Source organism: Streptopelia decaocto (genome assembly GCF_964273445.1).
Source record: "Streptopelia decaocto genome assembly, chromosome: Z".
Taxonomy (NCBI): Eukaryota; Metazoa; Chordata; class Aves; order Columbiformes; family Columbidae; genus Streptopelia; species Streptopelia decaocto.
This window is the reverse complement of record NC_138657.1, coordinates 27,266,862-27,555,219: the sequence shown is the minus strand read 5'-3', so window position 1 is coordinate 27,555,219 and position 288,358 is coordinate 27,266,862. Positions and strand designations below refer to the sequence as shown.

Sequence of the window (288,358 nt, the reverse complement as noted above, 5' to 3'; positions counted from 1 at the left end):
ATTATACTCCTATTCTTCCCAGCACACCTTATTGAGGAGAAAAGCAGCACAAAATGAGCTCATTTTTACTTTATAGACTTCACTCAAGACAGTCAAATTCATAGACCAACCGCTTAGAAAAAGATCGTGCAATGTGCATCATTTAAGAGTCAACATAAGATGCCCCTCTAGTCCAGTACATCTTACATGTGTGGTACACATAGTATGATTTTAGGTAATGTCTCACTATATAAGCCACTGCATACAAGCTGGGATATTTCAAGGGATTTCAAATCCCTTAATAAAAAGTCATTGTCAAAGTATAAGTTTTAAATAGTATAAATAAGTTATCTATATCAATATTCTCTTTCCTAAATATAGATACAGTGGTTAGGAAGACACTACGCTGTATGAACTACCATAAGATTATTCTAAAATTTCAGAAAGTGTCACACAAGGAGAATTTGAACTCCTGTACTCCAATAAAACTGTTCCTCATTGTAAACATCTAATATATAATCACAGCTGGGATCCATTCCAGCTGTCATGCTAGGAGATTGACATTTCATGGGTTAATGCACATGGTTTTTATCATATAATAGTGGTAAGGAACCATAAAATTCTAATTTTACCTAACAGCCAACAAATATTTTTAGTAGCATAGAGCCATATTTAAAGGGATATTATTCGCAAAGTTGCTCTTACACTAGCCATTTCTAATGCAAGTGTCTGTCTGAGACTCCCTTCTGTCTCCTTCTTGGCAGCAAGAAACAGCTATTTTATCCCATGCTCTCCACCTCCAAAAATCTGTGATCATGTTTTGGCTCTAGCTATCAGTAAAAATGAAATTAGTGATTTAACCCTCAGTTATCTTTGTCTGTATTCGACAACTGATGGTCTTGTTTAAGAAATGTACAGATATCAAGCATCTCATGCTCAGCTAATTAGTTGACAACTGAAATTCAGTCCTGATAAGTGTAAGATGGAGACCTGCAAGAAAAAAATATTCCTATATACATACACATTCACTCAGAGCGTTGAACTCCAAGATAGCTCTGCAAAGAAAAGGCCTTGGACTCATTATGGACAGTTTCTCTAAAACATTAAATCAAGAGTAAGAATCAAAAGTCCTGGAAACCCAGTCAGTAACAAGTTCCTGGCATCCAACCAAATGACAAGAACACTTTGCTTTCAGGAAGCAAATGAGACCTCATGGCCTAATCACAATGCTCCCATACAAAGGCAGAGCCCTGATACATCTAGGCCCTCTGTTGTCCAGCTGAGTCAGAACATGCCATTCAAGTAATGTAGTATCCTACTTCTGACTCAGCAGTACCAAAAGTAATGTATGTCCTATGCTTTAGCTGTCTGGGATCAGAACTGAGAAGCTGTCAGGTTAACAATTCTTCTGAAGTATGCATTATCATTAGCTGTTGCAATTCTGGATATTCCTGTTTGTATCAGTGTCCTACCATTTTTCTGACTCATACTAACTTTGGTTTCAACATCATCTTTATAGCAAAGAGTTTGAGGTTTTAATTAACACAGTATGAAAAGGCATTTCCTTCCCTTTGTTCTTAGCCCACTGTAGAATCCAGCAGTAATGAGTCAACCCCCAATCTCCTTTTCATAAAGAACAGATTTTGTCTCCATTTCTAAATGTATAATTCTAGGTTCAGTCTAGAATGTAGATCTCAAAACCAATTCATCCAAATTCAGTCACTGTCGTCAAGAAATTAAAAGTAATTTCTTTGTCCTCTCTCTGTTTTTACCACCCAGGCGTTGCTGCAAGAAAGAGCAATGGACTGAAGACAGTGATTTTTCCCATGCATTTTGTTCCCATTTTTTCCTTCCCACAGCCCCTCCCAGACCAAAAATTAAGAGTTAAATGAAAGCAACTTTTTTGCTGAGTCAGTCAATCAGCTGCAGAACAGCTTATGACAGAAGAGGTACTATTTGGCTATGTAGACAAAATTTCATTTATCTCATTAGGTTTTTCTGGTTTGGTTTATGCAAGGCATAGCAGAACAGGAGAAGCCAGTACAGCTGCAGGCAAGGAGTTTTCCCTAATTCATATCCCAACTAACAGCCACAGCCCTGCCTGCCTCTATGTGTATAGTCTGTCCAGTCAACTTCCTGTTCCCACCAGGCAAAAGCCTGTGAGGCTGGTAGCAGTTTTACTGTTTTCTTGGCAGCAGTCCCATTTTTCTTGCTGTATTCCTTGATTAAGTGTATTTTGGGCAGGAGAGCAGGAGGAAATAAAAACATGGGCATTTTTCTTCCTTCTTTATGTTTTATCCCACCTTTTTTGCATGCTAATTCTGGTCTCTAAACAGACCATTACCAAGCCTTGCCATTTTGTTTAATCATGCTTGGATGTTTATAGCCACAGAGTCCTTGACCAGCCAGTTCTGTAGCCTCTCATCTGTGTCAGTGAAGTGAAATTACAGTTGCCTGACACAGATTTATTATTGTTATTGTTATTTTAATTATGGCATTACATACCTTTTACAGGCAGAGATTCTGCCTCACTCTGCCTTATCTAGAGCTGAAAATCCTTCAAGAAACTGTGTGTTCCACAAAAATGTGTGTGAACTCAGACAACAGCCCTAAAACTTCAAAAGGCAGCTAGCCACCAAAAGCACCAACCTCCTGTCAAAAGCCAAGAGAAAAATACAGGTGCAGAGTAATCTGCGTGAGTGAAGAAGAGCAGGGTAAGAAAACTCGGAGGAGAACCAGCCCAATAGCTGCAGCAGATGGACACCTCAACTTGCCACCATCTCCTGAACACCCCAGCAAACACATCCCGCTGCTGCCTCAAAAGATCTTCCAAGGTGAGAGGCACAAGGTGGCTTCTCAAACACCCCAGAAAGCAGTGTTACCAGCTTCATTGCACAGACAGGAAATTAACATGCGTGCTCCCTGACCGACTCTACACGAATAAACCTGCTGCCTGTCAGTTTGCATCCTCGCAGGCGGGAGGTAGCATCTGGGGCAGCCGTCGATACACGCTGTCTGACAGCCCCCTCTCCAGAGGCCTGATATTATTACAACCCTGCACCTCTCTCTTCATGCCTTGAATTAACTTGTTCTGACTGTGTGACAGCTCTGACGACTGCCCGCACGGCTGCAAGGAGCTGGGGTCACATGCTGCTGCATGCATGGCCTGTCACCAACCGTGCCACTAAAACCAGACAAAACCTTGTCAAGGGAGATAAAGTCCTCCAGAGGCAGAGGTAAGTGACTCAACTTGTGGCACAGCTTGTGAGGGTTTTGTTCAGTTCAAGGACAGTATCTCCTGACAGGAGAGCTGGATGTAGGCGGGAAGGCATGCACAAAGGCTCGCACGCAGACGTGCACACACACGGGGAGAGAAATGCAAAGGCAGACACATTCAGCTGCAGGAGCAGAGCAGGAAAGCTGGCAGGGACCTAGCACTCAACGAGACAAAAGGGGCAAAGGAAATAGACTTACAATTCTCCCTGCAAGTGTACATCAGAAGTAAAATTAAAATGGAGAAAAGAGGGAAGGGAAGGGAAGGGAAGGGAAGGGAAGGGAAGGGAAGGGAAGGGAAGGGAAGGGAAGGGAAGGGAAGGGAAGGGAAGGGAAGGGAAGGGAAGGGAAGGGAAGGGAAGGGAAGGGAAGGGAAGGGAAGGGAAGGGAAGGGAAGGGAAGGGAAGGGAAGGGAAGGGAAGGGAAGGGAAGGGAAGGGAAGGGAAGGGAAGGGAAGGGAAGGGAAGGGAAGGGAAGGGAAGGGAAGGGAAGGGAAGGGAAGGGAAGGGAAGGGAAGGGAAGGGAAGGGAAGGGAAGGGAAGGGAAGGGAAGGGAAGGGAAGAAGCATGGAAAAAGCATGTCTTCCCAACTCTGGAACCCAGAAATAGAGCAAGTGAGCAAGGCAAGTGAAAACACCCTGTTGAACTTAACAGTCAGTACCTGCTGCAGCAGGCAACTCATCTCATGGTACACCTGGCACAGTCAGTCAAACCTAGCAGAAAAACTACTTAATATTAATTTTTTCTTTCTTTCTCTTCATTCATGAGCCTTCATCCTAAACATGAAGTCCACAGGCAATACTTTCAAAGAGAGCTCCTACTGCCTTCCTTGGATCCCAGCTCTGCTCCAAGGGGGAAGGAGTGGTATGGCTAAAAACAAACACAATTTGTTGTCGCCTTTTGAGTTGAATGATAGAAAATTTCAACTCTACCCGCTGTCTTACCCTAAAATACCACAGAAATGAGTTTACTCCCTGCGTTATTTGTCACTAAAGTACTACGTGACAGAGATACGCATTTTTTTCCTACTCAAATGAAAACATTCAGCTTACCAAGCATGTTTGCTTGGGATATATTGAAAGCACTTACAGGAAATAATGTACACTTTGGAAGGCATATTTAGCCCAGATATGGCCTGGCTGCTTCACATTCCTGCCATGACACAAATAAGCTCTTCCACAGGTTAAAAACCTATTTAAAGGGAAGTTACAACTGCTATACATTACTAGCATATGACAAAACAGCTGGAACATGCTCCTCTGGCACACTCACTAGGGAAAAAGGAGGATAGGTTTATTTAAAAAAATTAAAAAAATTTTAAAGGTTAAAAAAAAAGTAAAAAAAAAAAAAAGTCTGTGTTTTATGAACGCTGCAAACAAAACTTACACATGGAAAGGGTTTTAGCACCATCCAGAGTAAATTAAATGTTGTTTTATCTCTGTATCACATCATTAATAAAAATTAATTTAGACAGAAACTAATGAACATGTGTTTCAGAAGCAGCCTTTAATGCAATTAATCTGTAAGTATCAGGGAAAGTGTATCACTCAGAGACAATTGATTATAAGAGAGGATTTCTATATCTTTAGTCCCAGGCCATCAGTGACTAAATGTTGTCATTTTTCTTTATTGCTCCTGTAGGAGACAATCAGTGTTCTTTTAAAAATATAATAATAATAATAATAATAATAATAATAATAATAATAATAATAATAATAATAATAATAATAATAATAATGTTATTATTGTTGTTGTTATATATAATTATATCTATATATATATTTATATATATATAGATATAGATATAGATATATAAAATAAAATTGGCTTTAATTGGCACACATTCTAGCATTTCCAGAAATAATTATCAACAGGTTCCTGACCATGAATCCCACCCTAGAAACAATAACACAGGTTTATTTTGCTTTTGCCTGTGCCATACCCTTTTCTGCAAACCTCAGAAATAAAAGAGCTTTCAAAGCTTTATCTTCCATGAAATACCAGTATGTCACTGAACAAAGAAACAAGTCTCTTTCTGATTACTTTAAAAAACATATTTGGCAGCAGAGATCTTGTATTGTAGCTAAATAAGTGGAAGGCTCCTTTGTCAGTTGGTGGTTTTCTACAAGCTTAAAATGTAAGCAAGCAAGCTAATGTTAGTGTCCTTTTCCACAAAATCACCTGGAGTAAAATATTTTCAGAGTAATACTAAAGTAGTGCTGGAACTTCTAATAGCAACAGATACAAACCAAAATCCAGAGCCAAACATCCCAAAGACTTACAGGTTTTTTTCCTGCTGGAGGTCTATATGCGGGGTCTTCCATGGAAGAGCTCAAAGCCTACCACATAGCCAGCTGTGATCTTATGCTAATGGCTAGCCCTAGCTTACAATGAAAGAACAGAAAATGAGAATTAAACTACCATCTTACATTTATTAATTCTATTCATTCACAGGAAGCCCTTGATTTTCAGAGAAAAGTCTGATGTGCGGTGAGTTGGGAGCTCCAGAAGTGGACAAACCTGACAGCATTTTTTTTTTTCATTTCTTTTACTAGGTGTTCTGTGCTATAGCCTTAATGAATTGCCATTCACAGTTTTGAGTCATTTCTCATCCATATGTATCCAACAGAAAAATTTTCCATTGACACCATAAATTTTGATGAATTTCAGCCTTCTTCTAGAGTAGGGAAAAAACAAACAAGATTATGTCTAGTCCTTATGATCATGTAACTAAAACCCTTTAAAGCCCTGGAATGCATGCATATGCAGCTGAGAACAGAATGTGACTAAAACCAACACACCAACTTTTTCTGTCAGTGTATCAATTTGAAATAATCAGGATACTCCTGATTCTTATTTAGCACTGAGATAGTAGAGTATGCCTTGTCAGAAGGAGAGCTTTAACCTACTATGTTTTGTACAGGCCAGTTTGCTCTCCAAGTCATATGCCATTTTCATCTCCACAACCCCTCAGATTCAGAAATAACTTCTGCTTTTTACCCTCCAAGGAAACAGCATCATTTAGCAGTGATCAATTTTCTGGTTATCATTATTTTTAACTGCCTGAAATCAATGAAAGATTTAATTATTGTGAAGCCTTAATGCATAATGCCAATAGTATGATAGAGCTCCTTGATCAGTGACTATCTCATGTCCACCATAGTTTGCAGACAGACCTCTCGCTCTTTGATCTTTGCAACTTTAGACACTCCCAGCAGAGGGTTGTGAGTGGCTGAAAATGACACTTCAGTTCATTTGAAAATATCAGCTTCTTATTCCTAACTCCAAAGAAGTTGCAACACAAATACATTGCAAAACGAGCCAGCCACTTAAAAGGCATTCTTAAAAGATAATATGCCACTGCTGGATGCCAGTGAGAAGTATTATACTACTAAGGTTCTCCATTTTCACTTGGAGGCTGGCGCATCTCTCCTAGAACTTTGTTAAGGAAGTTTCTTCTCCCAAGGTCTCCTGATGCAGAGACTTGGGCATGGATTCCAGAAAGTCTTCCAAAATAAATAATTTACTGGCCAGCTACAGCATAGAGCAGCTTGAACTGGGTGTCTCCTGGAAGGGGACCTTGACTAAAGATAACCTTAGGCAATTATACATTTACAATGCAAGACTCCCAGCCCCTGCGTATCGCTCTGGGCCAGCTGGAAAATTAGACTCTGAGGTTGCCCTGTTCTTCATTGTAACTCTTCATTTTCATCAGCCGGGCCGTCAATCAAAGTCCTGACCTTCAGGTGCTATTTTGCACCTGCAGCTGGAGAAAAATAAGTTATTGGGAATAATCAAAACCTTCTATTTTGTCTCCTATTAGATGCCAGGACCCCTTCTGAAGTATTTTTATTTAATGAAGCAGAAAGTGCAAAAGCTGATGGCTTGCAGAAGTTATGCAAAGCAAACTTAGTTATGCTAAGCAAATTCTATATAGGCAGTTTCTAAAAAAGTTCTATAAAAACCAGTATACCAAATAATTCAATAAGTTAAGTCCGTGTGTTCCCTAACAAATTGCACCATTCAGCATGAGGAATGTAAAACTCAGGTTTCATTTTAATTCCCGTTTCATTGTACTGGCTCTGGCTGGAATGGAGCTCATTTTCTTCAGAGCAGACCATAAAGTGCTGCGCTTTGCAGTTGTGCCAAAAACAGTCCCGATATCACACCAGTGTTTTGGCTGTTGGTGAATGGTCCTTGCACAGTGCCAAGGGTTTCTCTGTTTCTTACGTCATCCTGGCCCCCAAGTGAGAAGGCTGAGGGTGTGTAAAAGGCTGGGAGGGGACACAGCTGACCCCAGATGGAGAAGGAGATATCCCATATGACATCACGCTCAGCAATAAAAGCTCAAGGACAGGAGAAGGAAGAAATTACTTCTGGTGTTTGTCTTCCCAAATCATTGTTAGCCATGATGTGGCCCTGCTCTCCAGCGAGTGGCTGGTCATCTGCCTGCCCATGGGAAGTTGTGAATGAATTCCTTGCTTTCCTTTGCTTTGCCTGCAAGTGCAGCTTTTGCTTCACTTATTAAACTATGTCTTCATTCATCAGTCTTCTTGCCTTCCTTGTATTTTGTCCCCAGGAGAGGGGAGTAGGGGAGGAGCAGTGGGGTCCTTGGCTGCTAGCCATAGTCAACCCACCCCACACATGTACAGTTCCTTTTCCATGGAGATTCCCAATAACTATAGAAATCAACCAGAAGAAATCAAAGACAATCATTATGGTTCAAATATATGATTTTGCATCTCTTTTAATGCCCCTCTTTATGTAGTGGAACTGTGAACACATATCTCTTGCTCACATTAAAAATATTTCTTGCAGACTGTTTAACTGGACCCTTTCTTCTTAATACTTCTGTTTCTATTCAAATATCTTTGTATGGTGGATTTGTTGCTGATAAAAGTCATTAATAAGACAAATTAAATTCTTGGTACTGGACACAGAAAAAGGAAAGGCTGGGCAAATTTTCCCACATTTCATCTTTCTATCCATGCCATGGAACAGCTCACATGAAATGAGGCAAAATTGCCACGGTTAATTATCTGTTTAATCACAATTTATAGCACAAGGGAAGGCATCCCACACATCCTACAGGAGAAACTTATCAAAAGTGCTACTATTCTAGTCCTATGTCCACAAAGTCCACAGGCTTTGCATTGTTCCTGTGAACATATTTTGTAAGACAGCTTCCACATCCAACCATGCTCACTTTGCAAACAAATTTGACCTAAAATTGTTTTCTTTGTTATTGTCAGATTCACCTTATCCAGGTAATTGTATTTAACTAAAATTAAACTGTTAGGATTGTAAACAATACAATGTAGATGCTTTAAATGAGATTTGAGGTATTACTCTCAACCAGTTCAAGTGGGGGCATCTCTACACTAACAGCTACTGCACAGTAAGGGTGCGCTGCTGTGCCTCAGGTGCTCAGCATGGAGATCTCTCCATGATCCGTGACAGTTTCAGAAAGGGAAAAAGGACACTTGATACAGAACAAAGTTCCTTTACTTGCTATTACGGGCCGTTGCCTAAGGATTTGGCCAGCAAAATCCTAGATCTACTAAAAGAGGGCAAATGAGACCAGTCGTTGCTGTACCTGCTTAGCTGTTGCCATCTTCCAGGTTACTTCACCCTATTAACCTTTTAGTCCTTCAGATCTTCTAACCTGAGAGATTGCTTCCCAGGTGGCCTGCTAAAAGAACTTCACAAGAGTTCTGCTGCTCTGGTTTCACCGGGTGTTTGATTTCATTTGGGGGAGGGAAAGCTCACCTGGGGTTAATTCTCCGTCTTATCTCACAGAGGGGCAGCCTGAAAACCGCTGAGAGTGCCCGCAGCTGCAGCATCTTGACCATCATTCTTTTTCAGCATATTTACAGCATGAACAATTTGTATGGTAATATATAACAACTGTGTTGCAATCTGCATTAACCTAATCAATATGGCTGTAATTCACATTCAAGTTGATTTTGTAATTGCACTTTAAAACATGTGGGTTTATGCTCATATACTATAAAACAATTAGATAACATAAAAAAATAATACTATTTTACATTTTTACTCATAGCTAAAGACTCCTAAACATCTATGATTCCTTGGATTATGTTACAAGATTAAATACTTCAGGGCTCCCAGCAGGACATCTGAATCCAAAAAATTGCTGTAATTTAATTATGCCTATTAATGAAATTCTCTAGACTTCTATCAGCCTGGAGCTTTATGGTGAAATTCTGAATGTCAAAACTCACATAGCTGAATCTCGTTCAGAATCTGGTCTTGATGAAACTCATTTCAGTAAATTAGGCTGAGATAAGCTATGCAAATTTTAGATCATTAAAGGGAGGTAGAGTCTTGCGAAAGAAAGTTATTGTTACTTCATTAAATGCTAGCATAAAGAATTCCTAGCAAGAACTATGTAAATTTACTTTTTAAATAAACAGTTATAGAAAAAGACCACAGTGTCCAAGTGAACTTAACATTCGGCGGCATCCTAGCCTTCTGAGGCTCAATAAGTACAATCTTACTAGAGTGAAAATAAATGGTTAAACAATTCCAGTTTGTCTTTTCTGTGTGTGAAATCAGAGCTTTTCTGTCTTCAAAAAATAGGAAAGAAAAAATCACACACATACACATACAGCTCCTACTTCAAATCAGAGATATATGGCAGTATTACCTTCATACCTGTACAGGGTATTCAATTTCCTACTACTTTGAGATACAAGATAGGAAAAAGCTTCCTAACAGATGCCAGTACATCTTTACAAAAAGAAGATATGAGAGTTCTGCTCTTTTCCATAGTAATAGATCGCATATTTCCAAAACCTTACACTGCTTATGTTATTTCAAAGCTGCATATCACAGACAACAGCAAAGTCCACCTTCCTTCTGTGTTTATACTCTTCTGCTCTGCAATTCATAAAATATTTAGATGCATTTCCTCTTTTTTTGTTTTGGAAAGGAAAATAAAGATATATCATAACTTCTTGTCTTCTCAAAGGCATACATATGCACGAACATGTATGTGAGGTGGGGTAATTAGTTTAGCTTCTATCAACTTATTGGTAAGTTAGGGCACCCTCTCTCTACATCTTAATTGTGTCTGCAAACATCTGATGTCAAATGTTACTTCCATCACTTTTTCTTCTCCTCTCCTCTCCTCTCCTCTCCTCTCCTCTCCTCTCCTCTCCTCTCCTCTCCTCTCCTCTCCTCTCCTCTCCTCTCCTCTCCTCTCCTCTCCTCTCCTCTCCTCTCCTCTCCTCTCCTTCTCTTTTTGTGTCTCTCTCCCCTTTATATTTTTAGCCACTTCTAACAATTTCCTGTTGCATACTGGCTGAGAAAGCTCTCTCGAGTCCCAAGTACAAATCAATAAGTTGTAGTGATTCATAAAAATAAGACTGTCATCATTATTGTTCAATTATTGCTGGGTCTGTGGAAAGATTCTTCAAGAGCTGGAGGTTTCCTCACTAATATTTATAATCTGCATTGAACAGTGCTAATGAATGAGTGGGTGTACATTATGCTGAAATGCAGTGGTATTTGATTTATACCAAGTCCAGGTCTGATTGTTAATGTTAAATCCATTAAAGTGTCTCTTAGATCTGCCTTAATGTACTTCCCCACATACAACAGAGCTTAAACATTCCCATTTACTTAGCTTTTCATTATTGGTTGAATATTTGTCTTTATTACAACATCCTATGATAAATCTGACTTGGGATATTTTTTAAAAATAGCACTTTATTAAAGCTTCACTTGTCAGAAGCCAATATCTTTAAAATTATAAGCATGTTTGGTAAAATATAACCAGCTAACGCTAAAAATGTAAGAAGAAATTTGAAGTATTCAATCCTAGTTCATAAAACCAAGATGCTCAAGTAAGAAATCCACATTTCATCCTGGGAAAAAGAAATTCACTAACAGTTTTCATTTTGAAGAATAAAAGATACTATGTTTACCTAAGCTGTCACCTTCTGAGTGTCTCCAAGGGGGGAATTCTTTTCTCTAGTTCAAAATTGCTTTCTCTAAAAAAGCCATTAGATAAAAGTGTAAATAGGAAAAACGGAGTAGGGAGAACATGCAGGAAACCATCAGCTTCCAGCTCAGGTCAGGCATTTCACAGCAATTCTGCAAAGGCCATTGAGTATTAAATACACAGGCTAACTATAGCATTTCTTCTTATCTACAAGAGCTTTCCATTCACAGTACATACAAACCCAGCCCAGGACTGCCAAGTCAGCCTGTGGTGTGTTTATCATGCTGCTTCCATGCAATAATTCTCTTTTTCTTAGCTGGTTGTTTCTGTTGTTGAATAGAATCATAGGCAGTTACTCTGTCACTGTTTGGCTACTATTTTCAACCCCTTTTTCTGAAGGAGCAAGCCAAAATCAAAGCCTTGTAGTCTTGATTTTATCTTAAGGTGAGTGGTTGGTAATTTGATAGAAGGCAGCACATTTACGCGTAAAGAAGTCCTTCTTTTCTGGGTCAGGAGATGTTAAGCAACGTAGCTTCTTTTCTCACATTCCCATGGTTCTTCTAACCAAATATTTCTCTCAAGCCAACAGCCTCATCCTTGTTCGCTCCTCTGAAGAATCCTTGGGCTCTGACAGCCCAGCCCTCTCCTCTCACCCTGCATTTTCTTGCCTAACTTAATATTCAACAGACCTTCTCCATCCAAATACCAAATGGTTTTGTACAAGCTTTTGTTTGTGTAAGAATACATTATTAGCTGCCTGCCACACACGTGAAATGCAAATCAACAGCTGAATTTAGCGGTCGCGGTGCTGTCACTGCCATGCAGCATATGTTAGAGTCAGGTTCAGAGCTGCACCTTTCCAGCAATGTAAAATCACTAGAAGCACACCTTTATCAGCTCCCTGAAGGTTTCTTCTCACTGAGGGTATATAAACCCCACGTGGCATATAGTACAATACAGCTATAAGGTACCAACCTCTGAGAACCGGGTTTGGCCTGAAAGTCCCATGCATTTGACCAACTCTGGCTGAATGTCAAAGGGCAGTTCTGCACCTCTTAGAGGACAACTCCCAGAGCTGCCCACAAAGGACCATGCAAGCCACGAGGCTTCCTAGCCTACTTAATTCTCTTGAGATTTTTCATTGTCCCTCACTCACAGCTCCATCCAGAAGTACAGTGCAGATCCAAGTGTACAAACTGCTGTAAATTATTCCAGCATGTTTGGAGAAGATTTTAACAAGTTCCAACAACAAACATACCTTTTTATTACATCACTTATACAGTAATCTAAGTAATCACTGAGGTTGTCATTTTTTATATTAGGTTTTCGAAAGTTTCCTTTTTTTTGTATTTTTACATTCTGATCTCTTTGGAATCTAAGAACTGAACTCAGTTTTCCACAAATAGTCCTGCCAGCACAGGTAGTCTGGGTCTCTTTACCTATGTCACTCCAGACTTGGGCAACTTGGAAATATGTGAGTTTGTACTGGCAAAAACATTTGGATAGATCTAAGCTCAGTTCTTCCTCATGTTAACAGGGAGTTTCCTTTGAATCAACACCTTAAAGTTGATTGTGTTATACAGGGCTGTGAAATCGTTTTGTCTTTCTTGCTATACCAAGATTTTCCATCTTTTTAGTATTTTTCTTTCCCTAGGTCTGACCAAATGTGGCCTTCTTCAGAAAGGGCATTTACTTTCCCAAGCTGGAACAGGCTTTGTTGGCTCCCAAATCTTGCATACAGAATTTGCAAGTGATATGGGTTCACTACTGCAAGCAGAAGCTACTTGCAGATGGTTCTTGATGGTACTGTGGACCCTGCTGCAATCTGCCTTGCACATAAGACCCCAAATTGTGCAAAATGTTGCAGTCTCTGCTTAGTGGGAATTTAGTAACTAGACAGCATTGATAAGAAGTGAATGTAGATCATGGAAGATAAGTTCTAGTCACACAAAGGGTATATGTTAGATACTGAAAATATCAGAAAATCCCATGAAAACGTCACACTCTCTTAAATAATAACCCTGACACCTGCTGGTATATTTTTCTTTTGATTCACTTATTTGGTATAGTTTACAGAAATACCTATCACATAAACTAAACAATATAGGAGGCTAGAAGAACAGGCACAAGAGTCTCTAAACATGTTATGGTCTTTTCTTTTTGGTAGTTTTTAATTTTATCTTGGCATCTGCTGATTTTGTGACAAAACATCAAGAATAAAACACACACACACCAAAACAAACAAACAAACAAACAAAACAAAACAACAAAAAAAGCTTTTATCACCTTAATACCTCAATCACTTATTGTGTTCCAGGACAGTTAATAATTATTTTTTTTATTACAAGAAATTATATTTTCTGAACTCACTGCAGTTAGGAGGGTGGGGAGAAGGGATGTACAGTGCTCATGTTACACAAAATCTGCAGTAGATCCTGACATCCTTAAAAACAGTCTTAGCAGAAGAACTGATGGAGAAGGGACTTTTGGGAACAAAACCACTTTCTCCCTGCTAGGTCTGATAAATGACTTCCTGCATCTTGCTTTTCCATAGTTAGCACAGAAATTTTGCACCAAATGTGCCAGAGATTTTTTTTTGTTTCTGAGGCATATTTGTGCCCTGCTGACCCTGCGCAAAAGCCAGATCAACCTCAGGGTAATTAAGCAGCCATTAAGTTGCACAGCCATTCCAGCCTGTGCACACTTCCTAAATTACCTATCAGTGGGCATATACCCAGTAAATCCTCCCCTAACCAGAGCCCAAGGTTTTAGAGTTTCCACCATCCCAACCTAATTCCCAATCCTTAGATTATTATTTTGCCCATTTGTCTGTATCCTCTTTCAGACAAATGGGTAGCCAGTGCTTTGTTTAAGAAAAATCTGGTCTGTCTTGTTACAAGATTGGTGATAGCACTTCCTAAACAAATTATACCTTTATGAAATTAATTTCTTCTTATTGCTAACAATAATTCAGATCTGTTTGCAGTAATGTGAATGGAGAAAAGCCAAAGCACAGATGACAAGACATAAAATCTGAGCCAAAGCAAGATATAAAACCTGAACTATTCTCTCACCTTCATAGGAGATCTCTCTAAGGGAATGCCAAGGTTCATTAATAAGGCAGTGGAGGAAACTTGCTATGACAAGTTACTTTGCCAGAATTAACTTGCACAGGGAGCAGAGTTTGGCTTTGGCTGTGCTAATTTGCAGTTATCAATCTGCTGCTCCCACCTAGTGTGCTTCTAGAAGCTCCTTCAGTGTCATGAGCACAAACACACTGGTGTTTCTGTATCTGGGGGTTGTTTGAAAAACAGAAGTAGCTTTTAGTTAGTTATGCTCTCACTAGCTTAACACATATTTGCCCTCTTATGGCTTTATCCATTTTCAAGTGAAGATAATAGTCTTTCCATTTACCTCAGTGGTAGGCAGACCAGAGTTTTAATTATCTTTCTATGGCAAAGAAAGCACTTGGGGCTAGTGAGTAACAGCGATATCTCCTACTTCTGCATGTCCTAGAACACCTGCTATAGTAAATCATCACCATTTGTGTTCCCCCACAGTAGAACTGCATAGCAAAGTAGGTTTCTTTGCTTGGTGCCACTATACACCTTAAGGGTCTGGACACAACCGAGAGGCAAGGACATTATTAAAACTGTACTACAGATAAGAAAAAATAGGCCAGCAAATTATCCCATTAAGAGATGTATGATGCAACCTGTAAACCCAGATTTCAGTGATAAATATGCTTATTTTAGTCGAATAACTATTTATAATTAATCATTTTGGTAACAAGAGGATATGGTTAATTTGCACAAAAGTTGCACTTCTCAGTCTGGGCAGGAAAAAAACGGCGATTCATTTATCAAAGAGCAAAAAGAAACTCAGAGAACAAACCAGACTCAGAGAAATAAATGGGCTGTGACAGTACGTAGTATTTATCATGTTTAAAAAGAAGCACGTCTTCTGGAAAAAAGCAGCAATATCCTTTTCCCAGTCATAAATTTCTATTCTGCAGCATGCTTTAAAAACAAAAAAGGAGCCCTCAAAGATAATCCTTTCTCACTAGATACCACATTGTGATAAAAGTTTAGAAATCAAGTCCTGTTGGAGGGAACGTCCGGCAAAGAATAATTGTTTAAAAGGGCAGTGCTGTTCTTCAGACACTTCTCAAGAAAAAAATGAAGGACTTTACCCAGCATTTCCTATTATACACTTGCCAGTAAATCAGTGAGTTCCAGAAAAGTTGTCTATCTTTTGCTGAATTAAATCCCACAAGTCCGATGTCTTTCCAGAAAAATTCAATCCTGGACATGTAAATGGACAAGCTTCATCCTGTAGGCTATGGCTAGTCCCATGAAGTCACTGGAACCAATAAAAACAGACAAATATATACATCATTAAGTCTCTTGCACAAGTGCTTTACATAGTATTATTTACTTTTCATCATATGCCTTGAGTCTTATGGGCATCAGCCATGTAACTTTATAAGAGAAACAGGTAGTTTGTCACTAGAAGTCATTTCTGGTTATATACACAGTCATTTAGCAGTAGTGTTCTATCAGTGTTGTACAACTGTCCTTATTCACTGCTTTAATAATTTAGTATGTTGCTTGTTAGATTGGGAAAATATTCATTAAAATTTCTACAAGTATGATAACCAAGTGTGAAAAAGGGATCTGAATTTACATTCCCTGTGTGTTTGTTTCTTGCATATCATCTAACAAATAGACCTAGCTCAATTCTCCGTTATATTTTATCTTGGTGTAACTTAGCTAATTTAATTAGATAATGTAATATCTGTTAGTATGTGTATAATGTTAAACATCAATTTTGCCTCAGAGGTACAGAATGAGTTTAGACAAGAGGCCAGACACACAGAGACAGTAAGCTCCTAGGGACATATAGGACCCTACCTGTAAAAATGTACAGATTTCTAGTTCCTGCTAGGTCCCTAAGTCCCAATGATGCCAATTAAATTTGCCCATTTAAGCATTTTCATGGTTTGGGGCCACATCAGCTGTGAGAATATGCAAATATTCACTACCGTCAATTAAGCTCTTAGCCCACTGACTTTAAAACCTTTTCCAACAAATGCTTTTAAGTACACATGATGAAATAAACTTTGTACACAGACATACTTGCATACATCCAAAGACTTCTGTGTGTGTATATATGCATGTATGTGTCCATGTGTGTACAGATATATACATACACAGAAGTGTCTAAATATGGATTGATGTGCCTACCATATTCTATTACTTTTCATAATCTTGGCCTATGATAAGCAGTATGCATTTGAGACACAGGACTGACATGAACAGATGAAAGTAAGGTTTAATTTTTTAAAAGTTTCATTCATTATTAATATTGCATCCAAAATGATAAAAGTTTGAATGGTTTGTTTATCTAGTGAAGTTATTGGCAGGACTATTCACAGAGCAGTGTATTTTAAGAAAATAATGCAGACAACTTGCAGTGAGCTGACTCTAAGCTTGCAGAGAAAGCCCTGCTCCCATAACTGTATCATCCTCCCAGCCATATCACCATTTTTCATAGTATGCAATGAGATACAGCAGGTGTTTTGAATACATAGTGCGTTAACCAACAATAACAACAAAAACCCAGTCATTAACTTATGGTTGACCATTAATTTGAAGCAAAATGTTGAAACCATAAGGTGCTTCTGGATGTCTGTAGTATATGACAGGAGAAGTTTGACAGTCAACCCCTACAAGTGTGAGGGCCCCAAAGCAATGAAGTAGAAAATAAAAGTGCTCCCAAACACGTTTAAAATGATTCATCTCACTGTTTCGCTTTGAAACGAGGAACAAAAATGGAAGCATTCCTATTCCCTATTGAAAGTAATCACAGTTTTATATCCCTCAGTATTTACATAGAGAGAGGTGTTTATTTGGAATCCTCAGTGATAAGGACACGGCAAGCTCATAACTTATTATATATTCTCTTTTCATTTTGTCTTTTTTGGGGCGAGAATTATGTATATTTTATGATAACCCAAAATGACTTATACATAAAAAATACAGACTTTAAAGATAAAAAGGATTAGTAGCAGGTAATGCATTTTCCATGAGTGGCTATAGGGCTCTCAGTTTCAGAATGTACAGGCTGCATACAAATGAATTGATAAAAGTCTGAGGCTGCGGATGGGTAGAAAGGCTCATGCTTTGCTGGAGATGATTCTTAAAGTTACAATAAATCAGACAGACAGTGTCGGCCTTTGAGGATAAACCTGTGATGGCTTGTTGTGCCTCTTTGAATCGCCTCAGAGGCCCAGGGACTAAAAAGTGCCTAGATGTCACATTAAATCTACCGGGAGGATGGAGCACTTCAAAGAGGAACGCAATCAGATCTGATGGAAAATACATTTTCTGAAAGCTACTGACAAAAAAGTAATCTTTGATGTGGATGTTGAATAACAATTGATATTGTCTTTCCTGACATTTTTCATTATTGCTGTCTTATACAGCCTACTTCATGTATTAAAGCAATATTAACTGTTTGACAGGGACAAATCCTCAAACTATCACATAAGCAATTGTTTCTGAATTGTCTTAGCCCACTGCCTGTAAAACCTGTCCCAATAACTGCTTTTAAATATGATGGTATACTCTTTTTCTTGACTAGCTAGACAGTGTCTGAGCCTTGGCATAATACAATAGAGTCTAGGGGATATTAAAAATGGTTAGGTGGTTGTAAGATGTCATTTGATTATAAGCGAGGTACATCAGTGTTTTCTGAAGGTGACTTTTAATGAGAGTTCTATAAAATGTTAGTCCTTATTATTCCCAATCTACAATACACATTTATAACAAGTATGTCTACCCTAGAAATTTTGAATCTCCTGTAGTTCTTGCAGCTTAAAAGAAGAAGAAAGAAATTTACAAGACACCTTTGTTATTTATGCAAAGAAGTAAAGCAATCTGTAGCTGTACAAAATGATATAAAATATACTGTAGATAAATCCCCCAGTTGTTACTGGAGACCAATTCAAGCATATCTAGAAGCTACATGTCATCTCAAAGGACTCAATCCCTCCTGAGGTTTGATGTCTTAACCCCCTACTGCAACAATGTGCTGCTTTACCAAAGATCCTTATAAATCTAGAACCTCTGATTTCTAGATGACCTTGAGCTACTGAGCAGGTAGATGGAAAGGCAGCTGTAGCTCTAATCAGGACGATATACAGGGATTAACTGTATTAGCACCAGGGAAAGGCACATGTACAAAAAACCCAAGCCTGAGAATAAATTGCAACAGTGAGATAATCTACTGCTCTCAGGCTTTCACAAGTCACTGACATTTCTGTTGCACTATAAAACAATGAAGCTGTGGCTGTCCCTGCTTATTTCCAGTTTCCTTGACAGACTTGACTTTTTCACACCCCTGGAAGATGGTTTAACCAGGTTTTTCTCCCTTACCATGACCACTACCAGAGCCACCACCAGGAGCCTTCTGCAATCACTCATTTCAGACAATTACTCTTTTTGATGGTAGGTCCTGCAATAAGGTTTTCTGTGGAGTCCCTCCCCAGGGAAAATGTCTAATGGTGTAGAGTTAACCTGTTATATAGCATGAACTGAAAACAGTTCACTTAAGAGGCTCTGCAGAGTAATTGAGAGAGTATCTCTGGCAGGAAAGAGTAAGCAGCATCGCTGACAGACTGCATAGTGTGCAGCTGTAATGCAGAAGAGTTTGAAAGAGTGCATTTGGCTACACCCCTCTCTGCTACACAGAAACACACCTCCACTGCCCTGCAACCACGAGTAAAAGCCGCCATTTGCCACTATTCTGCATTGCCCTTTGCCCCTCCTGTGTGTGGTCTGGAAGGCAGCCACCCCCAGGAGGATGAGGGATGTTGTACTGCCACCAGCATTTCTGCCAAACCCAGCCCACTCCTGGCTAGTGATGAGTTATTGGATTCCTTACGGGACTGGGCCTTCATACTTTGTTTCTGTCCAGAAGGCAGATGCTGGCTTCTCATGAAGGAGAGACAATGAAACTTCTTCTCTTGCATGATTTGCAGTTGATAAATGACTCTACTCCCACTCTCACAAAAAAAAAAAAAAAAAAAAAAAAAAAAAAAACAAAACAACAACAACAACAAAATCTACATCAGCAACATCCTTAGCATCTTCAAAGGTTATTCTGTCCTATGTCCCAACCCTGAGTGTTTCTTTATTATTTCAGAGTTGGCTGAGGCCAAATACATCCTGTATACACTTCAGTCTAAAGTTCACACTGGCCCCTTCAGGACTCCAGCTCCTTGACACTTCAACCCCAGTTCCATCAGGAGGGATTTATTTTCTTTCATGCTCTCCATTGCTCTGTCCCTGGTGGGAACTCATCCACTCCCAGGTTTCCTAACACCTTCCTTCTGAGTTATTGAAATGAGGCTGCTTGGCCAGCTGAATCTTCTTTGAAGTCTGGGAATATTTCAGATGTCAAGTTGTGAGATTTCTTCTGTTTTAGACTGCTGCCTGTGCTTGTAAAAATCTATGAACTACTAAGCATTAAAACCCCATACACAGTGAACTCCTGGCACTAATTTTGCAATTGGACAGTAAATGGAGGAAGGGAAAACCACAGAAATTACCACAGCACATCCTCTGTGGAAATATCAGAAGGATTGTTGTTACTGGGGGATGGGGAAATAAAGATCCGTTATTTGGCAAAAAATGTGTAAAAAGCTTTTAGTTCTTGTTTTTATGCCACTGAGGTCAAACTAATGACCTCCTCTCTGCACAAGTCATGGTCTGACGATAGAGGAAGTCTGATAGTACCGCATCACAAGTGTCACAGCCACATGACGCAAAGTAGCCAACCAGTATGAACACACACCACAGCTTCACGTTTGTCCAAAATTTTCTGAGGGGTTAATACTGCACGTGCAGCTTTACAACAGACTCTCCGCTGCCTGTCTTCCTACAGCCAGCAAGCATTTCATTCCATGTGCTCTGACTTGGACTGAAATGCCAACATGTGCCCTCCTCTGCCTTGTGACGTGGCTTGGTCTGGCAGGGGTCTGGCAGCACATGGTTCTGACATTAGACGCAGGGCAGCTACCACTTCACTTGCTGGTTTGGGGCTTAATTACATAAAGCACAGAGTCTGCGACTGCTAATTTCAACAAATCAAAATAAGAAGCAATCAGCAGGTCAGTACATAAAAGGAAAGCAGTTTTGCATTAATAAGAACAAAGCCGTTGTGAGACAGCTGATTTTCAAGGGAAGCAGCCAAAGTGGTTGCCCAGGGCTCCATGGTCATGGTGACCCTTTCAAAGCTGAATTATGGCAGCAGTGAAGGGTCATCATTTGCTATGCAGGGGGAAGGAGAGGAAGAGGCCAAGCTATGACTCCTTCACATGGTTCTCACAAGTACATGCTTGCTGCACAAGCAACCAGGTTGCTCCTGCCTGGTAGCCAAGGTCCAGCACAGTATTAGTACAGCAACTGCTGTGATTCAGCCCAGCTCCCTCTGGAAATCACAGCTGACTGCTTTTGTATGCACAAAGCAAGGGAGGGCCATGACATCTTACAGGCTTTGAGTTGCTGCTACCAGAGAGAAGGAGCCAGAATTTAGCACTTAATTTTGCTCATGCCCCTTCACAGCCTCTGTGCACACCTCTGCACATCAAGCTGGGCTTACAGATTCACGGCTTTCCTGAGCAGAGCTGTGAAATGATGCAAATTGCTCCGTAATTACTCAGATGCCTTACAGAGGCCTGTGCCACTCAATGTCCAATTTATAACCAATCAGCCCTGTACAACAAGCAGCTCCACGTACAATAACAGCTGATTCTGGCTGGCTCTCAGCTCTTGGAAGTTACATCCCCGCAGGATGTAACAAGACAGTTTTATAAAGCTGTGCAGGTAAAAAGAATCATCAAGGTCACCATTTTCAAAAGCACCTAGAGTTGGAATAAAAGGCTAAGCAGATGGTGAGTGGCACAGAGTCAAACCTTTCCTGACTATGGTTCTTTTTTCCCAGCTCCACTGACAAAAGCATGTGTGAGAGTTGTCTACATAAACTCAGCTCTAATTTTCAATACGTTCTCTTAAGACAATAAAGCTGATATCTATTAGCACTGTGATGTTTTCAGCAACCATCTTATGAGCATATAATTCTACCTTTGAACAGGTAAGCGCTTATAGATACGTAAAATTCGTATGGCATCAAGTACTTCAAGTCCTAGCATTTAAAATTCCGCATTTCCCATTTCTTTTTGAAATATGCTGATTTACACAGCAGAGCTGCTACAGGAACACAGAGTATCAGCCTCACACTGGTTAGACCAGAACACTGTGGAACGTTATTCTTGAGCTGTTTCTTTTTTCATCACTTACTCTTTGACATCTTTGTGGTTTCGTTTTTATGGGTTTTATTCATACTGTAAATACAAGCACCCATGCAATTAGCAGTTAATTGATTACAGGATAATAAATCCACTACATGTGTGGGGTGGGTTGACTATGGCCAGCAGCCAAGGACCCCGCTGTTCCTCCCCCACTCCCCTCTCCTGGGGACAAAACACAAGGAAGGCAAGAAGACTGATGAATGAAGACATAGTTTAATAAGTGAAGCAAAAGCTGCACTTGCAGGTAAAGCAAAGGAAAGCAAGGAATTCATTCACAACTTCCCATGGGCAGGCAGATGACCAGCGACTCGCTGGAGAGCAGGGCCACATCACGCCTAACAATGATTTGGGAAGACAAACACCGTAACTCCAGAAGTAATTTCTTCCTTCTCCTGTCCTTGAGCTTTTATTGCTGAGCGTGATGTCATATGGGATATCTCCTTCTCCATCTGGGGTCAGCTGTGTCCCCTCCCAGCCTTTTACACACCCTCAGCCTTCTCACTTGAGGGGCCAGGGCGACATAAGAAGCACAGAAACCCTTGGCACTGTGCAAGGACCATTCACCAACAGCCAAAACACTGGTGTGATATCGGGTCTGTTTTTGGCACAACTGCAAAGCGCAGCACTTTATGGTCTGCTCTGAAGAAAATGAGCTCCATTCCAGCCAGAGCCAGTACAATGAAACGGGAATTAAAATGAAACCTGAGTTTTACATTCCTCATGCTGAATGGTGCAGTCATGTTCTGGGATGGATGAATCAGACTCCAGGCAAAAGTGGAGAACTTTGGTAGTATTATTCTCCTCACTGGCATCCAGAAGTGGCATATTCTTTTATACTCCCCCCAGAGACTAAGGCAAGTATTTCTCCATTGCTGACATATTTCAAAGGTTGTTCTCCCCAGCATGTTTTCTTGATGACATTGTCTTACCCAAATGCCCTTTCTAATTGTAATCTCATCAGGGAATATTTCTCCTTCCTGAGAACATCTCCATGAAACTCTAATTTGAGGCCTCCAGTGCCAGTCTTAGTGAACTAAAGAAGATGCTACCTAGCCACATAAAAAGCTGTTTATTTCCTTCTCCTGGAGCAGACAGACTGAGACTTGTGCCCCAACAACATCATGACATCTGTCAGCTGGGGGAACGTAAGACCCAGCTTTAATTTTTTATTTCAGATTCATGTAAATGGATCTTTTGCCCTGTAACTAATTTGCTGCTAATTACACAATTACTCTCATTTATAGTATCATTTAAAATTGAATTGATGTTAGCCCAGTTTAATTCGCAAAATAAATTAAGCAAATTGTTACTTGATTTTAAATCAAGTACATCAGCCCCTCCATTCATTTTGTCTGCGTGGTGCCACAGCCAACTGCAATGCTGCTGGATGTTGCCAGTATTCGTGTGGCACGTGCACTTGTCAGCAACCTCATTCTAATGAAGCAAGGGGAAGATTAGGGGCTGTCACTGCCTCTGGCTCTGTGGCATTTTGCTTTTCCTGTTCAAGCTGCCCATTTCAGTCTTGCTCATTATGAAGATTTATACCATCATCTAGTGGAACTCCCCTTAAACTACAACCCATTAACTCTCCTCATTTGCACTTTACATGCAGCCTGAGTTGAGAGAGTAGGTAGTGAGATTCTTGTGTTCAGGTTACTAAATATAGGAGGATTTTTGACATCTTCCAGGGCAGGAAAATTTGCCATAACCGCTGTAATTAAAATCTTGCTTAATATTTGCCTAATGTCACATTAAATCCATATAATGCTGCTGCTTGTCTCCCCCATTCTACCCATCCCTTGGTGTTATTTTTCAGGATCTAGAGACATGACTGCTGCAGCAGCCACAGTGAAGTATTATTCAGAGAGGAAAAAAATTTTACTTAGAAAAGCACATTATAAATCAAGAGAATAAACTTGTATCCTAAGCTCTCCACATAGGATGATAAACCATGCCTGAATAAAAAAGGTATTTCATCCTAATTTCTCATCACAGTGGAATAGACAGCATTTCCTCTTCTCTTGTTACAAACACTCTTGTCTAGTAACACACGTATGCTTTTATCAGGCATTGAAATGAGTTATAGTTCTCACAGTTAATTCTCTCCACTCAGGCAAACAGCATCACACTTTCCCTTGCATAATCCAGGAGTCCCTTCAGACATCTTCCGGAGGAATTTGTTCTTCTTAATCCAAAAAAAAGCTGGGAAATCACCTGTAGTCCCACATTGCATCCAGAGGAGCTTCACTAAACTCTCTGAATCAGCACAAGGAGCACACAGTACTTCCATGTTATAGAGCTGATTAAAAAACTAAATCAGAGGCAGCATGGCTTTGCAAGATCACAACACTCAGGAGGAGCATTTCCTATTCAGGGCCCACTACTCACACACTGTCTCCTGGCTCCATATCTGCCTCCGCATCTGCTGGTTGATGCAATGGACACTTCTCTCCTAAACCACGCAAGCTGGGGAAAAAGCCATGCGTCCCCCCCAAAGACACTCATTTTAGTGAGCCCAATGAGGAGCATGCAGCCTGCTTCCCACAGCACTGCTCATTTCCAATTTAGATGTGGCTTTTTGACCACCCACAGATCCAAGGAGTAATTGCAATGTCTCCCCTGATGTCAGTGCCTGTAAGGTCGGTGTACCCTCTTGTACCCACGATCTGTACCAGTTGTTCTCTTCCTGCTTCCATTTGGTGTTGGTACCGCAGGCACAGCTTACATCAGTCCTAGCACCACTACCTCAAAGCCGGAAAGGCACCTTCTATTTATCTTTGATGTGTGCAGTTATTTTCCCACAAAATGTTTTTTCTCCTATCTACCATCACAGCAGTAACCAGCTCGTGCTGTGGGGAACCCTTCTGGGAAAAAGTGCTGACGACACATCCATGTTGTGGGTTAGTTTGCTTTTACTCTGATTTAACACTAACATAATTTTCTGTGACCAAATGGCTGATGCTTCCCTCTCCCAAGGGCAGGATTATACCCCTTCACAGCCCAGCATATGAATTTCACAACAGTCAAAAGACAATGTAAAGGAGAATGGTAATCCAGTATAACAGCCCTTGTTTTATAACAAAGTGCACTACAGAGCTACAGTGCAGCTGTTTCATCTAATCTGAAGCATGTGCAGTCCATATTAATAGTTAATTCAGTCTGCTTTTAAATCACAGCAACCTGAAAAACAATAAAAAGGCGTGACCTGTCTTTCCTGGAAGAGCCGAGTCACGTTCCTCTCCAACATCTCCATGTGACAGAGCAGTGCCACAATTAAAGCACAATAATTCGCTTGTTATTCAAGTCAGGCATTAGTTGTAGTAATGGGGTGCTTGGTGGCGAGATGGATTTCCTTGTTAGGAGCTAAGCACAGGATTAGCTGAATTCTCCATGGAGAAATCTTGATTTGTTCAAGGTCTTTCATGTTTTCTACAGAGAAGGGATTATGTCTACTTAAAGAGGGGGCTTGCTTAAAAAGCTACAAAGTATAAGAAAAGGATTTAGGGCAGTCGGGCCTGTGGTTAAGTAGCTGAGGGGTAGAGGGAGTTTTAGAGCAGAGGATTATTTAAAGCCATAAAGTTCAAAAAATAATTGGTTTAGCACTACTGGGTCAATGCAGGGTAACATGCTGGAAAGGCAGTTAAGCATAAGCTAATATTCATTTTACTTTGGCTAATTATTGCAAGGATTCAGAGTAGAGAGTGAAAGAAATGTTCTAGCTCTTTCCTTTGAGGTCCAGCCATACGGCACGTTTCTCTACTCCTTCACTTTTCTCTATATATCTGTTGTGACCTATATAACCAGCCCAGTGCCAGAGTCACGGAGGGCTCTTTTTAAAGCTCTGACATTGTTCACTTAATGAGCCCAGGAAGACCATTAAAAGCCTTTCAGAAGAACTGTAGAAATCGCCATCTTCCTGCAGCCTCTTATCTCGCAGACAACTCCCTCCTCCTCCCCCTCCTCCTTTAAAGGCAGGGGCAATATTATTAGTCCAATTCGACTACAAACAGACTTTCAGGATCATTAGTGCCTGTGACAAACCTAAACGCAGTCATCCTGCCCTCCGGTCTGTTCAGGGGAATTGCACCGCACACGGGGGCCATGCTGAAGGCCTGCTGACTCAGGAGACATGAGGACCACCATGTCTCAGCACAGAACATCCCTTGGTGTGGAGGGAAGAGGTCTGGGCTGCGCTTCACCCTGTACTTTGACCTTAGTCATGCTGTGGATTAACGGCAGGCATCCAAGGGCAACAAGCAAATCATTTTACCACAGCTGATGGGCCTGTTAAGGTGAGCATGGGTTTCTCCAAGACAGATAGGCCAAGCCTGATGGATTAAGAGTCTATGGGTATATAGAGGAGACATTTCCATGGGAAGAACAGCAGGATGAATTGTTACAATCTGGGCACAACATGAGCAAATTAAAAAAAAAAATGTTGGATAGATGGTCTGAAACAGCTGTTTAAAGCAACAACTCAGTGACCAGAGGGTGGTGCGAAAGGTTTCTTTAGTGATTTGCTAAGGATAGTTCAGTGGGTTTGGTGAATGCTGATAAACAGAAATAAGCATTCTTTAGGCTGGTGAGAGATAGAGTCTTCAGGCAGAAATGCTCTGAGTTTATTGAGCAGGAAGGAGAAGGGATAGGAGAGGTCAATGCAGAGTTTGTGATGTTACAAAGCAGGGAAAATAATCAAAGCACTTGGATTTGGGTGTCACATGAGGAAACTGGAAGGGACTTGCCCTTCCCTTGTACAGCTCACGTATCTGCACATTTGGTGTGCTGCATTCAATCAGTTAGGGGGTCCACAGGTGCATAATGAGGCGAGATTACAGGAGCTAATTCTGCATGATAGCTTGGCTAAGTGACAATTCAGTGCATAGTGGTGAGATGTAATAAGACAAGTCATACATTTGAAAGGTATAAAAACAATGGCAATAAAAGGAGTTATTTGGAGCAATACGTAAGATACGTGTGAGTGGAAATAAAATCAAGAACATGTGCAGAAAATTGTATAGATGCAGGACTAAGAAATGTACCTTAGGAAAACACCACAGGTGGGAGAAAGGAGTAAATCTTTGTGTCTGAAATGCACAATATGTGTCAAGGTACATGGGAGCCTGAGCAAAGTAGGTAAGATACTCTCGCAAACCATGTATAGTGCTTATTGCTGCAGATTCAACTGAAATCCATTAACATCCATATATTCATCTTTGCAGGGCCTCTGCAAAGTAAAAGGATACATTTATTCCCATTCCATGGGTCTCAAATTGACATGGAGACTAAGACCTAAATCCCCGATTAGACCTGACATTGCTATGCTCATAGTAACAAACCTGACCTAGCTCACGCCATGAGCAGAGGAGTAGGCTTACCAATAAATTTAACATCTGTTTACATTTATTCTGCTCTCAATGCAGAAAAACCCGCAATCCGCTGGTGATTTTTCATCCTCTGCTATGACCAGTATACTGAGTTCTTCACAGATTTGTCCTATGCATTATTTCATTTCCCAAATCTAGTAAACATAACATTTCTCTTGTGATAATCCAGGTACTATTCCTGACAGTGCAGGATACCTGTGTCAGACTTTGGGGAAATGACTGTTCCTCATTTTGTCTTGACCGCCTTGGAACTGAAATATCAACATTTGCAAACACTGTACCAAGAGGGGAAACTAATTTATTCATTTTTTGCAAAGTGCTTTGGATGAAAGGCACTATAAAATTCAAAATATTGTTTTTGTCTTGCAAGATTCATGCTACTGAATAGGTGAAAAGGTTCCTTTGAATAAAAGCTGATGATTTATCTACCTTTTAGTGGCTTCCTTTGTTCCCTGAAGCTACATATTTAAACTTTGCTAGGCAGGAATTTATTATAGATAGAGGAGAATAGAGCAGTCTTTTTAAAACTCAGCTGCTCTGCTCAGACCAGAGTTCTGGGATGAAGTAAAATTGAATCCGCTGTCATTATAGACACTAGCTTTTTCCATTTCAAGACTTTTATGGATTTAAAAAAAAAAAATGAACCAACTACAGTTCAAGTCATTAAGACTGAGGTAAGAGTATCTAGTCCCCATTTATTACCTTTTCCCAGATCAGTGTAATTTGTGAGCATTTGATGACACTCTTCAAATTCCCACTTCGCCAGCTTAACAGAACAATTTGCTATTGCCACCTTCTAGCATCACACATGGCATGTCTTCTGCATGAATACCCAGCAGTCACACTAGAGGTGCCGGTGAATTGTCATTACTGGCATGACAACGAAGCATTTGGCTGAGTCACAACTCTCCATTCTCAAACCAGGCATCCATTTTCCACATCCTGATTCCTCTTCAGAAGTGGAAGTGACTGTGAGAGGGACTGCAACCAAGCAAAAGCATCCATACTGGTAATGACATGTAACTACTCTGATGAATGGGTAGTTTTGTGATAAATTGAAAATGGTATGGTGGTGGTGTTTATTATTGATTTTGTTTCTTCATTTTTTTTCTCCAAATCAAAATAAGAATGGAAGGAACAATTTGGGCCATACAGTTTATATTTAATCCAGGGGAATGTACAGATTACCCCCTCTGCACAATGCAAGTCACAAAGCACTGTCAGAATCCTTCAACAAACTAATGCACCCTGATACAGACTACAAACAGCCTCCTAAAAGAGAAGGTGGTGGCACAAGATGTTAAGCAAACAAAACCAGCCTTATTTGCAAGCACAGCATTTCCTGTATGCAGCAAGATATCTGAACAAGGAAATGCCTGTAGCCTCTTCATCAGGTGCCTGGATGTGCTGATGCCAGCCTGTCTCAGGAGCCATGTGATGCCCACCCCAGAGAAACCTCACAGCCCTGAAGTTCTTCTTGCTGTAAAAACAGCTTGAAGGGACAGCCAGAACAAATCATGTGTAGCCATGGTGACGGCATCCAGTTGGTATCTACTGAAGGGCTTGTCTCCTTTCCCCTACACGTATAAGTGCACAGCCTGTGTAATACATTGGACACCCCTAGATATTTCTGTCCTTATGATTTTATCTTTCCCTTTCTAAATCACTTCAGTTCCCATGTAGCTTTTTGTTATTTAATTAACATTTATCGTTTCCAGAGAAGCATACCCATCATCTTTGGTCCATGGAGAAGGACAGCAAAGGAACAGGTGTTTGAAGCAGGAAAACTAAAATTTAAATTTGACTGTCATTTGGTTGAGTTAGAGAAATAAAGGCAAACAAAATTCACTTTACTAGAGATTTGTGGTTTCTGACACCTGTGAAGAGCAGGTGTCCTCTAAATAATTAAAAAAAAAAAAAAAAAAAAAAAGAACTCCCTTATTTGAAGGAAATAATTTAATTTTACTATATCATGTACGTAACATCTGCGTTTCATAGTGTATCCAGTGAGAGATCCACCTCAAATCTCTGTCCCATCATTTCAAATATCACCATGTTCAAATTGCATTCTTTTCAAGTAGGCTTTTGTGACAGATATATATATTTTTTCACTGGGCTTGTATGGCACAGTAGAGACATCCAGTGGTTTGTTAGGTTATTCAACTCATGACTGTTACTGAAGATACAATACAAAGGTATTTCCATTACATAATGGTAATTTCAATTTGACCTCAAATGCAAATTTAAGATTTGATATTAAGCAACATGAATTCAGGAATTTGCAGTAATTTGACATCAGATATTTAATTTAATTTGCCATGTATTTAACTACTTTCTTGTGATTTATGTGAAACACATGCTTCATTTATACTGTGGCGTAAATCTTCAGTCACTGTAAGTCAAAGTAGCTTTGCTGAAGTCAATGGAGTCTTGTCAAGTTACTGTCAGAGGACATGGCCCTATTTATTTTGGACAATTGGGAAGGCATGTCTATCAGGAGTTTCAGAAAATGGTGAGTTTTGGCTTGTATTTATCATGCTATCCACTTAAGAATGCTGGGAGACAGAATGAGAGTGTCAGTTCACCCATCCTGGGCATCTCATTAAATAGCAGCAAATACATTATGGCACTTGAGGAGGGAAAGAAAATTGCTGGGAGCAAAAAAAAGAACTGGCATTTGAGAGGAAGAAGGCAGCCCAATAGAGAGAGACAGAGATTTAGCAGCTGAGTGATGGGGCCAGAGCTCTGGAAACACAGAAATAAGAGAGAAATGAAATTTTGATAGAGGGAGGGAAGCAGGGAGAGAGACAAGCTAGCATGGCGGTGAACCTTGGATCAGAAAAAGACAACATCAGAGAATCAGAGTCAGTTCTGACTTACAGTCTGTAAAACTCCATTTATGTTCAGTGGGGCTGTGCAGAATATAAGTCAGGGTTGCTTGGTTAGAATAAAATCCTTAAAAAAAAGACAAAGAAAACCCTAAAACTAGCAGGCCATAGAGAACCACAAAGGTATGCAGCCTGTCAAAGAGGTTGCAAGGCTGCGATTTATTAAAGTGCTGCCTTTGCTAAGAGCTTGATCTAAAACACATTTAACCCAGCAGGAATCCTTGCATGGACTTTGGATCAGGCTCTGAAACAGCAATGTTTGACCAGCTGATAAAGTGACTAAGAGCACATATCTTTTCTATTCATAAAAATAAAGAGGAGATTTTAAACTGCTTTGTTTCAGACAAGCTATTTACAAACAAAAAGCAGAGCTGATGCATGCACAGTGTCTTTTTAGAAGGAGGTTGAGGAGAGTTGACACTAATCAGTGTTAATTAGTAGTTGGCATGAATGTCACAGAAAAATTTAAATGAAACACTGAATATATTCACTAGCTTCAGCGTTTTTTCACCCTTTCAGTAGATACACATGCCTGTAGAGAGGAAGTGAATACTTGTTTAAATGAAGGGTAAGCTGTCCTAGTGTCCTGTTTCCAGCGGTGACTGTAAGCACAGTCACAGAGGAGTAAGAAAAGAACAAGGTCATCCCTATGTCCTGCTCTACCACTTATTTGCTGGTCCCTACATATCCTCACATCAAACAGTTTTTTAACCTGCTGGCCAAATACAAATAGGACTAAGCAGCACATTATAGGAAAGTGCAAAGCAGTTCTCTCCCTTGTGCCAGGACCATTTTTAAGTCCAGCCCTTCTATTGCAGTTACACCTACGTGTAGATTATTTAAGACCCTCTTAGTCTGCAGATGAAGCAAAACTGCAATGCTTTTTCATGTCCCTACATAGTAGGGAGAAGCTTTAAAGCATTCCCACAATCAAAGAATTTGACTTCACTCTTGGCCTTGAGTTGGTACTGGACAATTACTCGTGAGACCTTCATTTCAGCACATGGGATTTCTTAACCCCAACGCTTTTCATACAGGCTTGTTAGCATAAGCCAAGAATTTTTGCACCTCCTACCAGAAGTGTGTTCATAGTTACAATTTTGATGACAGGTGAATGGAGTGATACTTTGTTTGACTGAACAAAGGAGCTCTGCCTGTAGTAGTACTTCTTAATGTCTTCAAAGTGAGATCCTAGGCTGAACTTCAATAGTTGACAGAGGTGACATGGCAACAATTTCATTTTCTATTGAACTGTGCCTCAAAAATTCAGTAAGGGCACAAATGATAAACAAATATTCATAGTGAAAAATAGATCACCAGGTTTCCAGAACAATTAGCACCTAACACATTCTTCTCAGGAGACAACTGAAATATTACAGGTGACATTCAGCACCAGTTTAGTGTCTAGTAGTGTTGCTGAAAATTACTGGCTTGACATAGGTCAAGAGTCTACCATATTTTTTTAACCACTGATTGGACAAGAGACAAAGCAAAACTAAAATAAAGCCTTCCCCAAACTCTGTACTGCCCCCCTGCATCAGCTTCGTAAAGTGAGACCATCTCTAGGGACAAACTAATATTCAGTCTCCACGCTGATTCACACTTTGCCTGTCCTGTTGATCCCATGATCATGCTGCAAACTATTCCCTTTTCCGATAGTATCATTTTTGTGGGGAGCAGAACTGCCTCATGTCTGCTAGCTCATTTCCCATACACATCAAATGAAATAGAGTTCAAGCAGATACTGCTGAAGAAATAATTTGCACCTTTATTAAAAGTTATCAGAATCTGTCAGCACAGGGATGTACACACATAGCTAGCTTTGCACATGGTCAGTAAAAATAAGTATTTGGATACTTCACAGCTCATGGTTTCATCACAATACATATTTGTGTAAAGATGAAACCTCAGAATTTTTTAAGACCTCTTATTGTAGATGCTTGACTAGAACAGAGAAATTGAGTCACTTCACAGGCTGAACCTTTAGTCCACACATTGATTTTCTTGGTGTCCATTTCCATGCTCTCAAATTCCCACATTCCCATATGTGCCACTCAAAAGAAACTCTGAAGGCAATAACGAAAATAGGTATCAAAAGTTGAGCTAAATTTGAGTATATTCAATTATTCTGATCTCTAGGAACTGAAAATATATTACTCATAACACAGATCAGAAGATTTAGGACATAATCGTATTCCTGATGGGCTTTAAGCCACAAAGAAACAGAGAAACAGTGATTTGACCAGAGAAAGTTCCACCTCAGGCTGAGATGAGGAGCACTTATTTAGCCCAGTTTTCACAGCATCCCTTTAATTTAACATTTGTAAGAGATTTCTGCTAGAGCTTCTTTGAAAAAATTATTCTGGACACATTTTCTTTATTTTGATGGCTGAACAAAAAGACAAGCTCTATCACTGTTGTTATACTCCTAGGGTTTATAAAGACATTATTAATGTTAGAGTCCATTTAAAAGTAAAATGTCGTATTACAGAGAGTAGGAAATTTGCTGTAATCTGTGCATTTCTCATGAAAACCTCAGAAGAGAAACATCACTCTTTCAAATAGATGTCCTTTCATTAAAGACCAGATACAGAAAACGGCAACAAAAGAAAAACAGTTGAATACATAGAAAATACCATTCCCTTCCCACATTCAGACTGCAGAGCAGCCCAGGATATAGCTAAGGCACAAGAAGATTGCAACTGGCCTGTCTTCTGAACTCCTGGGTAGCTTTCAAATACCCAGGGCTCTGAATACAATTGTTCTCTCCCTTGAAAGACTATATTTAACTACCTCTGTTCTTCGTGACTGTCAGCCCCATCACATGATACAACTCTCCAGTTACTTATTTAGATCCTGTAAATTATATGTAGCATTGTAGGTGGTATAGGAAAATTGTATTATTTACACATTGGACCCCAAAAGGCACAAAGCAGGTTAAAGGCAACCAGCCTATATCTGACCACCTTTCATGAGTTCAGAAGCTGAACACTCACTGTCATTAGTGGTGCAGCACCCTTATATCAAGGAGAAATTCTTCTTTTGCAAATGAGGATCCTTGAGCAGAAAGGAGCATAAGTGATTTCCCCAGGTCACACAGAAGCGTGACACTCTGCCAAGAACACTCTCTGGGTCTCCATAGGTTTTCAGTTCAGGGCACTGAGGTCATTCCAGCTATCCTCCTAATAGCCACCTCTCTGGGACACCTGCAGTCTTCCTGGGTTTTGCTTCATATGTGGCTAGTTAAAGGAAAAGGCTAAGGGATTTTTCAGCAAAGTAAATCTGCAACATATCCAGTCCTTTTAAAAAGCCTGCTTTGAGTGGACTGGACAGCTACATTAGAAGAGCTGTGATATGATGAATAGAAAAATGCAGGGCTCAGATGAAGTCTTGATTAACTTGTCATCCTAATCGCCTCTGGAAACAGAGAGAAGAGGGTATTTTATTTTTAAATTTCCATCTAGGTGACATCCAGTGCAGCAGAAGAACATTTGCATTGTTTTCCACTAAACGTGTGAGTGGGAGAATATAAATGTGAGACTTCTCAGTGTTTTCTATGTGACAGAAAAAGACAGAATCAGAAAAGTGGGGTTTGAATCTGTATGCAAGAGATCAGGCATTTATCACAGGACTTATGTTTTGAAATTGATTTAGAAGAACAAGTGCTGACTGCAACCTCTCCCTAAAACCAAACCTAATTTTGAGATTTGGAAGAATCTCACCTACTTTGGAAGGGTAGAGAAGAAACAAGAAGCTTCCCTGATCCTTTCTGCTCCCGACTTGGTATATATTAGCAAATATTTTCCATTTTGCCAGCTTTCACAGGCCCATTTCCAGGCCCATGTTTCAGAATCGATAATTTCACATAGTTATGTGTCTTATCTGAATTGGTTCAAAGCGTAAAAAGCAAATACGGGTAGGGAAACTTAATAGATGTGACAAAACACTGAAGAGAGAAGTCTCAAAAGGAAAGTTTAAAAAAATGTTGAATAGGGGAGATACCTGGAGCAATTAAAGCTATTTAGCAAAAATACTCATCCCTGCCTTTTCTCTACCTAAAAATAACCAAGTGCTTGGGATTGTGTTGGCTACTTAGCTTGCTACTTATTGTACTCTGAAGTCATATCAGATAGTACAATTCATTTCAAATTCATGCTGCATGAGCATCAAAGCAATAGTACTAACAGAAAAAGCAATTACAAAATAAACAGTTACCTGATGCTGGAATGATGATGATTTTATTGCATAGTTGGATTCTAAACTTGTACCCTTGCTCAGTGATACTGGTTATAAAAAACTGACAGAAATATGCTCATATTGTTAGTAAGTTATACCTGGCTTTTCTGCCTCGCTGCACCCATGCATCCTTCTGCCATGGCCTGAGCCCTTTGACAATCCATTTAAGCCCCCTATGCTTCCACATACATGCACTGCCATTTGAGCCTGGTACTTCTCAAAACCCCTGTCTGTAAGGGAAAAATCAATTTAAACCCATCCCGGATGCAGAAGATCTCTCATTTGAAGGAAGCTTTATGCCCTGTTTCCTTGCTCAGCGATGTGAAGACATCGGCCCTCCTCTGCCTGTACTTATTCCCACCAGCAACCCCCAGCTGCCAGAGAAAACCTGACCACTTTGGGAACAGAAAGGGACACCATTCTCCAGCCAGCCACTCGCTGTCATTGTGTTAATAACCATGTCCCCATCTGTCCTCCGTATCCATCTGCTGTCTTCTGTCTTACACTGAGCTTGGAAGATCCTTGATGAATGCATAGCCCTTGCTGACTATATTTTTTGTTATATTTTTAAAAAGCTGAGTGGATCATTACCCTTGATCCATGCACAGGATAATTTAGGAGGAGAAGGAGTATCATTATACAAAGCCACGGACGCTGGTCACCTGCATGCCACAGTATGGTCCAGGGAGGCCAACACCGATCTGCCGCTGTTCTGTTTTGAGGAGTGAGCAGGAATGGTGGATCTCACCCACTTCTCTTCAGCTGAAGGCCAGGCTAAAGAGCCCTAACCTGCTGGAGGGCTGTAAGTCCAATGGATTTCAGGGGCCCTAAAGTCACCTAAGGGGTACAGTAAAATGGTATGAAGATGTCACGGAGGCACCCCCAAAATCAATTTAGGCAGGCAATAAGCTCCAAACAGATTTTATTCTAACCAGAACTGTTTAGCAGACAATCAACTAGAAACAGGGTTTGTCCAAAATTATTCAGCACTCTGACAACATCACAAAACACATATACCAGTTAGAAGTTCAGCTAACACACAGATGATTCAGACTCAAGGCATCCCAAAACTCTAGAGTGATGATTCAAAATGCACATCTTCCCATGCATAAGAAGTGAGGATTCTCAAGGGCAACCAGAAGATCGCTTACCAATAGGACAAGATATCTTAATGCTCGAGCAACTTCCCTTAGATGGCCAGTCTGAGGAGGACAGCCTTCCAGAACCACTGCTCCAAGGAAGACAAACTCAACGAGAGTCTCTGCTGGGTTCCAATATCATAGTTGAATCTGAGCTGTGGTAATTTATGGTAGTTCATTTATGGCAGTGGTCCAGAAACTTCTCTCAACCAAGGGATTTCATTGGTCAAGGGCCCCGTCTGTCAGCCAAGAGGCATGTGCATAACCATAGTGGTCCATTAGTCTAGAAGTTTCTCTTGCTTTCAGAGTGGGGAGGAGTGCATCTGCCACAGAAATGCTGGCCAAAACACAACTGAAGACAAAGATAATATTTTGAAGGAAAAGTGCGGAATCCATGGAGGATTTGCAGGATTCCACCCCAAAAAGAGGCTGTGACTGACTATTTTTAGGGATCAGTGACTGTGGAAAAAGCAAAGAAATATGTTCTACCTATAGCAAATATCCTTAGGACCAAGTACCAGCATGCTGGAGTGTTTAGATCCAGAGGTATTCCTTGTGCCCACTTAAGTAATGGCATATAAGCTTTTAGGTAAATAAAATATTTAACACCCTAGTACCACAGTTTTAACAACATTTTGCATTGCATCTCTTTCCGTGTAGCCATAAGAGAGAGTGACTTTCACAAGGCACTGACCATGAATCACTGGAAACTCTCAGGATGGCACCCTAATTTCTGTGATTCCAAATGAATCGGTTTTGTGATTCAAATAATATGCATCAGAGAATAGAAAATACTTTTTCTCTCTATGGATTTATTCTGACAAAGTGATCCAGTTGTAAAGTTGTCTTACTATTTCTGAAATCTGAAAATTTCCCAAAATATGCAAAAGCAATGACGTGAAATACAAAAACCCCAGACACACATTTGTCTTACTCTATCCATAGGAATCTGTCACTGAACAAAGGAATTGGGGGGGAAAAAAAAAAAAAAAAAAAAAAAAAAAGAGAAAAAAGAAAAAAAGAAAAAAAGAAAAAAAGAAAAAAGAAAAAAAGAAAAAGCTATGTTGGAAGAAAAAAAAATATTGATGCAGACACACAAACCAATAAAAGCAACGAAGTTCTGAATTCAGGTCACTGCGGAGTCCTAAACACAGGTCTATTGTGTTTTGATGCAGCAGTAGCCCATATGGTCTTCCATTAGAGGGTCTCAGAGCAGTGGGCAATGCTACCATACCATATGTGCTGATTGGAACAACTGTGATGATTTATGTTAGCACATGTATGGATTTTTTTCCCCTTCATGTTTTGTTTCTTATTCTCATTCTGTTAGTAGAAACCTAAGAATGGATGGCCTTATCATTACAAGTTTCCAGCATTAATATTGAATTTGTCTCTGAAAAAAAACCTGAGCTAAATGATTCTAAAGCTGACAGTGCAGGAATACATGTTTAAAAGTGAGGTCTCTAAGCTGGAACTACATGTTTCCACTAAATAAAAGATCCCAGTTTCTACTTTGGCTTCACACTGCTTCTAATCAATTCCCTGCTAGGAAGCAACAAAAAGGCAATGGCCAAAAATGAACCTGATGGAAATCTACCTCTTAGAAACTGAGCTTCACAATACACGTTTGTTTCTCAGTTTCACCTTTTAAAACAAAAAAACCTGAAAATAAAATCAAACATTAAAAATTATATCAGTGAGTGAAAAATCTTGGGTTTTGCATGCAAGAAACAGTAATGTAGCTAAACAAAAAAAAGCCAGCATCATCTCTCATTTGTTCAGGAGTACAAACCAGAGCTATCCATGACTTTGCTACGATGGGTCAGATCTGTGTATAAAAATGGCCACATAACACCCTACAAATATACCACAAATATACCTACATCCTGTTCCAGTGAGTACTGCATATTTCAGGGAAAAATTGTAAAAAGGACAAAACAACCCAGTAACAGAGGAGCAGATTTATTTTCTTTTCCATGCTGTTACAGCTTTACTACCCCACCCCACCAAATGTCTTTTTCAAGTGTAAGAACTACAAGGTGAGGATGCAGGTCACTATTTACAGACTAAACCAGTTGAATAATTAATTCAGCTGACAATTGTTGAGTTTCTATATTTATCAAATGTAAAGAAAAAAATGGATTAGAAGGAGATTTCAACAGCACAAGTACAGGAGGTACTCAATCCCTTGCAAAAGCTTGAGCAGCTGCCCACCAGCCATAGCAATTGATCTTCTTCAGCTCAGTGTGATCTTCTGACTCAGTTTCCCTACACTTTTTTCTGAATCTCAAAGGAAAACTAGGTGCTCCAATGTCAGATGGTTTTCTAAGCTGTTGATCTAGAACATTAAAAAAAGAACTGAGGCAACTCACCTAGTTGTATGTACATGCACTTTTGTGTACAGGTGCGTGTGGATGGTGTGTACACACATGCTGACATATATATAAGGCATCGGTAGTTTCACAGACTACGTGTTTATCATCAGCACATTTTGTAGTTGCCTGCACAGAATAGAAATTCAAACAGAAATTAAATGAGCTGTTCACATCTTTTATAGAATTGGATAGCTAGAGCAACAGAAGTTCTTGCCTAAACGCCAACTGCAAGGAGGACCCACACAATGAACCCAAGGAAAATCGTGGGGGTTTCTGTTAGAACCAGGTGAACTGAAGCTGGGCAAAGCAGAACTGACAGCAATCAAAGAAGAGGATAAAGTCGGAAAAGAATTGGTCATGCAGGAACATATGCAAGAAGAAGTGCTTAGGGGCAAAACACTGGCTAGAAAATCAGCCTCCTTACCACAAGCAAAGTAGACATGCCTCATCCAGTGAAATAACTTCATATGCCTTCTGTGTAAATAATTTCATTATACTGAGTAACACTGAACTTACCAACTAATGCTCTTAGCAGAAACATTAATCAGTTGTGTTTTGAAGTTGTTTAAATCTCAACCATATGGTGTTCAAAGTGCCAGATCTCAGGAAGCGCAGAGCTCTGTTTCAGGAAAGTGGAGGACCAGGCCAGATGAGTGCAGTGAACTCAACAGAAACAGCAGAGCATGGCTCCATGACTCATTGAGCAAGTCCTTGATTTGGCTACCAAATAGGTAGGGTCAGTCCAGCCACAAAACACTTCTTTCATCCATTTTCATATTATGGCAGAATGCCTCACAGGGAGGCCTAAATAACTCCATTTTATCGGTTCTTAAAACACAGTCAAATGTCATGCACAAGTTGATGTACTTGGAAAAGAACAGTAGTAATCAACCTGGAAAAAAAAAAAAAATCCCTTTTTATTTGAACCTAATTGCTCTGTGCTATGGTCGGTCAGTAAACACAGGATTGGAAGATAAATAAATGCACCCTGGCAGTTGCCTCAGCTGCCACTGTGGTGCTTTCTGACACATAATTAGAAAACAAATGGCAGATTAGCTTAATAATATTCATTAGCATCTAATGAAACTGAGAGTGTTTCCTGTTCAAAGCATGTTGGGCTGTTAGCTGAATTTAAGTAAATTCTGTGTTTCCACCCTTTAGCTATGAGAAGAAGACTGGAGGATGGGGGAGAGAAAGGGAACAGTTAACTCTTTCTCTCTTGGCCATGTCATGAATTGATGTTTTTTCCCCATGTCTTTCTCCTAGTCCTCGGGAAAGGAATGGTTAACAGAAAAGCAGGGCCTCCTTTCAGGCATTGTTGTTCTTCCACACCCCCTCCCTTCTTTTTTTTTTCAAATTATCCTAAGTAAGGATTTTAATGATATTCAGAAATCATAGCTGTCTTCCTGAATCGCTGTAGGACTGACCTCCCTTGACAGTTCTTAAATTATTCAGCTATCAAGGGCCTGCTAAACATTAAATTAAGCATCCTCTCTCCCCTGTCCTAAACCATTAAGTTATGCAAATGCACAGATAATGGGGCATATGACAGCTGGAGGCATTAATCAGGCAGCTCTGTCTCTGGGCTGTTGTTATGTAGAAACCGCATCTGCCAACAGACAGAAGAGACACAATTAGATCTCACTTAATGGAATGAGAAGAAACTACAGAGCTCTCTACACTCCTGTTAGGTTGTAGACCTGTGAGGGAATAAGACACTTGGGAAATCTCACTTGCTCTCTGTTTCTCTCTCTCTCCTTTTTTTTTTTTTTAATACCTGTTCTTCCAATTGAAATGAAAAATTACCTGTAATTGTTATCATTTGCAAACAAAGCCTGTCAGAAGACCAACCCGCTGTTTACAATGGATGTTTTTCTTGTTCCCTGCTAAGGTTCTTCAGGGAATTTTCCTTCATTTGTTTTTTTAGCTAATGCTCTGTCTTTGGAGAGAGGGGAGGAAGCAAACAAACAGATCTCCCTTTACACCATTCGAATTATTGCTTTAAAAATGAACTTGCACAATCAGTCATAACGAAGAAGCATATTGCTGAGGCACGAGTCAGTTTGCCATTTGTACATGTGATGATTTCTTTTCTATTACTTGCTAATTATTGAAGACAAGTGTTTGCATGCAGACTGGTCTCTCCTGTCACTTTTAGTACATTTCTCCCCTCTAATAGCTTCTCTGCATTAATGGAGGGTTGTGGGGTGTGGCCAGAAATTCCCGATGTCCTGTGAATTTCCAAAACAGGTTTAGAAAGTCTGGATAATTTAATGCAGCTTACTTCAATATTGGCTTTAAAAATCCTTGTTGTTCAAAATTTGGGTGGTGACGCAAGATGGATAAAAGATACTAAGCTGGGGTAAGTATGCAAACATGAGGTACTGTGTTGGAAAAGAAACTTTTTCCTGTACAGACAGATCTCATGTCCTGTGCTGAAATTTATGAAAACGTTCATTAATTCATAAAGTATCTGATAGACTTTTCTTATCACAAAGTTCTTCTTTCACCCATGATAAACATTCCCCTTCTCCCTGAAAGTATACCTACTAAAATGACTTAATTAAATCCTGTAGACAAAATCTTCAATATAGGTACTTTCCTATAGAGAGGCTGGGCTTATAATTCAGATGATGCATTAACTTGTTTAATAAAGGCAAAGAAAATCAATCTCATCTGATATCCAATTTGATTTTTGGAAAGCAGTGACTTTTCTCCTGGGCCTTGTGTTAAGATGAAAATATTTGTAAAGTAGTGGAACAGATTAGTGAGCATACATCGGTTTGTACACTGCTACTCAAATAAACCAAACATGTTCTACATGCAGTCAGTAGTGCAGATCTTTTTTTTGCACAGCTACTGAATCAAAACTCCTAAATCCAAAAATATTGGCTGAACCTTTAAAATTGATCTCAAATCCCACACACAAAATAGTTGCCACTTCTTTCATCACTGAAAGTTGAGCTTAACTGTCACCTACAGGTGAGCAGAACTGGAAGCCAGTCCCTAGTGGAGGAGAACAAACTCCAGAACCCCAAAATACTAGGTCTCCATTGAAAAAAAAAAAAAAAAGAAGGAAGTGCTAGAAGAAACATCCTAGATGCTCACAGCTGCCAGATTTCCACATTTAGATGAAGCAGGAATCATACAAGCTGCTTCTGTTATTTCTGTGACTGTGCCTGCAACAGGCAGCTGGAGATCAAAGACCTTAAGACTGTAGATCATAAATCAGTATAAAAGTAATGATGTAGATTTTCTAATGACTGTCAGTTCATTTTGCCTTTCTCTGTTCATATTATCTCAGGTGCCCTGGGAATGTGGCACAATGGGTATACTTCATCCATATCCCGCTTTTCAGACAGAGGACAACTTTTTCTGTTGGTCCAACAGTCCTCAAGGCAGAAAAATGGAAGCCAGGCATAACATAACACCTACAAATCTTCTTCAATTTTAATTTTTAACGAACATGGTGTTTCAGACACAACTTTAACTGCATGGATTTGGTCATGTGTTAGTTCCCAATGATCATATTGACACAGCTGTAATTTCTCCTGTTTCCAAAATGCTCCTAGAGCTCTGGAAAATGAAGTTCTTCCAAAAACTTCCCTAGACCAAACATCATATGCAAGCTAGATACCACTTCCTTCATTGTTGAGCTATGGGGTGGCTTCTGATTTGGGTCAACAGAACTTCACTGTTGTGGTTTACTTCAAAAACAAGGGGTATCTGACTAACATCTTAGCCTTTCTGTAAGTCTAGAAGTATTGTGGCAAATCAGCAATAAATTCTGTGTGTAAATTGCATAAATTCTTGAAACCTGTACTGGAGAGGATGGGACAGAAATAGATCATGAAACCCAGTGTTTGTTCCATATTGTATGCTTTGTGACATTTGACTGCTTTCTAGTGCCAGTTCTAAAATTGCACTGACTTTGAAGCAGCCATCCATTAACAGTACATGCATTTATTTGTCAAGTTCCTCCATGCCAATGCATTCTAGGCTTTTATAACCCTTCATCCATTTTTCAGTTGTATTTTTCAGAAAATGCTAAATAGAGGAATACAACCAGTCTGGGCACTTGTTCTGGGATAGAACAAGATACACTTGGCATGGTAATTAAATACCTCTATAAAACACCTAAATAAGGCATATGTAGAGAGCAATTACAACCACTGAGAAATTTGTCTAAAGTAGCCTTGGCCTGTGGTATTTACAGTATGACATGATATTTAAACCACAAACCTGTAATAAGGTGTTCTCTTTTTCTGGTCACTGGTTATATGTTACTTAATTTTTTGACCAATATATGGGGAAAGAGTTTTCTGGGCGAACTCCATGTAGAAGGCAGACTGCACAAAATCTCATATATATTGGATTCTATTAATAAAGTATTAAGCAGATCAAGACATAAAATATTTCATGAAGCAAATAACATTTCATACACACTGGCACCATACAGAAGCTAGAGATCACAGCATACATCTGTGTTTTAAATAAGAACGTGCATGCACATTATTATTGTTGCTGCTCATAACAATAATTATCAATTTTAAACAGTATAAAACATTAAAAAGCAGTGAAGGTTGCAGTAGCCAAAGACAGACATTTTTACTTTGGTGTTCATTCATCCCTGACAAAGTTGTAACCATGTAACCAGCTCTCAGACTGCTTTAGAAAGGAGTGTGATAGTGTTATCTTTACCGGCTCTCTTAGGGAAGAGTATGTGTTCAGCAAGACTTCCTTAAGTGAAACTTGACAGTGAAGAGAGTAAAACTGAACCTGTTGACTTGACTCTTGTTCCAGAAAGCTTGCCCTCAAAAATTGTTTTAAATAGTTTTCTATCGATAAGCACCAGTATAATAAAGTATTCTGCCAACATTTGTGAACATTTGGCATTTTTAGTATTTAATATCCAAAAGAAAGGTGTACTGCCATCAATATATGTGTTTCACACAGCATATGTGGGCAGATTTATTTTAAGAATAATTAAAAGCATAAAATGCTTAAAATGTACAAGTGCACATCATTCTATACTGAGCTTCAGAGTTTGCAGCATGCTTTTTGCTTGAATTTGCAAGTTTTTATATATCTGCTGAGTGACGATGTGTATCAAGTGACTGAATATGTAGAATACTTGTTGAATATAACTTCATTATGGAGAACACAATTCCTACTGTGCAGTATAGCTATACTATTTGTGTTTCCCTGTTACAGTGTCATGACTGGAAAGTTGTTTATATTTGCCTCTTTTTCAGACACATTTTTTTTCTTATTTATTGCCTGTGGCACAGTCCAGGTTGGGGTAGTTCTCTGAGATTTAGTGCTTCCTTTCAGAAATTCAAACTTATATCTAACTAACCTTTCCTCACAGCTTTGCCACTAATTTTCATGACACCAGGACTGGAGCCAGTGTAGTAATTTACAACAAAATTACATTTGTTTAGCCTACTAAGGCAGTAAACAACTTCTTTCACTACCATATGGTAAGAGACAGTCACAAACATGGAGCAATTAAGGCTTGCTTTGTAATTTATGTCAGATATATATCAGCAGAATACTATTTTAGTCTTCCATGATAACCTTATTTCTGATCCTATCTGTTTTTTACTTACAGGCTCCTAAGCCCAAGCTGATACTGCTTTCTTTGGTTCATTTCTTGATGGCTTTGACTGATTACCTTCTTCACTGTTCAGTACAACTTTTTTTCTCAAAATATAAGAACTGTCTCTGTGTCTTTATTCATTTCATATGCTTTCAGGCCTTGAACATGATACTTGTCAAGATAAGCTCATTTTCTATCGCAGAATATTTTATAAATGTCAACATTTCATACAGGTTCCTATCTCTTTTAGTAATTACTGGTGTATTTGTTTTCACTGTTCTGAAAGGAAATACATGTTTTTGCCAATTTTGCTCACATCACCTGTCTGAGGCTGCTATCAAAGGTTATTTCATGCTGCCCAGATACTGTATTTTCTTTTCAGGCCTGTTTCTTTTGGTCTTACAAAACATCAGTGGTTGAAATCCTGGTCCCTGAGCACTTTTGTCTACATTTTGATGAAAGGCTTTCTCACCGTCTTTTAGCAGTTTACCTGAATTTACCTTGCCACAGGTCCAATCTGTCTTCACCTTTACACCTTCTGTCCAGGAGCATATTTCCAAAGAGGTAGGTAGGGATTGGCCTTCTTCTTCTGTTCACTCTCTTTCGGGACTCAACCCTCACCTAAGCTCTTTTGACCCACCAGCTCCCAAATGCATCCAAAATCCAAGCAGATCCACAGTTCATTGTCCAACACAAGGTGATACTGGACAGTCCTCTGTTCAGACGGGAACAAAACCGTCACTTGTGCCTAGGCCTATGTACACAAGCATTCCTACATTCCCTATGGATTTGCCTCAAAACTTTTGCAGCACGAGTGCTTCCTGGACATTCACCAGCAGAATTCCCGTCACATCAGCAGCCGCATCCTCCTCAAACCTCCATTATGCTGTTTCTGAACCTTCTGTTTTCCCCACTCATCTGTCAACAGAAATTAATGCAAATCCACTAGTCTTCCACATATTGGCAATGCCTCATCAGTGGTTCAGATGAAACACAACAGACCAAACAAAACCATGCACTTTTTTCTACCTCTATCAGGGAAAAACTTTGGCCCTGAAATTAACAAAGCTTCACCGTACATAATTTCAACAATAAGTCAGTTCTTCACATCTTCTACAAAAAAATCACTGCTTTGTGTCGTTTGTACTACTCCTCATGCTGCAGTGAGAACTCTTACCCTGTACATCCAGGGCTGCAGGAGATTTTTAAAACAGTCTATTGGTCTACTTGTGTACGTAAGAATAACTTACACACATGTCATTTTCTAGAATGTGCTCTGTGTGTCTTTTTGCGGTTGGCCTGTGAACTTATTCTGAATCATTCTCAGGGTGTCCAGGTTTTCTATGAAACTTTTACAAATTTGTCAAACCATTCAGTGGTCATTCACTTTCTATTTTCACCTGTCTGGTTGATTTTTATAATGCTCCAGGCAACAGCAGATTTCCAGTAAAAGCAAAATGGGTCACATCATTTGTTTCACTCCCTCAAGACCAGTTACTGGTTTTCTTCCTCAGATTGTTTTATTTCTGATCATATTAGAGGTAGGGATTTTCCCCCTCCCTTTTGTTTTAGCCTGCATTCCGTAATCACAGCAGTCTGTATGTCTGTTTATCTATGTATTATTTATATACGCAGAGAGATACACGATATTCATATAATAAGGTACATTATATATATGAGATTAAATGTATCTTATTTATATTTTGGATGAATGTGTCATTTATTAACTTATAGTATGTATATAAGATACATTTTGTATCTTGATACTCAACATAATTATAGATATCAGCACTTTTTGTGTGCAGAGAAGTTGAACTCTAAGCCCTCAGGCCTCCCTAACTCATGAGGTATACTGAAAATGATAATAACCCATGGTTTGTTTTGCCATATTACTTAATTAATCCAGCTACTCTAGAATTGCGTTCTTCTTTCACTGGATATTAAACCAACTTGTCAATTGTAATTGCAGAGCTCTTTTTTCCCTTTTTATCTCATTCAGACCAGTTCTACTGAGTCTGTCTTTTACTTGCATTCTATCTCTTTGCTTCAGCCATTTTTAGTCCAACAGAAATCCATCGTACAAAAGGTTGAAATTAAAAAATGTCTAGAAAAGTTTATAAAGTAATAATAGCAATTCATACAGAAAATTAATATTTCAAAATATTTTAATTATAAATATCGTAAAAGTCATATCTGTGGAAGTGTCATAAAGTCATCCACTTACATAATAGTGGATAGGCTGCTGTGTTATGCAGATAATTCCCGCTGTTGTGTTTCAAAGATGTGTCAATCTGTTTAAAAGGGCTCACAGTGCAACTCTGCCACATGCACAGGAAAGGAGGTACTTCTGAGGAACACCAGCTAACATTCAGTACTTGCAAAATTGCTTCTTTGTGCACAAGCACACAAACCTCCTTTTTGAAAAGTAGCTGCATAGCTTTCTTGTCTTTATTTAGTTTTGCCTTACTTCTTCTAGGGACACTGAACAGGAAAATACATGCAGAAGCTGATACAAAGAACGCATGAGTAGCATAGTAACAAAATTAGGTACATTAATAACATTTCCCCCTCAGCACTTAAACCACAGAGAAAAGAACTATCTGACTCTGATATTCCTGTCCTTCTGAGAGACATGACCTTTCTGTCATCATTTGTTGTTTTGCACATCAAATATTCGAGAATCGAGGGCATGAGCAGCTCCACCACAGTCCACAGTTCGGCCTTTTTCATAACTGAGAAGGACATCAGCCCCAAATGAACAGGCAGACCTGTAGCCACACAGCTTTGCCAACTAGAGACCATAAATGAGACTCAGGTTTTCCTGCCATTTTCCCAGAATAGTGCCCGTTTTCATTTCTTCTCGAAAGATGTGGTTCTCACATGTCTTTTCACTTTAAGTCTCTATTTGTTTGAAGTTCTACACCAGTAAACTTATGTTCATTTCCCAGGGAGCTGAAACCTAAAAACTACTGAATCAGTGCTAACCCATGTGATCTGCTCTTCTTCTTTATCTCTCTCCATATTTGTTTTTATTATTTTCTTGAGTCTATTTAGTGTTGCAGTCTCTGTGTAGGGTATTGTATTTTTTAAATAATGCAATATTGCTGACAGGGTTTGCATGATGGAATCATTGATATTGATGTGACAGCCTTGATGTCTGTCTGCTTATTACTATGAAGTATGTCTGCTGTGATGCAGAAAGCAGTATTCTTGATCCCCTCTTCACTCTACATGATTAGTTGTGCTGCCCTAGAACAAAACCTTAATTCACTCTGAATGGTGACAGTGATCTTGACAATCATTAACGCTCATCCTCAGTGTGAAATCCATTCACAGACTTCTCCTTTCATTCCAAATTTTATGAAGCAATAATCTGGTCCAGGTGGGTACCTCCAGCACACACTTGAACCATCCGTCACCCAGACCAACTGCAGGCAGCCAGGATACCTATCCTAGCACCAGAATGAGCTTCTCTCCATGAGGCACCAGGGGATGCTGGAAAGGGTGAGAAACAGAGACCTAAGCATCAGTAAAACTGAAGTGCTAACATTATCCAAAGTGAGTTTTGTTAACATTTCTCGGGTGCTGTGTCTCAGCTACAGCTCAGAGCTGTTGAATCTAGGTAGAGAAAGGTCCTCCTGTATCAGGCCAGATCCTCTGAGAGCAGATCAGTTGTCTTTTGGGAGAGGTTCTGATCCTAGCCCCTGTGACACAGCCCTCCTGCACAGGAAAGGGCATGAGACAGAAGTGGATTCTAACCAGGAGGGGAGAGACAGGTGTTGGACCAATAGCCCAAAGTAAAGGGCTCTGTATCCTCTTATCGGTCTTCTGAGCCATCTAGTCCCACCATCTCCTCCAACAGCACCAGTCTTCTTTTAATACTTTCACTTCTGCCATCTCAGCCTTTGAATACTATTTAATTCCTTGGGTGTGGAAATAGGATGAAATTCTTAAGAGACTTATGCAGCTGGAATCCCCACGACTGCCTTGACAACTGCCTAAAGAACAAACAGAAAGAGTCTGAGGCTTTCCTTGCCAGCTTCCAAAGATGATGAACTGTGCCATACACACAGTTCCTGCACAAGGAGTTATAATAAATCAGGCTAGTAGCCTCATGTCTGAAGAAGACTGTCTCAGCCTGAGAGCGCAAATATCATTTCGATGCCAAGTTTTTAAGCTATGTTTCAAAGTTACTGCCATTGAATAAGCTGCTGCACTCCATTCCCAGCCTCCCTGTTCAAAAAATAAATTACGAATGCACGTACTTAACTGAGTTTTTGAACAAATTGAAATGAGTTTACAGGCAGAATTCTCTTTTGCCATCTGAAAGAAGAATCACCTTTCACTCTGCAGACCTCTAAAGCACATCGTACACCCAGAACACAGAACCTAAAAATGAACCTCAGTGCATTTCTCTTTCACTCTCTGAGAATTTCATGGTCCTGAGTCAAATTTAGCCTATAAAGTAAAAACTCCTTTTCCACTTCAGGGCTATGGCCACAGAAGAACAGAGCTAGGAAGGAAGGCTATGTCATTACAGTTAGGAGAGGTGCAGTGAAGAACATACCAACATCCACTAGCTCTGTCTACAATTGCATTTTCTTAATATTTTCCACAGGTGCAATGGTCTTCTTGCAGTTCTGCCAGCTTCTCAATGCCTAGGTTTTCTGAGCAGCTCAGAACTACCCAGCTGACTAAAACTCCAGAGGTTTGTGCTGTGCCAATCACTACTGTCAGCAAAGATCTGTTGCAGAGCTGGCATGGTGGTCACATCACTTCGGAAAAGGGACAGCAGTGGGGAGAGCACCTCCGCTGCCACACAGCTCAGGTGGCTCTCCCCAGACTGCCCCAGAGCTCCTTTTGGTACCTGTTTAAAAGCTCTGGCTATGCACTGTTCCAGCAACAGTTACTAAATAGTTCAACAGACCCACTTGGTTTGTGCCTATTAATTTGCAATCGAAATTGTTCTTATTTAAGGAACAATTCCTGCTGCTACTATAATTGAATGAGTTTCTCTACAATAAAAGAAATTACTGTAGTAGAGGTTTTTTGGCTGATCTAAAAGTCACAGAGATGCTGCATCCATGTAGTCTAAGTTTCCATTAAACATCTGGTTTGCGTGTTCTCTTTAATAACGTGGAAGTCAGCCATGTTTCCTGAGGTTTAAGTGTCCAGTACAATGCTCGTTTATTCTATTTCCATATATTTCTTGTTACTATTAATTACATGTGGAAGATAGCTAGCTCTTTGATGCAGTTTGGAAGTGTTGTTTACCTAGTTACAGTTCATAATGACATGAAGAAGGCTGAGTGATTCCAGGTCTGAGAGAAGGATAAGAAACCATCCACTTCCAGATATCAATCCAGAATTATGGAGAAGTACTGACCAATTTACTGAACTCATCATGCCCTGAACTTAATTGTGCTTTGAAGTATTGAGTCCTAATCACATGGAATTACCTTTGCACATTTTCAATCTACCAAAACCTAAGGATTAATTTGTGTTTTCATTTTAAAATGTTGTAAGCAGCTATAAAACACAAAAGCAGTGTTACAATGACAGGGTAGCCAACTTGGTAAAACCCACATGCCTTAACTACTACTACTACTGCTCAGAAGTTTGTCCACATTATCACTTTGTCACCTTATCATATCCAGCTCTTCTCCACCATCTTTAAGTGAGATGATAGTATGCATTTTCAGATGATTTTATTTTCTTTACTACATGGTTGCAATGTGAAGTCCATCCTCTGGCTCTTTGATGGCCAGTGTAAGCAGCCTTAATTCACCTCTCAGCAAGCAGGAAACCATATCAGCAATCAGAAAAATGAGCAGATTTTCAGCCTGAGCAGACAGACACCAAGTGTACAAGGAAAATGAATTCTAGAGAGGCTTCTTCAGAGCTGTGGTTGACTCACACTGGCAAGGCCAAGCACACTGCTGTACTTCTGCTGTAGAGAAAGAGGGCTTCAGTCTCTCAGCTGTCAACCAGCCAGCAGGTTTTCTCAGCTCTGCTTTTGCTGCAAACTACAAAAGACAGTAAAGATGGTGAAGTCATGGTCTGATAATTTTTTATGCCAAAAAATTTTAGAAGAAAATGGTTTTAAAAATCAATCTCTATCATGTCTGTTGGCTAGGAGTTCTCAAAGTAGAGAAAGCACTGCAAAACACTATAAGCATGTGCCAAATAGTGTAGTATTTAAAAAACAATAGAATTAAAACATCAGTGGTGCAATCTGCGATAAGAGACAACATAACTTTAGTGTGATTTAGTGTAATTATTCTACTGGCAAAAATACCTCAATGTCAGCTCTGGGCCTAGACAGCAGATCTGTGATACCACTTCCAGAAATAGGCTAAGAAATTATTGCACTAGCAGCAATTTGTAAAGGAAAAAGGAAAATGGGGAACTGTTTCTCACTGAGTAATGTTAGGTGACAATTTAGAAAGCAACACAGCATGTGATAAAAATATTATTTTTTAATCATATGTAATACTTGTAAATCACCAGCTGTATTCATTCTATGCATTTCTTCTCTGAGGCTTAGTTTTTAAACTGTTCTAGAGGGATAAAGAGACCTGAGCGCAGTTGCCGTGATATTAACCAAGTCTTTGTCTCCCTCCTGTGGTCACAGCCGACAGTTAACATGAATTTGAGAGAAACCTGAATGAAGATCTCTTTCAAACATTCTCAGGCACTGCTTTAAACTCTTTTTTTCACGTCATGCAAAGCAACATGAATATTTGTCAGATTATGTAAATACGTCATAAAGTTAAACTAGTAAATACTTCAGTAATTCCCATCTCATAAGAGCAGGTCAGAAAAAAATTGCAAACTAGACTGAACAAAACCAATGCAGTCTGTTTGTGACTCACGATTGATTATTTTTCCCCTGCTAAAATACTGCATCTTACATTTCTTGGTAACCTGCAATATAATATTTTGCAAAATCTTATCCAAGACCACTAAGCCTTTCTTTTAATGGCCAGACTGCTGAATTTACGTGATCTCATCAAGCAATGACTTTCACAAGCATTAACCTCAGAAAGCAGAGAAACAATTAATGCGTAGATGAAACATACCATTAAATCTTAAACTAATCAATTATTAAATTCTGCAATATCTAAGTAAAGTTGCCTGGTTTTATTTCCAAAGGGAATATATGGAGTTAAGGTGAATATATCACGCATTTTTGATGCACATACACATCTATGCCTCAACTCATTAAGCAGTGTGAGACTCCTTTAAAAGAAAGATATTAGTGCATGGGAAAGAGCCTCAAACACATCATATGAAATCTGCTCTTGTTTCAAAGAATATGTGCCTTTTTGTATGAACTTTTAGAAATTTGTAGAAAGATGTTCCAGATATTTCCAACAAAAAATATGACACACATGGACAACTACTATGCATTCATTGGGGGGGGGAGGAAAGAAAGAAAAAAAAAAAAATGGCCATAATTTTAATCAAATGGAAGTCTGGAATAAACCCAGCTGTTGAGTTACATGTATCTTACTTGCTATAAGCCCATTCCATCACCAACGGCTTGTAATCATCTTCCTTTTGTTTTTTTTTTTTTGCTGCTAGCTATCTATACCTTTCCCAAAGGAGAATGAAGACCTTAGGCCAAATCCTTTTCTCATATATGCCTTAGCCATATACACTTCAAAGTTAGACCTGGTAGATTCCTTTCAATAAACTGAGTTAGGCGATCCAATCCTAGCAGTATTTAAAGCACAAAAAAATACATTTTTTAATGAAAATAATCTCTTTTGTAGCCCTTTTGTAAAGCTTGGATATATTATATTTGCTATCATTTCTTTTCCCATTTCCTGCCTCCTCAAAAGGTCACAAGAATCTTCCCACTAATTCTTGCGTTGGTTTGGTAAAATAAGTAGGAACTGAACAATGAGATTTTTAGACAAAGAATATTTTAATTTAGTCATCAGTTTGCAAATAATTTGATATTACATAGCCAATAATTTTCTAAAACAATTTACAAATACCTACTATGATTGTGAGTGACTTGGAGGACATTAAATCATTATAAAACTTTTGAGGACTGTACCCTAAAATGATACCAGATGCTTATTTTTGTGACCCAATGGAAGGGTCTCAATCTTTCCTCTTTTTCTAACTCTCGGTTGCTCTAACAGAAAATATTAGTTCTCAAGCCCTTCCATGCTTTAATTACAGGACTTCTCTCATTCAGCAGTGCGGAATCTGATTTTCCTTACACCTCTACCTCCATTGACTTCATCAGGATGACACACAGCCCTCTTAAACCCATCACCCTGTTATAATCTCACTGTCGCTATTTAAAGGAGAAATTAAACAGTGTCGTTAGTTTTATGGCTTTGAAAATCCCTCCAATAGGGGGATAAAGGCAACATAGAAACATCTCTCATGATAATCTTTTCTTACCTAGCTAAAGAGAACAGCAGCATAGCATATCTAGAATGAAGTTTCTTCACACAGCTTCTTCAGCAGTTATCCTCTTTGCTGTACCTGCATTTGAATATTTTCTGTCTCCCTAACTCTTTGGTTTCCTCTTTCTCTACCTTCTTTTATTCAGACGGCAAATGCAACCACAATGAGATGCAAGTAGTATCTGCAACCCATACTGAGGGGGTTAAACAATGGGCAGGTCACAAGAAGACAGACACTGATGGGTGATTTGCCTGCAGGATGAGGAAGGTGTCCTGCACTTCTATCGTACACCCTTCCTAATCAATATGCTAGAATTATCTTGGGCCAAAATGTAGAGTTAAGTCAAAATCTCTTTGACCTTCACTGTGGATTTTGCTTAAGTTTGGGTACTTATCCCACAACTCAATAGTCTCCAGTGGGAACATTGCTGAAAATGAGTTTAGAAATGACAGTAATATTGGTGCTTTGTTTGGCATTAGGTGCTGCATGAATTCAGCTGCAGTTAGACAAGCCAAGCATTCAATCACTGCAGACACCATAGTGGAAAGAGGACCAACATGTGGGCAGTAATTTTCATTGTTTGTTTTACTCCTGTATCCTTTGATAACCAGCTGGTGACGGATGGGAAGCAATGGAATGATGCAGCCTCCCTCTTCTGAAAGCCGTTTTGTACAGCAATCCAGATACTAATAAAACCCTGGGAAATAACACATTTTTACAAACTGCTAAAGTGATATGACTGTTATATGCTGATAATGATAAATTGAAGGAGTAACTGGCAATAATTTATTATCCTTTTCCTTGAAAGAAAATTACTCATATGGCTAAATGCTACCAGTATATCATGAAAATGAAGTCATTCTCTTCCTAGGACATTCTTCTTAGAGCTAGAAGCCATGTCTGCTATTTTTGCGTCTTTCATTGCTGTCCAATTCTGAGCTCCATGCAAAGAGGACTGCTCTTTCTCTTCTTTTTGTGGCACACAGAATCCTATGATCCAGACAAAGACTGCAAGATTTAAATCTTCCAACAGAAATAATAGCACCAAAACATTTTTGTAACCTAGGGAGATCGAAATAAAACATTTATTTATACAGCATGTACTGATACAGTATAATTTTACAAACAGGCCACCAAGTGATGCAACAAATATCTTATAGAAAAGAAAAATCTAAATTGAAGAGGTCGAGAGGTATCTGAATAATTAAAATCTATCCTTATATTTACGAAGCAAGATTAGCATACAAGAGCACATCTTTAGCCCTCATCTCTGAAAACATATCAAAGCCTACTTGCTTGGGATGAGAAGGAAATTCATTAGACCATTAGCCGTCCAGTGGAACCATCCGCCATAACAAAATTTGGTTTCTGTCAAGTTTGTAGCTGCAGAGATGTACTAAATACACAAACAGCATGGAATATCCTTCAAAGAGCCAAAGGAAAGGTTTTGATGGCCTCACGTCTATTGACAGCGGCAGGAGCTCCTGAGCATTCTTTTTTATAGGAATTGTTTAATTGCTCTTTATTGAGCAGAACCTTTCCTTCTGCTTGTGAAAGAAATTATTGCTTTCCCCCTCTGGTTCAGTCAGAGGAAGTTAATAGTCCCAGGTTCTTCTGGCAGCAGAGACAGTTAATGACTGGGAGACTATCATAAACAGGGTTTATTGCCCAAATTACAATCCAGTTCCTAACCAGCCTTCTCTGTTCAGATTGCCCTCCTGGCATTTTGGTGATTTTCTGACTTATTTTCTGCTTCAGAAACACAGTTCTCCGATATTTAAAGATTTAATGTTCTTTTTCTATGGTATCCACAGTATATTGCTGCAGATTTTTAAGTGCATTGTGTATTTACTAACTTCATGACATCAGTCAAGATGCTTCTCAGCAAACATGATTCTTCAGTGTGCAGCAAAACCTCTGTTCACATTTCACTGCCCTCATGCTGTTCCTCTCACTGTAAGATCTAAGTGCTATTATTCAGGCATATGTAAAAAACAAAAAAAAATAAAATTTAAAAAAGCAAATCAATAAATACAGTTCTATTATATCAAAAAATCACATAGAGATTTGCTGTAAAAAAAACCTAACATACTTGCTTTATAATGCTAACAAAGAATTCTAATGTAATGACCAGATGTAGCTGATATTATGGTTGGAATAGATCATGGAACAGAGAGACTTACAGAAGTTTTAAGATATATTTTCTCTAATTATTTATCACTTTGGGAATAACAGAAGTGGTATACAAAACAAAAATTTTAAATTTCGTTTTCTTGAAGGGGGGATTTCCGGAAGGAAGGTGTGGAGAACAAAAAATTTGATAAGTTATTTGCTATTACATTTCTTAGTTAGGTTCCTGGTTTCCTAAACAGATACATATGAAGTAGACAATAATTCAGAGTTAAATACACCAGCCAGAAATGTAAAAGCCAAAATCTCACCAAGACATAGAAATCACTACAAACACTGAGTAAACTCAACCAGTAAGTTATATTGTCATATATGTAACAAAACTCTACCAAGATCACAGGCTTGAAGTGTGATGGGGTCTCACCAAGAATTACAAATGCCATTATTGCCTTTGTATTCAATAAGCCTCCAAAATTTTGCATCATTTTAAAAAGCCAAGATATGCAGAAAATAATTTCAAACTCATTGGAAATGAGAGAAAACAGTGATTCCTGTTAAATGTACCACCCACTCTCTAAGTGTCTGTAGGATTCAAATATGTCCAGTTCTATCAGGCCCCTGATGCTGTACTCAATAATTCAGACTGGTGATCTTTTAAATTTAAGAGTACTGTATAAGTATGAGTATTGTCATTCTGAAATCATTTTCCATTGCTGCATTAAGATTTTTACATTTCATGTTGATATGTTTACACTCTACATATAAATAGCTAGGGCTATATTGTGTCCTTAGGTGCTCTTTGAGGCTAATAAAGCTTCTAAAATGTATTTGGATGTTGAAGGAAGAAATAAAAATATTTGGCGTAGAGATCACTTCTCATTTGGTTATGGTTAAGGATTCACACAAAAGTGTATGTATGCACAAGTATCCATGTCTTTATAAGAGGTGTTGCAACAGACACTATAAAAACATTGTGAAGCATCAGGATGATTTATTGGAATTTTTAATTAATATTTATAGAGCACTTCAAAATCGTTGGTTACAGGTTGCTGCAGGAATGAATTGGAAATCGACAGTAGGAAGTGACAGAGGACAGTATGAAAGATGGGGGATGAAAGATGAGTCTTCCAGGGGTTGCTTACTTTTAGTTATTATGATGAGTAGAGATGTTAAAAATAGATAGAGTGCTTTGAAGTACAGAATTTTGTTTAAGTCCAGTTTCAGCCTTGTTTTATTCTTTCCTTACTGTGTCAGTATTCTCCTCAGCTTAGAAACTCATTTCTTAAAGGGTGACATACAGAATAATAATGCAAAAGACTGCAGCTGATAACAAATCCCTTAACCATTTTATTTCATGTTATTACTGTGATAAACAACTGTGATAAACACTCTCCTGAGTGAGATGCCACGCTCTGTGGGGACCACAGTATACGTACAAATTGTCCAGAAGAGCCACCCCATTCCCCAATTTCTGCCGGGCAACTGAAGGCTCTTCTACAACGTCAGCAACAGCTGCACCCCAAACACCCTATAACAGTTACATCAGTCTGTGAGAGGAAAAGCACTCTAAATTAGCCCTGCTGTGCAGCACCACTTTCAAGGGAGTTCTCCTTCTAATAAAAGACATCAGACACTAAATTTGTCGCTCTGTGTCTTCAGCAATCAAGTGCCATAATTTCATGTTGACAGCAGTGAAACGGATTAAAAGACTCTTTAAAGAAAATCAGACAACCCTCAAGTAGTACGCGAAAGTAAAATTGAGGGTTGGGTTGTTGTCTGCAGCAGTTGCTCATTTCAAGAGTTCCAGCAGTAGGAAAGAAAAAGGGACTCTAAGCCCAAACCAGAATCTTATAACAGCAACAGAGCAGCTGCTTCAGCATTCCTACTCTAACATGTCATTTTAAGACCTTCCAGCTTTATTTCAACCTGAGTAAAGCCTGAGTTCCTTCTCCAAGTGACAGAGAAAGCCATAGTCCTGCTAGGAGCTGCTGTAATTTGTTCAAAAGCCAAGGAATACCAGCCATCGTATAAGCAAACAAAAGATGAGACCCTGTGTCCTACAAAGTTTACATGGAAAGAGAAAGATAACTGAGGAGTAAAATGAGAGATCCATTCATAGAATAGAGACTCAAGGCCAGAGGTGTCAGTCATTTTCACCAGGGACCACATCAGCCTCGCAGTAGGAGTAGTTCCATTTATACAGTCCTAAAATTACATTCGGGTTTTTGAAGGCAACTCCGAGGCTGACGTGGCCTCTTGGTGACAATGAATTTGACGCATCCACTCTAGGCCAAAATGGCAAAGTTGTGTTCCCTTTGCTGATTATGTGTACAAGTCATGGCTTTGAAGGTGACTCTGACCTTGCACCAGATGCTCCCTGTCTACCTGAGCTCCACCTTGGTTCCCCTTTGCAGGTTCTTTTGGCACTAAGCCCAGTGCCAACAAGTAAATTTCCGAATTTCATTCTGCTCTTCGGTGAATTATTGGTTATTTTGTGGGTAATACATGTCTATTAAACATCACCAGCAATTAAACTCTTGTATTTGGATTACAGGTAGATAATAGGATGACTTGACAATCAGAGCCTAACTTGGGAAGGAGAATGGTACAAAGTGGGCACCTGCAGGGCACCCCTTCAGACAAAACTGCACCTCAATTTATCATACCACACTGAGCAGAACACTCAGCCCCATCTTACACTTCCCCTGCTCCCAAAAAGTATACTGGCACTCTGTGTACCTGCAATGCAGGCATCTGATAATTCTCTAATTGCACAAGCCTGTGAAACAGGAGGATCACCCGAGGCTGGGTGGCTCGCCTGCTCAAGGGGAGACATCCCCTGGAGCAACCCAATGCCTTACTACCTGCTCTGGCACCTGAGCTCCCTTCTCTGGTCTGGGACCCAACAGACTGGCATTATGGTAAACTCAGTAGCCTGCAGCTCTGTCCATAGGTTTTAGAAAGGCAGACTATATGCCAAAAGTCACTTTACACATATTTGTTAATACAACCTGTATTTTTTTGAGAGAAATCAGTTCAAAACAGATTAATCTGATCCCTCAGACTCATAGGTACCATGTGTTGGATGAGGAGATAACTGGTTTTGAGTTTCAAGAGCCAAATAAATTCAATTTATATCCTTTTATTCCTGATCAAAAGGAGGTGTACAGTTTGAAAAATAAGATATTACAAAGTATGCTTTAATGGGCTATTAACAGAGGCATAGTATAACTGTGTGGCAGACAGCCTTTACTTTCTATCACTAAACACTGCATTAATGACCAATTAAATAATCCCCAGAACTAGCTCATTTTCTGGTAGAGTTAAGCTTTAAAACCATATTTTAGAAAACTCAGTTGTTATCTTGCAGAATATTGGAGAATACTGTGCAGCAGAAAAATCTATGCCAGTAGTAATAACAAGACAGTAAAGTCCACAGCCATTCATGCAATTACACTTCAAACACTGCTCAACATCACCTCAGGAAAATCAGATCTGGAGAATTAAACACTGCCCTTAATGCAAATGATAGAAGTAGTGCAGCTGTGGGTAATGAGTGCAGTGCTGGCTGCTGGGGGGGAATATCTGTTCCAAGGAAGGAACTGAACTTTCAGTGAGTACACTAAAAGACACTGCCTTTTCCAAAGCCTTGCTTCACTGAAATCATGATGGATATCACCCCAATGCCCTCATGCTTAGTCTCAACAGTATGGGTGATTTCAGGGTAACACTGGAAATCAGTGACCAAGTGCATCACAGTTTAGATGCAGGACATAGAGACTCCTCCACCTCTGCACAAAACAATGTCAGCCTGAGCCATTAAAGGCCCTCACCTGGCAGGCTGAGCTACCTGCACTTCGGCCCTGAGTAGCTTATCCCTAATTGTCACAGACCAAGAAAGAAAGAGGAAAGCAAAAGAAAAACGCAGTCCTCAGTCTCTTTTAAAAGTAAAAGAATAATCAGCTCATTTACTCCACACCTCTTGCCAAAAGTCCCACCAGTAAGGCTGCACGTCTGCAGACCAGGTTTTTTATCAGAGGGTCCTCAACCTACTGCCATGTGAGACCTGGGGAGGACAGGGGGAAGCACCCCGGCTGTAGCCTGTCTTGTTCTCAGTGAGCTCTTGACTAATGGGAGACAACCACTGTCTTAATGCAGCTCTGTGAAGGAAGATACTTACGTTTTCATCCTTTAATGCAGAGCTTTGCCCTCTCAGTCTGCTCATCTGCATTCAGCTTGTGAACACCCAGCAGCAATGGCATTTGAAGACATTGGTGTCCAAGCCCTGTCCCACCCCGCTTGGCCCTTCTCCATCAGTCTCTATGTTCCACACCACAGGCACCTCACATTCAATTTCCCACACCATTCTGATCTATCTCCCTGCAAAGGGCAGACTCTCTGGGGACCTAAGCCACTAAAACCAACTGCCTACTCAACATGTGCAGGTGTGATTTCTGAAAGATACGCAGCATGGCCAAGTTTAGGTAGGGAGCTTGAGCACTTCATTGCAAGGACTCTTCAAACTCCTGCTTCAGAATATGGGAACTCACCGTCTAAGTAACTCAGGTCATCTCTTCTTCCTCGTTGCCAACAGATCTACCTTCTTTCTGGCACTCAGAAATGGCTGAACTATTTCCATGGATTTCTTTTTTCCTGGAAGATCATCTTATACAATCATAGAATGCCCTAGGTTGGAAGGGACCCACAAGGGTCATCGAGTCCAGCTCCTGTCCCTGCATGTGACAACCCCACAGTTCACACCATGTGTCTGAGGGTGTTGTCCAGTCTCTTCTTGAACACTGTCAGGCTTGGTGCCGTGACACCTCCCTGGGGAGCCTGTTCCAGTGCTCCACCACCCTCTGGGGGAAGAACCTTTTCCTAATGTCCAACCTAAACCTCTCCTGGCACATCTTCCCACCATTCCTTCAGGTTCTGTCACTGATCACTAAAGAGAAGAGTTTGGTGCCTGGCCCTCCTCCTCCCTTGTGAGGAAGCTGTAGCCACGATGAGTTCTCCCCTCAGTCTCCTCTTCTCCAGGCTGAACAAACCAAGTGACTTTAGCCTCTCCTCATATGGCTTCCCCTCCAAACCCTTCACCAACTTTGTAGCCTCTTCTGGACACTCTCCAGTAGCTTTATATCCTTTTTATCCTGTGGCACCCAGACCTGCACACAGTGCTCCAGGTGAGGCGGCACCAGTGCAGAGCAGAGCGGGACAATCACCTCCCTGCCCGGCTGGCAATGCTGTGCTGGATGCACCCAGGACACGGGTGGCCCTCTTGGCTGACAGGGCACTGTTGGCTCCTGTTCAACTTGTCATCAACCAGAACCTCAAGATCCCTCTCTGCAGAGCTGCTCTCCAGCATCTCATCCCCCAGTCTGCATGTACAGCCAGGGTTGCTGTGTCCCAGGTGCAAAATCCGACACTTGCCCTTTTTGAAATTCACACAGTGGGTGGTTGCCCAGTTCTCCAGTTTGTCCAGATCTCTCTGCAGGGCCTCTCTGCCCTCAAGAGTGTCAACAGCTCCTGTCAGTTTTGTGTCATCAGCAGACTTACTAAGTAATCCCTGAAGTCCTGAGTCTAAGTCATTTACAAAGACACTGAACAGTGCTGGCCCTAAGATGGAACCCTGCTAGGGACTGGTCACCAGCCTGACATAACCCCATGTACTGGAACCCTTAGAGCCTGGCCCATCAGCCAATTGCCCATCACACAATTGCATTGTGTGTTTATCCAGCTGTGTGCTGGACATCTTGTCCAGGATGATACTGTGAGAGACAGTAAATCCAAACAGATCGTGTTGACAGGCTTCCCTTAGTCAAGTAGGTGGGGAACCATGTTGTAGAAAGAAATTAAGTTGGTCAGGCAAGACTTTCCCCTCATGAACCTGTGCTGGCTGGGACCAATGGCTGCATTGTCATCCAGATGTTTTTCAATAACTCCCAGAACAATCTTCTCCATGATTTTGCCAGGAACAGAAGTGAGACTGACAGGCCTGTAGTTGCCTGCCAATGTCTGCCAGCTTTCAGTCATCTGGGACCCCTCCAGATTCCCAAGAGCATTGAAAAAGCACAGAGAGAGGTCTCGCTATGATGTCAGCCAGCTCTTTAAGCACCCTTGGGTGAATCACATCAGGCCCTATCATCTTGTAGGGATCTAGCTGGAGTAGCAAATCCCGTACAAGTTCCAGATTGACTGGGAGTTTATCATTCTGGCAGCCATGGTTTGTAGCCCAGGGTTGTGGTAGCCCTCAGGTCCATCATTGGTGTTGAAGACTGAGGCAAACAAAGCATTAGAAGAAAAAAAAAAAAAAAAAAAAAAAAAAAAAACAAAAAAACAACACTTGAGCACCTGAGCCATTGACCAACCCCCCCAAGCTCTGAAATCCCTTTTGATTTGCTTCATACTACTTTTTCCTATCTCTTCCCTGCCAACATTAAAAACCAATAGCAGGTAAGTCAGAGGGCCTTACCAGCCTAGGGAGTTGTTGAGCCACATCTCTTACCCTGGTGCCAGGGAGGCAGCAAACTGCCCTGTGGGTTGGGATGTTGGGTCCTCTGTTCTCTTCAGAAGGGAATTGCCTATGACAATTACCCTTCTTCTTCTCTTTACATGTGAGGTTTTAAAGGGTTTGCTGGGTTTCATGTGGGGTGTGGTTTGTTTAGAGGACCCCTCCTGCCCAGAAGGGCCTTCAGCAGCAGCATCAACTGCTTGCCCATTCAATTCCAGGGCCTCATACCTGTTGTATACAGATACTTGGGAAGGTGGCTGGCCCTGTTCTCCGTGCTCCCTAGGAAACATTTAAATCTCCTGGCAATGCCCCCACTGCACCAGGCTCTCTCACGAGATCAGCTGGTTTCTGGGCAGTCCCTCTGCCCGTCCATGCATTTGCCTGGTGCTGGGTCTGCTGGGTCTGTCCCTCTTCTCTCCTTCATGTGTGCTCTGCAGCAGAACTTACCGTAGTTGCTGCTGTGCTGCTTGCTCACTCATTGCTGACTGAGGCAGTTATTAAGGGGGGACAATGTCTGCCTACAAATTTCAGCACAAGTACAAGCTAGTGATCATGGGCTCTTAAAACAGGAAGCTTCAGGCAAGCTTGGTACTGGTGCTGTAACCACTGCAGTTGTAATCACTACTGTTTCGTGGGGTGGTGGAAACGGCTTCAGAGGAGCTTTAAAATGTGTTTCCCTGTAAAGTGTTTTCTTATGGATCCATGGACAGATCCATGGAAAGCAGAACAATCCCATCCACAGGACATTTTCTCTACGAGCATTGCTTTCTGAGTGGGTTACAAAAGCACCCACTGTCGGGATCAGCAGTTTGCCTGTGCTCTGCAAAGCAAGGGGCATTTCTGAGGCCACTAAACAACATTGCAAACAAAGTACAACATCTGCTACATGATGCAGGGTGCCCTCCCGCAAGGCCTGAGCATCTGCATTTTTTAACATGCTCAACCTTGGCCAACTAAAGGGCAATAATTGAAAAGAGACTTTTTATTCTTGCATTCCCCTTATATCTGCTACTATCCCCAGCTGTCTCTTGACTCTCTGAACTTCCCTTGCCCAGCATATTATCTCGGTGTGAATCCAAAATACCTCTCTTTTCAGTAACTCTTACTGAACAGTATTTTTGTAATAGGATGATAAACCAGAGCACCATATTTTGTTATAAGAAGCACAGCTGGAATTTTTAGGGTGTTTCCTCTTAATTGTCCCTCAACTAATGGAAATTACTTTTCCTTCTTCTTCATGGGACACAAATCAGGTGACAGGCCAAGTTCTGATTTAGTTGCTCTCCCTTCATCAATCCTTATGTGTCCTACTTGGTAGACAACACAGTGGCATCAGCAGCATTTAGAGTGGCTGCAGAGTTTCCAGGAGCATTTTCATCTCTGCGATGAACTGTAAAGTATCCTGCAATATGCTGTGACTGACAGAGTATCACCTTCAACCAGCTAACCCAGCTGACTGAAGGTTTGAATGAGGAAGAGATTCAAGAAGTGTCACAGCTCAAAATACTGGAGTAGTGAATACTGAGGCACACTGCCAGTGAGGTCTTTGGCTTAACTACTATAACTTTAGATCTTGTTGCTACAACCACCAACCTGACATCATATCTCGTTAATACTAATAGTAATAGTAATAGTAATAGTAATAGAAATAGTAATAGTAATAGTAATATGAAACAGAAGCAATCCTAATCATTTCAATGAGCTGCAGTAATGGAATGAGGGTCATAAAATCCCCTTTTACCCTGCATTAAATGATATTTTTTTTCAGAGAACAATCACTACTTTTTATAAATTAGCTTTTAATACTATTGCAAGATTTTAATCTAGGGACTGGAATTTTTGAAACTTCATTTTAGACAACAGAATACTCCTTATAGATAAAAAAGTCCTAAGGTAAGCATAACTTTAAGACTAAACTCTAAGCAACCCTCACATTCAGGAGCTGAGGCAATTCATCCTATAAAGTCCCTCAGATCATAGTTTTTTCGGGTGGGGTGCATGATGTATATGATCTGTAAAACAGTCTAGAAAGATACTCTGAACATAGTCAGACATGTAACAGCCTATTCACCACTCTTTAAATCCTTAAATGAAATCAATTTCATGGTTCCATGCTGCAGTATCAGGAACTCATGATTTCTCAGAGATACACTGCAGCTTGTCCCCAGTTGCTTGTGGGGACTGGAAACTTTCTGTTTGTGAGCCAGAATGGTGAACTGAGCCAGGAGATTTAGTCCTTGCAAGCCACATCAGAGCTGTGGCCATCTCTGATGATGCCTTGTGTCAAGTGAAATAGTGCTCATCTGGCTTTTCACTCTTGTGCAACTCAAAAGCTGTTCCTGTTTTGCATTCTTGGACCTCACGTCTAGATGGACCTGGATCATGCTAAGCGATTAATAGTCCACAGAATATATTTCTTCCTGACCTGAGGTACGATTTGCCCTGTGAAGTGAAAATTTGTCAACCCTTGTAACATGCTAATGAACTCACTGATCTTTTATGATCTTTGCCTGGAGCTTAACTTTCCGTATTTATTCACACTTAGGCATTGATCATTGGCTTTTACACACAAGAGGACCCTGCCCCAGTGCTTGTTGCACACACAGGCACAGACAGTGCTAGCAAGCACTTCAGCAGAGAGTGAGGAGGCACACAACTGTGAACTGCTGATCCCCTTCCACCCTTGGGGATCCTTCCCATCAGCATCTCCTGAGTTCCCAGCCTTTCACATTTTCTAAATAGCTAGCCTGGCTTTTTTTAGCTTAATCTGAAATAAAAGACATCTGACTGAAATACAAGGTTATTCTTTCTGTGTAAAAGACAAAACAAAGGGCCTTTCACATTCCCTGGGGGCTAACACAGAGGATAATGGGTATCTGCACTCCAGATTGTTTATGGTCTCTTTGGAGCATCTTCCTCTCTGAATATTGTTTTATTATTCTACAAAGACATATACTTCCTGTCTACTTCTGACTCAGACTTATTCCAGAACCAAATCGCTTAAGAAGATGCCTTTGTGCAAAATGTACTCCCTTTCACAGACAGCCACACAAAGTGTGTGGTGCTTCATATAGCATCCCCAGATAACTGATCCTTTAAGTGAATTCTTCTATGTATTTCATAGTGCATGAGCATTCCTAATAAAACAAGCTCCACATTTTCTAGTCAGGAATGAGCACCTTAGTTTTAATAAATCGTCTAAATAAACACAGTTTTTATGAAAGTGAGAACTGGAAGCACATATACTGGACCCAACAGTCTTCTGATGCTATTCATTTTGCTTTGGTCAGGATATAGCAATGCTCAGCAGCATTTTGGCTCAATATTTGCAGGTGTTATTTCACGAGTGTTGAGCCAAGACTATTCTGACCTGTGAACTGCACCTGTTATTCATTTATCCCCTTCTCAGCATGGATTGTCAATTATACTGAACTTGTACTATTTTGCAATGAACAGAACAGATTCCCCGGTGGCACAAATCTTGAACTATGATTGATGCTAGCCTTACTAAAAAAAAAATATGTTTGTTTCACCACAGAATGGTTTCAGTTGGAAGGAACCTTCACCTAGTTGCAACCCCTCTGCCATGGGCAGGGACATCTTTCAGTAGATCAGGTTGCTCAAAGTCCTACCCAACCTGACCTTGAACAGTTCCAGGAACGGGGCATCCACTTCTCTGGGCAACCTGTTCATGTCTCATCACTCTCATTGTAAAAAAATTTCTTCCTTATGTCCAAGCTAAACCTACCCTTTTCAGTTTTAAACCATTGTCCATCGTCCTGTCACCACAGGTCCCAGTAAAAAAAATCCCCTTTCCATCTTTCTTATAAACCACCTTTATATATTGAAAGGTTGCAATAAGGGCTCCCTGGAGCCTTCTCTTCTCCAGGCTGAACAATCCCAACTCTCTCAGCCTGTCCTCACAGGACAGGTGTTCCAGCCCTCTGATCATCTTGGTGGCCTCCTCTAGACCTGCTCCAACAGGTCCATGTCTTGTGCTAAGAAACCCAGAGTAGGATGCAGTATTCCACCTAGGGTCTCACCAGGACATCATTTCGTATACAACCAATGCAAAGATTTTATTTGTTTTGTTATAGTTTAGCATCTTGAAAGCCATACCCATGGAAGAACTGCAGAACTGTTTCTGTGTTGGATCAGTAAGTTACACTTCAGTGTATATGTAAAATCACGGGGATCAACATGATCAGAACACGAATTAAAACATCACAAAAACAAAGGTATCAAATATTCACCTACATATGATATCTTTTAAAACTTCTAGGATCTGTGGCTGATTTTGGGGTGCATTTCCTCAAATGTGTAGAAAATAGGGTGTGTTTTTTTTTTTTTCATTCAGGTGTGGTTCAGAGCATCTACCAGTCAGTAGTGAGAGATCAAACCAAACAAGACTTGCTGGAGAGCTAGAGTCGGAATCCCAGATATGCAGCTGCCTTCTCTGTGTCAAATGTGGTAGGTATAGAACTATTCTGCCTTACTGTACACACATACATCTGTGTATTTTGCAATTAAAAAGGCTTGCTGGTAATACAGTGGATTATTTTTCACTGACTGAAATGAACACCCAATGGCCAGTTAAAGATTCGGGCTAGCACTGTCAAGCAAGCAATTTTCTTTCCAAGAAATGCTGTAATTAAAACTAGTGCCAGAGGGCATTAGGAGCACAAGAGGACTGCTTCTCTGATCAAAACAGACGTAAAGAAGTGATTGAATGGAGAATTTTGTTCATCTGCAGCTATCATTACAATATGGATCAAATAAATTATTAGATTTGTGCAAAAGTAATTGAGGTTTTTGCATTGTTGAAATTTGCCATTTGATACTGGAATACATTCTTAAATAAATGTGGTTATGTTATACATAATTTTAATACACTTTTCTCACTTCATGGGTTTTTTTGTGACCGACTTATTACTTGCTATTTATTTTATATTTATTTTAGACTACGGAAGTGATGTTAGACAAAAAGCAAATTCAAGCCATTTTCTTTTTTGAGTTCAAAACGGGTCATAAAGCAGCAGAGACAACTCCCAACACCAACATCGCATTTGGCCCAGGAACTGCAAAGGAACATACAGTGCAATCATCGAAGCTGATCCTCTTACAACTGCAAGAGAGCTGCCAAAGAACTCAACATCAACCATTCCACAGTTATTTGGCATTTGAAGCAAACTGGAAAGATGAAAAAGCTCAATGAGTGGCTGCCTCAAGAGCTGACTGAAAATAAAAAAAATCATCATTTTGGAGTGTTATCTTCTCTTCTACACAACAACAGCAAACATGTTCTCGATTGGATTGTGATGTATGACAAAAAGTGGATTTTATCTGGCAGTGGCCAGCTCAATGGCTGGACCAAGAAGAACCTCCAAAGCACTTCCCAAAGCCAAACTTGCACCAAGAAAAAGGTCACAGTCCATGTTGGGTGGTCTGCTGCCAGTCGGATCTGCTACAGCTTTCTGAATCCCAGTGAAACAATTCCATCTGAGAAGTCTGCTCAGAAAATCGATGAGGTGCACTGAAAACTGCAATGCCTGCAGCCGGCATCAGTCAACAGGAAGGGCCCAATTCTTCTTCACGACAACACCTCACCACGTGTCACACAAGCAACGCTTCAAAAGTTGAACAAATTGGGCTACGGAGCTTTGCCTCATCTGTGATATTCACCTGATGTCTTTCCAACTAACTACCACTTCTTCAAGTACCTCCACAACTTTTTGCAGGGAAGACACTTCCACAACCAGCAGGATGCAGAAAATGCTTTTCAAGAGTTCGTCAAATCCCGAAGCACAGTTTTTTACACTATGGGAATAAACAAACTTATTTCTCATTGGCAAATGTGTCAATTGTAGTGGTTTCTGTCTCGATTAATAAAGATGTGTTTGAGCCTAATTGTGATGATTTAAAATTCATAGTCCAAAACCTGAATTACTTTCGCACCAACCTACATTTGGTGTACATTGTGTGGCTGTACATACAAAGTGAGAGTGTAGTTCCACGCTCACATTTAACTGGCACGCATAGGTGTGTTCTGCTACTCTTCCTGATCCAGCTGCATTTTTGCTACATCCTTTATGGTGACACTAGTAGTCATGAAGCCACAGAATAAGCAGTATTTCTACTGGATGAGGAAGGCAGGGAAGCAAGGCAGAGGGCTGCCTCTCATATGCCAATAGCTAAAATGGCTACTCCAAAATAACAACCTTATCTTGTATTACCCTCTTAATATTTTTCTTCTGGTTTTATTCCTCTCCTTTAGTTTTACACAACTTAATTTCAAAGCCTGGCAACATATCCTTCTATTCACCAGCTGTCACGCAGCGTTTACCTTGCACATACTTCACCACTAACTCAGTCCAATGCTTCCTACAGAAGTTACCGAGCACGTGGCTCTGCTGACAGTGTCTATCACCCTTTCTCCTCCAACACCATAGGACCCCTAACACCACCAAAACCATGTTCTGTCTTACCTCAAACTACTTCACGTCACCAGTCAGACTTAGGGAACTGAAGACAAGCTCCCATGCCACAACAAGAAATTACACTTGAGGCTGCTGACTGAAATACCTCCGCAGCCAAAACCCACCATCTCAGTCCTGATTGAGGGACCGGATCTGACATACAGCTCAGAGTACTGAGACATCAAGCCAAACACAATCACAACTGAAACAAGCATTAACACCTGCCTAGCCCTAAGGCAGGAGGTCTGTTTTCGGAATAAAAACATGCCCAGAAGCAGAACAACTGGGGCCGCCCTGGTAGGGGAGAAAAGCCAGAAGCCAGTGTGACCCTGCACTGACAGGGCAGTGCCAGCTCAGAACTAAGTTGTCCAACTTCTATAATTCTTTAGTTCTGGCTTGCCCAGCTAGAAAACCTAGCAGCAGAGTTCAAAAGTTTCATACAGTTTGTTTCAAGTTCAGAAACTACTGTTTATACTATGAAAACAATATTTATTCAGCCATACAGCAATTGGTTGTTGCTACGATGCCTAGTTTTAGCAATACTCCTCTCAAAGGTCTTCAGTTTACATCACAGAACTAAAACAAAGGATCATATTGAGATTTGTTCATTACATTATTAATTCTAAGCAGTTTAATTGTAATTTCTCTTATAATAGCATAGCAAATTTCAACCTTTCTCACATGATTTCTTCATAACTTTTATGTAATTAATTAATTTACCAAAATACTCTTTTTTCTTCTTACGCATATTGTGAAGGTAGGAGATTGAACTGAAATTTTCTGCAATTTCGGAAACTGTATAGCTTCTGGTTTTGTCACATCAAATACACATTAATGCCTTAGCTACTTAAAAAATAAATACATCTTCACAATCTACTAGGTCTTCTATATATCTCCTTGCATCTCTTTGATCATGCTCCTCCAACCACTCAGTAATCCATTGGTAATTATAACTTCTTAGGTTCTTTAGCCTAAAAGGGACCCATTTATCACAGACTGTCATGAATCCTGGTTTTAAATTATCAAGAGACCAATTACCAACAGGAATAGGGATACATCTTTCCAATTAAAGTGACTGATTTCATGTAAAACCTTGTAACATTTCACTTTTTAATTAGGTACATTCTTTTCAAACATGAAGAGGTTCACCCTCATTTTATTTTCTATCCAGAAAATGAAATACAGCAAACATTAATCACACAACAACATAGTGCCAGACCTAATAATGCTTTCAGCACTCTTTGACAGCTTCTAATCCGTGAGTGTATGATGTCCTTTATTACTGTTCAATTCCAAACATCTACTTGAAAGTCAAGAATAGGCTTAAACTTTTTACATCCAAACATCCCTGGCTACATCTGAAAAAAAAATAAGCCACATACAAGTTGAAAAGAAAAAACAGGATTCTATTTAAACAGGAACAGGGAAAAAAGAAAAAGAAAATACGACAACAGGTTATGCGAGGGCAGAACTGCCTATACTGCTGTCAATATTAATAATTTACCTCCACTGGAATTACCAGTTAAATAAGGATGCGGCAACCCAGACTTCTAGTTCTTATTTCATTATTTTGTGCCAGGCTTAGAGATGGTCCCACAGCTGCCATGGAAGGGCTCTGCCATTGGCACCTGACAGGAGTGTCCTGGGACAGGGCACCTTCCTGACCCACAGCTCTTCTCACCAGGGCTGAAGCCTTCCCCGCTGTGCGGAGCAGGAACAGAGGGAGTGCACAAACTCCTCAGCAACTCTCTCTTTTTTGGGACAGGCCTAGGAAAGATAGTGGCCAGGGACTCTTATACCACAAACTAAAGAGAACACTCGCTACTGCTAGTTTTTGTGAAAATCAAACAAAAGCTACGAGGTGTAACAGAGACAACTCACTAGAAGAGGAACTGAAAGCACTGTTCAAGGAAAAGAGCTCATCTTACAACTCCCTCTCTACCTGCACAAACTCAGATGAGACCAGCATTTTGCTTCTATTTTTCAACACCTTTGAATGCCTCAGAAGTGTCCTTATCACACCAACAAAAGCCCTACTTCCAAACACTGAGCCAGCTTGAAAGTGCTGACATAAGAGGAACAGACCAGGACTCCTGGCAACCCCCTGCTGAAATTCCTCCTGCTAGTCTGATGAGGGAAAGTGGGACTTCTCTGTCCATTTTGGCTCAATATCCTGATTACGTCTTTCAGGGATGCAGCTTGGAAGGGTGGAAGTGTTGCATGGATGTGTCTGAAACAAATCTCAATTAACCAATTCATTCAGCACATGCTCCAGTCTTCACAGCGTTCCTACATTCCCCTCACACAATATTCAGACAATCACTTTCTGCTAATGTATCTTCACTCTGCATTTTGCTTTTATATAATTTTTGCCTTTCTGGGTTAAAAACTAAAAAAAAAATAAACAACTTTGATTGACAACACGTTAGGCACAATTCAGAAGCAGCAAAGAGAGTCCTTGTTGGGTTCATGAATCAGCTGCACAAACTTCAGTGCTTTTTTGTAATCACACAAAAAGACATGCCTTCTAATGGGAATGCAAAACTAGTATAAAACAGAGGTTTACTAACTTTTGGAAACAAGGATAAGTCACAGCTACTGTTGGAAAAAATATGTCAAAATTCAAAGGAAGTACAACTTTAGAAAGTTGAAAAGCTTAATAAGGAACCTGAATTAGCTCTTCATGATTGGCAGGGCAGAAAGCGTTCTGAAAGTCTTCTCATAGTAATACTCTTGTTTCTGTGCTAGTTGTAGCATAAGCTATTTTCAGAAAGAAAAAAAACATAAATAAGGGAAGCTTGCTTTTTAGGGGAAAGGATCATACTGGAATCTAAAATTCTGACACACAATACACAACTTATCCTTCTGAAAGTGACAAAAGCAAAAGCATCAGACACACTAGTACCTCACAGCATGCTGTGATTTTTATTTTTTTTCACCCACTTTATTTAATTACTTTGAAGTACACTAATTTGATAAAAAAAAAATCTCAAAACAGCAGTCATACAATGACAACTTTTCAGATGGGAACATAAGTCAAACTCAACACAACTCCACTGACTTGCTGTGAAGTTCCACCAAGAAATGGATAGTCCATCATTATCATTATTAAATTGTTACCACTGTACTTGTGTTACATCAAAAAAAAAAAAAAAATCAAGAATTCAAAAACTGTACCAAAGAGTTTACAGTTTGAAACCAGCTGCAGTAATACTAAACACTATGATACTAGCAGAAAGCTTCTACATAAGGTAAAACAGGAGGCTAGTGTCAACATATAGTCATTGGCAGCAAATTCACAAGCTGGGAAGTAATGCAAGGTTATTATAACAGAAGATCTTCTGAAGATCTCTGCATAACCACAGTTTCTTCTCTAGCCCAGAGTATCAAAGCCTGGAATAAGTCAGAAGGATCAAGTGAGAAAGTTGGACCAAAAATGTGATGCAGTGTCAGGAAAACAGAGAGAAGTCAAGACTTGTATTTACTGCAGCTGAGCATATCCCCACATAAAAAAGGCTACAGAACCAAAGCCATGAAAAAACAGAGAAAATACTGGAGCAATTAATTGGGAAAGACATTTAAGAAGCACCAGACAACAAAGCCCACTGCACTTTGGGCTTGGAAGTCAGTGCAGAGAAAGTTACAGATCCACTGAGTGGAATACAGCAATCCAGTTTGCCACAAGGTTAAGAAGCTTAAAACAAGTTTTTGGCAGGAGCAAATATGCACACTCCAAAATAAGAATATAAAATTAATAGCCTAGAGAATTTTGATATACAAAATGCATAAACAACATCTTGTAAATTGACTTAATTACAGACTCATGCATCTTAGCTTTAAACCACTAAGTGATAATATGAAAAAAGGCCCAGTCCTACAGACTTTAACCACAAGAGGTGTTGCTGCACAGAGGTGTTATGACAGTACTTCAAGCATGGGAGCAGATGTCTGAAGGCAATGTCCTCAAGTTAGGAACACACATATTAACTCCTAAATACTGCTGGTTGTGTACTCTTGGAATATATCTGATAAACTAACTAGATATCCTTAGAGAACACTTAACATTAGTTCCAGCTTCACAGTGCAGTCACAAATGTAAAGCATTACAGAAGGTTTATGACAAATCTTGTCTCCCAAAATTTACTGGACAAGCCATTGCTGAAGTAGTCATTTGTGACTAGAACCAAGAAACAGATCCATGGCATCTTTTAATGCCACTCATGTTTTAACTACACATTAAGAATACTGTTTTGCAAATTTTTGAACCAATCTTGATCAGTCTGGGGATCCTCACCTTCAGTGAAACCAACGCTGCCAAGTCATTGCAAGACTGTGCCTCAATCCCGTGCAGTTAACTAAAATAGATACAGGAACTAAGAAAGAATATGACTTGTGTTCTACAGCAGTACCACAGTAACTTTCAAACCCTTTAGCTTTCATATCATGCATGTGCAACGTGGCTTTAACCCATAGGCATTTATGAATGATGCATCTGCATGAAGTTTCTCATGAACGCTGCAAGCTTCTGAACATCTTCTACAGTCACCGCATTATATAAAGAGGCACGGATTCCTCCCACAGATCTGAATTGAAAAGTGAAGGTGAGAAAAAAAAAAAGGTTTGTGTAATTCTAAAAAAAGACAATAACATTCACAGACATTTAAACCTACCCCTACCCCAAAGAGATAAAATTTACATTTTATTGGAAAGAGATGCAACATTTAATTCTTCAATGCAAGCTTGCAATCTGAAGAAACTTAGTATTTATTAGTTATTTACAGCTCCAGTGCTGTAGAACTGTGATATCAAAAAGCTATCTTTTCTAATCCCACAAACATCCCTGGGAAGGAACTCTTGCAACAACATAGGCACGTCGTGTAATTAAAGGCTTCACACAATGACAGAATCTGACCTCAAGAGCCATAGTCTTTGGCATTTGCACAAAGCTAGATTTATTAAATTGGAGAAGAAAGCAGAATTAAGGAGAAAGCTGAGACCCACCACACCCAAGTGGTGGCTGAGCCACCAGCAGTCTCTAGACTGCTATTCCCAAGCAATGCCAAACAAACATGAGGAACAGCTTGTGAGTGAGAAAGGCTGGTAAGTCAATGCACAATGCCTGCTGCGGTATCACTGCAGTTACAGTTTATTTTGCACAAGAAAGGTTTTCATCTGACTCTTAATACTTACCGATGCCCTTTCAGAGATATCATGTTAAGTTCCACAGCTTTCTCAAGAAATTTCTTTTCCAGCGCTTCATCGCCCTTGACGCTGCCAATACGGAAAGGGACATTCATTCTGCTTCGGTTCTTTTTCTCCACTGGACATCTAGAGAAGTTGCAGGATGTAATGAGTAACTCATTTTGTGCTAAATTTACATTTTCAGCTATATACCATTTCAGAAAGTGAGTAATTGCATCTGTTGACACCAAAGTCATTACTTTCTGTGAAAAAAAATACAACCTTCCTTTTTTTAACCTAGTATAATAATGGAAACAGTAAGTGGAAGGCTTATTCCTTCCTTCCTTATTCCAGGAAGGCTTCCTGACATACTCAAAATTATCCCATGCACGGAGGCTTGTAAACAGATCTAATTTTTAAAACACAATAAAAACCAACACCCCATCCACAGTCTCAGTTACGTTCCCTAGGGTGAGGTTAGTTACAGTGCACTTTGACCGAATCTCAACCAGTTTCTTCTCTTTATCTTCAAAGACTGACACTTATTTTTACTCAGCTGGTCACAAAGTGCTACAAGAATTGAGCTTGACTCAGGTAAGCAGAGCTAAATAAAGTATAAGAACATGGCACAAGGAAATTTCCATGGATATTAGAGACTTCTGTTATTGGTTTCAGTATACCTTCTACTTTAGTATTATTCAGAGTAATTAACATCTCAGGTACAGAAGAGGTATCTCTAGAACAAATCTTGCATCGCATACAAGGCCACAACATAGGAGGTGCATAACAGCTCTTTAATCTCTTAAAATTCCCTTTATATTAAAGTAAAAAATTCAAGATACATTTAAAGGAAAATTTCTCTTCAATTACTTTGTGAAGGTGGAAAAAAAAATCTTTAGTGCTTCTAGTTCCAAAGCAGGTATGAATTCTCCAGATTTATTCTTTCATAAAGCTGTGAAGTAGATTCTTGCAGGGGTTCATTAGGAATAAGTTCTCATCCACCACATGTAAATTTCATACATATTACTACTCTATTTGACAAAGAACAGGTATCATTCTTTTTAAGTTTCTCCTTTGTACAGATGTCTCCATTATGAGAAGAATACAAAAGATTAATCATAATATCTGCCTATGCAAAATTTCTGCTTCAGATGTAACCAGGAAAACACTCTTCAAAAAGGCCTGTGCTTGTAAGCATTCCCATATTTGAATAAATGTAGCTACACTATAGTTTTTATAGTTGTTATGAGGCAATCTGACATAAGTCAGTCAGTGCACAGACTTCAGAAAGCAAACTGCAAACAGCACAGAGCACTCTGTGGATGAAGTCTCCATTCGCCAAATGGCTCATCATGCTGCTTACCCAGTGAAGCGTGCCACAGATTAGGTGACGCATTACAGCCTCAGATAAGTCTCCCTTGTAGTCATAGATACAATATAAAAATCCACAGTCCTAACTGTATTGCTTAGTAAGATGCACGCAGCTCACTTAGCGAAGCTTGCTTTGCCTTCCCAATTGACTATTTACCGTGCCATCTGCATTGCATTTCCCACTCACAAACTTACGGACCTGCTTGCCAGAAACAGATTTATATTTGTTACAAAATGTTTTTTTCAAGGCTTCATTTGTTTACTGAGGTTTATGAAAACCCCTCAGGATTTTAGTAGAGTAGGATGACAATCCTGATAATGACAATGCTAAAGGCAAAGCTGTTCTCATTAACTAAATGGATAAGCAGAATGTATTAAATATTATGATTAAAATATATCCCTGCCAATTAAGGTTGCAGCCAGCTTTAATTTAAAATCCAAATTTAATTTGCCCTATCCTAACTTCAACTTGAAAGTTAATTAGGTCCCAAAACTGTTGATCTTATACTGACGGTAAAGGAAAATATTTCACAGTTTCATAGTCAGTTACTAGTTTTTGAGCTTGGTGAGTATTAGAATTATTCTGAATTACAATATCAACTTTTAACTATATGTATTTTGGGTCCTGTGAGCTCAATATCTTAAAATCAGAGGGTTCAATATGCTTTGGAAAACCATTAACAATAACTGAAGAAAATAAACCACAAGAAAATGCATTGCATTTTGCCTACATCTAGGTCTGATCTTCCTCCTTCTGTTTCAGAAAGGGTTTCAGAACGTAGCACAATTAGCTAAGAAACACTTCCTGCTTGACAGACAAAAAGTAGAACCTTTGACTACTGAAAGGGATGGTAGGATGAATGATACAAACATGGTCCCTACAACTTCTCACAAGCCACTTTCTCTGTTTCAGCCTATATTTCCCCCATGAGATTCAGTAAGTGTACAAACCAGAAACGGCATATCTCTTTTCTGTATGCTCCTCTCCTAGGTTCCTGTGTGTTGTTACATTTAGAACATAAGTTATTAATGTGCTTCACAATACTTTATAAAGGATAACTTCAAGTAACTTCCTACTAGAAGACGGCTCATCTTTGGATAGTTATCAAGTGAATGGTTTGCACAAATAATTCCTGTAGGATTCCTCAAAATTTCTATTTACAGAAAAGGTAACTTCCAAAATATGCTGCAGTAAGACTCTGGGAAGTTATGAATACATTTAGCTCTGCAACAAACATTGAAACCAAAGGGAAAAGCATGGCAACTTACACATAGAATCCATTGGATTTGTCTATAATATCATAAATCATTTGTGATTTGGTTACACTAAGTTTATCCATAGCTGCAGCTCCGCCATTATTCTTTATCCATTCCAGTACCAGTCCCATGATATAAATACTGCAACAGAAAAAGAGTATTTTTCAATCAGATTTTTTTTAAAAAGAGGAAAAAATAACAGTCCTGTTTAACGCTTCACAAAATATTTCAGCAACAAAATGTTATGTTTGGTTTTATGGTGCTTAAGATGAACAACTCAGAATCTGGACTATTTTATAAATTATGACAATTCTAAGCAGGCAATGTTTTTTGGACACAGATGAAATTCACATGCTATGGAAATCTGTTGGACAAAACTCAATCCCTTGCACCACAGAAGGACGAGTCCTGCAGGTTTCCTGCAGCCCTGCAGGGCTCCCAAGGACTGTCCCAGACACGCTGCACAGATCACTGCCAGCTCCTCAACCACACAACTGCCTGTCAAATCCTAGAAAGACACAGAGCTCGCACAGAAGTTAGTAGCATCCACCCTGCGCAGCTGCTCTAGCAAAGATGCAGGGATGAATCTCAAATGTATGTAAATTAATAATGCCAGAAATCTAATCTCATTTTCACAAACGTTAAAAGCTACAATCTCATTTCTGTTTAAAAAGACCTTTTTCCCACATGGACAGTGAAGTTTGGCAAAACAAATAATGATGCATTACACTTAATTATTCACTACCATTCAAGCTCTAAGTAGAGATCTGGAAGCCTACGGGCATCACATGGCTTGGGACCAAGTATTTCAATGCCAGTTACTAAGGGCAACCTAAAAAAATCCCCCAGGCCTTTTGCCTTTGTGCTTTTGCTACAAAACTCAGCTTGTTCAAGTTCAGGCATTTCCCACGACTACAGCACTTAACATAATAAACTGTTCACAAGTTTTTATGGCATATTCCCAACAAGTTTGTGTTTATTAATCCCTTCATCAGAGATTCCAAGGCAGTGCTCAGAGAATGTTACTCTACAAGTTTCTTTAACACAAATCTAGCAGGAGGCTGTTTTAGACTTTGCTACTCTTAATTTCTCAGTGGATGCCAGCATCAGATCTTCAAACACTGCAGAAAGACTGCAGAATACCTGAGGTTACAGGTCACCTTTTATACAAAACACCCTATAGCTTGACAGCACAATCTTGCCACATTTATGACAGTGTAAACGATTTAAGTGAAGTATAGCCTAGGCCCTTGCCAAATATATGGGGCCACATTCACCTCTTGCCTTCACTCCCTTGAGTGAAACTTCTTGGACAAGTAAGGTTTAAAGAAGTCAGCCTTAGAGCCATCCACAAAATCCAGCCAGCTGAAATCATTTATCCTTCTTTCATGCCACTAAAAATAATGGGTTTGGAGCAATCTTAAATGCAAAATAAACCTTTGGAACTTATAAATGAGATTTTTATAGCAAATTCATTGTTAATTTTAGCAAAGCAGATTAGGGTCAAAGAGTCAAGCTCTGCAGCGCCAAAAGGTTAAAGCCGTTAGCATCGCTTTAATTTAATTTAACATCCTGCTGAAGTAGCTTTTGCAAATTCAGCTAATATTTCGTGCCTGTTTGCCAGCAAACCATTAGAGAGTGCAAGAAAAAGAGTAGAGAAAGAGAACTAGGCAGCTTTGCCAGTTCCTTGCAAAAACTGGAACAGGCATTCAGAGCCAAGCCAAACAGATGTGCACGCTGTCAGTCTGTGTTACATTCTGCATTCTGGAGCATACTCCAATGTGGGTCTGTGGCATGAAGTGAAATCTGGCAAGGCAGCGGTCAGAAAAGAGAGAGACTGGTAATTCAACATTATTTACAGCTCACTTAATCTCCCACTACCCCGCTAATGTTACTGACAGATACTGAGTTACAGCTAAAGCAGCACTTTCTTTTCAGAAATTCTGTGCAGTGGCCAGAATAAAACTGCAGAATTTAATTTCTTTCACTTTTCAAACCAGAGGAACACCACTGTGTTCAAGTGCCGAGATTAAGCAGAACTTTGTTTTTTCAAATGGAAATCACTTTGTACTTGGAAAACATGAATGGCTGGATTTAAAACCTGGCATATACCAGTACACAGTGTCCAAAACAGTACATGTGACTTGGCAGTCAGGAAAATAAGTGATCATTAAAAACAGAGGTTTTATAAATCACTGGGGAAAAAAAAAAGACACACATACTGTCCATGTTAAAAAGCTACATTCAGAAAAAGAGACAAAAAATCCCCAAACGGTGCAATGTTGATGCTCATCTTGGATACCACCCCTAAGGATATTTGGTGTACCCAGCAGACAGGGCAGACAAGCTGACAGCAAGAGCACATAATTACAACACTACATACTCTACTAGTATGCATATTCCTTGAGGAAACTAGATGTGCTTTGTAAAGTCTGGTATAAAATATACTCACAAGATCTACTATTCTTTTTATAAATTAAGATAACTGCCTCTGTGTTCTTGCAATAGTACACCTCATAGTGAGAACCAGCAGATGCAGAGATATAATGAACATCACTTAGAATTCTGCTAAATTTAAGTAAGCTTTGGCATTAAGGTAGGCTTTGCATGCAGGAATCACTGTACTTTATGCCTATACAGTGCATTTGATATGTGTTGGACAGCATCAGACAACTTAAGTTTGCAAATTCTGGAATGTATGAAAATGCTGTAAGAGCTGCAATTAAATACCAAAAGTACAAGACTGCATTATCAAATTATCTAAATCAAAAAGAAATCTTTAAAAGTAGAAATCATTATTTTCAAAGTAATTTAAAAAAAAAAAGGGGGGGGGGGAAGTATACCTGGCTTGAAGACTTTTTAAAAATAACCATTTTAGTGGGCACTGGTATGAAAATGCTCCAGATTAAGAATGGGTAGATACTACTGGCTCAACACCTAAATATTCCAGTAGCAAAGCATCATTTCACTAGCTAGCAGAAACTAGAAGAAAGTAATCTTAAAAGAGCAAGCTGTGGCCTGTTCTGCTTCTTGCATACATGATGTGACCAGGTACAAGCACATTTCATGATCCTGATTGTTAGCAATGATTATGAAGCTAGAACAATTTTATTTTTAAATGCCAAGGCAAATACTGAGGCAGTAGTTAGAGGAATATGGAAACAGGAAGTAGAGCATAAAGCAAAGTAATGACTAAAATGCCTCTTCTAAAAAAAAAATTATGCTACAGGGATAGGGATCTGGAGGTTCAAATGCTGAGAACAGCCTCAGGAAGAAATTAAGTCAAGTCTGTACTGACTGTTCAAGAAGCAAGACTTAAGTGCCAAATTATCTACTTGCAATGATAGAAGGATTGCCACTGAATTGAGCAGAATTAAGCTCATGTAAGTCAGAATTCAATTGTGAAACTTCTACAATGGAACTATGACATATAATATTTACTTCTAAAAATACTATATCCGTCATGGCTGAGTCCCACTAGGCAACATGTAAGCCTACTACAGGCATGTGGCTGGACACTTCCCATGTTTTCACATGAATCATGTGAAACATCCCAACGTAACAGGCAAGTACTCAACCTCTGAAACTTTTCTTGATACGAGCAGCAGATGGCAGTGCAGCAGCTTTCTGAATAAGAGATATTAAATAGCAGGGTAAATTACCTGTAGCACGGTGGAGTGTTATACAAAGAGCCATTCGCTGCTTGTGTTTTGTAATCCAATACGATAGGGCATTCTTTCAGTGCAAATCCCAGCAAGTCCTCACGTACTATTACAACAGTAACTCCAGCACAGCCAACATTCTTCTGAGCACCAGCAAAAATCACGCCAAACTTTAACAGAAAGAAGAGAAGAAGCACTTGCTACATGCATTTACTAGTAGATCTTAAAATTGAGTCATACACCAGTACCATTATACAACAGGCATACAACTTGGCTGAACAGTGTGGAGAACGTGTTGAAAATTATTAAGTTGTGGGTCAAAGATAAATTAGGAGAAGTTCTGACTTCAAAGTGCAGGTACAGCTACAGTTGTTGTCCCATGTGTGTCTATTACCAGAACCACATGTCTTCATTCAACTGCAGATCACAGCAAATTTCCCAATGATTCACTAAATATTTATTTACTAGCCACAAATACTTCAAGGCAGCCCATCTCAACTTCACATAACTCCAAGCAAATTTACTAAAACTAAATTCATACCTAGATCACAGTATTGTCAACTAATCTGGTGTTTCAGAACAGGAATCATATAATCCAGGTATGCAAAGAGGCAGATCGGGGAAGGCCAAGACAAATGCACTAACAATTGCCCCTTCTTTTCGCTACACACAGATGAGAAAGGTCAAACACATTACTTCACCAGTCAGTAACACTTCCCACTCCTAACACACTTTACAAAAACAAGTACTATGTTTTGCGTCCATACTATCTGTGAAACAGACACAGTAATTGTGAGGCACAGAAAGCTTTAGCAGCTTAAAAGGGGTTACAGATTTTCCTTGTAAGAGGCAGGATCAGAAATTCTGATTCACAGTACTCTGCTATAGCCACATACACTACCTACAGACTAAATATGATTCAGAAGAAATCTTTTTCAGCTACTGCATCAGTGAAGGCCACACAGTAGACAATCTTGGACAGCTCTTAACATGAACAATTTCAACATAGTTTCATAGGTTTTTACTGAAAAAAAGGGCAGATAGACAATGAAATAACAAACTTCAAATTTCAACATTTGTATCCCACATCAGATTAAGAAATATAATTTCCTTAATTTCAGTGCTCGGCATGTCAAGCCACCCACACATTTCAAAGTCCCTGACTATATGCAATCAATTTTGAAAGTGCTTTGGGCAAACGCTGTGTCCAATACTGTACCTTGGAAACATCCACAGGTTTGGACAGGAAGTTGGATGACATATCACAAACCAAGACTGCCCCTTTGACATCAGGTACAAAGTCAAACTCCACACCATGAACAGTCTCATTAGCACAGTAATAGACATAAGACGCATCTGGATTAAGATTCCAAGTGTTTGGATCAGGAATGTCTGAGAAAGGCAAAAAGAAAACCAAAGGTCATTGGAGATAAATAATTTTCCTGGCATGAAATTTTACTTGAACATAGGACTTAATCTGGAAGGATTTTACAGTATGAAATATTAATCATCTTGTTACCAGGAACATACAATTTATCCGCAAAGGCAATCTACCAGTGTGTTCCCAAATGTCTGTGGTGAGCCAACACTAAGCTTACAAACACTCTTCTGGTTTCCAGTCCTTTTTCCTCAAGGGATTTTCATCAGGTTTGCAATCTTAGACTACAAACTACTGCCCTAGGGGTCCAAAACAGCATTTCAGAGGAATTCAGGCACTGGGTCCACGAATCCTCCTGATGCCTTTGGAGCCACTGAAGCATCCAAATTCTCTCTAAAGCTCTGTTTCAGTGCATCCCCAGAAGCATTTCTTTCTTGCTCAAGTTGAACACAAGGTTACCAACCTACCTCCCATTTAAGCTTTATAGTCCATTTAGAAAACCAAGATCTCCTCTGTCAACAGGCAATACACAGGCATGCCCTGACAGCACAGAACTTGTTTTGCATAGAACAAATGGTTGCTCTCCCTTTCCTCCAAAACATAAGGAAGAAAAAGTGCTGCTATTGCCTCCATCATTATTTAGTGCCTCTCCCCTTGTCTACAGCTGCCAAATGGTGAATGTGCTCCCCTAAACTGGGAAGTTGTAGGTTCAATTCCTTCCTGTGCCACAGAGGATATAAACTTTTCTTCCAAGTTAGTGCCCTCATCACCAGTCAGTATACTAACTCATATGGGAATATTATTTGTCATTCCTTGTGCCACTCTTCCCAGTCCAAATGCTGTAATTTGGACCAGAAGGAAGAGAAGAGAGCATGACTAGAAACCAGAACTCAGGTGCCTCTGCTCCAATAACAATTTATATATATCCAGGGACAAATTATACACTTAAAATGTTATTGAAACAGACTCTTGTAAAATTCCCAATACCTCAGTTACAGTTAACCTTTTTTTAATTTTCCTTCTACACTGTGGTCATTTAGATTATGTTATATCCAGTAATAAGCTTCCAGAGGAGGAGCTGAAAACACCCCTTCTCTTGCAGAGCCAAGTGCCTGTTGTGGCACATAGGTAGGGAAGATAAATATTTGGGAACCCTAAAAAGAAGGTGACAGAATGCACATCTCCTGGGCCAAAGTCAAGATCCCAGGCATGTTTCTAAATTTCACAGCAATCTCATTATTGAGAATACCTGAAACTGAATTACCTTAAGAACTCAGTTAAATAACAGGGGGGAAAAAAAAAAAAAAAAAAAAAAAAAAAACCACACAACCAAAACAAACATAAAACCCCCCACAACAACAACAACAAAAACACACACACACACCAAAAAAAACAACCAACACAACCAAAAACAAACAAAGAAAAAAAAAAAAAACAAATCAGACATCCCAGACCATTTCCCTACTGGTACACATTTGCTTCTTGCCACCTTGCCACTTAGTTTCTGGAATCTGCTCAGTCTGGTTTCACAGTTGTTTTCTGGTGAAGACTGTCAAGCTGTCTAAGAAGTGTCCCAGTAATGAACATGGAGAGATTGGTCAGGCAATATTCTGAGTGCTGAGCAGTCAACTCTGAAACTAGTTAACATTCAATGACCCAAAGGTTGACTTGGACCAATCTTTAGAGCAATTAAAAAAGCTGAGCATTCACATAGATGGAAGTAATCATCAACTTACATGTATAGGCTCCTAGTTTTGGATGAACGATGTTCACATTGGCATACTTCTCTGCTTCTTTAGCTGCTTTTGCTGACCAGGCTCCAGTAACGACATAATCTGCGTGTCTTCCCTCCTTTAAACCAATGAGATTAAGTGGGACTGCACTGAACTGAGCAGATCCACCTCCTTGGAGAAAAATAACTTTGTAGTTTTCTGGTATATTTCTGTATGTAAGAAATATCACTTTGTATCATTCCCAGAAGACACAGGATCCATACTACTTAATATCATGCATCTAACAGCAACTGAGGAAGAACACTGTCATTTCAGAAGACTCTTTGCCAAGAGATTAGACCAAATCCCATTAACCTACCTCAGAACTTGAGTAATAAGAGTAATGTTATACATTTTACAGATAGAAATTTGCTGGAAAAAAAACGCTTTTCCCTTGGATAGCATTAAACCAAATTCACTTCCGAGTAGCTCTTCTATCAAAATATACACAGACTTGAAAGATATCCCTGCAAAATTAATTCTCCCTTGCAATTTTGTCTATTGCCAGTTTAATGGCCTTTCTGTCAGGCTAAGAACTTGATACCAAAGTCCTCACAGCAGAATTCAGCTTTGAGGCCCTTCAGCTGTATACTATGCAGTGCAACTGTAGAGTAAATTGTGCATGCAGAGCAAGTGGCATAAGTAGTTCTTCACAAAATCACAAAAATTACTTGTTCAAATTACTCATCAAAACCCCCCTGTCAATAATTCTGGCTGTGACCAAGAGTCAAGGTTTTATAAGAAATTACCACCATTATTAACTGCTACAAGAACATTAATTCTTAATATATTACACTTATTTCAAACTTTTAAAAATGTGTCACACTACAAGTAGGAAAAGGGATCCTGATCGGTGATCCTACAACACATCCATAGAGCTTTTTAGTAAAATAAGACTGATGAGTAATGTACAGATCACCGCTATGCCACAGGAGAACTGATTTCTACCGTTTCCATTTGTTTCATGAAGAAAGTGGATGCCCTTCATGAATTCCATGAAGGTGACAAAAATTAAGATTTCAGAAGAAAGTGTACAGTAGGCATATTAAGAGCATTTAACCTAATGAAAGCAGTTTGTCACATTCAAGTAAATCGGCATCTGAAAAATAGAAGATCAATGTCCTAATGTCCTCTTCAAGATTATTACTCTATCAGACACAGTATCTAAACAAAATTAAAAAAAAAAAAAAGCAAACACACAAGCAAGTACTTTCAAGAAAAGCTCTTCATATTAGTCAATATTGGTGCAACGAACACAAGCATAAACTAAAAGTAACCAGGAAGTAATCCACTTACAGCAATTCACGCAGGAGATTTTCAGCTGTATTTAAAATTTTTGTGAAATCTGTGGTCCGATGGCTCATTTCTTTGGTGGAAAGGAAAGAAGAAATAATATGAAACAAAATGGTAATACATTAATGGGATTTTAAAATTCTGTTAAGCTTTAAACTTTTTACACTACAGACTCAAAATGCCTCAAGCCTCCCACTCCTGGTTCCGCTCCCTGCTTTTTGCTGAGCCTCCCTAAATACTCACACAAGATTTATACCTCCAGTCTTGTCCAGATCCGGACAAATCCAGTCCATTCACATTTGGCATCCACATGACCTTACCATCACAGGAGCAAGTACATTTGTGTGAAAAAAATATTCCCTAGAAAGGTGTAAATTTTCCTCACTCTAAGAATCTTCTCTGATACCAGTGCTGTAGCAAGTATAGAGTAAGGTACAGCGTTTTTTTCTGGTTTTATTTTTAACAAGGCTTCTTCATGCAATAATCCTAACTAAACATCAAGGAAACTTAATACTAATTCCTTTCGTATTCTTTCTTCCATCCGTAAAAGTGTACAATTACCACATGAATCCCTACTCTGCAGAAATTGCTGTACATTTTAGTTTTGGCAACTAAACAATTTCACAGGACCAGTAAAATGCTGACCGTCTTCTTGCATACGTGTTTTGTGCAACTGGGGCTGAGAAGACAGCTAGTGACCCATAGGGCACAGAAGACACCTGCTTCATATGACTGGACAGCACTGGCTTCCTAATGGGAAGGGCACTGTACATCAGACACATTTGAAGCATTTTGCCACATACTATGGTATCTACATATATACACATATAGTATGTATCTATTTGCGTATAGTATGTCTGCACTATGGAGTATTTTATAGATATAAATAAAATCTTGTGTATATATAGCCTATATTTATACACATCTCTGCCCAAGGATCCAAAAGTGCTACTGTTTTACATGTTAGTCATCTTTTTTGTCTCAAGTCCTCTGTTTTGGATCTCTAAACATCTGGCTATGTATAATTTTACGGTCTCCTGATGAATGGTAGAAAAGGTGTATGAAAAAGTAGCAGAATAAGGCATTAGAAAAGGAGCTGAAATAGCAAGATAAAAACTCTTATTAAAGAATTTGATTAAACATCTACATTCTGCAAAATATATAATTTTTGAAATCTTACCAAGAACACTTATACCAAGTCCTTTGTAGTCCACCAATTCTTTCTGTGCTTCTAATAATACCTAATAAAAGAAAAAATCCACAAATAAATTAAGATCATTTTCCACTATCTGGAGTCACTGATGCATATGCATATACCAACTGCTCCATGCAGTAATAACCTTGCTTAGTAAGTGTCAAGTTAACAGAAGTATAGTCACCGATATAATTTTGTTGTATCTCGTGTCTGAAGGCTTTTAATGAGATGGTATAACTAAATAATATGCTTCTCGTGGAGACCATGTTTTAAGTTATTATTTCAACAGTTTTATTTCCAGATTTCAGAATGATTTCTAGGAGCTGGATAGAACTCCCAGCCCTTTACAGAATGCTTAATGTGTGCTCTTTCTATTCAAGCATCTTAAATCCCCACCCGCACCCCTCTGCTTTGTGTTCTTTCACTTGATTTCTGCAAACAGGACAACTAAGGTATAGAGGAAAACACACACAAAAAAAAATCAGCTTGGGGAACTAGATACCTCAAATTGAGCCAACAGGACAAGGCCTGTTTTCAAGGAATGAAGTCCTGCATTTTCTGAAGATGAGCCTCCTCTATGCCATTGAAATTTAAGAAAAAAATTAGGTAAAATTTGAGGCTACTAAAACCCATGTGTCACTCCTAGGAGCCCTAGCCAGCTAGTCTGCTGCTTCAGCCTTCCATTTCTCTTTCTTCTCCCGTAGCTCCCAAATGTCAACAAAGTGGAATTAGATTCTAACCATTGGATCCACAGCCTACAATTTCAGTAAATTCTTGTGTGAGAGCCAGAACATCCTTAGCTCCTCCTCAAGGAAGCAGGAGGAGAAGAAGCCCCAGCAGAAAATCCCCAAAAACAAATGGTATACGCACGCACCCCAGAATCTGCCAAGCAACCACCCCATCTGGACAGTGGCAGAAACGCAAAATCTGCCTTGTTGACAGGGTGTCTGCGTGGCCTGCCAACTGCAGCAGCTGGTCACCAAGAGGTCAACCAGAAACAACTGCACTGCTCTTGATGTTAGAGATGGTGAAGTTGTAACCACTGTGTTTTACACGCAAACTTATCCATGCCAGATGCAGGGGGGAAAAAGTCAAAGGGAGCACACAGACTATTAGAAAGTGCTTGTTAAATCACTTGATAAAATCCAATTCTGTCAGTAACATTGTTTATTTGACAACCTCCACATGCCTTACAACAGGCATCTATGATACACCTTGTAATGGCCATGATGAGCTCTTTCCACCTTCATGCTTCAGTGAGTCCAAGCGCTTCACATGCGACATCAACCCACATTCAAAGTGAAACAATCGAGGTGGCGCAGTAGTCCAGTTAAGAGTACTGCATCTTTAGGAGGGGAAAACAGATTAATAATATGGAATTCAGCTATGCCCTCCTCAAACCCTAAACCCAGTTCTCAGTGCTCTTTTGAAACTGGATACTGCAGCACATCTAATAAGAGCCCCTTTCTAAGCCAAAGGTTCAAGACAGAACAACAAACTTCTTTGCAGCATAGTCTACGAAAGGCATTTTGATGAGAAAAAAGAAGAAGAAAAAAAAAAAAAAAGACAAATTTGGTGACCTAAAAAGAAATAGTTAAATAAGTACCACAGAAAACAATGAAGAAAACTATGAAGGAAACTAAGAATAAAAGGTTTCCACAACATATAACTCTTAATTTGAAAGTCAGATACATAGAATTTAGCAGAAACCACTCCCTCTCCATATGCAACTAGATCACCTATGGCTGCTGATGCAACTTTCCAGGGGGTTGAGTCTGCACTACACTCATAAATTTTTTTTAAATAAAGACTTCTCAGGGAATTGCCGTGTTGTTTATCAGCTGACAAATAACACACCTAAGATAGCCACCCTTGTGCATCTGAGTACCTCCCATCCCAAAACTGTTACAGCACTTGATGAACGACCTTAGACCAAACTCAGACAAAACTCCGGGAGAGCAATCCTAAAATCACACTAGGTGCATTTCCAAAAACCGACCTTACCAGGGCACTGATCTGGGTGTGGAGGGGGGAACGAAAGGAGGATTCGTTGCTACGCGGTTGGTTCTTTTTACTACTCGAGCTCCCCGGCCCCCGCAGGAGCCCCCGGGGCACCGGGCTGGGAAGCAGAACCGCTGCCGCTGCCTCAGCCCGGCCGAGCGCCCCGACCCCCGCCAGCCCAGCGCCCTCCGCAGCGCCGGGAGACCCAGAGCGCCCGCTCCCGCCCGCCACACGCTCCAGCCGCACGGGGAAGGGCCTCCGGCCCCTACTCACGGAACGCGGGAGCTTCGCCGGCCCGGCCCCGAAGTTCACCACCTGCCGCCCGCGCTCCATCCCGGCCCCGCTCCTGCCGCCGCTGCCCGCCCGCCCGCCGCCCCCGCCACAGATAAACCCCCCGCCACCGGCCCGCCCATTGGCTCCCGCTGCACACACCCCAGAGGCGGGGCTGCAGCCGGCACGTCCCGCCCATTGGCCCCCCTGGCAGCGTCCCGGCCTCCACGCGGAGGCAGCGTGATTGGGCTGGAGGCGGGGCGGGGCACGGCACGCGGGGCGCCGCGAGCGGATTGGAGAGCGCGAGCGGGCCACGCCCCCCCGGCACCGCCCCCGCCCCGGGGCGCGCCGTCCTGCGCGCGCTGCCAAGTGGGCCGCGGTCACGGCCAAAAATGGAGGGTGCCGGGGGGAGGACCCCGGGACACGGGCGGGATTTAAACGGGCCTGGCCTTGGCAGAGTCCACTGCGCCTACAGCCCTTGGTGGATAGATGGGCAGGGGGTGGGTAGGTGGGCGGGTAGGTAGACAGAAGATAGATAGACAATGCATGTCCGGCAATAACTTTGCAGAGGTTTTTCCGCATGCAGCTGCTGCTTTGGAACTCTGAGATCAATAAAATAAGCAATTTTGTAATTGTGCAGAATCATAGAACAGGGCCTTCCAGGGTCCTCTAGTCCAACCCCCCTGCCGCGAGCAGGGACATCTGCAACTGGGACGGTTGTTCCAAAAGCAGTCTGAATGCACGCAGGAGAAACTGAAAATACCCGTCTATAGTCACGATGAATTTCAGGTGATACTTCATCTTGGAAGAGGTAAATGTCTTCATGTTTCTGCACAAAAGAAGAGCAGGATCCCTACCTTCTCCAATGCAAAAACTATGTGTGTTGTGCACTGATTCCCCAAACCACATTGCAGGCGAATTGCTTTTTGGATTTCAGAGAAAGGGAATAAACCCAGGAAAGCTGTGAAACTTAATTATTTCACAGAATAGATAGCAGAGCTGGGACTTGCCTTGAGGTCTGCCAAATCCTAGGCGAATATCCCTGGATACTAAGTTATTCTTTCCACAGATAACTTGGTGTGAGTTCAGCTGAAACATAGTTAATACAATTAAATGGTTTTAACTGAAAGCAGACAAACTCATCCAATTTCTTCTAATTGTTTTAGTGGGATGTTCTGCCTTACAATCAGTTTTCAGAAGTGTTTTTGAAGGCAGTAGGCGCAAATCAGTTTTAACAAAACAAGGTATTAATTATGACTGAAAACAGATGGGCTTTATGGAGTCCCATAATTTTCAAGTATCTTAGACGAGGCTCATGATTGTCATACGTAGTTGCACAAAGCACAGCCCTTGAACACCTTACTCTGCCCAGTGTTACCCATAATGCTGGTCCTGCTTTAATCCTGGGCATGTTCACCAAGTTTATCATCAACATTAGTCATCTGTTTACCAAACTGCACTTTTTTTCAGAAATGAAAGTGTTAATGTCCATTATTGTGTAAATACTGAGGTTTATATAAAAGGTCATTTTCATTACAAATTATTTAACTGAAGAAATACTGACCACATTAATTTGTTCCTTTTCCTGTAAAGCTAGGTCATACTGAGAATTGTAGATTACAGCTTGACCTGATATTTAGAACAGATTTTCACCTGAGGCAAGTTATTTTGTTTAAAGGATTGTAAACAGAGACAGTGGTTTTACAACAAAGATAACTTTCATTTCAATAATGGCTATAGCTTAAGGAAAACAGACACCAGAACCCCTCCCAGTACTGAAGAGATAATAGCAGACTTCACAGGCATGGCAGGCTGGATACGTTCTCTTCAAAACAACAGGGTGTTTTCAAAGTCTGTCTCAGACCACAACACCCAGAACCACATTACATCTGATTATTCAGGTTAGTTCTGCTTTAATAGAAGCCTCTACTGAAACGTTCAGTAAGAACACAGATGCGACTATACTATAATTATTTTTATCGAAGTCTCAGACAGAAGCAGGCTTAAGGCATATTGGGCTTTACCCATTATTAAACCCAGACTACTTAGGCCTGCCCAGAGAGGCAACTTTGAACTCCAACCTGTCAGGGAAAAGATGTCCTAAGCAGAAAGGGTTAGCAGAACCAGAAGTAGTTTGGGCTGGCGGTTCAGGTCAGGAAGCCTGGCTTCTGCTACAAAAGTGCTTCAACACCCAAGCAGGATCAGTCTTGAACCCTAACTGTGTGGCACAAACCACAACATAAATTAAGACTTTGGAATTAAAAGTGTAATTCAGACCTCTGGCACAAAGAACACAAAAACAGAAACAAGGCAAGTTGGTGCTGGTATCGGCTCAGAGCACAGGGCATAAATATCAGGTACTGTAGTGTTTCAGTTCAGGCAAGTGCCATCCTGACCAGAAGGGTCAAAAATTGCAGCTCCTGTAGGATCACAGGACAACTGTGCTGGAAGCCTTGCAACCCAGAGCTTTAGAAAATCCACTTCACATTATGCGTTGATGGGCAGTAAACAGAATGTATAAGGATAAACCAGCAAGTTTCCTGAACACAGAGTGGTCCATTTTTGCTACATGCAAGGCATTATTGTGCTTTTGCAGATGGACAGAATGAAGAGGAATAGCAAAGATCACATCAGAGTTCTGTTTGTATCTAGATTTCTCCTATTTTAGTATTTCACCAACAGCAATTATGATCTAATTTTTCATTACATCTAAACCCATAAATTCATTATATCAGTATTCACAGTCGTCCAGTGTAAAATAAAAGCTTCCAAAACCATGACTTCCAGGAATGCTTCTGGCTTCCAGCATTTGACAGAGAACCTAACCCTTCAAGTGCCACAAATGCGTGCAAACGTGAATTTGCATAATTAACACAAAATCAGAGAGAGATGTATTTACTATGACGCATAACTGGGGAAAAAATTAAAAAACAACAACAACAAGAGAAAGTGTAATATTCAAATAAACTTCCAGCGTTTTCAGTGAACTTTTACTGGGTTCTTTATGACTTCTTGTTACGCTGCACAGAAAAACCTGCATCAACTACTGCTTGAAAAGAACCAGCTCACTCAAGGAGCGCAAGTGCACGTGAATTCTCCATCTCACAGGATAACAGACAAACTGACGTCATTATTAAAAGACAAATAACGCTGACTGCACAGTAACCTGGCAGCTGCTTCAGGAGGCAGCTGGGATGTCTGGTCCAGCAAAGCAGTGAGACTAACAAATTTTGGTGGAACTTAAAACAAGATGCAAGTAGTTCAGACAAGGGTCTGGGGTTATTTTGTTTTTCAGAGGTCTGGCTCCAAATATTGCAATTACAAAGTGTGAAAAGTAATTCTCAGGAAGCCAAAATAAACAGAGAAAAAATGTTCGAGTTTTGTAAGTAAACAGTAACATGTTCTCTAGCAAAAAGCAGGCCTATTGATTTTAGGCTTTTATGTCAAACAAGAACACAGACAAATATGTAGAACATTAACTAATAACAAGAGATTGAAACAGGTTATATCCAAACTCAGGGTAAAATGGTTTCGTAGTAATTTAAAACATACGTATTTTTTAACATAAATATAGATATATACTTACTTTTTACTAAAATACTTTATTCTTTAAAATGTTAGTTTATATACACAAAACTTTTTTTTTTGGAAAAGCATTTTTAAAACATTAGTAAAAACCTTGAAATTTCAGAAATATTCACAATAGCTTAAAAAAATACTTCTCCCTCAAGTAACTTACATTCATTACCTCTACAGATGTCAGATTCAGCATTCAACTGTGTGTAAAGTATGGACTCCAGATTCTGAGTTACATAGTGTCTGGTCCATTTTGCTTTAAATGATTATTTTTGCTATAATTCATACTTTAAAAGCAAATACTAGTAGTATTTAACACAAAATGTATTTATGCCACATGCTTATTAGGCATACAATACATAAACTGTTTTAAGTTCTTTCTGGTATTTTTAGGGACGAATAACAGTTTTGTAATTCCTAACCTCACAAATCTGAAGGCTTCTGATTTTATAACTTTATACAGCATTTCCCAGTGACTAGCTTTAACATTTCAGTAAAAAGGAAACGCATAGCATTTTAATGCTAAAGAAACTGATTGCACGTAATTATTCAATCAAACCAAAATCACAAGCAAAGAATAATAACTGAAGCAATAAATCTCAAATGTTTGGGAGAATATCTAAAAAGTTGCATAGATTAATATATTACCTGCTATTATTCTGCGGTGACAAAGTCTACATAATGTACTTTCATTGTGCAATTACTTATGCAATATTGCAATAGCTAAGGTAATCTCGTGCTATTTGCTCAGTAAAAAATTCCCATTTGAGGATTCATGAGTTTCTTCATAAGTGTAGCCAGGAATTTCTACAGATCATCTGTGTTCTAGAACTCTCATGACAAATGATGGAGTAAAAAGAAAGTTACACAGGTTCTTTTTCCCCCCTAGTTCAGCCCAAACCATCTTGCCCAATTCCTGTATGTGAAAAATACCTTCTGTTGCTCCATCACCATCTGTCCGCTTCACTCTGCAAATGGAATACACATTGCCAAGAAAAAAAATGCCCATGTCAAACAGATTGAAATATTATGATAATTCAAAATCTCAGATAACACTGTAAATAGTGAAATATATTGACATTTCATGCATTTTTTTTAAAAAGGCAGCTTGTCATGACCATTGCCCAATGTAATGAGTTTTCAGCATTTGGACTTCTCATAAAGATAAGCAGTGTATGTCAAATGCTACTACTCAATCTCCCAGAGTTTGCTACTGCAATTTAAGAAATTTCTTCTAAATCAGGACTGACTCAAGCACATGCATGTGAAAAAAAATAAGTAATAGAAATAAGTTATTTTAAGGAATTAAAATTGACTGGTTCATTCAAAAGCAAATATCACTCCCACTGTTGGCCAGCTAGGCTAAACTAGAAGAATTTATTTCATTCTTCCAAATACAAATTTTATGTTGCTTAAAAACAACTTTCCTAAAATCTGTTTAATGTTGAACATCTTCCTCATCTCTACAACCCTTCCTAATAAGTTCAATTTTACAGAATTCACTTTTATATACAAAACAGTAATTGGTGAAGGAAACATCATTATTGTGTATGTGGCTCTCCACGGATTGTCTTTTCATGGCACTCAGGCAAGTGCATAAGAATCAAGAAAGATGTTGCTTTATTTTTAAGGGCCATACTGAAGTGCATCTTACTATTTCTGGTGCAAACCAAAATAATTATCTGTGCCACGAGGCAAATCAAAATCTGTTACCCTACGTCATAGTTCAGAAGCTGCAAATGAGCTGCCTGTGCAAAAGGACAGGAACAAGAAGCTGAGGAGCAAACCTGAGGAGTTTTAAAACAATTATATTATTTTAGTTTTATGCTCTTGCATTTCTCTAAGTCTTGAGAGCAACCTAATTGAGTTGGACTAGACATCCCTGGAGGTCCCTTCCAACATGTATTATTCTATGACCTGCAGTCATAGCAATAATGAAGAATGGCTGTATTTATATATTTCTTTTAGAGATGTTCCTAGGCTTGTTTTTGAATCTGAAACTTCCACTACCTTTGGGAATGTCATACCCACCACCTGTTAGGCATGAATGGATGTTTGCCCTAAAGGCACTTTTTCCCCTTCCATTGCAATACACTGGAAAAAAAAATGTATGCAAACCAATTTTATTAGCTCAAAACAGTTCACAGTGTATAATGAGATCTGTGTTACACAATAAAACCCATACCTCGGGAATCCTTTGTATGTAGTACAAACTGAAGGGTACCATTCCACCAATTCATAACATTTCCAAAAATAAAAATCTAGTGACAAGTGATGCAAACATGAAACAGAAATACCAAACAGCATGCAATGCTTTAGAAGTTACAAAGTCTACATTACTTTACAGAAAATTCACAAAGCATACTGAGGCATTCAACATGTATTTTTAATCTTGCAAGTGTAAAGAACAGTCCAAACGTTTTAGAACCATTTCAAATGCTGGTAACACTTCGGATACTTTCTTCTATTTCAGAGCCAGATCCTACAGTATTAGTTCCAGAGTGGTTTACTTTCTGCAGGGTACTTTGGTCTCCTCTTGCCCCATCATTTGGAATTGCCATTTCATTTGCTCTAGTGATGTATCTCTTTGAGAAAGAATTTTTGCTTCTTTCACCAGAAGCACCACTGGATACTCTGCTACCATTACTTTTAGTATGTATACTGGAATCAGAAAAAAAATGTGGACTGGTAACCAATAGCCTTGCAGAGTGATGTCCTTGTGCTTGTTCATTTTGTTTGATTCTCCTCTCAGAGAATGTTGGAGTACTATTTCGAGGCTTATCCTCTTTATTTTGGTTAATTGTCTGAGCTTCATTTTCATTCTGTGAGCCTGCCTGGTACTGTTGCCCAGCACTCTCAAGTTCTTGTATTTCTCTAAGAGCAGAGAAGGCATCATTCACAATCATCTGGGATTGAAATGTGCCAGGAAGAGAAACTTGGGTGTCCTCAGCTCTGTTCTGAAATAAGAGATTCAAATTAAGATACTGATGCAACTAGAGAAAAAAAATCCAGTACTGCAACTGCCATATACTAAAATCTGCACAGGAAAATAAAGCCTTTACATAATACAAAAAGATGCAGAGATAATAGCCATCACTCAACCTTTATTACCTTTCAAAGTAAGCAAATTTCAGAAGATTGCTAGGGTGGTAATGATACAAAGTAGGCATATTTGAGTTTCACATCCAGCTTGAACTTTATACTACAGAAATGTGTCAGTAATACTGAAGGAGCCAAAGCCTAATTATGTCTATCATTCTGAAATACCTGCAATTCATCATATTTCCTCCCAGTAGTGTGGTCCCAATAGTCTATCCCATAATAGAGAGCTACTACAAGAATCCAAACTAACCAATACTAGAAAGTAAGTCTAAGAGTAGTGCACTTCACAGTGCACAACAGTCTGAAAACACTGTGGCAAGCCAAACTATTAACAAATCATTTCAGTAGATTCAAACTCTAAAACTGGGAATTGCTTTCCACACCATTAAAAAGCAAACAACGCTTTTTACCATCATGTTTTAGAAGCTTATGGTGTTCTTGACAAATTTAGAATACTTAATAGGGAAGACATTGGGTATAAGAACCATACTGGAATGCAGAATGATTGTTAGCATGACAGTTTTATCCAACTTAGGCAATGCTGTAGGCTGCCAGTATCTTAATTTTTAACTGCCCTAAAAATTTAAGCCTGGTCTTTTTTTTTTTTTTATTGGAACTTTAATATGTCCCTTGAAGTATCTGGAACCTTTTCTGTTTATTGACTTCAGAGTAAATACTAAACGCTTGTGTTGTTAATATTGAAAATCTGTAGTTGCCTGAAATTCATGACATGGCCCATGAAGAAATCTAACAGGACTGGACATACACACTGTAATTTCTTAAAAGAAAATTTGTGCTTTTCAATAGGCGTATGACACTACCCTCTACTAGAACACTAGCTTTTTAAAACCACTACATATCATTATTAAATGTTTCTAAAAAAACCTAGTCATGGTATTTTCCATTTTTAATGGATGCATACCACCATCGGAACTTCGTATTTCAGAATAAGAAACAACAAAATTGCCACCAACACTTTCTTTAGTACATTACAAAACACTATGGTTTCTGTTCCAAATAGTAATCACTTCAAAAGCTTACATTAATCATTGAATTATTATGATCTGTATAAATACAGCTACAGCAAAAGATTGCTATAATTACTTAACGGATCTTTTTAGAACCATTACTTTCAGTCAGAGTGGGATAACAGCTGAAAAGTACATTGGATAGCATCAAGTACACTGCCACTAGCATTCCCTCTATAGACTTACTTTGCTATTCTGGGTATGCTCTTGTCTTTCTTCTTCGAAAGACTTTTCCTTTAGCATGTTAGCAGGCTTACTGAGTGTAGAATTCATTTGTGGATGCCCCAAATGACCAAAATCTGACTGGTCAATGCCAGCTAATACAGCAAGTTGTCCAAGTCTGTAAAATAAAATTTAATGACAGGAAAAAAAAAATCTTACCCTGTGAAAGACCTAAACATTCAAAACCAGAAGAAAAAACAGAATAAGTTTAAAGCTTTGAAGACAGTTTTTCCATTATTTTCTGAGAAATCAAAAATAGCTTGATAAAGATGAAACCAGTAGATAAAGGTATTTTCCTATCTTCACACAAATTAGCCTGCAGGTTCAAAACTGTCAGTCATGACTGTGTTGTGAGGCTAAGAATGAAGTTCTCCCAGTTAGCACTGATCTCAGAGAAAGACATTGGCAAGCAGATTCCCTGTCAGACAGAACAAAGGTTAAAACTATCATTCCAGTGAAGATTTGTGCACATCTTCCCAACTAGCATAACCTCTAACAGCAAAGTCCAATTACATGCTTCACAAATACAGTCATGTTGTTCCACCTTCCCGCTTACAATTTGGCCAAAACCTAGCACTTGGGTGTTTTAAGTTTCAAAAAGAAGTGAGAACTTGCAGCCATCAATTGATAGCACAGCATTTACACATAGAAGCTTATTGAGAAGAGCAGTCTTTGTGATTGGATTCTGTAACTTTCAGTGGTTCCCTGTCATCATGAATAGGTGTAGAATCCAGCTGAAAAAAACAGTTTTTAAGTACTGAAAAAGCATTCTTCCTTTCCTCCAGAGTTTAAAATTCATTCTTAAAGTAATGGCAGCTCTACCAATTTATTGACACAAAATTAGAACGCAGCCTCAGGGTGAACTTTACATTAAGTTCCATTGTTACAATTTGTAGGTGGATGGAAGCAGGCTGGCAGGGAGGGCAGATAAACTATTTTGTGGTCTTCTCTGAACATGCAGAATACACTACAATAGGTCTTTATATCATTTTTTCACTCTCCTGGATAAGAATGCCATGCCTGGCTATATAAGCTTTACAAATGAGCTTTGAGAACTTAAGCTGAAATTCTCTGACAATTGGGAAGGATGAGCCATCCTCTGAGACACTGCAGGTAAAGTGGTAGAGCCTTAAGAGAAACTTTATTCAATACACTCTAAAATATTTCAAGTAATAATAAATAATCTAGAATTTAAGTACAGAGGCCAGATTCATCTATGTAGATTTCTGTACCTCAATTAGTAAAAGGAGGCCTAAGGCAAAAGGACATTTTCTGAAGCCAGTTCAACTGCATTTTGAGCCTTTCATATCATGGGAATGCTAAGAGCCATAGGCGGTCCAATAAAGACTCGGAAACGTGCTTCAATATTACAGAGGCCACCTTCTCTTTTGGAAGGGTATTCTTGAAAGCCTTTCCCAAAGACAAATAAATAAATTAATAAATTAATTCAGCTGGATGGTGCTTGGATCATGGTCTTCCCACTGAGGAAAGACTACACAGTGTGTACATACTTAATTTTTCTTCCTTTGCTGTCTGCAAGTACAGCCTCTTGGGGGGAGACAGCAGCTTTGCTTACTTCATTGGAAGGATAATTTTGGAAAGAGCTCTCAGCAGAAACAGTAAGACTTAAAGTGACAACATACCCAGCATCTTTAAGGAGGTCTAAAAAAGCATGAAACTTTTGGAAGGACTTCTCAATGCTGCCTAGAACACTTTCATCTTCCAAAATCGTGTTGGTTACTGACTGCGCGTGAAGAGCCTCAGATAAGGAGATATTTAGATTCCTTAATCTTGCATTTTCTATTTCCAGCTATGGAAACAAACAAAACAAAACAAAACAAACAAACAAACAAAAGGTAAAGTAATTTCTATCATTGTCAAATTAAAAACCAAAACAAACCAAGAAAACCCACCACCTTTGCAAGCCCATAGAGCAGAAATACCACAAAGCGAAATACCCAAAGTAACTGGTATAACTGACACAGAGCTTCCTGTACCGGAAGTATTGAGGGCACTGAGCCCTCATTGCATTGAGCTGCAGTTCTTTGTTACTATAGTGAACTTGGCGCAGGCACTCAAAACTGCTGGCTCAGAACTGTTTTCGGTATGTACAGAATGTTGCAGAGCAAATGCAAGAAAAAAATTAGCTTTCATCTCATGTTATTTTGCATGTATTATATGACTATTATATGACACATTAACACCAAATAATATATTTTACTAGTAAAAAATTCTAATAAAGGCCAGTGCTCTCCTTCTATTCACCCCTCTGTATCAGAGGGAACGCATACTACTGCATCTCTCACCTGCACTGTGCATCACAAAACTGGAAGTTTAAGATTATCTGATTTTTCTCAACATTGAATACTAATCAAATCACTGACAAGCTGAAAGGTGAATAACTGTAGGATATACAGGTGTATATACAGGATATACAAGAGAAAGACTCATCTCCTCAAAAGCAATATCACATACCTACATGCAAAGGAAGATGCCTTGCACCTGTGTAAACGTATTTGCCACCATTAAAGTTATATGTATGTTTCATTCTTTGATTTGCTGTTGAGAAATTCACTAGCTTACATCAACCTTTAGTCTTTATGCAGAAAAAAATACTGAAACACATCAGAGAGAGCCACATGTACATCCAAGGGATTTGTGTTTGAGAGAAATATTAACTCAGACACTTATTTAAGATCACTGCTACTATAGCCTTTCCTTCACCTTCTATGAGAGAAGGACAAAAAATCATAGATCTGTGTAGTGTACTGCTGCTTTAAAATAACATCAAAATTAACTATTTTAGAGATTACTGCTACTTAATTTATTTCTTCTACCGAGACAAGGTGCTAGGTCCAAGCAGTCTAGTACTACAGAGAAAGATTTCTTACAGTGGGCATCTAGCCCAAAGAGCATTTAAGCATTCAAACAACAGATACCCAGCAGAGCTCACTGGTTCACTTCACATTACAGGAGGATGAGGGTGGCTGCAGCCGAGGACTACAATGAGCCTTGTAGAGTCTGTTGTGGCTATCTGCTCCCTGTACTGTGGGGTACCACTTGTTGCTCAAGTTCCAAAGGGTACCACCACTTTCATTCCACTCCATATCACAAAATCAATTCATTTACACCATCTTACACTCTATTACAAGAAGTTCTGCTTATTGATACAGAAGGATCTTTATAGGTCAGTGACAACGGACAGAGGGAAAACAGACCTCACAATTTAACCGTGACAAGCTGTTAGTTTGGTTCTGTCACAATGTCAAACTCCACTTCGCAAAAACTGACAGCTATGGCCAACATGCTATGTAGAAAACCATACAACATTTTTAATGCCTGCAGAAGCAAAACTTAAAACTCAAAGGGACTAAATAAGCCAAATTAAACAACATTTGCAGCAAACAGTTTTTCAGCACATGTCATGATAAAGAAAGTGGGAGACCTCAAAGAAATACCCATCTGCTGCAAATTGCAAACAGATTTAATCGCTTTCTCAAGAAAATCAAACATTAGGATGCCCCAGATCATAAGTAATAAACCAAATGAATGAAACACATTGAAAAGTAGCTTGACCCAGAGTTCAAGGCTCTGGAATAGGATCAGGAGAACAAACACACATTACTAAACACAGATGTCATCATTGTCCTTAGGCTAGTAAATGACCCATGTGACTTTGAACTGAAACTCTGGAAGCCAACACACTACAGGTTATTGATAGTCACTCCTAATTAAGCAAGTGGATAGTTTGATTGGTGCCTCCGTTAAAAGTAAAGATGATTAACAGTTAAGTATCATTACCTCTGTTATCCGTTCCTCAGCCTTTACTCTCGCTCTTTGTTCTTCCCTTAATTTTTCCATGTGTTCTTGCAGCTCCAACTGTCATAATACAGATAAACTATAATGAAATTTATCTCAAAATGTCAGATCATTGCAAAATATTACACAAAAACTCAACACGTCCAATTAACAACGAGCACACGGCACTCTAGGCAATGACGTATCTTCCCCAAAAATACATCACAGTGGTCTACCAGCACATAACTTCAGATGCAAAAAATTAAGGCAGGAAAGTGGAAATAATTGTGATTCACTTAATCGGGTTGCAATATAGCAACAGATAACACAAGATTATAGAACAAGTCTCTTGGACCTATGACATTATCATTAGGAATGTATGTTCTTCTCTACTTCCTCTTCTTGTCCCTAAAAAAATCCTTACTAGCCATACCTTAATTTTCTGAATGTATTCTTCACCCAGGATTTTATTCCTTACTACAGCAGTAGGAATACAAAAATCTGAAGTGTAAGAACTGTACTTTTTCCAATTGGTTTCACTTAGTTCATCAGCAGAAAATGTCAGTTTTTCACAATCCCAAACTGTTTGAGTGAAGCAGCTTAATGTTGAATTAAGAACAAGAAAAACAAACCCAAACATCTAACAAATACAATCAAGTCTTGTTCATTAAATGCCTACACCTATATTTTAACTTTCAGTTCTAATTCGTGAATCTCTCCATCATGATTTGATAAGCAATCACCATATTTTCTCATACCATAGCAGAGCATTGTCATCTTTAATTACAACACCTGAAGTGGAAGAACAAATAGGAATTTTTGTTCTTGCATGCCTTATTACAGTCTTCTGGATCCAAAGGTGAAAACTGTTACAATTATCAAGCTGCTCTGTCTTTCAGAGGGTAACCTATACAAATTAACAGTATACAAAGCTTCTTCATTTCTCTGTACACTTTGTATGCAAGCACACATATGTATCATAGGATACTGCTGTTTTGTTTTTGTTTTTGTTTTTTTTACACACTTTATCAATCAGTTTTACAGAGGAGCAAAGGTCCGAATAGTACTGAAATCCTTTTACTATCAAAACCTTATTCAACAGCATACTACTGCACTTCAGATGAGCAATCAGCTGAGAAGACTGGTGTGCAGCACAATGCACAGTAGAAGTAATCCTTCTACAAAGAGGTCTTCACAGGTCTTGCAGGATGCAAGGGACTTATGCATCTGATTCAAAGACGCACATTCTGAAATATCCTAGATACAGCCCTCCCAGTGACAACTGCCCAGAGTGAAGATTATGGGTCTGTCACTACTGTCCAGTGAAATTCACTCTTAAGATCCTTAGACCAGCATCAAACAGGTTAACCCGAGAACTAGAAAGTCAGTCATATCTTTATCACCTGAACACACGAGAAAGACTCATCTCCTCAAAAGCAGTATCACATACCTACACGCAAAGGAAGATGCCTTGCACCTGTGTAAAAGTATTTGCCACCATTGAACATTGCATGTTTTGTTCTTTGATTTGCTGTTGAGAAATTCACTAGCTTACACCACCCTTTAGTCTTTATGCAGAAAAAAATATTGAAACACATAAGAGAGAGCTAAATGTACATCCAAGCTAAAAGACTGACCCATCTTGTAGTGTAGTCCAGAAAGATAGCACTGACAGACTTTACGATGAAGTTGAATAGCAAATATATCTGTAGCCCTCAGATTGCTGTACGCAATATGATTACTCAACACTGGACAGAAATATAAAACTACAGTTTAAAAATTAAAACTATAAAAAACCTTCAGTAACTAATTAGCCATGTTTTTCTACTTGATTACATTGTTGTCCTTCTTTCTAAGAAAGGGTTATAGTGCAATCTCTACTTCTATATAATTCACATAGTACTAACATGTAGAAAGAGTTCACCATTTGGCAAAGTTCACCTTTTACATCCTTTGTTAAAGTTTCAAAATCTGGGAATCTCCTCAACTCTATTCCTCATCAGAGGCAATTCTGACATTTCACATTCTCTCTAGTAGAAGGAAAGAACACTTAACAGTTCTTATTTTTCTTTTATGCAGAAATGAAGTTTTTTTGTTAGCCAACAGATGTTTTTTAAAAAAATGAAAACACAACTAATATTGTTTCAATAAGTAGTATGCTTAAAGCCCCTTTTTGAACAGAAGGATGCACGGAAGTTCTCAAGGACTTGCATACTAAGGTGAAAGTCTGGTCATTTAGTCACATTTAAGGATGTTTGGAGAGCTTTTTTGACACAGTGGCCATTTATGGAGTTCCCACCTCTTAATGTTTATTCCTACTCTGCAATTCTATCATTGTTCTAGCACAGTGGTTGTCCTACTTTACTGCAAGGTTGTGCCAAAACCTGCCTGCTAGAGCCAAAGACATTGGATTAGTTTCCAGCTAGTTCAGTTCCCCAAGTCAGCTCCTCACCATAGTAATTAAGGCTCAGTTGGCAGCTAAACACCACGCAGCCACTCACTCACTTCCTACTGGTGGGACAGAAGGGGAATCAGAAGAGTAAAAGTGAGAAAACTCCTGGGTTGAGATAAAGACAGTTTAATAAGTAAAGCAAAAGCCACTCACGTAAGCAAAGCAAAACAAGGAATTTATTCACTACTTCCCATTGGCAGGCAGGTGTTCAGCTACCTCCTGGACAGCAGGACTCCATTACGCATAACAGTGACTTGGGAAAACAAACACCATCACTCCAAATGTCCCCCCATTCCTTTTCTTTCCCCCAGCTTTATATACTGAGCATTATGTCATATGGTCTGCAATATCCCTTTGGCCAGTTGGGGTCAGCTGTCCCAACTGTCCCCTCCCAACTTCTTGTGCACTCCCCACTTTCTTGTTGGCAGGTCAATATATGAAGCAGGAAAGTTTTTGCCTGCTGAGCAACTAAAACATGAGTATGTTACCAACATTATTCTCATACTATATCCAAAACAGTGATATACCAGCTACTAGGAAGAGAATTAACTCTATACCAGCTGACACCAGGACACCCAATCAAAGAGCCTTGCAGTCAGAGCTGTTTAATGATAGTACCTAAACCTAACTAATGCAGATAGAAAGGGTCCTCCACTTCCCCTCGTCTATTACCAGCCATAGACTTCTGTCACTTTCCATGTTCCGGTTCTGGAATGCACCCATTCATGTAAGCCAATGTGAGTAATTAAAATGGCTGAAAACTAATCTGGAAAAATATCACAGAATCACAGTATGGTTGATGGTGGAAGGGGCCTCGGGAAGTCATCTGCTCCAACCCACTGCTCAAGCAGGCCGGCTGCAGCAAGCTGCCCAGGACCGTGTCTAGATGTTTTTTTAACATCTCTTAAGGAGGGAGATTCCACAACCTCCTTGAGCAACCTGTGCCAGTGCTTGGTAACTCTCCCAGTGAAAGTGTTTCCTGATGTTCAGAGGGAATCTCCTGTGTTTAGATTTGTGCCCACTGCCTCACACCCTGCCACTGGGCACCACTGGGAAGACCCTGGCACTGTCCTCTTCACACTCTCCCTTCAGGTATTGACATACACTAATAAGATGCTCCCTGAACCTTCTTTTCTCCATGCTCAACAGTCCCAGCTCTCTCAGCCTTTCCTCATAGGAGAGATGGTCCCGTCCTTTCATCATCTTAGTGGCTCTTCATTGGACTCTCTCCAGTATGCCGATCTTTCTCTTATACAGAGGAGCCCAGAACTGGACACAGTATTCCAGGTGTGGCCTCACTAGTGCTGTGTACCAGGGAAGGCTCACCTCCGTCAGCCTGCAGGTAACATTCCTCTTAATGCAGTTCAGGATGCCATTCACCTTCTTTGCTGCAAGGGCTGATTTGTGTTCAACTTGGTGTTCACCATGACCCTCTGGGCTTTTTATGCAACACTGCTTTTCAGATGGTCTGCCCTCAGCCTATATTGGTGTATGAGGTTATTCTTCCCGAGGTGCAGGACTTTGCACTTCTTGCTGAACTACACGAGTTTTCTCCACATCAGCAAGTTGAATCAACTTGCCTTATGATCAGATAAACATTAAAAAGACATAAAAGAGAAAAATACTGATTCAAGAAATGGAAAAGTACTAAGGGACTGAAGGGAAACAGACCTCACAAGTTGTTAGTTCAGTTCTGCCATAATGTGAAACTGTGCTTTGCATAAACGTAACAAAAGGAATATGTGAGGCACAGAAACAGTTCAAGACTGCTTAAACAGTGCTCTGAGATACACAACCATGACCTAAAAAAGTATTTTGGTTTTCAAATTCAGAAAATCAGGAAAATCTGGACCTTTACAAGCACAGGAAGTTTAGAACTAGTTTTGGAGTAGGTTCCTAAAATCCATAGTTTTACCTCCCAGGAAGCTCAAATTAATCACAAATTATCCCTTCCTTACAGTTGTTCTAAACTTAATACTACAGGTAACACTGACAACATAGGTAGATATGACAACCCTTCCCCAAAGCACAAAACACTGTCTGCCTCTGCAGTGTGTCCTGAAAGTAATATTCCCCCTTCTCCAAATACCAAGAAGAAATACATCAAGTGTTTCCTGAAAGCACCATACTTGCTGCATGGAAGTTTTTGGCACAATATGCACATGACATGGAACTCCAATGATTCCAGACACAATGCTCTGGATAGGAGTGTTGAAGCCACTGTACAGCATAATGTCAACATATTACACACAAACGGTAATATGAAATCACCCACAATGAAGAAAGCTGTTATACAACTGTAAGTCCCAGCAACTTATGAAAACCTTAAAAATCTTCCCAAATAGAAGTTCTAGAGAGAACAAGAGTAGGCTTAAAGAAAATGTATACATCAGCTGAAAAAAGACAGATAGTTATTTATGCAGTATTTGTACAATCATTTGTCTTCCACAGTAACTTTGAGCCACCCTAACTCTCCCATTACATACAGATTTGCAATAAGTTAAGTTTCAACTTCACTTACATGAAGACAGCTATATGGTTTTGGTATTTATACACATGAACAGTTCATTCACACAGTGTGGTGTGACTGACTATAGGTCTTCATTTGGAGGCAGTGCAGATTCTCCAAACATAACTCAAATCCTAACACTTCAGAAACAACCCAGTTATTCTGCCTGAGGGTGTTACTTTATAATAGTGCTAGATTACCTTGGCAGTGATACTGAGCCATTGAAAAACACCCTTTGTTTTCCCTTGCTTTTATAAGAACATTCCCTCTCAAGACATTTGCAGCAATAGTCAGTCTGGCTATTGCTATTTTTTTAGAATTGTCTAAGTAGAGGGAATAATAAAAAGCAAATGAAAATGTTTGTTACTGAGCTTAATTATAAAATGGAGGTTCAACACACTTTTAGTTATTTTTTAATTTTTTTTTAAACAATAATGACTACAATATTTTAGCTGTTAGAAATAACATTAAATTACATTTATAAAGGAAATACTTGGAAGGAAATAGTACAGGCAGTAACACTGATCAAAAGATTTGGGAGCCATGATTCAAGACTGGAACAGAGAAATTACGCAAATTGCAGCTGTGTGTATTAAGTGAAGTTCTTCCTTATTATGGTCCTGATTTGACAACATGCTTATAGCATAACCATCTTCGTTAGAACTACTCAGAGATTGGAAGTCCAGTGCATATTTGACACATCTGTCAAAACTGAAACCCGTGCGACATAACGTAGGACAATCAAAAGTTATTTGGAAGTCCTGCTCCATGACTGGTTACTTGTTTAACCATAATTTTCTTCATAAAACATGATTAATAAGATTTGCCTTTATGGAGTTTAAGGCACATAATAGGATTCTTACCTGTAATTGTTGATACTTTGTTACATTAATCTTATCTAATGATTCTGCCAAATCAGGATGATGGATAACATCATCTAAATCTTCTGTGTCTTCAGTTTCAGATGTAGAAGCGCTTTCCACTGTCACTTTCACAGGAATACCTGTCTAATTACATCAGAAAAGAAAAACACACTCAAAGCATTACACTGTGCAATTAAAAAAAAAAAAAATCAAAGAGTAAATAGTACCAAAAGCTTAATTAAAAAGCAATCATTTCCCAGAGTCCCTTACAATGCATATGTATTGTCCGGCTATGTGATTTGTAAATACATTGGTATAAAACCATATATATTTAAAAAATCATATATGCGCATATATTGGGTGTATGTGGCAAGGAATTAGTGGCAGGGGCCTATAGCGGTGGCCCCTGAGAGGAGCGGCTGGGGCTGCCCTGTACCAAACAGACCCCCCCCACCCAGGGCACAGCTGAGCCCTACATCCAAGACAGTGGCACCTCTGGGAAAACCTGTGAAAAGAAAGAGTAAAAAATGGCAGACAGGCAGAAGAGGAGGGAACAAAAAGAGTGAGGAAGAGCACAGGGAACAGCAGGCTCAGAGGAGAAGGAGGTGCTTCATGGTGAAGCTGACACTCACACTCCAGCCCAGGGGAGACCCCAGAGGGAAGGAGCTGCAACCCACGTCAGTCTGTGCCGGAGCAGGTTGTCCTGAAGGACCGCAGCTGCCAGAGCAGGGGTTAAGTGTGCTGGCTTCAGCCACCATCAGACACTTCTGTGAGCCAGTTTAATTAATTAGTACACACTAACACACTTCTGCTTTTCTCTGGTGGGTGGGGTGGGGAGGAGATGCAAATGAGATTCAAAACAGAAGGAAGAAAGAGAGGATTTTTTTTTTTCCCCCCATTAGTATGTTCACTACAGCAGTTCCCAGATGGGTTCGAACAAAGTGTGTAGTCCGAAGGCAAAAGGAGGAAAGAGAGGAAGTGGGAGCAGAACCTTTCAGGGAAAAATGCTGCTCATTCTCCTTACTGCCTCTAGAGGGACTGTGCCCATACTCAAACCCAGCTTGCTCATAAGGCTGAGAAATCAAAAGGTGAATAAACTAAGTATCAAAGAAGTTCAAACCAAATGCTGACATAAGCTATTATTTTACACTTCTATGAGAGATAAACTTTAAGAGTATGTTCCAGTCTTAACTTTCAGACAATAGGATTCTATTGAAAACACTTCCATCATTTTTCAGGCATTCATCTACTAAATAAACCATCATATGAAAGACAGAGTACCTGAATCTTCACTGGTAATTCTTCAGTACTATCTGCTGGCCCCCCTCTGAAGTCAGAAAATAAACACTTTTGAGAAAAGTAAGTTTATTATAAACTGTCACTGTTTCTACTTCCATTTCCAAACACAGAAGTCTAGGACAGGTGAAGCAGTAAGAGTAACAACAGCATCATACACTGCACTGTATCACTTTAAAACTCATTACATCCTCACGTTGTTCTATTAGTACTCCTACTTACCCATGAATTAGAGCAACATTACTGGATGTTAATGTTAATATCTTCAATAGGCAACTTGCTTAGTTAATTATTATGAACTAATGTCAACAGGAGAATTCGGTATTCAGCATCTTGAAAAACAAGTTCAATGCTCTATCACAACTATTTTTATTAAGTCATTTTTTGCTTAAGTATTTATATAGCCTCTATTTTGAGAGATCAAGGTTTAGGGAATACATTAAAAAAACAACCACACTGTTTTAAAAGGAAGCATGATAATATTACAGCTGCCATGGGTAACAAGGTGGCTTTTTTTTATTTTACTTCACAGGGCTTAGATAATCACAATAATCGTGTTGTAATTGGGGTAGATGGAGCAGAAAGAAGGAAAAATACCTAGGTATCTCAAACTGCATGCCAAATCAACTATACTACAAGTTTAGAAATCTACATTTCATCTTCAGCCATGACAAGTCTCATAAATTATTAATAACAAGTGAACAAACAAGCAAGATGGGTTTGGTTGTGATGTTTAGTTGTTTTAGTTTGGGGTTTTACTGTTGCTCCTGGATATTCCCGTGGCCATCAAATTACATCTTTCTGTGTATTTTAGACACTTACTGGAATAGAATTTATGTAACATCCTCAAAATTTATATAAACTGAATAAAAAGGGGTGCAGTATGAAATTCTGTGTATAACTTTCAAATATGTATTTAAAAAAACTAACACTGCTCTCTGGTACATTTGTAATGCTTTAATATTTTCCCGGTACTACGAAAACATCACCTGCATCTCTTTGCACGTTCTGCAGTCCGCCAAGGAAGGAAGCCTTTTGTGCCTGGTGGTAATGGTTTTGGTGAGTAACTCTCTTTCACAGGCATATTTTTCTTCCCAGGAGTTACAGACTTTTTAGATGTTAATCCTGTATTGAACAGCAAGAATAGGAAAAAAAGATAATTCATTATAATAGTTATTTACATATAAATTCACAACTCACTGTTCAAGAGTAAAATCACCTAAGTAATAAAAGGGACTGTAGGAAATCTATCTTTCAGTTTAATTTTGCTAAAGTGTTCAAAAACTTTTGTCTTGCTTCTCAAAAAGAGCAGCAGGCAGCTGACCTGCTTGCAATTATAAGCTCATATATTTAACTGTTATGTTAGGTTGATCCAAGTAAGGCATGCTGTTATTCAAAAAAAGGAAGTGAATTCGTGTAGCTAAAGAGGTTTATTCACATTACTAACTTCAGATACCTAACTCCATTGTGTCAGGTGGGAGCTTTGTCCACATAGACAATAAAGCTATATATGTGCTTCAGATTGCCCTCTAGTGGCTTTTGTGTGAAGAACGTTGGTTTAATAACGGGCAAAATGCTTTAAGCTAAAGCTGGCACTTCTGTTGATCACTTCTATAGAAAAGCAGTATCTTCACTTAAAAGGAATAATAATGAAAAGCCATGTTCACTAGTCCAGTCTTTTTTTCTTGTTTAAATCATACACTACCACTCAGATTCAGAATAAATACCTAGTGTGGATGATCACTCTACCCCAGGTTCTATAGAAATCAGAAACTAACAAGCTCAGAAAACTGTTAACCTAGTATTTAATCCAGTTAAACTAGTGAGAACTCAGGTTATTGTTTCTCTGAGATCAGTAAAACAAGCAATTTTGTAATGGTGTAGAATCATAAAATAGTTTGGGTTGGAAGGGACCTTCAAAGGTAATGTAGTCCAAGCCCCAGCTCAATGAGCAAGGACATCTTCCTAGACCAGGTTGCTCAGAGCTTCGTCCAGCCTGGCCTTGAATGTCTCCAGGGATGGGGCATCTGCCGCCTCTCTGGGCAAACAGAAATGCATAACTGTCATAAAAGGATTCTAAACTTCAGTTAATTCTCAACAAATAAACGGGATAGTTTTCACCTCCTGACTCTCTTTTTATAAAATAAAATAAAATAAAACCACAAAAGATACCCACAACAGCAAAAAACACAACAATATTAAGTCAGGCATTTTCTTCTTCCATCACCCTGATCACCACAATTTATTTGTACAAAGATGTCATTTTTATTATGCTTACCTCTCTGCTTCCAGATAACTAAAGCAAAGATGAAAGACAGCCAAATGTATTACAGTGAAACTTTTGGTAACTTATTGAAAAACATTTAGTATAACACAGCTATCAGTACTTAGCTATAAATATTCATGATACCTATGTTATTTTAAATACAATATTTGTAACAGGTTTACATTACGTTTAAAAAAAAAATCTTAGAGCACTTTGTGCATCAATAAAAATGCTTGTTTGTTCTGGCAGAGGACAGCCTGCTACAGAAAGGTTACAACATCAGAAGAACTAGGCTACTTACTGCCACCAAGCTTCCTAAAAGTGAAAGCTTGTGGAGAGGATGCATTCAGAACAAATACGTGCAATGTTTTCACATATTTAAGTCAGCATATCCTACCACTTTTCTAGCCACATATCTAGCAGCACTGAGAAAAAGAGCAAGTTTCCTACATAAACCACTGATGGTAAAAGACACGTTATTGACTTAAGAATATATGGAAATTTGTTGAAAGACAAGTATTCTGCAAAACACTGCCATTTAGACACATCACATATTTTATAATTAAAGCTCTTAAACATTAAAAGATCATTTTGTAGACAAAATTTACTATGGCCAGAGAAAATAAAGATAGTATTACCAATACGAATAGTAGCTTTTCCTTTTCGACCACTTCCTAGGACAATAGTTCTTTTCTTTGGTCTAGTTTTCAAAGCATCCTTGGAAGATGGAGATGTCAGCCACTCATACTGTAAATATTTATTTTTAGAGACAAATTGTTTTAATAACTGATATTTAAAGAGGTGCTCATGTAGAATCAGAAGAGGGGTTTGTCAGATATATGGAGAACACCACTAGTTACAGAAAACTTAATAACAAAACGTAAAATTACAGCAAAACAAAAATCCCACAAAGCCCCAATTCAAATACAGATTCAATGTGAGTCTAAGTGCTAAATTATCAGAAAGCATTCCAAGAACACCACTATAATATCCCATCCAAAATTTTCCTTGCTCCTGTGCAAAACACTCCTCAATTTATAGTAAAAAAAAAAAAAAAAAATTAAAAAAAAAAGTCATCGACCCTATAAAGTGAAAACTCTGTCTTTTGCTTATCATTCTCAGAAAGCTGGCTTGCTAGGAATGACTGGCTCAGGCCAAAGTTCTCCAGAGTAATAAAAGCTTCCCAAACATGATTTTGTATTATCAAGTTAGTATTAAAAAAAAATACAGAGTTTAATTTTCACTGGCTATAATGAAAATTCATCTTTACACCGTAAAAGACTCTAAACTAAAATTAAGACATAGTGATAATCAAAAGTAATTGCTGTACTTCAAACTTCATTTCCTTACAGCAACAGCTCTATACGTAAAGGTTCCCCTTTGCCTAGTAGAAGTTTTATTATTGCAAGTAGATACTCTTAAGTTAGGCTGTCACTTATTTTTCACTGTGCATGAAGCTCTAGTTAGAACAAAGACTAGTGCTGAAACAGGCCAAGTAATTGCAGATGATATTCACACAAAGCTTTTCTCAGACATAAGAGTACTAGGAACAGTACACCAAAGTTATTCCCACCTAATGCACATTACTGTGCTCTAGCTAATCAAGTTTATGATTTGCAATGAAAACTTTTTCTTTTTTAACTTTGGACACAAATAATCCTTTTATAAGTTTTGGTGGTTCTACAGCTGAATCTAGCTCCTGAGACAACTGAATTGTTCTTTTTAAACTAAAAAAGAGTAAAATTAAATTGTAAACTTCTAAGAGCAAGAGTATCTTAATTTTCTTCTGCAACACACATGAAAGAGCACCTGTACTACGTTAACCTAAAGTTCCTGTAGCCCAGTAGCCTGTCTTTTGCCTAGGTGCCTGCTGCTGCTGTACAACATCTAAGTATAAAGATAGCAAGCATATTAACAGTGTTGAAAAATTACTAAGTGCTTGAGCTGAGACTATGAAAGCAATTTGTTCTATAGACACCTTCAGTGGATTTTCCCTTTAAGTCATTCAGTCTCTCTCAGAATCTACACAAATTTTCACCACTTGTTACACCCAATCATATCTACAATTACAATCCACTATACGAGCTACAGAGTGCTGCCAGGATAATACAACTTTCCTTTGTTCTAGCTGCCCATCAAATTCAAAGGTATCAATTAGCGGTAGACAGCTCTTCTTGCACAGTTGAAAAGTCAACTCGGAAGGCAAGAACCTACATGCTATTGAAAAGCAAAGAGAAACAACCAGTTTTTACGCAGAACAGGACAGGACTGCTATGACTGGTGTCCAGTCAGCAAGTACTGACAATACGTTACAGGCCGTTTGTGGCAGCCAAGACGTGATCTTTTGTAGTCACAATAGCTTATTATTATGAGGCCATTCAAAAGCTCACCAAACTTCTCTTTCTAGAGCAGCACCTTAATATACTTCCAAAACCATGGAGTGGACACAACAGGTGTCATGATGAGATGGTAGAGAACGCAGCTCTGCCACGCCTCAGATATAAACAAATTCAACACTTTACTGAGTTTTACTCATGAGAATTATGACAGTTAGCCTTTGACAGGATAAAAATCTGAAACTAAAGGAAGATTAAACTGGAGGCAGTACTAGGGATGATCATCCATGCAACTCTTCAGTTATGTGTGGTTGAGATATGGTATGAGTTAGGCCACTCGCTGCAAGAGTAAGTGACAGATTAGTTTCACTCAGGAAATTATATCTTACACCTTGTATTCAAGAAGTCTCTGCACATAGGCTAAATTTAGTCCAATTGATTCTTCATTTTCTATCAATATGAAATTCAGATCTCTAGCAACTAGAATAGGTAAAAGAAAAAAATTCCCTACTAAATTAAATAATTTCAGAGATAGATACCCATGTTTTCTTCACTACAAAAAAGGACTAGCACAGCCTTTTGAAACCTGACAGGTTTGGAGGCAATACACAGATGACGAAAGCAAGGTAGATGTTAACTTACTGTATTCTGTTTGACAAGCTTAAGCTACAAGAAACAAACACCACTTCTTTAAATTTGTAAACTTAGTCTGTAATGGATCCTCCATTAAAAAAAGATGAAAAATCTGAAAAATACCTGGCATTCTTCTATTATGCTAAAACTTGTTAGAAATAGAAAGAAACAGAGTGCTACTTACATCCAGAATTCAGAATGTCATTAGGATTCTTCTACATACACTCTTAGATTGTTTTTACTTGTATGTTGTTGCTTTTAAATCATATGGCTGAATTTTTACTACTGACAGAATGAAGACACAAGTCCTTGCAGTTCTTTCTGCAACAGAACTTAATGACCAATTGTTTGTCTTCATTAATACCTCTGTGTACAAATTTATTCCCTGAGTTTTGGCTCCTTATTTAAAAAAAAAAACACAAAAAACAAACCCACAAAGCAACACACCACCAACACCCACATAAAACAAAACAAAACTCTGCATGGCTGACTTTCAATACAGAGGACATCAAGACATTGTCTCAAAGAAACTGAACTGTTTTTCTCTTTGTAATATCCAGGCTTCTGTAACTGGGCTGAAAATAACTGTAAATCCTGGATTGGGGTAGTAAATGTTTCAGTTTCAAAAGAACATCAACCTCATCAAATGTTTGTGCTCATCTCGGTAAACAAGTGGATTTTTCTCATTAAATGGATATCCTGGCTTTATGACATGTTAAATCTTAAATTAGATGAGAAATCATGCAAAATGCCCATAACAATATCACATTGCTGTTAGTATTTTTAGTTTTTCCTTTCATAGTGTTTTGTTTGTTCTTTAAACTGCTTAAGAGTCAGACTTCTGTTTATAACTAGAATAGCTGTTTCAGATGCATTCTGAACAGTTTTTAAAAAAATGCAATGGCAGCTACAATGAAAACTCCAAACTCATTCTAAAATGACTAAGACATACCTCCGAATTAGAACTATTTCCATTCATAAGAACTCTTTCAATAATGTTTTTCATCATAACGTGATCTAGAATGAATTAAGATATCTTAAGAATTTCCTGTGTGAGACAAGTCTTTATGCAAACAACTAGGTAACTGAATAAACAGTACACATTACCAATCCTGCTCCCTTCCCCCACTATAAAAATGTTTAGCAAAATACTGTTGCAGGTTTTTTTCTTAAAAGTGGTTAATTTCCCCACACCAGAGTTACTGAAAAACAAACCAACCAACCACAAAGAGGTCAAAGGTAGATACAGATACATACCAACTAATGGATTCCTTCTTATGTCAAGTACCACTAATGTTGTATTAGTTTGAAGAGCATCCAATAATGACCTTGCTCCTTCATTGGATATTCCACACTGCTGCAAATCAAGCGCTAAAATGTTTAAGGAGGTAAAAAAAACAAAACAAAACAAAACACTCAGTGGTGTAACCTGTAGTCAATATCGAATACAATTAATCCACACCTGCTGAAAACCTCCATTTCATAGAACATGAAGCATGAGAGGAGAGCACATGATGATAACAGCCAAGTGCAAAAACAAGAATACTACTTTCAGAGAAGAAAACTGGAAATTTAAATCAGTACTATAGAATCAACAGTAAGAAATAACTACTAAACAACTGCAAAGGAGGGAATATAAAAATCACAGTTAAGTCACTGTTCTTGACAATTCCTAGTAGACTTACAATTCTCAGGACCAATTAATGCAACTACCAAAGGCAGCATCATATGTGCAAACACACAAGTTATGTCTAAAAAGTCTGAGTCAATGCTTCTAGAATTTCATTGCTTGCACACATTAGTAAATTACATGGCCGCCATGAAATAGTATTATAATAGCTCTGGCATTTACTTAATGTCATGCATGCACAGTCTCACAGAATGGTTTAGGTTGGAAGGGACCTCTGGAGGTCATCTTGCCAAATCCACCTGCGCAAGCAGGCTAACTTCAAGCCACTTTGTCCATACCGCATCCAAACAGCTCTTTAAAGACGTCCAAGGATAAAGATTCTACAACGCCTGGCAACCTGCACCAGCGTTCAGTCACCCGCACAGTAAGAAAGTGTTTTCTGATGTTCAGGAGGGACCTCCAGTGTTCTAGTCTGTACCCACTTCATCTTGCTCTGTCACCAGGCACCACTGGGAAGAGCCTGGCTCCATCTTCTTTACAGTTGCCCTTCAGATATTTTTATGCCTTGATGAAACTTGCCATGAGCCTTCTCCAGACTATACAGTTCCAGCTTCCTCAGCCTGTCCTGAAATGAGAGTTGCTGTAGTCCCTTCATCATCTTAGTGGCTCTTCACTGGACTCTCTCCAGTAGCTCCAGCTCCATCCTGTACAGGGGAGACCAGGTCTGGCCTCACCAATGCTAAGCAGAGGGGAAGGTCTCCTCCCTCAACCTGCTTGCAAGTCTCTTCCTGAAAAAGGCCCAGGATACCACTGACCTCCTTTGCCACAAAGGCACTTTCTTGGCTTACAGTCAGCTTGTTCAGCAGGATCTCCAGGACCCTTTCTGCAGAGCTGCCTTCCAGCCACAAAGGCCCCAGCATGTTCTGGTGCATGGAATTATTCCTGTCCAGGTGCAGGACTTTGCACTTCCTTCTGTTAAACTTCATGACATTCCCATCCCATTTCTCCTGCCTGCTGGGTTCTCTCTGGATGGCAGCACATCCCCACCTTCCCAGGGATCCAAGTAAGGCTGACTGGCCTGTAGCTCCCTGGGTCCTTCTTCGCAGCCTTCTTGAAGATAGGAGTGACATTTGGTACCCTCCAGTCCTCACACACCCCTCCCATTCACCATGATCCTTCAAAGATCATTCAGCGTGGCCTCAAAATGACATCAGCCAGCTCCCTCAGCACTTGTGGATGCATCTAGTCAGGGTCTACAGACTTCTGTAAGTCCACTTTGCTTAAGTATTCTCTAATCCAATGCTCTTCCATCACTATGCATGTTTTCTGTACACCTGGCTCAAATTATAAAACAATTTCAACAAGTATTTGACTCCATGTACAGAATGCCATGATTTACACCATCAACATTAGTCATTTTGTACAGCTACACTGTAGAACAAATTACAACTCCAAAATACTAGAGGACAACACTAGATGACATAACACTATTCAAAGACTTTGGCAATTCAAAAGAGGAAGAGAAATTTCTTTTGAAAAAAGATTATTCTTTTCTATTGTAAATAGTGAATTACTCTTCTGGCTACATTTGCTATAACTGACAATTTTAAGTCTTTTGCCTGCCACTATTGTATTTTAAGAGTCAATAGTTCACAGTACCTTTTAGCCAAAGGTCCTCTCCTAGACAGTCTGCAAAGGCGCTTGCTCCTCTATCTCCAACAAGCATGTTGCAGTTGAAAGTAATCCGCCTCAAGCCCGTCATATAGTCAAGGTCAGGTCTCCTGTAACGTAGGCTTTCAGCCCAAGCTTCACTGTGTCTTTTCATTGCCTGGTGCTTTGCAAACAAATGAGCTGTTACCAAGTGCAAAGTCAAAGCCATTATTGACGACAAGATCCAAAGTTATCTTTGTTTGTAAGTGATGTTTAATGGCTTGAGTACTGATATAAGAAACAGAGTTATACCATTTCTGAGTTCAAGAAATACAAGACATTTTTAAACATTACAGTTAAGTCATGTTTGTTCTGATCATCCAATTTGCAATGCAAATTATTAAATATGGCTACAAAACATCTTATTACCTTCCTTTGGCAGACAGTTTCAATGCATCTTGAATTGGAAATACACAATAGGAAATTATGTGCTTTTATGCAAACCAATGTTAACATTAATTAGAATATTATACTAGTCACAAGCTTACTAATCAGTTAATTAGTAGCTTCTAGACTGTAAACTCAAGTATTTTAAGCATTGGGTAAGAATAATTAAGACATTTTTCAAAATCTGCAACAATGAAAGAAGCACTCCCCTAAACAGGTGTCAGATATTTACAGCCCTAAACCATATTTAAAGAAAATACATCAGTCTGAATTGTTATTTGTTTAGTTGATGTTTACTAAGAAACACCATATTCAAATCCCACATTAGTAGCCTAAGCCATTTTGGGCATAAAAAGTCAGAAATTTCAGAAGGACTATTCACATATGCTGCTCACAAAGTGCTTTGATGGACTTAGAGCTTGCAAGTAAAATTAAAAAAAAATATATATATATATATTTAAGTTCTTGTGAACATTTGGGTCTAAGAAAGGTGATTAAATTACCTTTAATACATTTGCTACATGTTCTGCCCCTCGCCATGTGAGGCTACATCCTGTGAAGTTTACATATCTGATAGTAGCTGAATTCTTTACACTCTGACAGATTGCTGAAGAAAACAAAAGCATGCACATTATCTGCACACACCATAGCCAGATTATCAGAGAACACTTTTTCACTGCCATACTAAGAAACTGAATCAGCTTTAATAAGCAAAAGCCTTGACAAAGAACTAGTGTTGAAATACAAAGTGTATTTTAAATACATGTTGAGTGCTCTAAGATTATGTATTTCAAGTTTAGCAAAGACTATTTGAACAGGCTAGAACATATTTTATTTCAGTTCACTTATTTAAACACGAACAAATCAAGAAAGAGTTAACCTCAAACGAATGTTACCACTGATGTTTTAGGTAAAAGTATAAAAATGTTTATAAAGTAGTATGGCTATTTACTAGCATCAAGAGAAGAAATTCAAGTCTCAAAGTGTTAAGTCATGTAGAATAAAGTGAACATTGTTATTTCAATCACTATAGACAAATTTAAAACAGGAATGGAAAGTGAAAAACTTACTGACCTGTTTAAAAGACTATAAAAGAAAAAAGATTATCTACACATTTTTTACTCTGAACTTACTTTCTAATCCTCCATCTCCAATTGGACAGTGGGCTAAAGAGATACTTTCCAGAGATGAAGCTGTGGCCAAGCCCTTCAGAATAAAAACAATGTTTGTTAACTGGCATGAAAAGCAAAAATACAAACAGAGGAAAGACAAAGTCACCCAAACTGCTCAGAACTCTTTGTGCTCCCTATAAGAAACTCTCTAGGGGGTTATGGGGAAGGCCAAAACAAGTCAATAAGTTCATTTATTTAGCACAGGAGGAGCAGTAGCCTATGGGCAACAAGCAGGAACCTTTGGTCCGAGAAGCCACTCACCAGCAAACTGGAGAGTGTTCCAATAACACATCTTGAAGACCTGCTTTTATCTCCTCGGTGTCCCACACCTTCCTCTGTCATGTATATGCACAGTAGTTTCAGTCATAAGCATAAGTTACACACCCCGAACACATCAGAGATGTTGCTAAGAACTTTCTAGTAAGCCTTGACGAATCAGAGCAAGGGCAGGTTATGTGATTTTGACAGATTCAACAAGACTAGGTTGTACTAAATGTCTCAGCAGAATCATTTAGATGATAGATAACACTAAGATATCTTAAAATAGGAACATCCTCGTCTGTGAGAAATATTTATAAAGTTTAGTTGCTACTTCTCTACATTCTAAGCATATTTTCCATTTTTTCATATTAATATATTCTCACCTTTGTTAAAAGTATTAGATCTCTCTCCCTCAGAAGCAAACCCTGCAGTTCTAAATTTTTTAGTACATCAGATATACTGAGACAGCCTTTGACAGCTTTGCATAGTTGGCCAGCCAAGTCTTTTGATCGAATTGCTGGAATTCTCCTTCTAAAGTAAGTTTTATATCTTTCAACACCTAGTAAACAATAAAAATTACACATCAGTAAAATCCAGTCTCTGTTGACTTAAGAGTAATCATAATCACAGCTTGCTTTTTTCTGTCTTTCTTAAATAGAAATAGTTCCTTAGGCATTACAATTTCTCCCCCTCCATCACACAAATCACACAAAAAAGTTATGCAATAAACTCTAACATGCATAAATTAACATATTTAACTTTTATAGCCATCACTACAGACCTGATTCTCCAATACCCTGTTGATGTAAACTTCTTATTCCAATAGAAGTCAGAGTCTTATTATGCCTGATAGCATTCAGAAGTGGTGCCCAATCAGCAGCTTTGATGCGATCTACAATTATATCAAGGGCACCCTGAGTCAGGTTAGCCTTCACAGCTTTCAGTGGGACAGAGTTTTGAAGAGCACAAAGATGTTCATAATGTGAGTAGAAATCCAGCATGCACTGTCTTCTCATCTTGACTGACTCAAACATTTCTTCTACGTGGTGTCTCTCTAAAAAAAGGGAGGAAAAAAAATATAAACTTCCCAATGCATAACTGATTTTGCAACAGCCTCAATTTAAGATGCATACCCAAAACATTAATATGTAATTGCTATACAATATGCATGAACAGATCTTCAATGTGGCAGCTAAAACACTGATGTATTGTGATGCTCACTACCTGTGTAAGTACAGCTGAATGAATAAAGGGGTGAAAAAAGACAAGGAACAACCCTGCATTTTTTATTCCCATACACAGACAGATATATCCAAAATACAAAAGACCAGATGTTCAAGCACTAACTTCTGTAAAGTTCTTGTTTTCCTCTTAAAATTTAATTCTGTAGTGTCAGGGTCTGCAGACTCCTGAAGGCCTTGGAAACTCCCTGACTCAACATCAAGGGATACAAATGACTATTCCATAGAGAACTAATTGTGAGCTTCTCTGCTACTTCAATCAGAAGTCTAAATTCTCATAATACAGAATAAAATGTGTGTTTTCATGAATACTTTTGCTATTGCATACATTATATACTTATCCCAGTAAATTCAGGGAAGCACTTTTCAGGCCTATGTTTTTGTTGTACATCAGTACTCATGTAGCAAAACACTACTAACTGTCATGTAGAATTTTTACTGCTGTGGCACAGCTGTTAAAAGTAACTCATTCCATGATTTCAATAGGTATATTTGTCAATATATTTAGAGGATCCATTTATTTATCTATTTATTAAACAGTGCAGCATTAAGTATCCCACACAGATATCAAACATTGTTTGCATTGCAAACATTTTTTCATATTGTTAAAGATTAGAAAGCTTCAGCCGATCTTCTGAAACACTCTGTATGTCAACAAGGGACATGAATTACTGGATATGTACAAACATGTGAGGACACCCATTTGTAAGTATATAATTTAGGAAAAAAAAAATCACATTACTATTACTAGTATTTGGATGACTGAAAATAATAATCATAGGAGTAGAAACTCCAATAACAGCTCCTCTACACCCTTTTATTTATTTTAGCTGATTTACTAGCATTAGCTAATGACCACACCGTGGCCATTGGAACAGAAATTACTACATTATAATACAACACTTCAGCTTCAGAAAGTGACCATCAATCATAAAGCACCACTGACTTCAGGTTATGTATTAATGTGCAACATATTCGCATCTTCTCTCCCAAGCTCAAGCAATATTCTTTCACAGTGGCTTTCACTGCAACACCTGAACATCACACCTCTAACTGAAGTAAAGAAAGGAGTTTCTGGCCCTAGCACTGAAGTTCAGCCCACTTGCAGGTAGAAAGGAAAAGGGCCAAATTATCAGAGCCAAAACTTCCAATTAAGAAACAACTATGTAAACTAGGACTCTCCTGCATGCACATGGTTAAAATGAGAAATCCCATTCCATGCTAAGAGTTTTTAGAAAGCTGTAAGTTTCTAGAGATTCAAAAAACAGCTGGGCAAATTAAAGGGGGACAAAATAATTCCATGAAAGACCAATCACCACAGAAACAATGGCCATGCTCTGCATCTGGAATGGCAAGACACACACGGGGAGCTTCACTAAGCACACACTCTCTGCTTATACACTTTACTACTCATGGCCTGGTGCTCTGCTTTGGCTAAACGTTTTATTTGACCTGTTGGATCACTGTGTTTAAGTATATAATAGAGAATCCATTGAACCAAATACATAATCCTGGTTATAACTAGGGTAAAATGGATTTCTTACGTTTTTCCCACCCAATATTGCCACCTACACCGGGAACTACTTCAGCACCCCGCTGCCCCAACGAAATACTCCATAAACCCGGCAGAACCCGCGGACTGTGCTGCTCGCCATCAGCCACCGGGACACGAAAGCTGCGCCCGAGATGGGGGAGGAGCGGCCCCGTACGCATCCCCCACCTTCCCGGACGGGGCCTCATCCAGCACCCGCAGACTTCCAGCTAGGCCCCCGCGCCCCGCTGACTTCTCCGCGGCAGCACGGACACGACTGGGCAGGAGTTACCCGCCCTCTCCCCCCGTGCCCCGGCCCGCCGCCGAAGCCCGCAAGCCGCCGCGGAAGCGCCGAGCCGGCCCTGGGCGGTGACCCCGCACCTCCTCCCGCCGCCGCCGCCCGCGGACGGCACTCACCGCTCCCGCGCGCCGCCGTTTCCCCGGATCCCAACGGCTGCCGGCCCGCCCGCTGCCACGTGGCGCGCCGGGCTGGCATCCCGATTGGCTGCCGCCCCTCGGGCCTCCTGCCTTCACACGTTCAAAATGGCCGCGCCCCCTTCTCTCCTCTTCTTCTCCTCCCGCTCCGTCGGCGGGGGGCGGCACCCGAGCGCTGCCCCAGCCAGGAGCGGCTCTTCCTCAGGCTCGGCAGCCCCCGGCCGAGCGGCACCCGAGGGGTTAGCGAGCTACTGCTGCCTGTTCTAGTCATTACTGCCGCAGAAATGCCCCTGCTGAGGGTGGGGAAAGTGTAAAACACGCCTTTCTCCCTCATCCCCACACAAGCGCCGTGTGTCTTTAGACCAGAGCTAGGCAGGAGGGGCCTGAAAACAGCAGAGGTTTTAGACAGGAATTTCATAGCTAAACAGAAACTACTGTTTCCTTTTCCTTAAATGCTTTAAATGTGGCACTCAAGCGATAAGAGGAACAAAAGTCCGTTAGAAACCCCTAGGCCTAATGTAACAGGAACTTAACAAAGAAACAACAGTTCTGTAGAGACTGGACACAAGGCAAAGCAGGATGTCCTTGTTCTGCAATCTGGGAAAGCAGAATGTTGCACTAGATGAAGAAAGAGCTATGTGACTTTTGCTGAGTAGTAGCACAAAACAACACCACACATGCTCACGAAAGAAGGTCAAGAAGCTGATACTGGGGGGCACCACGCTGCGAAGACCCGCAGGGGACACTAGAGATCATCAATGTAGAGACTGGAATACCAAATATGGACTACAGGCAAAGGGCCTTATTATGTAAATAATCTATGTTTAATGCATTAACTGAGAGGTAGAAACAAATTAATAAGCAATTAGTGTGTGTAATAGATGCCAAGAAGTGTGAGTTATGTGCACACTCAATTAGAGGGAACGATCCTCTGAGTGTCTGGCGCACTACAATGAAAGTGCCTGCTTTTTAAAACTTTAAAAACAGCGTTAAGGAGTCTTTTTGCTGACTTTTCGGTATCAAGAGGAATCAAGAGGAATGCGGACACACTGTCCTTCAGTGTGTTGTTAACGCTTCGTAGCTTTACTGCCAGCAGAGTAGGCATAAGGAGCTGTATAGATACTGAAACATGTTGAATTACCGCAGAAGCCAGAGTCAGCTGGTCTTGGGAGTCTGAGGGAGAGTAAACAAATTGCTCTTTCACCGCTACATTTGTCATTACTTTGCTAGGTTACATAGACAACTTCAATTCAGATCAGGAAGTTCTGTCTAACATTGAGTGGAGAGTGTTAACAAGATGGGCCATTTCAGGCAAAATGACTCAAATGTGGTGCACGCGGTTCATTCACAGACAGGGACCACAGCTACTGAAGAAAGTAATTACCGTAATTTGATGACTAAGAACGACTTGGTTATTTAAAAAGTTATGCTTCTAGTGTGCTTGTAGGCAGCAGGATTTAAACTCTAAAGCTGGGCAAACTCCAGAGAAATTAAAACAGGTAAAAGCCCCTAGAACATTGTGAGAACATTGTATGTTCACATAGATGTAATATTACACACTGTTTTTAACATCAGAAGCAACTGAAGTAGCCTGAGTGCTACAATCAAGTGTGCCAGAACAAGAATTATTTCAGGAAGTTTGAGGTCACCATCTGTACAAGTTGTCTCACTATGACATTTTGTGAATCCAACATAAAAGACAAGGGACACACACTGTAATCAGCCAAATGGCAACAGCAAGTTTTTATTTGCTGACAGCATGACAAAATATTTCCAGTGGTTGTTATAACTCTGAGTTTCACAGACATAAGCAAAATAAAATAAATATTCTCAAGTATCTTCACTTTTAAAGATTTGCTGTTTGTGTTACATAGTTTTAACAGGTAGGGACTTAACAAGTGGGGACTATTTCACTGAGAGTCCACATGCGTTTGAAATTTTCTCTTTGATTAATATGTCCATAATCACTTTTGTCCTTTTTTTTTTTAATTCCTTTACTCATCTGATTTCTCTGGACAATCTTTCAGTGAGGATTTTGCTCTTGTATAGGGTGACATCTACAAGCCATCTTTTATCTACAAATTGAAGGTGTACAATGATAACCACATCTTCTAAAATCACATACGGGTGAAATTTTTAGGCATGTCCCTATTTACTTTGGAAAATGAATGTAATATGATTTAAACACTATTTCAGAACTAGCAACTTGGAATTCTATGCATATAAAGCTATGTGTTGTGGTTTAACCCCAACTAGTAATCAAAACCATGATAGTTGCTCAATCCCTCCACCCACACTCCCAAACAGGGGAGAGAATTGAAAGAGGAGAAGCTCATAGATTGAGATAAAAACAGTTTAATACTACTACTACTACTACTACAATGTATAAAATGAAAATAGGATATAAATTAAAAGAAACTCAATGCAATTCCTCACAAACTCCATCTGCACTGAGCCACCAGTCCCAGGAAGAGCCAGAGCACCCTGGTCCCAAACAGCTGATCCCAGGGACAGAGAGAGAAAAGACCAAAAAGGCAGAAAGGCAAAAAGCCGAACTAAAGGAACTGCTGAATGGAACTCAGTCGAAATGAAGCTGAACCGTAACAAGTCTCCCCAGCTGGAAAACACAACTCTGACTAAAGAAGAAGCATGATGCTCATGTCATGGAATATTCTCATTGGCCAGCCCAAATGTCAGTCAAGGTCTGTCCCATCCATGCCCCGCTTCCGAGCTGCTTCGCACCTCCAGACATAGAGCCCAGAAAGACCTTGGCTTCTGGACAACAACTAAGATAACAGTAAGTTTTCACATTCTCTTTGTTCAAACTCAAAGATGCTGGAAAGTTACTTGGAGAAAAACATTAATTCTCTCTCGGGGTGTTACCTTCTTGTTGTCAAACTAATCCAAACAACAACCATGCTATCAGCAGAGCAGGAAAGTTTCTAACTGCATGAAGAACATTAACTCAATTTCACTTAAAACAGCACACTGAAAAATAAAAAGCATCTGTGAAGATTCCAGCATGGACAGACCTGGTGTTTGCAGACATTATATATTGGAGACTCTCCAACCTTGCATTTTGTTATCAATTTCAGTGTCAATTATGCTGTTGACAGTAGGGACTGGGATTTCAAGAAGAATTTTGAATCACAGCAGTTCTGTCACTGCCATGTGAATGAAGCAAGCAGCTTATCTGTATGCATTTGATGAGTCATGTGCTGTGCACCAGGAATAAGCCTGAAATAAAAACAAGATGAAGATTGATTAGACTGTTAATGTAGCTTTTGCTATTTTGTGGCATGTCAAAATTATTATCCATGTTCTGTATTGGATATAGCCTTGAAACAACCACAGTAGATTTCTAAAACTGCAGGCTGCATAGATCACAATTAATTCATAATTAAAAGGGAATTTGTCAGTAAACAACCATCTCCAAAGCTGAAGTTTATTATATTGCCGATAACCTGCTGCAAGTTGTTCCCTACCAAACTTTGTTTTCTTTAGAAAATAATGCCAAGCATCCCTTTCTTCAGCATTTGATTCATTGATTTTTGCTTTGCATTCTGTTTAGTTCTCTAAAGTTTAGGATGGTCTTTATTTTTAATGTCTTATTTTTTTAAATCAAATTTTGGTACACATAACACACCTGCCGAAAGGGCTGGATACTGAGCAAGTGTCAGAAGTGTTCTGTGTATATGAATCATGGTGTACACTCTAAATTCAGGCTTTATGCAGTAGGCAGCTATAATATGTGTAATGATGAATGTATATTTGATGTCTCATATTCTGTAATTCTGACTGTAGCCATTACTTGCTTTTCCAGTCAGAGACAGTTCCCATTACTGTTTAGATCTTAAAAAAAAAATGAAATGATTTGGTGAGATACCAGATGTCTCTGCTCTAGAGAATAGCCCCAAAACAGACCCAATTCTGTCACTTTGGCAAATGATGTCTTCTTCACTGGTCATCATTTTGCTGAATCTGTTGAAGTAATTCTTGTTCTCACTCTTTTCTTCCTGTGTCTTTCTAGGCCATATGCTCTTCAGATTTTGTTTGTTTTTTTAATGTATACTAATTATAATTTTTTATCTGATTTAACACTACAAACATTTGTCACTCATCTCACACGATGGACAGTGTTAGCTTCCTTGGAGGCACCAGGGAGACAAAAAAGGGCTGTGCGCTCTACCCTGACTGTGGGTCGGCAGCGGATTCCTCTTGGCTTTATGAGGACGTCTGGCAGGTATCCTACCAGTTGGTGTTCTTCTACATTATCGCTTATTGCATAGTATGTGTTAAGGAACAAATTACCATTAAAAAAAAAAAGCCACAACAAAACCAAAACACAACTCCTGTATCTAGCCTTTTAAAGTGTACTTCTACAACTAAATAGCTAGCAATTTTCCTCTGTTGTGCAGAATGCCAGCTGGCACTGAATGCTAAGTGGCAAATGGACAAAACCAAAATTTCCAAAACTATTTGAAAAAGATTTAAGAGCTGCTGCTAGGGCAGTTCTTTATAGCTTTTGTGCAGAAGCCTGAGAGGATCCTTTGTTGCTAGGTGGCAACATTCCTCAAGCAAACGATGTGTTGGTAGAGCGTGTAAATATTTTGCTTAAAGTAAGGAGGAAGTAATTATTTCATTGTGTCATTAGACAGCTTTACCATATTTCTATTGGAAGCTCATGATTGCATAATGACAAGTGCACAGGGTTATTTATTATTTACATTATACTGCAACAGGACATGGTCCTTTAACACACACAAAACATGTAAAACAAACCACATAATCTCAATGTCTAACTTAGGGCAGTCCAAAGGCATGTCAAGTTAAAAAAAAAATGAGTCACTGTTTGTGAGTTTCCACAGTAAGGCACACTGAGAGATCCAAAGAGGTATAAAACTTGGTACAAAGAAAGAAGTTCTGCTGATAATAAGCAATTGCACAAAAAACTCTTGAATCATGGAGTGGGCACTGGAGACTGAAGCAGTGGTAAGGAGATACAGTTTGGACAGCCTGAAAGGAAAGGAGAAAGAAAAATTTGGTCAGGATAGAAGAATGAAATATTTACAGAGCAAGGAGAAAAAAAAAAAGAGCGCAAGAGTAAATATTACTTGTTTTAGAAATCTTGAGTTGGATACAAGCCAAATAGATTCAGTTATTTTCTATCTGCAATAGCCAGCCATGCCATGCATTCCATGGATTAGCACTCATTTTAGTAGACTGGGAGCTCCAAGTCCATTGGATAAAGTCTGAATGCAAAGCAGTTGTTCAGTGGAAATAGGATTTTTTTTCCTTTTGTCTACCACTGGCTTGCTTTTTGTTCTCAAAAGCTAGGTTTCTAGCCTGCAGAATAATTTTGTTTTTTCTTTCAGTCTCACTGTCAGATATGTACAGAAAACTGTTTCTGTATTTTTGTCTCTCCTTATCTCCCCCCTTTCTTTTTTTTAATTTTCTAGTTTTCAAAATTGCTGTTTAACAAAACCAAACATCTAGGTACAAGAGTCTTAGAAAACAAATCCTTATTCCCCCAAAAGTTGTACTGAAAACTATCTAAGATCAATTCTGAAAGTCATTGGTTGTTATAAATTTAACAGGAAGCCACAATGAAAAAAATCACCCAGAAAATTAAATGCCCAAAAGTTAGGAAATGACTAAATAATGAGTGTGGAGGTTATAGAAAGTATGAACAAAAATAGTAACATCATTTACTGTGTGTTGATATATATGAGACACTAAATAAGAGATATATATATATTACATACATCATCTTGTATGTGGGATAAAATACATAACATGTATATGTAGAATTATATACAATTGTACTTATAAGACTATAAATTAAATATATAAAATAAGTGAAATAGCATCTTTTTTTTTTTCTGCTGAAACAGATAATTAAGGATGTAAAATTTATGATTTAATGAATATATAAGAAAAAAGTGCACCTTTAGCTAACTGTCCTTGACCTTAATTTCTCTCCTAGCTTGGGAACTATTTCCTAGGCTTCATTGCACAGAGTTAGTCACACTGTTTTTAATGCACTACACAGACCGGCACAGCCTGAGCTGCCAGAGTAAGTTATAGTAACAGCAGTAATTACTATGTGCTAATTTTGAAATACATATTAATTTTGAATACCAATGTAGAAGAAAGACAGAAAACATGGTCCTTCATTAGGGTATCTTTCAGATATGCTTTCTATCTGCTGATGAATCATATGCTTTACAGCAGACTCATCACAGAATTAAATGGTTGAAAGGAGGAATATTGGCTGTCTGCAGGCCAGCTTTGGAATATTAATGCATAGGGTGGTATTACAAGGGTATCCTAATGCCTTAAGAACACAGAATTTTCCAGATAGAGCATCTCCCAACAGGCATAGACAGGAACCACGACAGCCAGGTGGCTACTGTACTTGGCACAGCTGCTGAGCAGCCAGGTATTCCCACTGAATGCCAGTGCACCTTGGCCTGAGAAAGATCAGGCAATGGCAGCTGCTGCACAGGATGAAGCAGGATATGGTTCTTACACAGCTTTCATTTCCAAACCTGTGCTTAGCTATACAGGGTAAGAGAATCATAGAATCATAGAGTAGTTTGGGTTGGAAGGGACCTTCAAAGGTCCTCTAGTCCAACTCCCCTGCAATGAGCAGGGACATCTGCAACTAGATCAGGTTACTCAGAGCCCCTTCCAGCCCAGCCCTGAATGTCTCCAGGGATGAAGCATCTACCACCTCTCTGGTCAACCTGTTTCTGTGTTTTAGCACCCTCATAGTAAAAAAATTCTTCCCCATGTCTAGCCCAAATCTCCCCTCCTTTAGTTTAAAATCGTCACCCCTTGTCTTATCACAACACACCCTGCTAAAAAGTCTGTCCCCATCTTTCTTACAGGCCCCTTTTAAGTACTGAAAGGCTGCACAAGGTCACCCCGGAGCCTTGTCTTCTCCAGACTGAACAGGCCCCAACTCTCTCAGTCTGTCCTCACAGCACAGCTGTTCCAGCCCTCTGATAATTTCTGTGGCCTCCTCTGGCCACTCTCCAACATGTCCATGTCTCTGCCCTACTGAGGGATATAGATAGGGACACAGAACTGGGGTCTCACCAGAGCAGAGGGGCAGAATCACCTCCCTCAACCTGCTGGCCACGCTCTTTTTGATGCAGCCCAAGATACGAGTAGCCTCTGGGCTGCAAGCACACAGTGCTGGCTCATGTCCAATCTTTAATCCACCAGTACCCCCAAATCCTTCTTTGCAGGGCTGCTCTCCATCCCTTCATCCCCCAGCCTGTACTGATACCAGGGGTCATCCCGACCCAGGTGCAAGACCCTGCACTTGGCCTTGTTGAATGTCATGAGGTTCGCATGGGCCCGCTTCTCAGGCTTGTCCAGGTCCCTCAGGATGGCATCCTGTCCCTCAGGCATGCCAACTGCACCACTCTGCTTGGTGTCATCCACAGACTTGCTGAGGGTGCACTCAATCCCATGTCTGTGTTATTAGTGAGATATCAAACAGTACTGGTCCCAATACAGACCCCTGAGGGACACCACTTGTCACTGGTGTCCATCCAGACATTGTGCCATTGATCGCTCTACTCTGGGTGTGACCATCCAGCCAGTTCCTCATCCACTGAACCCATCCAGCCATCAAATCCATATCTCTCCAATTTAGAGAGAAGGATGTTGTGGGGGACCATGTCAAAGTCTTTACAGAAGTCCAGATAGATTATGTCCATAGCCATTCCTTTGTCCTCCATCATAGGAGGACTCTAGGTTGGTCAGGCAGGACTTGCCCTTGGTGAAGCCATGCTGGCTGTCTCGAATCACCTCCCTGTCCTCCACGTGCATTGGCAGAGCTTCTAGGAGGATCTGTTCCATGATCTTTCCAGGCACAGAGGTGAGGCTCACAGGCTGCTAGTTCCCGGGGTCCTCCTTTCTACCCTTTTTAAAAATGGGTGCAATGTTTCCCTTTTTCCAGTCACCAAGGACATCACCTGAGTGACATGACTTGTGAAATATCATGGAGAGTGGCTTGTCAGCTACATCAGCCAGTTCCCTCAGGACTCTGGGATGCATTTCATCAGGTCCCATAGACCTATTCAGGTTCCTTGAGTGGTCAGGAACCAGATCCTCACAGTGGGAGGGACTTTGATCCACCAGTCCCTTGCAGTTCATCCACTTGAGAGGTGTGGGAGTAGAGCTTGCCAGTGAAGACTGAGGCAAAGAAGCTGAGTACTTCAGCCTTCCTGTCCATTGTTACCAGTTTGCCAGTCTTGCTCATCACGGGGGTACACTTCTTTTGACCTTCCTTTTCTGGTTGACATGCCTGTAGAAGCTCTTCCTGCTATTTTTTGTATCCCTTGCCAAGTTAAGCTCTGGCTGCACCTTGGTCTTCCTGATTTCAACTCTGCACAACTGGGCAGTGTCACTGCTCTTCCCAGGACACCTGTCCCTGCTTCCACTGCCTCTGGAAGAGGCCTAAACCTTGGATTGAAAGTCAAAGAAATCGGGTTAATTCATCAAATATGTAGTGCATAATCAGCGATAATAGATGTATTTCTTCTCTTTAGGTTTTCATCATCAGTAGTTTAATCACTTCTGACATTTTACTCAATCTATAATGACTTCTTATTTCTGTTAATGGCAAGTCCTCATGTGACATTAAATGAAGCTTGCTCAGACTCATAATTTTTGCATATCGGTATAGTTGTTATTGTATCTTAAAGAGATTTTATATCAGGGTATTTCACAGACCACTTTATATTTCTAGATACAAGTTCTTTTTAAAATGAGAGAACTAAAAGATCAACCTTGATTTGCACCTGAAGTAAAGTTTGAATGTGTATTTTATTAGAATGTAGAAGGCCTTTATTAAAAAACTGTAATGAAAACCATAGAAATTCAGAACTTATTTATAAAATATTGCCTAGTGTTCTGCAACTTCATGAAAACAATTAGAAAGTCTTTATTATTTTGTACTGAGGTAATATTATCTACATATTTTGCTAGATAATTTATAATTTCCCAAGGATGAACTAAAATTTAATCTTAGTAAGTTGTTTTTTTTTTTTCACATATACCAGTCTAGATTTGCATCTAAATGTTCAAGTTCAGAGAAATGTGTAGATAAAGCTTTATCTCAGGATCTTTTGGGGAGACAACCCAATACAAAATGTGGGCTATGATCTATTTTCGCAACAGTATTCCATCACATAATCCCATTACACTGCAAGTTATATTGTCTTAAATAATTCAACTGCATTGAAGGCCATTTTTTGAACATTTTTTATAAAATGCAGTGAAAGGGAAGGAACATGTTTTTCTTGTTTAAATCAAATTCTGCTCTTTCTCAAAAGCATTACATTTACCCTAAGTTAGAAATTTCTTTTAAACTGTTCTTTCAGGTGAAACTTACCAACTTCCACAAGAAAGTAAATTCTCAGAGTAAATTACTCTTTTAAATTAAAGATATCTACGTCCACTGGTTTTACTAGGCTTTTAAATTACACATTTTAATATTATTTTCAGGGTCTTCCTAAAATACCTTTTGCACTTGTCATCTGAGAAAAATGCTTTGCTTGTTCATTATACACATTAATGGTCTACATACCAAAACCACAGAAATTCATTCAACCTCATAAATTTCTTGCCCAATACACTGAATCAGGCACTGAGTTTACTAAAATACAAAAAAAAAGAGAAACTGCTAACTTCCTAAAAGTTATAAAAATATAAAAAGAAAAGCAAAGTTTGATAATTTTGTAACACCAAAAAGAAAAATTTAAGTATACCAAAGAATCTTTCGAGTTTTACAAAGCCAGTTTTATTTATCAATATAAAAGTAGTTCAACTTTTACAACATATAAGACATACAAGCAATAAAAGAATGAACTTGCCTACTTTTAACCCAAACTTACTAAATTATAGACTATATTGTAATGACAAGGACAGTATTACTTCCAAATACATTCCTCATAGAATACTCTGTTCTTCAGAATGAAAAATTAATTTCACTTCATGAGAGAAGGATACCACAGGAGGAACAATTTTTTAGCACCTGTCTTTGAGAAGATCACTCAAGAGTGATTGTACTGTACAAGAGAGTATTTTGAGGAAAGAAAGTTCTGCAAATATGGTATTTAGAACATAACAGTTCTGCATGTGCTTGGGCAACCACCTTCAGGATTTTTAAAACTGTAATCATATCCCTGATGAAGCTTATCTTCTCCAAACTGAAGCCCTGGTTCTTCTAATTTTTTCTTGCAAAGAAGCTGTTCCACAGCATCAGTGTTACAGTTGCCCTTCTCTGAGCTTCCTCTTAACTCCTCTGCATCCTTCTTAGATGCAGAAAACAGAACTGGACACGGTACCCACAACCCAAATGCTCACCAAGGTTTTGAGCACAAGGTTTTCAGCACACTTTTGGTGATTGCCACCACACTGCTGTATTTTCAGCTGCAAATGCGTACTGGGCCAATGACTGGTCACTCCCAGAGCTCCCTCCTGACCTGTAAGTTTGTGTTAAGCATTACAAAAGCATTTAATTGCATGCTTCATATACCTCTCATTCTGACTAGAATCATGTTTTCAGTACTGAATTTTCCCATGCTTCCTGAGTCAAAAATAAAAGCCCATGAGTACTACTTTTAAAGCAGAGCACAGAATAGTAAATACCTTTTCTGTGGTGGTCTGCATCCTTGGCTTACACTTCATGGAGAGCCATTCGTTTTAATTCAGCCCTACTGGTTTTGCAGAAGGAAGAAAGAGAAAATGATAGCAGAAAAGCTTAATATAATGTAGAATCAGTTTTCTTAATATAAAAATTATTTTTCCTGTTATTTACGTCTCCTCCAGGAGAGATTTACCTTCTTGTTATTTACCCTGAATCCTTGACATTAAGCTGGAAGTTGCTTCAGAGGTCAGGCAGCACTACTTAGGACATCCATCCAATATGTGCAACTATTTAAAAGAGCCTGAAACAACACGGTTTTGGATTCTTTTCGCTAGATGAACCAGTCGGGACAAAGTAGAAAATTGAGGAAGAATTTTAATATTGTGATTGTTCAAGGGCCTAGGAGGAGTGACTTTTCAGAAACAAAAGCTTGTATAATTAGTACTTTACGTGTATTTAATACAATCCAAATTGAAAAACTGAACACAAAATAGATAAAGAGGCTTCATCTGTTTACAGTAAGAAACCTCACATGACTCACTAAAGAGTCTGCAATCCAGCTTGAACTTTCTCAAAATGATAGTTGCATAGGTAATTGGAAGACTGGGACTTCTGCAATTAACTGCACTGTATATATGGTTGATGGCACTTAGAAAACGCTAAGAGAAACATCCTATTTTCCTCAAACAGTAATATTTTTAAGAATTGTAGACAAGGACAAAGACATTTTCACAACAGTGACATATAAAGACACAGTAACATTTGCTGGCTGTCTGGTAGCCAGCCAATCTTAGGCTCATTGTTTGAAAAATGTTACAGGACAAAATCCAGCATTACAATCAGTGCATGTGGGAGCTGGAGGGGGTGGAATGAAGGAGTGGGAGTATAGAAACATGAGTCTAGGAGTATACAAGTATAGGAGTAGGAGTGTAGAATATGCTGTCCCAGTTGTGAGGTGGTTTTTGTTTGATGGTACCTAAGAACTGCTTATATAAATATTTTTATCAACAAGTAAATAATATTTTCCCTGGACTTCACTGCCAGTAATGTCTAAGTCTAGAAGCAGATTGTTCTTTTCTCACAGATTTTTTCACTGTTCTCCTCAACACCATTGCATGACCTTTTACTCCTGCTTGCAGCTCTAATGCCTTGTTCCAATTTTCTCTATAGAAGTCATAAATAAATCATTGTACTGGCAGAGAAAACAATCTAACAGGAATGGTGTTTCTGTGTGTTCGCCCACATACATTAACTGCTGAATATAAAATCCCTATACAAATACAAACAGATCACTTTGTTTATTTTATTGAGCACCAGTCAGTAGCCTGCAAATTCAGACCTCCTACCCACAAGCAACACTTTAGATACAAACCATGCTGACACTGTTTCTGATCCAGTTTGAAGGTATAATGATGTAGTGATGCAGGAATTTTTAGCTGCCATTTTTATTATTTAGTTGTATATAGTGCCTGCTCATTTTACATTATCACCTGAAAAGTCCAGTAAGTTTTACTGTGGCACGTGGCCTAATGCATTACACCGTATGTGGTGGGTTGACCTTGGCTGGGTGCCAGACGCCCACCCAGCTCTTTCCTCTCCCGAACAGGGCGAGGGGAGACAAAGTAAGAAGGAAAGCTCATAGGTTGAGACAGAGTGATCACTTACCAATTACCAGCGTGATCAAAACAAGACTCAACTTGGGGAATATTAATTTGCTGGAATTAAAAAGATAGTATGATGGTGAGAGTCAAAGACAAAAACTAAAAACACTTTCCTACCACCCCCCTTTCTCCCTAGGCTCAACTTCACTCCTTCACTCCCCACTCTTCTACCTCCTCCATCCCAGGCGGTGCAGGGGGATGAGGAATTGGGGGTTGTGGTCAGTCCCTGTCCCATGACAGCTCCTCTGATGCTGCTCCCTCCACTGCTGTTCCTGTGCTCTGGGACGGGGTCCCTCCTAGGGGACACAGTCCTCCAGGAGCTGCTCCAGCGTGTGTCCTTCCCTGTGGTTCAGTCTGTCAGAACAGCCTGTGCCAGCATGGGTGCCACACGGGCCACAGCTGCTGCCAGCAGCCTATTCCTGCCTGGGCTCTGCATCCGCTGCTGCTGCCCTCAGGGCACATCCACCTGCTCTGGTGTGGGGTCCTCCCTGGGCTGCAGGTGGATCTCTGCTCCCCCATGGATCTCCATGGGCTGCAGGGGACAGCCAGCCTCACCATGACCTGCACCGTGGGCTGCAGGGGAACCTCTGCTCCAGCGCCTGCACACCCTGTACATCGGACCAGAACCCCAGCCTCAAGAGATGAAGTGGCACACAGAAAATTTATATGTACGATTATCAGGACAATGTAAGGCACACATACTTCTCAATCTTGAAATATTTTATTCTGAAAACTGAACACCTTTTTTTCTTTTTTTCCTGGCTATATATTCTTAAGGATAACTGTTATTATCTGAATAACAGAGGCAAATGGATACCTGCAGGAACAGTGTTCCCAGAGACAATATACAGCAGCTGGTAATAATCATAATGTAAATCTCTCTCTGAAAAGAACACGCTAATTGAGAAAGCAGCTGCTGCCCACTGTACTTCCAGCCAGGTCAGAAGAGCAAAGCAAACTTAGAAATATAATTAATTAAAAATACATAAGGTAAATAGCAGTAATAGCCTGATTTTTTTTAATATAAAATGATCTTGACAAGGTATGTACAGTTGCCATCACAGTTCGTTCTAAGAGATAGTACTGCTAATGACTCAGTGAGTGCATACCCAGAAGAGTACTAGACGAGGAGAATATCCTGCACCAAGTACTAAATAGAGGCTAGATGTTTTTCAAGGGATGGTTTCATTAAAAAAAAAAAAAAAAAAGCGAAGCTGGGAAACTGCCTGTACAAACAGTGTGCAATTCTGAGAAGAGTGGGAGCATAGGAATGGATCAAAGCACCTGAAAAGTGGTTCGAGTGAGATGGTTCTTGTCCCCAATATGTAGCTAACATGGCCTCTTCCACGGTCACAGCAGGACTTCCTTGTGAAGACTACTTGTGATGTTCACTGACCCAGGATCTACTCTAACTGAATGTTTCAGAAACTGCTGAAGAAACCCAAAACAAGGCATGCTTGTTTGGAGCTGTATTTCTTCAGTAATTTCTTCAGTCTTCCAGCATATTTCAGCCTTTCTTTACTGTTAGGGGTTTTTTCTAACTTCAGTCTTGACTAATCTAGTTAATTGAGAGACCAGCATTTAATTTTGTGGCAAATCAACAGCTTCAACATGTGTTCACTGTGTTCACATTTTCCTGAACAGTGGAAAGCTGCAGAATTGGGGATTTAACCAGTATTTGTCCAATATCCAACAGCTAATTCTATTGATCCAAAAAACTATCTTTCAATTGAAAAAAATATGTTAGAAGAAAACAACTAGAAATAACAAGTTTTAAGATAGTACCTTAGAAATGGATCTAAAAGAAGCTTCTGGACAGGGACCTGAAGCAGAGAATCTCAATGACTCCCCATATTCCCTACGTGGCAAATAAGCAGCTCATGAACAAACACATTTAGTCTGGAACCTCAAAGGAAGCCCTGTGCTGGTTTGACTGAAAATAGGCTAATTTTCTTCATGCAGTTAGAAACCTCTCCTTTTCATAGCTATCATGCTCATTATTTGGACGTAGTTTGAGAACAAGAAGATAACACCCCAGCACAGAGTTAGTGTTTTTAATTGCTCTGGTCTGAGAACCAAGGATGTTCTGAGCGCTCTGCCCACAGGTGTGAGGCAGTGAGGAAGGGGGCATGGATGGGGCAGAACTTGACTGACATCCAGACTGATCAATGACAGTATTCCATCCCATTAGCATCATGCTTCAGATATAAGGAGAGTTGGGCCTTCTGCTCTTTCTCACTCCTGCTTGCTGGGGAACAGATGTGGGAGTTTGGATCAGGAGTTTTAGTTCCGCCTTGTGCCGTTTTGCAGGGGTCTCTGAGCCTTTCTGCCTTTTTCCTCTTTCTTCTTTCTTTGGGACCAGGTGCTGTTTCCTGGGACTGGCTGCTCAGTGTGTTTGTGAGGAATTGCCTTGAGTATCTTTTATTTCTATTTTATATATATATTTACTAGTAGTGTATCAGTATTTTGTTATTTTACTAAACTGTGTTTATCTCAGTCCAAGTTTCTCCCTTCCCTTTCGATTCTCTCCCCTATGGCGGAGGGGGATGGGGGGAGGTAGGAGAGAGGGTGAGTGAGTGGCTATCGTGGTTCTACTGCAAGCTCAGGTTAAACCATGACAAAGCCCCCAGACATTCAGGCAGCCAGATACTGAAATCTGCTTCCAGCACTGGAGATTATTTCTTAGGAATTGGAGATTCGTGTATTTCGGAAAGGGGTTACACTGAATCCCAAACAGCAATAGGAGCCTACGTTGCGATCCAGTGAGTTACAATCCCAGGAACTAACCCAAGTCTACATCGCTATGTCTGTTTCTTTATATTCAGAATTATCCTAAGGAAAGAAAGATATTTTCAGATGAAGCTTTACTGTCTGCTTTTGAAACTATTCAACTGGCATTTTCTAGACGTAGACTTTTTTTTTTTTTTCACAGTACAGCTAGCTTTAAGACCCTCAGTCAGGTATTTCAATTTGCCAATACCTAAACAGGAGATGAACTGTTAGGAAGACAAGACAAGCTCTTTTGCTTCTGCTTTTAGCTTTGCAGCACGTACTTATTTAGCAAAACAGTTATAAAGTAATTTCACTTTTATGCATGTATGTAGATCTGTTTGAGCCAAGTGGAGTCTACAACTAAGTTCTTTTAAATTTTCACACTGTAGCTGATAGTTCTTTTATGAAGAAGAGACACAAAAAATTGAATGAGATTAAGAGCAGCAGCATGTTGCTGTATCATATGCAATAAAAAACTTTTTTTATATACTGAACTCATCACACAAATTTACATATTAATATTTATAAATGAGTTTGTACTGCTATTTATTATTTATTGCTATTTAAGGAGCAGCTAGTCAGGATTTCTAAACAGACATATTGATTAGACTTTGCTGTTAGTGGAAGGAAAAAACACATTCGGTTTATGTGGTTTATCAATTAAAGGCTCAATTTTTGGGGGGTAGAGAGCATGTCCCAAACATTTCTGAAACACTGAAATCTTAAACTGTTCATGCTAACATAGCAAGACACTGTTGGTTGAGCAACCTGGTTTCCCAGTCTTCAAAATAATGTTTTCATTGCAAAGGTAAACCTTGATTTCCAATGTCTCATGAAAAAAAACCTCTGCAAGTCTCTGAGAGGCTTTATCAGAAGGTAATTCAACACACTTGAATGCTTTTGTAGTTTTGCTGAATTTTACATATAAGTACCATACTGACTAGTCAAAGGTCATAAAAATTATCTGGTGGCATGTGGCCATATAACTCTGTGTAAAAGTAAACTCATCTCTGTTATCTTTACTATAATTCTTTAATAACAAACTCAAATTGAGCCTGTTGAAGTGTTTTTAGAAAATGGTCATCATGGAGAGTATTATACAGAATGAGTCTACTGAATATGCTCCTTCAAAGGAGAGAGCTTGTCAGAGGTTTTAAGAGCGGCATGTACTAAAAGGAAATTAAAAAACAGACAGCCAGAAGCAAAACAGATTCTAACTGCTAACCAAGGAAACAGTGTCCTAAATCAAACAAGTTGTATTTGCTTAGTAATAAGGGAGCTGCTAATTGATCATGATGTTTTAGTAATAGTGATGCATTTCTAACTGTTAAAATAATTACTCTGTTCTTATTTGCAGCATGGATGAAGTTTTCCCTGAATTCAGTTTGTACTCCTCTTGAGGTGGTATACATGAATATAGAGAGGGCTTTGCCATGGCAGAGAGAATAAAATGTACCTGCTGAGAGACCTTGTATTGTTAAAATACCTATATTAGCACACAGGACGTCTCATATGTATTTCTTTTGCAACTACTTTCAATTAGGACTGGAATCCCAATGTACTAGACACTAACTAGAATTACAGAAAAATGGAAATGCACTCCTAAACTGTTGATTAGTGTCTATCCACATGCTTTAAAAAGCTGATCTGGTACTAATGCATGAAGTGATGTAACATGAACAAAGTGGTCAAATGGGGCAATGAAGACAAAAATGGAATGTTGCGGAGATTAAGCAAACTGTATCAACTAGGGTCTATAGTTTATAACACAGAATATAAACAAATACATAATAATATATACCATATATTATAGAATATACAAATTTTCTATATTATATATAAAAATATAAATGTATATATAAAAATATCCATTATGGGTATAATATCAAACAGGACTCAGCTCATTGCTAGAACTGGCTCTTCTCAGCATAGTCAGCTGTTTAAGTAGTATATCAGATGTAAGCCTCAAGGAAGGACTTGATAAAGCTTTTCTGGAGACTGTGAAGCTGTTTTTTTCCAATTAAATGGAAGAGAGTGAGTGACAGCATTTGTAAAACAAAAGATTAAGTGTGTACTTAAGCAGCAGGAAAATGGAATTAAAACTGGAATTAAATTGTACTTTACGTCATATAGGGGACAAAAAAGTTATGAATGATCTGAGGTTAAAAACAAATGTCTTCATGAATCTTGGAAAGCTCTTCCTCTAGTGAGACCACAAAGTGGGAGAAAAAATAAACCGTTTCAGTTTAGCTGGTTTATTTTTTCATTGAGTAGCACAAAGGACTGAATGAGCAACACAATCACTTTGGAGAGCACAAGAAGATGCTGTATTGGAAGCCCTGCAGAAGGCACTGTACTTGAGTCAGTGATCTTGAACAGGCCGTGCCTGGTCTATTGGGACTTGTACTTGAGAAGCCCATATATTATCAATATAATCTGTAAATTCTAATACACGTTTGGGAAAGGTACACCATCTGTGGATCAAGGGCTGGAATGTATTGATCCTGACTGGGAGACTGCTCTAAACCACAGCTAACCTGGGCAGGCACCACATGCCATGCCATACCATAGCATGGTGGGCCATGCCATACCATGCTATGCAGTGCCATACCATACCATGCTATGCTGTGCCACATTGTGCTATGCTGTGCCCTGCTGTGCTGTGCCACATTCCTCCCTCGGCCACAGGACGGACCCAGCCCATGCATGGTGACAGTGAAGCCTGCAGGCAGCTCCTCCTCAGCACCCGCAATTATACCTCCTGTGTGGCCCTTGCCCTCATCTAACAGTGCATAAACTGTCATGAAAACATATTTTAGGGATAGAATTGTCTTCTTTTCAGGAAATTATACATTACCTGAAATGACTGAAAGAGTTTCTCTGTACAGACAGGATCTGCTCTGCACAGCATGCTATGGCAACATCCACTGGGGCTCTGCTGGATGCTGCATGAAGACAGGCTGCCCAGCATCTGAAAGGATGTAAAATTTTGCTCACTATCTATACTCCTTTGTCTTTTTGAAGCAGTTATCTTGTTAAGTCATTTGTTGTTGGGCCTTTCCTTACAGTGATCCAAAAAGATCCCCACACCAGCTCACTCCCACCTCAACCCTACCCCAGTGCAGAACAGATGGCATTTTGTGTTATGCAGCGTTTCTTGAACTGTTTCTTGGAAGTCGGACTGGTAAAAAAGGAAGGTGATATAAAAGATTTGTGTGTGTGTGTGTGTGTGAGAGAGAGAGTGTGTGTATGTTGAGGTTTTGATTGCAGGGTGACAATAAAACCATGAAAGATGTATTGTTAACCTCCTTTCTCCCCCCTTCCCTATTTATCCTCCCTCTCTCCCCTTCCCACTAAGGACAGGCAATCAGGAAGGAAAGAAGGATAGAGAGAAGAGAGTGAGAAAAATTAAAAATGTTTTACTAATGCTACTAATAAGAATAGAGAAAATAATACAAAATATAGAAAACCAATCTAAAAGTCCCAGCAACTGCAGAGCCGGCACCCGAAGTCCTGGATTGGACTCTGCAGCCAACCGGAGCTGGATTCAGTCTGTCACTAGGCCTCAGTTCGCAGGGACGACTAGCAAGGTCCTCTCCTAATGTCGGCCATAAGCAAAAAAGGACGAGATCCTCGTGATCTCCCACTTTTATATGAAGTATCACATGAATGGGATGTTATACTCTGTTGGTCAGCTTCTTGGTCACCTGTTTCTCATTGCCCCTCTCGCGAGAGGTGCATCCATGCTTATCAATTCTTCGCATTCCATTGCTATGTTTACCAAAACATGTACCTGGTTTTCCAGGAAAATGCAGCTAATATGAAAGCTTTAGCTGACAGGCAAATTCACTAAAAGAGAAACTTGTTTTTAACAAAACCAGGACAGCTTGCCTATGAACAGTTTGGCAGAAACTTTATGAGGATGCTTATTCCCACAACATCCTCATAGGTAAGCTCAGAAGTGTGGGCAGGATGAACGCACGGTGAGATGGATCATGAACTGGCTGGATGGCAGAGCGCAGAGCGTTGTGACCAACGTTGCAGAGTCTGGTTGGAGGCCTGTAGTTAGCAGTGTTCCCCAAGGGTCAGTACAGGGTCCAGCTCTGTTCAACCTGTTCATCAGTGACCTGGATGAAGAGACCAAGTGCACCCTCAGCAAGTTCGCTGATGATACCAAACTGGGAGGAAGGGCTGACACACCAGAAGGCAGTTCTGCCATTCAGTGAGACCAGGATAAGCTGGAGGACTCAGCAGGGAAGAACCTGATGAAGTTCAAAAAGGGCAAGTGTAGGGTCCTGCACCTGGGGAGGATCAACCACAGGCACCAGTACAGGTTAGGGGTGGACCTGCAGGAAAGCAGTATTGTGGAGATGGACTTGGGAGTCCTGGTGGACAACAGGTTGACCATGAGTCAACAATGTGCCCTTGTGGCCAAGAAGGCCAATGGTATCCTGGGGTGCATTAAGGAGAGTGTGACCAGCAGGTCAAGGGAGGTTATCCTCCCCTTCTACTCTGCCCTGGTGAGGCCGCACCTGGAGTACTGTGTGCAGTTCTGGGCTCCGCAATTTAAGAAGGACAAGGAACTACTGGAGGGAGTCCAGCGGAGAGCCACAAAGATGATTAGGGGCCTGGAGCACCTTTCTAATGAGGGGAGACTGAGAGAGCTGGGTCTGTTCAGCCTGGAGAAGGGAAGGCTGAGAGGGGATCTCATCAATGTTTATAAATATCTCAAGGGTGGGTGTCAAGACAACGGGACCAGACTCCTTTCAGTGGTGTCCAATGACAGAATGAGGGGCAACAGGCACAGACTGAAGCACAGGAGGTTCCATCTAAAAATAAGGAGAAACTTCTTTACTTAGAGGGTGACAGAACACTGGAACAGGCTGCCCAGAGAGGTTGTAGAGTCTCCTTCTCTGGAGACATTCAAAAATTCAAAAAGCATCTTTAGAGAGAACAGCATTACTAGCTTATAAAGTAATCAGTGTCATTCAGGCATCCATGTGCACATACATGTTGTCAGATTATTACTGCAAAACATATTATCATAGGCTTCAGAATTTACAATTATTATCAACATATGATTAATTCTTAGAGTAATTCTTTATAGCAAAAAGAAATAATCATAAGATATGCCTTTTTCCTTTAGCTTCGAGGAGTCTCTACATGGACGTGTAAACAGAACAAGATTAACTGTATGCATGCAGAAAGATTAAATTATATCTTTGCACAGGAAAATTAGTAAATTGTTAAGTGGCAAAGTATATACATGCTCATGCACATTATGCTATAAATGCAAAAAACCTTGGGAATACTAAACACTTAGAATACAAATTAAATAGTCCTCTCTAGTGTTAGTAGCACATTACCAGAAACTGACAAATGGTACTTCTTTAGTGTTAATTTTTTTCTTTTACCTGACTAACATTTTACTCATCAGAACAAAATCCAGGTTTTCCATTTATCTGTATGCAGTGAAACAGTAGGGGGAGCTCAACGTTTTTTTCCTGCTAAATCTCAAAGAATCATGACTATTTTCTTAGCATAAGCAGATATTAATGGAAAAAGGTTTCCCTCATAGAAACAAAAAGTTCGAATATGCAATGTAATTCAAAATATAGCCAGATTTTTTCTCAGTATCCAATCTAAAATTTAACCACTGACTCTTCTTAAAATTCACCAATATCTTCAAAGTTGTAGATGCATTAAACATTCTTTAGGTTGGAGTAAAAAATTAACTTCTTGCAATTTCTTTAAATACATAACCACCAAATCAAAGCCAAAATTTTAATTTACATTCTATGTAAGGTAATGCAAAGCCACAATTCAAAATATAACTGGATGGCTAACAGAAACACAGGACCCAGACAGCCTGCTTCATTAGTAGACCCACACCAGGGTAATAAAAGGTTTCTATCTAAATATGGATCTAAACCATCTTAGCCCTCTATAAAACTCTCTATATACATCCAAAGCAGCATTTTGTGCATGTTGAAAAGTCTCTTTTCTCTGTCTCTTCACACAAATGAAACCAGTCATGTTATTATTTTTCCTGATTACTCCATAATTCCCTCAAATATTATTACAGATGCACCAAACTTTCTTAAGAGAATAGAGCTTTATCTAAATTCAGAGTTAAGTTCAGGGGAATTTGGCTAATACACAGCAATCACTGTACTACTACCATTAGCTGTGTATGTGAAGCATGAGAATTTTTTCCCTTTCTGCCTAAGTTCAGGCTCACAAATCACCCCATACTGGCCTAGGCAACACAGTATCTGGCTATCTTATAGTTATAACGGAAGTCATGTAACTAAGTTATAACTATAGTTATAAGCGGATTCTTACAATACAACCCATATTTTCCCTTCAGTGTGTAACTGAGTGCCTTGATTCTGGCAGAAGTATCAAATGAAAGCCAATTATTTGCGACCTTCTAATTCCGTTTTCTTCCCTATTTAAAATACATTTGCAGGAATCCTACTTTCCTCAAGTATTTGTGATGGCTTTACATAAGACTTAAAGAGGGCCATTTTTTCTTAGTACCGAAAGCTTTTCTAATGGATTCTCACATGAAGACAGAAAGATACGTCCATTGTTACCGTACTGCCACTTAAATGAAGACGTTGATTAGTCATCATTTTAAGATCCTTCTCTGCACTCACTTTTTAACTATAAAGACTGGAAATAGTCTCCTGGTGGGCTTCTGTTATAATTCTATAAAATTCTCAATAAAAATCATTTAATTGCCCTTCCAAAAATGCAATTGACTAAGTAATAATTTTTATGTCACTTATCACTAAGATTATTCCCTTTTGTTTTTGACTAAGAGATCTGGTAGTAATATGCAAAAGATACTGATGCCCCTATTAAATTATAAAACATACAAAGTACAGGATTCATTGAAGCTTCCAAATTCATGCAGTGAATTTGTGTCTGAATCGCATACTGAAAAGGCAATTTTAAGAAGTACTATTACACGAAAGGAGGTGTTTATTTTCTCTTCATATTCACTGGAAAAACATCACATTGGCTCAAGATTTTACATACTCTATGTATGTGAGCGGAAAGAGATATTAATAGTTTCCTAATTGTGAACTGTCAATCTGCATTCACAGACAAATTAATTTTTACACTGAATTTTCTCCACTTATATTTGTTTGTTTCTATGCTTGCTACCTTTTAAGACCAATGTGAGGGAACTAAAATGCATTGTCCCTTTAAATTTTTTCTAATGGCAGGCTCTCTTTGACTGAAGATGTTGAAACATCTGTAATGATAATGCGTGGTGTCTACTGGACTTGCACCAAGAGTATCCAATTATTATTTACTCTGCTATGGAATTATTCAGGCAGGCAGAACAATATAAGAAGTTTTTACTTCCAGTGTTGCTGTAGTGGTGATCACTTTATATTTACAGTTACACAATTACCCATTTTCAGTCAAACGAGCACAATATGGTAGCCTGGATACATAATTAGCCTTCAATGATAAAAGCAGTAGATAAACAACAGGAGAAAAATAATCACAAAGACAGCAGATGCCAATATTGAACACTTCTCTTTTTACTGATCTCCTGTAGTACTGTCATATGAACTCATACTCTACCAATCTAATGATGTAATTTGTGTCATAAGCCTATGTCAAGTGTTTTTTTTTCAGGGTTGAAATTCATGATTGTGTTCCCCCCAGACCCGTGGACAAGACATGGGAATAGCCAGCTGATGCAGCCAATCCAGCAGCTTATTGCCACGGAAAGTATGGTCTGGGTCATTTCCCTTGAGTGGGCTCAAAGGGTCATCTGAACCTTTGGGAAGCCAATGCTTATTTAAAACAAAAGCAAACTGACTAAAAGCATAAGCAGTTCCATGCAGAGTTAAGGAGTTAAATCAGCCAGTGAGGGCCAGGGCAGGCAGGAGACTGAGGGTGAGATGGTGCGGTGCAGGGGTGGAAACGCGGGGTGATGGACGGCGGCAGACTCCCTCTGCTTCTCCTGTGCCCCCTGCCCGCACTGAGCACCAGGGCCTGCTGCCCGCAGCAGTGACCTCACCGACAACCCGCGCCGCAGACGGAGCCACCCCACCCACAGCGCCTCTCCTGTCCCTGCGGTTGCCATGGCACCGTCCCTTCCCCTCCGCCTCTGTCCGCGCCCTCCAGCCACAGGAAAAACAAGCTGCGGACAGGACTTCATCCAGCCCCAAGCTCAGCCGCCACTCGCCAGCACAGACATCTCGAGAGCACAGCCGGCCACGAGGTGTTATTTCACGGGGAACATTCTCTCATCTCCAAGGGGGGTTCTGGCGGCCGCGCGGCGCGGCAGGCCGCACCAGACGCGCCCCTTTGCGGCGGGGCGGACCGAGCGCTGCGGCGGGGCCGGGCAGCTCGGGGGGCGCCAAACCCCGCGCAACGGCGGGGAGCGGCGGCCCCCACTGCGCCGGGGCGCGGGCCGAAACGCGACGGCGTTGACACCACCAAGGTCTCCGAGTGAGGGACGGACGGAAAAGTTACCGTTTCCGCTGCGTAGTACGGAGCAGCAGGAAACGGGCAGCGCCGCTCGCCCCCGGCCCTCCGCGGCCCCCGGGCCGCGCCTTCCGGCCGGCAGGGGGCGACGCCGCCGCGCTGCGCCGCGGGGTGGCTGGGAGCCCGGGCGCCGGCGCCGGCGGTGTGTCTGAGGCTGGGTCGTTCCTCCAGACGGGAGCTCTTCCGCTGGTCGTGCACAGACGAGTGCGCACCCATATGCAAACACCAACCCGTCTTCTTCTGAGTGCTCCGCGGAGCCACAGAGGCGCGGGGCGGCAGCCGTGCGGCGCGGAGCCCAGCCGAGCCCCGCACACACACGCAAGGCCGCGCACACGGCGCCTTCCCGCTGGCCTCGGTTTGCTCCCACCTCGCACTGCCAGGGCGGGGATAGGATGCTGCACCACCACCCCCTGAGCCTGCGGCAGCGCCTGTAGTTAAAGGGTTTCCACTGGAATTTTGTAGGCTTTGGCAAACACCTGAAACTAACTGTTCAGTAATAAAAATCACTCATAAAATGGAGTTTCTGGTACTTAAGACTACAAAGGAAAACATTAAACAATCCTGAGGCTTTTGATAGCGTGCTGTATTATGCTATAACATATATGGTGTGTACAGCAATAATGATACACATACCATACTTTTCTGCAGAACATCCCTCCACTGATGTTGATAGAAAAAACTAGCAGGATCAAGAGAGCATTCTTGTACTTTTTCAAAAGTAAGTGATCAATAAGAACCTTGACATGCAAATAGCTTAAAAGGAAATAAATTTTTTAAATTTCACATAAATCAATGAACAAATAGGGGGTTTTTTAACCCTTCCTAAATCATTAGTCTGTACCCTAGGGCCTTGGCAGACAACTTAAATAAATATTGAAAAAAATAACACTGGGAAACTTTCAGAAGGTGATTTGACAAAACACACATAGTGGGACATCCTGATTCTATCGGTTGAAGGAAACTGCAAATACTGGATGTTATTCATTTAACAGTAGAGAACCAGCAGATACAATTTGTTTAAAAAGAACAACAACAAAACAAAATCTCTAAAACAACAACAGCAAAAAAACACAAACAAAACACCAAACACAAAACCAAAAACCTGATTAGAGTGGCATACCAGAAGGATAATTTGCTCTACTCAGACATAGTGGTGGCTTCTACATTAACTGTGAGTACTTACAAACAAGACTGAGATGTACTTGTGCATGGCACTGTGAAAACATCTTCCTAATGTGCAATGGCAAACAGCACTTACAAGATACTCCATTGCTTAAGGTGAGATGCTGACTAACTAATTATGAAAATCCTGCAATATTGCAGTACATGACCTGCTGGTTTACTGTCATGTGAGTACCAAGTTCAGATGCTGTTCGAAATCTGTCAAAATATCACAGAAAACATGTTGCGAGCAGAAGAGACAGAGGATAGTGACAATAAATATCTTCAGGCATATGGAAGGAAGAAATTAAAAAGTGGTATAGATTAGTTCAAAGAACAGAAGAGATGATTAACAGACTGGTGGTTTCCCAGTCTTTGCTCGTTTCTAAGGAATAATATTGAAGATGGAGGGTGTTTAAAATCATACCTTGCTCCTTCCGTCAGCCTCACTTCTAAGTTTTAATTTCCTGTGGCAGTAAGCGACAGTAAAATGTCTCACAGGCAACGGGGTTGCTATAAGCCATGCACTGGAGACTACTTGGATAGAGGAATATGAGATTATTAACGTGACGGGAGGCTTATCAGGAAGTATCTATCCAGGATTAGGCAACAGTATGCATAGTATCTATGGATAATAATTATCTGTATGGGCAATAACGGCGTCTGTCATTTACTGATAGATCTTATTAGGATGAAATATTTATAAAGGATATTTCGTGTTTCAAAACAAAATCCATCCATTATGGAGATGAGGGCTGGAAAGAAACTTCCTCATAGGTTTATTATCATGTAATTGTCCATAATGGGGGTTCTTCTGACTTAGCCACTAAGATACAACGCCAAGGGGTAAAACAGCGTGTAACAGCCACCTGCTGATGCCAGATTCAAGACTAGATGGCTCATCCATTAAAAATCTGGAGGTATTTATTCAATGGAGATTTAAAATCCAAGGATGTCAATGGGAGCACTAGATACAGATGAAATTTATGGTCTCTGGGGTGTCTTGTTGAAAATGCAAAATTAAATGACAGTTCTGCATTTGAGGTACACACTGTGTTCATGCCTTCTATAATACACTAAGCATATAAAAGACTTGGTTAAGAAAGTTGAGTCAGACTTAATCTACTGGGGAATGTTACAATATTGTCTGAGGTATGTAGTTTTCAATAGAACCGCTGTGCCCACAATTAGGGGGAGCATTTTGATACAGTCCACCCAAAGTTCGCAAATTCATCAAGCCATTCATACCCCTTCTTTAAACATGATGCCAGAAGATGGTCGCTGCAGACTTGAACTCCATGTACCAGTGTTCTAGGCACAAAACAGTTGCACATCCATTGAGTACTGACCTGTACCATGCACCCAGCTTCACCCTTTTGGGCCACAGCTTTTAGAAGAAAACTCTGGTATGTTGAGAATTAATTTCATGAAGAAATTTTTTCCCTTCATTACTTATTCGCATTTTTACGTAAACTGCCCCTGTAATTCCATCCTTAGATCTTTATTGGATTTAATACTAATGCATTAATCTGGGACAAAAGATAGACAGATAAATACATAGCTATACCTATGAGGTTTTAAAATAGAGAAGATGGTTTGAATGAAATTTAATTTTATTACTAAAACTAGGATTACACAATTTTGACTAAAACTCATGTATTAATTTACGGGAATAAAAAAATATTAAAAGGATTTGAAGTTCTATTAACTCTTTTTATACATAATACATAAAAATACTACATAGATCTATGTGGAAATCATGCATTTTTTTAAAGTAATGGAAAAATTTTTCGTGCTCTAAAAATTGATTGACTCTACTATTTTCCTGATTATTCTCATTTTTATTTCCCTCCTAGTCTTACGCCTTACAGTGGACCCTACTTAATTCATATAGTCAGTACATACAAAGAGCTTTAAGAAAGAGCACATGAACCTCAAACAGATGTCAAGAGGTGCTGGAAAAGACATCTCACACCCAAACTAGAAGACGGAGAGCGACGTGCGCCTCTACCTGCTTCATAGGTTAGTACAAGTTTCTCGGCAGATTTTGCAGCACTCCCAGATATAAATAGTTTAATATGGAGGTCGGCACACGAAGGGCAGGTGTGGGAATTTCACAAGGAGTTCATGAATCCACAAGAAACCGAAAAATTGCGTCAATGTATGTCCCGTTCAGCTATGTGCCCATCGGGCTGGGGCCACCTGAGAAGGGCTCGGCTGCGACAGGGACTGGGGGGAGCGAGGCCACGGTGGGGCGGGGGGTGGCAGGTACTGGCGATGGCTGAATAAAGGTGACAACGGCGGAATAGAAAACACAGCGAATGCATCAGTTCCCTCCGGTGAGGTCGGGAAATGCCCCACCGCTCCGGTGGCAAACGCCTTTGCTGTCCCCCGGTACTACAGAGCCGCCCGGGCGGGGTGTCAGGGCTGCGGGTGTAAAACTTCCCGAGCCCGGCGGTGTGCGCTCCGCGTCCCGCCGCGCGTTGCCACTCCGGCTGAAGGTGGAGAAGGTGCTTCTTCCCTCCCTTTCCTTTCCCTCCTGTCAGCTCTCACATTTTCTACCCCGTCCCTGCCAAGCCAAGCCAGCTCTTCTAGGACAGGCACGGCATAAAAATGTGAGTCCCCGACTAAAAACAAAAGAAGCGAAAGCAAAGGCAGCGCCTGGCGCTAGGGAAAGCGCTGCCCTGCAGGACGAACCCGAGCCGGCTGCGTTCCTCGCGGCCATTTGGTGTGAGAAACCGCCCCGGCCTCTCCCCCCAGCTCCGCTGCCCTTCGCCACGGCCGCACGGCGGGCGGGGGCGGCCTCGGGGCGCCGGGCCCGGCCGGGAGGCGGCATCCCGGGAGGGTCCGGCTTCCCCGGCCGCTCGCCCCCGGCGTGCGACGGCGCGGCGGGAGAGGGGGAGAGGCGGCGGGAGAAACGGTCCGCCATATTTCTGCCTCACCACGCCCGCGGAGCTGAGCCATTGAAAAGCCGGGCGAGCCCGGCCCCTGCCTGCCTCCTCTTCCTCCCTGGCGGGTGTCCGCCGCCCGCCCCTTCTCTCGTCGTTACGGGCAGGGCCGGGCCGAACTGAGCCAAGCCGCGGCTGCTCTCCGGCAGCGGCTCTCCCGCCAGAGGGGCGAACGGCCGCCCCGCCGGGAAGGGGGAGTCGGCCGTGAGGACGCTATTCGCGGCGGCCAGCGGCGGGCTCGCCCACCCCGCAGCAGCTGGGCTTCCGCTCCAGAGAACGGGCAGCGGCCGGGAAATGTGTGTGCGGAGCGGGGGAGGGATTAGCGGACATTAGCATTTCCACAGGGGGTGGGGTGGTCGCGTCGGAGGGCGGTGGGGGTGTTGTCCGCCAGAGACAGTCGGGGATCGTGTTGCCTGCGGGCGGCGCCGAGGGAAGGGGAGCAAGGAGGGCGAGGGGCGGCGGCGAGCGGTTCGGCTGGGTAGCGCTGCTGCCGCCGCGGTGGATGTTTCCATGTTGTTCGGTGCATGATTTAGAGGAGAGGAGGAGTTGGCAGCAGCGGGTGTTAGCGGCAGGGAGCGGGGATCCGCGCCGCCAGCGGCCCTGCCTCTTTCTCCTCGCCTCTCTGTGGCATCGAGGCAGCTGCCTGCGCTTGCCCTGCGGCGCCCGGCGGGGGCTCTCGGGCAGAGAGCGCCTGTGCCCCCGGGGGCCGGTGCGGCGGCGGCGGGGTGCGTGTGTGTGAGTGCGGGGTGCGTGTGTGTGCGTGCGATTTTAGGGGGGGTGGGGGTTGTGTCTGAACCAGTTAGGAAGAATGACTCTGGAGTCCATCATGGCGTGCTGCCTGAGCGAAGAAGCCAAGGAAGCCCGGCGGATCAACGACGAGATCGAGCGGCAGCTGCGCCGGGACAAGCGGGACGCCCGCCGGGAGCTGAAGCTGCTGCTGCTGGGTGAGTGCGGGGCTGCCGCCGCCCGGCTCGGCCGGGCCACCGCCGTCACTCACGCCCCAGGTGCCGCCGAGGCAGCAGCCCGGGCATCGCCGCCCCGGGCTCCCTCCGGCCGGCGCGTTACATGGCGGGGGCGAGGCAAGCGGCCGCGGGGCCGGCTGGGCTGCCCGCGGGGAGCCGACGGCCGTGCCCCCGCCGCGGGGTGTCGTGTGTGCCCGCCCGCGGGCATCGCCGCCGGCGGGGCGAGGGCTGCGGCTTCTGCGGGTGGGCTCGGTGTGAAGGGCGAACGGCCTTCCAAAATGGAGAGGGGAAGGATGGCTGGTAAGTGAGGGGGTGCGGGGCGGGAAGGGGGGGCAGATGTCGGGGGCGGTGTGTGTAGGGAGAGCGATGGCAAGAAAGCGGGTTAACGAAGGGACTCGCCAGAGTTGCTGTGCAGATCGATGGTGGCGGGTTTAATATCTGCATTGTTCTGTGAGCGTCGGGAAGGTTGTTGGCTCGCTGGTTGCATTTTTCGTTGTGATTTTTATTTAATGAGGTAAACTGGGATAAGGGGCTTATGGTCATACTATAGGCTGTTTTTTATAAATAAAAGAGAGCTGTAAAGCCCCAGATTCACACAGGAAGCTGAGGACTAACCTGAAGTATGCAGGAGGATGACAGGATCTTTAATACCGTTGGAATCCACCCACTGGTCAGGAAATAAAATCTATTGTATCGTTTATCTTTGGTTAAAACAGGTTGTTACTTTGGAGCCGCAAGCATGCAGAGGAAGTGTTTATCTAATAGAAATTTGGCGTGTGTTAAAATAAGCCTTTTGAATTAAAATACATCTGTCCGTATGCAGTGTGCTGTACTATGTCGTGTAGCTCCTGTGGTTATACGGCGTCTGCCTGGGACTTGCAGGCCTCGGAACATGTCTGCACCACTGTCTGGTGCGTGCATGAGTGGGGGTGTTCCAAGTGGACGCGGGATGTTTATGCTGAAGATTTTTGTCTTGGATTATGTACATGAAAGTAGTGATTTATACTGGGGGAGAAAACCGCCTTTCCAATGAGGTAAGGAGAGTTGAAAATAAAAGTCAGAATACATTTTAGGGCTTCCATATTAATGTACTGTTTCCTGCAGCTTGTCTTATGCATATGGAGAAAGGTGTTGGGATCCTTAGCTGGCATGGGAAAGGAGTGGTGGAGACAGATGCAGCGTTCCCGGTTATAACGGTCTGTCTCGTTTTGGCCTGGTTTTGTTTGATGGAAGTGCATGTTGTGACTGCTTCAGGTTTCAAACAGAATATAGGGGATAGATAGCTTGCCTTTGCTTAATTTTATGGATGTTTAAGTGTAATTACTTAATGATATACATGCGCTTCAGCAGAGGCAGTTGACATATTTGACTTGCTACTCAGGTGCAAGTGTATCTGTATTTTCTGATTCTTCTTCACAGTAGTGCTAGAGGCTTCTTCGAGTTTTAAAAATGTATGAAATTTACTGAATGAGCCCAGGGAAGGCATTCAGAGATCCGCTTCTGCAGGTGTGGATGCAGACCTCATACTGCTTGGCAGTGCCCTCCCACCGGTAATGTGAAGCACAGGGGTAGGTCGTGTTAGATTGGGGTCCGGTTGTGACATCACTTGGGACCAGACAGGATGCTGTGAGTTGAGGGAGAACAGGGGAGAAGCCAGAAGGTGTTGGGGAAAACCCTCTTAAGTATGTGTGTGAAAGGTTTTTACATTCATCAGCATTAGTGCAAAACCAGGAGTTCTGGCACATTTGTGAAGGCGTAAGCATGATGAACTAGAGACCAAGAGAGGTGAACAGTCAGCTGCTCATACTAGGAGTTATTTGTATACTTGTGTAATGAAACCAGCACAGAAATTGTTACTGTGAACACATTTTTGGTCATTTGCCTTGTCAGCCTCTGTCCTGTGTTTGGCTGAAAGTTCGTGTGCATAAGTAGCTGTTTGGATTAAATTTAACACTTAAAGATTAACAGTCTTGTAATATGCAGCATAGTGGTGAACTGCTGTCAGAGTCATGGGATTGTGTAGAGATTCAGGTTTAAATTTATGAACAGATTTTGAGGAAAACTTTTTTATTGGTGGGTTTACTTTAGGTATCTGATAGCACCTATCAGATGCTTCCTCAGCATGGGCAGTTGCTCATTTGTTATGTTTGTGTTGTTTGTGTGGGTCATTCACAAGGTTTTGTGACAGACAAAACCATTTTAGAATAGAAAAGCAGTCATTAAAAACAATGAGGCTGGTAATACAAAAGTAATCTGAAAAAAAAAAAAGTGGGTTTGTTTTCTTTTTCTGTTGTTTTGGGGTTTGTTTGTTGTTTGTTTGTTTTTTGTTGTTTTGTTTTTAATTGAATAAACTTTTGCTGTTCCATTACATGTCTTTCCCCCTCAAAAACTTTAACAACTAGTGTTGTTTTATTTTATTTTATGTAAACATAGGTGAGCGTGGTTTTATTTTATTATTTTTTTCAGAAGTGCCAACTTCTCAGTCCCACTTTGTAAAGTTTTATGGGACATAAAGCCTAAGTGGGTTAAAGGATTTTGAACATGGGACTGAGCCATATCCTTTGGCTCATAAGGAGAGTACTAGCACAGTTTAAAATGAATCATATTAATTGACCATGTGTGTTCTTCAGACTTTTTGGAACTGCAAAGTGAAAGGTATTATTAACTCAAAGGGTTTTAAAGCACAAATAAGCGTATCTGTTCCAGATAGTTGTTTTTTTATATACTTGTTTAAAAATTAGATGTATGTATGTGCAAATGCACTTAAGTAGCAAATATAAAGAAAAAAAAAATTGGATGAGTAGGTTTTTTTTTTCTCCCTTAACTTGTGGAAGATACAGTGCTTCCTTGCAATGGGAGTTAATTTCCTCCTGTTACTGAGTGACACGCACACAAAGTGCTTGGCTCACCCTTTCTGTGTATTAATGATGATATCTTTTTATTTTTCACAGTATCAAAGAGTTTCAAAGGTTACTTTAACTGCATGCTAAGATTATTTTTAAGTATTAGTTTAAAAAGAAACTACCTCTGTGATTAAACATGAAAATACCACTTCTAGGTACTTCATTGTACATCATTGCTTAGTTTTGGAACAGATTAGAAAAGGCCAAAGCATTTTTTTGCTATTGTAATTCTGAAAAGCCAGAATTCAGAAATGAGCACTGAAGCATATTACAAAGGCATAGTAGTAGTATGGCTAGCACAACTAGGCTGTAATGTTTAAGGCACTTTGGAACAAACTCAGTGGAAGACTGGATTTGGTTTAAATCTTATGTATTTTTCAAATTCTTCTGGATTTCGTTATTGCTGAAGACTTTGTAAAACCATATGATTGTTCTCCAGAGTTTGCAGTTGTTAATATACATGCCTCATTTGATTGTAGTATAAAAACACATTGGTTTTATAATTGGAAAAAAAAAGAGGTGTTTTAATGTTTTATGTTGGTATATGCCAAACAAAAATGTATGTTATTCTGTATGATTGTATTTTAAGCCTGTATGTACATATTTATTGTTAAGTAGTAGGAGCCATGTGCTCTAGTTCTTATATACATCGTTTTGCCTGTTGTGCGTGGAAGCGTTGCATGGTCTCAGAAAGCAGCATTTGGGTCCGCATGATAGATTGTAGCCATAAAACTTAAATCCTAGGCATCCCTTGCCTCCACACTCTATATTCATGTTATATACTATTTTCTCAGTGGGAAGTGCCTTGAGTATCTAAGAAAGTAGTCTGGCAGTATCATGCTAGATGGCTAGCTACACCTACATATCTATAAGCCTTGTCCAAATGAAGTACTGGAGGTGTGTGACACTGTTCGCTGTTTTGCAGCATATTTATTGGTATTGTGTCATGTACAAAACACGGGGTTTTTTTTGTTTTTTTAAGTGGTAGGTGCTTCTTATGTTTGAGATAGCAGATGTGTCAGTGAAGAGAGTTGCATGATAGGAGTGTCCTTCCATTCTCTATATGTTACCAAAGAAAAAAGGTGGAAGATAAGCCATTTGAATTAGACTGAATGGCAACCAGTCTTACATGGAAAGATGCTTTTGAACATAAGGTGAATATTCAGCAAGCACGCAGAAAATATGCATTTATTTTCTTATACCTGTGTCAGATGAATCAAAGATTTACATGCAGAACTTGATGAATTAGCAGACTTAGACTTTTTGTAGATATATTGAAGAGGAAGTGGGTCCATTAAGCCATCAATGGAGGATTCTGGGTTTGTATAACTTCTTATTCAGCTAGAGAAACAAGCAAGCTTTCTTATTTTTCCTGTAACTTGTATTTGTATAATTCTGTCCTACTCACACTGAATACTTTGCAGTAGTTTTAGGTAGTTACCACAGTACATATTTAGAACTGTAAAATGAACAAATAGTTAACATACATTTTGATATGTGTTATAACACATATCACATGTGGTAGATATCTCTCATTTCGCAGAAGCTCTTTCTAAGGAAATATAATTTCATTGCGGATGTAAACCGCTTTTATATATACTTAGCTAGACATGAATATATTTTTTTTTCTCTTGAGGAAAACAAAAATCAACATCTGACTACCAGTGTGATAACATATGGAGAATGTATATCTAGAATGTATTGAAGAACATACTTATTTACTTATAGTGTACACAAAGGGGTATTTTATTTGCAGCTGTTAAAAAGTGTTTGTTGCTGTTTTGGTTTTACTTCTTTAGAAGTGATCTACATCCACTGAAGTCAACAGGAACTGTCTGAAGGCCTGAATAGTCAGAGTCCTGATTAATTTAATTTTACTCATACATCAAAGAGCCAAGTGACCCCAAGTTTTATCTTACATTGCTGAACAGTATTGAATTAGTGCAGGAGGCAAAAGTTTATCCTGAGCAGAAGAATCTCTTGAGAATGGACATTTGAGTGTATGCTGCAAAGTTAAGAAAGAATAATTCTGCTTTTTTAGCTGCTTCAGATTATTCTTGTTGGTATATAATGGCAATCGCAGTTTCACAGAGGAAAGCATTTCTTTTGAAGTAATATTACAATCTCTGCAAAATTAATCCCAGGAAGGTGTGAAATAACATTATAAGATAGATATGTGATTAATGGTAGTTAGCTTTATTGCCATAATAGAATACTTGAAACACTGAGTGTTTTTTCTTGTCTGGCTGAATGGGATAAGACTCAGGAAAAATCTGTTCTTGCACTTGAATGCTACCATGTATGAACAGCTGTTATTAATAAAATTATGGAAATTTTTCAAAATTCACCTTTTATTTGCTCTAATTGTAAAACCTCTGACTGGCAGGAATGAAGAGCAGGAAAGCGCCACAAAAGCAAGGAAGAGTTAGAGCGTAGGAAGTACCAGGAGGTCATGTATGTGGTGTTCCTAGTGTCAAAGAAGGAAGCATACAGCAGGCTTTAGTATTGTTAATTCTGTGCAAAAAAGTTAGGTGCAGTAACGTGGGAGGGCATGAGTCTAAGAGATATCACAGTTTTAGAAGTTAAGTTTTGGAAGTTACTGGGGGAGTTCCTGGAACAGCACAAATGCTTTTTTCAAGCTAAATTAAAGATTAAATCTTAGATGTTCTGAAAGCATGTTGTCACCCCAATAAGTAACATTGATACAGAAACTAAACTGAACGGTGATTATCTACAGGTTCGTGTCTTTTGTGGGTTTTCAAAGGATGAATGATGTGGAATAGTCAAACTACTTAATTTGCAAACTACACTTAGTGTTTAACAGGACTGTAGGGTTTTATTCCAGACGCCCTATGCAGATGCAGTTGCCAACAGAAAAGTGCTGTCTTTGATTTCATTCTGCATTTGAGAAGGTGGTGTAGCTATTCCAGAAACAAAACCCACCGAACAAGATTCCTCCTTTGTCAGTGGATCCATTCAGGCAGAATCGTCCAGCAGATGGCCGATGTGAACAGTGCAGTTTAGGTGAGCCACACCATGGTGGTTCAGTTTGTCTTTCTCTGAAGAGGAGCTGGTGGGCAGTATGTGTGTTGCTTGAATAAAGCAACAGAACATCAGAGAGTTTCTGCAAGCAGCAGCAGCATCTGTTAGGAGTGGTACCAGACAGTTTTGTCTAGTGATTGAATCTGGGTCTGGTTTCATCTCAAGAGCAGATACATGGGTAAAATGTCTATTCAAGGCCCTGTCCTCATTGGTAATCTGTGCCTTTTGTTGTGCATCTAGGACAGTGCCATAGCGGTCCTTGTCTAAATGCTTGAGGACTCAGCCTCAGCTCTCAAAAGTGTTTTGAAAAAGGATTTGCTTTTCCCCAAGGGAGACTGTGGCAAGGGCAGGCAGCATTTGAAATATGTTATATTATTTTTTTTCTTTTTTCCTTTTTTTTTTTTTTTTTTTTTTTTGTCTTGCCAAAATCTCTCTTCTGAAGAGATCAGTGCAGTTAGGTCCTTACCTCTTTTGAAGTTAACTGAAAATACAATTCTAATCTTGGTAAGTATCACCAAATGTGGATCAGGAGGTTTGGTGTTTTGTTTTGTTTTTCCAGATGGGCTCAGCCACCTTAGAGTTAAACCTAATACAAGAGATCAGGTTTACTAGTTTGTAGGAATTTGGTGTAATTGCATGTGATGGAAACCCAACCTGTTATAGATTCTTTCAGTAAACAGGAATTGAGAGTTTAGAAATTACTGGTTTAGTTATTATATAGCCATGAAATCAAGCAAAATAAATACCCCTCTTGATCTTTGTTTTATAAACTGAGATATTATGTAATAAACATGTCTTATATGGTTTGAAATTCTCCACTAGGTAAAAATATTTTAGATTTCACAGTATTTGCTCTTATGGCACAGACTATACATTGCTGCCTAGTCTTGTTAGTATGTCACTGTATCTGAGCTATATGCTCACTGGCTGCTAGCATACTGTGTCTTGGTCCTTGGCCAGTTCATGCTCTACCAGCTGGAAACTCAGAAGAAACAAGATAATTTTTGACAAGAATTGTACTGAATGAGAACTTATGTGAAAGTTGCTTATCTTTCCTGGTTCTATAAACCCATCACTGGAGAGTTTTTAACTTTTCAATGTTGATGTTAATTATCTTTCTTTTTAATAGAGAATATTGGAAAAGAATGCCTAAAGCTATTCTGGCCGATGTTTCTTGGTGAATAGAGTCAGCCAGAAAGTAAAACAGAAGGTTTCTGTAGCAGCAACTGCTAACTAATAAGGCCAGAAAAAAAAAAAAACAAACCAAAATGCATAACAGTTGGGAAAGATGCCATAATTCCTTGTGCTTTTAGGAACTGGTCAGGTTTGGGAAACTGAGGATCAAGTATGGAACCTTTATTTTGCTCTAATACTAGATTTACTAAGCACTGTGTATACCACTTCGTCTCATAGCTAGATCAGTAAAGGCAATGGAAATTAATGCTGAAAACTGAAGGCATCATTCATGCATATTCAACAGGTTCTTATGTAGCTGTCCAGGTATTTGAATTACTTGATGTTTGCCCTTTGGAGAGTGTTGTCTAGGTGATGTTGAAATCAACATTTATGTTGATGGTGAAAATGTTTCAAAAGTGATAGGCAAAAAGGAACAACTTCAAAAAATTGAACACAACCCCCAAATTCTCCTTTGTTAGAAGCATAATTTGCTTAAGTCTGTTGATCTTTTAGGAGAGAAAATAAGGATTCTTAAATTTGCTTTAAATCTGTTGAACTTTTAGGAGAGAAAATAAGGATTCTTACAAAATTTCTACTTATTTTCTGTTTTTAAAAAGGATATAATGGTAGCCTAGAAAGTGAGACACCGTGTAGTTGTGCTGGGAGGGAAAAAAAGCCCAAAGAATAAAAAGCAGGGTCTTACACATATATGTAAGTAGGTCAGGTCAAGTTCTTTTTTGCTCCTTTTAATTTCAGTTTTTTGTGTTGATGGAACCTGACACTTAGAAGTGTTTTCAAAAAGGGTGACAATCCCCATGCCAATTTAATCTCTTCTATCCTAGGGCTGCCAGTTTTTATGAGGGGGGTTTATGGTGTATGTACCTGGTCATCGTTAGCAATGATGAGATCAGTAGCTTATCTCTGAGCGCAGGCCACCCAGCAGCTGTCTGACTGACTTTTGAACACTGCTGAGCTGGCACATTATTGAAAGAGAGATTTAAAGATCAAAGTCCCTTTATTTCATTACCATAACCCTAACCCATCAAGTATCCTTACAATTCTCACGTGAAACGTTTTTTTCATCCCCTGAGATGGGAAAACATCTTTGGCAATGCTAAAACTCAGGCTGTAACTTAGCCTTAACCATCAGACCATGGAACAAATCCTCTTGGAAGATACGTTGAAACGTGGAAGACAGAGAGGTGACGAGAGACAGCCAGCATGGCTTCACCAAGGACAAATTGTGCCTGACTAATCTAGTGGCTGTCTACAATGGAGTAGCTGCATCACTGGACAAAGGAAGAGCTATGGATATCATCTGTCTAGGCTTCTGTAAGGCCTCACATGTGGTCCCCCACAGCATTCTTACTGCTAAATGGAGGAGATAAGGGTTTGATAGATGGACTGTTAGATGGATAAGGAATTGGCTTGATGACTCCATCCAAAGACTTACGATCAGTAGCTCAGTATCCAAGTGGGAACGATTAATGAGTGTTTTCCCTTAAGGGATTGTTCTGTTTAATATTTTCATTATGACAGAGTGAGATTGAGCTGCACCCTCAGCAGATTTCCGGATTACACCAAGCTGAGTGGTGCAGTTAATTCACTTGAGAGAAGGGATGCCATCCAGAGGAAGGCATTCACAGTCTTGAGGAATGGGCTTATGGAAGCCTCGTGAAGTTCAACAAGGCCAAGTGTAAGGTCTTGAGCGTGTTGCCCCTGGGCTGGGGCAATCCTCAAAATTACTACATGCTGGGGGATGAAGGGATTTAGAGCAGCCCTGCGGAGAAGGACTTGAGGATACTGGTGGATGAAAATTTGCACATGAGCTGGCAATATGCACTTGCAGCCCAGAAAGCCAGTTGTATCTTGGGCTGTATTGAAAGGAACATGGCCAGCAGGTTAAGGGCGGTGATTCTGCCCCTCTGCTCTGCTTTGGTGAGACCCCACCTGGAGTCCTGGGTCCAGCTCAGGAGCCCTCAGTACAGGAAAGACATGGACCTGTTGGAGGGGGCCAGAGGAGGCCACAAGAATGATGAAAGGGCTGGAACAGCTCTGCTGTGAGGACAGGCTGAGAGAGTTGGGGTTGTTCAACCTGGAGAAGGCTCTGGGGAGACCTTAGTGCGGACTTTCAATATACAAAGAGAGTTTATAAAAAAGAGACTTTCTACCAGGACTTGTAGTGACAGGACAAAGTGACAACTGTTTTAAACTGAAAGAGGGTAGGTATAGATTGGATATAAGGGAGAACTTTTTTTATGATGAGGGTGGTGAGACACTGGAACAGGTTGCCCAGAGAAGCTGTGGGTAACACATCACTGGAAGAGTTGAAGGTCAGGCTGGACGGGGCTCTGAGCAACCTATGTAGTGAAAGATGGCCCTGCCCATGCCAGGGGGGTTGGACTAGATGATCTTTGAAGGTCCCTTCCAATGCAAACGATTCTGTCATTAGATGCTTTGTTAATAAGTAATTTCCTGGAATTAAGGATGTTATACTTCTTCCCAACCTGATTGCTGGATGGAGCAATGCTTTGTTTTCATTTATTTATTTATTCATTCATTTTTCTCTGAAAATGTACCTAAACATAACTTTCATTTTTCTTGATGAGAAGAGAATGCCAAGAAGAAATAGTGTGAGACTTTTTTGTGCTGTGTTCAGTTTCCTCATGGTCTCTGTTTATCTCAGTAGCGAAATGGTAAATAAACTGAAGTAGATAATAAACATTTACTCTGATCCATGAAAAGGTGGATTTCGCTTAGATGACTGTCCTGATTTAGCAGCTGATTTCATAGAAAGGCAGAACAGACTATTCAGGAGTAAATTTGCTTTTGTTAAAATTTAAAATTGAGTATTTTCTCTGAACAGGACAAAGAGGTTCATTTGAGTTACTGAATTTAAGTAAATTGACTAATAGTGTTTTTTCTCTAATTCTGATGTTAACGTCAGTAATATTTTGCTTTTAAAGATGGCTTGACTTGTGTTCATTTAAGCTTGGGGTTTAATACCATCTGTGATCATTGGAATCTAGAAACATTTTTTGTCCAGGGTAATTTTTGTTCTCTTGGAGTTTATTTGCTTAATTCCATTCATTCTTGCTTCTTGTCTGCAAGACATGATAATAATGAATTCTGATTCACTGTGGTTTTGTTCTGTGTTTGGCTGTACAACATAGTAATACACTGCTATTAATTATTAAATCTGGTTAGGTTTAAGAACTAGACTTATGATAATCTCTAAAGATTTTAGCCTTTGAACCAAAACCAGATAAACAACATGAACTGAATTTGCTAATAGCTTGATTGTGGCTGTACTCCCTGTGACAAATGCAAACCTCTGACACTGAACAGTGAAGTTAATACGTTTGGCTTTAAGCTGTTTCCTTTGGAGAAATTTCTGACACAAGCGTTCTGTGGGTAATGGTATTCTTATGCTGTTTGTTAGTTTGTTTGTTTGTTGTTTGGGGTTTGTTTGTTTGTGGTTTGTGGGGTTTTTGTTTGTTTTTGGTGTGGTTTTGTAGTTTTTGTTTATTTATTTGGGGTTTTTGTTTGTTTGTTTTTTACTTTACAACCATGTTAGTTTTGTTAGTGGAGTTTTCATTTGGTTATTCTCAGAGAATAATTTGACCAAATCTTTTGGTTTACAGACTTTTTTGGTCTGCTATTTCATATACTACAATGAAGAGCGTAGTATTTAAATTTTTATACTGCATTCTTTTGTCTTTGCATTTTTCCCATTAAGTAATGTAAAACCAGTAAAACAGAACAAGATACATGGCATTTGTTGTTTCAAAACACAAAAGAAGGTGTCCTTTTTATTAGCCATTTTGCAGCATTACTGTATATATGACTTGCCAAGCCTTGAGAGGACATTCTTATGTTGGAATAGCTTCAAAAAAAGGAAAAAATACCACTCTGACAGTGCTTTGTAATGACTTATCTCTGTATTTTAGTTGGTTGTATCTCCAAGGAGTGATGATATTTTCTGGAATAATCCTTAGCTGCTGGAACAGGTCATCACCTTACATGCCTGTGTGTTTTATCTGTGTTGTGTACATGATACCAAGCTACTTCAGCATCGTGACATGCATTTCTCTAATACCTACCCATTTATTTGCAAGGTTTTTTATGTGCGCAGATTGCCAGAACTCTGGGGAGTGGTCAGAACAGAGCCATAAGCAAGACAAATGTTTATTCGTTGATTTAGTAAATCTGTTTTCTTTAACACAATATTTCAAATTAACAATCTTGACTGTAGTTTGGGTGTAGTGACATTAATTGAATATATCCCTGTGCTTGTGTGGTTTTGTTTGGTTGGGTTTTTGTGTGTTGGTTTTGTGTGTGGTAGTGTTGTGTTTGGTGTGGTTTGGTGGTTTTGTTTGTTTTGTCAAGGTGTTTTTTGAACCAAAATAACATGGGTGTTCCACAAAACACCAGCAACCTGTCTGATAACCTGTTAATTTATTGTGGAATTAATTTTCTGACATTAGATGAAGTATAAGAAATAAACCTCCTCTACTCTGTATGGTTTAAATTCACCATCCTTTGAACAACACATTTATTAATGACTTCAAGGACAAAAAAAAAACAAACTCCAGTGTCCCCTGTTGATGGCTCAGTCTGAATGGTTCATAGTTCAGTCCTAACTGTGTAACTGTAGGGTGGATTTTCTAATCCTTTAATCGTTCTTGTATCTGTCTTTTGACTCCTTTCCAACTCTTAAACATTTTTTTCTGAAGTACAGATAGTGAGAATTGAACACTGATTTTATTACATTTTATTACAAGTACAGGAATAAAATTTCTCTTCTGCTCGTTGGGATACCACTGTTGAGGTGTGTTGAAGGAGCGCAACAGCCTTCTGAGCCATGACATTAAACTATTCATGTCTAGACAACTATCTGCTGTAACTAAAATGCTCTTCTAAATAACTGCTTTTCAGGATTGTTTCATTCATTGTTTGACAGGCTTATATTTAACAGGATTCAGACACACAGTCTTTGCCTGTTTCTGCTTTACAGGTTATTCTAATTACTTTTCAGCATCATATCCTCTTCTTAACTTACCAGTCCACAGCTTTTGTGTCACCTGTAAGTAGTCAGTAATAATTTTATTTTTTTTATTCTATCTCATGTGTGAAGATATTTAAGTTTTTTACCCCAACCTTAATATCGCTAGGATCCTGTCTGGGAGACAGCTGTCTGTTGAGGACTTCTGCCTGTGTAATTGAATACTTACTGTTTAAACAACTGTTATTTAATGCATGCTAAGCTGGTTTGTTTTATGACACTAGATCCGTTGCTTAGCAGATGCCTAGTTCCTCAAAACCACTGACTTTGTACAGCAAACCTCTTGGTATGCATTTACTTTCCTCCACTCCTTTCCCATCCTTTGGATTTTTTGAGGTGACACTTCAGGAGTTACAAGGAGAGATGACTTCCTAGCTAGTCCTTCTAAAACTCTTTGAAAAGGGATGTCTGGTCCTGCTGAGTGACAATGATCTAACTAGTAAATCCTCCTTAGCATTTATCTTCAGTGGGTGCAACAGTGGAAACTGCCATTGCAAACGTGGTCTATGTTTCCCTAAAAACAAAAAAAAATGTTTGCAGATTATGTATGGTTTTCCCATGCTGACAAATATTAAGTGTTCTACTACAGGTGTTTAGTGAGACACCATTGTGGTTTTAAGTGTTTTGTGATTTAAAAAAAAAAAAAAAACCAAAAGAGAACAGTCTCACATAGAGCCCTGGAGTTTGTCATTGGACTCCTTCTATTAATAAATTAGGAAATTTCCCCAAATTTTGACTTGCCTATTCCACTTTCTGCCTTTTACCTCCCCTCCTATCCAGGCTGCTTTTGTTATTTTCTTTTTTAAGTGTTTCCTAGAATTGAGGCTGTGTAGGCTATTTGATAAAATGTTCTGAAATTACTCCCAGTTGCTCTTATGTTAAATCTAAATCTGGTTATTTACACTGGTAATTCTGTCAGCTTTTGCTAAAGTAGCTCTCATGGAACACAGTATACCTACAACATACCTCTACTACTGGTGCTGGACTTGTTTACACATAGCAAACAGGATTGAGTTGTAATCACGTGCTTCTGCAGTTACTTTTGGCTGTAGTTTTGCCACATGTTCTTTTTCTTAAGAAGTATTTCTGTGTGGTGCTTTTCTGTTTTACAAATTACTATTTGTGAACCTTCAGAAATACAAAGGTAATTTACTTGATGTCTCTAACATCAGTTACATGGCACTGGGAGATGATATCTCCATCCATTTTCATAGAAGTATTTAAGGAGTGCCACTGAGTTGTCTCTCGCATTAGCTGTGATGTAGTCATCTGGCACAGCACCAGCTTTTGTGTCAATTTTTCTCTGTTAAAACTTGAACCAAAAATATTAAAGATCCCTGGCTGCAAGGCAATTCTGAAGTGTAAAAGAAGGAGCTAGCTAATCACTGAACTTTTATTTGTTTGAGTCTTTGTGTTGTACATCTCTCTTTACATCTGTATATTAGCAATTCTTTGGGTTTATCACGTAGGCATCTAGAATGTTTGTACAAAGAGCCTAATTTATTCATTTAAACTGATTACTCATTTAATTTTAATCTTCCTTTGATTTTTCTGCTGAATGACTCCACCCCACCTCCCCTTTCACTTTCAATAGTGCAAAGATACTCTGATCTCTTTGGCCAGTCTGCCTTTCTGAATGTTTTTCCTCCTTCTCTGACAATGAAAACTCTATAAACGCCACAGCTCTGTCTTCCACAGAAATCCAGTGGCTAGTACCCAGAGCAAAGCTCTCTGTCATGTGCTCTTTACCTGTCCAGTTCACCTCTAGGGTTTAGTGGCCTGCTGTAAGGAGTGCTGTGTCTATCGCAGAGGAACTGGATCTGTCCCTAGAAGCTGAGTGCTCCTTGTTATCAAGGAGGACGTGGATGTTCCAGGACTTAACTGCAGTTGGAAGAATCTGGGATGCTTACAGGATGCCTTCTCCCACTTACCATCATCCAGCTTTCAGACTTTTGTGGACACACTGAATCTTACCAAGATGAAGATTAGAGGCCCCTGGGACTGCTGCTTACTTATGGGACTTCATTGTCGTCTGTAACCGTGGAGCCCAGCACATTTTTGCTTAGTTTTGAGACATGCACTAAAAAAGCTGAAGCATGGTTGGCATTTGATGCTGCACTGACACAAAGACAGCCTGAGCTCCTGTATGCTTTGGGAAAAAAATGTTTCATCATCTTTTACTGCATTTAGACTGCTTCTCATTCTGCCTGGTGGTCAGGGAGTTTGAGGTTAGGCTTCCTGGTACAAGAGCGGTAAGCATGGAGCTTTTGCAGAGAATCCAGCAAAAGGTGCCTGAGGTGATGAAGAGACTCGAGCATCTCTGATAGTAGGAGAGGCCAAGAGAGCTGTAACTGTTCAGCCTGGAGAAGAGAAGGTTCAGGGAGGACCTTACTAATGTATAAAAATACCTGAAGGCAGAGTGCAAAGAGGACCGTGCCAGGTTCTTTCCAGTGATGTCCAGTGGCACAGTGAGAGGCAGGGGGCACTAATTTAAACACAGGAGGATCCTTCTGAACATCAGGAAATACTTTCACTGTGAAAGTGACTGAGAGCTGGTACAGGTTGCCCAGGGGGGTTGTGGAATCTCCCTCCTTAAGAGATATTAAGTCCTGGGCGCCTTGTTGCAGGGGCTTGGAGCAGATGACCTCCAGGGGTCCCTTAGAACCTCAGCCAGTCTGTGATTCTGTGAAATACAGCGATTGTGCTGCTGCAGCATCTTGCAGGTCCAGGTCTGCTGTGTCTCCAGTTTACTCAGGCCTTTAATTAGCATGGGGGGAATCCTATGGGATTCATGTTTCACTATGCTGCCACTCACTCATCAGTCCCTTACAGGTGTACAAAGAATCGTTTTATAGGCACTCCTGGGCCACTGTGGCCAGGTACCTGAGGGGAAATCAGTGAAAACCTTAGTTCTGCAGTTCAGAGGTCTTCCAGTAGCAGTATGTCAGCATGCTTCTTGGGCAGTAGCCAGCTTCACTGCTTAGACTGTCCAGTGGGGAAAACAGTAGGGTTAACCTGTTACCCTGGGTTGTGGGCTGTGGTGGGTAGTACAGGACAGTCTTCCAGACTGAGGCAGCCTGTAGCTTCAAGCAGTTGATTGCAAGCTAAGGGGCCTCCACACCTGATCCAGTGTCAGCAACCCCAGCCATGTCAGCATTATTATGCAACCTAGAGCAGTTGTAGTTTCAGGGTGTTGGCAAATGGAGTAGACACAGCAGAACTAAACCCCTCCAACTAGGGTACACATGCTCTGTCAGTGTGCTAACACCATGTGTGAAGTGTGTGCGTGATGCTGGCTGTGTGTGTAAGCCCAGACTGGTACCAAAACATGCTGGTAAGTGACACTTGGGTGTGGTCACGAACTCAGTTGTTTTGCCCAGTGCTCAGAGATGCCCTGTCTAGTGCCAGTGAATTCCTTTTGCACAAGACAAATTATTTATAGATGAAAAGTAACAGAAGGAAAAAATGCCGCCTTCTTTTCTCCTGTCAGCAGTCATCACTAACAGAGGTGTGCTACAGAGTCAGGAGATTATTTGCAAAGATAAGGGCTGCTAGTCAGTCTGTACATCCATGAAAAAAAAGGACATGTAATAGACTGATATACCTCTATTCTAAAATAAATGCAGCTAACTTTTTGAAACAGACAGTCTGTCTAATTGAGGTTACTGTGAGGTCAGGTGAAAACAGTGGGGGGTGAGGAAGAAGCACGCCAGATGCTGCTGTGTATCCCTTGGCGGAGCTGGGCAGGGCTGGAGTGGCAGAGCAGCCAGCTCCTGCCTTGGCTTCTGGGAGAGAGAGACCAAAGCTGGCAGGACGCTGCTCTGGGGGAAGCAGGTGCCTGCTAGAGGAACCGGTGGCTTCTCTTAGGGCACTTGGTGGGGATGGTGAGGAAGGACCCAGGCTCAGGTGCAGACAGGCATCCACTTCCAAAGCAACAAGCAGTCCTACTCCCAATGTTTTATTGCTTTATTTAGGACCGCCCCCCCCCCCCCAGTGTCCCCAGTGTCACATCTTCAGTACACTAGAGCATCTGCTGCCTTGGTATCTACAGGTGACTTTGATGTCTGGGAGAGTGAAGTGTGAGGCTTCGACACACACATTAGCTCTGTCTGCTGCGGGGAAGAATGAAGGTGTTGGTGTGGTCTGATGGTATAACATCTCCTGTAGTTTGGGAGAGGCAGGACATTTGTCAGGGTGCGCTGGATTTGTAACCTTGGCCCATGAATAGGTCTGTCTTTTAATGTAAAATAGCTGCTCAGTGCTGCTGCGGTAAGTAGGCAGTGAAATGCTTGAGGAGAGCAGGACCCCTCAGCAAGTGAGAGCCATCAGGGAGTCATGCTTGGCTTGTAGCTCTTATTTTCCAAAAATGTACTTGTGTTTATACTTTTGTCATAACCCTGTGTGCAGGTTTTGTGTCTTGTGTGCTATTTTTTTGTCTGTGTATGTTTGTTTGTTCAAAATAGTCATCAGAGCCTCAAGCTGTAGAATTTCTTTGCATCTTGACCTGAATAACCAAATGATGGGAAGTTGTTTCCCAAGCTTTCCTTAGATTATTATTCCAGTAATGGCTATTAGTTGAGTTACCTATTTGGGGTTATACTATTTTCTTTCTTTTTTTTGTGTGTGTGAAAATTAGTAAATGAATGGAAGGCAAAAGCCATTTGAATGCCAGATTATCTTCTTGTCTGCCTTTTCTTAGTGGCCTGCTTTAAATATGCTAAGGCATTTGCTTCCTACAAAGGCTTCAGTCTTAGTCCTCTGCCTGCAGAATAAGGTATGTTCAAAAAACAAACAAAACCCCAATCACACAAAAAACCACAACAAAAAACAACCAAACCCCAGAAAACAAAACAAACAAACCTTCTTCTATGTTATGGAATAGAAGTGGAGAAAGCCTTAGAGATTTTGGTGTGTACTCTGTGTGGCCAAGCATGGTGACCTTGTTAATTTTCCAGTGTATCTTGCACTATGGTGAAGAACCTTGGAGTATGTCAGGTTTCTGACTGAGGAGACTGTAACGAGGATCTCTAGAAATGCATTTTTATATTTAGCTTTTCAGTTGTAAATGAAGCTTTTACCTTCCTGCCATTCTCTGTTCTGATACAGTTGCCTTACTAACAAATCCCTTTTCATGAAGGGAGAAAATGATTCCCTCCCTAAGTCTCTTTGAAGCAAACCTCCTTCTTGACCAATTGATAAAGCAAATTACAAAGTTTATTGCCTTCACAATAATCTTGTTCTGAATTTCAGGCAGCACATTTAAGTCCATCAGCAAGCAAGGTGAATTGTTTTTATGATAATGCAATTTGTTTCAGTTCTATATTGAGAAATAAATGTCACCTAGGAGTATTTCCTCTTTTTCCTAAGCTAATGGTATCTCTGAAACAATAAGTATGGTGAGCTGCCTTCTCTTACCTCATTGCCTCCTCTTACCTCTCTTATCTCATTGTAATTACAGTTCTTTGAGCTACATTTCAGAAGAATGCTGGAATTGGCACCAGGCTTGATTCCTGGATCAATTAATGAATCCACACTCACCATAATTTCTCAAACAATGCTGATTCAGGCTGATCTGGATTTTGGTTGGTTACTTTTTTTTTTTTTTCGTTTGTTTTTTCATTTGCTTTGTAGTGCTTTTGGTGCCATGAGTTACCAGGGAGTGACTGCATCTCGGCAACTTTGCTGGTTTTCTGTGATCTGCTTAAAATAATCATTGCAGTTTGAATCCTGCTGCATGATTTTGTTTCTAAATGATAAGGAGTTTGCTGTCAACTGTGGACTTTGTGGATCATTATCTCACCCTCACACAATAGCTTTTCATTTGGAAAAGTGTCACACTGAAACAAAATTTTCAAGTAGGGGAAGGAGTAGAGGCAGGAGATGTTGCTCTCATAGATGACACTGTTTCTCCTCTCACATGTCACCCAATTTATAGACTCAAATAGGAAGGAGGCTGAGATGCCAAAACTACAAAAGAGGCAGATTTCAGTTTGGACTTGAAATGCTTCCCTAGGAGTAGTAAGATTTTTCATGTCTTACCCAACACTTCACTAGATATCTGAACTAAGTTTCACATTTAAGTATCTTGGGAACATCATCTTGTTACAATTCCATTAAAAGTGACTACTTGTAGAATTTCCTTTTCGTTTCTACCACGTGCAGTCAGGTACTGATATTCTTGCTGGCACCAGTGGTTCATTTGTTCTGAAAAACCTTACTGTGAGATGTATTTGAATGTGCTGTTTTATTTGGTCTAAACTATGCAGTCACACTGGTATTTGGAAGTAATTTGGACTAATATTTTTGGACTAATATTAGATTTGCAGTACATCTAGCTCCTTTAGTTTTTGGCTTCTCACACGGTAGCTCTCAGCAGGCTTGCACACCTCTCTGCATGCGTTCCTCATCCTGACACACCGTGTAGGTGAAGAATCTGTTCGGAGAGATTGCAGGATTCCCGGAGAGAACTGCGTCCTCTGCCAGTGAGAACTTCAGTGCCTAACTTACTTGCCCGTTGACCTGATTTAGAAGCCCAGGAAGAATGGCATGAGTGAGTAAGCATGTGTGTGAATAGGCAGAACTGGCAGGATTGGATGCAGAGAGAGACTCCCTTTTGATTGAGGTTGAGAACGTAATCATTTTTGTTCCTGCTTTTCAGCTCGAGAATGGAAGATAGATGACAGTGTAGGCTGACAGTGAGTTATCTTTCTTGAGAGGCTGAAGTTGGAAGTTTGAACTGAATTGGCCAAACAAGAGAAATGAATTAAAGTTCTTACATGTCCTGCATGATTTTGCTAAACAGTAAGCTCTTTTAAGTAGAAGGAGTTATTTCTGCCTGTGGTAGTATTTTGAAGCAGACAAAATGTCCTCACACTTGATGCCAGGCTTGCTTTGCTCACCTTGTCAGATGAGTCTGTCTTGGAGGCAGGGAGATGTTTAGTTTACAGACTCTCTTGGCACTTAGCATCGCAAACACTCCTTGGTTTTGCCAACAGCAGGGTGCTTTTGAGTAAGTCAGAGGCAAAATCCTAAACAGCTGGGGAACTTAAATGTCAAAAACTGAGGAAGTATAGATTTTGCTCAGTGGAAATATAGAGCAGCAGGGCACAGATGAAAAATTCTTTGCAATTATGGAGTTGGACCTAAATTCCAAGTCATTCTTTCTTCTCTTGTTGATGTGAGGGTAACGTGTCTCACAGCCATCCACGAAAGCCCTGCTGAGGACAATCAGTGAAATTCCCACAAAGAGCAGTGGAGTACATGTTGGTAGCCTGAGTCAAAGCCGTAGTTCAGAGCCCTTGTTTCCAGATAGGAAGTATGTTCTCATCACATACCTAACCGATGTGCTTTTGTAATAGCATGTGCATTGCCCTGTCATCTTCTGTGTCAGCTTCAGGAGTCCACAAATTCAAATTCACAATAGACTATTGCTGTACTGCCAAGCCTGACAGGTAAGGAACTCTGGAACCATAAATGCAATGCCAAAAAGATTCATTAAGGATAATAATTAACAACATGGCTGTCTCAAAAGTAAATATCCATACATTCCTTACATTATCTTGGATTCCATTAAGCAAAAGTAAGTAAGTAGGAGACGCACAAAAACAGTGGCAGGTACTTATTCCTTCTATTGTGTATAACAATGACATTGAGGGTTCAGTCAGATTATTAGCTTTCATGAAATAAACCTGCTATGATCAGAGTGACTGAATCAAGTGGAGCAGATTTTTACTGTAGAGAAACCAAGGATGTTATGGATTGATTCTTGTTTCCATGCTGCTCTCTTTTTGGTTGATAACAGCGCAAGAGTATTTGTAATAAGAGGGGATAGTTTTGTATCACTGCACGTTTTCAGAGCGTTGCACACCCATTAGCTAACCAGTCACTCTGTTGCCTTTGTGAGGGAGGAAGTAGTTAATTATTATTATCCCTGTAATCTAGGCGGGGGAGTGGAGACAAAGGCTAAGTTAGCAAATAGTGTGAACTGGAGAGTGGGTCTCTGGGGCAAAACAGTAGGTGCTGGGAACCTGATGTCTGTGTTCCACGTTTTTGTTTGTTTGGATTGTTTGTTTGGTTTTGGTTTGTTCATTTTGCTTTGCTTTAAACCAAGTCTAGTCTGATTCCAGGAACTAAATGGCTGGTTGTGGCTAGAATGCTTTAGGTGTGGTCCCTACTGGTTTTATTCTAAAGGAATCCAGCTTCCAGCTTCTCACTTAGAAGTATTTTGATGGTAATGAAGGAGAGCACAGTGAACAAGGGAGATGAGAGGGTTTGTTTTGAAAGTGTTCTCCTGAACCTAGCTTAAAGACTAGTGTATGTCTACCCCAGTGGTTTCAGGTGGGAGTTTTGCCATGCCTACAGGTTAGTTGTTTAGTTGGAGAAAAGGAGGCTGAGGGGAGACCTTATCACTCTCCACAACTACCTGAAAGGAGGTTGTAACATGGAGGGTGTTGGTCTCTTCTCCCAAGTAACAAGTGATAGGACAAGACGACATGGCCTCAGGTTGTTCCAGGAGATATTTAGATTGGATGTCAGGAAAAAATTCTTCACTGAAGGAGTTGTGAAGCATTGGAACAGGCTGCCCAGGGAAGTGGTTGAGTCACCATCCCTGGAGGTGTTGAAAAGACATGTAGATGTGGCACTTAGGGACATGGTAGTGGTAGACTTAGCGGTGTTAGGTTAATTATTGGACTCAATGATCTTAAAAGTCTTTTCCAGCCTAGATGATTCTATGATTTTCAGAGCTGCGAAGCACAGCTAAACTGGAAAAATGCATGTGTTTGCAGGAATTTCCAAATAGCATTTTATATACATGGAACAAAAAGTTGGCCTTCTTGCTTCACTACTACTTTCCAAAGAGTGGTGGAACTGACATTCCACCTCAGGAATTTCCCCTCCCTATTAGTACTGAGAGATAGTGAAATATTAGTAATTTGAAATAAGTTGATTTAGGTTTAGAAACAGCTTTTAATTAAGTCTGATTTTCATGAAGAATATGAGCTACTTACTCTCTGTCTCTGTATATCAGTGCCAGTAGTAGTTTGAAGTCGTTAGTCCGTTACATGAAAAAACTTTGAACATATCATACTCTTTAATATACATATTTTTTTTAATTGTCTGAACCATTAATGATATATCACTTGTGTAGTACTTTCCATGTTGGACCCAGCAGAAAGTTTATATTGCAACATAATTAATTGGTTAGAGAAGTTTTTATTCTTTGATCAGGCATTGTCAAAACTCGTTGGTTCTTACTTGTCTTTTTTAGCATCTAAATTACCAATTAAGTAACTTCTAAATTGTTTGACCTTTTCCTTCAGTGAATGGTTATAGCTACTGTCAATTCAAAGCAATGTTCTTTGACAGAAGCATCAGAAAAATGAGATAATGATAATAAATATTTCTGATCTTATATTTAAAGGAATTGAGCTGGGAAAAACACAAACAACCTTTCAGACTGTCCTTTTGTCAGGAAGAAATGAAAAATACCTCTCCTTCTGCCTGCCTCTGCATGTGCAAGTGTATTCATGCAGCATTTAAAATAACTTTGGCCTATGCCATGTGTGTAGCTGTGAAACTGTTGTTAGATGAGAGGTTTGATGCTGGCTTTCCCATGTCAGTTTTTTGTCTGCCAAAATGACCCTGACTTGAATTTTTTCATGCTTAAAGTGAGCGAGATACCTTTAACTTGATGTACAATTACCGTGTTTGCATGTTTCTCAGGTGGTTTTTGGCCACCAATACAAATGGAAAAGAAAATTTTAATTCAAGAAAGAGATGGGAAGCTTTTGATCAGGTGGTTGATAGAGTACATTTACAGTGTTGGAGAAGTATGTTTTAGAAACTATCCTACACTAACTAGAAGGAAGAAGTAATCTTAGTCCATCAGTTGAGTTTGTAAGGGAGCAAGCTATTATATTACACTGTAATGTTTACAGAGGTCAAATACTCTCCTAATTGCTTTCAGTATCACATAAAATCACAAAAAGCTCCTGACATTATCTACGCTATAGCTCACCTCCATGGATCTTGTATTCTTCTTGGTAAGAAGAAAAATAGTTGTTTATTAAGTAATATGAAGAGGAGGAAGTAAAATATGTACAAACTCTTGAGGTGGGATTGGATTTGGGGCTTGATAGCCGGCTAGCTGAATTCACAGGACATGGAAATATGAAACATAACTTCATTGTCCAGCTTCACAGGCAAAGAGAATTACAGACTGTCTCTCATGGCCTTGCAGAAAATTAATAAATATCTCATGAATTTGATTAGAAAGATGATAAGTTCAAGTGAACGAATAGTGGTGTAATTATCTGATTCATTAGCTTCTAACTAAGATTGCTGGTAAATAACATAAAAAGACGTATCTATTCGTGTAGCATTATGTTAGCAATCCTTCCTTGCAAAAGCCGAGACAACGTTTTTGTTAATAACAGTTTGTTTTGTGATTGTCCAGTTTGAAGTCAGATTACGTGTGTGGTGTTTCTGATAGGATGGATGTAAACCAACTGGCCCACATCTGTAGTTGACATAAAGGAATTGTTTCTTTGCCCTACGAGGTCATGTTGGTGACTTAGTAGCTGTCAGTAATGAACTGCTGTTGCAGTATGAAAACATCCCTTGATAGAGGTGCTTCTGAGAGGGTTCCTGTGATTTGACATAAAAATCAGCTTGTTACAATGTATCAGAGTGTTAGATTCATTGATACTGAGGTTCTAATGAGATCCTCACTGGAATGGTTAAACCATTTGCTCTGCTGCAAACACTGGGTTAGTAGGATTTAAAATGCTTTGCACAACGTTGTTTATTGCATAAAATAGCACAATAAATAACAGCAGGAAATGGCAACAAAGATTATATTTGTGAAAACCCACTTACGAAGTAAAAAAGGTGACAGAAGCAGAGCATATTACTTGGATCCCAGTACAGTTCCTTTTCCAGTGAGCCTTTGTGGTTCACAAATCAAAGAAAATAATTTATGGCTAGTGAGTGAATTGCAGGCATGGTGCTTCATCCTATCTGTACAATCCATGGCTATAGCAAAGCTCCAGGGCACGTCCTTCCCTACATGCTTTTGATCTAGATGGTATTTCACAGCCGGAGAGATACATTACTCTTTGAGTTGTCCACGAGCAAAAACTTAGGAAGCCACTGTCCCTTCTGCTTGCTTTAACCTGTAGATCTTCAGTAGTGGCTGATGTTTCTACTCGTCTGTTCTGCTTGTTCAGGATACGAACACATTTCAGCAGTGGTGTGATTCAACCCAGGATTATGTCTGTAAAAGGCCCTTGAGTGAAGTCCGACACCACAAAGAAACCTCATTTTTTCATTGGTAATCCATGCTAGTTCTGCCTTAAATAGCCCACGGTAAACATAGCTTAGGACAGTTCATAGTGTGCTGAATATAATTTTATCCTTTTCAAAGTGTAGGTACTTAAACATGCTAGGACTGGACTCTTGCAAAGGCAGCCCAGGAATAATCAGCGTGCCATTTACTTGTTGTGCAAGTGTCTGCAGCCTGTGGATGTTCTTAGGGGGCCCACTCACATGCTCAGAGTAAAAGTAGCGTATACACATACTGCAGTCACTGTGCACAGGCTTAGTAAAGCCAATGCTTTCTGCGAGCACCAGGCTCACCACACAAGTGCCAGCAGTGTAGTTCCCTGGTGTCTGTGGAGGAAGCTCAGTGATTCTATTAATGTGTCAGGCACGTGGGCTGTATACAGACCTGGTAAATGACAGCCTCTGGAAACTTCTGCTTTTACTGCTTATTTGACATAGGTCCTTCCCTGCAGCAGGGAAACATCAAGGCTGGCAGCCCTGTGCCAACAGATAGTAGATGGCCTTCCAATATGAAGTTTGTCTTCTGTTCATCTACAGAAATAGGGATGGTTGCATTTCAGTCTTGTTAATTCAGGAAATACCTGTGCAAGGGAAGAGAAGAATCTAAGACACTTAATCTCAGGCTAATAAAAATGTAGGAGATATAAAAATGTAGGACTTCTTGCAAATTTCGCATTCTTTCCAGAGTTAATCAAATACTGGATTGCCTGCAGTCATCTGTTGTTTGAGAGGCACCGTGTTTTGAGTAACGGGAAGCTGGCATACAGTACAGAGTACAAATCACTGCATCTGTGTTTTACCAGAAACAGCTAATGCACCTTCCAGTGGAGGGTATGTGATTAAAAGGGAGTCTGTATGTGCCTACTGGAGCACCAGTAGGCACAGTTCTACATAAGTCCAAGTGGCACTGTGTGAAGATATAGTTTGGATTAAGTAGCTTGTCCACCTGGAGACTTCTTGATACTGACTTCTGTTTTTAAAAAAATTTTGGATATGCAAAGCAACAATGTAGGTAACATCCTATTAACTCTGATTTGAAACAGATAGCTCATGTAGAAAAATATTGTGTGGAATTAATTTAAAAAAAAAAATCTCAGTAAAATCTAGCATGCAGCTGAGATTTGTAGAAAAAAAATGGTATTTATTGGTTAAGTACCAATAGCCTTTAAAAGTAATGCAGGGAAATGTCGATAGCTGTTCTTCTTGATTGTTTAAAAATAAGCAAACAGTTTTCAGTAACGAAAATTTACAACAATAACATAAACACCTTTGTGAGGAACTGTTCTGAGGACTGGTAAACCACATAGAACAGGCATAACCACACTGGGCTCAAATCTGTTCTTGTTGAGGCAAGTGTATGTTTCACCTCTGTGTTGAGAAGGAATGGGATCATGACCTGTACACCTAGTTTTGTGATGTAATAAAACACCTTGCAAAGAATTGGTTCTCAAGTAGAAGTTAAAAAGCATTAGAACAGGTTAACAATAAACTTGTAACAACAGAGTTGCGCTAGAGTAAATGTAAGTAATTAGCAGAAAATTAAGTGTTCTGCTGCTTTCATTTGATAGTTTAGTTTAAAAATTTAGTGGTTAGTAGAAGATTATAGAGTGGGCTCTTTAAATTTATCTTCAATTGTTAGTATGCTATAACATAGGTGAAATTACTTATTAGTACAGTGTTTTAACATGTTTAATCTTCTCATTAACTATCGAGTCCAGCAAGATTGACTGAAATAAAAGAGGACTAATAAAGTAGTTTTATAAAGCTTGACATTTACACATAACTGAAGCTACCCAGGCAAAAAAAAAAAAAAACCACTGTGGAGCAGCTCATGTGTGGTAACTGCTTACACCATGGTAACTCTGCTCTTGGACTCCTCTCTCCAAGTTAAAAACTATTTAGGTACTTAGGTTACTGAGTGGCAGAGAATTTTTGAAAGCATCTAATGCTTATTTTTCAAGAATGGCTCTAAAATGATTAAAATACACATTGCAGTTTTTATGTCTACTCTCAGGTTTTTGCCCTCATGCATATTAATAAGGCCATACTTTGCACTAATCTGTTGGGACTACTTAGAGTAAGGATCACAGAATAAAATCCTTAATAAGGATCACAGAAAAAAAGAAGGTTTTATGATTAACCTTTCCTGAGGTCATTATCACTTTCTTTAATTTCTTTTTCCAAGCTGTTCTGTAACTTAATTTTTTTTTTGAAGTGTAATTGTGCCTTTTCCTTACTACTGATATCAGTGGAATCTGTATAGGAGGAGCTAACAATTAGAAACTTGTGGGGAGTTTTTTTTTTCTTTTCCATGCACCTCTCCTCCTGCCCCCCAGAAGAAAAAAGTCTGAATGTACCCTGGTCTGTTTAGCTGCAACAGGGTTTGTAATTTCTTGTAGTTCTGGTAGTGGAACTTCAGTATGGTGACTCTGAGCTGCATAGTGTAAAAATCCATATTTTCATGTAAATACAGTGTGAGTTTTCTCTTGCAAACTCGAATTGCAGAAATGATTTTGCACACAAGACTTAGAAATATATCTTTTCTGAATGTTCGCATTTTGGAAGTATCTTATTGTGCTGTTTGAGTGAAATTGAGGTAATTTTCTTCATGCAGTTAGAAACTAACTGTTTTTGTTGTTGTTGTTTTTGTTTGTTTTTGTTTTGTAGCCAGCATGGTCATTGTTTAGATTTAGTTTGAGAACCAGAAGGTAACATCTTGAGACAGAATTAATATTTTTTGTCAAGTAATGTTACAGTGGTTTTGAGGTTGAATGAAGAGAATGTAAGAACTTAGTTGTTGTCCAGGAGCCAAGGTCTTTCTGGGCTCTATGTCTGGAGGTGCAAGGCAGCTCGGAAGGGGGGCATGGATGGGACAAACTTTGACTGGTATCCGGGCTGACCAATGAGAGTATTCCATGGCATGAAGTATTGTGCTTCATATTTAATAGGAGTTGGGTTTTCCATTTGAGGAGACTTATTCCAGTTCTGCTCCATTCCGGCTGAGTTCCATTCAGGAATTCCTTTAGTTCAGCTTTTCACTGTTCTGCCGTTTTGCAGAGGCCTCTGGGCCTTTCTGCCTTTTTGGTCTTTTCTCTCTCTGTCCCCAGGATCAGCTGTTCGGGACCAGAGTGCTCTGGCTCTTCCTGGGACTGGCCGCTCAGCTCAGAGAGAGTTTGTGAGGAATTGCATTGAGTTTCTATTGTTCTGTATTCTATTTTCCATTTTATATATATATTATTACTAGTAATATATTTCTATTATATTGTTGTTTTATTAAACTGTTTTTATCTTTTATCTCAATCTGAGTTTCTCCTTTCGCTTTCAATTCTTTCCCCTATTCGGGGGTGAGAGAGAGCAAGTGGCTATCATGGTTTTCAGTGTTAGCTGGGGTTAAACCGCGACACTTACTAAAGTGTAGGAAACCCACTGTCATTTTTTTGACTTTCTAAGTTATCTTGTTGGCAGGAGGGAAGTAACTGGCAGGGTGAAGTAAAGCTATGCGATAGCTGATACAAGTGCTAGTCTCTGAAAACTTGTGCAGAAGCCTTTAAAATGTGTTTTTTCTTCATCTTCAGGAAACAGGTGGAACTGTGAAGTATAGAAAGCTGTGAAGATGGCACAAGATGACTTTATAATCAGATTTAAAAGCTGATATCAGATGACAGTCAAAAAGGATTGCTATTTTTTTTAATAGAAACATCAGTCTTAAGTTTTATATCAGGGAATAACACAGGACATCTGGGATTCAGTCATCTGTTGCCTTCTTTTAACACATTTCTGTAGATTCATTGTTTGTCTTCCACAGTGAGAAAGTAGTCTTTAACTGCATGTTTTGGTCAACTAAGTTGCTTTACCAAAGTTGACAAACCTCCTGTTGTTTACTACATAACATTTTTCCTGAACAGCTCCAAACCGAAGACCAAACTTCAGTTGTATTTTATGGGACTGTTCCCATGCACCAGGTATTAGAGGACCATCCTTTGTCTGTAAATGTCAGAATGCTTGCACGTTTTTGTAAATAATGTAAGATAAAATCAGCTGCAGCTTCTTCATGGCAAACATTTTTGAGGGAACTGCTAATTAGTATGAAGTGTTGATTGTGCATGAATGATTCAGCAGCTTCTGTGTACTTACCTCAGAGGGTGCAGTGGTTAATTTTTTACTAATGCACAAAGGCTTCCAGCACGGTTTGGGTCTGTAAGGCAGTAGTGTTGGCGCAGCTGGGCTTTTTCTTCCATTTCTTGTGTGACAGATAAGACAGATGGGGTCAGCAAAGTGTCCCAAAACTTGGCAGCTGACCAGAGGAAGAAAGGATATTTCAGAACTACCTATCACATCATGTTCTGCTCGCCATCCCTCTTGAAAACAAAAATGTTGCTAAGCGTGGAATAGGGTTGGCCACCGCTGCTGATGAGAGTGGCATCCTCATGCTTTTCTAGACAGCTCTCAGTCACCAGCGTGATGGCAGCCAAACGGCTCCGTGTTGCTTGTGTTTGAAGGCTCCAAAATAAATTCTGCACCATGATCTTCATAGGGAGCTGCCTTGCCTGCCTCTGCTCTGTCTCTGGGGGAGGGGCTCCTTCCTCGTACCCCCCTGGCCAAGGGCCAGGCTGTGCCCGCAACATGGGTAGGTGAGTGGCTGCTCGCACCAAGCTGTCACGGGCGGAGGTGGTTTCTTCCACATGCATCTCTCTTCTCCGGGCTTGCACGGTGTCGAGACCTGCAGGGGGAGGGTGGACGGCTACTGGTGGGTTCATGAGCAAAGTCCTGACCAAAGGGTGGGCGCCGTCACTGATAGAAACACGTCTCTCTTTGGTGGTGGTTTTGCAAATTCTGCAGAAAATCAGAAGCCACACGGAGGGGTCTGTTGGTCAGAAATGGTGAAGTTAGCAGAGTAAACAGCATTTGTCTCAATACTTGTCCTTGTGTTGAAAGTGTTAGCATTTTCAACATTTGTACTCTCCATAAAATGAGCTGTTATTGTACAAGCTTGAAGTCCTTTAGGGCAATAGTGGCATTATGCCGGTTTTTTATACATCTAAAAGGTCTAGGTTGTATTTTCAATCATTGTAACCTATTATCTGTAATTATTTTTTCTTCCTTCCTTCCTCCTAGAGCAAGCCTGAGAATGAAGAAAACGTTTTTAATCACTCCTGTTGCATTTTCCAATGTTTTTCATGATACATTTTCAGACAGTCCAATCATATATAAAAGGGAATTAGAGACTGCAGTTTATAAAGACAAAAGTATTTTATTTTTAACTTGAAAATTGGTGGAGTTTCGGATCTCATGTTTCCTCCACATGTTGGCGCACAGGGGCCTCCTTACAGTTGAAGGCCTAAATAAGCTATTTTTTTCTTTGGTACTGTGTTTTTACTGCAAAAGTAGAAGTAAATATGGAGGTGCCAAATATAATCACCTTTCAGCATTGTGCCATTGTGGTTGTTGTAAGTAAATCCTTGTTTAGCTTTGCATGGTTAACTCTGTGGTTTCTGCTGACAGCTGGATGTGCACTTGGTTTTTGGTTAGTTTGGTTTTTGTTTTGTTTGGTTTTTTTTAGCTGAACTGAAATTATAATACAAAGAATTTATAAAGAATGTTGACTTGTGTAGACTGCATTTTAATAGCCTAAAATGTAAACTAATAATTTGGACTAGAACACTTTTGATTTGAGTATTGTGGAAAGGAATGATGTACGTCCTGGAAGTAAAAGTTTCCTTTAGAGAAAGGAAAAAAAGGCTAACAGAAGCTGGAAGTCCTTCCCCCCACCACCTTGCCCCCATGTGAGCTGCAATTGTGTTATGGTTCCTTGCCCTGACAGTTAATTTTCTAGGTAATTTGGTGTACAAAATCAGAACAGGAACAGAATGTCAGCATAAGCATGTTCTTGAGTGTCTTGCTCATAGCACTGAAAATGGTTAGAAATATATTCAGAGTAATCTCTGTGAAACTGGACACAAGTATAACCAGTGAAAAGCAGAATTATGTGAAGGCCCTAAAACAAAACCCCAGTACCATAACAAACTTAATTACTCAGGAACTTAAGTGAATTTAGAACTTTCTCTCAGATGCGGAGATAAACCAGGATTTATAAGGCCAGTAACTTACATTCCAGTGAACAGCATGTGAACTTCCATTAAACAGGAAGCCACGTGGCATTTCAGGAGAGGACAGAACTGCGAAGAGGCTCGAGGAGAGAAAGGAGGTGGCTTATACAAAGGTACATAGCTGCATCTCAGTAGTATGTGGTTTTGGCTGGAGTTGATGTTTGGGTAGAACAGTAGCTGTTAACTCAAAATGCATCTAGTTCATGCATTTCTTAAGATTTCTTCTAATACTGTAAAAGTATCTGGCAAATGGATGTTTTTTCTGAGAGGCAACAAGGCACATTGCTTATCCACAATTCCCATTGTTTTCCAATTGATACTACTTCACATTTTTTAGTACCTTCATAAATATATAGCACTTATTTGCTAGTCTAGCCATTCTTGGTTGGTAGTTTGTGTGGCGGGGTAATAATCTGGTATATACAAGGTTACAACATCAGGTCTAAATCAATATGTACCTTCAGCATATGACAAGTTAATTATACAGAGGATCAGCAGTTTCTCTTGAAGAGAAGGCAAGAGTCATGGAGCCCTCCCTCAGTTTTGTCTTGTCCGAGGTGTGGCTGGAAACCAGTTTTCACCTGAGCTGCTGAAGCAGTTGAGCTGCGTGGGTGAGTGGGGCCGGGCTCGGGGTGCTCCTCCGTCCTGCCACCCCACTGCTGCGCTGCCAGAGGGGCAGAGCCTTCAAATGCCACTCTTCTCAGCGTGCTGGTACACCGTGCTGTTAGAAGTGCTGGCGCAAAATAGGGGGACTGGATGTTTTGACCAGAAAAATCTGCCCGCTTGGCCTTAGTGTCTTCTCATATTGGGTTCTTAGTGACCTACTAGTAGCTTTCAGCCTTCACTTCCCCCAAGCTTAAAATTTTTCAGCTTTTCAGGTGTTTTCATGGGCAAATGCTCCATCTGAAAAGAAAACTGCATTCTTGTAATAATTTACTTAGCATGAAAATACCTATAGGGTGTAGTGTGTAAGTCTAGCAAGGATGTCCTCTCAGAACTTAGCTATTCAATTTACTTTCTATTTTTTTTCTTAATAAAAAACAGGGATTCTTTTTTTTTTTTTTTTTTTTTTTTGGTGGAGGATCTAATTATAATTTTTTTAATTATAAAGTTGTTCTTTGGTAATACTACCCTTGACCTGGTTTCTTAAACTCAGAGAGTGCCAGTGGCGTATTTGCGTCTATAGAGTCTTCATCACTCTGTGCGTGGTGTGCATGTATATTTACATTAAAATAAGCAAAGAACATGATAAAAACATGAATTTGTTCAGTCTTTCTTTTGTTAATATTATTCAACTCTTGTTAGATTTGAAATGGTTGAAATTAGACATGGGCTGTTTTTCCTGAGGTACGATAATATAGCACTTGTGTTGTTCCTGTCCAGCTAATGAGCTGGCCAGCTCTTGACTCCTGTCCTTGCATGGGAAAGAGGTGTGCAGAAGGGCTAGCTTCATTTTGGGGAAGCTGCTTAATTAGCGTATGGCTCTTCTGATGGCTGAGAAGACAAAGTGCAAAAGGATGACAAAAAATAAATAGCTAGTGACTCTCTCCAGGGGAAGCAGCAGTTAAAAAGCACTCTCTTGAGTTAAGGACGATCTGCCATAAGCTGCAGGAAATGTGCCACAATATCTGGAACTGTGCTTCCCTCGGGGTGGATTTATGACCGATCGGCCTTGGAGCCAGCCTGGGTTTCAGCCTGTGTGCGTGCACACACCCACAGCCCTGTGTGTGTGGAGACACACAGGCAGCTTAAGTGCAGGAACAAGGGGAGCACAAATCCGACACTCAAACCTTTCAGATTATTTGAGGGATGAAAACACAAATGCAGGAATGTGTTTTTATTGCATTGCTGCCACGCCAGGGCTCCTTATCGTGGGCTGTCAGCTCTGCTGGGCTCTGTCCAGTCCTGGGGGAGGAGGGTTAAAGACACACAGCTTGCTCTAAGGGGCAGGTCTTTCAGGAGCGGAGCCTCTCTCTGTGTTGCTTACTGTCCTCTGAGAACCTTCCTGTTGAAGGGCTGTGGGGAGAACAGCCCTGGGCTTGGCACAGCCCTGCATGGCTGTGGGTCGAAGGCCAGGCAGGAGGGGCGCAGCTCCTGTGGGGGATGGGGAAGGCCCTTCCCACGCCTTCTTATGGCTGCTGGGTGGGAAATGGGAAGTGGAATCTGCCTCGGCCTTGCACTCCCACTCCCAACTCAGCCCCGTTTTGTCCTCACAGCAGCAGTTAAGTCCGATGAAGCTCTCTCCCCCCATGTTCAGTTTGCTGGAAGGGTGTCATTTCTTTGTTCCTTGTAAAATGCCTAAAGCACCCTCACCTCCTTCCTCCCCCCAGGTTTGGTGCTGTGATCCACTGCAGTGACATGGAGACCAGCCCCAGAGGGAGTAGCTGGGCTGGTGATGGGAGTGAGATGGATACTCCTTCAAGGAGAGGGTATGAGTGGGACTGAAAGTGGGTGGATGTGGGTTTGGATTGCCACCACCTGTTCAGTCTCCCCAGGGAAGGAGGAGGATTGTGGAAGCATCCATCCCCTTCACACCGGTGTGAGGGAAAAGGCTTAAATATGAGGCAAAAATGCTTACTGTAAGTCTTCATGTTTAGCTTACGCCATTAAGGCAGTATATCATTTAACTTTTTCTCTAGGTGAGTTTTCTTTGGAAACCAGGGAAGATACACAATGTGTAGTAAACCTTTTAAGGTGTATTACCTGCCTGCCAGACTCCTCACCGTGGTCAGCGCAAGGCTCTGCTTTCAAGACCCTGTACTTTGGTTGGGCTTGTTTGTCTGAAGTTGGACTGAAGCAAAAATTACCTTATTGCTTTAGTGCCAGGGGTATATTTGAGGTGTGAAAGCATCCTTCTGTCCCTAGTGTAGTGCTGACTGGGTGAATGGACCAGGGAAACTGCCTGACAGGTATCTGCATACCGACACTTGATCCTTTATGTCTCTAATGTAAGTTTGATAATGATACTAGCAAGTCGACTCTTGTCTAATTACGTGTTCAGAAACAGCTATGTTATCTTACTGGTACAGAGGACATAGAGTGCTCAGAAGCATGAACAACAAAAAAACACAAGAGGCCAGGGGGACAGCCTGAGTGTCTTCCTGAGAGTACATAACCTAACACAATGAGACCTCAAATAGCTTTGTGGGGAAAAAAACTCTTAACTCTTCATCTGTTAGAAGAACCAGCACAATCTGTTTTCTTTTTTATTCTTTTTTTTTTAATTTTTTAATTATCTAAATCCATATGAAAATGGTTGGGGTTTTTTTTTGCATGAATGAGAGACATATATATGAGAGACATATAGAAAGGTTGAAAACCTAAGAGTTTTTTTGTTTGTTCATGTTGTGTGGTGGTGTGTGTTTGCATGTGTTTGTTTGTTTTTCCCCCCCATGGAGGGAACTTTCCATGGTATCTAGACTAAAGCCCAGTATTTGAATGAGTATCTTTTCTAGAAGCAGTGGCCAACCATTTTTGAGGAAAAAAATGAACAAAATGCTAAGAAGCACTTGCTGTTCTTAGTCTTTAATGTAAGATAGTGATGTTCAGTAATATCTGAAATGCTGCTTGACATAATTATCGCATCATTATTGCTACTATTCCTGTGATTTTTGTTTTCAGTAAAGAGACATTTATACTAGTTTTGGTGTAGCAAAACAATTAATTTTGAAGTATTTTCATATTCTAAGAAACAAAATGCTCTGCTGTGTCCTTTCAGCTTCTGGATGGAGCTCTTTTGTATGAGTGGTAGGTCAAGAGTTTTATGTTGGTCTCTCAAAATAGAGCTCACAAAAATAAAATACACTAAATACTTTTTTTTTTTTTTTATTTGGAAAGGGAGTTTTCATGCTTTTGCACTTAGTTGTTAACACTGTTAAAAATTAACAAATTGCATAACATACTGTTTTTTATCAGCATTTCTGATGGACAGAAATGCATATCAGGTACACTCTCTAGGTATTACAGTACTTCTTTAAAACATAAATGAGAAAATTGACTGCGGAAATCCTAACTACACCTCATGAAAGCAGAACATGCGAAGTATAAGGCTTTGTGTGCAAGTTAAATACAGCTGTTGTTTTGTACAAATGTTCTTGTACATGGTAGTTGTGTTTGATAATAAAACATGCCAAGAGATCCAGATTCCCCTTTTCCAGTTATAATGGTGTCAGTCTCATTTGGGTAGAAGGGCGTTAACCTGTAGAGGGGGTTGGGGAAAACCCAACAGTAAACTCTGTTTCTGTATCTTAGACATGAAGGTAATTTTTTCTAAAGGTGTAGGTGTTTTTTTCAAAGTAGTAAAGGTATCTTATTCCCTCCCATGGTATAAATAAAGGGAAAATATTGTGATTTTGAATGCTAACAGTATTTGTCCTTGCATTTGATTAATCACAGAAAAGTGGTTTATAGTGTCCCTGAAATGGTCTCTCTCAGAGTTGCTAGAAATAGGAATTATGTCTGTCCGTTCATAATCCTGCTGAGTAACAAAAACTGAAAGAGACTTGAAAGGAGTTTAAACAATTAACTTAACATGAAGTACTCAGAGCCTTCTAGAAGATCACCTTGAAGAGCAGATGCTATTATTTCATTTTGCAAATGTATGTGACAATATAAAATGTAATACAATACGTAATTACAAATTTTTATAATGTATTGATAATATCTAAATTATTTACCATCAAACCATCTTAATGCTTTTGATAACATTACTTTATTATAAGCCTTAATCAGGTAGTGATTTCTTTCTCTGCCCTCCCCTGTAAGAATGTTTTGAGATACTGAGTATTAACCAATTTGTAAACTCTTTTTTTAAACATGGTTGAATTATTTTCCAATTTTATTTTAAAACCTTTTATTATTTTATTTGGTAGACTTACTTAATGGCAAGAGTATTTCCTTTTTGCCTACATTTTATGTAATTGTCATCCTTAATAAAGCCTAGAACTAACCCAAGCCTTATCCTACAATGTGAGGAAACTGAGGTCTCATACTGAAGTTCAGCTCCTGGAGGCCTGCAGGACATGTAGAGTTACATGGTCCATTGCAATTCGCAGCATTTTCAGTTTATTATAAAAGAAAGTTAAGAGGTTTAACTCCGGTCCCAGTCTTTCTCCAAACAGTAGTGAAATGCTTGTAAGAGGAAATCAGGTGATGGTCAGCACGTTACTACCATTTTCTATTAATAAGTAGCTTAAAAAAACCTACGTGTTGTCTTATAGGTAGTCGTATATGTTACTGATCTCCTCCTCTAACAAGATATTTTCTCTTATTCTTTATATATATATATAATATATATAAATAAAAGATTGGGTGAAGAGGTTATTGGTTTATTTACCTGGATATTTCTATCAAGCTTTTCACTTGAGTGAAAATGAGGCACCTTTAGGAAGAGTGATCAACTTCGACATATTTGTGTCTTTGAGTCTACAAGTCAGTCTGCTTTCCAATGCTATATTCTTATTCTACCCTCAGATGTAAGCGTAAAAACTAATTTGAAATTCATTACATACAAGTTTTGAAAGACAGATTTGGCATTTCCCCTGTGAAAGGAAGGTAGGAATTTGCATTATACCGTCTTTGACTAATGCTAGTGTTTGCTTCTGGTTTTGTTCATAGTTTTTCCATGGAAGAACAGCATGCAGTGGTCTGATTTTCAACAGTTCGCTGTCAGTTACAGTTGTGAGTAGCACAAAGAAAATATTTTTGAGGGTGAAACTTCACTTGTGGCACTTTTTTCTGCACGGATGAGCTCTTCAGGCAGAATTTGTTCAGGTTGCTCCAAACCATGCAAAATAGAAAGCTATGCACAGACTGTGAAGAGTTGCTTGTCTTCAGAGAGTACCTAGTTTTTCAGAGGGATCCTTTCAAGAGGAGGAGGAGGAGGAGGTCATGCAGGGTGTGGTCCTGTCCTCCTCTGAACCCATGACAAAGCTCTCTGAAATCTGGAGGAGTTGCTTTTCTCTGTGAAGGCAGACTGTTTCTATTCTCTTGCTTTTTTGCCTCTGAATAATACACAAACCGTAAGGAGACAGCTCTAGAATTGTGGAAGTTATCTGATTATAGCTTGAAAAGATAAGGAGGTTCTTCCGCTTCGTTGCGTGCGGGTTTTTGGGAGGTGGGTTGTTTGTAGAGTGTGGTTTGGTGTGTTTTTGTGTGTGTTTGTTTGGGGTTTTTTTAATCAGTTATCATTTCAGTGTCTTAGGCTTTATTGTAGTAGTCACTTAGACTGTTCTGATTTTGTCACTGGTACAATGAGGATAATACTAATTTTCTTTCTTTGAGTTTAGTTCCTGCACTAGAGTGACAAAGTTTATTATCTGCTCGAACACAGGTTAAATTTGTAAGAGGATTTCTCTGCTTTAGAAAGCATTTATACTGTCTACAGAATGGGACTATTTCTTTCCCCTTTTTAAGGAGGTGAGAGAATTCAGCTCCCATAGTCTCCTGTGGGGAAGTTTATTAGTACAATGTGATATTTATGCATAAAATAATCAATGAGAGGAAAACAAAAAAACATTTTTAGATAAAGAAGGTAGATACAGTCTTTATAGCCTTAGTTGAGGTAAGGAAAAGATGCAGCAGCTTTAGTAATATTTAATGATGGATAATGTTTGCTTAGTTTTTCATAAACGTTTCAGACATACGAGACGTGAAACAATTCACTGATGTAGATGTTTCACGTTACTTGTTTGATGCAATTCTCCATTTTCTCACCTATATTCATAAAATTCTACCTGTCCTTTCTTTGGAAGGAATCTTTACTTATCTTGCTGGGCTCTTTTTTTGCTGTTACCTGAGTCATTCATGAAATGGTATTTTGTTTTCTTTCATAGAATATTGATAGTCATCTTAACTAAACGTTCATAAATTACTAAAACGATACAGGGGAGGTAATTTAGTGAATGGTAAAATTATGTTATGCTTCCTTTTTTGAAAGCAAGTGGAATGTGCAGATGTGGATGGTGAACAAAATAATTAAGAAGATTATTATGTAGTAATTTTAAATTAAGGAGATTCTGTCAGTGGAACAAACACTTGGCAATAGAACAGTATGTACATATCTCCCAGATTTTCCTGTTAATGGCTCTTATTTTAAACTCGTGCTTTGTTAAATCTCAAAAGCCAGCTCTTGAGTTCTCTCCTAAGTTAGTTTTTTGTAGTTATTCCATTCAGTTTTTAACATAAATACTAAACCATGTGCTGTTGGTGTAGGAACACACATCAGGAGACTTTAGCTCCCTGTCTGGCTTGTTTTGTTGCTTTGCTTGTCCCATGGTATTTTCCATTAGTCTGGCGGAAACGCCATCAGAAATGTTTCCTATCATCAGGTGAATCAAGCATGAGGTGTAATCTGTTAATGTTAATTAAGGAGTTTGATAATCAGAGAAGGAGGATAGTACAGTACTACTGTTCATTTTATGGAAAATATAAATATGCCTACTATATTCACTATGGAGGCTCATAATATTTCCTCACAGAAACTCTACTCATGTCTCTGGATGAGTTGTCATTTAAATACTTCGGTGTCAGACCTTAGTTTTTATGACCAAGATGAAAATGGGCAATTGCAAAAATTAATTCATAATTGTATAAAGTGGTTGGAGGTATAGGTTGGTACTTAAGTATCTTTCAAGAGGTGTGATACAGAGATGGAGATAACATTTTTAAGCAATGGAGAAAAAAGTTGCATAGAGTATGAAGAGTCCTCAGTTAGAAAGGAGTGCTAGGTGATATCTCTACCAGCTTGAAGATGATGGACAACTCTAGTTGTGGTAGCTGTCGACAGAGGTGATGGCCAAGGCTGTAGAGGTAAGGATCCATTCGTAAGGCATCAGGATGTCTGCTTAGGTGTTTGGTCACCTCAGATGGACAGAGCTGTTTGTTTAGGAACATAGTTGTTTCACTAGCCTCAACAACTTATTTTGATGAAGAAGAGATACTCTAGTTCTGCGCCAGAACTTCCACAGAGGTATCAGAAGGTGTCTGGGGAGCTTTGCCTGGACCTCTGTGAGTTTCACTGCAGGCGCCACCAGCCTGACATCCCTCTGGACGGTGGCCTTCAGCGACGAGCCTGAAAGCTGCTGTTCCAAGTGGTGGGACAGACTGGCTCCTTTGCTTCAGCTCCCGGGATGATCTCATGCATTCTGTAATGCATTTGGATTTTTTGGCACCTACAAAGCCAGGCCAGTCCAAGGTCTGAATTCTGCACAGTTTTTATGTTTTCATATAGGGCCATACTCAGTTTCAGCAGAAATGTGATCCTGCTGCATTCCACCGCTGGAATAGCAACAAAATAAACCGTATTTTTTGTTTTCTCTGTAGCTGAATTAGTAGCAGCAGAGAGGACATAAAACTTGCTTCCAAGTGAAACGCAACTTTCTAGTTGAAATCAAATATTTTTCTTCTCTTTGTTCCTGGTGTAGCTCTTACTTCTCATAGGAGTTACTCTACTACTTAATACCTGATGAGGTTGATTTCTGCACTTTTCTTTAAATCAATGAGGCAGTGCACAACAGACTGCTGTTTTCTGGGTAAAGTTTGATGAAAGAGTCTAGGTATAGTAATAATGCAAGCAGAAACATGGTCAGCAGATAGAAGTGTCAAGCTGTACCTAATCTGCGTGGGATGTTGACTCCACTCTGACTGATGAATCTTCACTTTCCTGGTACCTCTGGGCCTCTTTCTGCCACCAAGTCCCAAGCTAAAAGCCAGTCATTTGTGAACATACACACAGTTGATTTAATGGTTCTTTACCAACATATGTAGATAGTGGCTAACAGGGTAGTGGATTTGAATGGCTTTTTTTTTTTTTCCCCTCTTACTTATTGAGAAAGTCCTTTCCTATCTAATTTAAATATGAAATTTCAAACAATAAAATACAGCCTTTTTTTTTTTCCCCTAACCTTTTCATAGGTCAAACTTCGGAATAAACAGAGTCATGCATAGTTTAGCAGCACATCTTTTCTTAGCAGATGCCAGTGTGTATTTTGCTTAGATAATGGTATCTTTTTCTGTTTGAGTTTAAAAAGAGTCTTCACCCTTGTAATTGATCACTCTGCCTTATACTTCAGATTTATTTAAGTTACAATGGAGAGAAAACAAGTACTGGTATATGCTGCGCACCCATGTGAAAGAAAAGATTGTCAGCATAGGCTTCTAGTCTTGTATTACTTTTAAATTAGTCTCCTACATCTTCCTTGTCAGCCACCACATGAGTTTCAGAGCCATTCTGCCAATAGCTGCATTGTCACCTATTTAAAATTAACCACGTTTAAAATTTTTCCATAAGTTTCACAGGGCAAAGAAAGTTGTATTTCAACATTTTGTAGTTTCTTTTTTGCAGGATGTGCTCCAGGAATAATAGTAATAATACAAAAAATTGTGCATGTATCTACATATATATGTGTAAGCACACACGTAAGGGATTGCTTCTGAATTTCAGCAGCCTGATTTCCTTCCTGGTTTCTTTTTGGAGATAATACTGCTGGGGGGACTTTCAGATCTCTAGTTGTAATGTTCTTGATGATACGGTAGTATTTTTTTGCTATTACCATTTGAAGAAAAAAAAATTTGGGGAGGGATTCAGAGATTTGCCAGGCTGTGCTAAACTCTTACAAATTTTGATAATCCTCTATGCCATTCATCACTACTTGAGACATTTCTTTACTGCTTTTATAAGACAGTTAATTATTTTCATTCATCAGTTGAGTTGTTTTTTTTATCTGGAAAGAAATTTTTTCAGAAGTCAAATGACCAACCGTACTGTGTGCTTAAATCATGAAGATTTTTTTGTTGTGTTTTTAGTCACACCATTGACTTCTCTTCAGAGTACCACCCAAGGGTTATATTAGGATCATGGGTTTTTTAGAAAGTCACTCTTTTTAAAAGGTGGGCAGGGAGAGTGGTGATATTATTATTCATTGGAAATCTGGTATGTTGTGTGGCCTTCAACTGTCTTCTTACAGACTATATTACTCACCTGGCTTCAGAGAACTCATCCAAGTCTTGACTAATTTAAATGTGCAATAGCAGCCAGCAGAAAACCGATCTCAGTATAGTTTTACCCCACACTGGTCCATTCTGCTGATCTGCTCCATTGCCATTTCACCTTTCTTCTCTCCTTGTATCAGCTAGAGATATTCCTAGGATGGTGGTAATAGAAGCTGCAGTTAGCAGAAGCTGTAGCATATTCAGATCCTCTCAGGACATGTAGGCATTTTTTATCTATTTTGAAGTTTTGTTCTTTTCACCAGGTGAAACAGGCCCACTCAAGAGTCTTGTTTGAGTTGTTATCTGGTGTTGGTTTTATTATCGTGATAAGTAAGATTTTAGGCACATATTGTCAAGTTGCATATCTTAACTTGCTCTGTAATGGATGAGGCTGTAGAAAGCGCAGTTGGTGTTTTATCAGTCAAAGTCTTAATCTTCCTATATTGCCAGCCATGGGTTTTTAAAAGCCAGAAAATATATTTAAAAAATCAAATCTAGGTTTGACTCAGTGCTTTAACAGTGGTAATTTAAAATTCCACTCCCCAGCAGTAAAAATGCTGTAATGATTGCAGCCCTGCTTAACTAACAGTGGTAATTAATTGTGCCGGACTTTTCCCTGTTTATCTGATAGTAAATAACATTGCTTGTTTTCTTTCCAGTTGTTTTAGTTGTGGGAGAAGTATCTAAACAGATCTCTACTGATATGCTTTTAAGTGGTGTTCCGTCACTCTTTAGTAGTTTTCACGTAAACAGGACGTCTTTTTGCAGAAAGATTTGATGCCACTGTTTGGTTTTTTTGTTTTTTTGTTTTTTTTTTTTTTTTAAAAGCCATACTTGAAATTCTCTTTGTATGCTTTTCTTTTCAGCAGCAATATAAAAATATTGACATTCTGCCCTTGATCATAACAATCTAAGAGGAACTAGCAATGTGCAGTTTTTGTGAGTTCCTGTATATTGTGCTGAAAACAAACATTTTCACTTCTTAAAATTCACAGGACTCCCCCCAAATTACTATTAATATCTGTCAATTCATATTCTTTTACCCTATTTTCATGCATTATGTACTGGAAATTTCCCATGATTTCCATTTTCACTAGGGTGCTTTTCACACTGCCCCTGTGCGTACGACACTACATGCAGTCAAGGAAGACTAGAAATGTCCTCGTCATGGCCGCTGGCTTAGCCAGAAAATTATTCTGTGAGCAGGCACAAGAAAGTGGTTTTAGGTGTGGACCTGAGGGAGGGGCAGACTTCAGGAAACTTTGAGATGGATGGCTTTGAAAAGGAGTATTTATAATATTTTACATGTATATACAATATATATTTTCAGATACTCATGTGTATGAAAAAAAATATATATAAATACATATATGTGTGTGTGTGTATATATATATATAGTGTGTATGTGTGTCTATCTATTTGTCTTTAGATCTCCGAGTATAATTTGTTACTGGTCTTTGGCTGACGAAGTCTTAGTACAGTGACACCCAATTACAGAACCACAAAGCTCAATAAGATGCAGACTTAAGTTTTAGATTCTTCTTTGGATTTTAATTTTACGTCATATTGCAGGTTTTGTAGATTTCCTTTCTGGAGTAAATAATGTGAAATACTGTCTTCTCTAAAATTATGCAAATTGCTCTACCACTGTGTTTTCTTGTGTGTGATTATCATGTGTGATATCAATTGCTACCTATGCTCCCCATAAAGAATTAAAATAATTAGAAGCTTCAGGTTTTAAAACAGAGTAGATAACACAAGCATGTTCTTCATATTTCTGTGCTAAATTTGCATTTGGGGATTTTGAAAGCATCTGGATTCCTATGTAGGGCAGCATCGGGAACAAAACTGGAAGCCACTTTGTATTCCACTGATTCAGAGGTGTTTCCTGGAAATTATTTCCTTATGTATTAGTTAAAACAGAGTCTTTAGTAGAAGAGTTCATCATAGCAAAAAGGCATCTAATTGTGTACTTTATAGGTTCACATTGAACAATTTTTTGTACTAAATATGTGACATATCTTGCAGAAAAGCTGGACATTGTTAGAGAATTCTAAAAAATATGTGGTATGGAATTTTATTTCATTTTAATGTAAGGACTTGACTCTGTTTCATATGTTTCAGAAAAAGAGAAAAGCTGTGGTGGTCTTAAGGGTAGCCCAAGGTGTTTTTTACTATCTAATAGTTCTGTAGTGTCTAGGTCTGTAATTTTGTAGTCATAAGGAAAATGATGTTTTCTCCCCACTCATAGATGGCTGAAGCGTAAAGATCTCACCTCTGACTCTGAACTGGAAGACAGGCAGGTGTCACTGACCCAGAGCGGCTGTCCCGCAGAAACGGGGCCTGGTTGGGGGGTGTGGGGCCGGTGCTGCCTGGCAACTGGGCAGTGCCCGGTGCATATCGTGCTGCCCTCCTCGCCCCAGCACAGACCTGGGGTCCCCGTGATAGGCCAAGGGTGGGTAGGCTTGGTCTCACTTTGCAGCATCAGAGCACATTCTGCTTCATTACAACAATAATGGTGGACAGCAGGATGACCATGAGCCAGCACTGTGCTCTTGTGGCCTGGAAGGCCAATGGCATCCTGGGGTGTATTAGAAGGGGGGTGGTTAGTAGGTCGAGAGAGGTTCTCCTTCCCCTCTACTCTGCCCTGGTGAGACCACATCTGGAATACTGTGTCTAGTTCTGGGCCCCTCAGTTCAGGAAGGACAGGGAACTGCTGGAGAGAGTCCAGCGTAGGGCAACAAAGATGATGAAGGGAGTGGAGCATCTCCCTTATGAGGAAAGACTGAGGGAGCTGGGTCTCTTTAACTTGGAGAAGAGAAGACTGAGGGGTGACCTTATTAATGTTTAAAAATATGTAAAAGGTGAGTGTCAGGAGGATGGAGCCAGGCTCTTCTCGGTGACAACCAATGATGAGACAAGGGGCAATGGGTATTAACTGGAACACAGGAGGTTTTGTTTAAATTTGAGAAGGAACTTCTTCTCAGTGAGGGTGACAGAACACTGGAACAGGCTGCCCAGGGAGGTTGTGGAGTCTTCTACTCTGGTGACATTCAGAACCCACCTGGACACCTTCCTGTGTAACCTCATCTGGGTGTTCCTGCTCTGGCAGGGGGATTGGACTAGGTGATCTTTCAAGGTCCCTTCCAATCCCTAACAATTTGTGGTTCTGTAAATAACTGTTTTTTCCCCAGAAAAAAATAAAATTGGTCAGTATGGAGGATCCTGCTTGATTTTCTGGGATGTATGTGTGTAAGAAAGACGTGTTAGTACTCTGTTTTGTGTGTGGGAAATGGGACTGAAGGTTTCGAAATGATGGTCACAGTAAAGGCAAAAGCTTTGATAGGCTTCCAGCTTAGGTTTTTGCAGTGTGCCATCTCAGAAATGCTTAAGGGTTTTCCTTCAACCTTGCACTGCACTGCCTTGATACACACTTCTCTGACAAGACACCTAAAGCATTATGTAAGGAGCATAAGGCTGCCTTTGTCCTGGGGCACAAGTGTTATTGGTATGAGGCATGAAAGCTTTACAGAAATTATTAAAATAAAACCGAGGCTAAAAGGCTGAAGAGCACAGCACTGAGCAATGCACACTGCTGCATGCATTTTGTTTCCTCCAGGGCTGAGTAGCTGGGTGCATGCAGGGTTTATGTGACTGTGCAACTGCTCATTCTAGATTTCAACAGCTCCTTTTAAGCAAACACAGGAATAATATAGATAAGCTCTTCTAGTCACAGAGGATGAGCTCATTGAATTGGAGCAAAGGAGAAATGTGTGTTGTGTGCTGTGTGAAATTTCCAACAAAGAGGTCTTAACATTTTAATTGACAAATAGTCAGAAATGTTCATAATCAAACTACTTTTAATACAAAGTACAGAGATGCAAAGAAATTTGAAGGAAGGAAGGAGTGACTGCCCATTAATGAATATGAGCCAAATTTTAATTAATATTGACACCACGTTTTTGAGGTTAAAGAGTGCAGGGCTGTAATTATTACAGTACTTATTTTTATTTTTTAAAGCATTTACTGGTTGCACACTGCCTACCATGATGTCCTGAAAGTTGGCCAAGGAAGAGTTTTTGAGATAAAATGTTGCATAGTAATTACCTAAAGTTAGATGTTTTGGATGGTTATATCTTCGAGAATGGAAGATTTAAAAATATGCAGTCAAATATTATATGCACATTTTGGAGTTTTGTTTTACTCATTAGTTTAGTTGTTAAAATGCAAGTTTAAATCCGGTGGTACTTCATTTGCTACTGATGCTGCTGTTTGACACTGAACTGGTCCTTGTAGTTACCTTGCACACACCACTTAACACTGTTCAGCCTTGCACTAATCAAGCTGTCAGCATAATGCAAGAAAAAGTTATGTTTGTGTCCAGTGGCTAAAGCATATCCTTCTTACTTGTCTTGCAGGCACAGGAGAGAGTGGCAAAAGCACATTTATCAAGCAGATGAGAATCATTCATGGATCAGGTTACTCTGATGAAGACAAACGGGGTTTTACAAAACTGGTGTACCAGAATATATTTACAGCAATGCAGGCCATGATCAGAGCCATGGATACCCTCAAAATTCCATACAAGTATGAACATAACAAGGTGAGACTTTTGTTTATTTGTGTAGCTGAAGCTTTTCCTCTTTTTATTTTGCGAAGTATACTGAAGGTCTCAAAAAATTACATCACACAAACTATACTAAAAGTTCAGAAAAAAAGGGCATATTCCAGTCCTGCCTTTAGTTCCATTCTCTTTCTGCTGTTTTGACAACACAAAGGTGGTACTTTTAACAGGATGCCTGGGGGGTTTGTCACAGGGCAGAGGTCGTTTAATGGCAGGCTGCTCTTTGACTGTGACTTCAGTTACCCCTTGTCTTTTACTCCCAGGCAAGCCATGCTCTGGCCAGAGTACATTCTCCTGATCTGTAGCGTAACTTTACGGCTTAAGATTTGCCATTAGCATTACAAGTGGAAAAAAATTCAAATTATTATAAAAGTAGGTGGGGATTCCTGTTTGTTTGTGAACATATTGTGAAATAAAAATTTCAACACAAGACCTTAAAATAATCAGATTCTTTTGAGATTGCTGTGATTGAAATTTAAAATAACAAAATAGATTTGAAATATTTGGATGGTTCATCTCTGACCAGTCTGACTGCTTTCCTCATCTAGTTAAAGATGTTGCTGCTCCTTGCAGGGGGGTTGGATTAGACGACCTTTGAAGGTCCCTTCCAACCCAAACTATTCTATGAAGGAGAGTGAAATGCATAATGTTTATTTGAATACATGGTAGAGCACAGGATTACATGGCTATATCTCCCACTTCTTGTTCACAGGAGCGGTACAAATTTGTTCTTCAGAACTTCTGATTTTTACTGTTGAGCCATTATCAGCAGCTTTGTCAGGTGGAAAATTTAAGATGTCACACAAGTGGAGGGCTCACCTTTCTTTCAGTCTTTTGAAAAAGTAATTATTATTTAGCAATCCTGGATGAAAATAATAATTCCTTTGAATTACTCCAAAGTTCTTTTACTCTAATAATTTTTTAAATATCAGAAACTATCAAAGAACACGGACATTTCCAATAAAGAAGTAAGCTTCTGTTAACTGGGGAAGACAGGATGAAATAAATTTCTGTTAAGATGAAAATCTTTTTGTGTCTACATACATGAAGTTTAATTATTATAACTAAACTCCTGTGTATGTCTTAAGGTATCTAATCTAGAAGTAGGAAAGGTAAAGCTTATTACTAGGTTAAAGAAGCTTTGTTTTTCCATTTGATTTGATTCTGCCATAGTCATTGCAGATGGTCATCCCTTTGGTGGTGGTGTGGTGTTGCAATAACCAGAGTCTTGCAGGAGCCTGGCTTTGTGCAGTGGGAAGTCAAAAGGATCCTGTCTGTCAAAGTCCATATTGTTAACCTTCTTGAATGTTGGGTGGGGTTTTTTCTGTGCATGAAAAAGTTTGAAAAATTTGTCCTAGTTGGTAAAGAAATTGTTGGACTTCTAATCTAACTGCACACTGGAGCTTTCTAGTTTCTCCTCATCCCTCACAAATCAAAATCAAATGTGTGTAATTAGTATTAAAAAGGAAACAGCATTTGTATGTGTCATACAGCCTTTTGACTCCGTGTTTGTGCTGTGCACAAAGCATACAGCATACTGGCCTGAAAAGTTAGCTGATTGTAAAGCGCAAAAATTTTTTCTTCAAAGTAGATATTGATTGTCACTTTGCCCCATAGCATCTGGAAGTCCTAATTGTAAATCAGGATTTTTTTTTTCCTTGTATTATACTACAGAGTATATTTTCTGTAGTTATTGTTTAAGCTAAGAGTGCTGAATTTACAGTGTTTTTATGTAATTGAAGTGAGCTGTATACACATGTCCAGAGCTGTTCACTTGCTCTATATAAAAACAACTTTCCTGAAAGTGAAAATCTTTGTGTTCAGGTCCTTCACAAGCATTCCTATCAGTTTCTAATAGGGCTACATGCAGAGTAAAATAGAAGTCACCAACTGACAGTGTCTCAAGGTAATTCCTGTACGAATTCTTTTGGAAATACAGGGGAAACCAAACTTGCTACAGCGTCATGCTAGAACTGAGAAGATTGCAGTCTGCTGCATTTAAGGCGTGGTATACAAAGTCACTTCACTTTAAAGCAGTGAAAGCAAATCAATTGGTTAATCTGTTTCTTTTTTTATTTATTTTTTTTTAAAGGCCATTGAAAACAAACTCATTAGCCTAGCAGTCTGGAAAACACAGGAAGGGCACTTCCTATTAATTTGAATCTCCTATCAGGAAGTCCTATCTCTGGAGAGAATATCTCAAAGTTTGAGTAACAACATATTTTTAGCACAGTAGTTGTTTTGCACAGTAGTTTAGCAAACTGCAGTTCAAGCTGGTACTGATATGTTTAGGCCTAAAGAAAATGGACCCTTTTTTTTGTCATGTCATTTTTTGTCTTCATGTTCTGCAGTAGACTTTGGGACTAGAGTAGAAATGCTTCTCCTGTACCAATTTTCTTACTTTTAAATGGGAATTATTAAAATTGGAGTTTTTTTAATCTTTGAATGCTGCTGAAATGTGAAATATTACTGTATCAGAAAGTTAGTTAAGTACACAGTTGCAATCTTTGTGTGGAATGGATTGGATTACTTTAATATAAGTGATGTAACAAGTGGCAAGTTTTAAGTTTAGCAAGTTAGTTCTTGTGGAATTGTGTTGGCTTCATAGTCACCAATATAGCTAAAGAGGCAGCAAGTGAAATGTCCTGTTTTATAATATCTAGGCTGGTTTTAAAGGTTTATCGTCAGAGTAGTGAAAGTCAATTGATAAATATCACTATTAGTATTTAGAATGTAATATCTCAGTTCTGATTGTACAACGTTATAACATGGAAGACATTTCTTTTTTGTGTTAAACTTAAGAATATGAGCTCTATTGAGGTTTAAGATGCTGGGTGAGGGTGATCTCTTAGGAATTTGTCTGTCATAGGAAATGGTGGCTTATGGGCTGTTTTTCAGTTTCCTTTTGGGTGTTATTGTTCTTCTGTTACTTATTTTTTAACTGGGAGTTATGCAGTTCTCACATTCTCTTGAATTTTAGAGTATTTTATGAAATATGGGAAAACCTTAGTCTTTTTATAGAAATGTTTATGAACAATACTCAAAATTGGCTGGCTTTGCAAAATGTTGTGAGTGTGCAGGACTAACTTATGCAATTGCAGGTATTCAAATGCACATTTTAAAAACTAAAATACAGGTTTATTTTTTTACAATTTGTCTTTTTAGAAAGCCAAACCATGTTTCAATGCTTCTGTAATTCCTTCCCAATACTGAAATAAGTCCATTCATATTAATCTTCTAAATTCTTACGTTTTCATTATTCTTCATAATGGCTTAGAAGCCTTTCCTTTTGTATTTCTCCTTTTTAAATTTTTTTTTCTTTACATGTCTAATATTGCTGAAGGTAGGCAGTATATATGGGTGGCTTTTTTTTTTCCTCGTCATTAAGAAGTTCTACCAAGTCTATTACTATACTAAACAAATGTATTGCTGTACTGAACACTGGCTGCCACTGTTACCCCATACTATTCCCTTTCAATGTAAATTCCAAAAGACAAGTTGTGTCTCTGCTCTACCAGGCAGCATCAGGAAGGTGTCACTCTGTGGTGGTTAACAGGCAGGAAATATTACTCGAATCCCATGCCCATAATTTCCTGTGAGACTTTGTAAATATTCATAACAAGATAACTAATGCGAGTAACAGTAGCAGAACAGGCTACAAGAAAGTTTGCAAATAAGCTGAAAACTTAACTTTTATTGTACGCACAGACATTTGCTGTTAAGTTTCTAATAGTGTTTTCTGATTAAGCTTTATGTATTTTTCCTTGTTCAGTTTGAGGAATGTTTTGCAGATAGGGGAAATGCTTTCAAAGTCCAAAATTTTACTGGCATTATCTTCAGGTCCACGTTTAAGACAAATCTTCTAAGATAAATCCACTGGAGCAAACAAATAAAAGTACGGACAGATGCAGGACAACACGAGTGGCTATGGAGTCAGACTGCATGAATTTTTATCTCGGGTAAACGGTGGGGGTGTTAAGTGTTCTAGATGTCGATGTTGAACAAACCTAGGCTGGAGGAAAGGTCCTCCTGCAGACACCTCACCTGATATGCAGAGAGTGTGAGGGACTGAATCCAGAGCAGGACTGTGCAAACACTGGGAGGGGTGCTGACTGTCAGATGAAGTGGGATTTCTGGCCTTTTGTTGGTGGGGGGGATGTTTTGTGGATTTTGGTTGTTTATTAAAAGCAAGAATTATATTCTTGGGATGCTGAAATGAAATTGGTTTGGAACAGAGATAACCAAGTGGCTCTTCAAGCAGATGGAGAAACCTGAATGGTGCGATCTGCACAAACACTATTCTGCAGCATCTTGAACCTGGAGCAGAAGGCTTTACACAGGTTGCATGAAAAAGAGATTTGTACTAATAGTGTTAGTTAGTATTTAATGTATCATAGTGCTCAGTATTTAAGTATTCTCAGGTGTTCTTCTCCAGGCACTCAAAAACAAAGAAAAGTTATAAATATATATAGGAGCCTTGTGGAAGAGTTACATGTTTCTAACACTGGGCAGCTTCAGATGCATTCTTTTGGCAAGAAATAGGTTGTTGCAGCACTGGCCAACATGGAAGAGAGTATAGTTGCATGTGAAGTATCATGATCCTTTAACATCATGCATTCAGATACAAGAACTGAAGACAGCTTTTTTCTTTTTTTTTTTTTTTTACCCAGGAACCACAATACAAGGTAAAACCTGTCTCCCTGATAGTGTTTCCTCCCTGGAGACATTGATTCAGGAAGCTTTAGGAGCTCCAGTAAAGCCATGAACCATTTCCTCCCGAGCTCTTTGTAGAGAGTCCTTCGGGAGGACTTTGACAATCCTGACTAGATCCCAGCCTCTCCCCAGCTGTCTTTCTCCTCTTTTTATCAGCCTCCTTCTGTCAGTCATCTACTCCTCTCATGCCCTGCCTTTTTCTCTGGCACCTCTCCAGTCTTACATACATTTGACCTCAGCAGGTCTTTATCTACATACCTGTGGCCTTACCATTTTATTCTGTTCTCTGCTGGTTTTTCTCCTGGTTTATTTTTTTACTACATTCTTTGAAAACCCTATACATGTGGTTACTTGAACTGTATCCTCTTTCTGGCAGTTCACTCATTTGCTTGCTCTGTGTTTAGAGCAGAGGTGTCTTGTGTTTGTATTGCTCCAATGCATTTATCAGCTACTTGTTTCCTCTGTTATATTCTGTGTTTCATACTTTACGCCAGCAGAAGTGTGAGTTTTAGATGTTTTTCCAAGTGCGGGAGAAAAATTATTGTGTGTCAGAAATAAGCTAGACAAGCAGGATTGAACATTGCCATGAGATCTGAGAATATATTTCTTTTTAAAAATCCCATACAGATAAACACTTTCCTCAGTAAAATAATTTCACTGATACAAAATGAGGAACTGTCTGTGCCTGCAGTTCAACGTAAATTTGAAAACTAAATTTTAGCTGCTCTTTTTGCAGAGCAATAAGATTTCTTCCTTCCTCCTTTTATATTTCATTTTAAGTTAAGCTTTTTTTGTTTTTTAAGACAACATTTTAAGTGATTAACTGCCTTTTGCTAATGGGAAGTGATAAGTAATGTACAAAAACACTCATGTGGGGTGCGATGTCTGTGTTTAATCTTTCCAGTTTCACCATTTTACTCTTTCTGCTAGTGTGGAGAATGAATAAGTGATAATAATGAAAATGTGAAATATGCTCAGGGCAACTTTTTGTGCGATAGGAGTTTGGTGTTTATTTTAAGGGAATGAGATTTCGTATTCTTGGAATGGTTCTGACTTTCTTCATAATTAACAACAGTTATGTAAATATGAGTGTTGATATAGTACAATTTTAAACAGAAAATATATAAACATAACCATATATAAGTATTTCTTAGAGACATCTTCCTGATTATTTTGTTCATTTGTACAGAAGACATGCTAAGGTTATCCAGTTATTTATGAAGTAATTTAATATTGAAATGTTTTTGTCATATTTTCCTCTGAAACATTATGAAATTATTTCCTTCCTGCTGTAAACTTTTCTGGAGAAGTTGGATCCAGTTATGTTCTGGTTAAGTTACGCAGAATGACTAAAAATTCTTGAAATCTCATGTGTTTGTTATTCACTTGTTTCTTGAAATAAGGTTAACTTCGATGGATTAAGAAACCTTCAGCTAAAATGGACCATACTTTTCTGCAGGTTTTGTCGGTCTCTTGTACAATTTGCACTTCCTCTATCATAGAAGTTACAATGTCTGAGGTGCAAGAAGGCTTTGTCTTATGATAAAACTCAGCTTTGGCTTAGAAAATAGGCTAATGTTAAGCAAAGGTGTTGTTTTAAAAAGAAAACAAAACACCATCCCTTCCCTTCTTTTTTCCTCAAATATAATTTATTTTGTATTGTGGGATGTATTGCCCGGTAGAGGTATTCACATAATTCCTTTGATTCTCTACGTTTTCTGAAAGACTATTTTAATTTTTTTTTTTTTTTCCTCTCCAGTTAAAGTAGGTATAAGTGTCTGCACATGAAGAACTGAACACATATTCATGCTTCATCAGCCCAACCACATGTCTGCCTCTGCCTGTTTTCAGACTATGGGCCCATGTAGCTGCACTCTTAGACTCTGTCATCACTTTGGGTGATTGTATAGAGGTGAGAGGCAAGAGGTCAGTCCTTTACTTCTGGAAGAAGAGGCTGGCAAAGGGAAATCTAAGCATGATGTTAGTTGTGCCATGTTCTAATTTTTTCTAACGGCCTTTATAACAATCAGACACAAGGCTTTGGTCACATGCTTCAGCTTTGTTGAAAATGTGTACAGATCTTGACTATAGATTGTTTAATGTTATGTTGGACCTAAGACAGCGGATAGGTAGGAAAACCATGTTATGAGCAAGTCACTTCTGTGAACAGTCTCAAGCATGATGAAAGAGTGCTTAATATTGCGTTGGAGGCGTAGTAGCTATGAAGAGTTGCGTTTAATCCTTCCTAACATTTCTCTGACTCTAACGTCCCTATCTTATATATATAAGACTTTGTGGGCATGTGGCTGGGACAAGTGGTACTGTGGAAAAGCTGTTACTTGTTAATTAGGGTTGCTTCTTGATGATGACTTTCCTTTTTTTCTTACTGTGACTTATCAGCCAGAGTTAAAATTTAGCTTATTGTTTAGTTGTTAACCTTCCAAGCCAGTTTGTAGATACAGTATAGTAATGGGTTGCATGTACATGTTTTGCGAGTTTGCAGTGTTACTTGAAAATTTCTGAAATGCAGATTGTGTCCTGAGTCATGTGTATTCGGAGATGCTCTCTCTTTTTAGGTATCTTTTTGTCTGGTAAGCTGTGATTGCTGGTTTGAGAACTTAAGCTCTCTATGTATTGTTGGCTGTAAAAGCAGGTAGATGAGCGCCCTTGACATGTGAAGACATTCTTCACATCTGGTCTCCAGTCTTTATCCAGCTACTTCCTTCAGCCATGAACAAAATGCTGCCAGTTATGCAGGCTGGATGAAAAGGTGACTGCCTGTCACTGGATCAGAAGGAAGCCTTGGGCACACCGTCCTCCTTGCTGGGACTCCAGCACAGCCATGTCCCACGTGGAGGGGCAATGGGGATGTGCCACAGAGGAACAGCTATTGACACAGTCATTATGTAAGCCTCATAGATGTTATTGTGGTGTTTGGGGTTAATTATACCACTACATGGCTATTTTGATGTTTGTTTCTGTTTATCCGAAGAACAGAAAAACACAGGGATAGGATTTAATGTTGACTCATTATCCTGTCTGTTTATAATCTACAGGGATTTTACTCCATATGTTACAGAAGAAAAGTATCATCTTGGCTTTGGAAAGTCTGACTGCAGACTTGTTTTTTAACTGTACCATTTGTAGGGCCACCCTATGTCATATTGCATTTGTGAAGAGCTTTAGAACAAAGTGGAATTAGATTTTTATGTATGCACTTGTATTAGTACATGTTTCGTCAATTATGATTATTTTTGAGGTAGCCCAGTGGCTTCTTCTTTACTGCTGATTCTGTTCAACTTGTTGCTTGGAAGTACAGAAACATGGTAGTACCTATTGCTCAAGGATCATTAAATGAGAAATCTGCTGAGTATGAAACAGACATGCAGGGTTTTTTAAGTATTCTCTCAGACTCCATTGGCAACTTGTAGTTGTGCAGAAGCAGGATTTGTGCCCCAGGTAAGAATTTTGAGCGGTCTCCTGGTGTAACAACAATTTTCTGCAGTTTGCAAAAATACTGCTACTCAGCTGAGTGTAGATGAAAAGGTAGTAGTATCAGTTAGCAGTTTGCTTTTTCAGTAACAGAATATTATAATGTATAGTTTGGATTGGAAGAAGGTTGGTTGTTGCATTTTAACGGTTTATTTTATGTAAGGTACCAAGCAAGAATATATTCCATGAAAAAGTGCATTTCTTTGTCTTAAACCATAACAGCATATGTACAAATATCTTTTGAGAATAACACTAATGCCCGACTATTTCATTGTACCAGCATCTGAAAGCTAAACTTCTTAAAGGCACCCACAACAATCCAATAGGAAGAATCTGGTGCAATTCTAAGGTCTTGGAGGGTAGGCCTTGCCTTTTTTTTTCTCTCTCTTCCCACTGCCCCCCCCCTCCCCAACCCCATGTAATCACAAAAACCTATGATTTCTGGGACAGAATATTTTTGAAAAACTTCTAACGTGTATTTTTATATGCCTTTTTTTTTTTAAAGCTGCTTTCATTCAAACTCGACTGAAAAAGGACTTCTTGAAAGCTGAAATCTTTTTCAGGAAAGCTTTAATTACTTTTTCTCATAAATGTGAGACTTCTTGGGTTTCCTTCAGTTAGTTTTCCTTCTTTTCTTTCTTTCACTTTCTTAGCACTTCAACTTTTAAATACTGCCTTGACCTTTGAAGAGTTGCAAGAGTAAAAGCAAAGGATTGAAAACAAAGCCATTCAAAACAGTGCAGAAACATACCACATATTATGAATTCTCTTGTAGCCAGTAGTCTGCAAATAAAAGGAAGGTCATGGGACAGAATGAAATGTGGTGACATTTTTCAAAAATATTTTATTGATTTTTTAAATTTAGATATACAATGACAATTGGGGAAAGAAAGAAGTTCAATGTTTATTCTCTTTTTTGAAAAAAATGGGGTTTTTTCAACCACTTGCCACTAGGCAGCTGTTGAAAACTCTTCTGCAGTAAAAAAAGTTAACTGGTTCTTCGATGGAGAAGCCATCAGTGTCAGACTGAGACATCACTGAAAGACATGAAGAATGTTTGACTAGGGCACGGATGTACTGAGGTGTATGCAGTTTAAAACAGATTTTTTTATTAAAGAGAGCTGGAGTTGCCTGATTCAAACTTGCTTATAAGGGAAGATGTTCGAGGATATGTATGAGGAAACTGAGGAATGCATGAATGGACAGATCTTCTCAGAGGTTGCAAAGGAGCCTGCATACTGGGAATGAGCGATGTATTTCTGCAAGGGAGAACATAGACTGTACAGGTGGTTTCTAAAGTCAGGCAGTTTCTAAGGACCCTTTTACAATCTAGAGGGGTTATGCCTATTTGTGTAGGCTTGTTATTTTGTAGAAGCATGTTCTTTTAGAACTCATGTGATGGATGTGTTGTATATAGTTCATTTGCTGCTTGCAAGCCAAGTCTTCCTGCTCTTAGAGATGAATGAATCTAAACACCTGTTGACATTTTTCCAAGCTGAGTCTTGGTATTTATTTTTTTAATTTCTACCTGCAAGTGGTTTTAGTGCCCCTGGCCAGGAAAGCAGTTTGTGTGACCTCATTGTTAGACTTGTTGTGGAAGACTTCATTTCAAACAGAAAGTTCTTCTGCCCAGCAAATTTATAAATAAAACCATCCTAATCAGAGAGAGGCATGGCAGTGCAGCCTTGTAGCTCACGTCCTTCTTGTGTGATAAACAATGACTTGCACTGGCTGCCCTTGCTGTAGCGGAGTGCTCATTTACTGCATTGCAAAATATTTTAAACAGCAACTCCCTTCTATGAAAAATTACATAGCTTTTCCTCATCTCTGTTTCAGAAAATAAACGTATGTTTCAAAGAGGTAGATTTTTGAGGATCTAGTATTAATGACTGAGAGAAGCTATAACTTCCTTGCTCGCCAGCTCCGTCGTTTCCTGATTCCAGTGGTGGTTGTATGCTTTTACTGGTATGTTTCTGCCTATCTGTCCCTTTTTAGACACTTGTCCTCTTTTGTGGTCTTCCTGTAGAGCTTCCTGTGCGCTGCTGTCTGATGATAACATATGAATCAGCAATGTGGGTGGTGTTTTGCCCATCTGACAAATAAGAAAACTGCAACAAGGATATTTTTAAATTTTCTTCGTTGAAGTCAGTACTATTCAGAGAGTTAGGTTGTTAATTCACATTGGGATGCATTTCTGTGATCTGGTAGGTCTTTTTCGATTTGTCATCTACTGACTAGGATATGCAGTAGAAAGCAACATTTTATGAGTGCATCCCAAGCGGATATTATAACTGTCTGAGTGTACTGAAACAGGCACCGTCTACAGAAACCTTGCCAACATAAAATGCAATCAAAATCTGGCTATTTTAATGCAATTTTTCATTGTGCCCCACATTACTGGCCCAAACTACATGAGAATTAGATTCTATGAATTTTTTCCTCTTGGGAAAGGAATGAAAATTAGATTTCTTGTATGAAGCTACCATAATGAGAGGAAATTTAAATAAATATGCCTTGGAAGGAGCTTGGTAGAAACTTACGCGAAGGGAGTGATACAGTTGATACGAAGACTGAGTTGTCAAGAACCTATTTTAAAGTTAGGGTTAATCCCTGAAGATAATTTCCTTTAGTAATGCTTCTGTGGTGTTCAAATGATCTAATTAAGTCATTGTTCTTTGAACATGACATAGTTATTTCTCAGCAAGTTACCAAATAAGCTTTTTCCCTAAACAGCGTTTTTTCTCCCATTCTGGATTTGGCAATTCTCTTCCCTTGTATTAAGGATCGTGTTTCTGTCTTGTTTTTGTGGTGAGGTTTTTTGTTGGTTGGTTTGTTGGGTTTTCTTTGGTGTTTTTTCACCTTGCGTATTCTCCCTGTCAGATCTTGTGTAATTGTATTCTGCTGAAGAGTGTCAGAGGATAATAAACAAAACCGTTGGGTTTTTTACGTGGTTCTCAGATTCCTTTTGGACTTCCAGACTTTTTGATGGGATCATTGTCTGACAGAGCTTCATATGGCTGGACAAAATATGGTTAAGATGGCTATGGAGTACAGACTTCCTGATTTAGTTGTGTTTTCCAGCACCCAATTTGCAGAGACAGGGTTATACCAGGTGCAGAGTTCCAGGGAATTTTACTGTAGTACTTGTTAAAAATAAGTAATTGCAAGTGACTGAGGAATTGAACAGAAAACAATGCCATAATTTTGGGTCTGCAGTTGGTAGCTTTGCACAAAATACAAAACATCTCTTCTATAAGCTACATGAAAAGCAAGGACATTAATTATCTCTTCCTTACAATAAGCAAAAATGTAATGCATGCTTTTACTATTAAGTCATTTTGTCTTAGAAACCAGAGTTCATAGATACTTTGAAAGGCTGAATAAAAATGTGCTTAACCAGAGCCCTACCGCACCCAAAATCCAGACATCTCTATTCATCTCCATCTCCTAATTATGCCTTACTGAATCAGCAGATGAATGTAATGAAAGTAGCAACGATAAATCTTCACTGTTATGATAAGTTATGGGTGCCAGCACTGTTACAGTTTATTTATAAAATCAGTAACTGAGCAAAGCATTTTCCTCTGCATTTGTGGAGATTTTTTTCCGCAGCATGACCAATTATAGAAGAAGGGAAAGGCTTGCTCCCTTTGAAGTATTTCTTCTGTTTTGAGCGAATCCTGCTGCTCTGAGTGTTAGTCTGTACTGTCTTTTCGTGTTCCTAGAGCATCTTGCTATGCAGACACCTGTGCTGTTAGAGACCAGTGAGTGGGTCTGAAATATTAATAACTAGACCTTAGACCAAAGAAGAGCGCTGCAGCGCGGTGGCGGGGGCGAGCCAGCCTGCCAACTCGTGCCACTGTGTGCGGATCCACACGGTCTGTGCGCTGGGCTCTCCCGCCCGGGTGGCTGGGCTGTAAGGATCCCGTCTTCGATCCCGCTCACTTCCACTGGCTTGTGCAGCCGCTGGAAAGTCAGTTTTAACCAGAAGTGTTGAATATGTTTCCTAAATCTAGGTTATTTGACCTAAGCATCCTATAGTAATGCTCTAATTTGTTTTACTTGCTTAATTTAATTTAATTTTAGTAGCTAGCATAACTGCCAATAAGTATATTGGAGCAGCGCATCTAAGAACCTAAATATGGATCTTGGATAGGGTCCCACAGCATTTAAATTAGCATTAATGGTATTTACTTCAAGCATAGAAAACTTGAAGCAAATTCATTTGAGTATGGCGATCATGTCTTTTTCCTCTTTTTGACCTCTGTACGAAGCAAAACTGTTTCCACCCTTTAAGGGTACCAGAGTGTTAATCATAGCCATTTGGAGTTGTTTCAAAACCTGTATGACTGCAGAAGTGAGTACCGGAATCATGTGTTTGTGGCTCGGTGCCTTGTGCCACTGTGCAGCCAAACAGAAATACGTGCTCTGCCTATGCGGGAGCTGGTTCAGATAATCGTCTGTGGAGCTTTTGGATGTATGCTATCCATGCCCAGCCTCAGGTTCTCCGCAGTTGCCTCCAGCCGCGTACAGTAATGTGAGTGTACAGAGGTGTGATCAGACCACCGTGGGCTTTGATGGAGGAGGGAAAGCAGACCGGTATCTGGCAGATCCATTAACAGCTGAGACTTAGGTCAGCCCAGAGGATGTTCTAGCTTGGAGTACTGCCCAAAGCTAAAAGCTTCAACAGTCAGGAGGGTATGAAGATATCAGTACCTTATGCTTAACTCTTTCTTCTCTTCTCCCACCTCATTCCCCCCGTGGCTTGCTTTATTAGGCGTGTTGAGCATATATTGTTTGGCTAGCTTTCTTGGGCTTAACCTCAGACCTCACATGCAACAATAAAACATTCTAGAAAATGTCAGCCAGTCAATGCCAGACCCTTTTTAGGGGTAATTTCTAATGTACATTTATTCACTGGCTTTTCAGATATTACAGGTAATTAGATATGCCTTCCACTGGTTTAAAAAAAAGGAACAGACTATTTCCCTAAACTAAATCAGAAAGTGGTCAACATGAAGCTAAAGTAAGCAACTGAAGTTGTGCTACGAGGTCTCATTTCTTTAAGACCTGATTTGTTGGTTGAACACTTCTTTTCTTTTTAATTTATAGAGGTAGATATTGCTCATTTATCACCAAAACCAGGATAGAAAGACAGAAAAAACCTTCTCTCCCCCTGTACCCCCTGGTAAAAAATTATGTACATTTTCATCTTTGTTATCAGATTGAAGGTATAAACTGGTGCCTGTCCAGAAATTTTCCCTGCTCACTAGACACTGAATAGGAATTTTACACGTTATCAGGGTGTGGGCGTTTGGTGTGGGTTTTTCTGTTTTGTTTGTTTATGTTGGAAAAGTTACTTTTAAGAAGTGGGACTCCTGGATATGAAACACCAGTGATTTAACTACAATTCAACTGGTGAGTAAGGGAATTTAGAAAGACCTTTGCTTCAAAAATACTTTTATTTTAATATTGGCTATATAAAAAGCAGAAAAAGAGTTGCCAGCTTCAACAAATATAGTTTTTCTCTGAAGCATCAAAAGACAAGACGCAGTAAATTTCCTCTAATCTGGTGAAATTAATGCTTCCTCTTCTGGCATCAGTTCTTTTAAATATTTAAAAGGAAAATCTCAGCTCTTTGCTAAAGCATGTCTAATGGCATTTTAAAGGCTTTTTCTTTTTTTAATCTGTTGATAATTGTACTAGCAGTTTCTAGACACAGGGAAGGGCTTTTGGTGTCAATGTTTTTATTCCTAAATCTGGATTCAACAAGATGACACAAAACTGATGCTAATTCTGCTTTCAGTGACTCTCTTTTCCTCTTTTTTTTTTTTTTTTGTTTTGTTTGTTTGGGGTTTTTTTCCCTTGGTGTTACAAATCTGTCTTCTCATAGAAGTTGTAACAAATGACTGCTAATTTTGGAAATTGCAGGATTGTGCCTAGTCAATTTATAATAAATACATGATAATACTTTCCATCATCATTCTATTTTTTCCTTGCTTTACCACCTCTTCTCCTGTTTTTAATGCATTTGCTTGGTTTTTAGCCTTCCACTATCACTTTTTCAATTATAAGGAAGCAGAAGGACAGGTTTTTGCAACTGAGTAGAAGTCAGACATAACAATTAGGAAGGCAAACCTTATTTGCCTCATCTTCCAGCTCCTCTAATTGAATGCTGTTAACAGAAATGGATTTGTGCCTGGTAGATGGACAGTGAAAGCTCAATGAAAATTCTGAGAAGATATCTCTTTTTAATTGCACTGCCAGCCTTGATGCAGAAACAGTCTGGCTCAGGTCACCGGTGTTGGTAAGCAGTATGTGTTGGTGGGGCATGTGACTTCCATACAGATAGCACACGTGCACAAACATCATCTGGAGTCCATAGGCCAGCTAAGTTGGATCTACTGACAGAGTGTGGTGCACAAGGCAAGCAGACTAAGCTGCTTCCAGCTGGCAGAAAGCTTCGCTCAAGAAACACCCGTCTTTTTTATGTCTTTAATCTGCGGTTACCTACTCATCATTCATGAGTCTTTTTAATCAACACTCTGCTGCCACCCCAGAACAGGAGCCTGTGGTTCACCTGCCATGTGATTTGCATGCAGTTAACAAGAATGGGTGGTTTACCCCAGAACACTTTCTCTCATGGAAACCCCTTTGCCTCTGAATTTATGTAGATTATCTGCAGTAGGAGTTATTCATGGCAGTTAGGTGGTATTTAGCTACTCCTCCAGGACCCGCAGTACCTGCATTTCAGATTAGACACAATGCTGAAAGGCTTTCCTCCTGATTTTCCTCAACAAAGTAATAAAGATGAAAGATGTAGTTGAAATTGTAACCAAAAATATAAGTGCTCTTTCCATTTATTCACTCCACAGACATCTCCCTCTTCACATCAAGCATCTTTCCAAACATGCTTTACGAGTCTAGTGGAAGTCCTCATATTAAAACGTTTTTGTAAAAACTATATTAAACACGTATTTGAAGAAATCTTTAAACTTTGTAGTATAAATTGAACTAGATCTGGCCCATAATTATTTTTCGATTTCTTCCCTAAGGGCACTTATGAGTCAGTATTAATTATGGTGAATCCAGTGGTTGTCCTCTTAGACATGTTCATGAGCACTTGTTCAAACTAATACCAAATTATTAATACGAGAATTCATGACCATGAACAAAGGTCGCATAGTTGGGCTTAGGATATTTCAAATGTTTAAGAGGTGATTCTCTAGCTCACTGTCTTCCTCTCCCAAAGCACAGGACTGATTAAAGCCCTCCTTAGTGGACTAATGCATCTTCCTATGCTTGATGTTAAGGCTGAGTCTCAATCCATGATATGCAGAGTGCTGTCCATAAAAAACAACCAACCAAACAAAAAAACCCCACAAGTCCGTTCAGGAAACCTGTGGATTTGTTTATAGTTTGTGTTTATTATATAAGTGCCAATTAAAATTAGGTCTCAGACTGTGCTTCAGCAAGTAATTTTGTGAGCTGCATGAAGACAGTTTTTGTAAGACACAGTTTGCAGATTTTCTGAGGCTTTTCTTTGTTAAGCCTGTGAGGAACAAGAACTGTTAATATTACTGAGTGTCTTACTGAAATGAAAAATAAGGGGGAGACCAATATCCAAAGAAAGATTACCAACAGTAAGTAACTGAAATTCAGTTAATGTTACCTTTGACAGTGGAATATTCCGTGGCCTGTGTTTTATTTAGTATATTTAATGCTTTTATTCCTTAATCATATAAATCCATGGCATGGTCCTTATGCTTTTACTACCTTACCTTCTCTTTTCCCTTGTTTCTATTATCTGGGGGGGGGGGACATTAGCATCTCAAATCATGTTGCCTGAACTGATTAATTTTAGCCTTCTTCCAAGGATGTAGATGCTGAAATATTATTTCCCTTTTAATTAAGGTGTAAAACAAATGAAGTAGTTGTTTACTAAGATAATTTTTTTAGAGGTCTGTGTAGACAGCAACTCTTTATGGGAATCCTTCATCAGAAACACATTGCATCAGGAACAATACTGATATCCTTGGGTTTAGGTTTGGATACTTAATAGCAAGCAAACTAGGAATAATTAATGCTACTTAATGCATCGTTGTGTTGTTGGTGACTCAGTGTCTAGTTAATTGTATTCTTTTGTTATTAGTTCATTCATTGCTTTTCCATCCCTTAACTGTGAAATGAAAACTTGCTATAGACCTTGGTTGAATTAAATCTTATAATAATTAGTAAGTTGTGTAATTTTTGGTGTATTGATATATTTTTGTTGTTGTTTCTGGTTTTGCTCCTGAGGCTCAAAATACATGGTTAATCTGTGCAAGCCAGTAGCTGAAATGAAATGGATTTTTTAGTTACCTGGCAAAGTCATGCATTTCCTGGCGGTTGATAAAACTTGCATCTCACAGTCATTAGTCTACCATTTGATTTTGACTCTCAGCCTTGGAGACTCTTCATTCCTATTCCGCTTAGCAGGGAGTCTAAGCCTAATGAGCCAGAATTAAACGAAAGTAATATGGCGGGGTGTGAATCGACAATGGGCAATACTTTTCATCTTAAAGTCTTGGCAACACCCAGTGAGTAGCTGCTGGAGAAGGAAAGGTGGTATTCTCTTAGTTATTTGTTACATATCCTCAAGGTGCTAGACTGGAATTTCTGGGACTCCCCTTTATGTTAAGCCAATTGTTAGATGAGGTTCTCTTCAGTCCTGCTCAGTGTATGAGGAGAAGAATGAGTGTTCATTTCAGAAAGCCTCTGTGTGTATGTGTTTTTTGACAGCTGTCTCAGGCTGTGTTTTAGGTTTTCCTCCTCCTTAAGAACTCAAGTCTAGAAGAACAACAGTTCTGCATTTCATAACTTCCCTTAAGCATTAGCAGCAGAATACAATTACCACAGTGTTTTGATTGTATGACTGCTGCTGAAAAAAATAATGGTGATGCTGATCATAAACTTGTTAATTCCTTCTGTTGGTGTTTGACAGAGCTATGAACAGCAGCACAAGCAATTCAGCTTTCTGGCCATTAAGTCAGGCATACAGCACTTTTAATATGCATGTGATTCATGCTTGTTATCTTTGTAAATACAAAAGGAGGAGGCAAGCAAAGTGATAGTACTTCACTTGGAGCTCAAGTTATTAATGAAATAGCCTTGGAAACGGAACCAAAACCAGCTCAAGTGGCCGATGCTTGTTATAAACAAAGCAGGTTTTCACCATAATACATGAGCACTGACATAAATTGTAACATACAGTCATGCAGGGGTTGAGGGCTTTTCATTGTTCCTCTGATTTGTTTGGTTTTACAACAGAACAAGTCAGTGCAACTGTCTCTGCCTAATATATTGCTAGTGTCAATGAAACTGCGGCTTCTTTCTGCTCACTGTGAATGCAGTAGGCAGGAGATGCTTCATCAATTACCTCCTTAGAAAGGTAGATAGAGTTTGTGAACTATGAGCTCTGCTTGCACTCTGGTTTAGACTTAAAGAAGCGTTTAGATGCCAGGCTCTCCTCATTTCAGTGAGAAGTGAGGAGCCCTACAGACACTGGAAGCAGTGTGGTTTGAATCTGGGCTCTGGCATTGTTGATGCTGATCAGAGGCAGCAATGCGTAGGAGAAGGCAGCGAGCTGTGTGAGGATTAGGTGTGGTGCAGCTCTGAAGGGCTTCACTGCAGCGTTCCGTGACTTTTTTACTTCTTGGCTTGTCAATAACTATGTGGTAAACCATTGCCAACAGTTAGGCAGTGGTCAGAAAACCCCACACAGGTGGCCAAGCGGTCATTAGGCTGTAATGACATGATTGTTTTCATGACTGAGATGGATTATAATGGTCACCTATTAGGTTAAGGTCTGTCTCAGTGGATCTAGAGGACTACACTGTTCCTTGATTATCCTGTTTTGCTAACACTGATGAATAGTGATCTTGGGAAGTTTTATAATGTTTGTCTTTATTAGTATAGACATTCATATGCATTTTGAAAAGATATTGTGATACAGCAGTGTTTGCAGTTCTTGCATAAAAAGGTAAAAGCTATTTTGAAAACCTTTTTGAAAGTATATATCAATGATTGTGTATTTTCCAGATAAACATTTTTATAGGATTTTTCTTTTTTGTTTCCACACTACTTTAAATATTTGTGGTTAAAGTAATTTTGGAACAGACTGGATAAAAACCATGCCAATCATAAATTATCTGTGTTAAAATAATTTTATGTTAGCTTGTTTCTAAATGTGTCACTATTATAATAAAATCAACATCTTGTATGGTATTGGTTAAAAGCATAGATAAAGCTTTCAGCACCATTTGCTGTGTGAGAAAGACAATAATGAGAATAAAGTTAGGACCAAATTCCAGTTCATGTAAAAAACAGTATGTTGGGCTACTCAGGAAAATTTTATACCAAAATCCCCAAATATTAGAGCATGCATGGTTTGTAGTAGTGCTTGGGGAATTTTTGATTAAATGTTCAGGAAGTAAGAGAAAAAAAATCGTTAATTCATATAAAGTAAGGCAAAAAATTTCAAAATTTTTAAACTTTTACACAATTCAGCAACCATACACACTGAACTCCTTTAGTTCAGATCCTCATGAAAATAAGTGTAGTGTGTATTACTGCATGTTTTGAAATGCTAACCAAAAAGAGGAATAAAGGAGGTCTCATAGCAGTTTCTGGGCTTGTACTGTACAATACTGTACCTTCGTGCAGTTGTAACACTAGAAGCTGTCCCCCATGTCCCATCCCCATGTCATGTGTCCCTGGTCCCTGCCCCATAGTGGGGTAGAAATAGACAGAGTAACCTATTCATCATGTCCTTTTGCTCATGTTGTTCAGTATGTGCATGAGTAGTAGAGATAATGTTGTCCTCACACTGATTTGCAGCCAGATAGCAGAGTCTATATACTTAACAAAGCAAAAATGAATTTTATCGGTGATTCTCCATAATGCCAAAGTAAGAGGAGTAGGAGTGGGAAAGAAAAGGGGAAAAACAAACAAGCTTTTTTTTTTCTTTTTGGTACAAATGGACTTAAGTTTTTATTTAAATATCATAGTGTGAACCTATCCAAACTATGTATGCAAGTCAAAGAAAACCTACAGCTTGACAACATTTACGATGTTTCCATTTGACTTTATTATTGGTCTTGTGTTTAATCAGATGGAAGTATGCTTCCTACTTGTCTGGGGAAGAACTGGAAAAATGCAGCAGGTGTTGTCCTTGCACTGTTTCACTAAATCATTTTATAAAACCAGTAACAACAAACACATCCAGTGCTCTGTCCCACTCAGAAATGTCGCCTCCGGAGCCTGGGGCTCTGTTGGCATCTCCTGGTCTGCTGAGATTTGAAGCTTCTGTGGATGATCTGCTGCTCTAAAAGGAAAGGAAGCTTCATGTTCCTGTACCTTGGCCTTACCCTGGTACCAAACATGAATAACTACTCAGTAGATTTAAACCACAGATTTATTGAACTATATTTCATTAATCTCCAATATTTTCAGAATTACCCTCAGATAACTTGGATTTAGTAACTGTGAGAAAGGTATTTAATATATTCATAAAACCTCACATTTACAGTCAGCCTGTACAGTCAGGATCTTGCTGAATGCATGAACTACCTTAATAAACCTCCTGAATCAAAAAGACATAGCTCCAACTATGTAGGCTTTTTCTGGTAAAGTATACACTCAAATTTTAGATAAAATTGGACTATAGATGGCTTAGAATATATGTGAAGATCATAATTATTTTTTTCATGTCTTTGAAATACATGTTTTTATTAGACATTGTTTGAAGAGATTGTAATCTCTCAGGGAAGTGCTGGGAGGCCCTCATTTCTAAGGTTCAAATGTATGAAAAGCTGGAAAACATAATACAAACAAGTCTTCAACACAGACGTAGATAAATTCTGTATGCTTCCTAATTTTCAGCTTTGGTGATAAAGGATAAGGGTTTATGCTGTAGTAATACAGTTACGCATGCATTTACCATGCAGATTTCCATTTTCCCTGTTCTTAAGCTGCACACACCTTTGGAAGCTCAGGTGTTTATAGGCAGTATGGGGACTAGCACAAACTGTGTTCAGCAAGTTTTGGCAATAACTTGCAAGAACCTGGGAGGCTACAAAGGCAGAGGGTGAGAATGCAACACAACATACTTGGAGCAATGGAAAATATGTGAAACAACAGAAAGGGAAGATAGAGGGGAAAAGTAGAGGTTGAAAAAAATACGATAATTGCAATTTGTGTTACAGCAGCATGTGATCCAGTATGTAGCGCTGCTTCGTTTTTTCTCCTCACTGATTTAAAAAGACTTATGTGTTAGAAGTGGGATCTTTTGTAAATAAATTTAAAAGATGATCACTCTAACTTCATCAGTATTTATGTAGAGTTCATTTACATCAATTGCAGAGTTGTTGTAGAGTTTGATAGCTGTTTATTCCTAATGGTGTTCTCAAAAGGCTAATTAAAAAAAATTGAAATATTATCAGATACAGGATATAGTTCTTGGTTTTATTTCAGTCTTCTTTTTTTTTTTTTTTCTCTCTCTAAATTAACATTCAGGGTCTCCTGGTTTTTCTGCAAGACCTTATTGATCTGTTTTCCACCTGTCAAGGTGTTGCAATTGCTTGGGGTTTTTTTTGTTGACAGCAGCCTTGATGTGTCTCTAGAGACTTTAAAGCAAGAACAGTTAGCCTGCACATAGTTTGGGAATCAGAACATTTCTCTCATTTTTCTCATGCTAACAGAAGATACTTTTTCATAGTAAGGAAGGATTCTGCTCAGAAAATAATTGCCTCCAGAATTAGCTGATGACAAACTGGGTTGTTCTAACAGGTTCCTCTGTGCTGTTCCACCTGCTGAATTACCAAAAGTCAAGTAAGAATTGCTTTAGGTTTTGTTTTCTTTTTTTTTTTTCCTTTCCCCACCCCAACTCCTTCTCCCCATCAAAACCATGGGTTCAATCTATCCCTTCTGCCCTTCCACGGAGGATTTCATTGTAATGAGGAATTTATATGTGGTTTTATTCTTCCACTGATGTTTCAGAAAATTACATCTCAGGAAGAAGACCCGCAACATTTCAGACAATTTAATTTAGGATTGTAAAACTGTTGCAGTTTTTTAATGTTGTATTCAGAAGTTGCTTAGATCATACCTAATATGCTAAATAAGATTACATTTATGTTATTATGTTTAGCTGTGCAGGTTTAATATCTGCCTTCAGAAGGGTTAACAAGTAACTGGAACTGTAAAAAAATTTCTTCATAGTTTTTATTTGTCCAGTCTGGAGATTTCCCTAAATGCTTACTGTACAGAAAGACTAATATATTTGTTATTGACATTTAGCAACTAAGATGCACAGCATTTTTTTCAGTTTCTGAAATTGTGATATAATGCAACAAACAGGAGAGATGTGGTATTCTGTTTTGCATCCTCTGTTTTTTCACTTAATTTAAATTTAACTTAATTTCAGTTACTCCTTAATAATGGCTATGTATTGCCAAGTGCAAAACCCTGCAATTTTTATTATGAATCTGAAACAGAGAAGTATTTGAATCACATCTTATGAAGAGGATTTGAAACAAAACATTACTTTAAATGGTCATTTCTTGGAAAAGAAACAACAACTTTTCTCTCTTCTGGGTAACCTAAATTCAATAGTAAAGAAACAACAAGCACTTCCGGTTTCAACAACAAAGCACGTTCAGCCAAGAAATGTAATACGGGAAACCAAAAGCAGCAACATTTGTACCAGTGAATCCTATCCCATTTACATGTCTTCTGTACATATGCACACACATTTCTTTTGCAGAGCTTTAAGTTCTATGCACTTCATGGAAAAGCTGTAAATAGAGAAACTGCATGCAGGTTTTGTTGTTGCTTTCTCATTAAGCAGAAATATTGTCCAGGATATTATATGATGGACCTTTTTCCCATTTCCATTTGAACAAGTTAGTATCAGGAGCATAGTTTAATTTACACCATTTTTCCTGCAAGTGAGCTAATTCTGTAGCAGCACCTGTAGCAGTATTTATAAAATGGCAACATTATGCTGAACATGTTTTTATAATTGTACATATTCTCAAGTACTGTTAGTTCTAGTTACTTCTGGTTTTGAACATGTGCAGCTGGTGAACAATACTTCTGCAACTTCATAGGTTTGGGGGAAATGGGTCTGTTGGCTGTTTTGATAGCTGCTTGGTGAAAACATTTAGATACCCTTGTTTTTCCTGGTTGGGTGGTCTGTTCAGAGTGATTTGCTGTAGGATTAGATTACTTTGATGTAATGTTAATGTGTTACAGACCATTAACAAGCTGAATTTTGCTCAGATCATCTGTCTAATCTCAGAATCTTGCTGGGATAAAGATATCTTTGTGTTTGCTGCCTTTGCTTGGGGCAGTGGTAGCACTGTATCATATTCCGTTGTCATTCTATTTCTGGAGCATATTTTTAATTATTCTTTTAAAAGGTATGTTTCTAACAAATAGAAGGACAGATTTGAATTCACAAGTTCCCTGTTGTTCAGGAAATATAACTTACATCTTCCTTTAGAGATAATCCACAGCTATTGGAAAAAATCAGATTTTTAAATATCTCCATGCCTCTGCATGCTGCAAAGCCTCTCTCCCCTAATTTATTCAGAAATATTCCCTAATAAGCCTTGTGGATCATGAGGCCAGTTTGAGACTGTCATCTGGTGATTCTCAGAACAGCCCCATTTACGCTCCTGCCCCAAGTGTCTTCCTGGCTGCCTACATTCCCAAAGCTCTCTACTGCTTCATGGTTATACTTTGCTTTGTTTTCCCTTTTTTTCTGTTCACATGTGATTGCAATTTGTCCGTCAGAGCCTTCCTCCTGGGCCTGGGTGGGATTCAGAGGGTCCTCTATGAGGCTGTTCAGGCAATACAATGCCAGCTATAGGACCCCCCATACCCCGCTGAGAACATTATGAGAATTGTAATTTATATGGGAACTCTCTATTTCAGGAAAATAAATATTCTCTTCCTAATCTTATGCAATGCATTTGAGTTTTATGCCTGGAAGTTCTTGGGGTGTGCATTCCTGAATGGATCATCCTTAACTCTTTTAGACGGGAGGGAATTGAGGAATTGACATAGTTTTGTTTTTCTCAGTGAGCAAAAGCAAAAAGGCAACCCATGTGAATCCTAGGAAATTTTAGTTATTTATTTTCCTGGTTTTCACATGAACTTTTGTATTTTGGCTGCATAAACTAGCTGAGTACCTTTTTAACAAAGGAGAACAAAGATGACTCATTAACTCTTTAAGTAGTATCAACTGTTTACTGAATGTTTACAAGAAACGTTGATAAAATTAGATTTCTTTTCTGAAGCCTTCAGTATTTCCCAAAGAACCATCTATCAGATCACAATGGAAGAATAAAAAATAAAAGGAAATTTTGTGTGACTTTCCATATGTTTTGATGAAGCTGATGAAAAGCTTGTTTCAGTCTTAATTATAACGAAATGACTGCCTTTGTCTGGTTCTTTGTTTAATTCTATTGTGCACCTTTCCTGATAGTTTTTGTTGGGTTTTGTGGCTTGAGGGGCTTTTTTTTGCCTCTTGTCCAGGCTAGCAAGTTTATTTGGTGTTAATTGCAAATATGTTTGGAGGGCAGATGGGGGTAAAACCTTTGTCAGTCACAGATTAATCTAGAAGGAACTCAAATAGAGATGCACCTAATTATATATAATGCTAGCCTGAATTGGCAGCTTTTTGTGCTTCTTATTCTCCAGCAGCTCTTCTCAAACCATCTCTCTCCTGCCTCCATTTCCCCTTCGATTTCTCTTTCCTTAAAACATAAACCTTCTGTCAAACTTGTTTTGTCTGCACGTTAAAGTGTTTTCAGTGTAAAGTTAGGGCTTGACGTACGTGCAATAACAGCCAAACTCAGAAGATGAAATACAGCTTGTTTCTAAAAATTCTTCTTCTCCACTGATAATCTTACTGATTATCTAGTTTGGAACCAGAGAATAGTTGATGGAGAGCATTTTTCTTATTGGGTTGCAGGGAAGTAGGGAGGAGTTCAGTGCCTTGAATGGGACTTTTTAATGGAGCTTCTCCATGATGTTGCAAATAGTCTGGGATAGCAAAACTGCTTTGCTTTCTTTACATTTCTCATTTTAATTGCATGTACTTTGTAAAGAGTTCTTCTAAGTGTGCAGATGGGTTATGGAGGGGCACAAAACTAGTGGTAGAATAAACTGTGAAGTATGCAAGGAGTTATGTAGGGAACTCCAAATTCATATTATTTTCTTTAGCGTCCCTCTGAGAATACATGTCCTTGCTTACTATGTATGAAGAAGTTGTGGTTATTTGAAAACTTTGTTCTGTACGTGTTTCTTTCTTTCTGCCTATATTTATTTTTTCTCTAAGTGCATTGATAAAGAGTATTGTAAAGGTTTACTGTACTAGTGACTGTACAATTATTCCAAGTTATTTCATTTTCAGTTTCCATTAAACCAGAAAATTATGTATAGCTCTGGGAGTTATTAGCCTTTGGACATCTGCCTTTTTTTGAGGGGAAAAAACATAATTGAAAAAGACCAGAAAGAAGAAAAGTCCTTACTCATGCTGTTTCTTATTCTTCTCTTAGTCAAACAACTTAAAATATGTAGTAAAACGAATAGATCACTTAATTCATTATTTTAATTTAAATTCAGCTGTTAATTATACTGAAAACCAAAGCTTAGATATAATTATCTCAGAGCACTGAATATGTCCTCTACCAATGATTTAAAACCATGTATGGCTAAATATGTGAGATTGTAGAAATAACTCTTGTCCACAAACTTGCAGACAAATGAGATTTAAAGAAAATCTATATGGGAGATCTTGAAATATGTGAAAAACTTTTAGTTCAGTTTTCTCGTAAGATTATGCCATAATTTTTTTCTTTCTTTAGTGATTTTAAATTCTTACTGCCGTATTGCAGCCCCGTAAAATCTAAATGATGTGTATTTGGAATGAATTTACTTTGTTTTGAAATAGCCTCCAGCTCAGTGGAACTGTAAATGCTGAACACTAACTTTACATCTAGTCCTCATAGCTGTACTAAGTGCATAGCATTCAACATATGGACATGGCATGCTCATTTCCCAGATTTTTTCCTAATATGATTTTCTCCTTATTTGCCTATAACATTTGATCTCTGCTGATTTGCTATTTCTGGGCCCAGTGCCTGTTGTCTCTTTAATTTGTGGATCCAATGGTAGTCGTGATTTCTGTTGTCAACATTTTTATTTTCTCTTGCTTTAGATATATACTGAAAAGCAAAAGCCATATGATAGTATGCTTATTCTCTTCTAGCTCTAAAAATAAATGCCGTATTTTATAACAAAGCAGGTATGTTTTTATCTGTTTACTAACACTTTTGTTACTCTTAAAGAAGTTAATACAACTGTTTTAACAAGAAATTAGTTTCATATATTTTAATCTTTTCTATATGTTTCATGTTTTCCACGGGAAAAAAAAATCCTTTTTACATACTTACATACTTAAATTGTTTTGCCTCTGTGATGCATTATTCTGCTGAAGTTATGTTGAAAGAATACACCATTTTTACATTTTCATAGTGTTTGTTTTTCTTAGTATTCTAGCCAAGATGAGGCTGAAAATTTGTTTTCCACTATATGAAATAATTAAATCAGGGTGAGATGTAAAGTTAAAGTTATCCAGAATCCATTTTGTGGATTGCAGTTGTCACGGAGTCACTCCAAAACGACTCCAAGCAAATAATAAGCCTAAAGCAACTTTAATTCAGAACTGAAACTGAAACCAGTGCAAGTGGGGATGTGGAACCAAAATCAGTCCATGCTCCAGCAGTGTTTAGTAAACTGCAGTTGGAAGTATTACTATATGACCATGTAAGAATAATGAGGATCCATGGCATTTACACGCTCACAAAAACAACGGGCCTCTTCTCCTGAAGGGTACCCAGAAGAAATAATCACTTCACTGCGGTGGGCAACGGCTCACTGAAGTATATATCCAGAAGAAAATTGCTCACCAAAGAGAAGGAGAGGTGCTCTCAGTCCTGGGAAGTCTCCTTAGACAGCGTCCCAGTCTGAGGGGAGGGATCCAGTTCACAGACCCGCTACTCCAAGAAGACCACTCCAAGGGGGTCTTCGACAGGGACCCCGTTTTATAGCCCGGTCAGATCTGGCTGTGGGCGTTACACTATGGTCCAGAAGCATCTTTGAGCCTGGGCATCTCCTTGTCTGAGGACTCTGCCTATTAACGGAGGGTGCCACCCCTCCTGCTCCCTCAGCCAGAGGGAGGTGAACATGACACTGGTGGTTTCAGTGAATCTACACTGATTCACATCGGTTAGACTGTGCATTCAACAATTACAGGTTACCGTTCATAAGATAACTTGATACTTTAGCAAATTCTGGGAGGAATTTTTCTTATTTCCTAAAATACTGTACTTCAACACAATTTAGAATATTTTTTCTGTAATTACCCAAAGAAATTTAAATAGAATTGTGACTTCTCAATGAAAATAAACCTTTTCATTTTAATGTGTATTTTTCTATAATACTTAGCATTTCACCCTCATTGTCAAGATATATGTTGCACTAATGATGTTTCCTACATAACAGACATTGTAATGCATTTAAACAGTGTAGTACTATTTCTTCAAGGCAGACTAGGCATCAGTGATTACCGATTACATGAGGCCCTTAAATATGATGAAAGAAATCACTCTTGCCACCAAGGGCTTGCTTTCTAGGAAGGCAGTTCCAGAGTTAATTTTAAATTTCTATTTTGCAGTTTTATTATGGGGCTAGTATGCCCTGTCTTGAAAATATTAATAACATTTATTATTAATAATAATTTTAAAACCTGAAAATGTATACAGAACTCACAAAATGGAACTATTGGATAAGGAAAGAAACAGTGTCGGAAAAATGAGACTGGGGTGGAGAGAATCTTCAATTCATCCAGCAGTGTCTACATTTTGGAGATGTTTTGCAACTGTATTTCAGTAAGATACACAAATGTGGTTGTATCTAAATACTTCTGGATGGTTGCAGAAAGCTACAAGTCACTTAATCACCCGCTTTTCTATTGTAAAAGGTACCATAAAAGGTGTGCATGGCATATGTAGGGTCAGGATCTGTTTCAGTTGTCGAATTTTTTTAGAAATCCCACTAAGCACTATGAAGACCTCTGCACTATTTCATTAAATAAATAATGTCTGGAGAAGAGGTGTAGAATTCTTAAGATTCATACTGATTAATAGAAAATGAAAAAGTTTGTTTTAAATAATTATATTTTACTTCTAATCAAAACCGTTCTATTGAACTGTAATCTTCTAATACAACTCACACAATTAATCTCCATTTAAATATTTCAGATTTTAAAAAAGGTCAGATTTTAGTAGTGGAATAAATATATAATTGTTCTTTGTTTAGTGAAGCAGGAACATTATTGGCATAACAACAGATCTCACTTAAAAAATAAATTGCAAGCACAATAGCTGAGACTCATTTACACAGTAGGTCTTCAGCCTTGATCAAATCTAGAGAGTTTATACTATGCATACAAAAACAGATGTGTGGTAAATCTCTTCATTCAGATATTAGTGTAGTTTAGCTATTGGAAATCAGAACACCTACAAAATTCAGCTACAGGTTTTGCATTTTGAATACATTTCAGTCTGTACTAAAGTACTGTAAAATATTTTACAATGTAAGCAGCCCAATTACAATTCTAGAAGTAATCTGTGGATTTTTTTCTATTGCTATTTGAAGGCAGAATTTCTAGCAGATGTCTCATGAGCAAAACCAAATACAGGAGATGGACACCACAGAAGTTTCTTAGTGTTTGACTCAGTAATGTTCCTACAGTCATTTTTTGCATCTTTCTTTTTCTGTCATTGGGTGGGCTAGGATTGCTGCAGTGGAGTTGGCCATTGGGGCTTGGAGTACACCGAATATTCCTGATAACCTGCTCCTCCCAAAATTTTTCAGAGAGTTTGCTTTGTGCTCTTGGCCCCCTTTACTTGCAAACCATCTACCTGTGGCCTCCTGTCTGGTTTATTCTCCTTGCAGAGAATCCAGTATGTATAGTCCTGTGTCTGATAAATCTAAATGACCTAATTTAGCTACAAACTCATGACCATTTGTTGTAATGTGCTTCTCCAGAGAAATAAATCTAGCACCTTCAAAATGGCAGTAGTCTGCCTTACTCTCAAGGGGCCAAAAATCACACCGAGGGCTTTTCTAATCCCTAGGCCAAGTAATTCAGAAAACGATTACTATAATACCAGTCTCCATTAACATATGTAATCTGAATGTCTCCAGTGTCCCACAATCAGGGTTCAGACTACGGCGGAGCTCACAGATGAGATCTGGGACAGGAGATCCGGATACGAGTCAAGTCTCCATTCTAATATTGACTTTTTCTTTTTTTCCCACGGCCTTTTTTGGGGTGGCATTAACTTTTAAGAGCAGACCTACTTTCCAAAGGGGATTAGGCTGATCTGAATGAAGAACTGTTTAGTCAGTGAGTATGTCTCCACTTCAGTAAGTTTTTCTGAATGTTTAGATATTTACATATGTAGAAGCCATTGGCTTTGGTAGTGGGAGACACCTACAATGTGCTCTAATACTGAAAGAGAATTTTTTTTAATTGGGGAAAAAAACATAGGAACCACTTTGTTTATTCTTAAAATAGGTTTATTAAACATTTTGGTCCAGTGTGGTACTTCTCACTGTTCACAAAAGCAGGTACAGAAATAATTAAAAAAAAAAAAAAAATAGAAAATTAAAGTATGTTCCATAAGCAGTAGCCTAAATTCATATAAAAATAATCAGTAACCATAAATGCAACAAGCATAGCATTTAACTGAAGCTATAGCTGTGGTATAAAACAGCCTGTGTAATGTATCAGAGAGAAAGTCAAAAGCAATTATCTCAAACCTAGTTCCTAAAGAACTGCATGATAAATGCATGCGGCTTTGGAATCCAGCAAAGCTTGTGAGTCAGTAAAAGCTCTCATACTGCCAAAGAATGAGCTCAGTTCAAATCTCTGTTTCTTATACCCAGGAAAGAAAGTGGCAATTCCCAGATAAGTCTATTTTAAAAATTATTTTCTCTTTTTAATGTGATAAACCTACGTTCAGGGCCACAAAAGCTGACTTCCAGGCTTTCTGAAAGAATCCAGAACAGCTCAACATCTTGAAAGAGAATGAAGATTGAAATGTCTGGCTATTAAACTGTGTTCCAACAGAAAGTGAAAGTGTGTTAATTTTGCAGTGCAGTAATAAGTGAAGGCTTTTTGTTTGTTTGTTGTTTTTGGTTGGTTGGTTTAGGTTTTGTGGCTTTTTTTGGTTTTGCTTTTTCTGAAAGAGGGGTGCATTTATCAAACTATCAATAAGGCCTTCAGGAGACAAAACATTTAAAAATTACAGTGTTAATCAGAGCTATCTGTATACAATTACTTCTGTATATTTTGATAAGATTTAAGTGCTTAATGTAGAATAAAAATAAAGAAAGAAGTAATGGCTAGTAGAAGAGCGTCCTGAGAAAAAAATAATAGGAGCATGATGTGGGTGAAATACATGAACAGTACCAATAAGAATTCGGTGGAGAAAGGCACATGAATTACGAGTTCATGGTTATTACTGTTGTTTTCTCTACAACTTTCAGTTTTGGTGGTTTGTGCATTTAATAGTTCTGATGTCAGAAGATTTCTGTCTGGTTCTAAAGTAGCCAGGAGGCTGTCTTCCTCCAGCAGCATACCATTGCATTAACAGAACTACGTATGTTTTCTTGGTAATTTTTCATGGCCAAGTCTTCTTTTTGCCAGCTGAGTAGTATTAATGATAGCTTAGACATTGATCTCCAGGGTAACTGTGATACAGGCAAGGTGATCTATTCTGAATGCATGATCACTAATTTCAGATTTCAGTTAAAGGCACGATTTTTTTCTATATAGACTGGTGGATTCATAGACTCTAGTTACAAGATGGAGACTACTCTTTCACCCATTTCACATGATATTGAGGAAGGAAATTTTTATTGCAAAGGTTCTTTGCTTTGCTCTTTTTTTCCTCTCATTATTTTTTTCTAATTGACCTTTTTAGACTATAAATGTGATTATTTCTGATCAATGAATAAATAGAGTTTACTTTAAGGTCCTTCTTCAAGTCACTGGAGCTGCTTTGTCTCTTGCCTCTGGTCTTTTGGAGATACTCTAGTGCACGGATTGAAATGTGATGTATAATACTTTTTAAGTCTCTTAGGTCCTTTTCCACATCGCTTCCTCTATTGGATGTTTTCTAACATAGCTCTGTGTTTTCATTTGCACTAAGAGTTGTGAGGTATTTCCAGCTACACCATTTTAAAGTAGGGAAGCACGTACACTGTATCTAGCATTTTTTCTCAGGGTTACGTCTTGTTCTTCTGCTTTTCCTTATGTCCGTTCTCTTCCTCTATGTTCAGCACTTCCCAAAGACTTCTTTTCTCTTCCAGAGTCACTGGTGCAGTATTCACTTATCTGATGATCCAGAAAATCTCGTGAACCTCATTCAGATAAATTATGTCTAGAGCAAGTGATATTAATGATGTGTGACTTCTGAAAATGAAAAATTAAGATCTGTACAAGCGCAGAAAGATCACCCTGTTTTAAATTCGGAAAACAATCCACAATATTGTAGCTTGAACAGAGGGTAAAAACTGTTCTGTTACCTGTAGTATACCTAACACAGTGACTTGTTTAACTTGGTGTCGATCTGAATTACGTTTCAGTAAAGTATATTGCTATAGTAATTTTATTTAAAATGTTTCTGAAGTTACTTCTAGGTCATACTGAGGTTTCTCACTTAGTTATATTTCAGTGTGTGACATTAACAGGTGACTGTGTAACCAAACTGGTGATTGCTTATGTCTTGAGGATCAGCTGAATGGAATATTTATAATCTCTTGGGCAAGCAGCTATGTGGTTTTTATTTAGAACAAAGGAAACCTGTTTGTTTAGTATAAAAAGTAAATATCTACGGGTACTGTAACATTGTCAAAGTTTTAAGTAAGTGTTAAGATGGGAACTGTAATGGTGATGTTGTTTTTGGTTTAGAGTTGGTTTCAGCCTTCTTAGAAAGGCAATGTAAAAGCGATGAAAGGAGGAATGGGAAAAGGAAGATTATCTTTTAATCTCTCAGCCTGCTTCCTCGTTTCTTTTCCCAGGTTATTCACCTCACCAGGTTCTCAGTTCCAGCTTTTTTTTTTTTGCAGCCTGACTCAGACAACATACTTCACGGATTACCCAATATAGTGGATAGTCAAAGTCAGTCCCCTGTATCCTGAAAAAGCAAGTCACAATGTAATTGTGAAAGTGTAGAATGTACAGGCATGCCCAGCTTCTTCTGTTGTCTAGAAACTGTTAAGCATCTCCTCCGTCATTATGCAGATTATGAGGGGCAGCTCTCTCCTGCTTCATTTGATGCCATTTGTGTGTGTCTGACAACCTCATGGCAAGCTGCCACTGTGACACTTGGATGAGTAATTCGGTTTCTGCTAGAGTACTTGTTCAGCTTGTTGCTTGTTCCAATGTCTTTATTTACTCATGTTGGAAGACAGCATAAATCTGAGCAAGGCCTCTTGATGAAGATAAAAGGGCTGCTTACACCACCTGTTCTCAGTTTTTTCAGGGGTATGAACCCCTAGCAGTCTTTAAGGCTCAGCAGTCAGGTTTCTGTGTTGGTGTGGGTACTGTTGGTATATCACTTGAATATTTAATACTGAAACTGGACTTATCTGTAATGTGGTGCTGGGAGGATTGTACATGAAAACAGTTAATATGATGGTGCCTTTACTATGAAAAGCAATAATAAAAAATCTATAGCCATATGGTTAGAGCTGTGTTTCTCAGTTCTTTTTATAAATAATCACAGAATCATTTTGGTTGGAAGAAACCCTTAAGATTATTGGGTCCAACCATAACCTAACTCTGGCACTAAACCATGTCCCTAAGAACCTCACCTAAACAACTTTTAAACACCTCCAGGGATGGTGACTCCACCACTTCCCTGGGCAGCCTGTTCCAGTGCTTCACAATCTTTTCCGTTAAGAAATTTTTCCTAATATCCAATCTAAATCTCCTCTGCTGCAACTTGAGGCCATTTCCTCTTGTTCTGTCACTTGTTACTTGGGAGAAGAGACCAACACCCTCCATGCTACAACCTCCTTTCAGGTAGTTGTAGACAGCAATAAGGTCTCCCCTCAGCCTCCTTTTCTCCAGGTAAACAGCCCCGATTCCCGCAGCTGCTCCTCATCAGACTTGTGCTCCAGGCCCCTCACCAGCCTCATTTTCCTTCTCTGCACTCTCTCCAGCACCTCAATGTCTTTCTTGTAGTGAGGGGCCCAAAACTGAACACAGGATTCCAGGTGGGGCCTCAGCAGTGCCAAATCATCCCGATCACTTCCCCAGTCCTGCTGGCCACAGTATTGCTGATACAAGCCAGGGTGCTCTTGGCCTTTTTGGCTACCTGGGCACACTGCTGGCTCATGTTCATCCAGCTGTCAGTCAACACCCCCAGGTCCTTTTCTGCCAGGCAGCTTTCCAGCCGCTCTCCCCCAATGAATTCTTTACCTCACCTACTGAATCTCTGGATAAAAGTTGGGAGACCAGTATAGCAACATCAATTTAAATATGCTTTAAAATTACTGTTCTAGGAATATTTTTAATACTTCCTTTGGCTTCAGCATATAGAGCCTTGCTTTTATAATTGTAGTCCTGGGACAATATAACATGGTGCTGTCCACAGTATATTGTCCTCAAAGATGTCATTGTCTTTCCCATCTCCTCCTTCTTGTTGCCATCACTTTTTTTTTTTTTTTTTTTTTAATTTTCTCCTTGATCAAAGGCTTTGCTTACAATTACAGCAGTGGAGTTACAGGGAGGTACAGTATGTATGATGTATCAAAACTTACAGACAGAATTTGTGTGTTCCTATTAAAATAATAAATTATATGGGAGAAGAACAGACAGTGACCCTGGTGCAGGAGGCTGAGGCGGTGTCTGCAGAGCAGCAGCCACACAACTGTACACAGGCAAAGCTTCCTGCTTGTATCCAGACTGTTTCATTCTTTGTGGGTTTTTTTTCCTCCATTATACTTGAGCCATGTGCTGGCTCTCAGGAGGAAACACTGCAAACATTTCTGGCTTTTTGCTGCTCAAATTGAAAAGAGAGTGACCTACAAAGTGCAAAAACTTGTTGACCTCAAACTGGTATCTTACTTTCTTCCCTTATAGAATGAAAATATTTTACTGGTCTGTGTTTAGCGGTTTGTGAAATGTAAATGTGCTTGCTAGTCCAAATTTGCCTTTATATAAATACTTGTGGTGGTGGTGAATTACTGGGGCCTCTGGGTGTGCTGGTAGCTTTCTCTGTCATAGAGCCCGTAACTAAGGAAAATCTTTCTGTATTGTGAAAAGTTGAATTTTGAAAAATAATGAGGAAGACTGTTTGCAATTTGTGATCAAAGAAGAAAAGAACTGGTTACTTCGTGGAAAAATATTATAGCAGAATTTGATATCCTATTTTCTAAATTATCTTTTTTCTTTTTAGTTAAAGTCGTATTCTAGAATTTAAAACAGTTCAATATGGAGTAGTTTAACAGTTACAGCAACTAGTGTCCTATGAAAGGAAATTACAGAAAGGAAGAAGATACAGGGCAAACAGCACCAAAATTTTCTGGTAATCCTGAGTTCTGAGGTTCCTTTGGCTTGTGCCACAGAGAAGGTTTAGTATTTTCTTTGAACTGTACTGTGAATTTCCTAGCTTTCCATTAAGTGATTTTGATTACTTTTTCATGCAAATAAAAGCAATTCATGAGTGTGACACCAGTGCAGGGAATTATTCAGCTACTGTAAATCAGTTATAATACAGTTAACAACGATTTTGACAGCACGGCAGAGTTTGCAGCTGAGAGTACTTCTGTAGGAGGGGCTCCAACATTGTTATGTTTGTGTTTGAACCAATATATGATAATATTTTGATCATATAATTCACACTTCATTATAAGGGATAGTCCATGCTAAATCCCGTAACTGCATAGTTAGCTATATCATTAAGGCTCCACTTTATCTGCTCAGAATTGAACTTCTCAACTAAATCAGTAATTTAAATCAGTCATTTGAAAATATATATTCATAGAATCATAGAACTATTTAGGTTGGAAAAGACTTTTAAGATCAAGTTCAACTGTTAACCTAACCCTGCGAAGTCCACCTCTAAACCAAGTCCCTAAGAACCTCATCTACGTGACTTTTAAACCCCTCCAGGGATGGTGACTCAACCACTTCCCAGGGCAGCCTGTTCCACTGATTCACAACCTTCTCAGTGAAGAATTTTTTCGTAATAACAAGTCTAAACCTCCCCTGACACAACTCGGGTCCATTTTCTCTTGTCCTGTCACTTGTTACTTGGAGAAGTGTGTATGTATGCTATAACTTCTTCTAATTCTTCACCTCCAGCTGTGCTCTCTTTATCTTGATTAATAATGTTCTGGCCTACCTACAAACATGCAGGAGGTGTTCCTGGTCTGTGTTCTGTAAGTGCAGTGACCACATGAAATCAAAGTACCGTAATTATCCAGTGAAGCTAAATATTCATCACATGTAGTTCATTTTAGGCCAGAAGTCTGAATTAGAATACTTATCTACCCTATCCAAAGAGGAATTAGGATCATTTTCATATTGAGAATGAGTTACTGTACTAATAATGAGGATCCGCAGTTCTTCTCAGTAGACCGTGTTGTCACTTTTCTGCCTCTCTTATTCAGTTCCCAGAAGCTTCTTCCAGACACAGTTTAATCAAAATTAATTCAAAAGCCCCCAGTTTTGCTTTCTTTCACATACATGTAGCTCTTACTGAAAACGTAGTCTTTTATAAACCATTTAGATCACTAAAAACATACTACAAGCAAGTAAACAAACAAAACCCTCCAAAAACCTGTTTACTGGCATTTGATGACTAATGGTACATTTATAAGGATCATGTGTTATTTTGGCTAATATTTTGGGAGAATAATCCGTTTGTGCTTTGGCACATAAATAAGGCTTCCCGAACGGTTGTGAAAAAAGCCTGCTGTGACCTCTCTCTGTAAATACTGAAGAGTTAGTAAGCAAAATTAATCATTTAAAAATACATATTAATTAGGTTGTGAGACCATTAATCAATTCTACACATACCAGGCAGGAAAGGATGAAGCTTTTTAAGCACTTATTTGTGTAAAACTTGATTCTGTGATTCCTGTATAGGGGAGATGTTGTATTTTATTGGTTGTTCTTCCTCCTTCCTAATGACAGACATTGGCAGCATGTTTCAGGAGACTGGTATTTTGCCTGGAGCCTTGAAAGAGGAGTTAGCAGTACTTTGCTTCCTTCTTTAAATAAGCTCTTCTTGGCATCTCTTTTGAGCCAGCAGAAATGTGGTGCATTTCTAGGAATGAGAAGATTGTACCTAATTTATAAAGAAGGTGTCACATTTTTAGGTCACACATGGCATAAAACTTTTTTTTTAATTCTCCCTCAAGGCATGTTTCAAATAGTTACTCATCACCGTGGTATAATCTGTCTGCGGTTTCTCTAGAGAAAATAATGTTGGGTTGCTATCTTTAACATCTTGGGGCTAAATTCATTCTTGTGTGACCCTATTCTAAACAACAGCTTTTCATCTGAGATACCATTTTGCCCCCTTACTTCAGTCCTCCCAGTTATTACTCTAGATATAAAGGGATTAGCAAAAGCACCCGAAAGAAGTAGGTGATAGGGTATCACAAAACTTTGCACGCCTGGGGTAAGTCTGAAGCTCATTTTCAGAGTTTACTTCCAAGAAATGAGGCAATTGTTTAGAAAGACAATTTTCTTGATTGGACAACACACAAATGCAGCCATTTAAGTTAGTTGCAATTTTTGCAGAGGAAAATTCCTGCTGGAATTATTCATTATTTTGAAAGGGACCCTCCCAGTCCTCTGTAGAAATAGCAGTTTGAAATAACTGCCTCTGCTGCTCTGTGTTAGTCAGCAGAGGGCAGTCTCCTCCTTTAAAAATAGGAGAAAGTGTAACTTAAAAATACCGGTGAAATGCTTTTCAGTGCTTGAAAATATTGTGAAACTTGATATGACAGAATTCTGTACAGGATTATAGTTCATGTAATACTTCTGCTTCTAAATTGAAACAGAGATATGATGACATGATTCCTTTAAAAAGAGTCTGCTGTTTGCTTCCCTGTGCCCATCCTGTGTTCACCATAGGTGGTTGTCCGACTCGTAAATGCAGAGAAACTCTTGTAGTTCTGTGTGTAGGCAAGGGGATGAGGTGGCAAAATTCCTGAACTGCCTGAATCAACTGGCTGTAATCTCACCTCTGTGAAGAGGCTTTTTAGCTCTAGCTATTTTAATCCAAAGCTGCTATTCTCTGGTCCTTACAAACATCTGCAGTGCAAGACTCATTCAGGCTTTGTACAAGAGTGAGGCTCTGCAGGAGTTCTGTGCATCTGTATGCTTCTTAAGTCAGAATTATCGTACTGAAACATTGTCCTTTCATTTTCTTTCTTTTAGTGCACTTACTCTTGTATTGCAGTTGTTGACTGAACTAGTGGATTCCTGTGGGACTGTGAAGTAAAGCCAGTTATTTTGCTTGAAAATTGAATGACAATTTCAGCATGTCCATGTTTACATAATATTCTCTTCTATAAATTCAACTGTACCTACAGAAAAATATTATTGTGGAAAAATTTGCTATCATTTGCAATACCGTTATTGAGCACCATTCTTCAAAAACAGGTGCTGGGACATAAAACCTGCTATAAAGCTCTTCAAGCCTGTGGTGCATGTGAAGTAAGAGTAGTTAAAAATGTCAGTGATTTATCATAGCTTATTGGGAAGTCACTGTAGAGAGATGGGCAGTTGAAGTTTCTTCTGGGCTTTTTTTAACTCCTTCTGGTTTCCCTGTCATTTTAAAAAAAAAATAAATATATTATTCTGTAGGCAAAGCAGGTGGAAGATGCTTTTCAGGAAAGATTGTGAGGGGTCAATTTTCTGTGTTACCCTGTGGTCCAGTACTTTCAATACTGTTCCTGGATGACAAGCTTGTCAGGCACATGCGATTGAACCATATGGATGATGAGCAACTGTGGCGAAGTGGAAAATGCATGCCTAACTCTGGGGTTGGCAGTGTTCTCTAGAGGCTCATAGCTGTTAAAGACAGCTCTAAGTCTTCCCCAGCTGCATATACAGAGTTTCTTTGAGTTTCCCCGATGCAAGTACACTCCCTCCTGCCTTTGTATTTACTGCAGGTAAGCTCAATGCGGTAGTTTTAATAACATTTACCTGGAGTTTTAACTGGAGTAACACTAAGAAACAGTCTGGTAGTTTGCATTTTTACTTTATGTGTGTATGTGAACTGGTTTAGTTAGCTCAGGAAACAATGGTATATTTTCTTATGTGTTTACAATAATTATTTGTAGGAGTACTATACAATATTTGAAGATCTTAGAGTAAAAGTGGTCCTCAGAACAAAAAGCCTATGATGTGGATATTGCTCTGAAAATGTGATTGTGTATACATGCTTGACTATAGTTTTTAAAACACTTTTTGATAATACTGTCTTCACATAGAGCAATAATTTGGATCATTCATGTTAGCTACAAAACCTGTTGTGAGGGGAGATCTTGTTGCCAATTCTAGCATATGCTGGTTCAAATCTGAAATATTTATGTTAGTTTCTGTCATTGCAGGTTTGAGTTAAATTTGAAAATAGATTTTATCACTAGAAAATATTTTACCCACTTGGGCTCCTCAGTTATTAATTTTGAGAACTTCATAAGGATGTAAATTGTTGCTAGTGACTAAGTCCAGCGAAGTTTGGATTTAGTTTTATGTTAGAACTCCAATGATACAGTTCATTTTGAACTATATATTTAAACTATTTCAAAACTGCAGTAGGTATCTTCCACTACTTCCTTGGGAATCCAAGGTGTGAATCCCAGAATTTTGACAACCACTGAAAATCTTTGAAAATTTGGCAGTAAAAGTAACATTTGGAAATCAAGTCTAAACATGACGTTCTGGGATTATACCCTTTTTAAACCTAGTAGTAAAGTAACTTTGCAGTCCAATTCTCTGAACCTCTCTTTACTTATGTGGTCTGTATTTTACTTGTTGCTCCATTTTCTTCAAAGCAAAGTTACGCAAAGCCTGGAAAACAAACTGAACCTGCTGAATTAATTTAATACAGTCCTAATCAAACAGTTAAATGTATACAAATGAATTATGTAATTAAAGAAGTGGAAGCTGTTGTTCATAATTAAAATATAATTGCATGTACATTTTATAAAAAGTATTTTGGCAGAAGTGAATGTAATCAAGTAGGGTGGTCAGGCAGATTTATCTTGAGCAATTTCAGGGCCTTCCAACAAGACAAAAACAATTACTTGGAGGTGAATTGCTAAAGCAGTTGGAAAGGACATGGTGGTTGGCTGATCCATCAAGAGGTTTCTGAAAGTCAGCAGCAGAATTTGCCCCACTCTGCAAAATAGAAGTGTTGTCCAAAAGAGTGAAGCAGTTTCTGGGATCCTCAACAGCAAGAATGAGTTTTTACAGTACGTGTCAGAAAGTATTCACTAGCTACACAATTTCAGGACTGGTGTGTAAAAATTCATGCTAGGGTGCTAGGTTTATTACCAGCAATGTGAGAGGAGAGTGACTAATTTGTAGTCTCTTGCAAACGCAACATTCCACACGCTTGAGTGAATATTAAGTGTGACGATTTTTTGAATAGGTCTTCACAACCCGCAGTTCAGTTTTTGGACATCAGTGTCATCTTCGAGCTCAGTTTTCGTAGCTATGGTAATATTTGAAGAGTGTAACAGCCTATGCAGTCATTAACAAGGAAAGTTGTAGTGCTTTATTTTACTTCAGAAAAGGGTCACCTAAGAAGGAAAGCAGCCAAAAGTCCCCTAGAAGTCTTGAGAAGCTCCTTTAAGAGTTAGGGGTATTAAACTTTTAAAGAAAGGATAAAAGAGCTTGTTTGTTTGTTTGTTTGTTTGTTTAGCAGATCTGACACTACATAGAGTATATTTTATTTTGTATCTAAAAATGAAGCAACTAGATCTAGTGGAAAAGGGGAGACTAAATAACTAAAATCCAAAGTGGAAATTTCTGTTTCTCACTTTTACCTCTGTCATCAGAGACAATGTAAGGTGATGGACAAGACGTGGAGTTACCTCCTATGGAGCTAAGATCTTGGGAAGCCAAGAGAGGAAGTAAGAATTTCCTTCCTTCCAATGACAGACATTTTAGGGTTTGGCTGTTCTTCCTTCTCTGACCAGGAGCACAGAGAATAAAAGATGCTTAGAAATCACTGTGATGTTTGTCGTTAAATATAATTAAATAATTTCAAAGGTTAGGAAATAGTTCAGTTTCATTTTGCTTTTGAAAAACAAATCTATACCTGAAATTGTCATCAAGTCTGAAGTCTCAGAAATGCTGCTCTGTCTGAAATGGCAGTACATGCCTCGTAAATTGCCTGATATACCGGACTCGGGCAAAGCATAGGAGATACTTTGGTAGTTAAGACTTTCATGACAGAGAACAAGTGCTTCAGCATGCTATAGTCATGCGTCCCATCCTGGGCAATGTAAAGCTCTAGGAATTTTGAGTGGTTCCTCAGAAATAGTGTACAATTTCACATTTTCATGGAAAGGTTTGTCTGCAGAGCTACCATTTGCTTATTCTATATCTTACTTCTTGGTGATTTATTGCTTCTTAACAGATTTGTTGTGAATCATTAAAGGACAGTTTAGTGATGAGAAGTCAGTGAAAATTGTCTAATATAATTTAGTCTGTAACATGTTTGCAGTGTTTTAATTGGAGGGTTTGTGCTGTGTCACAAATGTTTAATCAGCCCCATGAGAGCATTGCTGAGGTGGTTACAGAGTCCACAAGTTACCCAGTTTGGGCAGCAAGATGTCAAGGTTGTTGAAATATATTACGTCGAGAGTATAGTAAAACTTACTGATAGCATATTGGATATTGGCACCATATTAATGATATCTTGTCATATGATGGACTAGAACTCTCTGTGTGCGTGTGTATTTGCAGGGAAATGGCTCTGTGTAAACAAGTCTGAGATTCTAATGGATTTCAGTTCATTAAAGTGAGATTGTACCGTCTCACTGTGAGAGAATAAAGAAGGTGTTGTACAACCTTATTTCTCCCTTTGTGCCTGCATAGTTGTGTATATCTTCAGATTGGAAGAGAGGCCATGGTGAGGAATGTGCTGCTCTAACAGGTTTTGTGAGGCTCTGCCTGCCTTCTGTGTAGATGACAATAGCACATACTGACTTACAGCTGCAGCATTCTTGCTCTTTAAGTGTTACAATACACATCTTCAGTTTATGCATGTAAGTTCAACCTCCCCGAAACCATTAGGATTATTGAAAGTTGCTGTGGCATTGTCTTTCTGTAGTTGAGACTTTGAAGTACGTACGTGAAATAAATATGTCTTAGTATGTTTTAATACAATGTAAAACATTCTGAGTTAGAGATGATTCATGTAAATTGTGGTATGATTTTTAGGCAGAAACATAAAAGGCTTGTGTTTATGAACACTTATAGTTGCATTTGCATTTTAATATAAATACAAGAAAATTGTGGGGTAGAATGGGCAGGGAGCCATTTAGCTATCCATTAAATTATAAACATTTTGATCAGAGGCCATTTCAAATCTCCGTTCAGAGATTTTCCATAATTATTTGAATGTTATAATTCCGGATGTTTGCGTCTACATTCTTGGAAATGAACTTACTGAATATGCTGGCCATGTAGGTCCCAGCTTTTAAAAATAACTGTCATAGAAAAATTGAACTTATTTCATGCATGAGATTGAAAATTTAGCTTTCACTCATATTTTTTGTTCATATTATATGATCCAGAAGCTAAAGACGTTGCTTAAGGAAAGGGGTATTATTAGATTTATTTTAGTATCATTTTCCATTCTTAGTGTGTTGATAAAGTTATCTTTTTCCCACTTTGTCTTGTTACCTGATATCAAACAAAGCTAGACGGTGGGTTTTTAGTAATAAAAGTAAATAACAGTGTAACAGAACAACAAGGTAGTACTTCACTGTACTCTGCCTTTGTTATCCATCACCCCAGTAAAATGAGTTCCGCCTTTCAGAGGCTTCACGGAAGAGCCACTATTGGCAGGCATTTGGCAGCAAGCAGATGACTTGTTTCAAAAAGTTTCTGCTGTTTAATCTGGTTTTTCATTATCTGACTGTCAGCTGGGTCTGAAATCCTGTGCAGAGTTTTTTACAAGAGAAATTCCAGACTTGATAGCAGTTCTGACTTGTAATTCATTTGAGTAGTGGGACAAGAGTAGCCTGTGGCAACATGAAACTTTCAGGGTGTTAATCCCCTCTAGTCCATTCCATACTTGGGACCCGCTCTTCACAGGAGAGGGACATGTAAATAAATAAGCTAAAAAAAACAAAGAGAAAAGATGATCTGTGTCTTTTCCTGTAACTTCCTTACGTACGTATCCACAGCTGGGAGTGGCTTCCTTTACCCTCCAAGTTTATCATGGATCAGGCAATTGAAAACCTAGCTATGCTTTTTGACTGTTTTATCCTTCCATTTTCTATGGGGTCATGAATTGTCCAGAAGAATATGGCAGGTCAGTCTTCTGACTTCCAAGATTTTGGGATGCTCCGTGGGCATTCTTGCTCAATACAAAGGCTTACAGAAGATAGAAAGCAACATTACTATTTTATCCCTTTTTGGTTGATGACACTTCTCAGAGATCTGGCTAATGTTTCATTCTGAAGACTGATGCTGCTTTATTTAGAGAAAAAAGATGACTGATTTAGTTCCTCATGTAACTGGAAAGATTCAACAGATATTTGGCATCAAGTGGTTTTTTTTTTTCTTGAGTTTATTTGGCTAACTGCTGTTGTTCCCATAGTTAACCACCATGGTAATTCAGTAAAAGATTACTTTCGGTAGGTTAGTAAAATCCAGTTTGATGTAAATGTATAAAATAGCTAAGGAGAGCAAGTATTTTGTACTACTGTAATGTCAACTCATTGACAGAAAGGAAGTCCAATGCTAATCCAAACCACCATCAATGTAGTCCTAACGTGCCAGAGAGCAGAGTCTTGAAAGTGTGAACCTTATTCTTAATTATAGTGCTTAATTACAGTAAGTTTTCCAGCCATTACATTTCCCTCTTGAAGCAGATTGCGTAGGACCAGGTATCACCATTTTTCTATTACTGCAAAAATAATTTGAAGAAATAAGTCTTAAGTCTTAAATTCATTCCTTCCTTACTCTGAAAATACTGGTTGTGAAAGCTGTGTGGCTTCATTGAGTATTCTCATTTGACCAGTGTAGGTTTTAGAAACAAATGGCAATCCACATTTTTCATATGTGATCTGTTTAGTGGGATGAATGTCATATCTTAACCTTATCTGCTGGAAGATATCTAATTCTGCTGTATTCCACTTAAAGGAAGTGAAAGGAATATATAATTCTGCCTCAGAATTACTCAGTTTCCCATTCTGGAGACATACTGTTCTAAAACAATTCTCTTAAAATTAAACAGTACACTTGAATAGTGCATTATAGCAAAATTAAAAAGATCCTTAAAGCAGAGAAGAACCAAAACTGACAATCAAACAAAATGGAAAAAAATACTATTAGCAAGATCAAAAGCAATGTCTTTAGTTTCGCAGGGAGAACTTCTTGGCTCTTGAAACAAAATATATTTTTACTTTTCCTTTAAAATTTGGCTGTAGAAAGCTATGCTATATCTGTGAAACCTGCTACTTGAAGGAAAAATTTCTTCAAACTGTGATAGAGTTATTTCACTAAATTGAAGTAATAGTTTAGACAAAGTGTGCTTTTTTACTCAGGGATGTGTAAGACATGTGAGTGTGGTTTTGTGTTTGGTTCCTGGGTCACATCTTATGTTACGCCACTTAACGCTCCTGTGGCTTCTGATGTAGACACATCAGATTCTGTGCCCTGTCAGTAACCTCATTAGAAAGGCTTATATGGGTGGTGTTATCATTCGAAGGTAACAACAATTACTTTCTCCTATAGGACTGAATCTTAGTTTGAAATGTAATGATAATCTAGCGGTACTTGCTGTTAATTGAACACTAACATGATTACACTTTCTCCATTGGAAATGATTGATCTGTGTGTTGTGACAGTTTTATGAACAGCACTTAGGAACTTTGTGAAATGTTTTGAGATCTTTAGGTTAAAATACTATGTTACATTCTACAAAAATCCCAAAGTCAATATTTGTTTTTTAGATATACGAATTCAGGAAGATTTTTATCTTATTAGATGTAGAGTTGTTAACTCTTTTACTAGAGCCTTCTTGTAAATTGCTTTTCTTAGAATTACTCCAAACTAAATTAGGATGAATGTCAGAAACCTAGCCATGTTCATAGAGGATGAGATGGTGAAGACTTTGACAGCTGAAGTCACCTACGATCACTGCAAGTGATCTTTACTTCATCTTCCTCTTTGTCCTTTTGGTAGAGAAGGAATGGCATATGGACGCTTCATTTCTCTTCTGCTCAGTGTTTTCCTGTTTTCTCCTGGTTTGTTCTGTAGAGGTTGACTGCCAGGAGCATTTGCTGAACAAGTTGTTTCAGTTGATGGAAGTATTAAAATAGGTGAATAGTGAATAAAAGTGGTAATTCAGGGCATTACATGGCATCAGGTATTCTGTCAAAGCAACACTAATGTTTATATATTTATATAATGTTTATATATTTATGTTACTTTTATTTGTTAGGCAACAGCTTGACAGCAATAGCCAGACAACCTGAAGTTTATATATGGAAAATGGGGGAGTTGGACAGTAAGGAGAAAAATGATCACACCCTTTTGTTGCCCCATACTATGATTTGTCATAGCAGAACAAGTCTGTGTTAGCCTTGGGCTCTTTAGATCTATTTATTTCTAAACAGTATCTACACTGTGCTGCTGTAATTGCACCATCGCATAGCTTTCCTTTTCCTAAATAAATAATGCATATGTTCCATCTCATAGGAGGACATCTCGTGTTTCATGAAGGGGACCTGTATTTTTATATACTGAATTTTCTAGCTCAGCTAACTTTCTAACAGTTGTTCATACTGGATGAATTAGTTATCGCAGAGGAAGATAAATTTTTACTCTTCTGCCCGACATCAGAAGAATCTTATTTTATTGCTATCAAAACCTTTTGTTTATAAAAAGAGGATCAGAAACTTGAGAATAGAATAGTAGGATAACTGTAACAAAGTACATTTATGAAGATCTGGATTCTGTATTTAAATTGTACACCTAACCTCCAGTGTCATCTCCTTTGGCATGACTCATGTCCTATAACACTCAGTGTCTCTACCGCTTGTAAAAGAATCTGCTAGTGTGACAAGAAGTTGTTTCATCATGTATCTCTTGCTGGGTTATTAAATCGGTATTTTTTTCAAGAAGGACTAGAGAGATAATACAACCTTTTCTATTATCTGTATAGAAATTTTGATATTAATATAACCTTCGATAAAAGCTTGCTTGAGTGTTTGGTTGCAGCACTGTAGTGGTGACTTGGTATTTGTCTTCCATGTCTGGTGCAGCTTAAATCTAAATAAGACAGCAAGAAAATTCAGGGCTCCGATTGCAGTGTATGAATAAAGGTAGGGGTTTTTTCCAGCTAATTTCTAAGATTTCTCTGAGCTCTACTAAAATAAACGGAAAAAACAAACCTCATATGTGTAGACATTTGTTATTCCAGTGTTTAAATGTGTAAAAGTATTACAACTAGCATTTAATGATGCATTTTAAATGGATTAAATTTCCAGCATAAGTCACAAAATAACTTGTTTTAATCCTTATAATTTCATTGTACGGTCTATAAACCATAGATTAGGGTCCATTACCATAGGCTTTTTACAGTAAAGACAATGAGCAGTAACAAAAAGAAAATGATGCAAACTCGTTTTTTTAGATTTTCTTATGTGTCAGTGGAATAGTGTTTCAAGTAGCTTATCCTATTTTTTCTTTATAAAGGTTAGAATGTGAAAAAGGAGAACGTGACATCTGATTTAGGTAGTTTGATGCCCTATTAACCTTTATCAGCAACTAAAGGATGATTAGAATTGCACCAAGCCTTGTTTCAGCAATTTGTAGCACACTTTATTGATTTGAATACAGTTATTTGCTGTAGCACACCATGAAACCTGCTCCCTGTTTACCCTCATTCTCTTACAAACTACTTTTTGCGGGCTGCTGTATAAAAACACTTTCCTACCATGTACTGATTATCAGTCAGAAGTTGCTGCTTTTGGACATGTTAAGGAACACAAACCCCAACTGTGTAGTTTACAAGACAGTGAAATAGACTAGTGTAACCCTCCTCGAATATTATACTTGCTTCAAATATCTGCAGGTTTATGGGAGTCTCCAAAGCAGCCTATCTTGCTCTACAGCCCTGTAAAGCAAAGTGTTTGTGTGAGCTGCGCTTGTAGATCACAAGTCACTGTGGTCTGAATCTGAATTCTGTTCAGCTCCTGGACTTCTGGGATCTGATCACACACCATTGCTCTCAGTTTTGCAATCAGTGTAAATGATATTATCCAGACCTAACTAATATCAGTGTGCTTGATCCTTTAGTTACTGACAGCCAAGCACTACAGCCATAGGCTTTTTCTGATTGTTTTAGGAAGTTCTTTTACAAAACAGAAGATGTTCCCTCACATGGAAGAGAATTCTTTAAATTGGCAACTTCAGATCAGCTAGTCTACAGAGACCACTGATATGAAGCAACCCTGCTGCTTCTCAAGCATATTGGTTTCTCCTGTGGATTTAAAATCCCAGAGGTATTTCTTTTGAAACAGACTGTGCTTTTCTGCCTGATCTCCCTCATATAAATCATTCTGGTAGGTTACAGTGCTAATTTGGGAAAAGTACAGAGAATATATCAAAAGGGATATAAAACTATGGACCTTTTCCATGCCTGTTACGTTGGTTGTAGCCACTCTTGTAAGGCTCAAAATGGTTAGAATCGTGGAATAATTTTGATTGGAAAAGACCTGTAAGATTATCAAGCCCATTGATGTGCATACAGAGAGAATATGAGACCAGATCCACTGACTGGCCCAATCAGTTTCCAATTCACAGAATGTTAGGGGTTGGGAGGGACCTCGAAAGATCATCTAGTCCAATGCCTCTGCGGAGCAGGAACACATAGATGAGGTTACACAGGGAAGGCGTCCAGGCAGGTCTTGAATGCCTCCAGAGTAGGAGACTCCACAACCTCCCTGGTTCCAGTGTTCTGTCACCCTCACTGAGAAGAAGTTTCTTCTCAAATTTAAGTGGAACCTTTTGTGTTCCAGTTTGTACCCATTACCCCATGTCCTATAATTGGTTGTCACCGAGAAGAGCCTGGCTCCATCCTCGTGGCACTCACCCTTTACGTATTTATAAACATTAATGAGGTCACCCCTCAGTCTCCTCTTCTCCAAACTAAAGAGACCCAGCTCCCTCAGCCTTTCCTCATAAGGGAGGTGCTCCACTCCCTTCATCATCTTTGTTGCCCTGCGCTAGACTTTCTCCAGCAGTTCTCTGTCCTTCTGGAACTGAGGGGCCCAGAACTGGACACAATATTCCAGATGTGGTCTCACCAGGGCAGAGTAGAGGGGAAGGAGAACCTCTCTCGACCTACTAACCACCCCCCTTCTAATACACCCCAAGATGCCATTGGCCTTCCTGGCCACAAGGGCACAGTGCTGGCTCATGGTCGTCCTGCTGTCCACCAGGACCCCCAGGTCCCTTTCCCCTACACTGCTCTCTAATAGGTCTTTCCCCAACTTACACTGGAACCTGGGGTTGTTTCTGCCCAGACACAAGACTCTACACTTTTGCTTGTTATATTTCATTAAATTTTTCCCCGCCCAACTCTCCAGCTTGTCCAGGTCCCGCTGGATGGCAGCACAGCCTTCTGGTGTGTCAGCCACTCCTCCCAGCTTGGTGTCATCAGCAAACTTGCTGATAGTACTATTCCCTCATCCAAATCATCGATGAATATATTGAATAATACAGGCACCAGTACTGACCCTTGAGGCACTCCACTAGATACAGGCCTTCATCTAGACTGCGCCCCATTGAGCACGACTCCCTGGCTTCTTTCCTTCAGCCAGTTCACAGTCCATCTCACTACCCATTCATCCAGACTGCACTCCCTCAATTTAGCTGTGAGGATGCTGTGGGAGACTGTGTCAAATGCCTTAATGTCCCTAAGAAACATCAGAGCTTTCAAAAAATTACGAAGGTGATAAGTAGAAAACTGACAGATGAAACCTAGAGATTAAAAAATATATATTTACTATTACTGGGTTGTGTCCAAAAAAGTATTGCCAGAAAGACGAGCATAAAACTATAACACTATTCAAGTTCAGAATTAGTTTTTAGCACTGTCAATAGTTTTCTGAGGAGAATGAAGGAGAAACTGTAGCTATTTTGGTATGTCCTCAGGCTGAGCTTTCTTGGTTTCAGAATCCAATACTATTCCCAAAAATTCCAGGTTTCTTATTCTGGGGTAATTTTTTAAATACTTGTAGAAATCAGTGAAGAAGCACTTAAGTGTAGGAGAAATGTAGTTTGCCAATAAGAGTTAAATAACTGTTTGTAAGATTCCTGGCAAATAATGTGGAAATGGTTGCAAAGTATTCTTATATTCCCAGAAGGCCATGAGAAATGTTGACTGCTGGTGTCAAAAGTTTGTTGGACTGGAAAGTCACCTACACCATGTAGATCTTGTTTGTGGAACATCACAGCTGGAGTAGTAGTTACATCTTAATGACCAGTTTGAATTTGGCGGTACTTGCAGAATCCTTGGTTTTGTCTGCTGCTTGGGATTTTTTGTCCATTTTGATGCTTTGGTAACAGTTTCTAGTGTCCCAAAAGGGACACAACTCTGAGAAGGTAGAGTTTTCTCAGGGCAAAAAGCTTTACTTTTTTTGTTTTGTCCCCCCAAATAATGTTGATTTTTGGGTAAAGTGAAAGATTTAGGAAAGAGTAAGAGGTCCTCAATGACAGTTATAGTGGTGTAAACTGGATTAATGATGAATTCTTAGAGTTTTTCATGTTTCAGTGCTAACATCAAAAGTTATGTTCAAAATTTGTTATTTATATTAGTGGAAGGAGATTAAAGCCAGTAATTGGCAGTAGTGGCACCCTACATGATGCATATTTGATTCCTGGGCATTAAATTTATGCTTCTCTGTCTCACAGGGTTTCACTAAAATTAATTTTTACTTGTACCAGGGCAAATAAGAGAAAAATCAGGCCAATAGATGAGATCCTGTATTTTCATCTCTGTCTCTGCCACCAGAAATTAGAAGCCAGCGAAAGGTTTTGCCTGACATAGACTCTTAAAGAAAGAAAAATTGTCTACACAAAAGTACAAGAAGGCCTAATGCTCACTGAGGAAATGCTGTTTCTTTTTCAAAAGTTGAATCAATTTTTAAACGGATGCAACTTCTTGGCATATATAATAGTTTATTGTAAGTTTTGTCACATGGTGCAGTGTCATATTATTTGTATGGCAGAACATACAGAGCTGATAAATAATGCAAGATCTAGGACAACTTTGTAGTAATAAGTCTAGGTAGGTAACTGAATAAAGTAATTACCTTTTAAGATTATATCTTCTACCAATGTAGAATAGTTGAGCACCTGTTAGAGAATGTTTTGGGAACTGTTGCACAAGTAGTTCAGCTATGATGATTTTCAAATGAAAGCTTTTGTATAGGAAGTCCATCTTTTAGCTCTCCTACCATGTTGACGTCAGTTGGCTACAAATTCAGAGCTCATGTACAAAAAAGGAAAATCAGTATCTGAATATATGCTTTTATTAGTTTGTCACAAGCTGTAGGAAAATATTCAAGGTGTCATTATTTTGGAAGTACACAAGGGCAATAGAATACAAAACTGAGCCTGACAAGATATATGATAATTTTTTAAAAATTACCCTGTAACACAAGAACATTGGCTTGTGTTGAGTATCATTTCTTGTTACTATCTGTGAGAAAGTAGAGTCCCTTCATGATTTACCTAGACATTTTGGGATGCATGGGCATGATCTGGAAGAAAAGACCTTTTGTTAGAGTTTTGGAGATTCAGGTTCTGATAACAGAGAACGTATGTTCTCCCTGTCTCTTAAGATACACATTTTTCACATTAAACTTGGAGGTTTTCATTTCCTCTTGAGCAAACAACAGTTGTAGGTATAATATTTTGTTAAGTAATGAGCAGTAGCATCATTCTCCTGGACCGTGTAAGAAGTGGGGTGGGGATCGTAGGTGTGTATGCAGAGGATAAATTTATTAAAACATAACAAGAAAACTCCTTTCAGTATACCTTTACCTAATTTTAAAATGAACATATGTTTGTGTCCTCACCTCAAATGCAAATTAGATATGAGAGTTGAATCTCTCAGGCTTTTTGCTTGACTAAGTTTTCATCTGTTTTCTTCTCTGTGTGTATGTTTGCATGTGTATATATCTTTACACAGGTACACACATTCGTGTATTTGATATACTTCCAGGACAAATTAGAAATCGTTCTGCTATATTTCTTTGGTGATTTCAACTCCATAGGCTTTAACCAAACTTTAAGCATTTAGGAGGGTGATGGATTTATTAGGAATTATTTCTTATTAGCTACTCCCAATTTTAGATATTACTTTTTAAGAATCTCAGTACAAATTGAAACTAAAAACAATTTCTAATACTCTTGCTTTTCCTTTTTAGTAGTAACTTCTGTTACTTTTGTTGTAACCTTAAGAGCTTTTTTTATCAATCTCTGAAAGGCAAACTTCCTAATTTCCATTCTCCCACCTACCGTCAGGGTCTAAATCTGTCAAGCTGGTTCACTAGCCATTATTTAAAAAACATGTTTATATACTCTAAGATTCTATCTGAAAAATCTAAAATTAAATCTTTCTTTTAAAGGGACTTAATTAAATACAAATTTTAGTGTGAATACTTCATTTCATCTAAATAATACTGGATTGTAGTAAGCATAGTCTGAAATAAGGGCCCATATGTATGTTTATTAATTAACTTTCTGTCTAATATCGTATTAAGCACTATTAGTCTTTGTTTGAACACACCACATCATCACACATTCATAATTTATTCAGTACTCTTATTTATGTTCATTCATTCACACTTTGCTTTAAGGTTTTTCCCCAATAAAACAACAGTACTGTTTCCTTCCTGCACCGTCACTGAGTTTGTTCACATGAATACACATTTGGGTAAAATATCCAACTCTGAATATCTTGGGGTTTTACTGTCTTTTCTATAAGTTGTCCAAGTGTCTTGAGTTCAGTTGCTAATGAGTAGTTTGGCTGGTAGAACGGATGGTAGGTATTCTATTTAACTGTCTGTTTTAGCATGAAAGATAAATTATATGCTAGTCCCTGTTGAGGTCTGTGTACTATCAATAAAAATGTGAAGTTTTTTTCTGTTCTTCCTCATTTTTGGAACTCCCTCTAACGGTTGTCTCCTTTTCTCCATCTTCGTAAACTTCTTCATGGTACTTGGTTTTTCAAATTGCACAGGCATACTGGTGGTATGGCCAATATGAAAAATTATCCCTGTTAATCATGTTCATTGTATATATGCTATCTGCAAGCATAGAACATGGAGTAAATTTTACTGTTTTGTTTGTTTTGAATTAGGCTCATGCACAGTTAGTTCGAGAAGTCGATGTAGAGAAGGTGTCAACTTTCGAGAACCCATATGTAGATGCAATAAGAAGCTTATGGAATGACCCTGGAATTCAGGAGTGTTATGATAGACGACGGGAATATCAGTTATCAGATTCAACTAAATAGTAAGTACATGATGGCTACAAACAACTATATGTCATTTTCTGTTACTAACTAAGTAATTTTTACTTTTAGCTTCTTACACTGTATGTGTGTGCACATATTTGTATGTGTATGTAGCACGAACATGCATGATAATACACTTAGTAAACTGAATTCAGAGGATGCTTTAAGGAGTGGAGTACATCTAGTTTAGGATTATATCTGTATTTGCTTCACAGAATGACAATTGGTGGTAATCTGAAATCTTAAAGATTCTAACTAGGAGTAGTTAATCACCGATGTTTTCATTTTCTTATACCTGTTCAAGCCCATAATCTCCCCTGATATACCATCACAAATGCAAGCTGCACAAAAATACTTTCATATAGTATGACAGTAGTAAATACCGCGAGGTGCAATCAAATGGTAGATAGACCTCCCAACAGTTCATAAGATTTATAATGCCTCAGAACTCTTGTCTTCACAGGTTTTCTCCTTTTCCCTCAGAGGTTGCATGTCCTCTGTATTTTCTGTTTCTTTTATTGTTTCTAAATTCTGTTTGTAGTTTCTAATACATCCTGTTTGTTTCTATACCTTAACTTTCTGTCAACTTTTGACCTGCTTTGTCATTGTTAGCTACACTTCTTATGTTTTTATACCCACTGCTGTACCCAGGAAAAATAGATCAGATGTTTGTTTACCAGAAGAAATGAAGCTCGGGTCTAAAAAAGAAAATTTCCTGCATCCTGGGAGTTGATTTGAACCGCTTGGAGGCTCAACAAATACATTCCATTCTCTTCCCTTGCTACTGGATGCTCCAGAGGCTGGGAGTTCATGTTGTTTTTAAAATCAGTTTCTAGACTTGTTTGTGGTAAAGTCAAGAGCACATCAGGTAAATAGGTTAGTCACTTCACATATACATTATAGGGTGACTTAACCACTTGCTTACCGCTAAACCACTTCCCTTTAAGATACTCTTCATGGTGTGAGACAGATGCAAACCAACACCACACTGTGGATTGCCTTGAGCAATAGCTGTTTGAGATGAGATCATTCAATATGTACTCTACAGGGTGTCAAGACCTTAAACCAAATGTAAACAGGTTACCAGTCGAAAGTCTGATTCTATCATGGCTTTTCAAACTGTGAAGAAAGGAGAGGCAGCAGTGTTAACTGTTGTCAGTAAGAGAGAGAGCTGTCTTAAGTTTCATTTCACATTTATGTGACAACTTGCAGAATTTGGCTTGCAACTAAAATTTTTGGAGGTTCATCACCATTTTGCCCCAATATGACACTAAAGGCTTTCCCTTCATGAAGAAAAAGTAGGAAATGTTAAGTAGTATTCAATATATTCATCAGCAACTTGGATGAGGGAATAGAGTGCACTGTCAGCAAGTTTGCTGATGACACCAAGCTGAGAGGAGTGGCTGACACACCAGAAAGCTGTGCTGCCATCCAGTGAGACCTGGACAGGCTGGAGAGTTGGACAGGGAAAAATTTAATGAATTATAACAAGGGCAAGTGTAGAGTCTTGTGTCTGGGCAGAAACAACCCCAGGTTCCAGTATAAGTTGGGGAAAGACCTATTAGAGAGCAGTGTAGGGGAAAGGGACCTGGGGGTCCTGGTGGACAGCAGGACGACCATGAGCCAGCACTGTGCCCTTGTGGCCAGGAAGGCCAATGGCATCTTGGGGTGTATTAGAAGGGGGGTGGTTAGTAGATCGAGAGAGGTTCTCCTTCCCCTCTACTCAGCCATGGTGAGACCACATCTGGAATATTGTGTCCAGTTCTGGGCCCCTCAGTTCAAGAAGGACAGGGAACTGCTGGAGAGAGTCCAGCGCAGGGCAACAAAGATGATGAAGGGAGTGGAGCACCTCCCTTATGAGGAAAGGCTGAGGGAGCTGGGTCTCTTTAGCTTGAAGAAGAGGAGACTGAGGGGTGACCTCATTAATGTTTATAAATACGTAAAGGGTGAGTGTCACAAGGATGGAGCCAGGCTCTTCTCGGTGACAAGCAATGATAAGGGGCAATGGTAATAACTGGAACACAGGAGGTTCCACTTCTTCTCAGTGAGGGTGACAGAACACTGGAACAGGCTGCCCAGGAAGGTTGTGGAGTCTCCTTCTCTGGAGGCATTCAAAACCTGCCTGGACACATTCCTGTGTAACCTCATCTTTGTGTTCCTGCTCCGGCAGGGGGATTGGACTAGATGATCTTTCAAGGTCCCTTCCAATCTCTGACATTCTGTGATTCTGTGAATTGGAAAGTGTTCCAGAGCCTTACTGAAAAACTTCATCTTTATCATGCCCCATGAATTGGAAGTATTATGTCATGTGTACCTCCAGCCAAGGACCTTCTAGTTGCTACACAAGCACTGAGGATATCTGTTTACTTTCCATGGCTGTGTTTTGTAACGCTTCAGATAATTATATATAATTTTCACTCAAGTTCCTACTCCACCGTGTCAGCTGTGCCAGTGGGTATTTAATACCCCACTGTCCTCATAATTTAACCCCAGCTGGCAACTTGAACCACGTGCTGCTGGTTATCCCTCCCTGCCCCCAGTGAGATGGGGAAGAGAATCAGGAAACAAAAGGCAAAACTAGTATGTTGCGATAAAAGCAGTTTAACAGAACAGCAAAAGGGAGAAGATAATAACAAAAGTGACAATGAAACAATACACAAAGCAGGGGATACACAATTCAGCTGCTCACCACACGGCAACACCAATGTACATCCCACTCCTGAGCAGCCACCCTCGTGGCAGCGATCACAAACACTGGTCCTGTACCACTGATCCTGGAAGAGCAAAACTCAAGGCCACACTTTGCGGTCAAAACATGATCATGCCAAACCACCTGTCCCAAGGGAAAAAAAGAGCACTCTGCATCTCAGCAGCTTCCCATGCAGCGAGTCTTCCCCTGGCCAGCTGCCCCACTTTATACTGAGCATGACATTATATGGTATTGAATATCCCTTTGGTTAGTATGGGTTACCTGTCCTGGCTGTGTCCCCTCCCAGCTTCCTGTGAAAATTAACTCTGTCCCAGCCAAACCTAGGACATTAGCAGCTTCCTGTGAAAATTAACCCTATCTCAGCTGAACCAGCATATTCTACCCCTTATTCCATACCATTTATGTCATACTTAGGTCTTACACTTGCCAATACATTCAAATTAATTACTACTACTTTCATATATATGTATATATACGTATATACACACAGATATTATTCCCTTAGTCCATGGTATCATTTAATCACTCTCAAATGTTCGTGCTATTCATTTATTCCATGATTTTGGGTTCCATCTGTCTTAACAGTCTCTCAGGGCAGTGGAAGTGGTATGTGGTGTTGGATTGTTGCATGCTGGATCCAGAACACATAGCTGGTTTATCTGGCACAGTCTGCCAGTTAAAGATGTCAACCTTGAGGAAGTTGCTGGATGCCAGTTGTTGAAGCCAGTCCTGGTTCCATCACCACTGCACTTGGTTTGGTTGTATCAAAGTTCACTCTTCATCTGAAAGGTACTTACTGAGTACTGTTTGAATGACATACAGTATTAAGTGACAATTACCAGTAGCAATTAATATCATACAGTTCGAATCATGGAGTCTTCTTAAACAGAATCAAATCCCCCTGAGGAACACATCGGACTTTTCCATCCTCCAGTGTTAACTACAAAGTGCACCCCGGTCCTTGAGCAAAAGCAACCCCACGGATGGGTTTGTCTTTGCCTGAGGCAGGAGTGACCCAGACTGCCTTCCCTAACGTATTCTTCGTGTTCACTGTAGGGACTTTATCCCCTTCTACAGTGCATGGAAGCTTCAATTGGGCATGGCCAGCTCGACTGATAGATCCCCAAGTGTTAACTAGTCAGTGGCCTTTGCTAAATGTGAATCCCAATTGCTGAAGTTTCCAACAAGCATTGCACTCAGTGTAGTTTTTAACTGTCCATTGTACTGTTCGATTTTCCTGGAGGCTGATGCATGATAGGGGATGTGATATACCCAATTCAATGCCATGCTGTTTGGCCCAATTGTTTATGAGTTTGTTTCAGAAATGAGTCCCATCATCCGACTCATTTCTCTCTGGGGTGCCGTGTTGCCATAGGACTTGCTTTTCAAGGCCCAGGACAGTATTCCAGGTGGTGCCATGGGGTACAGGATATGTTGCCTGCTATTTGGTGGCTGCTTCCACCATTGTAAGCACATGAAACTTGCCTTTTCAGCTTTGTGAGAGTGTGTTATAATATAGTCAATCTGCCAGGCCTCCCCATATTTATATTTTAGCCATTGTCCTCCGTACCTCAGAGTCATTAACCACTTGGCTTGCATGACTCACATTCATGGATCACCTGTGTGTTAGTATCCATAGTTAAGTCCACTGCTCAGTCATGGGCCCATCTATATGTTGCATCTCTTCCTTGGTGGCCTGAGGTATCACAGGCCCACCAAGCTAGAAATAATTCAACTTTGTGCTGCCAGTCTAAATGCGCCTGGGCCACTTCAATCTTGGTAGCCTGACCCACCTGCTGGTTGTTTTGATGTTCCCCAGTGGCTCTTCTCTTGGGTATGTGAGCGTCTACATGACCTACTTTTACAGTCAAGTTCTCTAGCCAGGCAGTGATATCTTGCCACAGTGTGGCAGCCCAAATGAGTCCTAATGATGGCTACTCATTAAAGCTCATGTTTCACCTTTAGGGAGACTATTGCATGAATTGTAGTGCTTTGACACATTAGTAATTTTTGTATGACAGTATTCCATCTGAGTTTGAAGTTTTTTGTAAAACTTCAGTTGCTGAACAATTAATTCCTTCATACCTGTCCATTAAAAATAACATTTTGCTTCCACGTTCCATTTCTGAACGTCATGCGTTTCAGTGGAACAGCTTTGTGCTAAATAGGATGTGCTTGGTGCACACAAGGAGGAAGATCAGTGTGTGAATCTAAGTTTTACTACAGCAGTTTATTCCATTGGCTGGTATCGCCTCTAGCAATCAGAACGTTCCTTTTTTTTTTTTTTTCATAAAGCTGTAGGGAATTCTTAGGGCATCATGGGTCTTTGTGAGTCTTTCAGAAGAACTAATACTGTCCTAAATTGAGACCTGCTATGTGGCTGACACTGGCGTAGCAAATTATGAGCAACTGTGTGACATCTTTGTAACACCCATTTGTTGGCAGTGAGGAAACCATATGCTCATAATTTGTAAGATACACAAGCACATCCTAATTTAAAAACATTTTAGAACTGTTCATTGGTTCTTTCTTCCCTTCATTTGTAAAAATGTACCTGAAGGTTCTAAAGCTATATAGGGGAACAATTTGTGTTGCAGAATGGTAGATTCTGCTTTCATGTATTTACAATTTTCACAGCCTTATTTGTGTAGGGTTTGCAAATAAGATAAAACAGCACATGAAAATGGAAGTCTTGAAGATTACGATCAAGTACTAGCAACAGCGCCATGCTAACCCTATCTTATGCCTTTGATATAGTCCCCAAATATAAAAGGAAGGTCTGAAGAAAGATGGGACATGAAGTCTGCTGCGTACCAAGGCACTGTATACCAAGACACTGCATCCTACAGAAAAACTGAATTTTATGCAACAGATAGGGAAATTCAGAAAGGGATGTGGGGTTATATAAAGCAGTATACATCATGTATTTCTTTCACGATCCTTTTTTTCATGCAGTACTGAACATGTTTTTAATATTGGTATGATTTTTAAACCACATTTCCTATTAAGAAAAGTTAGCACAAGCATTTTTTTAATTTGATCACTTGCTTTTTTTAGCTTTTGCTAAGATTGGCTTTTAGTCATTCAGGAAATTGAGAGAGACAGCTAGGTAGGATTTGGGTGGGATAAGGATAAAAAGAACATGGTGCAGACTTCTTCCTAACTCACTGTGAAGATCTTGGGTTTACTGTGTTTACATTAAGATTAAATAGTTCTGGAAACTGCTAAATGTGCTTTAACTTTTCACCGGTGGTGTAGAGGCTCAGAAATGACAATACTTATTTACACTTAGCTGTGTTCACAGCTTGTGTTTTTACACTGAAAATTAATTCCATTTACTGTGGTGCTGCTTGTTAGCAAAGAAGACACTTGTGTCATTCTGGCAGGTCTGTGAGGTAGGAAAAGTCCTCCTAACAGCAACTTTTAACGTTTCGCGTTTGTGGATTTGAAAGACAAGCAAGTTGTTTGTTCCTCAAAAAAGCAGAAAAAGGCTTTTCCCTTTCGAAGGTTGTTTTCCAGCTCACTGTCAAAACTAGTGCTAGTTTGTGATTGTCTTATGAGCTGGTTCAGAGTTTTGCGAAACAAACCAACAATCCTCCAACTCCCCAAACCCGAGTAACGGTACAGAGAGTAGCTCTACCCAATTCCAGAGTAGCCAGGCTACAAAAGACAGGGATATATCAAATCTTATTAAATAGATTGGCTACTTAGTATGAGTCATAGACTTCGGTGAAGGTTTTATTTTCACTTCCACCACCACTGTACATGTATGAGGGAGTGCATTTTGTAGAGGGTTATACTTATGAACTATCCTAACTGCAAGGAAAACACTTCCTTTCTGTGTGAAACCTGAGATCTTTAGGGTTGAAAAGATGGAAATATTTGTGGGTGCTATCATACCTAGAAAAAGCCATGTGGTATCTGTCTTAGATGTGGTTGAACACAGTGAAAGCATTTGCAAATGAAAAGTTGGTGGTGAGCCTCGCTTTTATAGCTGTGGTTACACTGAAATCAACCGACAAAGTTTCTATTAACAAACTGTTTACTGGGGTTTGTCCCTTCCCTCTTGCCCTGTACTCTCATTCTTTTATAGATTAAGAAGCTGTCACATTTTTGCAGGCTAGGTGGTAACAAGTAAGTTTCACTGGTTTTATACTGACCTTTTTATCAGTGCCAGTAATTACCTCAATCTCAACATGTTTGGTTTTGTTTTAGGGATTTCTCTTGGAGTGTTTCTGGTGCACTGCCAGGCAGATCCCTTCTTGGCAACAGTGCATTCAGAGGCACACTGCTCCACAGACTTCTTTGCTCACAAGGTCTCGCGGGTAGACTGCTTTTAAGCACAGGGTTTATTAGGGTGCTAGTGGATATTAATTCAGCAGTGGAGGTGGGGGATGGAGGGCCGTGTGGTAGCAAAGACACAAGGGTTATAGTTGTGTTAGAAACCGTGGAAGCACCTGAGAATGGCCACAAAGGAATTAAGGCTTCTCACTACAAAAAGGTGGTGGGATCAGTAGTCCAGCTGAAGTGCATCTATACGAATGCATGCAGCATGGGCAACAAACAGGAGGAGCTGGAAGCCACTGTGTAGCAGAAAAACCATGATGTAGCTGCCATCACAGAAACGTGGTGGGATGACTGCCGCAACTGGAGTGCTGCATTGGATAGCTATCAACTTTTCAGATGGGATAGGTGAGGAAGGAGAGGAGGTGGCATAGCCATGTATGTCAGGGAGTGTTTTGAATGTCTAGAGCTCAATGATGGTGACAACAGGGTTGAGTGTTTATGGATAAGAATCAGGGGGAAGGCCAAAAAGACAGACATCCTGGTGGGAGTCTATTACAGACCACCCAACCAGCATGAAGAGGCAGTCAAAATATTCTGTAAACAGCTGCGAGAAGTCTCATGATCACTAGCCCATGTCCATGTGGGAGACTTCAACTTACCAGATGTCTGCTGGAAGTACAACACAGCAGAGAGGAAACAGTCTAGGAGGCTCTTAGAGTGTGTGGAAGACAGCTTCCTGATATAGCTGGTCAGTGAAGCCAGCTAGGGAAGGAGCCCCACTGGATCTGTTGTTTGTGAACAGAAAAGGGCTCGTGGGCAACGTGTCTGTTGGAGGTCGCCTTTGGCACAGCGATCGTGAAATGACTGAGTTTTCCTTTCTTGGAAAAGTAAGGAAGGGTGGTCAGCAGAACTGCTACCTTGGATTTTGCAAAGGGCAGACTTGATCTGTTTAGGAAACTGGTTGGCAGAGTTCCTTGGGAGGCAGTCCTGAAGGACAAAGGAGTCCAGGAAGGCTGGTCACTATTGAAGAAGATAATCTTAGAGGCGCAGGAGCAGGCTATCACTCTGTGTCTAAAGATGAGCCAAAGATCAGCCTGGCTGAGTAGAGCACTGTGGCTGGAACTTGGGAATAAAAGGAGAATTTATAACCTTTGGAAGCAAGGGTAGGCTACTCATGAGGACTTCAAGGATGCTGTGAAGTTATGCAGAGAGAACATCAGAAGGGCTGAAGCCCAACTAAAGCTGGGCATGGCTACTGCTGTAATAGGGAACAAAAAAAGCTTATAGAAAAGGAGGGCTAAGAAGAATCTCCACACTCTGGTGGATGTGGGAGGAAAGAGAGTGACAGAGGATGAGGGAAGGGCTGAGGTACTAAATGCCTTCTTTGCCTTAGTCTTTAATAGTGAGAACAGTTGTGCTCCAGGTACCCAGCTCCCTGAGCCAGAAGACAGGGATGGGAAGCAAAATGAAGCCCAAATAGTCCAAGGGGAAATCGTTAGCAACTTGCTGCACCAATTGGATATCCACGAGCCTATGGGGCTAGATGGGATACACCCAGTGGTACTTAGGGAGCTGGCAGAGGTGCTCACCAAGCCACTTTCACTTATTTATCAGCCGTCCTGGCCAGTCAGGAAGGTCCCAGTTGACTGGAAGTTGCCAAATGTGAGACCCATCTACAAGAAGGGCTGGAAGGAAGATCCAGGGGATTACAGGCCTGTCACGCGGGAAGGTCATGGACCAGATCATACTGAGTGCTATCACGGGGCACATACAGGATAACCAAGCAATCAGTCATGGAGTTCTGAATGGCAGGTCCTGTTTGACCAACCAGATTTCCTTCTATGACAAGGTAATCCATTTAGTAAATGAGGGAAAGGCTGTGTGTGTTGTGCACCTAGACTTCAGGAAAGCCTTTGACACGTTTCCCACAGCATTTTCCTGGATAAACTGTCAGCTCTGGGCTTGGACAGGTGTACTCTTTGATGGATAAAGAACTGGCTGGATGGCCAGGCCCAAGGAGTTGTGGTAGTGAATGGAGTCAAATCCATTTGGTGGCTGGTCATGAGTGGTGTTCCCCAGGGCTCAGTATGGGGCCAGTTCTGTTTAATCTCTTTATCAATGATCTGGATAGGGGGATTGAGTACACCCTCAGTAAGTTTGCAGATGACACCAAGCTGGGTGGGAATGTTGATCTGCTGAAGGGTAGGAAGGCCATACAGATGGATCTGAACCAGCTGGATCATTGGGCTGAGGCTGATTGTACGAGGTTCACCAAGGCCAAGTGCTGGGTCCTGCACTTGGGTCACAACAACCCCAGGCAGCGCTACAGGCTTGGGGAAGAGTGGCTGGAAAGTGCCTGGAGGACAAGGATCTGGGGGTTTTGTTTGACAGCTGGATGAACACGAGCCAGCAGTGTGCCCTGGTGGCCAAAAAGGCCAAGAGCACCCTGGCTTGTATCAGGAATAGCGTGGCCAGCAGGACTGGGGCAGTGATCGTTCCCCGGTACATCACACTGGTGACACCCAACCTGGAATCCTGTGTTCAGTTTTGGGCCCCTCACTACAAGAAAGACATTGAGGTGCTGGAGAGAGTGCAGAGAAGGAAAATGAGGCTGGTGAGGGGCCTGGAGCACAAGTCTGATGAGGAGCAGCTGAGGGAATTGGGGCTGTTTACCCTGGAGAAAAGGAGGCTGAGGGGAGACCCTATCGCTGTCTACAACTACCTGAGAGGAGGTTGTAGTATGGGGGGTGTTGTCTTCTCCCAGGTGGCAAGTGATAGGACAAAATGAAATGGCCTCAAGTTGCACCAGGGGAGTTTTAGATTGGATATTAGGAAATATTTCTTCATGGAAAGGCTTGTCAGGCATTGAAACAGGCTGCCCAGGGAAGTGGTTGTGTCATCTTCCCTGGAAGTGTTTAAAAGATGCGTAGATTAATTTCTTAGGTGTAGGGTTTAGTGCCAGAGTTAGGTTACGGTTGGACTCGATGATCTCGAGGGTCTTTTCCAACCAAAATGATTCTATGATTGTATCTTGCTACAGTAGTTTTGACTGCTGAATTTGGACAGAGTCATTAGGCAGTACTGATTAATACATCCATCTCATTTTTAACCTTGGAAAGAGAAACTAGTGTTATAGATGAATGCATGAAAGGCAGCATATGAATGATGCATGCATATGAAAGGCAGCTTTTCTGCCTTTGTCTGACTATGCCTTAATGCCTTCTTTTGATTAATTACGCTATGCACTAAACTTAAACTAGTTACAGAAATTCATCTTATGGAATTACTGCTGAGAAAATGCTACTTTAGCACCCGATTACTTGCAATGAAATTCTGGCCTCAAAGATGCTGGAAAATAGTAGCTCATGGCTGAAGGAGGGTGTTTGTTTGAAGTGCCAGCCCCATTTTTGTCCATGTTGAAGGTGCTTCAAAGCCCTATTCACAGAACATAAACTCAAATTTTGTTTGTCTGTCTTCACTAGGCTCTGTAGCTCAACTAGATGATCTTTCAAGGTCCATTCCAGTCCCTAACGTTCTGTGATTCTGTGAAACTAATTAAGGCTGAATGTCGAGCTACCTCTTCATGGTGATGTGTGTTATATTTATTAATAAGTTCTTGAAGAAGTTTATTGGTTAAAACAAATCTGGTCTTTTTATTAAGGTTAGGAGTCTCACTTCTTTGCCTGATATCTATATAGGAAGGGCATGTAGGAAAATACAGAGCCAGTTGGTCTGCCCCTGTGATCCCACTCCTGTTTGTTTTGAAATGTGGACAAACAGACCTCTGAATCATGGTCTCTTTCAAGGGCATTGTTAGCACCTCCATAGCCTGACAGCTTCCATGAAGCTTGTGGCGGGCTTGGACCTTGTCGTAGGTGGTGTAAAGTACATTAAACACAAGTACTTCTTTCTCAGTGCTGGCTGGGAGACAAAAGGCTTCCTCCATGTCTGGTCAGCATGCAGATCACAAGTGTGCTGCAAAACGGTGACCGTTTGTCCTGATGTCAAGGGACAGCCACTGCCAACAGCTCATTATACACGCATCGCTTCAGTAATCCACCTTCTGCCTGTCTCTGTAACAAGCTCCTGGAAAATTACCTCCGCAGCCAATAGAATTCAATTTACAAAACTAATTACGGGTATAATTAACTTTATAAACTTGGTCTGTACTATAAGTTTACTCAGAGCTATGTGATTTGGCCTTTTTTTTCTTTTAAGTAATTTCAAGCAATTTTCCCTTTTTTATTCCTTTGTATAATGCCGGGCTGAGTAGATACTGTTTGGGCGAGAGACCATATAGCTAGTGTCTCATCAAAGTGAGACATTTCTTAGCAGGTGGTAAAAATAAACTCAGAGTGCCATATAGTTGAGACCTAGATGGCTTGCACGGTTGCTGCTACACATACAACTGAATTCTCTGTGGCAGTTCTGGTGGTTACCCACTTTGGGACTAGCCCTCAGGACAGCTGCCAGGGTATTTCCAATACCCATATAGTTATTATGATTTAAAATTTTGAAGTTAATAAACTGAGGAAACATCTGGTTTGGGCAATTGTTGGGAACATTCTTTTTGTGGTAGTTCATGTTCATGACAAGTCTTACATTTTGTTTGCAAGAATGCATGTGTGTTATATTTCTTGGTAAGGGCTACCCCTTTCTAGGATATGCTGAAGTTACGTTGCAAAGGCCCACTGCAGTATTTGTGCATACATTTTGAGTTAGGCACTTATTCTAAAATACCCTGTGCTTTTCTTTTATGTGCTTAATATTTTTGTACATGCACAGGATTTGTTTGCCCAGGTGAGCAATATATTTGTCAGTACTTTGTTGGCTCCCTTAGATAAGTGTTTTAAAGCCATGGTGAATTTTTTTTTTAGTAAGCCAATATAGAAAAAAGTCAATAAAAGTTTTCATTAACTTCTAGCTCACCTGAATTCAGAGACTTGAGCCATTTCACACAGCCCTGGCTTCATAAGTCCTCTTCTGGTTGCAGATAAGCCAGTGGAGGAAGTCACTCCACCCTGCTTTCCTGCTGGTACACATGGACTTCCCACACCCCAGGCTGTTTCCATCAAATAAGCTAGCTTAATTGGAACAGCTTCAATAGTGTTTCTTCACTATTCAAAGTAATTTTGACAGAAATGTGTTATCAAGCCATTGCACGAGCGAAAGAGCTGGCAGCTGGGAATGGGCAGAGGTGCATCTAGAGAGGGGCTTGAGCCAGCACGGTTGAAGTTCGAAAAGAATTTGCATTAGCTAGCATGTTTTGATGTTTTTATTTAATGTTGCTGGTGGCTAAATTAATTAAAAAATAAATAAATTGTTAGTTTAAAAATATATTGGATGCTTAAAGCTTGTGTATGCAGTGCTGCATTCCCCTGATGATCAGAGATTTCTTTAAACCCCAGCTTTCCTATAGGGAAAAAAAAGTTAAATTTCCAACCCTTTTGGTATGAAGAAGATTTGAAAATGTAAATAGTTCTTGTGGCAGTGAATTTGACTATGATAAAACAAATAGATGACATTCTAAATTTTCAGTGTTATGGGAACAGTTGCAGTAGTCATGTGAGAAAATTGTGTGTGCTGTTAGTATGTCTTTAAATACTGTTATTCCAGTTGTCTGTTTGTTTGTTTTAAATATAAATAGACCCCTGTATTCATGTGCATAATCCCTCTCAGCATTTTGACATAGTGACTCAACACAACAAAGCAGTTGTTCAGAAAAATCAGACTTATCACCCCACCCCTCCCAATGCAGTGCAAAAATCTGTTCTTGTGCTTTGAAAAAAGAATATGCCTTGATTTTTGTCTCTTTGGTACTATGGACATAGAAGTATAGTGTTATGCTCGCACTGGCATGTTAAGAAGATTGCACCTGGCTGAAGAGAGACTGCTCATATCTGCAATATATCAAAAGTCTTCAGATGTGATATAAAGCAATGGGTACAATGGAAAAGGACTCTGGTGTCAATCCCAATGTTACATGTTCTTACCCAAATAATGGATTTTTTTAATCAATTGTGTTACTTGTTCTAGAGGGTTATATATATATAGATAGATATAGATATAGAAATATATACAAAAAAAATTTTTAAGAGAGATTTAAGAAGTTTTTAGTTATTTTAGAGAAGGGAACTTTGTGTTGCTGCTGCAGGTAAAGCTTTCAGTATGATTTTCAGAAACGTGTTTAATCCCCTGGAAGCTGATAGCAGAATGTAAAGTTACATGTACTCTCATAGCAACAGTAAGTGTAACTGACCTGCAGAACTGTTAAGAGTCAGTAAGCAGAGAATATTTACTCCTTTGCTTCAGATTAACAATACACAAACTTCGTTAAAGTCTGAATTCCAGCACAAGTAATTCTTCAGCAGAAATGTTTCTGTTAAAAAAAAACAAGCAAAACTTCAATGGAAAATATTATTTTTTTCTACTTAAAAATATTTTTATTGACTATCTGCTATATGCTCACAACATGTAAACAGCAATAATAAAAGATATAGAATTAAGATGGTGCAACAAAGAACTGGGACATTTTCATTTAAATAAATAGATACAATAATATGTTTGTTTATTAAGTTTTAAGTTAGAAGGAGAAGTGATAGGGGCTCAATGTCATCATTTGAAAACCAGAAATGCAGGATGTATTCTAAATTGCTTTTATTGGACTGTAAACTCTGGTTATGATTTGTCAGTATCACAAAGATTTTCTTTTTAAAGGATTTTGAGCATGCTATCTGATTTTTTGTTCTGTGAGGTACTCTCACTGTTTTTGACACTGCTTCCTTGATTCTGGGTTTGAATGTATTAACTAGGACACTTCTCAGAGAGCCCCAACTCTGATCTGTTAAGTGAAGAAGTCTAGGGAAATCAGTAGTATTCCGTAAGGATGCACAAGGACTCTTCTCTGGACTGTCTAGGCTCTGTAAGGTGCTGCAGGTGAAATGAGTGAGAATGTTGCTGTTTAGTAACTGACCAGAAATTGAGCAGAACTGAATGAGGATGAGGAAAATATAAGTATTTTTAAGGATAACTTAATGCTTCTGGAACTTAACTACATCAGTGATTTGTGCTAGGGGAAAAAAAGAGAAGTACTAATCTGCCAGTTTAGCGGTTTCCAGTAACACAAATGAGATTTAACTATTTGATTATATCCCTTTGTGTTATTGCCTTTATAAAATTAGCCAGATGTGCATTACAGCGCATCTTTACAGTAATGTCCACTGTGCTGATGGAGCAGAGGTGTGGTAACCAGGCTCGTGTTGGAGACCACAGCTGAAGCTTGCCAAAGGAATGCAACAGGATGATTGTGTAAATTGGCCACTTACATTATTATTCAGCTAAAATTCTCCTGCTCTTGTGAATATCACTATATCATGTCATGGTTTTTTGTACTCTTCCAAGTTCAGTCACAAAACAAACCCAATTTTTTTAGTAGATGGGAGGCGGAAAAGAAGCTAGTTCGCCATTACCTTCTTATTGTGATGTTTATGGATTTATGATGTGCTTGTCTATTCTGCTTTTCATGTAAAACACTGGGAGGCAGATGAGTGCTCAGATCCTCAGGGTTTTTCTTATTGACAGAAACTTATCAGTGTGTTCAGAAAGTATTTGCAGAGGAGTAGCTTCTGAATTACCTGAGATATATGGTTCAGTACATCTTTCTGACTGTGTAACATTCTTGTATTCAGTGTTTATTACTGGAATAATCATTCATGAATAAAATCATAGTGAGAAAGATTTGGTGATGTTTTTGGCTCCCTCCCAGACCTAACAAATTCTTTCTAATGTATTTTTGTTGTAAGGCAGAAATCAAACTGCTTTGTTTCTCTCCTTGTTTGGGATAACTTGCTCTCACTATTTCATTAAGAAATTCAGAGCATCTGTAAGAAGTCTACTTCTTGGGGGGGGTTATTTTAGAAGACCACATTCACTAATGCTACAAGAAAAGGACATGTTCAGAGCTTAATGGTACTTCATCGTCGTTTGATAAATTACCTCTAGAGTGAATGAGGGCATCTGTAGATTAATTTCTGTTTTCAGTAGCTAACTGATGGGAAGGAACCAAATGCCTATGGCCTTCATTTTTTGCAGCTGTTTTTCTCCCAGATATCTGCCATGGGGAGAGTCCAAGCTGCCTGGTGAACTGATTTCATGACATATCCAGCTCCTGGACCCAAACAGGGTGTCACACATGCATTGGTACACTTCTTTTTTGAAGCATCTCTTTTATGAGAATTAAATCTTCACTACACTGGCGCTTTGTGGTTAAAACCCACCATCAAGCAGTAGCAGAAGAGTTTTGTGTTGTAGTTAATGAAACTTTACAAGCAATTTCATAGTGATTTCAGGTTATTTGCTAACCAATTGGGATATATTTCAGGTACTGCAGGCTTATTAACTTAATTAGAAGTTTCAGTGAGAATGCAGGACTTTAGGGTGCCAGATATCCCACTAAATAATGAATTATGCCTTCTGATAACAAGATCTGGAGAGTGATTTTAAGTAGGTGGATTTTTCCTTTTTCTTTTCTTTTTTCTTTTTTTTTTTTTTAATTTAATCTGTAAACAGTACCATTTATCCTCCTATCATTTTATAACTGGTAATGATCTATTCTATAGCAGTTCACTATTCCTTGGAAGACTCATGTTTCTCTATCCATGTATATGTGTAGACACTGCAGAATGAGTATCATGAAGTATATTACATGTTTGAATAAAACTGTGGAGTTCTGTATTTCTCACACATTTTAAAATATTATTTGTCTGGAAGTTGCCTAGAATTACATAATTGTAAACTTTCAGTCTTTGGTGAATTTACATGTGAGAGCCAAGCAAACTTGTAGGAACAAAAACTGAACCAAAACAAAAAAATGCAAAACAAACACAAAACCAAAACAACAAAAAACCAAAACAAACGAACAAAACCCAGAATAATTATGCTACCCTTCTTTAGAATTTACTTGAAGTCATGAAACTATACAGGAAGGGAGGATGAAGCACACTTTTATACCTTGTACCCGCGTTTGTGCCGATAATGCTCTTCTTTCTGTTGTACTTCTTCTTACCCCACAGCCCATTCCCGTTCCCAAGTCTTCCTTTCTCTTTTCCTCAGTGGGGTGATGGTGTCACTGTCTTGCATTCCTGTTGTTTCTCCCTGTCTATAGCTATCTTAACGACTTGGACCGCATAGCAGATTCCGCCTATCTGCCAACTCAGCAAGATGTGCTCAGAGTTCGAGTCCCAACCACGGGGATCATTGAATATCCATTCGACTTACAAAGTGTCATTTTCAGGTAGAAAAACATTTTAATACCCACTTGCTTTATTTATTTTCTTTTCCTTTTACATTAGTAATACCATCTATAAGATATTGGTTCAGAGTGCATAAAAAGCACTTATTTTGTTTTTTTAAAACTTGATCGTGGTCATTATATTTTCATGTAATTGTCCACCTACAATAAGGAGCTGATGTTAAAGATGTCAAAAGGATGAAAGATAATTAGGTTGGTCTTTTTGTGAAGGTTATTACTGATAGAAAGCCTGCAGTTCATCTTTTCAGTCATACATATCAAAGTTTCACCATGAATAATAATCTGAAAATACAATCGTATGTCCACGTAATTCGTGTAAATTCTGGAATACAAAGTTACCAGTTGTGAAGTTGAGTTTTAGAGAGAAATTGGTCTCCTTTACAGAGGAATGACACTACGTGATTGTGCAAGTACAGTTGTTTAAAAAATAATTGTTTAATTCCAAGTTAGACACCTGTATATAGTTACTCTGAGACATAGGATGAAGTGGGAATACACTGTGAGCAAATTTGAGATTTAATTTTTGCTATTGAAAGTTTTAGTTGATACATATTATATTCTACTTGTCCTCTTAAGATGATGCATTTTTAACAAGTTGGGAACGTTGACTTTGGTAATTTGGGGGGGAAAAGGCATGCCACCCAGTCTGTTCTGTTCACATTCTGCTGAATACACAGGCCATATATTGTCAAGTGATGTATCTCAGAAATCTGAGGGGTTTGAGACCTACAATAATTTAAATACAGAAAACGCATCAGACTTGAAAGCAGATATGATTTACTGTCTACTTAGATTCCATTAAATATCAATGGAAAAAATATCATTAAGACAAACCACACTGTGCTGAACTGAATTCTTGAAATTTACCATTGTGTGTGTGCTCGTGTGTTTATCTGTTAAGGTATTCATAGAGTTGATGTGGGTGTTAATTTTGCAGAATGGTGGATGTAGGAGGCCAACGATCAGAAAGAAGAAAATGGATACATTGCTTTGAAAACGTCACATCTATCATGTTCCTAGTAGCTCTTAGTGAATATGATCAAGTGCTTGTGGAGTCAGACAATGAGGTAAGCAAGCATCGGCAAAAAGCACCGGTTTTAAAGAAAAAAAATAACTTCATTTGTCCAGTCCTGTGTTTTCCAAGTGCGTTTACCAATAGTCATACACAACTTCACCCAATGGAGTAGAAGCACTACAGGGATCAAGAAGAGAGGAGGAGATCAGTCTTCAAATGTGGCAAAGCTGATCCACTCCATGGAGGGTTCAAGGAAACCCACCTATTTTTTGTTAAAGTGTAATACAGTTGAATATAGAAAAATGTTCTTAGTGTAGCTGTTTGTACAGTTAGTGTTATGCAGCAGAGCTACAGAAATAGGTGGTGGAAATTAAGACAAAATTTATAGGTTCTTTGCTAGAACAGACCCTAAAGTAGTAAACTTCATTCCTGTGGCTTAAAGCATAGGATATATGTTGTATCTTATTTCAAAACATAACAGAAGTGAGAAAGCGGATGAGCTAAGGAGGTAAAGCACACTAGTATCTAGTCCTTTTAATGCAGTTTGACAGAGTAGGGAGATTATTTAATGGTTAGATTTTTTCTCTTTCTGAGGACTATTTTAAATTATTCATCAAACTTTTATGTGTTACTCACTGGCACTGTCTTGTGCAAGCCATTTAACACATACTTAGAAAAGTTAGGTGAAAAAAGGGACACCCTTGAATATTCTTCATGACAGCATACATGTCGATTTCATTGTTTAAGAGAATGGTTGACATAACCAAGTAAAACAGGTGTCCCTGGACATTCATGTTTTCATGCTGAACTTTCTTCAAGATTCATTTTTAATAAAGTCTAGGGGCTCTGAAAGCCTTTACGTTTATAGTCTTCCCATAAAAAGAAAAATTCTGTTACATTAGTTACATAATCTACTATATAATTCAAAGCTGAATTTACAAAAGCGATGATTTTATTTACACCAACTTACATGTGTAGATAAGCAAAGAACTCAGTCAGACTTAGCTTATTTTAAGCCAAGCTAGAAATGCCTGATTCTGTCATTTTTCCGTTTGCCTTGTTTTTTTGTAACCACAAAGTAAACGCAGAAGTATTAAGCATTCTAATTTTACAAGTCAAAACCAAATATATTGGAATTCACTTAAAGAAAAACTGTGATAATTTTCAAATACTATTCTAACTATCCAAAATAAACTTCCAAACTTCCTGATGTTAGCTGTTTGTCACTGTATTTCATACTGTCTTTCTCATAGGGAGAAGTTCTCATTGGAGCTGTCTCACAGGGAGTGGTTTACCATACTGGTTCCCTATCAAGTGTATCCTGTTCTAGTTAGGTAGCTTGCTCAGACCCTTGCTCTGATTTGTCAGATAACTTCAGTGTGCAGATTATGACTTAAAGCATCCCTGCTATAGAAGATGGAGCAATATCTCACTTAGACTGAATCACTGGAAGCATACAGTCTTGCTCTGTGTTCTTGCAAGCTGAAAGGGTTCACACGTTGTGAACTAAGTAGAACATCAGACTAAAGATTTCGTTTACGTTTTGAACTTTCCAGTGACTGAAGTGATACTGAAAGTTGTGATACCTTTTCTATAATTACTTTTGAACTATTATGAGAGAGATCACTTTACTTACAAAGCTGGTTTCATTTTTCAAGTTTTCACTTTTGAAACACATTGTGGAGGCAAAAGCTGTAAAACCCATTGTCTTGCAGATGTTCTTCCACCTCACTGCTAAACTATATTTCTTATTAACTTCCGAACCTTTTTGTCTTTCAGTTTAAAATACGTTCATAACTGTAATTCAAACCAGTTTTTGTTTTCAGGTCATACATACATACCCTAGTAGTGCTTTCCAGTGGCCTTAGGCCTGTGTTACTCTAGATCTGGGATGGATCCAGACTGTCTTAGAGCTAAGCACCCATCTGGGCAGCTTAGTTTTGGCTTTCTGCAAGCTGTCCATCTAGGTTTTGCTGGTATGCCATAGTACTGCTTTCTTCCCTTCCTTTTCCCTCCCCTGTATCTCTAAACATTGCAGCCCCAGAATGCATGGAATAAGAATGGGTTTATTTGTTCCGCATAAAGCAGAGTGGTTTGTCTGAATGTGGATGTGCCATAAATAGAGGAAAAGGTTTTAAATGTGTTAGTTGACAGCATGAGTTAAGAAATTTATCCACCCCAAAAATTTTTTTTTTATTATTCACTGGGGTGTGATGAACTCTGTAGGGAATACAGTAATTTAACTTGGAGACTTTGGTAATCAGCCAAGAGATACTTTTTCGCACTTGCCTTTAAATTGTGAAACAGTATGAAAATTTTAGCACCAAAGTGAGAGAGTGTGTGTAAATGCCCTACTTTCTTCATATATATGCCACCAGTGTGATACTATGATAGCATCTAATCCTTCTTTGATCTGTGTGCCTCTTACTGAAATTAAAAGATCTAACTCGACAATTTGCAGTGCCCTGCAACTGCCTTTCCATTGCTTTCATGGCCTGATTAAACAGTATGATTTTTGTAAGATGGCCTACTTTCTTTTTCTAATTAGTCCACTGCATGTTATTGCCTGAAGTCTTTTTCCTTGTAGTGTGTTTTTACAAAGAAAACTGTACTTTTAAATCATCCACGGCATTCTTTTCAGTTAGTACTTTTTTTTCATTGATCTCATTTTCATGAGTAAACATAAATCTGTAAGAATTATTTTTTGCCTGTCAGTGTATGTGTGTTTATATGACCCTTCATCATTATGAAAGTGGTTTAGAGCCCTGTAAGAGTCTCCATTTGTATTTCAAAATCTAGTATCTGATAGAATCTCAGTTGTAAATCCATTTCTTCCCTTGTGTAGCTTATTCAAGGTAAATACATCTGGATTATAAATCAGATGAGACTATACTAAGTTTAGAGGCCTTTCTAGTGCCTCTCAGGGGCTTTTACTCACTGTCTGCACATGGGATTGAGCTGGGCACTGTTTCTGTCTTCATGCCCTTGGAGGAATTAAGTATTAAAAGTTCTGAGGAATACCTTAAAACTGCTCTGTAAGGGGACATGATACATACAAAGTAAGACAAGTGTTCAGACTGCCTGTTATTCAGAGTCCTGAGTAGAATTACTCTTAAGTGATAGATGGGTGGAAATTGCAATCCCATGGCAAAGATCTGCAGCTAAACAGTTGGGGGCTTCACTCTCGAAGAAAAGCACGCATGGCTGCCCAACTGTGCTATAGCTATGATTCCTCTAACAGGCAATACTTACAAACAAGATAATCTCTCCTCTCTGAGTATGTGTTTAGATTTTACATAACTAAGCATGTGATTTTGGTGCAAAAATACAAAATGAGAGTTGGTAAGAACAGTGTATGTAAATGTATCTTTCAAAAATTTCAGATGATACTCAGTTTTGAACTGCCTTTCTCTTGTTAAATACATGTAAAAAACTGTTCCACATTCTGCCCTTAATAAAAGTCTGTTTAGATTCGTGGGTGGAAATGAGGAAAAATTAGATCCAGAAGACCTAATATACTAACTACATTAATAGTGCGGTAAATTAAGTAATTGTCCCTCTGTCTGATACGATGTGATGAAGGACAACATGCTGTAAGTTGAATTATCAGATATTTGACCTTTTCACTTTTTCAGAAACTCTGACAATCAGGGATGAGATAAAAAATGAAGGAATAATCTCTCTGGTAAATTAATTTATGATGTATTAAGTCCTCTAGTCCTTAAGTCCTTTGCTCTGAATTATACTAGTAGATCTGGAGTAATTTGCCGTTTTATCAAAAAGCAGGGTTTAGAACTTTTATGTTTTTAAGGTCAACTTCTTTTCTTAAATAAAGCATTTTTTTCTGGATAAAGTGTATTAATCCATATTCCAAGATATGCTACATTTATATATGTATCCCAGGTAGCTCTTTTAAATGTAAAAAATCTCAGGGTGTCAGTATAATAAATATGAAAACAAGTTCCAGCTTTATAAGAGAATCGGTAACCACTTGTTCTTATGGAAAGACTAGAGACGTCACAGTACACCTGTAAAATCTGGTTTCCTAATAAAGAGGTTATCATTATATTTGCAGAGCTTGTTAAATACTTGGAAGTGCGAAAATGAAGGACGGTCTTTATTGATGCTTGTACATGTTTTACTTCCACATTAGTACACTAGGCGTATATGATTTCACATAGGTTGTATAGGTCTGTGGTGGTTATGAAAGTGTGGGCTTTTTATAGGTAGAGGTCTTTTGTTTTTCTGTGTTCCCAGAGAAAGAACAGAAAAGACAGGATACAATTTACTCAGTTCAGCTAAATTAATGGATTAATAGACTAAGTGAAATTTTGAAATTTTCTAAACTATCAAAAAGCAAATACTGTCTTTCCTGAGGTATCACCAGAGGCTGCAAAGCTACAGAGGCATTGGACAGCATAAAGTATTCATTGCAAATTGAAACTGAAGGAACTTTGTAGGGTGGTTTTCTGTGATGTTTCTGTGCTTTAGGTACTGAATAAAGGCACTGTGCAAGGATGTTGGGTTTTTTGATTGATGGAAAATTTTATTATTCTTAGGTTGTCCCAAGTAGGAAAGATCAACACTGTTTGGTTTTTTGAAAAAAGAATCCAGTTAAAGTTGAATATATTAAAATTACATTAAAATAATGAGATGAAACCTAGGATAAACATTTTTAGTGTGAACTCATTTATATGTGTATGTGGTATGTAGATGCAGGCATACATGCTCATGTTTTGAATCTGGACTAAATACATCTGCAAAATATATGAGTATCCAAAGCCTAGATGGAACTTACAATAGTGTTCATCAGTGTCATCTCTTAATGGGTGACTAATTGCTACAATGTTCCAATCGCACTTGCTTCTTATGTGGGACAAAAGTAAGAAATAGCGTGAGGCCACAGAGTTCAGAATACTTTTAGTCTTTATGCAGACAGTTATCTGAAGCACATATTTCATTTTTTCCGAACTATCACAACTGTCTTAATGTTCACATCTGACCATGCTTCCACTTCTCTTCCAGCACTCTGTGTTCCTTATTTGCAGGCTAGTCCTATATGGCTTAGAGTGAAGGGCTGAAAGAAAACAATGCTGAGATCAGAGCACTTCTCTTTTTCTGCATCGTGAATAAATATTAGTTGTCTGTTTTTTTCACCAACATTCAGCAATCCAGAACAATTGAGCATAGAGCAGAGGGGTAATATGAGCTCTCAGATAGAATTAAAATCCTCAAATGGTCTTCATAATTATGTAACAATATTATTTCCATGGGAAATAACATGTCCAGAACTTGTCGTTTATTTGGAAACTAGAGAAAATAACACATTTACGACACAAAAAAACACCTCTGCCAAACCTTCCGAATGTAAAGAATCAGTACTGAGAAGCATTTGGAAGAGCCAGAGCCTCTCGCTCTTTTGTTGAAGTGGGTGGTTCTTAATGAACAGGGGAGGCTGAATGATTGCGAACCTGCTTGCAGACACTGCCAGAAATGCTGCTGGGAAATGTTGCTGTTGGCAGCAGTTGCTGGCAAAGGTGACTACCACTTATTTTTTCAATAACCAGTGCCAAAACTGACCAGAGAAGGGTCTTTTTTGATGACAATTTTGAAGTATTTTCATCCATTTTTCTCAAAAATATGTCAGCATTCATGAAAAACTGATTATTCTGGCATTTATGTTAGTTCATCAAGTTTTGGCATTTATTTATATTTGCAGCAATGTTTGGACCATGTTTTTGACCACTTTTTGGACCACCTTTTTTTTTTTTTTTTTTTTTTTACAGTATTTTCGTGCTTTGATCATTGTCAAGCATGTTGATTTGATGAATTTCAGCTCTCATTTGGTTCATGTATCCCCCTGCTGGGTAGATAAAATTGCCATGTATTTCCAAGCGCAGTGCTGCAGATTTCGGTTATTCGAGAGGTGAGAGTTCTTTTCCCAGGTGATTTAAAAGTATAGTTCTCATCTACAAAGATGTCTTCCCAGTCCTCTAGCAGCAGCTTTTCTTGTCAGCCTAGTTTGCAGAGAGATTCAAGACCAGTGAAGAAAACAAAGGAATTGTTCCTGAGCTCTGTGTTTGAAGTTGTTTCTTACTGCATTTGAGTTATTTATCAAAACGTTTGTGCAACCATTGCAGTTTTTTCTTGGATGGCTACTTAGAGCAGTATTGCTGCAAGATGAGACTTTATACTGGCAAGAAACTGAAGTGCCTCCAGTTCTGGTACTGTATATACTTTTTTACATGGTGGCGGACTCTGCACTTAACCTCCCACTTCTGATTTCCTCTGTTATTTCCCAACTTTGATGCAGCATCTCTATAACATCTAGCCAAGGAATACACTGTAAATCTTTCTGTGCAGCCATGTAGTGGTTCCATTTAAGTAACTGCTGGAAATCTTACTTGGGGACTGGAGACATTCCTAATTAATATAGACTTTCACACAAAAACCATTCACATGCACTAGATTTTGTAATGTTAAATAATACAGTCCATTACTGTGATACTAAACAACTTCTGAAATATTAACCACTGCTTTTTTTCTGAAGCACTGTTGCATCAGTACCTCCTCTTCTATAATTATTATCCCTGAATGCCCCTTCTCTCAAATAAACACCTGCTACCAGCATAAATGTAGTTATATATATAGTGCAAGTTGTTGACTGAAAAATGCATCTTGTTTATCCCCTCACCACTTTCTCTCTTATCGTTTCAACAAAATTCATTCTCTCAAAATTTGTGAAATCATTATTTTGTTAACAGACACTATTTAAATAGCAACTTTTAAGACAAAAGTTACTTACTACATTTTCGTTCAATATGTAGGCTACAGTATGCCTACTAGATGACACTCTAGAAAGTCTTAAAGACAATAATGGGTGAAACTCCACACTACAGTTTCTGTATTGTTTCGGATTATATTGTATTTGGGTTTTTTAATGTCAAAGTACTATGTTTATTAGCTGGGAAATGCTGCTTTCCCTTTACTGGGTACCAGCTGATGCAGCTTTTGAATGCTATTAATATTTTAGTGTTCTTCAGGTTTTTCTTAGGATCTCAATTCTTAGAGTCAATTACTTAAAAATTATACATATTATACTGGTTCTATTGTTTCTGTATTTATAGAAGTAATTGTATATTTTGTCCAGAGCAGCAGATAGAAAAGAGAATTTTAATACCTAAATCCAAACTAGAAATTCATCATTTTAATATGACAACTGAAAATATAGGATATAAAAAAATAAAAAGGAAGTATACTCCTTTTTAATCTGTTAAAAATGGGGAATAGTAAGAGTTTGCATTTAGCTGAAAATGTGGCTAAACATGGTTTTTATGTCTAGTTATATTTGTGTGAAGATTCAACCGTCATATAAAAACTTGTCAGCATAAAATCTTTTGTATAGTAAGAGGTACATAGAAGAAAGAAATTTCATTTTATTTTTATTTCTGTTTCATACAAACATGTTTCTAGTCATGAAACTGGACAGTCCTGTGAATTGTAAATAAGTACAGCATTTTTTCTTGATGTTAAATAAGAAATTGGAATAATCTGGTCCAAGATTATGTGATCTTTTTATAGTTAACAAATGTCTGTTCACTTGCGGAGTTTGTCTTGTGTATTTTATACAGTGTGTCAGGATGGTAGTTTTACATTGGAGTGGTGACTGTGTCAGGTTGTGTGGAGGATGGCAGAATTTTATGCTGGCATCTGTATATCATAAGGAGAAAAAAACGGAGTAATGGCTGGTGATCTCAATATGCCTTTATGCATTTTGGGACTGACTGCAGACATAAGCCAATCAGGGAATTTGCCAGGCCAGCAGATCCTGGGGGATGGTGGAAACAGTGACTCCGCTGCTCGTTTTGCTCGTGCCAGCTGCCTGCAAAGCCAGGGAGGCCACAGCGAGCTGTGGCGGCTGTGGGAGGGGGTTGCTGTGGAAGTTGTCAGCTGCTGGGAGACCCCTGAGCCAGCTCCAGCTGCACACTTCTATACATTAGTTATTCACAGGTTTCTCTCTGCAGCCTTTTCCATTGAAGCTGAAATGAGATTTGAAGACAGGGTGAGCTTGTTTAGTCTAGTGAAGGGGACACTAATACTTGCCAACAAATATTTGAAGTGTTGCAAGTGTGCCACAGAGCCAGTGTAACGAATTATGGCTTGGGAAGTTCAGGTTGTATCTTAGGAATGTATTTTTCCCTGGGGTGTTAGTGTGGGACGGGGAAACCAGAGAGGTGTTGAGATCTCCATCTTTTGCCAAGACAAAGGCATGACTGACCTGATCACATGTTGTCAGTAGCTCCACTGGAATTAAAGACTAAGCAAGATAAGCTCTAGAGATACTTCCAGCCAACATTTAAGAGTCAATACTTTCCTGCCATTTCAGTGGTTTTTCAGTGGCAGAAAAACTGTATGTGCGTAATCATGCTCTGTGTGTTCTCTTACATTATAATAGTAATTGTTGTCATCTAATTGTAGTTTTTACTAGTGGTAGATGTAGCCCTTACTCAGAAGCCATACAGATAACCAGACCCTAAATGTGTATTGGGTAGGAGCAGTATTGTGATACTAGGAATAGCCTGATTTTGGCACTGAACTGTAAATTACTGTTTCTGATTTTATAACAAGTAGTTCCTGGTGAAATAAAGGCAAATTTCTTGTCCAAATAAAAGCATCCCAATGTCTTAGTGCAGAGTATGTAGAAGATTGCCTCTTGAGAAGAGCTACTTGGAAATGGAAGAGCATATGATAATACTTTCCTACTCCTTTCCTAACAGAACATCTGACAGCAAGTCTTGCTGATCATAAGCAAATGAGTAGCTTTGGAGGAGTGCACGCATGTTTGTAGTTAGAATTGCTGAATCCAGTTTCTTTGCATATTAGTAATGTAAGAAGTTAATTCTCGTGGTGTTCATCTTCAGAGCTTTTGTTGGATATTTATCAGCTGCCCTCACAAAAGCTGAATGGACTTGTTCTTCATTATAACTATACTGAGTTCTTCAGTGACAAGTTTAGCAAAACTGGTCCTTAAATTCAAAATACAGATTGCAGTGTGTTCCTAGGAAGTCCATTGCGTTCCATATCACATTTAATCTTTGCGCTTCTTTTGTTGTGCCTGTGGCTTCTTTTGAAATTTTTGACCTTTCAAGGTGGGAATTGTAGGGAGGGAACAGAAGAGATAAATCATTTAGGCTTTATTATGTTACGACAACACACCAAGAGATATAGCTATGGTTAATATGCAGTGAGTATCCGTCTTCTCTTCAGGGCATGTTAAGTACTTTGTTTTCTTACATTTTGGTAGTATTGTGCATATTATAGGTGCAGTTCATGGCACTAAGAAGATGCAGAAACAAACAGTGAAAACACACAACCTGAGTGTGAAGTTAGGTTGTCTATTTAGTAGATTTTTTCTCCTCCTCTGGGTCCTCTTGAGTTTCCAACTATGCTATTATTATTAGGTCTACACATAATAAAATTATAAAATAACTGGGGAAAAAACAACAGAACACAGAGTTAACATTCAGTTATGGATTTTGGATTTCCTTGGTTTGATCCTTAGATGTCTAAACTATTATGTTAATGTGACATATGAGTGCAATAAGAGCCCTATAATTTATTATGCTGTCAAATACAACTGCCGTTTTTCATTCAGAGAATCCCCATGGCCAAACAAATGCTAAAATAAGCAATATCTTTAAGAAGAGACAATAATTTTATTAGATACAGTCAGAGAAAGCAGGCAACCTCATGGACAATTCCTTCATGACCCTGTTGCACCTACGATTAAGTGACATAGCATTGACCACAGGAGTCATTTAGTAATATATACATAATGTTAGGTATGTCATGCAACTGAAGAGGAATTTTCTTATTTAATAGCTTTACTAGGCTTTGCAAGACACTTGTTAAATATACAAATGATATGAAATCTGCATTGAATCCCTGGAACTGGCCGATCTGTCTTATTACATATGTCATTTGTAAAGGCATATTTGTCTGTGGAACACCACAATGTGGCATACATTCAGAGAAGATAACCAGTAACATCCAAAGTCTTTTTTCCATGTATCCGATGTAAGGCCAGAACATAACATTGTGTGTTTTGTTCCTTGAGAAGCATCATGGAAGTTCATAGACTTGTCAATTATGAATCTTCAGGAGAGTGACCTTTTTCTTAACTGATTCAGACAGCTTGTCATCCTTTGGCAACTCGTTAGAAAACGTGTCTGCAGCCTTCCTGATGTCTTAATTCTCTGCTATTTGCTTCATTCTGTAGATGTAAGTGCAGTAAGGGCCATTCTGTAGTGATGTATACTCTGAAATAATCCCTATACCGAGATAGTTACTGTTCCTTAGACCTACCATTTGGTGTGCAAGACTTCAATGTCTTACCTTCCCAATATCCTCAGCTGGTACAGTGCAAGATCCTTGTACCATAAGACAGAATTCTACTTCAATGGGTTCTGGCAATATAATGTGCATTTTTTTATCATTTCCCACAATCTTCTGTTTAGGATGGGGTAATTTAATGAAAAATTTTGTTTAGGATGGGGTAATTTAATGCAAACAAAATAACAAGGGCAACAGTCTACAGCTGTTGGCTTCTTTAAAGCCTGTTCTCCCAGAAGCAGGGACAGATTCAGATTTATCGCGGCTCTTCCTGGAAATACAGTTAACTGGATGACTTTTGGAGGCAAGTGGCTTCTGGATGAAGTGAAGCTTCGACTATACTAATGAATACAGTGAAGTGCACAAGGCTGGGATAATCTGGTAGTGTTTTATTGCCATCAGTTACTGATGTCCCAAACTATGTATTTTCCCTAAAGCAGTTGAGCATTTCTTTCAGTTGTGTTTGACTGCACATATTGACCACTTCTGTAAATTTCTCAAGGCTGTAATTATTTCCTTTGGTATAACATTTTTTCCAAACAGCTCTTTTACACTGCTTTATTAGTAGGGTGCTTTTTTGGCATCCCAGATTGGTTTTGAATTAATTGAACTATCTCTGAAATGATGGAAACCTGCTTCATCTCTCATCTGTCTGTTGAGTGGAATCCTTAGTAAATATCTTGTGAAGGATGGGTTTAAAATCATATGCCTGGAGTCAAATCTGAAAGGACTTGAGGGACATTTATAACATGAAAAAGTAAGTCTGTGGAATGCAATTCATGTTATACAGAATTAATAATGAAATTATAATACAAGACATCATCTTCTTACATTGAAGACACAATATTCTTTATTGTGTATGTTTCCTGGTGGTTTTATTATATGCAACACTAACAGAGTTAATGTTTTAGCTGATGGGATGCCAGAAATTCTTTTAGGCATGATATCAATGTAGACTGCATACCTTTTCTGCTTCATCTTGTTTGGCATCCCTTTCAAACAGAAAATGAAAATGTTCTCTGGATCTAATAGCAGTGTTTGCAAAACAGTTTTCTTGTGCTTTCCTGGAGGCATGGTCATAAATTGATACAAATGGATTTATTGGTTTTGTATTTGCAATTCTGTGTTATGTATATGGGGAAAAAAATCAACATTATAGGTGAAGACACTGCAGCTTTCTTGAAGGGTTTTTGTGAAAAGGAACACACAATGCACAAGTAATTTATTTGTGTTTTCTCTGCACTTTTCTTACGGAGAAGTTTTCAATAGCATATAAATGTACTCTGGAAGAAGACTGCTAATTGAGTCATGGCACCGTTTCACCTTCTGAGTGTCACATTAGAAAATACCAAGTGTTAATGAGTTTAGTTTTAAATTTGTCATTTAAACAGTAGTTTGTAAGATTACATTGCCTTCTCATTTCATCAACTATGAAGGCGAAAGTCTGTGTAGTTCCCATTGCCTTTCTGTAAGGCGTTGTTTAGAGAACAAGTATATATAGAATTTTGAGAAGAAAACATGGTCTCATTAACAGCCAGTCCAAGGACTTAGGCCTCAGGCTCAGCTCTGTTGACATTTCAGTTTTTCTCCTTTCTGAATGAAATCCTGGCACCATTGAAATGTGAGTCATAACAACTGACTGCAAGACAGCAAAGGTTTTACTTCTCTGCCTTAGTTTCTCAATCTATGAATTCGGCTATTTGTGTTCACCTACCACTGCAGCATGCAGTAAAGTTTTATAAATTGCTTCTAGATTCTGTGGTGACATAAGAGACCAAACCATCAACTGCTACAAAATGGAAATTTTGTAGTGTGTTGTTTGTTTGTGTTTTTTTAAAGTTCATGTTTGTCATGCTTATGTTCACCTCTTTAAAATGCAAATTAATGCAAGCAAGGATACACTTGTTGTAAGACTGAGTTACCTGATAGTTTGTTGTATGACCCAGAACAGCAGAATCTGCAGGATTCACCCTGCTGTTGTTCTCTGGAGCCCCATTTGATGGTGAAACACGTTGTTTTCAGGGTGCTACAGCTTTAAATAATAATAATAAAAAGAGTAAGTTAATTCCTTTGTTTTGAACTCAATATGTTCTGACTCTGAAGTAACAGCATTATGTCAGCCCAGCAGTTCTCAGAACTGTATCAAACCATAACGATTTTACAGTGACAAAAAGGAGTTACAAATAGAACTGTAGGCTTCACTCATATCTCAGCTATAATGCAAAGTGGCTTTCAGGAGCAGTTATGCAATTAAAGTTAAGGATAACGCAACAGTGTTAGAGACAAATCTAGCTATTTACAGATTTTTAAGATTTTATGTCATAAGCCTTTGGTGTTGAGGAAATGTTCTCAGCTTTGAATTTTGCTTGCAACTATTTTAAAGGTGATCTCTTTCTAAGTATTATCTAACTCTTCATTTAAAGTTCCGGGAAGGCCTATAAAATAAATAATGTTCTTAAACCTGGAATTGGTTATTGTGTCTTGTTTTGTTATATTTCTCCCTACCATGAATCACATGCATTTCAATACCTGCCATTTTGTTGTCTGGTCATAGCTGTGTGTACTCAGACTTCACAAATATACCTGTTGCAGCTTCAATGTTCATGACCTGTGTTTTAAAGGATACCTACGCTTGAGTGGTTGAATTTGCAAAAGGAAAATGCTTGCATATTTAATTAACTGCTTACTTATTAATTTAATTTAATTACTGGTACCTTACATATTGATAGGAAGGTGCAAACCATGAAATGAATCTATTTGCCAAATAAAGTGAAATTGCATTACTTTCTTTCAAAAAGTTTTTAAAAATACTGTCATGACCACAAAAAGTCTGCTCTTTTTTTAATTGCAGAATCGAATGGAAGAAAGCAAAGCACTCTTTAGGACAATTATCACATATCCATGGTTCCAGAACTCTTCAGTCATTCTGTTCTTAAATAAAAAAGATCTCTTAGAGGAGAAAATTATGTACTCCCATCTAGTTGATTATTTTCCAGAGTATGATGGTAAGTATAATGGCATCAGAACTCATGCTCTATTTATACTGCAGTAATGACAAATTGTAAAAGTCGTGTCCAAATACTAGACAGATACATCCTTTGATATATTTTGCTATTTTAAAAAAAAAAAAAAAAAAAGGTGCTTTGCAATTTTTAATCATCTAGGTTTTTAAATATGATTGAACTCTTGTGGGATTTTTTAGACTGCTAGGATTTCATTTTATACATTAATTATGGGTAAGATGGTAGAACCCTTGGTGGGCGATTGTTGACTTTTAGATGAGTATTGTCATATTAGCGGTAAACCACATTCTGTCCTTTTTCATAAGCTGGGGTGAGGGTTTAAGCTGAAGTAAAAATGCTGAAACGAAAGAAAAACTCATTCCTCATTTTTACACAGTCTCCTATCCTTTTTTTTTTTTCGAGTTTTGGTTTTGTGTAAGGGTGAATATCTGAGGGGAAGTGTCATAAGCTCTCTGTGGTGCTCAGAGAAATCAGTACCACTCTTTCCACCCTTTTATTGTACCTCTTTTTTTCCTTCTGTTTTAATTTTACATTGTTTATGTGAAGTTTAACATGCTTGTCCATAAAATAATTATATGGATTGTACAGCTCTTCCTACTAAAATTATACTTTCAGAAAGTTCTCCTGAGGTAAAAAACTAAGTATTTTCAGGTAACTGAGATAACAGAAGAATCAAACTCATACAATAAGGGGTCAGAAGAACTAAATGTTCCTGTTTTAAAAAAAAGAAAATCAGTTTCGTCCCACCAGGGAGGGAATGGCAGATTTGAAAGCTGAATAAAAGCTTAAATCTCTCTCATGTACAAGTGTGGAGAGTAATAATAGGCAAAATTCACATTTTGTTTCCTGTTTAAGGGTGAAGGAAACAGTGAACAGCCTGCAGTATCAGACCACATTATTTATGAGTCAGTGTAAGTTTAGTTTCATAGTGCTATGCAGAAGAGAACTGGCAGTTGAATAGAAATACGCTCATTCTTTTGAGTTTACTTCATGTGACAGTTTGACTAGATGACATCCTGAAGGTGAGAAGACTCTAAAGTCTGCTCTGTTATCACCACTCAAGTGACAATAGAATCTGTGTTAAACACTTGTCCAGAACAAAACAGACAGAACTCAACCACTCAGCTCAGAGAAACCTTGTTCCTCCTGTCCTTTGCCATTGGTGAGGGGGAAAAAAAAAAAAAGATTATAGACTGGTAGGGCTCTTGGAGCCAAGACCTGGAAGTCCTCAAGAGTCTTTGTCTCTTAATTCTGCAAATCTTGCTGGACTTAACTCCATAGGAAAGGTTATGGTTTGATTTGATTTCTTCTGGGGGCAGGGTGGGGTCTGTGGTTTGCGGAGGTCACCGTGTGGTCCCCGCTTCTGTCCCAGCACACTGGGGATGTGGAGGGTGGGAAGATTTGAGGAGGGTGTGATCAGAACCTGGTACTTTTCATTAGCATCACTTTTCCCATCCGTTTTCCTGCATAAGGAAGAAAGTAGCATAGGCGTGAGACCTGCTAGCCAAGATGGTGAATTGGACTGATTAAATTAAGCTAAGCAGTTCTGCAACACGTGTATTGTGACAACATTGGAAGGAGCACTGAGGCATGCGGAGGCATCAGTGCATCGCATGAAGATGTCCTTGCATGGCTGGTAATAAAAGACTGACTCACAGACTGAAACGAAGAGCTGGGAGAGGGGGAGAGGACAAAGACAAAAAGTGGCCATAGCTGAGAGGGAAAGAAGAGAAAGATATCAATATATGACTTCTTATATTGATCTTGAATGTATCATGTAGACACAGTCTTCAAAAACTGCTGATTAGGGAGCAGCAGACAGGAAACCAACTGATTCGTGTGGCAGTTCTTTTCCAAGTTTCCAAATTGCTTAGATCACAACTGCTTTGCAGTCTAAATTTACTTTACATTAGCTCATTCAATTTTTTTTCTAATATTCTGAGATCATAAATAGTCTTTCTCACCTCAATTTTCTATACTCTTAACTTCTGTCAAATGAAAATTTGAATTACATGATGGTCAGTAGACATGTGGTTAGATGAGCAATTTTGGATAGAGGCTTTGAAGAGTGCAGTAGATTTTGAGAGGGTGCTCTGTCTAGCTACTGTGAAACTGTTTAACAAAATTCGGGGAAGTTGTTTATAACAGTAAGTGGTTTATTTTGAAAAAATGGTTGTCTTTGAAAGTTTAGGAGTTTTCTTCGAAAATACTGCAAATTTATTTGTGGTAGTGTGATACATTGTTGCGGCTGTTTGTGTAGAGTTGCAGTGACCAGGCCAAAGGCTAGAGCTTGTTGATTTAGAAGCTGTGGAAGTGTTGAACCGTCCTCTGTCCTGCTTCAGAGTGCTTATGATCTGTTTATATATCAAAATCTCAGGAAATGTGTAATCTGTATATGTGTATGTATGTACATATATGTTCATGTGCATACATCCTTATATTGCAGACTCTTACTCCCCCTCCACATGGGTTTGCAGCACACCAGAAAGTATGTGACTTCTCCTCCAAGCATTCCTTACTTAAAATTTTATGGAGTAATCCAAATTGGAAATGTTAGCAATTGTAAGCTTGAAGTATTAAAAAATGAGGTTTATTATCTGATTGTTGAAAAATATATGGGCATGGGATATCCTCCAAAGTAGATTTCATAACTGCTGAAGAGATAGAGCTACATATAACAGCTCAGCACTGGTATTTATATTGCCATGTAACAGCACCAAGACTAAAAGGAGGAGGCAGCACAGAAAACAGGCATGTTCTGTAGAAACCCACATTCCAGAAAGAGGAGAACGAGGAAATAATAGCTTTTGGAAGGGGCAGTGGAATAACGGAATGGAATTAGCTTGTTGCTAATGTTCTTGCTCCTGCACTTCTCTTTTGGCTGTGAACATGAATTAATCCTCACTGTTCCAGGCTGGCAGTCATTACTTTCCCTTCTCTCTTCTGTAAAGCTGAACACGTGGTTTGGTTTCATAGACTCTGCAACCTTAATTCAGATCTGAGAGGATCATTATCAAACATAATTTAGATAATAAGTGATATTTTAGAACATGAGCCTTTTGCAATTGAACAGCTTCAGATGGAGAGCACGTGTATTTTATTATCACTACAGTAAATGAAGTTCTGTTGGTGACTGTGTCAGACCAGCTCAGGATATAACTTTACTATGCTACCTATTAAAATTCTAAAACTGCTAAGTGTTGGCAGTGCTTAAAGAACTTAAGTATAATTTAAATATAGTAAGTGTAGACTGAAGATTCACCAATGCTATTTACATTTTTAAAGATCTGTTATTATTGCTAGTTTTTAATTTTTCATTCTGTGCGGTTATAAATCTCCTGTTATACATGTCACCTCTCTGAAGAAAAAGTATAGTCAACAGGAAAAGAGCAGCTTTGACATGATAGCTCTGACTTGATGAACTTCAGAAATTTCCTTCCATCTTTATTTTTCATAGTTCATACCAGGAAGAAAGTAGCCACTATATGATAAATACTGATTATTAAAAGTTCCATGTCTTCTCTTACATGAGGAGCACAGACTAACTCTTGTTTTCTATTGAAGAAGTTCAAATATTGAATCAACTCTAAAAAAACTGACTTTATCTTCTTAATCATCAGGACCGCAACGAGATGCACAAGCAGCACGAGAGTTCATCCTGAAGATGTTTGTAGACCTGAATCCAGACAGTGACAAAATTATCTACTCCCACTTCACGTGCGCTACAGACACAGAGAATATCCGCTTCGTCTTTGCTGCTGTCAAGGACACAATCCTACAGTTAAACCTGAAGGAGTACAACCTGGTCTAACTGTGCCTAGGAGGCCCTCCAAAACCAACCTGGCGTGATTAAAGATACACAAGAGGGACTGTATTATCTGTGAAAACAATTTGCATAATACTAATTTATTGCCGGCCTGGACTCTGTGAATGTCCACAGAGTATGTAGTTAATATTATGATTTTATTTAAACTATATGGAGGAAAACCAAAAGATGCTGAAGTACATTCACAGCACATTTCCTCATTTTTTAGGCAAAACCTTGTGACTCAATGTGTTTTAAATTCTCAGCCACACATTTTCAAAATATAGCAGTTTTTTGCTATTGAAGCAAAATCAAGCTGGTTTCCTCTTTCCCTGACCCTTTCTCTTTCCCTCCTTCCTTTCCCCCCATATCTTTTTTTTCCCAGTTGTGTTCCTGGGTGAAATATTTTCTGTTGAGTGATTTGGTCAGGAAAATACTCTCATCAGAATTTAAGTAATCAGTCATTCTAATTCTACGGTATGTTCTTTCTCTGAAGGATCAAAAGTATTGATACTGTGATTTTTAAATTCGTGACATGAGTGTCTTCATTCTGTCTTCACTTCTGGGACTAGAATATTGGGATTGCAAAATAGAATTACGGGTGTCTAGGGATATTAAATTTAACAATATTTTCACAGTTCAGAAAGGTGCATAGAAGACAGTAATGAAATAATTAAGACACAAGCTGGGATGTACGTGGAATTTGTTAGAATCTCTTTTCAATTGCTGTGTGCCATTTTTTTTCTCTCTTCTTTTATTCACAAATGCCAAATACAAATGTCACAGACACTACATTTTCCCCAGTGGCTACAGCCTCAAACGGTGGGTTTTTTCAGTTGTGTGGGGTTTTTTTCTTAAGTTAGAGCTTTTTTAAGTGTTCTTTTTCCACAGTAGAAAAATTATTTTTATTGTATGAAATTAATATTGCCAAATCTGGCTTTTTATAAAACCAATGCTCTTGAAACATAAGAAACCAATTGAAATGCCAAACTGATGGACTGGGAACTGACCTGATTGAGTCAACTGCCAAATGATAAACAAACAGTTTCAGCTCATATGTTCCCTTTTTTAGAACGTGTTCCATTTTCTAATGTCAAAACCAACAGTGTGAGAGAATATGCTACAAGATGCACCATGCACACGCATGTGGTCTACTAATTTACAGTTAGTTAAAATCTCTCCGTATGTCTGACATGACATGAGATTGTTTTCTGTAACAATATCAAGGCACCTTTGGTTGTATAACAAGAAACTATTGATGAGAGATCATGTTCAGGAACCTTTCTTGATAATGTCTTGATTCACAGACATTTGATAGGCATTCATGCAAAATAGCCTCTCTCAGTGTTCTTAAGAAAAGATTTATTAATGTAAATGAAACAGTGAGAAAATAATTCTTTAAATTTAAATGTGCAATTTTTTAACAACAAAAATGCAGCACACGTTGATGAGCCTTTATTCTGCAGCTTAGGTTGAAAGGTGTTTTTTGACCAGGTGCATGATTGCTAGCAAGCTACAGAAAACTCAGAGTTCAGACACATAATTTGATTGATTATCTGCAAAGACAAGTAGCACGAGAGTGCACTTAACACAGAAATTGCTGCCTCACAGCAGCAGATGGGAGGTGGAAAAAATAATGACTTATTAGTTGATTACCAAAGTTAACAATTAATACTAATGAGATGTTTTTCATCCTTAACCCTCCCAATTCCAAAACAACAATAGTAAGAACAGTCGCTATTTTTTGCTCCCTCTTAAAACACCTTGTAATTTAAAACTGGTTGTAGGTATAGTGCAATTTTGAATGCTATAATCATTGTACATACATCTATATATATATATGGCAGCATCCATATTGGCTTTGTAATCATTAATTTTTGGCAAATTGAATGTGCTGTATTGATATGTATCTATGTAATTGTATTGTATGTCTTATAGCTAATTCACATTTTAAATAATGTTATTTTATTTACTTTTTTAAGAGAGAAGAATGTAAATTTTGTCAGTTTATTTCTGACTAGGGATTTGTTGTTTTTTATTTGCAAAACAAAAAAAATTAGTACAGAGCGGTACTAGCATTGTGCTGTATAAAATCATTTGCACATTCCTGAATAGAAGTAAATTGGAGACACCTAGACAAAGGCCATTCACATTCAAATAATGCTTAAATCTTGTCAGGGCTTTAAACAGGTGTAGAAACCAGTCTTAGTAGAAGTATTTATTTCATTATGTCTAGGATTGGAACATAAGCTTTTAAATATAATTTTAATTTATATTTGGCAGATTCATGTTAGGTTACTTTTACTTTTCTAATAGGCTTTATTAGAAAAGGAAATTTAATTATATTTCAAACTATTGTACATAGGTACTAATGGTTACATGCTGGTGCCCTGAAAGTACCATAAATAAATACAGAACATCAGATCAATCAGTCTTTCAGAAACTGCAGAAACCTTAGATACAACAACAACAACCAAAAAGTCGCTATTTTAAATGATTTTAAGGAGTTAAAGCATTTTATTTAATAAAGCTAAAGCAGGTAGATCTAGATTATAAAAAGTGACACTGACATTCTGAATAATAGGGGATCAGAGCAGTGGCTCTTACTTACAGCATTACAAAATAGGTCCTGATCTTGCTATAAATGCAACAGAGCTTCTGTTTTCACAGTTCCACTGTTGATAATATCTCTTTTTTTAGCCTGGGAATACATTGCCCACACTGGATTCAGTGCTATAAATGGAACTGTAGCAAAAAAAAAAAAAAAAAAAAAAAAAAAAAAAGAGACAGTGCTGTCTAACAAAGGTTTGGGTTGGTTTGTTTGTTTAATTTGTTTTGTTATGGGATATTGGGTGGGGGAGAAGGAAATGTGGTTCTGAATTTTGTATAATACAAAACAAAAGTTTACTCATGCTTTATAGTTATATTGTGATTGCAAAAGTTTTCAAGGGTGTGCGCCACTGGGCTACTTCTGGCATATTTTAGGTAAGTTGAGCCTGTGGCAATGTTTAGATCATTTGAGCATGTTCTGGAAAAAGAAAAAATATTGGGCATGCCAAGGCAAGCTTTACATGAATCACCTAACACAGCATTGCAGTGTGACAGTTTACAAAAACGTTTCCTTTTTAAATGACACAGCTGTTCCCACTTGCAGTATATTCCATTGTAGTGGTGTCGCTGTTGTTTTAATTGGTGGTTTCTACTATGCCTTATAGTGCTTGAGTCCAGAAGTTTGTGCCTCTAACATGATGCTGAAGGCAAAAAAACATCAAGACAGAAACCCTTTTAACTTTGCCAAAATTATGTGATTTCATTGAATGTCGTAAATCGGGGAGGAGGGAAGGAAAACGTCTTGGGAACCTGTGTATTCTATATGTTCACTAGCACAAGAAAGCTGTAATACATGTTTTACGGAAACCTTAAACGCCTTTTTCAACAATTAACTGGCGCTGTCCTTACATATGTAGAATGATGCAGCTATAAGGACAGTTTACTTTTTATAATTCAGACTCTTGATTGTCAAGGTGTATGGACTGTAATTTTTAATCATACTGCCACATGATTGTGAATCACTTTTTTAAGTTTGAAAGTGGAGAAGAGACTTTTATGCTGGATATCAGTCAGAATTGACTGCATGATTTGCAAAAACTCTAAATGGGAGGAAAAGGGCTGCATATAAAGACATTGTTAGACTCCCAGCCTTTGGTGGTAAGGTGCAAAAGACTTTCAGATTACTCAACCTCATAACCCTTTCCTTGTTACACATTCTTCACAAAAGAATGAAATATTAGGGGAAAGCAGAGACATGTTAACCGACATGAAAAAATAAAATTTACCCAATTAATTTATTATATGTGCTGCTGTTCTTGGAGCTCTGTGCATGGTTGTCCTACCAATTATTACATACGTTAGTGAACCAATGTTAATATGCAGAGCATATTGACAAGGCCTACAAATGACCTACCTCTAGCTAAAAGACCAGTGAAGTGAATAAGTTTTGGAGAGACTGTCCTAAGTTAGGAAGTTAAAATCTCCTGGTATAGGTAATTAGCTACAGTATTGTAGAAATTAACACTTTTGTAAATATGACCCCTCTTTTAACATAAAACATAAATTCTAGAATTTAGTACAGATTAAACAAGTAAAACCGTCTGTTTCTGTCCTGTCCAGTTTGTTAGTTCAGTAGAGATCTTGCAAAACCATACATTTAGTTTGAGAAGAGGAGCTACCAACGCTTCCTCTTTTTTAGCTTTTGGATACCCGTAACATTTTGAGTTTTATCAGTCAAACCAGAAACAGTCCCGTGTAGTCAACACCACACAGAGGGTCACTATTTAGCTAGTTAAAGGAATTTTGGTGTAAGTTTCACTCAAGCTTTTTCACAGTAGCCATGCTGCAGGAAAGGAAGGAATAGAGGGGGATTTTGTGGATAATGTGAAAAATATAGTCAGCCAGATCCATCACTGTAAATCTGTTGGTTTGGGTTTTTTTGTTTTTTCCTCTGAAAATACAGTCTAAGCTGAAGTCTGTTGCTGGATTCCTCATTTACCATGCTGCAGGAAATCCTTTTTTGACCAAACGTCCTTTTTTTTTTTTTCCTTTTCTTTTTTTTGCGGGGGGGTGTTGTCAGATACATTTTTAAATTTGCAGTATTTAAAAATAAAGATCATATTTGCTGTTCTTAAAGTGTCATTTAAATGCATGTATTGTGTGTTGTTTGAGGGACAGAAACAGGTTTTTTGGAAAAAAAACTAATATTGTACAGTTGCTGCCCCTCAAAAATGTTGCTGGTTAAAAATACAATATTTTTGGCCATAACTTCGTACCATAGTATTTTCATTCCTTGAACTTCAGCTTTTCTGAAATATTATTTGGGCTTACTCTCCCAAAATGCTTCTTATTATGATAAATGTTGACTAGATGCATTATTCCATTATTACTTTTTAACTATATGTGCTCTCTTCTCATTGTCTAAATATTAAAATTTCCAGAATATCTTTATTACAGCCAGAACATTCAGAACATTAAGGTTTGTTACAGTGGAAACAGACATTTGACAGTATTATTAAAGGGTTTTTTTGGCTCATGTACAACAGAAGCTCGGAAGCATGGGGGAAAATAAATAATAGTCTATATTTCACTAATAGAAAACTTTCGGAATGTGTAGACAGCGAGGTGAATTTCTTCAGCTTTTTGGCTGATTGCAGTAGTACTGCAAGAGTAAACCATTTCTTTGATCTTTTTGTTCACCTGTGTGATGATAATGGAGAGATGCCCACATGTTGCTTTTCAGGATTCTGGCTCATATCTGGTCAACAGTCAGTGGATCTCAAACCTTCATTACTAAAGAAACAGAATTTCAGGCCAACTGCAAAAATTACTTTGTTCTCTGTTGTGTGATCACAACAGTTTAAGGAAGATTCTTGGAGTCCAAACAGTTTGCCTAAGCAAGGATTTGAGTGAATGGTTCCTGATTTTTCTTTCCTGTTGCAGAATCAGTGGGGAAGGATTTATTTTATCTTTATGTCTCAGTGAAGGTAACGTCAACAAAAATACAGTGTAAGTGGTGATATTTAGATACGCTAAATAGATGTAGAAACTATCTGTGTGATAAATTGTGCATAGTTGTGATAAAACCTTACATCACATACTATGATTGTATCACCTAATTGCCAACCACTTTGTAGGATCCTGTCCCACACACCTTGGACTTCCAGCGTATTTGTAGACCACCACAAAATATACAGTTATCAGCTCCTCAGGAACGCATCTTGTACCAGCATCTGTATTGAGGCAACTGGCCCCTCTCATAGCTACCGAAAAGAGCTCCCGGACCTCCTCTGTTCCCGGCTCGCAGCCATGTGTGGTTTTCCCTCCCCACTTGGCCAGCCAGTAACCTGGGTGAGAATCCACATTCTTCTTGCCCGCTTTAGTAGTCAGATTTTCAGGGATTTTGGCCAGTTTGGCTGATCAATGGATGAGACAAGTGCTGAGCTGACTGAAAGGAACAGGTAGAACTGTGTGGCCAAAAGGCTTAGAAGCTAGGAAAGAAGGGAGTAACGTTGCTCTCCCTTTAAAACCTAGTCCTGAGCAACATGCAGAATCTATTAATAAAACCTTTATTTTATGCACTTTATTAGCTATTCTGGCTTGGAAGGATTGCTCTTTTCACTTTGAAAGGTCCTGATTGCATTTTTATCCTGAAAAATAAAATACGATGAGGGAATGAATGACAGGACAAGGAAAATTCTTCTCTCTTCCCCTTTAAGAATAACAAGTGTCTGTATATATGGTCTAAACCAAACTGCAGTCAGACTGAAGGCAACAAATCACAGTTGGTGTTAGGGATGAAGAAATACAATAACTGGGCTTTCATTTGTCTCACAGGAAAAAAAAAAAATTGTATTAGTCCAGTAAGAACGTGGAAAAAAAATTTAAAAATCCATCTTAAGGTATTTAAAGTGCGTTGTTACTATGCATGGCACATTCAAGGTCTGCTGTGTCCCTGTCCAAGGCAGTCCTTCCTTCTCCATTCATACTCTTCTATCACGCTCATTAATTGCCTCCGGCCATCAAACCAAAATATTTTTACAGCACTGCTTTATGCATGTACACTCTGGAAAACTTTCTGATCCTTGTGAGTTAAATGTGAATTGGTCTGCTAAAACTGAACAGCTGATGAAGTGTAATGCAGCTGAAGAAGACCACACTTTTTGCTTAGTTGTATTTCATGTTCCTTCTGCCATCTTGTTCTGATTAATTTTTCTTTGTATTTCCTTTATTCTGTTTGCCATAAAGAGAAGGTTGCTTGACATATCAGATTTAGTTCTGGTAATGATTCAAGAGTTGCTTATACTGGCTAAACTAAAGAGAAATAGTGAAAAATAATAGCTTCAGAAAGTTCCTGTAATCAGGGGCAGATCCAATTAGCCTCGGGGGACAGGTGTTTCAGAAAAAAAACTACAACACTGTAGCTGTAATACAGGCAACTGGAGGATATAATAGGCTAACGTGGGCCAAATTGGGCCAAAATACCCATTTTAATATGTCATTTTGCATTGTCAATAGAGAACTGTATTTGCCAAGATGTTACTGAATATCTGCTTTTTTTCCTACAGTCCTGTATGAGGTGGTTAATGCAATGATCAGACTGGCAGTCAACCGGAGATGCATTAATTGGACAATAAGTTCAAATGTATTCTTGCAGAGATAAGTTATTACTTAAGATTACTTTATATGATGCTAACAAAAAAAGACTTGCATGCAGTAAATATTTAAGATATTGCACTTTTATACGTTTATTATAAAGAGGAATCACTCTCTCCCTAAAAATAAAAGTCCATTTATCTCAAGATGAAGTATCTGGAGTCTCTTAAAAACTGTCAGTTAACTGTGCACACAAGTGTGATTTTTGTATACTAGAGGTTAATCAATCTTTTATCACATGCTGTAGAATATTTGATTTATTCTAAATGCTGATTTGTATCAATATCTTGACGGCTATTTTTCTCAGAATGTCATAGTAGAACCTTCACAGTTACTGATAGGACCTGATATATTTCAGCTCAAGAAATTGACTGCAATGTAAAATCCATTATTGTTTTTTCTTCAACTACTTTAGAACTTCACTGTTTTATCTGACTTTGCCTAAGTTAAGCAACCTGAGTGTAATTGAGAGGCAAACAGCCAGATGTAAACATAATCAAATACTTTCCTTGCATAATAATATCCCATTTTAACACATAAATCAATAATATCAATGTAGTTTAGCTGATGGAGGTGTTCCTCTAGAATTGCAACAGGCCTTTGTGGTAGTAAAACAGAGTAAATTACTTTTCTTCATCTTATATATATAATCATAATATTCAGATTCTTTACCAGACATCAGAAGTGTTCAAATGATATGACAAATATTTGTAAAAACAGCTTAATTGATTTTCAGTATTATTTAGTATGTTCTAGAAATTGTTTGTATCTCTTGTAGGAAAGTTTAGGAATTGTGGGACAAGAGGAAGGTTTCTGTGGTTATGGATTAATCAGGTTTTTATATATATATATTTATTTCATACATGCTGATTTCTTTTCTGCTAATATGAAACAAATGCAACACCACTGAAGACAGCAAAATGTAGTTCTTAATTTAAAACCAGAGAACAGTATATAACTCTAGAAGGTGAATGTAGGACTCAACCTAGATCACAGTGTTACAGTGTAAATGAGCACAGCAAATTTCATAAGCAGAGAGAATAATTTCACAAGCTTAAATAAACTAGAGAAACTATTTTTGAATCATTTAGATGAGTGTTCACTTGTTCAAGATAAACAGGAAAATAAAAACTAGGTATGAGATACTTAGCTAGTATATCTCTAAGAGACTTCTTTAAACGTTGGTCACGAAAATCACAAGGTAATGCAGGTCAAGCGTTGCCTCTGCCTTACTCGGGTGTTCAAAAGTTAAGTGATACGTACCATTGCAGAGGGCTCAGGATGAACGACACCTCCAAACTGCAGCAGAGGGGAACAGCATCATGCTGCAAGGCTTGAAAGGCTAAACCTTGCATCCCCAGTCACACAACTGAAATTGATTTCACTGTTTGACCTGCACAATATGCATAGTTCAATTCTTTGGCATGTCTTGGAATCAGAAATATTATTGAGACTTCAGTAGCCTGGCGGATACTCTTTATAATTCTTCACTCTTCAGTCATTGTAATGGTAATATGAAAGGACATTTGTCTTACACTAGGCTACAAAAACAGAAGGCGAATTCCTTTTCCCAGCTCTCCAGCACTTAATGTCCTGATTTGCTGTCTTAGAAAGCCGTGAATATGACCTTTATTTAGTTTTCTATTGCACATCAAGCAAAAGACAGGTCTCTGCCACCAGAAATTAATGAAATGGCAGACAAGTTTAGTTGCCACAGATTTCATTTCCTGCAATCGATTCATACTATTTTAGTCTTTGCTTTCAATAATTCTGTGCCAAATACATTTTAGTAGAAGGAAAATAGATTCGCTTCTCTGCATGCAGGTCTGCTGAGTAAAAATTTTACTCCACTACGAAAAACAAAACTGCTTCTCAGAGGAGGCTTCTGTTAGAGCTGATCAGCTGAAATTTCTCAACATTTACTTGCTAGTTTCAAGTTCTGTAAGTAACAGAGGTGGAAGTATTAGTGTAAAGAAAGCATGGACCTCCATCACTGACAGCAGTCTGTCTTGAGCAGGCTGGCTCACAGAATCGCAGAATGGTTAGGGTTGGAAGGGACCTCTGGAGATCATCTAGTCCAGGGGTGTCAAACTCATTTTCTCTGGGGGCCACATCGCCCTCACAGTTGCCTTCAAAGGGCCGAATGTAATTTTAGGGTGGTATACCCATGGAAGTAGTCACATTTATACCACACAGCATTTATATTGCACAGCAAACACTGTCACAGTGAATACCATAAAAACAAGCACTTAGCAGATTCTAGAAGTTGGATCATTCTCATGCATGACTTGCCACTGGCAAAGGGTTTGCACCTTTCCCAGAAAGTCTTAGTGTCTGATGTTTCTGCATTCAAAGTGAGAGCAGCATTCCCACTATTCTGACACATGGCTGATATGAGCCGCTGAATGCCATACAAAGCATTACTTTACCAGCTGCCCCTGAGTTAATATTCTTGATGATGCTAAACTGCTGCCACTTGACTTCGTAAGATGATGCTTTTAGTCCTCTGCATCTGGTAGCTGAATGAGTCACTCTGTTTGATTTGTCCAGTGAGAAGGGCCTCAGCTCCCAGAACAGGGTGCTCACAGGCAGACCAGCCTGGACAAATGGACTTATTTTTTCAACTTAGTGTGTTTCTTCATCACCATCCCTTCCAGAGCTCTCAACTTCAGTGAGCTTACATTTGGTGCCATTGAAAGAGCAATTACCTAACTTAGGCACATTGGTCAGCTAAGAAGTGGTATTCTAAGTTGCACAATGTTAAGTTTCTTCCCTGAAGGAAGACTCAATTTTTCAGCAGATTTCTCTTTTTCCTTCCCCTGTAAGCCTTGCACTCCATCAATAATCACACATCAAAAGTTTAAAATCCCATTGCATTTTTTTCTCTGCCTTGCATATGGCATCAGGTAGTCTCTGTGGTTGTTCATGTCAATTCAATCAACTTTTAAAAATAATCATATTTCCAAAAGGAAAATGTCTAATTTGTTGATGATTGGTATTGCAATAACCAGGCTGTTAGTGTCGTATTCTGACAGTAATTAGAGTATGCAGTCTACAGAGCTTCAGGTAAGTACATCAACTAAAGAATATGTTGATTTTGAACACGTGTGCGTCATCTACCCCTAACACTCCTGTCACATATAACAAGTGCTGCGGTGTTGGGGAGATTCTGTCTGTTGGATCCAAAACTAGAGTCTCTGGTTGACGTGCACTCTGAGGAACACTGAAAACATATATTCAGGTTATTATCAACATGAGAGAGGTGATTTCTTGGGAGTTTCTCTATGTGTGACTGCTCTACAAGAAAAACAGCACTTTCCCAGTAATCAGAGATAATCAAGTTATGAAGAGCATACACACATGCTCATCCCTCCCTCCATTAATACAACATGTGCCATCCTTTGTATAAACCAGATGGCAAATTAGGTGGGGTGGGATGTGTGCATGGCCTGTAAGTATTACTGCAACCAGAATTTATCTACCCATGTGTTGATAAGTTTGTGCAGAACAAATCACAAACTAGAATTTCATTGCTTGCCAAGACTTAGGTCACTGAACTAATTTTTTACATTTTAGATAACTTCATATAATAAAACTGTGTATGTTTCAGGTTTACGCAGTACCCATTTCTACTTGGTCTCAGAGCTTTTAAATGAATGTTTAAAGTTTGCAAGCAGAAGGCATAAGGAAAAGCAGCATCAAGTTTTTTGTTCTAACATCACTGTTTTGTGAAATGCAAGAGAATTCTACAGGTTAATAGGAGAAGGGTTTCTCATCCATTATAGATCAGCACCTGCAACTCTACTATAGGTCTTTATTCAGTGAAGTACCTGATGTCACAAGTATATTTAGTTTACCTGCAGTACTTAAAAAGTCACACAATAAAAAATGTCAGAAAATGATAAGGGAAAGAGGTATGGAAATAAATGAGTCCCACAGGAA

General features: G+C 39.1%; 3 protein-coding genes across 8 annotated transcripts; 1 reads left to right on the top strand and 2 right to left on the bottom strand.

Annotated features, from left to right (window-relative positions):
* Positions 1-69,668: 69,668 nt before the first annotated feature.
* Positions 69,669-86,248, bottom strand: PSAT1 (phosphoserine aminotransferase 1). Its single transcript, XM_082075027.1, has 9 exons — positions 86,150-86,248; positions 83,861-83,921; positions 82,684-82,753; positions 81,352-81,557; positions 79,457-79,629; positions 78,238-78,407; positions 74,588-74,716; positions 71,957-72,094; positions 69,669-71,349 (listed from the first exon to the last, which is right to left on the bottom strand). Exons 1-9 carry the CDS (start codon positions 86,207-86,209, stop codon positions 71,244-71,246), a joined length of 1,113 nt encoding a protein of 370 aa, XP_081931153.1. The 5' UTR covers positions 86,210-86,248; the 3' UTR covers positions 69,669-71,243.
* A 5,583-nt stretch (positions 86,249-91,831) lies between these two features.
* CEP78 (centrosomal protein 78) lies at positions 91,832-118,703 on the bottom strand. 6 transcript variants are annotated; one of them, XM_082075094.1, is made up of 16 exons: positions 118,577-118,703; positions 116,169-116,441; positions 115,771-115,946; positions 115,088-115,160; positions 114,458-114,561; positions 113,517-113,691; positions 111,485-111,598; positions 111,180-111,244; positions 107,897-108,005; positions 105,982-106,117; positions 104,978-105,023; positions 103,697-103,840; positions 97,876-97,953; positions 95,718-95,884; positions 94,039-94,192; positions 91,832-92,679 (listed from the first exon to the last, which is right to left on the bottom strand). In XM_082075094.1, the coding sequence occupies exons 1-16, from the start codon at positions 118,653-118,655 to the stop codon at positions 92,155-92,157; spliced, it is 2,418 nt and encodes an 805-aa protein (XP_081931220.1). In that variant the 5' UTR covers positions 118,656-118,703; the 3' UTR covers positions 91,832-92,154. The 6 variants fall into 6 exon arrangements, with proteins under 6 accessions (XP_081931220.1, XP_081931224.1, XP_081931222.1 ...); XM_082075098.1 differs by lacking the exon at positions 115,771-115,946 and adding an exon at positions 115,388-115,461; XM_082075096.1 differs by lacking the exon at positions 118,577-118,703 and adding an exon at positions 118,452-118,535.
* A 28,015-nt stretch (positions 118,704-146,718) lies between these two features.
* On the top strand, positions 146,719-284,562 carry GNAQ (G protein subunit alpha q). Its single transcript, XM_082074800.1, has 7 exons — positions 146,719-147,266; positions 191,329-191,513; positions 242,513-242,667; positions 258,829-258,957; positions 259,913-260,042; positions 273,234-273,387; positions 277,026-284,562. Exons 1-7 carry the CDS (start codon positions 147,131-147,133, stop codon positions 277,214-277,216), a joined length of 1,080 nt encoding a protein of 359 aa, XP_081930926.1. The 5' UTR covers positions 146,719-147,130; the 3' UTR covers positions 277,217-284,562.
* The last annotated feature ends 3,796 nt before the right edge of the window (positions 284,563-288,358 follow it).

Excerpts from the sequence above, each read along its gene's own strand:
- CEP78 (XM_082075094.1), bottom strand. The coding sequence starts at position 118,655 with ATGCCAGCCCGGCGCGCCACGTGGCAGCGGGCGGGCCGGCAGCCGTTG. Across the intron at positions 103,841-104,977 it reads AATTACCAGTGAAGATTCAG|ACAGGTATTCCTGTGAAAGT; the intron begins GTACTCTGTCTT and ends TGATGTAATTAG. Across the intron at positions 95,885-97,875 it reads CTGAGGAACGGATAACAGAG|CTGGAAATAGAAAATGCAAG; the intron begins GTAATGATACTT and ends TTGTTTCCATAG.
- PSAT1 (XM_082075027.1), bottom strand. The coding sequence starts at position 86,209 with ATGGAGCGCGGGCGGCAGGTGGTGAACTTCGGGGCCGGGCCGGCGAAG. Across the intron at positions 81,558-82,683 it reads AATCTCCTGCGTGAATTGCT|AAATATACCAGAAAACTACA; the intron begins GTAAGTGGATTA and ends TCTTACATACAG. Across the intron at positions 79,630-81,351 it reads AAAACTAGGAGCCTATACAT|ACATTCCTGATCCAAACACT; the intron begins GTAAGTTGATGA and ends TGCCTTTCTCAG.
- GNAQ (XM_082074800.1), top strand. The coding sequence starts at position 147,131 with ATGACTCTGGAGTCCATCATGGCGTGCTGCCTGAGCGAAGAAGCCAAG. Across the intron at positions 191,514-242,512 it reads ACAAGTATGAACATAACAAG|GCTCATGCACAGTTAGTTCG; the intron begins GTGAGACTTTTG and ends GTTTTGAATTAG. Across the intron at positions 242,668-258,828 it reads TTATCAGATTCAACTAAATA|CTATCTTAACGACTTGGACC; the intron begins GTAAGTACATGA and ends CCCTGTCTATAG.